The 257,506-nt window shown below is 40.3% G+C and overlaps 1 protein-coding gene, 1 long non-coding RNA gene and 1 other non-coding gene across 10 annotated transcripts; 1 reads left to right on the top strand and 2 right to left on the bottom strand.

The window, feature by feature from the left end:
- Positions 1 to 18,004: 18,004 nt before the first annotated feature.
- TRNAT-CGU (transfer RNA threonine (anticodon CGU)) lies at positions 18,005 to 18,076 on the bottom strand. Its single transcript has one exon. It is a non-coding gene; the product is annotated as a tRNA-Thr (tRNA).
- A 173-nt stretch (positions 18,077 to 18,249) lies between these two features.
- On the top strand, positions 18,250 to 66,164 carry LOC132506197 (uncharacterized). 2 transcript variants are annotated; one of them, XR_009535749.1, is made up of 5 exons: positions 18,250 to 18,595; positions 19,961 to 20,053; positions 59,302 to 59,379; positions 63,506 to 63,565; positions 65,995 to 66,164. It is a non-coding gene; the product is annotated as an uncharacterized LOC132506197 (long non-coding RNA). The 2 variants fall into 2 exon arrangements; XR_009535748.1 differs by having other exon boundaries at positions 63,506 to 63,979.
- MRTFB (myocardin related transcription factor B) lies at positions 50,202 to 251,647 on the bottom strand. 7 transcript variants are annotated; one of them, XM_060124736.1, is made up of 17 exons: positions 251,562 to 251,647; positions 242,823 to 242,887; positions 180,409 to 180,625; positions 104,943 to 105,008; positions 102,815 to 102,870; positions 101,603 to 101,678; positions 97,858 to 98,019; positions 96,328 to 96,506; positions 79,517 to 79,651; positions 76,105 to 76,355; positions 71,125 to 71,257; positions 69,362 to 70,348; positions 67,793 to 67,930; positions 65,091 to 65,249; positions 64,690 to 64,827; positions 58,269 to 58,329; positions 50,202 to 55,920 (listed from the first exon to the last, which is right to left on the bottom strand). In XM_060124736.1, exons 3-17 carry the CDS (start codon positions 180,560 to 180,562, stop codon positions 55,385 to 55,387), a joined length of 3,231 nt encoding a protein of 1,076 aa, XP_059980719.1. In that variant the 5' UTR covers positions 180,563 to 180,625; positions 242,823 to 242,887; positions 251,562 to 251,647; the 3' UTR covers positions 50,202 to 55,384. The 7 variants fall into 7 exon arrangements, with proteins under 7 accessions (XP_059980719.1, XP_059980722.1, XP_059980723.1 ...); XM_060124739.1 differs by having other exon boundaries at positions 69,509 to 70,348; XM_060124740.1 differs by lacking the exon at positions 242,823 to 242,887 and having other exon boundaries at positions 251,562 to 251,628.
- Positions 251,648 to 257,506: the final 5,859 nt, after the last annotated feature.

The raw sequence follows: 257,506 nt of genomic DNA, 5'->3' as shown, positions 1-257,506 counted from the left end.
CACCAAGTCTGGCTTCCACACCTGGCCGCTCACCCCTTGGCGGCCCCTAACCTCCTCTGGGATGACTGGAGTCCCTCAGAAGCCCCGGGTCTGAAATTGGATGGACATGCTCTGTTCCCAAGAACTCCCCAAAATACCAACCCACCTTAAGGCCAAAACATAAAGTTGTGCTTCCCCTTCCCCATTCCAAAGTCCCTCTGTTGCTGCTTTCATGGTCCCAGGCTCTGGGAGATAGGCTGGAAATTGGGGGCTGGGGCATGAGGGTACCCTCTCCACCGGGCAAAGATCTGGCCTCTTGTGCTGACACCCGTTCCTCCCATAAGCTCCTCCCCCTCCATAAAGTACATGAGGTTCCAACAGTAAAGGAGAACCCCCTACAGCCCGCCGCCTTCCTGAAATCCGCCCCCCAACCCCGCATCCCTTTCCCAGAACCCCACATCATCCCACAAGTGTCCCCTCTTGCCCAAAGAGGATCCACATAACTGAGACATGACTTGTCCCCTTCGACTGCCCAGCCTCTTTTCAAGTAAACGTGACTGGAATGAGCCTCCCAGGATCATAAAAAATGTATTTGCTGTCCTCTGTTGGCCGACGGGTGTCACACTCAGAAAACACATCACCCAAGCCAGTGGGTGCTCCTCATGCCATCAGGGGGGGTCCCGGGGGCCCCAGTCAGAGGAAGTGAGCCACACAGCCCCCTCCTCTCCTCCTGCCTCAGCTGCAGTCCTACCCTGCCCCCACCTCCCTCGGGGGCGGGGGGGGGGTGGGGGTGGGGTGTTCCTGGCTTGCAGCCACTGCCCTGGACTTTGACCCACTGGCCTTGTGGCTCATGTCCCTTCTCTCTCATCGGATCCCAATTCCAGAAGTCTGGAGGGCTGTGCTCACGGGGAGGCAAGGAAGTCTGCGGTGGGGCCCTCTGGGCTCACTCTGGGCTGGGGGACCCCCAGGGGATGGTTTCTCCAATAGCAGCTTGGAGGGGCAGTGAGAAAAAGGGGGGCTAGGTCAGACCCCTCTTGAGGCAGAGGACTGATCACTGATAATCATCAATCCCCATTTCCTCCTGAGGACCTACTGTGTGCCAAGCACATGGAATATACTGTCTTACCGACCTCACCGCATTACCTCACGGCAGCCAGACAGGAAGACTGAGGCGTAGAGGTCGGCTGTTCATTGAACCAATGCTTGCTTGCCCTCTGCTGATGCTGGGGCCACAGCGGCAAACAGGACAGGCGCTGCCCTCTGGAACTCATCCTCTCAGGGAGAGACCCACGTCAGCAGGGGATTACCATGCTGCCCTCGTGGTCCAGGGCATGAGTGCTGGAGCCCAGCTGCCTGGGGTCAGGGCACCATGAGAGACTGAGGCTGGGCCGGCACGTCCCTCCTGGGCCTCCCTACTGTCCCACTCAGGGCTGCCTCCGTCAAGTCTGCGTTGTCCTCTGGGTCAGTCCCCTCTTGTGGGGTAGAGCCAGAGAGAGGCTTTGCGTCCCCTCCCACTTCTTGCCCCCTGCCAGGACTGGATGCAAGTCCCTGGGCCTGGGTTAGCCTCTCTGGGCCTCAGTTTCCTCATCTGTAAAACAGGAGTTATAATACCCGCCTTATAGGACTTGTAGGGGGATTAAATGAGACAAAGTCCATGTAGGAGAATTTGGCAATCAAAAAATTTGTTTGTCTTGTAAATATTTTCTTTTTATTTTGTGTTTAGAAGCTGCAGTTTTAAGTATATTGACAGAACATGCATAACAAAAGCTTCCTAAGAAGTGGAAAAAAATATTGCTGGAAAAATTGGCCTCATTAACATATTTAGACATTTACTTAATACATACTCCATTGGAAATTAATGATATGACTTATTTATTTTTAAAATTTTTATTGGAGTACGGTTGCTTTAATTGATATGACTTTTTTTTTTTTTTTTTTTTTTTTTTGCGGTATGGGGCCTCTCACTGTTGTGGCCCCTCCCGTTGCGGAGCACAGGCTCCGGACACGCAGGCTCAGCGGCCATGGCTCATGGGCCCAGTCGCTCCACGGCATGTGGGATCTCCCCGGACCGGGGCACGAACCGTGTCCCCTGCATCGGCAGGCGGACGCTCAACCACTGCGCCACCAGGGAAGCCCAATTGATATGACTTTTATACAAACACTAACATTTCCAAATCAGTCTAAATAGGGGGGCGTTTCAGTTCTTTACCGTCTATACCCAAAGTAGAAAATCCCTCAGTTTCTGAATGCAATCCTGACAGACATCAGAAATGGTCACTCTGAGATCCTGCTGACATATTGTTCTGTACCTTCGTCTAAAGATGTTTCTGTTGAGTAAGTGTCCCTATGCTTCTTTTTCTCTTTGCTCTGATCTTCCTGCAGCTTCAGAGTTACATTTCAGATTTCTTCTCTTTTTGCTCTCATTTTTGCGGGAGGAAACCAGTTTGCCAAATTCATATGTAGTTCAAAATTGAGAACTGGATTTCTCTTAGAATCTTAACATTTGATCGAGAAGGGCCTCTGAGTACATTAACCAGATGGTTGGTTGTGCTCTGTGTTACTACCTGGAGGAGGGGATGTCTGCGCTGAGACTGGAAAGAGGAAAAAAACTGGGCCAGCCAGAGGGGTGGAGTCCAGGCCTCAGGTGTAGCACGTGCAAAGCCGGCCCTTCTGGGGAGCTGAAGTAGCTCCCTGGAGCCACAGTAGCCTGGTTCAAGGTCCTGTAGGACGCCCCCGCCCACATCTGTGTGCTGAGCCCCAGGATTCTGGAAGCTCACCTTATCACCCCCAGTTCAGACCCTAAGAGCTGGATGCAGAAGGTGGGCCCATGGGCAAGGTCCCACCAAAGGCAGCGAGGCCCCTGCCTTTACCTTGCACTTTAAAAGATGCCCCGATCCCTTTGAGGCCTGCCCTTGCCCATTCTGGCTCAGCTTCCCATGACTCAAGCTAGTGGCGGGCCTGAAATCCAGTTAAGTACCGGAAGCGCTGCCAGACTCCGGAAAACAACCCGCTCCTCGGCCGGAAGCCCCAGAGGCCCACTCTGGCCTTCTCCCAGGAAGGAGCCCCACCCGCACCCAGGTTTCTGGCCCAGGGAGGATGCCAAGGCCTAGGCCAGAAGAGCAGGGAGGCCACACCAGGAAGAGGGAGCCTTCCAGAAAGGCCTGGACTCCTGGCTCCCAGGCCGAGAGAGAGAGAGAGAGAGAGAGAGAGAGAGAGAGAGAGAGAGAGAGCAGGCTTCACCCTGCCTCTCTGTAGGTTTTCCTCAGGGTGTACACGAGGGAGAAATGCCCGGTCACTGCCGTCTCCCAAGACTCCTAGAATATCAAAAATGAAAAACTTCCAAAGCAAGCATATAAAAATTATTGTACAATAGGTTTTAAACATTTGCATCAAACAGATGTGGACTTAAATAACAGGTACACACAAACAGGAATGCAATCATAGCAATGTAGTTATGCTAGACATGGGACAGAATCAGGATTTATGGAAAATAATTTCTGATGTGCATCCACCGAGGTTCGTGGGACATGAGTCTGAAGTGGCGTCATGGTTGTGTTCCTCCCTCAACCCCATCAGGAGGTGGCTGTGACCACCCTTGTGATATCTTGTGGAGATAATGTTAAGAATCTAGCCTAAAAAATCTTCCTGAACACCAGGACTTAGGCCCAGTGGTCCTTACAAGTTAGGTCCAAATCTCCCTGAAAGCCAGAGGTTGCCCCACCCTCATCCCACCCTGGCCTCGGACCCTCAGCAGCGTGCTGAGTGGCAGGAGCAACTCCAGGGCCTTTCATCTGGCCCTGCCCACCTGCCACAGTGGTACCTGTGCCCCGTAGGGAACAACAGGAACTGGGAGCAAAGAGGATGAAAGGGAAAGCAGTTTCCATGGCCCTGCCCCTCGGGCTCTGTGATGTCAGGTGGAGACAGCCCCTGGCCTACCTGGGTTTTCTTAAGGCCACCCAGAGCCACAAGTCCCTGTGGGCCTGGAGCCTTGTGTTTCTTTACGAAACGGAAAAACACGGGGGCAACCTACTCGCTCAGGACCTGTAGCCTTGCTACCCTGCCTTGTCTGGCACATGGTCGGGCAAATTAAAGATTTTTTAGAACATGAATAAGAAGGAAGGGAAAGTACTGGAAGAGAGGTCGTGAGCCTGGGCTGTCATTTCCCAGGAGGCCAGGAGGCGAAGAACTCCAGGTCCTGAGTAGACAGAAAGCCAGACTGCCATTGGTGAGACCAAGGGGTCTGTGGTTCCTGGTGGGCTGGGAACAAGGTCCTCACCTGCTAAGGGTCATGACCCCGGAATCCTCAGTCCTCCTGAATTTGTTTCCTCACTGACAATAATGGGGATGTTAAAGGCATTAAATTTCATGATTTGCATGAAGTGCTTGTCCGGGTCTGGCACATAGCAAGTGCTCAATAAATTGTAGGGATTATCATTAGCTGTTCAATGGGGGTCTTGAACCGGCCATGCCTGGGATGTAGGAATAGATTTACAAATGTGAGGGCTTCTCCTCTAAGATGTGGTTGGTGTCCCTAGCATCAGTTTCATCCTCACCCCTCAGCCCAGGGAAACCAAAGTGGAAGAAGCACCAGGGTCTGGATGGGTGGGCCAACTCAGCTGAGAGTTGGCTTCTTGGAATTTCAACAGGGTGGCCAAATTGTGTCACGAAACTAGTAGAATGCTCCACATCCAGCCCAGGTGGAAATGAAAGAGTTGATCAACATCTCCATCAGCATAGAATTCTTCTCTGGAACCCACATGACTGTGGACCCATCCCCACCTCTCAGACCAATACCAACTTTAAAATAAATGCTGTTGGATTTGGAGATTTTTTTTATGAGAGGTTGCAACTGGCAATCCACAGGCTGAGCAGGGCCCACAGATGTGTTTCATTTGGCCTACAGAGGCTTTAAAATAATAAAAATAAATTTGACTTGGTGGCCAACGTTTTTAAATCAGGAAATTTCATATTTAAATAATCCAGACTTCTGGTGTCTTTTAAGAAAATCAGGTGATCAAAAGATTTGGCAGGTGGTGGAGTCAAGATGGTGGCTCAGGAAGATGTGGAGTTCACACCTCCCCACAGCTAGGGTGCCTGCTGGATACTGGTGGGGGACATCGACGCCCAAGGAGATGGGAGGAACCCCCAAGCGAGCCGCCGGGGGTCAGGCCAAAGCTCCTTTGGTGGGGGCTCTGAGTCCGAACCACTGGACTAACAGAGAACCTCAGACCCCAAGGAATATTCATCAGAGTGAGGTCTCCCGGAGGTCCTCATTTCAGCACCAAGACCCAGCTCTACCCAACAGCCTACAAACTCCAGTGTCGGAAGCCTCAGGCTAAACAACCAGTTAGACAGAAACACAATCCCACCCATCAAAAAAAAAAAAAAAAGACTTGGTAGCCATGGGCCTGTCTTCCTGCAGAGCAACAGTTGGTTGGAGCAGAACAGTGGATAACAGGATATATTAGTCAGTGAAGGCTAGCTGCTATAACAAACATCCCCAAGGTTTCAGTGGCTCACCACAATACAAGTTCATTTCTTGCTCATATTGTTACCAAGTCTAAGCTCGTACTGCTCACTGACAGGCCAGTAAATCGAAAGACGAATCGTCGGGGCAAGAAATAGCGACTTCATTTGGAAAGCCGGCAGTGTAAGAAGATGGCAGACTTATGTCCCAAAGAACCATCTTGCCTGAGTTAGGGTTCAGGCTTCTTTTATAGTAAAAGGGGAGGGAGTAAAGTCAAACATTTCCTGGTTCCAGTCAGCCTCTGGAGGGGATATGTTAATTTCTTCCTTCCCGTAGTCATTCACAGGTGGGCCTGGTCAGGATGTTTCATGTGAGCTAAACAAAGGTATTTTAGCTTAATGCTTGTTACCTGAGATGCAGAGTTCCCAGAGATGGGCCATTATGTATAATTTAAGCTTGTAGACAACATCCCTTTAGTGATTAACTTGTAATAGAATACAGTTTCTTCCTTATTACAATATCACAGTCCAAGAAGTGGGGGGTGGGGGTGTCCACACATTATTTAGGGAAACAGATGTCTTCCACTTCATGGCTCTGACATCTTCGAGGGATTCATTCTTTCTACATTGAGCTGGAGGATGGTGAAGGAGGTAGTGGGAAAGCAGACCAGCTTTTAACTGTATCAGCTGGGAAGTGTCCCACATTGGTGAGAACCAGTCATGAGGCCCAACAGGGACCCAAGGGGGCTGTGAAATGTGGTGCCTAGCTCAGGGCCCAGGAGGAAGAGGAGAACACAGAAGCTTATAAGCAGCAGCATCTCTGTTTCAAGTGGCTGCCCTACATGCGTTCTCCACTTGGTCATGGAAGTTCTGTTCTTCCCATTGTTCTTCCTCGCCTCTCCCCAGCTCAGCCATTTGGCTCAGGGGAAACTTTCTGTCATTGGTTGGAGAATGGTCATGTGATACAATCCCAACCAATGAGACAAGATGGATTTGGATATGATGCCTAGAACAGCAGCAGCCATTTGGGGACCAGTCTTGTGGTGAAACCAACACAGTGATGGCAGAAAAGAGAGATGGAAGGAACACGTGTCTCTGGTGGCCTGATGGAACTGCTCAAACAACTAATCCAGAAACCTACCCTACTTCTAGACTTCCTGAGAAATGCATAATAAATTATCTTATTGTTTAAGCCAGTTTGAGCCAGGGAATTCCTGTTCCTTGTAGAATAAAGTATCCAAACGGAGATCGCTGCCTGGCTAGATTCACTTAGGTCACCTGCCTGGCCATGTATGTATTTGAGTTTTTGCCTCTTGACCTAAAATGCTTTCTTTTTCCAATCAGAGCTGAGGTCAATCAGCCAGCTGACCTTCATGGCCTTAAGTGTCTACCACTTAAGGATGCAACGTGCAATTATCAGTGCTTCCTGGGACAACATGGGCCCATCCAGGGTCTTTGTGTCCACCTGCATCTCGGGGATGCAGCAATCCATGCGTGACACCGACCACAAGATTGAGCAGATACGGATTTGAGCCTGGGCTCCACCACTTCTTAGCTGGGTGAACTTAGACAAGCCAGTGAACCTCTCTGAACTTCAGTTTCTGACTGCTGTGAGCATTGCTGGACGATTCGATGACTTGACATGTAAAGGCTCTTCTCCCAGGCTCAGCACCCAGAGGGTTCACAGTAGATGTTGGCTGGTGGCGTGGTCACTGCCCAGCTGCTGAGATCCACTGAATGATCAGATGGTTTGCTCCAACTATTGGCTCACTGGGGCGACGTAGCCCTAAAGTACAAGGCCCATATTGTAGAGCAAGGTTGATTTTCCACGGAGGAGGCATTAGATAGCTCTGAATAACCTAGTAGAAATGTATTCCCCTTTCACTTTCCTTATACGCTTTCTGATCTTGTGAAGGAGAAAATCTCAGTTGGGTGCTGCTCTGTGTTTAACACCTTCCTAACACTTACTAAGCCCCCTGGAAGGGGGCCCAGGCTTCTGGCTCAGAACGTTTCATTGTAGCAGTATCGCTATGCAATGTACAAAGATCATTTTGTTTTCCTCGCATTTTAAAGTAATTATCCATTTATGGCAGATGGTGCTCTTTTTCCATCTGAGGAAGTGAGATAACATTTTCCTTTTGAGATAAAATTGTCCAGGTTATCCAGGTGAGTTAAGTTAAATAAAAATATTAGTGGAATACAATGTAGGAGGTACAAGGTATGGCTGAAATCAAGAAGGTGGGCTGTGAAAGGCTCGAGCTGGGGGCCTTATCAGGGAAAACCATGGGGCCTGGGGGTCCAGCAGGAGAAGGGCCTCTCCGGGTGGTCAGAGGCTGGCCTTCATTCCTAACAGGAGTGACGAGAGCTGTGGCAGCCAGTCCCCAGGCCTTTTAAGAGAGTCCCTGAGATGACATTCAAACTGAATTCCATTGGAAGGAAGGAAGGAAGGAAAGTAGGGAGACCCAGCATCCTGGTTTGCCCAGGACTGGGGGGTTTCCCGGGTCACTGGACTTTCAGTGATAAAACTGTAACAGTCCCAGGCGAATGGGGATGGTGGGTCACCCTGGCTGCCCTGGACTGGGGATTTGGGAGGAGCAGAGAGTTGCTGGTTCAGGTCGATGAGAGTGGTCATCCTTGTGAAAAGAAAGAAAGTACTACTTTTTCAATACCCACAGCCTCTCCCCAAAGACTCAGAAGAATTCTATCTTAGCCTTGGGAGCAAGGTTTCCTGGTATGTCCGTCAGGATAATAGGTGAGGGGGATGGGTCAAAAGGAACCTAGACAGGTTGGAGACACACCGGGAAGAGACAGAGTCTGAGGAAGAGAATAGATGGTGTGTGTGACAAGTGTGGAGCTGGTCAGACGGAAGGGAGTCAGCCCGGCTGCGTTGATGCAGAATCTGGGGAGAGGCCAGAGGCAGCTTCCTACTGGGATGGGCGGGCTGTGGAGAAAGGCGGGGGGGGGGGGGGGGGGGGGCTTTTCAAAGCCATCGAGCTGTGTTATTAGCGGAGCGCTCCCCACCCCACATCCCTTCTAATACCTTCCGGCAGCCCACAGTGAAGGTTGAAATGTCTGGTCACGGACTTCCCTGGTGGTCCAGTGGTTAGGACTCCACGCTTCCACTTCTGGGGGCGTGGCTTCCATTCCTTGTCGGGGAACTAAGATGCTGCACGCTGCCTACTGAGGCCAAAAAAGCTGGTCAGTTCCTTTCCAATATTGGATGGGTATTGCCTCGAAATGTCACGTTCTGCAAAAAATCAGAGTAAATCTGACCCAGGCAGGGCTGGTTCCAGGGGAATCCTCGGAAGCTGCCTAGGGATGAACCACTCCTGCATCTGCCCACGCTTCTCCAGCCCGGTACGCAACACCAATAATTCCTCCGGGGCCCAGGGTGAGTACCTCCTCTCTCTTTCTCTCAATTACCCCATTTGTAAAGTGGAAGCAGTATTTCCCTCATCATCTCTGTGCCAGGCTCTGAGCTAGGTGGTGAGATGTGGATTAGACCACACTTGACCCACTTTTTTTTTTGGTTTGTTTTTGTTTTTAATTATGAGCTATTTCAGGCCAACCGGAAAGGATGGGAAATAAGTTCACAAACACCTGTGTGCCTACCACCCAGCTGAATTAATACATAAATCACATCCAGATTCAACTAAGACCCTCGTGTGCCCTTTCTCTGACTCAGCCCATCTTCTGACATCCCCACGGATGACACTGTCCTGAGTCTGGGCTTCATCACTCTCGGGCATGTTTCTATGCTTTTACTACCTAAGTAGCCAGAAACAACAAACAGGGTATTGTTTGCATAACGTTAATTCTGTATAAATGGTATCATGGTGTATCATCTTTCTATGCCTGCCTTTTTTTGCTCCTCTTTTTGTGAGTTTTATCTGCCTCGCGCAATGGAATTACAGTTTATGCATTTGAACTGCTGAACTTGATTCCACCCTGTGGACCCACCATGGTTTATTCTTCCACTCCCCTTGATGGACACTTAGCTCTTCCCAGCAATGTTGCTCCGAGCAGCCTGGTGGATACAATGAGAATTTCCCCACGGTATACATCTCAGAGTAGGATTCCTGGGTCTCATCTATATGGGACTTTTATTTATTTATTGTCTGCGTTGGGTCTTTGTTGCTGTGCGCGGGCTTTCTCTAGCTGCAGCGAGCGGGGTCTGCTCTTTGTTGCAGTGCGAGGGCTTCTCATTGCAGTGGCCTCTCCCATTGTGGAGCACAGGCTCTAGACGCGCAGGCTTCAGTAGTTGTGGCACGCGGGCTTCAGTAGTTGTGGCTCGTGGGCTCCAGAACGCAGGCTCAGTAGTTGTGGCGCACGGGCCCAGCTGCCCCACGGCATGTGGGATCCTCCCAGACCAGGGCTCGAACCCGTGTCCCCTGCATTGGCAGACGGACTCCCAACCACTGTGCCACCAGGGAAGCCCCTACATGGGTTCTTCTGTGGTGGCCTTTCACCTGGCATGTCCTCTCAAGTTTTCCTCTGTCCCCACTAGTCCCTGTTGTCTTGTACCCAAGCAGCTTCAATGTTCACATGATCTGTCTGGCTCCTGTGAGCATTTGGGCTTTCAGCTTCTGGGCTCTTGGGAGATACATGGGCATGTGAGCAAGTAACTGTAACATCTTGTGATAGGTGCTATCAAAATGATACACCCAAGGTGCTGGTGGTACACAGAGGAAATAGCAACTAACTCCAACTAAGAGGTTGAGGAATGATTCAAAATCATAGTTAAGTTAGTAACAGTTAGGCAAGGTTTTGAGGCATGAGTAGGAGTTTTCCAAGATGGGGGTGGAGGAAGGGCATTGTAGGCCAAGGGAACAGCATATGCACAGGCACAAATCAAGCTGAATTGACGGAATAACAAAGGCTGGTGTGGCAAGAGCAAGGGGGAGAACGGTAGGAGGGACGCTTGGGGCCTAGAATGCCAGGCTAAGGAGTTGGGATTTATCCTGGTGGCGGTGGTGGGCCTCTCATGAAGGACCAAAGGACGCAAGTGACATGTTCACTGCTGTGTTTGACAGAGGTCAGGTGACAGTGGGAGGAGTTGGAAGAGGAACGAGGCTGAAAGCAAGGGGGACCAATTACGAGTCTACTGCAATAGTCCAGACCCCAGACATCAAAGGAGAAATGGGACAGGGAGGCAACACAGAGGAGGTGACTGTTTGGAGAGAGGTTTGGGCAGTGACCAATGAGATGAGCAGATGAGGAGGAGAGGTGAGTCATGGGTTGGGGTAGGCAGAATAATGGTCTTCCAAATATTGTCCACACCCTAATCCCTGGAACCTATATGTTGTTTCATGGCAAAAGGGATAGAGTGATGAGTCTGTATTATCCAGGTGGGCCCAATCTAAATCCACGCGCTCTAAAGGCAGAGAACTTTCTTTGGCTCACATGAGAACGATGCAGAAAGGGAAGTCAGAGAGATTTGAAATATGAGAAGGATTTGGCCCAGATGTAGGGACCCCATGTGCATTGACGGCAGAGAGGCCTGTAGAGCCCAGGAAACAGAGGATTCCGTTCTAGAAGTGCAAGAAAACTGAATTTGGCCAACAACCTGGATAAACCTCCTGATGGTAGCCCATCCGGTCAACACCTTGATTTTGTGAAACCCCCAAGCAGAGTAACCAGCCAAGCTAACGTGAGCTCTGACGTACAGAAACCGTGCTCTTTTAAGCCGTTAAGGCTGTGGGAACTTGGTACAGCAGGAGGAGAAAATGAACATAAGGGTGACTCCCAGGTTTCTTGCTGGGCTACTGTGTAGATGTCACCATGAACCGCGTGGGGACTCGGAAGAGCAGATTTTGGTGTTCCCTATCGGACTCTTCCTGCATAATAGTATTACCACTAAATTAGCAGCTTACGACAACACACGTGCATAATCTCCCAGTGTTTTGGGTCAGAGTCCAGGCATGGCTTAGCTGGGTCCTCTGCAAGGCTGCAATTAAGGTGTTGGCCGGGGCTGAGTTCTCAATGCCCAGCCAGTGTCCTTGTCGGTTCAATATTACAAAATACTACAAACTGGGTGGCTTAAACAACAAAGATTTATTTCTCACAATTATGGAGTCTGGGGACTCCAAGCTCAAGGTGTTGGCAGATTTGGGGTCTAGTGAGGGCTCTCGTCCCAGCTTACAGACAGCTGCCTTCTCGCTGAGTCTTCACACAACCCAGAGAGAGCTTCAGATAAGGGGTTAATTCTGCCATAAGGGTCCCATCCTCATGACCTAATCTACCCCTAATCACCTCCCAAAGGCCTCACCTCCAAATTCCATCACATTGGGGATTAGGGCTTCAATACATGAATTTGGGGTGGGGGGGATGCAAACATTCAGTCCACAGCACCCAGGGACGGACTTGGCTTTCACATTCATGTGGCTGTTGACTAAATTTAGTTCCTTGCAGCCTGTTGGACTGAGGGCCTTAGTTTTTTCCTGGTTTTCGCTAGATGATGCCCTCTGTTCCTTGTCACATAGACCTCCCTAACACCGCCACTTGTTTTATCACATCAGCAAGAGGAGAGAGTCTGCTAGCAAGATGGGTATTGCCATCTTATGTGACCATCAGAGATGTGACATCATGCCACCTCTACTGAATTCTGTTGGTTGGAAACAGGTCACAGCCCCACTCACACTTAAGAGGAAGGGATTACACAAGGGCATGAATCCTAGAGGGCAAGGGCAATGAGTTCCTTAGAGTCCATTCACCAACACTTCTCCAAGGGACATATGGGCTATCTTATGGGGCCTGTTTCAAGAATTATTACAGATTTTTTCATCCAGCGGGGCCTCAGGTTCAGGGGTTCTTTTTGACCCCTCAGTAAGTAAAAATCAGCTCAGCTCACCTGAGTTAGAAGGGCAGGGCAGGGGCAGAAGGGAACACAGTCTCAGGGAATGTGTGTCACGCGCCAGCCTGGTGATTTGCTAAGCAAAACTCAAGTCGATGTGACATAAACAACGTCTGTTGCTTCCAGGGGCCTGCCACAATATTTTCTTTTAAGTGGTACTCACGCCTGAAATACGCTTCTGGTTTTGAAATGTGGTTCTCTGCTCATGCTTGGCTACAAACCACTCTCTCCTTTAGGAAGCATCCCATTTTTCATTCTTTAATGTAGGTTTACTAAGCACATGATGTCAGCCCAGATGGGAGACGCGCCAGGGCAGTGGAGGGGAGGCTCCCCTTGGAAAGGGTCAGAGTGGAGGACAAGAGAGAGCCTTTCCACTGGACGCTCGGCATCTCATGGATGTGATGCCAGCTCTGTGTTAACACCTGTGCTGTCCAGAGTCTGCCATCTCTTTCCTCTTTACATTTTCTCTTCTTTCTGTTGTCAATAGTGAATCCAAAGTAACACAGTTTTTCTTTCCAAGGCCACAATATTAGGAAAAAAAATTAGTAACTTTTCCTGCAATTCCTCTCCACTTCTTGCCCCACCTGGAGGTATTCACTGTCAGTAGCATGACGTGGAGCCTTCTGCCTGGGGTATGGGCATCCTTCACATTCTAAAAAACAATACACACACCACTACGTGTGTTGATAAATATTCTTATTTATTTATTGCATCTTATATATGTTTAAAAAAATTTTATTGAAGTATAGTTAATTTACAATGTTGTGTTAACTTCAAGTGTGCAGCAAAGTGATTCAGATATATATATATATGTGTATAGATTCATACACATATATATATTCTTTTTCAGATTCTTTTCCATTATGGTTTATTACAAGATGTGAGTATAGTTCCCTGTGCTATACTGTAGGTCCTTGCTGTTTACCTATTTTATATACAGTAGTTATGCTTATTTATTTTTACAACAACAGGACATCAGTTAGAGTTAGTTATACAAGATGAATGAGCACAACATAGTAAATCAATTATACTTCAATAAAAAATAAATTAAAAAAATTAAAAGATAAAAAGATTAATAAGTTCTAGAGATGTTTTGTACAACGTAGTGCCTATAGGTAACGGTACTGTATGGTATACTTACAAATTTGTTAAGAGGGTAGATCTCATGTTAAATGCTCTTATCACATACACAAAAAAGCAAAGGGATGCAGGAAACTTGAAGGTGATGGATATATCTGTTACCTTGAATGTGGGGATGTATCCCAGGTGTATGCATATGTCCAAATTCATCAAGTTGGATATATATATGTGCCATTTTTTGTTAATCAGTTATACCTCAATAAAGCGGTAAGACAAAACCCAAAAAACAGGATGTCAGCTTTTCTCAATTAGCTGTATCTCATTATCACCCCTTCAGGTCAATAAATCAATCATTCCTTTCTTTTTTTGATAATTTAATTTATTTATTTGGTTGCGTTGGGTCTTCGTTGCTGCGCATGGGCTTTCTCTAGTTGCGGCGGGTGGGGGCTACTCTTCCTTGCGGTGCGCTGGCTTCTCATTGCGGTGGCTTCTCTTGTTGCAGAGCACGGGCTCTAGGTGCTTGGGCTTCAGTAGTTGTGACATGTGGGCTCAGTAGTTGTGGCTCACTGGCTCTAGAGCACAGGCTCAGTTGTGGCACACGGGCTTAGTTGCTCCGCGCCACGTGGGATCTTCCCGGACCAGGGATCGAACCCGTGTCCCCTGCATTGGCAGGCGGATTCTTAACCACTGCACCACCAGGGAAGTCCCGATCATTCCTTTCAATGGCTGCCCATGATGGCATGAGGGATGGCTCTCCATTTACTGAACCATCCTGGCTGGTGGATGTTTACAGTATTGTCATCAGATGAACTCCATGAGAGTGGAAGCCAGTGAATGTGTGTCACTCCAATTTTATGGAGAAACCAAGGCACAGAGAGGTTATGTGGCTAGTTCATGTCCCCCACTGGTTCTTGTAGATGTGGGGCAGAAAAATAATTCTACTGCTGCTCTTACTTCATGCTGCCACATGGTGTCACAGTTGAAGCTTTCTCCTGTGCAGCCTCTGTTGACAAACAGCCCTTCTTTGCTAACACTAGGATTGTAGCTCCCTCTTTGACTTCAAAAGTCCTATTAGGGGCGCAGTGGTTAAGAATCTGCCTGCCAATGCAGGTTCGAGCCCTGGTCTGGGAAGATTCCCACATGCTGTGAAGCAACTAAGCCCGTGCGCCACAACTACTGAAACCCGTGTGCCTAGAGCCTCTGCTCCACAACAAGATGAAGCCACAGCAATAAGAAGCCCATGCACCACAACGAAGAGTAGCCCCGGCTCACCGCAACTAGAGAAAGCTTGCATGCAGCAATGAAGACCCAACGCAGCCAAAAAAAAAAAAAAGTCCTATTAAATCTTTTTCTGCCACTGACCGTCAGGACCTGTCCTACAGTTCTCTCTAACTTTGGATAACAGGAAGGTGGGTTGGAAGAGTTTAATTTCTTCTTTCCCAGAAAGCCCTGGTCTCCTTCTGCAAATCCACCTTCTCCCCAGTGGTCAAGTTTGCACAGTGAGGTCTCAGAGGGTCCCTCTAGGCTCAGTCTGTCTTTCCTCCTAACCCCAGCATCAGGGGCCTTCTCTTCTCTTTATGTTTCTAAGGGAGACTAGAGTGTGATTATAGAACAAAGACCTCTGATTTCAAGGTGACTTTCAGACACGAAATTCATACAGAAGTTACAGAGATCCAAACACGGCTTTATATATTCATGAACACAAGCAGTTTAAATCAACACAAAACGTCTTACTTATTCAGACACACAATCAGCTTTACCCATTTAAGTGTAAACAGGACCTGAATTCAGAATTTTGCTCACTAGTTTCTGATCCTGCAGCCTGCGCCACATTGGTCCTACAGCTCCGTGGCATCCCCAGATTTCAACCAGCAGTGATGGTTTTGAGATTCAAGCGTAATCTTCCAGGCTTAAAAACAGAAAACCAAATAAAACAGCAAGCACTTCTCCATACATGAATATATACCCTTAGATATTTTATGCAATTTTTTGTTGTGTGTGTAAATGGAAACCTACAGTACCTTATATAAATTTTCTGAAGTCCATTCTTCACCTGGGGCAGAGAGAGGAGCACCCTGTGTAGGGTGGGGTGGGGTGGGGTGTGGGCAGCGGTGGGGGTGGATGAGAATGGGCTCTTTCTTGGGATGGTGTCCCAGAGGAGTGTTGCTTCATTTTCTGGAGGGAAGGACAGGAAAATCTGTGTGGACAACTAACCAGCGCCACAGATACTGGCCCGCCTGTCGGGGGCAGTGTGGTCTTTTTATTTTTAATGGGGAGGACTATTGGGGGATATTTTTAATAGGGAGGAACGTAAGTGTACTTCTGTGTCACTTAAAAAGAAACGACGAAACACTCCAATGGAGAGCAGAGAACACTCAAGCATTTACATGACTTAATTCTGAATCGTTATAATTTGCCTGTGTTCTAATAGGTTCTTTTTGCCTTTGTGGGTTTTGGAGGTGATTCTGGGGGAAAAAAATTACACACGTAATACAATCATCTGGTAGAAAATCCAAACAATGTGAAAGTTCACGGGGTAAGAAGTGAAGGAATCCTTTCAACAGCTACCCCATCCTACTTCCCTCCAGAGAGGCAACAACTGTTATTGTTAGCAACCCCAAGTTCATGTGCCAGATGTACAATGAGGCCAAACAAACAGAAACATCCGAGTTTAGAGCAGAGAAAGGTTTATCGCAGGGCCATGCAAGGAGACAGGTGGCTCGTGTCCCCCAAACCCCCAAACTCCCTGAAGGGTTTCAGCAAAGCATTTTTAAAGGCCAAGTGAGGGAAGGGGGCCGCAGGGTACGGGACCAGCTCCTGTACGGGTCTCTGATTGGTTGATGGTGAGGTAACAGGGCAGTGGCACAGGAGTTAACTTTATTAGTCCTTAGGCTCCAGGAGGCCTGGGGGCTACATGCTCACGGTCATCAAGTAGTTAATAACTTCCATTTGGTGGGTTTTTTCACATCTGTGAAACACTTTCACATCAAACACTTATCTAGGTACTTCAGAGAGGAGCTAAAGCAGAGGATGTGGGGGAAGGCTACCCCGGGAAGGCCCCATAGGGTCCTGCTCCGTTACATTATTTTTGTGTGCGTCCTTCTTCCCCCCTCCCCCCCATACTCAGTGAGGTGTGGGACCAGCGGCATCAGCATCACTAAAACACCAATTAGAAATGCAGATTTTCCGGCTCCACCGCAGACACACAGTCAGACCTAAATTTTAACCTGATCCTCAGGCTGAAGTGTGAGAAGGACTGGTGTTCACTGTTTTTATAGGCACTAACTCACATGTTTGTGTACATGCATACACACGTGCTCCTGGGTTTAGAATGTGGCTTTAGAATATAGCTCTCTTTAGCGGAATGGTTCGCAATGGGTGGTCCCGGAACTAACACCGTCAGCATCACCTGGGAGCTTGTTAGAAATGCAAATGTCAAGCCCCACCGCAAACTAACAGAATGCAGACGCTCTGGGGGGGTGGGGCCCAGCGCTCGGCATTTTAACTACGCCTCCAGGGGATGCCGATGAACCGCTCACAAGTGTGAGCGCTTTGCTGCAGAGGAGGACTCTTACCCCCCGCCGCTCCTGCCAGGCTCTCCGAACCCCTTCGCATCCATCTCCCCCTCTCTCTGAGTGAACCCACCCTCGTTCACCGAGGTTGCCCCAGACTCCAGCTCCACTAGGCACACACCGAGAGTTCCATTAATGCTTTCTTCCAGTAGGAATCTCGCGCTGATACAGGTTTCCCCAATTTAGGTCAAGCTGGTTTCCAGATTATACAATATGCCAGCTCTTGGAGGTTGAGCTAATTGCATTAACATCTTTAAATGCATTCGAGCAGCCCCGTGGTGATGCAAAGAAAACGGGTGCCATACGACGGTAGCTCCGTTTACTGAAGCCGCCTCTACAGCCTCTCGGCAGCTGCTTTACAAACGCCAGCGCTGACCAGAGATCCATTTTACTGGGGAGCAAACGGAGGCTCCGAGAGAGAGAGAGGAGAGAGCTTTAGATTTTCATGTCGGACCAGCTCCAAGTCTGGGCAGGATTTCCTCTCTAACGCAGTGCCTACAATGGATTTCCTTTTAAAAATAGCAAGCCAGACACCAGCTGACTCTGGGTGTGGGCTCAGTGTCAGGCAACGGCAGTTCTCTCATTAGTGTGGAAACAATTGGACTTAAACGTTCAGAAAAATGCTTAGTGGCTCTTGAACCGAGGGCCATCCGCTGTAGGTTTTTCTGCGCTAAAATCATTGCTCGGGCCACGGTTTTCACGTGACCTCCGGGGCCTCGGAGTTTAAGACCCCAGTCCACCCGGAGCCCTCCTCCATCCCGCACAGGACGAGGCGTCCGGGGACTGCATGGGGGCGCTGTCTGCGGGAGCCTAACGCCCCGCGGGTCAAGTTGGCGGCACAGCAGTGCATGAGGCGGGACCACCCGGACTTTGACCTGCGCGGGCCGGAGAAAGCCTGAATCTAAACTGAGTGAAAACAGTTGGCTCCGTCGGCTCCCAGAGGCGAAGATCTATTGATTAATACGGGATCCGGAAAGGGTAGAACGTCGATGACTACTCTCGAAAAGTGGTCACACCCCTAAAAAGTGGCCCCCTGTAGGGAAGTGAGAATGCTAGGCACGGACGGGGTTCGAACCCGTGATCTTCGGTTTACGAGACCGACGCCTTACCACTTGGCCACCGCGCCTGCGTTAGAATGGCGGCTCGGCGAGCCTCTATCCTGGCGCCACTCCCGTGCGCTCGCCCCACGGGCACGAGCGCGGGCCCCAGCGCACCCGCCCGGCCCCGCCCTTTCGCAGCGGCCGGTGGGGCGGGGCTCAAGCGTGCGCGCGCCGGCCGCTCGCAGCGGACTCACGGCAGCAGAGCGGGCAGGGAAGTCTGTCCTACCCTTCGCGTCCGAGTGGGGCCGGGGACTTCGTCTCCGGAGCCCCCAGAGTCCCCACAGCCTCGGCGGGAGGAACTCGTGTGGAGTTCGGGAGCGCTCAGGACGCTCGCAGGCATTTCAGAGCCTGAGGTTCGAATCCCAGCTTCCAGAGAGACTCCGCGACTTTGGACAACCGGTCTCGGGGCCTCAGTTTCCCCTCTAGGGTGAGGCACCCAGGAGGCGGAGGGAAAGGCTGTGGTTCCTTTACTAGCCCGACCCCTCGGGCGGTCCACGGCTGCCCTGCATGGAGCTGACGCTCAACGAGGGTTGTTGAATGAATGTGTAAGTTTTCTGAAATAAAAAGCCCCAAAGCTCCTCTTCCCCCAGATTGCCGCGGTTGAGCCCTGGGTGTGTGCCTGGCCCCGGGGCCAGCAGCATCACTTGGGAGCTGGTTAGAAATGCAACTTCTCTGGCTCACCCCAGACCTGCCCAATTAGACCTGCTGGGGGAGCCGGGCAATCTGGGCTTTAACAGGTTCTCCTCCAGGTGATGCCGCTGCGCGGGAAAGGCTGAGCCCCAATGCTCTAGACCGTTGATACGCATATTCACATTTATGTATTCAAACGTGCCCTTTTATTTTTATTCAGATGGACTGACTTTAAAGTGCACTTTGATTCTCCATTAATTAATGTATGGATGTGTTAACTAATACAGTGGCTTGTAGTACATTTTATAATCACGATAAGTGATAGCATATATTATTTTTAAAATTAACAGTTTCTCTTATACATTAATGTGATGTGTACTATTACAATATTGCATCGTAAATTATATATACTGCATTATATACTATAATATAATGCATGGATGGGATACCTTATTCTCTTTAATAGCTGCACGGTTTCCCATCCAGTGGCTCTATCACATTTGATTTAATCAATTTCTGGGAGTAAGGCCTTGGGTTGTCTGCAGCTTTTTAGCTGCACAGAACATTCTGCTACATGCACCTTTGCCGCCTGGTACTAGTGATGCTCGCAGGGTATAAGGAGACATGAATTAAGAATGTCCACAGCCCACTGTGCAGGTGTATAGGCAAATGGGAAACCTATATATGCCAGGAAGTTGTGTTCACCAAGTTGCTTTAAATGTCACGGTTTGGGCAGGTGACTGGAAAAGGCCCTGGCATTTACCCTCAAACAGGAACTCTGAGATACTGCTCCCGGAGTGCTTGAGATCTATGTGCAAATCTCACTGCAGCTCTTTAATTAAAAAAAAAAAAAAAAAAATTGAACATTTTCAGAATTAAAATGTATTACTGAGCATTGCCTTTGAATGGTTGATGATAAAATTGATTCCATTGTCCCCCTCCATTTTTTGGTGTTCACTGAGTTGTTGGAATTATTGTGCAGAAGTGATAGGGCTTATAAAAAGTGAAAAGAAATTAGCAAATGAGAGAACATCACATGTGAGCTGAGCCCAGAACTAACTGGCAGGTGGAATGGAAATGAGATTCTAACAGGTGCTTTCTTCAGCTTTGTCTTCTGAGGGGAGGGAGGGGATTAAATGATAGAGGTGCATCTGTATCTTGATGGGCAGGTGGGATGCCTGAGGTACGCAGGGTCTGGGGTGTCCTGAGGGAGGCTGGCCCTGTGACCTTCTGTGAGCCCTAAAGTAGAGAACACAGGTCTGATCCTACTTCTCTCACAGGTGTAAGGAGCCCTGAGAAGCCACAAATCTTGGACACCTGGCTGGAGGATCTGTCCGTCCTGGCCCCAGCGTCTTAGAGAGGTACCTGCACAGGTAGGTCTTCAAAAAGTATTGTAGAGGAAATTAACATGCGATTCCTTTCAGTGTGGTCCTCCATGTGGTTCTGGAGAACCTCCTTGGCCGGTGCCTTCCAGCTACGCTGCCAGCAGAGTCCTGGCGCTGAACTTCCTAGATAAGCCCTTCCCCGAGATTTCTAATCTGGTGCCCACTGCACTCAAGACTAAAAAATCTGTGAATTCACCAAAAGTGTATGTAAAATGTGTGTGTTTCTGGGAAAGGGATGCCACAGTTTTTATCAGGTTTTCAGAAAGGCTTGCTGAGGGTCCTAGAAACCTTCAAGCTTTTTTACTCCCTCACTCCTCTGAAATGATTCACCCGAACCCCACTGAAATGCAGTGGGTCTAAAAGTGATTAACCACAGTTGAGGTTGCTTGAAAAAATGAAGGTGTCTTGGAGACACTGTCTCCTTCCAGGCAGGACTTCTGCGGCCACCGACTCCTCTGTTGGGGCCGCCCTCAACACCTTCACCCCTGCTTGCTGCCCGCCTCCCCGCCCCTCCGCCTCCCCGCCCCTCCGCCTCCCCGCCCCTCCGCCTCCCCGCCTCCCCCCCGGCCCCTCCGCCTCCCCGCCTCCCCCGGCCCCTCCGCCTTCCCCCGCCCCTCCGCAGCAAGGGCTGCATCCATTTTAACAGCACTTCACAGTGTGTGAAGGGCTTTCACCTGCGTTAGCTCCATGGCGCCTTGGTTGTGGCCTAGCACGCTCGGCACTTGAACCTGAACATCTTGGGAAGATGCAGATGGACCCTGCGGTGGGGCTGAGGTTCTGCCTTTCTCACAACCTCCCAGGCTGTGCTGGTGCTGCTGGTCCGGGCCCTCACTTTGAGAACTGCTTTAAAGAGTTCTTGGAGAAATTAATTTTCTTGCAGAGGAGGGAAAAAAGCCCCCTCAGGCTTGGATATTTAGGTTGCCTGAGGTGCTGACAGCAGGCTTTTCTCTGATCACCTAAATCAAGACTTTGCCTGAAGAAGGCTCACTTAGCTACTCAAATAGCTCACTTAGCTATCCCTGCGACTGCATTGTCGGTGACGGACAGTTCAGAACCCAGGGCCAGAGCCAGAGGCCACAGCCCCCGTCATTGCTTTATCTCATAAATTCAGGGTTTTAGAGCAGGCTTGATGAGGCCAGGCAGGTTATATGAACCTGTGAATTGAATGCGTGGAGGACGCACGGGATAGGGGCCGAGGACCAGGTGATATGGTGCCATTGTACATTCCCGCCAGAAATATATGCTTTCCAGTTGGGTCACATCTTTCAATTCCTGTCTTTTATTTTCTTCTTCTTATTTTTATGGAAGTATAGTTGGTTTACAATGTTATGTTAGTTTCGGGTATATAGCAAAGTGATTAATTTTATATATATATATCTCTTTTTCAGATTCTCTTCCATTATAGGTTATTACAAGATACTGAATATAGTTCCCTGTGCTATACAATAGGTCCTTGTTGGTTATCTGTTTTATATATAGTAGTGTGTATCTGTTAATCCCCAAAATCCTAGTTTATCCCTTCCCACCCCTTTCCCCTTTGGTAACCATAAGTTTGTTTTCTATGTTTGTGCATCTATTTCTGTTTTATAAATAAGTTCATTTGTGCCATTTGTTTTAGATTCCATATATAAATGATATATAATATTTGTCTTTGTCTTACTTAGTATGATAATCTCTGGGTCCATTTGTCTTTTTTATTTTGGCTACTCTAGTGGGTATGTGGTGGTACCTCATTTTAATTTGCATTTCCCTGATGACTAATGATGTTAAGCACTTTTTCATGTGCTCATTGGTCATTTGTTACATCGTCTTTTTTATTTATCTATTTATTTTTGGCTGCATCGGGTCTTCGTTGCGGCACACAAGATCTTTCATTGTGGGATGTGGGCTCTCTAGTTGATGTGCACGGGTCAGTAGTTGCAGTGCGTGGGCTTAGTTGTCCTGCGGCATGTGGGAATCTTAGTTCCCTGACCAGGGATCGAACCTGCGTCCCCTGCATTGAAAGGCAGATTCTTAACCACTGGACCCCCAGGGAAGTCCCTGTTACATCTTTTGTGAAGTGTCTGCTCAAATCTTTTGCCCATTTTTATAGCTTGTTTGCCTTCCTATTTTTTTTTAAACCCAGTTCTTTTTTTTTTTTAAATAAATTTATTTATTTTTGGCTGTGTTGGGTCTTTGTTGCTGCGCGTAGGCTTTCTCTAGTTGTGGCGAGTGGGGGCTACTCTTCATTGCCGTGCATGGGCTTCTCATTGCAGTGGCTTCTCTTGTTGTGGAGCATGGGCTCTAGGCGTGCGGGCTTCAGCAGTTATGGCACGCGGGCTCAGTAGTTGTGGCTCACGAGCTCTAGAGTGCAAGCTCAGTAGTTGTGGCACACAAGCTTAGTTGCTCCACAGCATGTGGCATCTTCCTGGACTAGGGCTCGAACCCGTGTCCCCTGCATTGGCAGGCGGATTATTAACCACTGCACCACCAGAGAAGCCCACCTTCCTATTTTTGAATCATCAGAGTTCATTGTATGTTCTGGACAGAAGTCTTTTTTCAGATATACGTATCGTTAGTATTTTCTCCTACTTGGTGGATTGCCTTTGCATGTTCTCAGTGGGGTCTCTCAAAGTGCAGAAGTTTTTAATTTTGATGAAGTCCAGTTTATCAATGTTTTTCTTTTATGCTTTTTTGTTTACTAAGAAAGCTTTGTCTACCTGGGTCACAAAGGTTTTCTCCAAGAATTTTTATCATTTTTGCTTTTACATTTAGGTCTAGGATCCATTTTGAGTTAATTTTTGTGTATGGTGTGAGGTTGGGCTTGATGTCCATTTTTTCCCATATCCAGCACCATCTGTTGAAACGATGATCCTCTCTCCATGCAACTGCCCTGGTGCCTTTGTTGAAATTCACTTGACCGTGTACGTGTGGTCGGTTGCTGTGGTTTGTGTTCCATTGATCTGTATATCTATCTGTATGCCAGTTACCACACAGGCTTTGATTGTATTTTATGGAGAGTACTGAAGTCACGTCTTTTAAATCCTCCAATTTTGTTCTTCTTTTACAAAACTGTTTTGCCTATTCTAGTCCTTTGTTTCCATATGATTTTCTGTATACTTTTTAGAATCAGCTCATCAGTTTCTACAAAATGCCTGCTCGGATTTTGATTGGGATTGTAGTAAAGCTATAATTGAATTTGGGGGAAATTAATGTCTTAACACTATGGAGTCCCCCCATCTATGAATATTTCAGTTGTTTGTTGCTGGTGCCTATGACTCTTGGATTCTAAATTCATTTGGTTGGCATTTCATCATGTGAGATTTCTGTGATTTTCAGTGGAAGAGCAGCTAGAAAGTTCGTGGTACCTGTGTTTACCTTCTTTTGGCACTCCATCCAAGCAGGAATCCCTGCCACATAGAGGCAGTGTGCAGGCCCCTGCAGAACATAGCAGGGTGAGGACTGAAGCAGGATGTGTTGCCTGTGTAACCTCTGAAAAACTGAAGGTCTCCCAGCTTGGAGAGAGAGGCAGTAGTTTTTTCAACTCCCTTTCACAAATAATGCCAACCATACAGAAAATGGTACAAAGAGGAATTCTGCAGAAAAATTACAGCTGTATAGAATGCCCTGATATCACCTCATCAAGTCAATCTTAGAACCTCTAACCCTGGAAAAATAAGTTTAAATTGGTTCATTCCAGAACCAGAATAAGATCAAGCTGGCAGCTATGAACAGTAAAAAGTTTTGTTCTTTCTCTTTTCCCTTTTTTTTCCGGATACGCTCTGAAAAGGTCAACCAGGTTATCTGAGGCACAAACATTAGTGTGCAGAGTTGGTGACGGTTTTATGGATATAAAAAGCAGTCGACAGTAACAGGATAAATTGCTATTTCTCTTATTACTTGTCCTGTATTAGGTGGAGGACTCCCACCCTCTTAGCTCTCAATTCCTTCCTCTCTCTCCTCTTCCTTTTTGAGGTGACCAGTCTTAGGAGTTTTTTTGGATTTTCCCACATCTTTTTCTGTTGATATGTGTTTATACATAGGAAACGTAGTGTTTTGGGGGGGTTGTTCTCCTCAACAAATGGTACATATTGTGCATATTTTGTAAACATGTCTTCTTTTTGATGTTAACTCTACAAAGCATCAGAGGTCTAACCGTGTCACTCCCTATGGCTCTAGCTCATTCCTTGTAACCGCTGTGTTCTAGTCTGCTCGGGGGACTATAGCACAGTTTTAATAAATCCCCTATTGCTGGCCACCTGGGTTGTTTCCAAGTTTTCTTCATTACAAGCAGAGCTGCTCTTGCATCTTTGCACGTGGCTCCCAGTGCACACATGTGGAAGGTTCTTTAGCATAGATGTCAGGGTCATTGCTTTCCTAAGATAACTTTCTGCCGTAGGGTAGCAGCCTTAAGCAAACAGTGCTGCAAGCATCTGCTTGCCGGTGAGTGAGCCGGCCATCAGTGCTACTGGGCTACGGGAGTTGTATTTGCTCTTGCTTGAGGCTCTCATTTTCAACTTTGTGCGGAGTTGGTTTGGACGAGGCAGAAACAATCAGCCACGCACTTTGTGTGATGTCTTGGCCGAGGTCCACCCAATGTGGTGGAGACGTGTTATGGGTGTGAGTGTGTTGGTATCAAACTGAACAAATTCCTTTGGTTTCCAGTATTATGAGCTTGTAAGAAACAATTATGTGAATGTCCCAAATGGGTTCCTTCACATATGTTGCCACTTTATATAAAGTAGTACCAGCATCTCACATGAATGATACATGGTGTGTGTTTATTAGTACTGCAAAGAATCATTTATTTTCCTTTAGGTTTATTCATAGTATATGCTATTTCAAAAACTCAAACCTTTAATCATTAACCAGGAAGTCATTTTGATAGACAGACAGACAGACAGATAGATAGGATGGATGTTGACCTTTTCCTAGGCCTTGTATTTTAAGATCCTTGTTACATAAGTGACACTTGATCTAATGGGTTTCAAAATTTTTTTTTAGCCATTGCAAACTTTTGGAGAATTTACCCTTGTTATTGGGGCATCTTCCAATATACCCCCCCTGCATTTTAAAGCTAGGAGTTGAAGCAGTATATACATGGTTAAAGATGAAATATATGTTATGAAGTTAAAAGTGACTATTTAAAGATGTCATCTCCCATCATCAGATGCCAATTATCCTATCCCCAGCTTTTGACGTAGGAGGTGATTATTCCCAGGGATGTTCTTGGCAACTTGAAAAGATAAATGGGTGGAAGGAAACGAGAGAAACTGTGATGATAAATTTACTTACAGAGAAGAACCTACCTTTTGCATTTTCCCCTCGTGGTTCCGCTTTAGTGCTGTAAAACTGTACATATACACGTAAAACTTAGGTAGAAAAATGTTGAACATGAAAGATGACCTTTTCCCTTCTTCCTTGTTCCATTATGGACAAGTTAGAATTGCTTTTTTGGAAACATGAGTAAGATTTTATTGGAAACATTTTGCTGTTCTTCTCTCTCCTTTCATGGTTCTTAAAAAGCTGTCACTGTGTCTTCTTGTGATGCTTTCTGTCTCTGTAACTGCTCGTTGGACCAACTAGAGGCCTTGGAAGTGTGAACGGTTTCTCTGGCGTTTACCTCTGTGTGTTTGCCGGTTGTCACGGTATATTAGTGAGTGCTATTTAATCCCATGCTAGCTCTAAAAATAACACGATGGGAAGTATTTAGAGAAAGTTTGAACACCACGTCCAGATCTCAGCTTATCTCAAATAAAAGCCACTAGTTCCATTCAGGTAAAAACACTTGTAGAAATCCAGGGTGGCTTTTTTCTTTTGAATTGGGGTTTTGGTTTTTGGTTGTTTCTTCCTGTCCTTTTGTAATCCATCTCCCCCACCCTCCAACAGCCATTCTGCTTTCTGTCACTGTCTGTTAGTTTGTATATCCTAGAATTTTATATAAATGGACTCGAAACAGTGTGTATTCTTTTTCTTTGTTTAAAAAAATTGGGGACTTCCCTGGCAGTGCAGTGGTTAAGATACCATGCTTCCAGTGCAGGGGGGCACAGTTTGGATACCTAGTCAGAGAACTAAGATCCCACGTGCCACGTGGTGCAGCCAAAAAAATATATATGTAAAATTGAAGTATAGTTAATTTACAGTGTTGTGTTAATTACTGCTGTACAGCAAAGTGATTCAGTTTTATATATATGTATATATACACATACATTCTTTTTAAAAAAATATTCTTTTCCATTGTGGTTTATCATAGGATATTGAATATAGTTCTCTGTGCTATATAGTAGGACCTTGTTGTTTTATGTATTCTTTTCCTGGCTTTCATTCAGTGTAATTATTTCAAGACCCATCCATGCTGTACGTTATTGTGAACCAAGAGTTCGTTCCTTGTTACTTATGAGTGGTATGGACATTTGAGTTGTTTGCAGTTTGGGGCTATTACAAATAAAGCTACTATGAACATTTGTGTACCAGCCTTTGAAAGGACATTAAAAAGCTTTCCTTCCTTTTGGGTGAATACATAGGAGTGGAATGCCTGGATCAGATGTTTATATTTTTAGGAAACTGACTGTTTTCCAGAGTGGTTGTGCCATTTTGCATCCCCACGGGCAGTGTAGAAGAGTTCCAGTTCCTCCACATCCTCATCAACACGTGGTATGGTTAGTCTTTTTAATTTAATTTAGCCATTCGAACAGGTGGGCAGTGCTCTCTCATTGTTTTAGTTTGCATTTCTCTAATGACTAATGAAGTTGAGCATTTTTTTCATGTGTTTATCTACTATTCATCTGTCTTCTTTGGAAAGTATTCATACGCCTTATGCATTTTTTATTGGGTTGTTTTTCTGGTTTTTTTGGCCGTGACACGCGGATTGTGGGCTCTTAGTTCCCCGACCAGGGATCGAACCCATGCCCCCTGCAGTAGAAGTGCGGAGTCTTTTTTTTTTTTTTAAATAAATTTATTTATTTATTTTTGGCTGCGTTGGTCTTCGTTGCTGCACATGGGCTTTCTGTAGTTGTGGCAAGTGGGGGCTACTCTTCATTGTGCTGTGTGGGCTTCTCATTGCAGTGGCTTCTCTCATTGTGGAGCACGGGCCCTAGGTGTGCGGGCTCAGTGGTTGTGGCATGCCGGCTCAGTAGTTGTGGCGCACGGGCTTAGTTGCTCTGCAGCATGTGGGATCTTCCTGGACCAGGGCTCCAACCCGTGTCCCCTGCATTGGTAGGCGGATTCTTAACTACTGCGCCACCAGGGAAGTCCCAAGGAAGTGCAGAGTCTTAACCACTGGACTGCCAGGGAAGCCCCCTCATTATTGAATTTTGAAAGTTCTTGATATATTCTGGATACAAATCCTTTATCAGATATATGATTTCCAAATATTTTCTCCCCTGTGTGGCTCTTTTCCTTCTCTTAACAGTGTTCTTTTAAGAGCAGAAGTTTTAAATTTTGATAAAATCCGGTTTATCTATTTGTTCTCCTTTGCATCATTCTTTTCTTGTTATATCTAAGAAACTTTGCTTAACTCAAAGTAACAATGTTTTTTTCCTATGTTTTCCTCTAAAAGTTTTATAATTTGAGTTTTTACATTTAGGTCGATGACCCATTTATAGTTAAATTCGTATATATTGTGGGTTATGAATGGAAGTTCGCTTTTTTGTATATAGGTATCAAATTGTTCCATTGTCTTTTGTTGAAAAGACCATCCTTTCTCCACTGAATTGCCTTTGCACCTTTGTTGAAAATAAGTTGTCCACATATGTGTGGGTCTATTTCTGGGCTCTGTTTTGTTCCATTGATCTATTTGTCTATTTTTACACCAGTTCCACACTATCTTAACTAATGCAGGTTTATAATAAGTCCTGAAATCAGGTAGTGTTAGTATTCCAACTTTGTCCTTCCTCTTGACTATTCTAGTTCCTTTATATTTCCATGTGAATTTTAGAATCTGGTAACAATTTATACAAGAAGCCTATTGGGATTGCAGTAAATCTTTAGGTCAATTTGGAGAGAACTGGCATATTGACACTATTGAGTCCTCCAGTCCCTGGACATGATATATCTTTTGATTTATTTAGGTCTTCTTTAACTTCTCTCAGCAGTGTTTTTGTCATTCCCAGTGTACACACCTTTCACATATTTTGTCAAATTTATTTTTCATATTTTGGAGTATATTATAGATGATATTATTTTAAAATTTCAAGTCCTGATTGTTCATTACTGGTAGATGGAAATGCACTTGCATTTTTTATATTGGCCTGCTATTCTGCCACCTTGTTAAACTCACTTATTAGTAGTCTTTTGGTAGATTCCTTCAGATTTCTATATAGGCAATCATGTAATCTGTGAATAGTGACAGTTTTACTTCTTCCTTTCCAATCTGAATGCTTTTTATTTATTTTTCTTGCCTTATTGTCTAGAACTTCCAGTATAATGTTGAGTAGAAGTGGTGAGAGAGGACATTCTTAGTTTATTTCTGATCTTAAGGAAAAAGCATTCAGTCTTTCAATATTAGGCATGGTGTTCCCTGTGGGTTTGTCATAGATGGCCTTTATCAGGTTAGGAAGTTCCCTTTTATTCCTAATTGGTGAGGGATTTTAAAAAAAATCAGGAATTAATATCAGCTTTTTCCAAATGCTTCTTCTGTGTCTATTAAGATGATCATGGTTTTAAATTTTTTTAGTTTGTTAATATGGTAAATTACACTGATTGATTATTCAAACATTAAACCATCCTTACATTCCTTGGACAAAACTCCACTTGGTTAGGATATATTATCCTTTTTATATATTGTTGGATTCAATTTTCTAAAATTTGTTTAGAAATGTTCTATGTTCCTGAAGGATATTGGTCAGTAATTTACTTTTCTAATAATGTCTTTGTCTGGCTTTGGTGTCAGGGTAATACTGGCATCATAGAATAAGTTGGGAGGTATTGCCTCCTTTTCAGTTTTCTAGAAGAGTTTGCATATAACTGGTATTGTTTATTCCTTAAATGATTGGTAGAATTCACCAGAAAAGCCATCTGGGCCTGTGGTTTCCCTTATGAAAAGGTTTTTCACTATTAATTCAACTTTTTAAAAATAGATATAGGGTTAATCAGGTTATTTATTTCTTTTTAAGTGAACTTCATGGTTTGACTTTCAAGGAATTGTTTAATCCAAGTCGTTGAATTTATTGACATAAAGTTTTTCATAATATTGCCTTATTATCCATTTCATATTTGTAGAATCTGTAGTGATGTCACCTCTCTCATTCCTGATATTGGTAATTTGTGTCCTCTTGCTTTGTTTTCCTGATTTGTCTGTTGGAGGTTTATCACTTTTACTGATCTCCAGGGACCAGTTTCTAGTTCCATTGATTTTTCTGTATTGCCTTTCTGTTTATTTCATTGATTTCTGCTCTGGCCTTTATTGTTTACTTTCTTCTATTTTAGGTTTAATTTGCTTTTCTTTTTCTAGTTTTTTTTTTTTTTTTAGGGTGGACACTGAGGCCATTGATTTGAGAACTTTCTTTTTTCTAATAAAGGCATTTAGTGCTATAAAAGTTCTCTTCAGATACCACTTTAGCAGGTTATCACACAACTTGATATATTGTGTTTTTATTTTCATTCAGTTCAAAATACTTATTTTCTCCTTTGGCTTATTTTTTTTTGTCCCACAGGTTACACAAAAGTGTGTTAGTTTCTAAATATTTGGGGATTTTCAAAAGGATCTTCCTTTTATTAATTCCTACTTTAACTTCACTGTGGTTGGGGAACATGTGCTGTTGAAAAGAATGTGTATTCTGTTGTTGGGTGAAGTGTTGTGTAAATGTCAATAAGGTCAAGTTGGCTGCTAGTATCGTTTTTGTTTTTTTGTTAAATCCTTACTGATTTTCTGTTGACTTGTTCAATTACTGAGAGAGGGTATTGACATCTTTGGCTATAACTGTGGATTTGTCTATCCCTCCATGAATTTCTGTACTTTTTTTGTGTCATGTAGTTTGAATTTGTTGTTAGGTGCATAAACATTTAGCATTCTTTTGACTTCTTCATGAATTTATCATTATGAAATGACCTTCGTTTTCGCTAGTAATATTCTTTGTCCTGAAATCTCTGAAATTTTGTCTTATATAAATGTAGCCATTCCAATAATTGATTAGTATTAGCATGGTATACCTTTTTCTATATGCTTCCTTTTAACTTATATCTGTGTTTTTATATTTAATGCGTGTTTCTCATAGGCAGTATAGAGTTGAGTTTTGCTTTTTTAGCCGTTCTGAAAATCTCTGCCTTTTAATTGAATTATTTAGACCATTTACATTTAATGAGACAATTGATATAAGTTTAAATTTATCATCTTACTATTTGTTTTCTATTTGTCCCATCTGTTTTTCCTTCCCTTTTCTCTCTTTTTATACAGCTTTGATTTTGTTAGTTTTTATAGTTCCATTTATCACCTTGTTTGATTTATTAGTTATCACTCTGTTTTTGGGTTTTTGTTTTTAATTTAGTGTTTGCTGTAGGATTCATAATATATATCTTTAACTTATCACTGTCTACCATTAAGTGATATTATACCACTTAACATATAACATAAACATTTTACAGTAATATGCTCCCATTCTCTCTACCTGACCTTTATGTTTTTGTTTTCATATATTTTACTTTTACATATGTTATAAAGCCCATACAACATTTGTTGTTAATTTTGTTTAAATAGTTAACCTTTAGGAGATTTAAATACTAAGAAAAACTGTCATATACTTATTTACATAGTTACCATTTCTGGTGTTCTTCATTTCTTTGTGTATATCCAGACTTCCATCTGGCACTATTTTCCTTCTGCCTGAAGTCTTCCTTTAACATTTTTTCTTATAAGAATCTGAAGACGAAAAAAGAAAAAAAAGGAATCTGAAGACAGTGAATTGTTGCAGCTTTTGTATGTCTGAGAACATCTTGCCTTCATTTTTTTTAATATAAATTTATTTTTTATTTTTATTTTTGGCTGCATTGGATCCTCGTTGCTGCGTGTGGGCTTTCTCTAGTTGTGGTGAGTGGGGGCTAGTCTTCGTTGTGGTGCACAGGCTTCTCATTGCAGTGGCTTCTCTTTGTTGCGGAGCACAGGCTCTAGGCACGTGGGCTCAGTAGTTGTGGCACGTGGCTCTAGAGCGCAGGCTCAGTAGTTGTGGCGCACAGGCTTAGTTGTTCCATGGCATGTGGGATCTTCCCGGACCAGGGCTCAAACCCATGTCCCCCATATTGGCAGGTGGATTCTTAACTCCTGTGCCACTAGGAAAGCCCCTGCCTTCATTTTTGAAAGATACTTTTGCATGTTATAGAACTCTAGGTTGACACATTTCTTTCAGAATTTTAAAGATGGTACTCCACTACCCTGTATCATTTCCAACAAATCTGCCATCATCCTTATCTTTGCTCCATTATTCATAATGTGTCTTTTCCCCGTCTACTTTTTTAAAAACATATTTAATGGTGATAAAATACACATAATGTAAATTTTACCATTGTAACCATTTTTAAGTGTACAATTCAGTGGCATTAAGAAATTCACATTGTGTAACCATCATCATTATTCATCTCCAGAACTATTTGCATCTTGCAAAACAGCAACTCTGTATTCACTAAAACAATAACTCTCTATTTTCCCCTACAGCAATCCCTGGTAACGACCATTCTACTGTCTATGTGTGAATTTGATTACTCTAGGTATCTCATATGAGTGGAAGCATACAATATTTTAAAAATACTTTTTAAAATTGAGGTATAGTTGATGTACAACATTATACAAGTTTCAAATGTACAACATAGTGATTCACAATTTTTAAAGGTTATACTCCTTTATAGTTATTATAAGATATTAGTTATATTCCCTGTGTCGCATAATATATCCTTATAGTTTATTTTATACACAATAATTTGTACCACTTGTTCTCCTACCCATGTCTTGCCCCTTCCCTTTTCACTCTCCCCACTAGTAACCACTAGTTTGTTCTCTATATCTGTGAGTCTGTTTCCTTTTTGTTATATTTACTAGTTTGTTTTATTTTTCATATTCCATATGTAAGTGATATCATACAGTATTTGTCTTTGTCTGACTTATTTCACTTAGTCCCTCCAAGTCCATCCATGTTGTTGCAAATGGCAAAATAGCATTCTTTTTTATGGCTGAGTAGTATTCCATTGTATACATACACCACATCTGTTTTTAAAATTAATTAATTTATTTATGGCTGTGTTGGGTTTTCTTTGCTGTGTGTGGGCTTTCTCTAGTTGTGGCGAGTGGGGGCTATCTTTGTTGCAGTGTGTGAGCTTCTCATTGTGGTAGCTTCTCATTGCAGAGCATGGGCTCTAGGAGTATGGGCTTCAGTAGTTGTGGCACTCGGGCTCAGTAGCTGTGGTTCACAGGCTCTAGAGCGTAGGCTCAGTAGTTGTGGTGCATGGGCTTAGTTGCTCTGCGGCATGTTTTTGGATATATACGCAGTAGTGGAATTGCTGGATCATGTGGTAGTTCTGTTTTTAGTTTTTTGAGAAACTGCTATACTGTTTTACACAGCGGCTGCACCAATTTACATTCCCACCAACAGTACACAAGGGTTCCCTTTTCTCCACGTCCTTGCCAACATTTATTATTTGTGGTCTTTTTAATGATAGCCTTTCTGACAGGTGTGAGGTGATATCTCACTTTGGTTTTAATTTGCATTTCTCTGATGATTAACGATGTTGAGCATCTTTTCCTATGCCTGGGCCATCTGTATATTTTCCTTGGAAAAATGTCTATTCAGGTCTTCTGCCCATTTTTTAATTGCGTTGTTTGTTTTTTTGATATTGAGTTGTATGAGTTGTTTATATATTACAGATATTAACCCCAATAATATAATGTTATTGGTCATAGCATTAGCAAATATTTTCTCCTTTTCAATAGGTTGTCTTTTTATTCTGTCAATGATTTCCTTTGCTGCGAAAAAGCTTTTAAGTCTCCTTAGGTCCCATTTGTTTATTTTTATTTCCTTTGCTTTAGGAGACAGATCCAAAAAAATACTGGTTTGATTTATGTTGACAAGTTTTCTGCGTATGTTTTCTTCTAGGATTTTTATGGTTTCTGATCTTACATTTAGGTCTCTAATACATTTCAAATTTATATGGTATGAGGAAATGTTCTAATTTCATTCTTTTATGTGTAGCTGTCCAGTTTTCCCAGCACCACTTATTGAAGGGAATGTCTTTTCTCCATTGTATATTTTTGTCTCCCTTGTCATAGATTAACTGACCATAAGCGTGTGGGTTTATTTCTGGGCTCTCTATTCTATTCCATTGATCTATGTGCCAGTACCGTACTGTTTTGATTATTGTACCATACTGTTTTGATTATTGTAGTTTTGTAGTATAGACTGAAGTCAGGGAGCATGATTCCTCCAGCTCTGTGTTTCTTTCTCAAGATTGTTTTGGCTATTTGGGGACTTCTGTTTCCATAAAAATGCCCTTGGTATTTTGATAGGGAATGTGTCAATTGCCTTGGGTAGTATGGTCACTTTAACAATACTGATTCTTCCAATCCATGAACATAGTATGTCTTTTTTTAAAAATTACTTTTATTTTATTTTATTTTACTTATTTATTTGGTTGTGTTGGGTCTTAGTTGCAGCTCACGGGCTCCTTAGTTGTGGCTCGTGGGTTCCTTAGTTGTGGCTCATGGGCTCCTTAGTTGTGGCACGGGAACTCTTAGTTGTGGCATGCATGTGGGATCTAGTTCCTGGACCAGGGATTAAACTCGGGCCCCCCTGCATTGGGAGCACAGAGTCTTAACCACTGCACCACCATGGAAGTCCCCATGACATATCTTTTGGTCTGTTTGTCATCTTCAGTTTCTTTCATCAGTGTCGTATAATTCTCTGAGTTCAGGTCTTTTACCTCCTTAGGTAGGTTTATTCCTAGGTATTTTATTCTTTTTGATGCAATGGTAAGTGGGATTGTTTTTCTTAATTTCTCTTTCTGATAGCTCATCATTAGTGTATAGAAATGCAACAGATTTCTGTATATTAATTTTGTATTCTGTGACTTCATCAAATTCATTGATGAGTTCTAGTAGTTTTCTGGTGGTGTCTTTAGGATTTTCTATGTATAGTATCATATCTTTTACAAACTTTGATAGTTTTACTTCTTTCCAATTTGGATTCGTTTTATTTCTTTTTCATCTGTGATTGCTGTGGTTAGGACTTCCAATACTATGTTGAATAAAAGTAGTGAGAGTGGGCATCCTTGTCTTTTTCCTGATCTTAGAGGAAATGCTTTCAGCTTTTCATCACTGAGCATGATGTTAGCTGTGGGCTTGTCATATATCACCTCTATTATGTTGAGGTATGCTTTCTCTATGCCCACTTTCTGGAGAGATTTTATCATAAATGGACATTGAATTTTTTCAGAAGCTTTTTCTGCATCTATTGAGATGATCATATGATTTTTATTCTTCAATTTGTTATTGCAGTGTATCATATTGATTTTGTGGATATTGAAAAATCCTTGCATCCCAGGGGTAAATCCCACTTGATCGTAGTATTTGATCCTTTTAACGTATTGCTGGATTTGGTTTGCTAACATTTTGTTGAGGATTTTGCATGTATGTTCATCAGTGATATTGGCCTCTAATTTTCTTTCTTTCTTTTTTTTATATCTTTGTCTGGTTTGGGTGTCAGGTTGATGCTGGCCTCATAGAATGAGTTTGGAAGTGTTCCTTCCTCTGCAGTATTTGGAGTAGTTTGAGAAGGATAGGTGTTAACTCTTCTTTAAATGTTTGGTAACATTCACCTGTGAAGCCATCTGGTCCTGGAGTTTTATTTGTTGGGAGTTTTAAAATTACTGATTCAATTTCATTACTGGTAATTGGTTTGTTCATATTTTCTATTTCTTCCTCGTTCGGTGTTGAGCGATTGTACATTTCCAGGTATTTGTCCATTTCTTCTAGGCTGTCCATTTTATTGGCATATAGTTGTTCATAGTAGTCTCTTATAATCTTTTGTATTTCTGTGATGTTGGTTGTAACTTCTCGTTTTTCATTTCTGATTTTATTGATTTGGGCCCTCTCTTTTTCTTGATGAGTCTGGCTAAAGGTTTATCAATTTTGTTTATCTTTTCAAAGAATCAATTCTTAGTTTCATTGATCTTTTCTATTGTTTCTTTAGTCTCTATGTATTTCTGCTCTGATCTTTATGATTTCTTTCCTTCTACTAACTTTGGGTTTTGTTCTTCTTTTTCTAGTTCCTTTAGGTGTAAGGTTAGGATGTGTATTTGATATTTTTCTTGTTTCCTGAGGTAAGCTTGTATCCCTTTGAACTTCCCTCTTAGAACTGCTTTTGCTGCATACCATAGATTTCGGATTGTTATGTTTTCATTTTCATTTGTCTCCAGGTATTTTTTAATTTCCTCTTTGATTTCTTCAGTGATCCATTGGTTGTTTAGTAGCGTATTGTTTAGCCTCCACGTGTTAGGATTCTTTGCAGTTTTTTCTCGTAGTTGATTTCTAGTCTCATAGCGTTGTGGTCGGAAAAGATGCTTAATATGATTTAAATTTTCTTAAATTTACCAAGGCTTGTTTTGTGTCCTAGCATGTGATCTATCCTGGAGAATGTTTCAAGTGCACTTGAAAAGAATGTGTTGGAATTATACAGTATGTACATTTTTGTGACTGACTAATTTCACTTAGCATAAGGTCCTCAATGTCCATCCATGTACAATGTGCTGGAATTTCCTTTTTAGTAGGGGCGAATAATATTCCATTGTACGTATATACCACATTTTGTTCATTCATCAGTGGACACTTGGGTTGCTGCCACCTTTTGGCTATTGTGAATAATTCTGCTATGCACAGGAGTATATAAATATCTCTTCAAGACACTGCTTTCAATCCTTTTGGGTATATACCTAGAGTGGAATTGATGGATCACATGGTAATTCTATGTTTAATTTTTTTGAGGAACTGCCATATTGTTTTCCATAGCAGCTGCACCATTTTATACTCCCACCAATGATTGCACAAGGATCCCAGTTTCTCCAAATCTTCACCAATACCTGTTATTTTGTTTTTTTGAAAGAGTATCCATCCTAATGGGTGTAAGATGATATCACATTTGATTTTGATTTGCATTTCCCTAATGATTAATGATGTTGAGCATCTTTTCATGTGCTTATTGACCATTAGTATACCTTCTTTGGAGAAATGTCTGTTTAAGTTGTTTGTCCATCTTTAAATTGGGTTGTTTTTGTCTTTTGTTGTTGTTGAGTTGCAGGAATTCTTGACATATTCTGTCAATGTTTGCTTTATATATTTAGGGTCTGATGTTTGCATATGTTTGTAATTATATTCTTGGTGAATTGACCCTTTCATCATTATATAATGCCCTTCTTTATCTCTTGTAATAGTTTTTTAAATTTAAAGTCTATTTTGTCTGATATTAGCATAGCTATTCCTGTTCTCCTGTGGTTACTATTTGCACAGAATAACTTTCTCCATCCTTTTGCTTTAAATCTATGCAGGTTCTTAGCTCTAAAGTGAGTCTCTCATAGACAGCATCTAGTTGGATTCTCTTTTTTAATTTGTTCTGCCAATCTGTGTCTTTTAATTGGGGGAATTTAATCCTTTTACATTTAGTTACTGATAGGGAATTGCCATTTTATTTGCTTTCTGTATGTCTTATACCTTTTTTGTCCCTTCCTTCCATACTGCCTTCCTTTGTGTTTAGATGATTTTTTTTAGTAGTGACATGTTTCGATTCCCTTCTCATTTCCTTTTTCTTTTTTTTAAATAAATAAATTTATATAAAAAAAAGAAATTTGGGACAAGAAGGAAAGTAGATTACCAACTTAATCTAATCTTTCAGATTGCTTCTATTTTTCTTTTTTTTGAATTTATTTTTTTATACAGCAGGTTATTAGTTATTTATTTTATACATTAATATGTATATATGTAATATATATGTATAGTGTATATATGTCAACCCCAATCTCCCAATTCATCACACCACCACCACCACCCATGCCACTTCCCCCCTTGGTGTCCATACGTTTGTTCTCTGCATCTGTGTCTCAATTTCTGCCCTGCAAACAGGTTCATCTGTACCATTTTTCTAGGTTCCACATATATGCGTTAATATATGATATTTGTTTTTCTCTTTCTGACTTACTTCACTCTGTATGACAGCCTCTAGATCCATCCACGTCTCTACAAATGACACAATTTCATTCCTTTTTATGGCTGAGTAATACTCCATTGTATATATGTACTATATCTTCTTCATCCATTTATCTGTTGATGGGCATTTAGGTTGCTTCCATGTCCTGGCTATTGTAAATAGTGCTGCATGAACATTGGGGTGCATGTGTCTTTTTGAATTATGGTTTTCTCAGGGTATATGCCCAGTAGTGGGATTGCTGGGTCATATGGTAATTCTATTTTTAGTTTTTTAAGGAACCTCCATACTGTTCTCCATAGTGGCTCTATCAATTTACATTCCCATCAACAGTGCAAGAGGGTTCCCTTTTCTCCACACCCTCTCCAGCATTTGTTGCTTGTAGATTTTCTGATGATGCCCCTTCTAACTGGGGCACTATTATTCAACTATGTTGAATAGTAGTGTTGAGAGTGGACATCCTTGTCTTGTTCCTGATCTTAGAGGAAATGCTTTTAATTTTTCACCATTGAGAATGACGTTTGCTGTGGGTTTGTCATATATGCTCTCTATTATGTTGAGGTAGGTTCCCTCTATGCCCACTTTCTGGAGAGTTCTTTATCATAAATGGGTGTTGAACTTTGTCAAAAGCTTTTTCTGCCTCTATTGAGATAATCATATGGTTTTTATTTTTCAATTTGTTAATATGGTGAGGTGATACCTCATTGTAGTTTTGATTTGCATTCTCTAATAATTAGTGATGTTGAGCAGCTTTTCATATGCTTCTTGGCCATCTATATGTCTTCTTTGGAGAAACGTCTATTTATGTCTTCTGCCCATTTTTGGATTGCGTTGTTTGTTTTTTAATATTGAGCTGCATGAGTTGTTTATATATTTTGGACAATAATCCTTTGTTGATTCGTTTGCAAATATTTTCTCCCATTCTGAAGGCTGTCTTTTCGTTTTGTTTGTAGTTTCCTTTTCTATACAAAAACTTTTAAGTTTCATTAGGTCCCATTTGTTTAATTTTGTTTTTATTTCCATTACTCTAGGAGGTGGATTAAAAAAGGTCTTGCTGTGATTTATGTCAAAGAATGTTCTCCCTGTGTTTTCCTCTAAGAGATTTATAGTGTCAGGTCTTACATTTAGGTTTCTAATCCATTTTGAGTTTATTTTTGTATATGGTGTCAGGGAGTGTTCTAATTTCATTCTTTTACATGTAGCTGTCCAGTTTTCCCAGCACCACTTATTGAAGAGATGTATTTTCTCCATTGTATATCCTTGCCTCCTTTGTCATAGATTAGTTGACCATAGTTGTGTGGCTTAATCTCTGGGCTTTCTATCCTGTTCCATTGATCTATATTTCTGTTTTTGTGCCAGTACCATATTGTCTTGATTACTGTAGCTTTGTAGGATAGTCTGAAGTGCAGGAGCCTGATTCCTTGAGCTCCGTTTTTTTCCCTTAAGATTGCTTTGGCTATTCATGGTCTTTTGTGTCCATACAAATTTTAATATTTTTTGGTTCTAGTTCTGTATTGCACTGAATCTGTAGATTGCTTTGGGCAGTATATTTATTTTCACAGTATTGATTCTTCCAATTCAAGAACATGGTATATCTCTCCATCTGTTTGTATCATTTTTTTAAAAAATTTATTTATTTATTTTTGGCTGCATTGGGTCTTTGTTGCTGCGCGCAGGCTTTCTCTAGATGTGGTGAGTGGGGGCTACTCTTCGTTGCGGTGTACGGGCTTCTCATTGCGGTGGCTTCTCATTGCAGAGCATGGGCTCTAGGCATGCGGGCTTCAGTAGTTGTGGCACACGGGCTCAGTAGTTGTGGCTCGCAGGCTTTAGAGTGCAGGCTCAGTAGTTGTGGCACACGGGCTTAGTTGCTCCATGGCATGTGGGATCTTCCTGGACCAGGGCTTGAACCCGTGTCCCCTGCACTGCCAGGCGGATTCTTAACCACTGTGCTATCAGGGAAGCCCCTTGTATCATCTTCAATTTCCTTCATCAGTGTCTTATAGTTTTCTGCATACAGTTCTTTTTTCTCTCCAGATAGGTTTATTCCTAGGTATTTTATTCTTTTTGTTGCAATGGTAAATGGGAGTGTTTCCTTAATTTCTCTTTCAGATTTTTCATCATTAGTGTATAGGAATGCAAGAGATTTCTGTGCATTAATTTTGTATCCTGCAGCTTTACCAAATTCATTGATTAGTTCTAGTAGTTTTCTGGTGGCATCTTTAGGATTCTGTACGTATAGTATCATGTCATCTGCAAACAGTGTCAGCTTTACTTCTTCTTTTCCGATTTGTATTCCTTTTATTTCTTTTTCTTCTCTGGTTGCTGTGGCTAGGACTTCCAAAACTATGTTGAATAATAGTGTTGAGACTGGACATCCTTGTCTTGTTCCTGATCTTAGAGGAAATGCTTTTAATTTTTCACCATTGAGAATGTTGTTTGCTGTGGGTTTGTCGTATATGGTCTCTATTATGTTGAGGTAGGTTCCCTCTATGCCCACTTTCTGGAGAGGTTTTTTTTTTTTATCATAAATGGGTGTTGAATTTTGTCAGAAGCTTTTTCTGCCTCTATTGAGATAATCATATGGTTTTTATTCTTCGGTTTGTTAATATGGTGTATCACATTGATTGATTTGCGTATATTGAAGAATTCTTGCATCCCTGGGATAAAACCCACTTGATCATGGTGTATGATCCTTTTAATGTGCTGTTGGATTCTGTTTGCTAGTATTATTTTTTTTTTTTTTCGGTACGTGGGCCTCTCACTGTTGTGGCCTCTCCTGTTGTGGAGCACAGGCTCTGGACGTGCAGACTCAGCGGCCATGGCTCGCGGGCCCAGCCATTCCGCGGCATGTGGGATCTTCCCGTACCAGGGCATGAACCCGTGTCTCTTGCATCGGCAGGCGGACTTTCAACCACTGCGCCACCAGGGAAGCCCCGCTAGTATTTTGTTGAGGGTTTTGCGTCTATATTCATCAGTGATATTGGTCTGCAATTTTCTTTATTTGTAGTATCTTTGTCTGGTTTTGGTATCAGGGTGATGGTGGCCTCATAGAATGAGTTTGGGAGTGTTCTTCCTCTGAAATTTTTTGGAAGAGTTTGAGAAAGATGGGTGTTAGCTCTCCTCTAAATGTTTGATAGAATTCACCTGTGGAGCCATCTGGTCCTGGACTTTTGTTTGTTGGAATATTTAAAATCACAGTTTCAATTTCATTACTTGTGATTGGTCTGTTCATATTTTCTATTTCTTCCTGGTTCAGTCTTGGAAGGTTACACCTTTCTAAGATTTTGTCCATTTCTTCCAGGTTGTCCATTTTATTGCCATAGAGTTGCTTCTAGTAGTCTCTTAGGATGCTTTGTATTTCTGTGGTGTCTGTTTTAACTTCTCCTTTTTCATTTCTAATTTTAATGATTTGAATCCTCTCCCTCTTTTTCTTGATGAGTCTGGCTAATGGTTTATCAATTTTGTTTATCTTCTTAAAGAATCAGCTTTTAGTTTTATTGATCTTTGCTATTGTTTTCTTTGTTTCTATTTCATTTATTTCTGCTCTGATCTTTATGATTTCTTTCCTTCTACTAACTTTGGGTTTTGTTTGTTCTTCTTTCTCTAGCTCTTTTGGGTGTAAGGTTAGATTGTTTATTTGAGATGTTTGTTGTTTCTTGAGGTAGGATTGTATTGCTATAAGTTTCCCTCTTAGAACTGCTTTTGCTGTATCCCATAGGTTTTGGATCGTCATGTTTTCATTGTCATTTGTTTCTAGGTATTCTTTGATTTCCTCTTTGATTTCTTCAGTGATCTCTTGGTTATTTAGTAACGTATTGTTTAGCCTCCATGTGTTTGTGTTTTTTACATTTTTTTCCATGTAACTTATTTCTACTCTCATAGTGTTGTGGTCAGAAAAGATGCTTGATATGATTTCAGTTTTCTTAAATTTACTGAGGCTTGATTTGTGACCCAAGCCGTGATCTCTCCTGGAGAATGTTCTGTGCACACTTGAGAAGAAAGTGTAATCTGCTGTTTTTGGATGGAATGTCCTATAAATATCAATTAAATCTATCTGGTCTATTGTGTCATTTAAAGCTTGTGTGTTTCCTTATTAACTTTCTGTTTGGATGATCTGTCCATTGGTGTAAGTGAGGTGTTAAAGTCCCCCACTATTATTGTGTTACTGTCAATTTCCTCTTTTATAGCTGTTAGCAGTTGCCTTACGTATTGAGGTGCTCCTATGTTGGGTGCATATATATTTATAATTGTTATATCTTCTTCTTGGATTGATCGCTTGATCATTATGTAGTGTCCTTGTCTCTTGTAACATTCTTTTTTTAAAAGTCTATTTTATCTGATATGAGTATTGCTACTCCAGCTTTCTTTTGATTTCCATTTGCATGGAATTCTTTTTCCATCCCCTCACTTTCAGTCTGTATGTGTCCCTAGGTCTGAAGTGAGTCTCTTGTAGGCAGCATATATATGGATTTTGTTTTTGTATCCATTCAGCGAGCCTGTGTCTTTTGGCTGGAGCATTTAATCCATTCACGTTTAAGGTAATTATCGATATGTATGTTCCTATTTCCAGTTTGTTAAGTGTTTTGGGTTTGTTTTTGTAGGTCCTTTTCTTGCCTTGTGTTTCTTACTTAGAGAAGTTCCTTTAGCATTTATTGTAGAGCTGGTTTGGTGGTGCTGAATTCTCTTAGCTTTTGCTTGTCTGTAAAGCTTTTGATTTCTCCATCGAATCTGAATGAGATCCTTGCCAGGTAGAGTAATCTTGGTTGTAGGTTGTTCCCTTTCATCACTTTAAAATGTCATGCCACTCCCTTCTGGCTTGTAGAGTTTCTGCTGAGAAATCAGCTGTTAACCTTATGGGAGTTCTCTTGTATGTTATTTGTCGTTTTTCCCTTGCTGCTTTCAATAATTTTTCTGTCTTTATTTTTTGCCAGTTTGATTGCTATGTGTCTTGGTGTGTTTCTCCTTGGGTTTATCCTGTATGGGACTTGCTGTGCTTCCTGGAGTTGGGTGGCTATTTTCTTTCCCATGTTAGGGAAGTTTTTGAGTCTAATCCCTTCGTATATTTTCTCAGGTCCTTTCTCTCTCTCTTCTCCTTCTGGGACCCCTATAATGCGAATGTTATTGTGTTTAATGTTGTCCCACAGGTCTCTTACGCTGTCTTCATTTCTTTTCATTCTTTTTTCTTTACTCTGTTCCATGGCAGTAAATTCTACCATTCTGTCTTCCAGGTCACTTATCTGTTCTTCTGCCTCAGTTATTCTGCTATTGATTCCTTCTAGTGTATTTTTCATTTCACTTATTGTATTGTTCATCTCTGTTTGTTTGTTTTTTAATTCTTCTAGATCTTTGTTAAACATTTCTTGCATCTTCTCAATCTTTGTCTCCATTCTTTTTCCGAGGTCCTGGATCATCTTCACTATCATTATTCTGAATTGTTTTTCTGGAAGGTTGCCTATCTCCACTTCATTTAGTTGTTTTTCTGGGGTTTTATCTTGTTCCTTCATCTGGTACATAGCACTCTGCCTTTTCATCTTGTCTATCTTTCTGTGAACGTGGTTTTTGTTCCACAGGCTGCAGGATTGTAGTTCTTGCTTCTGCTGTCTGCCCTCTGGTGGATGAGGCTATCTAAGAGGTTTTTACAAGTTTCCTGATGGGAGGGGCTGGTGGTGGGTAGAGCTGGGTGTTGCTCTGGTGGGCAGAGCTCAGTAAAACTTTAATCCGCTTGTCTGCTGATGGGTGGGGCTGGGCTCCCTCCCCTGTTGGTTGTTTGACCTGAGGCGACCCAACACTGGAGCCTACCCGGGCTCTTTGGTGGGGCTAATGGCGGACTCTGGGAGGGCTGATGCCAAGGAGTACTTCCCAGAACTTCTGCTGCCAGTGTCCTTGTCCTCACAGGGAGACACAGCCACCCCCCGCCTCTTTAGGAGACCCTCCAACACTAGCAGGTAGGTCTGATTCAGTCTCCTGTGGGGTCACTGCTCCTTCCCCTGGGTCCCAATGCACACACTACTTTGTGTGTGCCCTCCAAGAGTGGAGTCTCTGTTTCCCCCAGTCTTGTCGAAGTCCTGCAATCAAATCCCGCTAGCCTTCAAAGTCTGATTCTCTTGGAATTCCTCCTCTCATTGCCGGACCCCCAGGTTGGGAAGCGCAGAACCTTCACTCCAGTGGGTGGGCTTCCGAGGTATAAGTGTTCTCCAGTTTGTGAGTCACCCACCCAGCAGTTATGGGATTTGATTTTATTGTGATTGCGTCCCTCCTACCATCTCATTGTGGCTTCTCCTTTGTCTTTGGATGTGGGGTAACTTTTTTGGTGAGTTCCAGTGTCTTCCTGTCAATGATTGTTCAGCAGTTAGTTGTGATTCTGGTGCTCTCGCAAGAGGGAGTGAGAGCACGTCCCTCTATTCCTCCATCTTGAACCTATCTCCTCCCTTCTCATTTTCTTTTGTGTATATTCTCCATGTATTTTGTTTGTAGTGGTTACATTTAACATCCTAAACTTATAACAATCTATTTAAACTGATAACCATTTAACTTTGCTCACATACAAAAATTCTACTTCTTTACAGCTCCTCTACACCCACCTTTGTTACTGATGTCACAAATTACATCATTACATGTTATGTAATGATCCTTTGTAGATTTAGAATTATTTTTATGCTTTTCTCTTTTAAATCCTATGAAAGAATAAAAAGTGGAGTTAAGATCCAAAGTGACAATAATAGAGGTTTTTACTTGTCCATATATTTATCTTTACCAGAGAACCTTATTTTTCATAGGACTTTGAGTTACTGTCTAGCATTCTTTCATTTCAACTTGAAGGAGTCCCTTTAGCATTTCTTGCAGGGCAGGTCTAGTGGTGATAACTCCTTTAGCTTTTATCTGGGAATGTATTAATTTCTTCCTCACTTTTGAAGAACACTTTGTTGTATATAGAATTTTTGGTTGACAGTTTTCTTCGTTCAGCACTTTTTCATTTTTCCCCCCCAGTTTTACTGAGGTATAATCAACTGTATATATGTAAGGTATATTTTGATATACCTACACACTGTGAAAGGATAACCATAGACAAGCTAATTATCACGTCTATTACCCACATAGTTACCAATTTTTTTTTTTGGTGTGTGATGAAAATACTTAAGATCTACTCTCTTAGCAAATTTCAGTACAATACAATACAGTATTGTTAGCTGTTTTCACCATACTGTATGTTAGGTCCCCGGAGATTATTCATGTTATAAGTGGAAGTTTGTTCCCTTTGACCAATAGCACGCCATTCCTTCCCCTGCCCCTGATAGTCACCACTCTACTCTGTTTCTGCGAGTTTGGCCTTTTTAGAGTCCACATATAAGTGAGATCATGTACAGTATATGTCTTTTTCTGTTTGACTTATTTCACTTAGTATAATGCTCTTGGGTTTTATCCATGTTGTCACAGATGGCAGGATTTCCTTCTTTTATAAGAGTGAATAATATTCTTGCATGTGTGTGTATCACATTTTCTTTATCCATTCATCTGTTGATGGACACTTAGGTTGTTTCTGTATCTTGGCTATTGCAAATAATGCTGCAATGAACATGGAAGTGAAGATATATCTTTGAGATACTGATTTCATTTCCTCTGGATATATACCCAGAAGTGGGATGGCCAGACCATATGGTAGCCCTATTTTTAATTTTTTGAGGAACCTCCATACTATTTTCCATAAAGGCTGTACTAATTTACATTTCCACCAACAGTACACAGTGGTTCCCTTTTCTCCTTATCAGATACATGGTTTGTAAATATTTTCTATTCTGTAGGTTGCCTTTTCATTTTTTTGATTGTTTGCTGTGCAGAAGGTTTTTAGTTTGATGGAGTTCCACTTGTTTATTTTTGCTTTTGTTTCCTGTGCTTTTGGTATATCTAAAAAGTCATTGCCAAGGCCCATGTCAAGGAGCTTTTCCTCTGTTTTCTTCTTGGAGTTTTATGGTTTCAGGACTTACATTTAAGGCTTTAATCCATTTTGAGTTAATTTTGTGTGTGGTGCCAGATGAGGTGAGGGTCCAATTTCATTCTTGTGCATGTGGATATTGAGTTTTTCCAGTAACATTTATTGAAGACACTGTCTTTCCCCCCACTGTATATTCTTGGCTCTTTTGTCATAGATTAGTTGACCATATATGTGTGGGTTTATTTCTGGGCTTTCTATTCTGTTCCATTGATCTGTGTCTGTGTTTTTTTTGTTGTTGTTGTTGTTTGGCTATGTTGCACAGCTTGTGGGATCTCAGTTCCCTGACCAGGGATTGAACCATGGCTGTGGCAGTGAAAGCCCATAATTCTAACCACTAGGCCACCAGAAACTCCCCTATTTATCTGTTTCTATGCCAATACCATACTGTTTGGATTACTATAGCTTTGGAGTATAGTTTGAAAACAGGAAATGTGATGTGCTTCCAGATTTGTTGTTCTCTCTCAAAATTGCTTTGGCTATTTGGAGATCTTTTGTGGTTCCATACAAATTTGAGGATTGTTTGTCCTATTTCCATGAAAAATGCCATTGGAATTTTGATCGGAATTGTACCTGTAGATTGCTTTGGGTAGTATGGACATCTTAACAATATTAATTCTTCAAGTCCATGAGCATGGAATATCTTTCCATTTATTTGTGTCTTCAGTTTCTTTCATCAGTGTCTTATAGTTTTCAGTATACAGGTCTCTCACCTCCTTGGTTAAATTTGTTTATTTTTAAAATTTTATTTATTTTTGGCTGCGTTGGGTCTGTTGCTGCTCATGGGCTTTCTCTAGTTGTGGCGAGCGGGGGCTACTTTTGTTGCTGTGTGCGGGCTTCTCATTGCGGTGGCTTCTCTTGTTGCGGAGCATGGGCTTTAGGCACACGGGCTTCAGTAGTTGCAGCACGCAGGCTCAGTAGTTGTGGCGCATGGGCTTAGTTAAATTTATTAAATTTATTCTGAAGTATTAGGCTGGCCAAAAAGTTCGTTCGGGTTTTTCCATAACACCTTACAGAACGAACTTTTTGGCCAACCCATTATTTTATTCTTTTTCATGAAATTCTAAAAAGGATTATTTTCTTAATTTTCTTTCTCATAGTTCATTATTGGTGTAGAGAAATGCAACATATTTTTGTATATTAATTTTATATCCTGCAACTTCACTGAATTTATTAGTTCTAACACTTTTTGGTGGACTCTTTAGGGTATTCTCTATAATGACATGTCATCTGCAAATAGTGACAGTTGTACTTCTTCCTTTCCAATTTAGATGACTTTTTTTTTTTTTTTTTTTTTTTTTGTGCAGTATGCAGGCCTCTCACTGTTGTGGCCTCTCCCGTTGCAGAGCATGGGCTCGGGATGCGCAGGCTCAGTGGCCATGGCTCATGGGCCCAGCCACTCCGTGGCACGTGGGATCCTCCCGGACAGGGGCACGAACCTGTGTCCCCTGTACCGGCAGGTGGACTCTCAATCACTGTGCCACCAGGGAAGCCCCTAGATGATTTTTATTTCTTTTTCTTGCCTAATTTCTCTGGCTAGGACTTCCAGTGCTATGTTGAATAACTGGTAAGGGTGGGCATCCTTGTCTTGTTCCTCATCTTAAAGGAAAAGCTTTCAGCTTTTCTTTCTTCTTGAGTTAATTTTTGGTAGTTTGTGTCTGTGTAGGAATTTGTGTATTTTATCTAAGTTAACTAATTTGTTGGCATGCAGTTGTTCAATGTATTCCTGTGTAATTCTTTTTCTTTTTAAGGTTTTTTTTTTTTGGCCGCGCCATATGGCATGCAGGATCCTTGTTCCCTGACCAGGGTTTGAACCTGCACCCCTTAGAGTGGAAGTGCAGAGTTTTAACCACTGGACTGCCAGGGAAGTCCTTTTTTTTTTTTTTTTTTAAATAGGAACTATTTCCAACTCACAGAAAAGAATAGGGAGAGGGCTTCACTGGTGGCACACTGGTTGAGAGTCCGCCTGCCGATGCAGGGGACACGGGTTCGTGCCCCGGTCCGGGAAGATCCCACGTGCCGCGTAGCGGCTGGGCCCGTGAGCCATGGCTGCTGAGCCTGCGCGTCCGGAGCCTGTGCTCCGCAACGGGAGAGGCCACAACAGTGAGAGGCCCGCCTACCGCAAGAATAGGGAGAATAAAGAAATCAACTGCCAGTAAACAAGTGTTAATATTTTGCTAGATGGCTATAGAATTACTAAAGAAATAAATAGAAAAAATAAATAAAACATTCAATATTAATTGAAGCCTACTTTAATTCCTGCAATCTAATTCCTTTTCTTTCCACAAGTATCTTGAATCTTGGTATTGACATGAGTCCTTACCACCCATATTTTTATATTTTATATAAAAATGTGAACAGCATTGTTGATTTAAAATGTTACTTGAATTATGTAGGCTTCATTCTGCACTTTTCTTTCCCTCAGCATTTTATTTTGAGATTGATTTACATTGGCACATTAGATTTAGTTCATTTGTGTAAATTGCTGTGTTTAAATGTTCGCAAAATGAAAGGCATACAGGTCGTTTTCAGTGTTTGCTTTGTAAACTAAGCTTTCGTGTTAATTCTTGCACGTGATTGCCTGTGGGCATGTGTTTCTTGAGGATGAGTATCAAAAAAGTTGAGTTGCAGAGTTTGTATCTTCAACTTTACTAGATATTGTAAAATTGCTCTATGAATGCTGGGTTTTGGGGTGTGCTCAAGTGGCTCCAGGTACCCAGCCCAAGTAGGCAGTTTTGTGAGTCATTGTGTGTGGCCCCACCTGTGGGCTTCACTTAAGATGCCCCAGTCTTGTAACCCAGGTTCTGGTTGGATGCTGTTAACCATCCATGTGAGTAGCTACTTTGTAAAATGTGTGAGATTGAGGAGACTTGAGAGATGCCCAGTTGGGGTGAACCTCATGATTGACAGGAACTAAGTCTGCTATAATCAATTGGTTTTGTCATGTATCTGAACAAAGACGTTGGAGTGAATGTACCGAGTCTACAGAAATGATCTGGGCTCTGGGATGTCAGAAGCTTGGTCTCAAATCCACACTGCTTTCTTTGTAATTTCGGGCAAGACATTTTCCTTCTCTGTCCTTAGTTGCCACATCTATTAAATGGGGATAGGAAGAGTTCCTTGCTCGTAGACTTATTAAACGAGGGTTTTATACATAAAGTGTTTGGCGCAGGGCCTGGCATTTAGCAGCATCTACTGCATTTGCTGCTGTTTCTATTAACCTGTCTCCACTCGAATTCCTGTGCCTTGGCGCTATGTACCAGGGACGTGGGGAGAAGGGTGAGTACGCACTGTGGTTACCGCCCATAGGGCCATGTCAGCAGCTTCCTCCTGGAATGATCTGTCACACGGTCATATCCACCAGGGGCAGTCAGTTGATTAGTGGCCTCGTTTTTTGTCTCAGTATACATTGTGGGTTTAGTTTTAATAACTTGTCATAAAAATTAGCAGAAGAGATAGCCAGGATGTCCAAATGGGGTTTCTTTCTGAAAGTTAATATCCATCAGAAAGGGAAGCTAAGCTATTTGTGGAAGGAGGGGCAAAGGAATGGTCGTGAGGAATGGTCGTGAGGTGACTTGGGAAATCTTCCAGAGGATTATGCGGCACATAAAATTGTTGGTGACATGTGGTTTACATCTGTCCTGAAGCGGGTCTTTCCTAGGTGTCATTCATTTCCAGCCATCACGAAGTGTGTGGGTGTCTGTGTTTACAAGTGCTTTTGTAGTCCTGTTGACTCTAGAGCAAGTGTGCTGCAGAGGATTACAAAGGCGCTAAATGATGACTGTGTCCACTATCTAAAAGGCTTTCAAAGGCCTGTATTACCCAAAGAAAACAGAACTATCTCCAGAAGAGTCTTAAGCCCCTTGAGGTCTGGGATTCTTAAATGCTCTGCTGTCGACCCTTCCAGACTGTTTCCCAGCACTTCTTGGCCAGATTCTGTCCTTCAGCCCAACTCCGGCATCTAGCCCTCGGCCTGGCACAGAGCAGGGCCTCAGCCAAAATCTCTTTCTTTACTCTGACCTCACCCAAGTGGTTTTTCTCTGTTTGGAATGTCCTTTACACGTCCTAACACATCTCTTCCAGCACCTTCCCTAAAGCTCCCAGCTCTGTCCCTTGCTCATTCCTGGGACTGCCTGGGGCACTGTCTTTGTTCCCTCGGACATGATTTTCTCTCCCCGAGGGGAGGATCTTGGCTGGTAACATGTGATGTTACAAATGTCTTAGTCCGTTGGAAGCATCATCTACTTACTGGTCTGTTGAGGCTGCTCCCTTGGTCCCTAAAGGTAGCGGATAATGAACATTTTGTTGTATTTAGGCAGCCAGTGATCTTTCTTTTCTCCCTCTCTGAGGGTGATATGACACCACTTTCATAGTCAGATATTGATATGAAAGTTTGGGCTGTTAGTCAGGTTTACCCATTACTGTTTTACGTCATCAAAACTCTATTTTAACCATGGGCTTCTGGGTTGAAAATCAAATGCCATCTTACTAAAATAAACTGAATTCTAAAGACCAGCTCTTTAGGTCTATAAACGCACCTCATATAAATAGCTGCTTCTGAAATGTGGCTGCACTGAAGGATTACCCGGGTCTTTGGGAATCTTGTTGGTGGCTCATTTATTACTGTCAAAGCGAGAGCCGGTTTTCCCCAGGCACGTGTGTACACACCGACCCCCGGGGTCCACAGCCTTCGCCACGTCTCTCATTGGGGGTTTCCTTATGATTGTGGGAGAATGCACACGGTTTTGGTGTCAAATCTTGTCATGGTCAGGTTCAGCTAGGTACCTGTTTCTATTTTGTATCCCACGATCCTGGACCTGGGGGAGGGGATGTGTGCCCTGGATGTGTGATTCACAAAACCTGCCTCAGCACGCCCGCTTGTTGTGTCTGGTGACTGCTGTAAGGCTTGCTCTGAAGGCAGTGTCTCCTCCCCACCTGCCCCCCTCAGCTCTCCTGACCCATAGCATGTGGTCTTTCCTCTGCGTAGTAAGAATCATAGTACATCAAAATGTTTTTATTTGAGACACAAAAATGCAAAATTGCTGAGATATCAAACATTTCCCCATCAGCTACAATACGGCCACTATGTACAAAAGATCTGATGATAAATGTGCACACATATAAAAATACAGTATGCATTACCTATGTACAGTACATGTGCAAAATGTATGGCATTCAAACATGACATGGAATTGATTTCAGGGGTGCAAACAGCAAATACAAAGGCATCATGGTTTTTCTTTTAAAAAAACAACATAAAGGCAATAGATGAATGGACCCCCGACTGCCATAGTTTTTTATTAAACTAGTGCTTTGATAAGCAGGGCTCTGCAGATTGGTATCTTTCTCCTTTTTTTCATAGAGTGAGATGCTAAGACATAATGTGACAATGAAAATAAGAAGAGAAACACCTATCACATCGTATTTCTATTGCAAGCAAGAGAAGAAAACTAATTTGTAGGTAGAAAGGAAAAAACTCTGTGTTACTGCTAAATACGTATTATTCTTAACCCAACAAAACAAATCTATACTATTTTACATGAAAACAATAGAGAAATATCTACATCTCTGTGAAAATTATAACCTTAAATGGATAATACCTTTTTGGGACTGATTTTTGAGATCTCATTAGTCTCAAATTTTAAATAAAAAGTGCCTCCTTTTGGCAAATACTTGGCAATGCCTTTGGTTCCATTGAAGCAAGTTTGCATTACTATTAGTTATTCGAGGTTAAGTGCTTTTGGTAGCAACTAAACCCTTTCCTAAATGCTTCCTCCTCCTCCTAAATCAGCAAGTTTCCTTACAGCATAATGTGGAGAGGTAATCGTTATGAGTCTCGGTGATTCTATGAACTTGGTTAAAGCTTTGTCTTAGTAGTTGGCACAAAGCTCTGTTGAACACGACAGCTATGTTGAGATCGCCAATGACATGTTTTATTTGATTCCAGACAGCACCTTGCAGATCCGAGATTGCCATCCTCTTGTCACAGAATCGTGACATTTTCCAATGATTCACAGAGCAACGTGTTTGCATGGAGGGGAAGAGCTCTTTTGTAAACATGTGCAGCTTTTTGAATTACAGGCCTCAAATCAGAGATTTCAGGCAGAAACCCTTTGCAATGATGCATTTCCTCAAATACTGCAAGAAAGGGTGAATGGGGACAAACATAGACCTGCTTATTGCCATGCAGTCACTTCACAAGTAAAACCGTAGCTCAGAAACATGGCTGAATGAGCAAGTTATCAAAGGTTTGAACCAGGAAGAAGAATGACTACATATTAATTGTTATTTTCCAGTTTTGACTGAAACCACTTAAAAGATGCGCTGAAATGCAGTTAGGATGCTCTCCAGATACACATTTCTGCACTTGTGAGCTGTGTTCCTTTGATAACCCTGACCTTCCAGTTAGTGTTCTTTGAGAGAGTGGGCTAATTTTGTGGCCTCCAGGCAGGGGACACTTTGCCTGGTGTCCTGCTCTGGTGCCAGTGGTCGGGACTGATGTGGTGGTGACGGATGGCGACACGCAGAGGGCTATTTGCGAACCTGCTGTGGAGCCCCGGGTGGCTCTGCTGGTGGACACTGACAGCTAGTCTCTTGGAAGTTCTTGAAACAGCCCCTGGCTGCCACCCTCCACCTGGCTCATGGCAGGAGCCACCAGATGGGCCCCAGAAACAGCACGAGGGTGTGGCGCAAACCCGGCCAAAGGCTGTTTGTTTGTGGACAGTAAAGGGACGGTCCCGGCACTGTTGTGGCTGGTTTCAGCTTGGGAGCTGCGAAAGGACTCTGGAGAAAGCTGTGTGGCCTGGAATGATCTGGGGTTGATCTGGGGTAGAGGAAGCCTGAGTCAGCTTTGGTGACAAAATGGGTAACACTCCTGATCCATCATCTCTCGGGTCCGCTGGCTGCACAGCTTGTGGGGGTGCCCTCTACAGGTGGCAGCTTGGGGGGCGACACCACACCGCCTTTGCCACGATTCTGAAACGGCACTTCCGTGGCTCACACAACCGTGCAGTTTGTAAAAAGGAAATTTTAAGTAAGCTCTCTTTTTGTGCCATAAAGATATTCATATAAAACAACCAAATAGCATCTGAGCAAGAAGTTCCATGAATTCAGACTACGTCTATGTACAAATATGTGGCAGATACTATACAGTAGATTGCACATTTCAGGAAAAACACTAGAACGTGAACCACTCACACTGTCCTAAGAGCTTTCCTAGTACATGCTTTGCTGAAACGTACAAGATGACCACATATGCCTGAAGCTTCGGTGTAACTTTCTATTCCTCCCGTCCTTCATGACAAGACCTGATACCTATATACACTAGCAGGGTAGGCTTGATACTACTGTGTTTCAGGAATATTTAGGAAATAAGACTGGATAGGAGATCATGTTTCTAGGAGTTGGTTTTCTGCTCGGCAGTATGCTATTCTGCAGAATGGTACACGGCAGCACCACTTCTAAACCACACACGTGAACACTTGAAAATCCAACCAGCGCTTCTGCCCTCTGTTTAAAGGGCTGTGAAGCTCACCTCAAACCCAAGACCGTCCTCTTTGGTAAACACACGCCTTTCCCATTGCGCTTACCGTCACGTTCACTGAGTTAGGGCAGAGGGGCTGTGATCACAGAATGTCACCTTTGGTCACGTCACACGCTGCGCACGGTCTGTGTCCTTGCTCTAACCTGGAACATTAGCTGAGACCCTGGTGAGCAGCACTGGTGTCACAGAGGCCCAGCTGGCTGCTCAAGCCAGGACGGAGGACCGGGTGGAATGCCGCGAGTAGGTGGCCGGTAGAGTCAGTACTAGAGGCCCCTTGCCTGCCTTTAAAGGAAATGCTGGTACGTGAAGGTCTGAACACACATGTGAAGTGGGCACTTCAGCAAGTTGTAGTCGAGAGACCAGGCTCATGAGATGGCATTCTTTGTAATGCAGTGTGTATTTTTGGAGAGCAACCTTCCTGTGGCATGTTTCAAATCTATTTTAAAAAAGCAATAAGGGGAGCTGAGGGCTAGAGAACAATCTATGTACACAACTCGGGATGATGGAAACAGAAAGTTACTCAACAAGAGCCAGCACCACTAGCTGTTCAGTTGCCTCCTGCTGACTCACTGATATTTGGTGCTAATAAGCCATTTAAATCTGAATGAAGATGATGCTTAGAGTCTAAGTGTGGACCACATAAGCCCCAGACAAAAACCCAGGGCCCAGACTTCCCCTAAGAAAAGTAGTACCTTTCCGGGTCAGTAGCCCTGCCCCTGGCCACAGGGCCTCCGAAAGGAACTGACTCGAGATGCACGTCATGCCCAGGACGTTAACTGTCCCATTGGGCTTGGTCAGATGGCGGCGCTGTGGTTAACGGTTACTGGCTCCCACATGTTGGATTACCAATTGCTAAACACTCGAAGTACCTACTGCAGACCACACTGTGCATGACTGCCTCTGCCTGAATCATCCAGAAGCACTTTCCAGTTGGGAGGGCTTTCAACTGAGGGCTCGAGGGCTGTGGGCAACTGAATACTGGGAAAATGGACTTTTCTTACATGTGGTAAAATTTACAAACTGAAATAAAAATATACAGTAAGATCAGTTCTTAGGCAAAACACAAACCCAGAAATGATTCACAGACTGTTTCCAAGTAGTGGGTCAGGTTCCCACAGTGACTTGCAAGAGGCAACTTTCACCATTTAACAACCCAGAGGAAAAACCTGACCATACGTAGGGTTTATACAAGGTGAGGTGGAGAGCACAATGATGTTATGTAATAAAAGCCTCCACACTTTGGGGTAGATTTCAGGTGGGTTTTTTTTCAGTTATTTATATTTTATCATATACTTACTTAAATGACTAGCTTGATTGAAATAATCTTGGAAATCCTGTGATAGTTGGCATTTTAGAAAATTATGAAACTACTCAGCAAATCTTTTTTCTGTATAAAAAACTACTAATAAAACCTCCAGTTTTTCAATCTTCAGCTTGATGATATAGTGAGAGCTCAGGTATGACATCCAGTTACAAGCCTGTAAAACAGTAACCAGGGATAAGCGACAGAGAAGAGGACGGCCAGGGCTGGGTCCACTGGCCAACCTGGCGACACTGTCTCACCTGTAACCGTTGTAGGAATGTCCTAGGTTGATGACAGGCTTCTCCCTTGCCTTCTTTGCAACTCACCAGCTCAGAAATATATTTTACGCTAAAGCCTTTTCTTGGTTCTTTGAGATGGGTCTGGTTACCTGAAAGTTAGTCAGCAATTCTTTAAATACGGAAATACATGTGGCTCAAGTACTCCAGAAATATTTGAGTTATTACAAGAAGTAGGACCACTGGGTACCTAACGCCTTACTCCAGTGTAGGCTGTACACATCACAATGTCAGAGCACACGTACAGATGTCTAAGATACACATTAAAATCAACCTAATCAACCCAGAGGGCTGCAGATAGAATTTTCAGTGTTACCAGTACACCTGACTTCTTACAGTGGGTTGTTTATGACAGTCTTTTGTAGACACTGTCTGGTTATGGTGGAAGATCTTCCATTTCAATTTAAATTTGGAGATCTAAAGTAAGATTCCCAAAAATCACAAAATAAACTATAACACACACAAAAATTACACTGGTTTCTGAATGGAACCAAAAAGTCTTCAGTGGGAAGCTGTCACTGAACTGGCTGGTGCCGACCACTGTCCTTGACCCCTGCTGCATCTGGGGCTGGGCTCAGGCCATTTCTAGGAAATACCCTGTGCAGTGGTCTCTCACCTCCCTTCTTTTTGAGTGGAGCCGTTTGCCTTTTATTTAGGGTCTCAAAGCGACCACAGAGGTTTAAATGTAGCTGACGACCAGAGGCCCTGGTGTCACCGCCCTGCACACATTACTCTGCTTCATGTTTTTATCTAAAGGTACCTTTTATTCTTGACTGAAGTCTGGAGAAACAGATAAGTCTTCTTGGAGTAGTGTTTTTTCAGAAGGCTCTGTGCTATATTAAATCGTAGACATTCACTGCTGGATGCAATGAAATGTTTTCAAACTTGGTTTCCAGCCTCTGACCATCCCTCCGTTCTTTCTGTGACAACATATTATAATTGCAATGATGCAACTATGGATCTGTCTCTAAAAACTGACCTTCTCCAATCATCTTCATCTTCTTGACTCTCATGGAATCTGGGATGAGAAATCTGTGCTGTTAGTCCCATGGCAGTGGTAGGTCCTGTGGGTCTAGGAAGTCGGCAGAGAACATGCTCGGAGCAGTGGCGCTGAGAGGAGTGAGTCCCGATGACGTGCCGGGCATGGTAATGTCTAACCACTCCATGTTGTCCAGGTTCGAGTCAGAAAGGTCAAGGGACAGGCAGGGAGTACTCGCAGCAAACTGGGCCTCGGAAGTTTCCATGGGTGAGTGTGAGTGGTCCAGCACGCCTGAGTGACTCAGCAGGTCGTTCTGGAGATCCTCTATCAGGGAGAAGGGTTCCCTGTCCTCGCTGCTGCTTTGCAGTGGAGCAATTTCACTGGCTGAAGGCAAAGTGCCATCCAAGAAAGCTTCTAGTTGGTTCTCTAAGCTGGCAGATAAACTGCTCATAGGTTCTAAGGATATGGGCGGTGCCATCTGGACTTGGGGTGGTGGCCGGGACACCACTGTGCTGACTGGCATTGTGGTGATGCTGGCTGTCACTGGTCTCATTTTGGAAATAGGAGAAGGTTCTTCTTTTATAGGGAGGGAAATCTCTGCAAAATAATTGAAATAATTAATAATGATTTAGTACCATTTAAACGTTTTTTATTAATTACCAGGGCAATTATTTTGTATTTTTGTGATGACTTATACACAGTCCATCTCAGAGTTAGGAAGAGGATGCTGTTGGTCAGGTACAGTCCTGGATAATAACCTTTAGGATGATGGATATTTTAGTTAAATAGATAAAACATTTAAGCTGATAACATTCTGATATGCTTTCCATTCTTTTTAGTAAGAGTAAGCGTTAAAAGCAGTCTCTGCCACCAGGTGGGAACCGATGGTTTTAGATTATTTGATCCTTTTCTTATTCTCAGTCATTCCAGGCTGAAGACAGGCTCCTGTCTTACCCTCTACCTTGAATCTGCTATTACAGCGGCACACCACCCTTACAGTGAATGTCAAAGTGGATACCCTGAGTTTGTACAGGCATGAAGTACACCCTTAATATTATGAAAGCTCTAATTATATTCTTTTTTTTAATCATTATAGTTGAACTGTGTGCTGAATTTAGCCATTTACATTCTATATAAAGTCCTTAAAAGATACAATGTTCTCATGTCATTTCTGAGTTAAAGCTAACACATCTTTTCCAAGATGAGGCGGATTACCTTATTTTTCTTTTGTCTCATTTTCTGAGTTCATATAAAATCTTGAGGATTTGGTAAATGTCTTAATAAGCATTAATTACGTGTTATTCCTTGCCAGATCAAGTAGCAAATTAACGGACCATCTGCTATAGATACCAGTGTTCACTTAGCTACATATATTTGAATAAAATATCCTTTCCACTTTCTTGTGAGTATTTGGTTTCATTTATATGCAGATACACTAGGAAACGTATTTAATAATCGCTCTTACAATTCAGTGATTGGGATGCATAAATAAGTGAGAGAAAGAACTTACAACCTGATTGCTATATGTGAACTGTACACTGTGGGCACTGCCTGTGTTTTAGGACAGTTATGCTGCTCTTCATTACCTGTTGTCACCTCTAGAATTGTTCTGAAAGCTGAAAGTGCAATCTAAATAATTAGTTTTACAATCAACTATTTAAATTTCTGTTCTCATTATTACTGGTATTAGTTAGTATACAATAAGATAAAATAATATACTCATTGGATACTTTGCCATAAAAAATCATCCCTTTTAGAAAATAACTCAATTGTTATTTTGTTACTGTGACTTTGTCATATTTTAATTTCCAAGTTTAGGCTGTAAACATTATTCTTTTTAATCATTTCCAAAAGTATTTTCGCCAGATTTGGCAAAAAGCATTTTATTATTGTTTTTTTTTTTTTTTTCCAGTACGCGGGCCTCTCACTGTTGTGGCCTCTCCCGTTGCGGAGCACAGGCTCCGGACGTGCAGGCTCAGCGGCCATGGCTCACGGGTCTAGCCGCTCTACGGCATGTGGGATCTTCCCAGACCGGGGCACGAACCCGTGTCCCCTGCATCAGCAGGCGGACTCTCAACCACTGCACCACCAGGGAAGCCCTATTATTGTTTTTAACCTTAAATTCAGGCCATGGTATATCTATTTCTTTAATTTCCATAGTTTAGATATACATCATGAGTTTAAAAAGAAAATGCTATTTGCACATGTAGATCTATAGTCAAATATGAAGAATTTTCTGTGTTTGTCAAACATTACGACAAAATCATTAACCTCAAAATCAAATAGAACCTGCTATGAATGGAGAAATTTTGATCACTTTAAAAACCTGAATAAAACTCTTTCACCAAGGTAATTTGAGAATACTTTAAAAATATTCCAAAATAGCATCTGAAGCTTTGAAATACTGATTTTATACTTATTTTTAAAGATAATAAGCTGAGGCAGAGAGATCCTTGATTTTTTTTTTTGTGGTTAATGTCCCTTATCCCCTTTTAAGATGACAAATTGTAAAAATCTAAGATTTTCAATCATATGTAGAAAGTGCTTGCCTTTGAATTTTAAGAAAGTTACTAGAGCCCAAGCTAGGTAACTAGGTTTTATGAAACTAATGCACAATGAATTTTTATCCCATCACAACAACATTTACGTGGAGTAATTTTGAAGTTTTTCAATGTGGTCTTTAAATCTGGTTCTCCTGAGCTATTTTGAGGTAGTCTATCAACAGGCATACATCTATTGCTAAGTCTATTAAATTACTGTGTTATAGTGAAACAATGGCTTTTCCTTCATTTTAATCACCTAAATTTAACAGATTTAAAAGAGTAAACTGAGGTAGAATTAGAAGAATATGTTTCTCACTACTCAGATACGCTGTGAGCTCTAGAGGAAAACTTTCATAAACCTGTGATAAGACCCCTATGGGGTCTGATGTGACTTTGACCCACCTCCGCTTTTAATGAGAATGTCAAAGAGGTCGTCCATCTGCTGACTGTGTGCATTGGAAATCTACAACAAAGGAGAATATACGTTAGCTTTCTTTCGTACAAACCTGGAAGCATTAGACAACTGGGAGCACTTACGGACCTTACAGAACATCTAGCCTAATCTATCATTTGATAATTTTGAAAACGCTGAGGTCACCTGAGACATTACACCATTTTCCCAATGTGTCGCAGCTGGTAAGTTGACAGAGTGAGAATGGGGTGAAAAAATTGTAAAAAATCTAAGATTTTTTTTTACCCAGCTCAGCCGACTTATACACTTATTTTCTGTCACTGGCTGCATTTTGAGAGGCCTCTGACACTTTCTTTTAAAAATGTCTTATTCATTTGCATTTATGTAAAAATATAAGGTATGTATAAAGGTGCTCATACTATATTTTTTCAGCTTTATTGAGTTACCTGACCTACAAAAGTATACAATTTGATAAGTTTTGACACATGTATACATCGACAAAACTATCAACACAATCAAGATAATGAACACATCCGTTTCCCCAAAAGTTTCCTCATGCTCTTTTGCAATGCTCCTTTCATCCCCAGGCAACCCAGTGATCTGCTTTCCTTGATTACAGATGAATTTACGTCTTCTAGAGTTTTATATAAATGGAGTCATACAGTATGTACTTTCTTTAGCAGGGGGAGGGTAGAGGAGGCTTCTTGCATTCAACATAATAAATTTGAGATTTAACCATGCTGTAGAGTACAGCTGAGGAACAGTTCACTCCTTTTTCTTGCTGAGAAGTATTCCATTGTATGGAAATATCACAGTTTGTTTGGATTGTTGGTATTTTTTGGCTATTACAAATAAAGTTGCTGTGAACATTTGTGTACAAGTCTTTGTATAGACACAACGCTTTCTCTTCTCTTGGGTAAATATTCAGGAATGGGATGCCAGAATCAGAGGGCAGGTGTATGTTCAACTTTCTTAAGAGATGGCTGTTTTCCAAAGTGATCATATTGTTTTATATTTCCACAGCAATGGATATTTCCAGTTGTTCTCCATTCTCGTCAACACTTGGTATGGTCAGTCATTTTAATTTTAGACATCTAACAGGTGAGTAGTGGTATTGCACTGTGGTTTTAATATGCATTTCCCTAATGAGTAATGATGTTGAGCATCTTTTCATGTGCTTACTTGTCATCTGTGTATCTTCTTTGATGAAACGTCTGTTCCAATCTTCTGCTTACTCCAGAAATTCTCATGCATACTGTTTGCATGGTATATCTTTTTCCAATCACTTACTTTCAACCTGTGTCTTTGTATTTAAAGTATGCCTCTTGTAGATGCATATATTAGTTATCTATTGCTGTATTACAAATTAGTCCAAAAAAACTTAGTGGCTTAAAACACTAAACAGTGATTTTCTCTCACAGTTTCTGAGGGTCAGGAATTTAGGAATGGTTTAGATGGACACTTCTGGCGTGGGGTCTTACAGGATGTGGTAGTCAAGATGCTGGCTGGGCTACAGCCATCTCAAGGCTGGAGAATGTCCTTGTAAAGGTGACTCACTTCATGACTGACAAGGTGGTGGTGGTTGATGGGAGGCCTCAGTTCCTCTTCACATGGGCCTCTGCAGAGCACTGCTGGACGGTCCACACGGCATGCTCCCCACAGCCAGCAGTCCAAGAGAGCACAAGCGGGGTCGCTTTTATGACCTAGTTTCAGAAGCCACACACCATCTCTTCTGCCAATTCTATATGTTAGAAGCAAGTCACTAAGTTCAGCCCAGGGAGGGATGTCAAAGAATTTGCAGATGTATCTTTTTTTTTTTTTTTTTTTTTTTTTGCAGTACGCGGGCCTCTCACTGTTGTGGCCTCTCCCGTTGTGGAGCACAGGCTCCGGACGCGCAGGCCCAGTGGCCATGGCTTACGGGCCCAGCTGCTCCACGGCTTGTGGGATCCTCCCGGACTGGGGCACGAACCTGTGTCCCTGCATCGGCAGGCGGACTCTCAACCACTGCGCCACCAGGGAAGCCCCTTTATTAGTTATTTTAAGTATTATAGCTATATATTTTATAAGCCCCTCAAGACAGTGTCATTTCTTATAATGCAGGTTTTCTAGTAATGAATTCTTAATTTCTCCTTACCTGAAATTCTCTCTAGTTCACTTTCATTCTTAAAGGATATTTTTACTTGATATAGAATTGTGGGTTGACAGTGGCCCCACCCCCAGCCCCCCACAAGAACTTTAAAGATGTTGTTCCATTCTTTTCATGCTTCCATAGTTTCTGATGGAAAGTCAGCCATAAATCAAATACAGTTGACCCTTGAACAACATGAGGGTTAGGGGCACTGCCCACCACCCTCAAGCAGTTGAAAATCTATGTATAACTTAATTTTTAAAAATTTATTTCTTTTATTGTTTAAAATTTATTTTTGGCTGTGTTGGGTCTTCGTTGCTGCACGTGGGCTTTCTCTAGTCGTGGCGAGTGGGGGCTACTCTTCGTTGTGGTGCGCGGGCTTCTCACTGCGGTGGCTTCTCTTGTTGCAGAGCATGGGTTCTAGGTGCGTGGGCTTCAGGAGTTGCGGTACGCAGGCTTCAGTAGTTGCAGTGCGTGGGCTCTAGAGCGCAGGCTCAGTAGTTGTGGCGCACAGGCTTAGTTGCTCCGTGGCATATGGGATCTTCCTGGACCAGGGCTCGAACCTGTGTCCCCTGCATTGGCAGGAGGATTCTTAACCACTGTGCCACCAGGGAAGCGCCATGTGTAACTTTATAGTTGGCCCTCCATATCCATGGTTCCAGCCAACCACAGATTGTATAGTACTGTACTATGTATTTATTGAAACAAATCTTTGTATAATGGACCTGTGCAGTTTAAACCGTGTTGTTCAAGGGTCAAAGGTGGTTGTTAAAGGGTCAACGGTAGTTGTTACCCTGTGTGTATTGTACTGCTTTGCTCTTGATGCTTTCAAGATTTGGTCTTTAAATTTGGCTTCCAGCAATTTGACTGGGATATGATGAGGCCTTCTGTTTATCCCATTTGGTGTTCACTGAGCATCTCAAAGCTGTAAACTTGTCTTTCATCATATTTGTAAAAAATTTGACCAGTATTTCTTAAAATATTTTACCTGCCTCATTCCTTTCTCTTGTCTCCTGGGACTCCTATCATACCCATGTTAGACTGTTTGATGTTAAATAACAGGTCTCTGAGGCTCTGTTCACCTTTTTTAACACATTATTGACCAGAGATGTATTAATACGTCTTTTGTTACCCGAACATTATTGACTGGAGACGTATTAATACATTTTTAGAGAGTGATACAATTAATATCACTGTGCGAAGCTGTTAGAGCTTAAAATTGATCAAGGGTTCATTATACAACTTACGATTGTCCTTATCATTCACATTTCTTCCTCTGTTAGGTTTTGTTCCAACCTTGTGTCTATTATAAACGTAAAATTTTCAAAAGTGACGCATCGCGAAATTTTGAGTGAAGAGTTTTTCAGTGAATTTTATGCATATACTTTCTCTGATTGTCTGAGCGACATATATACTAGTGTCCCAGAAGTTCTGATAGTACTTCAGAATATAGTTCTGATTCAGATGCTGTGACTGTTAGACCAACAAAAAGACAAAAACCCTTAGTGATGGATACTGATATGGAAAGTGAAAATGAAACTCATGGTGCTGGAGAATGCTCCTTTGCTTCTACAGAAGAGTGGATTGAAGACAACATTTCATGAAAATTAGAAGACTTTACAGTGTGTCAGGTGTAAATACTGAATGTAATACCCCACGAAATGGTAGTGAAATAACAGAATTAATTTTTGGCCGGCCAAAATAAAAACTGCCAGCCACAGGCATTAATTTCTGCAAAAATCCCACAGTCAGTAATGAGTTAAAATCTTTTTTTTTTCCCTCTGTTATTCAGATTGGATAAATTCTACTGATCTTTCTTCAAGTTCACTTTTTTACCTCTGCCATCTCCATTCTGCTAAGATCTATAATTTTTTTCATTTCAGACACTGTAATTTTCAGTTTTAGAATTTCCATTCATTAAAAAAAAGCATTTCTATATCTGCTTACATTCTTTATCTTTTCCTTCATTACAGGTATATTTTCTTTTACATTATTGATAGTTATAATAGTTGTTTTAAAATTTTGTGTGCAAATTCTAACATTCAAATCAGCTGGGGGTTGGTCTTAGCTGATGGCCTTTTTCCCTTGAGAAAGGGTCACATTTTCCTGATTCTTTGTACATTGCTGACTTATGAATGGCTGTCGTGGATATCAAATCGTGGAGACTGTATTCTGTTATTTTTCTCAGATGAATGGTTTCTTTTGTTTTAGTAGGCGGTTAACTTGGGTTGGACTTGAACCTCAAAATGTTTCTTGGGCAGAAGTTCCAATCTCAGGTCAGATCTTTTGTCTTTAGCTGATCTGCTACGACTCTACTCCCTACCTGTGTGGCTTAGGGGTCAGCCAGAGATGTGGGCAGACAGAATCTGGGCATCTCCTCTCTCAGTTGAGAGCAACCCAGAAGGCAAAGAACCAGTCCTCTGGTTTCCCAAGGCATAAAGGCTGTGGTTTTTCTACCAGTAACCTCACCACTTAGCTTGACCCCAGAGTAAAAGCAGCAGGAAGAGGGAACTCATGCCATCTAACTCCCTCCCCTCAGTGCAGACTCCTCATCAGAATATGACTCTTTCTAGTCACTCTTCAATGACTTCATAGGACTGCTTTTTGTGTTATGACCAGGCTTTAGAGCTGTTATCTGTGGGAAGACTCAACTGGTAGCCAGTTCTTATCTTACTTACTTACTTACTTATTAGCCAGTAGTGGAATTGGAAGTCCGAGTAAATGTATTTTAAAAACCTCAGAATCCCTGGACTTTGATGCTCAGTGGTATATGAAGAGGAACCACAGCTAGCTCCCCATCCGAACAGAACTTGACTCCCTCAGTCTAGATGCATGAACCAGAGACAGACAAAGGGCAGGGATTCCAATCAGCTCTCTCAGGTTAAGGTGAGAGGATGATTCTCTGTTGTCGTCACACTGGTGAAGGAAATGGTACAGAGTAACCTATACGTGAGAGTCAGATTTGGAAGGATTTTCTTGAAGATATGTTCCTTCTGGATGGACCAAGGGGAGCACAGCCTAGGCCAGTACCATTTGTTTCACTTCTTTTTGCAAATATCTAAACCTAGTTTCTGAAATGTGGCTTTTCCTCACATATAGGGGCCCTGGCTGAGTCTGGAACTACAGGAACATTTTACAGTTGGTCACCTTCCTTCGGCAGTAAGTGGATGCGAAGAAGCACGTGGAAACTGTCTGCTTCCTCGAGGAGGCAGTCTGCCCGGGCACCCTGCGTGCCCTGTGTGAGTGTGCCACACCAGGCACTCTGGCCGCCACGGAGCAGTGTCTGCAGCTGCTCGCTGGGGCGACCACATAGGTCAAGGTGGCCGTGGCTGCCGCTTGCGCAGGAAGTGCTGAGTCCTTGGCTCCGCACACCCCCCTGCATGAGGAGGCCCCAGGGAGTTGCATGGAGACTGTGGGAGCGAGGGAAGCAGCACAACTCTGCCGGTGCATCTGCTGTGGCTGTGAGAGCAGAAGGTCTACCTCTGATCAGCACACCTCTCCCTCCACTGTCAGCACCCGTGCAGTGGCATCAGGTTCACTCCCTGCATCCTCAGGTTCTTTCTTGAAAGTGAGGTGAGTTTTAAGCTTTAAATAGGCAGCGAGCCCAGGAGGCGCGTTCAGGGTAAGGTCTGATGAGACTGTCCTTCTCGGCGCCCACCGGAGGCCAGGTGCTTTTATAAGCAGGAGCTCTATCTATCTTTTTCCATCTCTGGAATAGGTGCAGCTCCTCCTATTTTATCAAAGCAACAAGGCAGGCTCAGAGGAGAGGGACGCACGGTTACGAGGCAGGAATCAGTACATGGCGGGGCGGGAGGGCCTCAGTCTGTCCCTTCCAAAGTGCATCTGCCCAAGATATGAGCAGAGTTGCTTGCGTGAGCCTGCCTGCTGGAGCAGAGGGTGATGGGCAGTCTGGAAGGCCATCTGGCCAGGAGAGGGTCAGTTTGATGCTGGCCTGACAAATGGTGGCTTTAGAAAAGGGTCCTGTATAAAATACGTGCCCTGGTCACACATACACACATCTATCCCTAACACAACCTGCCTCTGGCCCCCAGGAGAAGTTAGTTAAAGACAAACAAACACTGAAATTCTGAGTAAATAGGAACTGCAGGTTATATGGCTGCTGAAAACCGCTGGGAGTCTCCGAAGTGAATGATGTTTTGATTTTAAATAGCATTTAAAAGGCAAGCAAGGCTACTCGTCATGCAACTTGTCTCTCTTGAGGCAAGTCCATCTTAGACCAGGGCTGAAGAGGACCCACCCCATCAGAGCTGCGGCCTCCTTACCTCTGGAAGGGAAGACTGGGCACTGCGTGTCTGCTTGATGGCTTCCTCGTAGCGGGGAGGGTCTTTCGTCTTGGGGACTGGGCTCCCAAACAGAGAGTGCTGGACCGCAAACTGCTGGGGCGGAGGGGGCGAGCCGGGCTGCGGCAGACAAAGGAGGAGAGTCAGCCCGGTGGCAGGCTGGCCCCCCGGGGACCCTGGGGGGTGACGCTGAGGCGCCGGCGGGTCGGGCCACCCCCACTGTGCTGACGGCTAAGCTGCCCCGGAACAAGTCCTATCCTGGGACTTTCGGCTGTTTCCCCCTCTTAATGCCGACACTCGGCCATCCAGGCCTGAAGCCCGGGACTCTGGGCTGAACCTGCGCCCTGTATGTGCCGGCACCGCTGCCCCGTGGGCTGGGTTACCTTGTTGGGAGGGTTGGGGCCGTTCTGCAGGGACGGAAGTGGCGTGCTTCTGGGTTGAAGAATGCTGCTGTTTGTCTTGTTGATAAAGGGCTGCTGCACCGCTGGAGCGGGTGGTCTCTGATACGGAAGAACTGTATTGGATGCTGAGTTTGTGAAAACCTGTAATGAATAAATATTTGCCCATCAATTTGTTCTTCTGCTCTTCCTAATAAAGAAAACCACATTTTAGAACAGGGGTTCAGGACTTCCCTGGTGGTGCAGTGGTTAAGAATCTGCCTGCCAATACAGGGGACATGGGTTCAAGCCCTGGTCTGGGAAGATCCCACATGCCGCGGAGCCACTAAGCCCGTGCGCCACAACTACTGAAGCCTGCGCTCTAGAGCCCAAGTGCAGCCAAAAAAAAAAAATAGAACAGGAGTTGGCAAATGTTTTCTATGAAAGCCACGGAGCATATAGTTTAGGGCCGGGCGCTGTGCAGCAGCTGCTGTAACTGCTTGCCCTGCCCTGCGGCCCCGACGCAGCCCGGATGAGAGTGAGCGTGGGTGGCTCAGGACAGCTCCACCTACAGACACGGGCGGGGCTGCATGTGGCCCACAGGCCGCGATTCCCTAGCATCAGTGGTCTCTGTCGTGGACAGCAGCGGGGACAGTGCGCTGTGGGCAAGCTCAGTATGATTCTCCTCATTTGCTCTCAGGGCTCTTTAGCTTATAGCTGCCAAGCCCCCCTCTCTCTTCCAGCCTTGCTCCCAGGCGCCAAAGCCACACTTGTAACATTTACAAACACGCATTTGGGACGTCTCAAAGTTAATATGTTCCAAATTAAACTTTCCCCTTTCTTCCCACTGCCCCCAGCCTCTGCGCAAAAATAATTCTTGGTTTTGCCTTTATTTATTTTTGAAACTTAGGTAAAGGGAGCCCTCAGCGCTCACACGTCTCAGACACACCTCCTGGGTCGGGACCTGTGGTCTGCTGTCCTGATCCGGGTCCTCACTAGCCATCACTGGAAAAGTGCCACTGCTGTCTACCTGCGCCTACCTGCCTGTCAGCCCTCTGCCATGATGACAGTCTCAAGACACACACACACACACACACACAGCGGCAATCGAGTCCCTCCTACACTCACTGGCTCTAATGTTTTGGGGTAAAATCCTCATCGTTGGCTGGCATGTCAACCTTCTCACTACCTGGCCCCCTTTCCATCCTAACTGGAAGGCCACACGTGCTGCGTCTACACTCAATTTTCCACTTTTCTGAAAATTTCTCCAAATCCTTGCAAGGCCTCATTTAAAATCTGCCCCCTTCTGAGCTGTTTTCTGCTTTGTCAGGCAGAGGTGAGAACTTCTTCCTGTGGAATTACAAAGTGTGTTGTTTAGCTCCCATCAAGAGCCAAAGGTTTTAGGGCCTGTTGCAAATGTATGGCCATAACGTTGATTTTGTAACTGTATTTCACAGAACTGGTTTGCTCATAAAAATTTTAATATACTTTATACTACTAGTATTCTGAAAGAGAAAAACTTAACCTATATATTTTTACTGTAAATGTGTATAAGTATTCCTTAAGCATGAAAGTGTGTGTGTGTGTGTGTGTGTGTGTGTGTGTGTGTGTGTGTCCCTCCAAACAGTACAACTTCTCTGGGTGATAAGTTCTATAACTATATTCTTCTTATTTACCCATCTATATGTTGTTTTTCTCTCTCCTCCCTCAAAGAAAACTGTCTTACCATTTGAATATTCACTACGTTTCTTACTAAACTGTTATTTTTGGGCCCACCTCTAACTCCTTGCTCACTGCACTCCTCAGAGGAGATTCCAAGAGAGCATGTGTGTTAACATGACTGTCGCTGTCCCAAGAGGTCATTTCTGTCTGTTCCTCAAGTTGTTTTTGCCTTAGCCCAGAGCGTTCACGCCAGCCTGGGGCATAGCTACAGGTGTACCTCATTATCGGGGTTCTTTTACACTGAAGATTAAAACTCTGGGATTAATCATTCTCAAGGATTAAAACAGTAAGATCTACTTTTGAGGCCTTAAGATTTTTCTGGCGAGGAGATGGGCACATAGCTCCACCTACTGGATAAGAGGGAGTCTGGGTGACTTTCGGGGCTCTTCAGCAGAACTCTTAGTGGAAGTCCTGTAGAGGACACTGAGCCCTAGATCAGCACCACCATTTTAAAGATGGGGAAAATGACACTCAGACGGTACATGAATCCTGCATAAGGCACAACACAGAGGAAGTGGCGAGCCAGAATGCCAGCCAGACCTAGGCCGCCTGGCTCTTAATCCCTGAGAGGGCAAACTCTTAAAAATATGTAAAGATCTCACTCAAGATAAACATTTCAACAAGTGTCTTTTTCACCTTCAAATACCTTTTCCCAGGGCACTTTTCTTCCCCCCCACAAAATGATTACTTTGAAAAGAAAATTTAAAACCTAGAAAATTCTATATATGAGGATTGAAAAAATAGTTTTGAAACTTTTCTTGGAAAAGGGGCTTAACTGTTAAGATGAGCTATCTTTTAGTAATAAAGAACTCTTTCTGCAGCCAAATGGCATCTGACCCAAAGCTAACCCGGTGGGAGACGGATCACAGAAAAGAACAAACAGGAGCTTCCCACGGAGGAGGCTCCTATAAAGATGCTTGTTGAACGTTCAGCGGATGATAGTACAAAAATCAGCAACAGTCTGTCACTTATTAGCATTCACCAACCTTTCTGACTTGCTGAGGTTGACTGAGCACATGTGGCGTGAAAGTGTCTTGTTTCTGAGGTGCAGCCTGGGCCAGGCCTGAGGACAAGGTGGCAGTTGCTATCTGAGTCTGAGCCTGGATGCCTGTTTGTGGTGGAGTCTAGGAGGGAAAAAAAAAAAATCAAATGAATTGTCAAAATCAAGGTTAGAATGAAGAGTTTAGATGTGGAGTAACTGGTCACTTGGGGATCACATCTAAAAAAAAATAAGATAAAATGTTTATAGATACACACTCCAATTCACTGGCACATAAATTTGAACCTTCGTTTGAAACCAGAGAGTTAAACACCAGACCAGTTATTTCCATGCTCTTACTGTTTCCTAAGTGGCTAAGATTTTCATTTGAAAATTTGGGGAAAATAGATGACTGAAGTCAAAAGAACCTATAGCAGCTCTACACATAATAAATAGGTCAGGTGTTATAATAATAATTTTAATAGCAGCAAGGAAATTTGTGAGGCCTGACTGTGCAAATTCCTGCTTTTAAGCTGCAATATGTGCTCCCTGTGGGAGAGCCAGCCACGGGCTGGGCGCTCACAGGCCCAGAATAAAACGTAATTCCTGTTCCTCGAACATCAACTCTAATGGAAGAGCTGGACAGGAAAACAAATGTTTAGGAAAGCTGCATCACAGAGCAGACTTTCAGTTTCAGACACTCTAAAGATGAAACAGGGGAGTTAGGACTTCAGAACGTGCCGAGGCCCCTTGGGTCAGGCCTCCTAACCCCGGGAGGTGGGGGTACAAGACTGCTCCTCTCTGGGTGGTCAGGGTAGAGAAGCAGGACTCCAAATGGTTTCTGTGTACCGTGGCCCACATTTTGTTTAAGAAAACCTTCCATAATCGAGTTGCACAGAAACAGCTGCAGGCAACGCTGGCATAAAAGTCAACTTCATGCTCACCAGTGCTTCATCGTTTCTCAACACCAGCCTCACTCCTGAATCTGTGGTCGCATTCTCCTTAGTTTAGGCATCTTCACCTCAGCGGTGGCTTTTAAGAACTCCATTTAGGAGGCAGAGCACGGGAGTGGGCATGAGCGCAAGAGCCCTGCAGTCCGAGGCCTCGGCTGGAGTGCCAGCTCTGACCTTGGACAACTTATTAAACCTCTGAGGCCCTCGGTTTCCTTTCTAGAAGGCGGCTTTCTCACTTGGGTCTTCTGGGAGAAGGGAGGATTAAAGGAAGCATGCCATCTAAAGTATCTGGTGCTGTGCCTAGAACACAGAAAGCACTCAGGACAGTAGCTGTCATCGTTATGAGAATGCCATCGGTATTTTAAAACGTCTACACAGAATAATACTGTGCTAGGGGTGAAAGGCAGCAGAAAGGAAAAAGCACCCCTTGTGTGTTTTCACTATATAAAAACAGTGCTAGCTGTTTGCGTTTGTGAATAACCCCCAACACGTGCACACGTTTCCTGCAACCGTGAAGCCTGACTTGGCTGCACTTAGGAAGCAGCTCAGCTCTGGAATCTCCATAAGCAATTCCTGGTCCATGCAAACTGTAAGGCAAAGGAGTTAGAAGACACACTTCACACCTGGAGTTTGAGGCTGCCTACTGGGAGCTGCACTGAGGTGACACCGGAGCCCTGGATGGACACGGGGAGCAGCAGCTGCGTGGTGTGCGTGGTCAGTAAAGCCTGTGGCTGAGCCACCCCGGCGGGCGGCTGGCCCTGGGAACTCACGTAAAACTGCGGGACGAGGCTTGGTGGCTCGGCCGGGGCCACGGGGACCTCTTGCTTGATCACTATGGCCTTTTTGGCAACGAGGGTCTGGCCGGCCACTAGGCTGGGGCCGTCGGGGACCAGGGCCTCGTCCTTGGCGGCGGGAGCGGTGCCGCCCCGAGCCTGGTCTGACTTGGGGACTGGAGGGGCCGGGGTGCTGGGCGGGGGCTCCAGTGGCCGCTGCTGCTGCCCTCGTTTCTCCACCTCCAGCTGCATCTTCAGAACTTCCACGAGCTTCTGCTCTTGTTCCAGTTTCCGCTTTAGCTCTTCGATCTGCTTCTCCTTCTCCTGGAGCTTGCGGTCCTTCTCGGCCGCGTCGAGCTCCAGGGTGGACAGCGTGCTGCTGGTGGGGCTGAGGCTGTCCTCTGTACTCGTGGCTCGCAGAGGCGACGAGCACAGGAACTGCGACGGGGACATCATGGTCATGATCTCGGTGAACGTGTCCGCCACGCTTGCGTCCTCGGCGCTGAGACTGGACTGTTCAGAGGGTGCGGGTGAGATGGGCAGCGGGGAGCTAACACTGTCCATGTGGGCTGTGCTGCTGGATCCCGCGGATGGCAGCTCTCCCTTGAAAGTGGAGCCTGAGCTGGTCACCGAGTTCTGCAGTGTTGTCACTGGCAGGGCCATGGTAACTTCTGGGTTACTGGGGACGATGGCAGATGTTGATAGGGCCACGATGCCACCGGTAGCAGCACCACCGCTGTTCATTTCCTGGTAGGGTTTCAGGCGTTCAATGAGGTCCAGTTTGGTGCCTGACACCGGAAGACCCCTTAACTTCAGTTCTGTCTTCAGCTCCGACACCTGAAGTACAAACAAATAAGATCTCTTTTTTCGTATTATGACCTTCTCACAAAGCTTCAGTGCACTTTTGAGATGGAAAAGGTGCCTACATCTGTCAGACATCTCCGTATTACTACATATATGAAAGTGGGACAGTTCCTTTTACTTTTTTTTAACACACAAAAACACACAGAGCTGTAGACCTAAAGGACTCGAAAGGCCAGTGATAAAGCAAGGGTTATTAGAGGGTAATTCCTTTACTATATCAAAAGATTTATTACCAGAAATGATGATGCTAACAGTTACATTTATTGAGTAATTACACTGCCAGAAGTGCTTTACTCTTTCAGTTAATCTTCACATGAGGTCCACGTATTATGATTCCCATTTTACAGATGGGGAGAGGGTGCATCGCTAGTGCAAGCTACCGCAGATAACAGAAGGCTGAGCGGGGGTAGAGCCCAGGAAGGATGGCCCTGGAGATCATGTTCTTAACTGTTACATTTTCCTGCTTCTCCCAAACTTGGCAACGAATAGGGAAGAAAAAAATCTGCTTCTGGAGTTAGAAGTGGTGTGGTGCTTGCACATGGCGTTTGCTCAATAAGTGGACATTTATTCCTGGTCATTTTAAAGGAAACTTAATGGACGTAGAAAGAAAGTACCTCTATAAAGGTTATCCTATTGGTGGTAAAGGTGAATATCTATTAGGAACTACCTACACCTGCTAGGCAAATCTGGCAAATCATTTACATTTTTGTGGTACTTATGGGTGAAGAAACCCCACTTGCAATGATCACCTTTAAGTCATCCAAGCTAGAAGGCAGAGGCCCTGGCTTTCTCATAGGAGCAGATGTATTCTGTCTTGGTGTGTTAGATGTGGTGTTGTTCAAAGCTGGATTCCCACTGTTGTTATTCTTGTCATTGAGTGGCCTTCAAAAGAAAAAGAAAGTTAGAGTTTCTAATAACATAATTTCTGGGATTGACATTGCTCCTGCTAACAATCTGTTAACTTACGAAGAGAAAAATACCCGGTCATGGATTGGCAGACTCAATATGGTAGAGAAGTCAGTCAAATTAGACCCCAGTCAAAATCCCTGCAGGTTTTGTGTGTTGTTTGCTTGCTTGGTAGAAATTTAGAAGGTGATTCAAAGCTTTATATGGAAATGCAAAGGACCAAGAATGGCCATGACAGCTTTGAAGTAAAAAAGCAAAGCTGGAAGCATCATACCACCAGATATCAAAATTTATGGTGATGCTGATGCAAGGACAGAACAATAGACAAATGGGAGAGATTAGAGAATCCAGGAACAGACCCCCAAGTACAAGGACCCTCAAGTCATCACAAAGGCGACACTGCAGTGTGGTGGTTTTTCTCATAAATGCTAATTAGGCTAAACTGGATATTCACACAGAGCAGAACAGGGCTCAACCCCTACCCTCACACCATCCCCAAACCTAAATGTGAATTGGAAAACAAACTTTGAGAAGAAAACTTAGGATAATATCTTCGTAGCCTTTGATAAGCAAAGATTTCTTAGACAGGACACAAAAAGTACTCACTAAAAAGGATATCTTTCAGAGGGTGAAAAGTCAAGCCCCGGGAGAAGATCTTGTAATATGTATTTCTGACAAAAGCCTCATCTAGAATACACACAGAAGTCTTGCAAATTAGTAAGAAAAAGAAAAGCCCAATGGGAAATTGGGAAAATCGTGAACAAGCATATCACAAGAAAGTAGATCCAAATGGTCGATAAATATGTGAACAAGTGCTTAACCTCATTAGGTATGAATTACAGAATAGCCAATAAAAACTAACTGCTGCTGTCTGCATCAGGAAAGATGCATCTCACAAACATAATGTTGAGTGGAACTGACCTATGGGATAGGAGTCAGGACCGTCGCTGCCGGGGGATGCGAGGTAGTGGTCATGGAACGGACAGGGGCTCCGTTTCTTGATTTAGGTGGTTACAGGGGGGATGCGAGGTAGTGGTCATGGAACGGACAGGGCTCTGTCTCTTGATTTAGGTGGTTACAGGGGGGATGCGAGGTAGTGGTCATGGAACGGACAGGGCTCCGTTTCTTGATTTAGGTGGTTACAGGGGGGATGCGAGGTAGTGGTCATGGAACAGACGGGGCTCCGTCTCTCGATTTAGGTGGTTACAGGAGTGTGCTTGCCCTGGCATCCATTTTCACTTATGATTTATGGACTTCTCTACCATACACTACATTTTTAAAAGCTTATTTAAAAAATATTGGTGAATCTGTTGCACTCATTTCCCGAAACTCCTTTCCATGTCAAAGCCAGGTCCTCCCGACCCCTTCCGACTGTAATACCCCTTCTGACTGTAATACAACAATGGCATTTCCTTTTCTGGCTGGTTGATATTCATTAAAGAAAGGTGCACGTGTTGGTTGATACTGTACAACCAATTCCAGTGCCGCCTCGGGCTTTACTGTCAGTGTGAGCTTTGGTACTGCAGCCAAAGAGACCCTGAATTCCATGTTTTGAAATAGGGATGTAGGTCATGGTGCCTGTGGGGCGAGGCCCACGGCTGGGTGAGCTTTCTCAGGTGGGTTTTAGGAAGCCTGTGTTTGAAGCCAGTTCTGGCCTTGTCAGCAGCTAATTCTTGACATACATTTGAGTCTTTTTAAACCTGACTGCATTTTGCTGAAATTAAATACTTGAAGTATTCGAAATGAAGTTTCTTGAAGTTTGGAGGAAATGACAAATATCTGAAAATGTATCACTATTCTTTCTAAAAATTCAACGTTTAAGTCTTATTTTAGAATTACAAAAACATTTTATTTTAATCATTGTTTCTCAGCCTTATATTCATTACTGTCCCCCCGAGAAGCCTTTTTAGACGTTTTTTCCCTAATCGCTCTCCCTATGAAATTTTAATACCGTAGATGTACTGCACTTTTGTCCACATACTATGTACGTAGGTCTATTCTTTATTAAATAAAAAGTGTAAAATTCCCTCCAAGGAACTTTTGCTCCTTTGCGAATGATAGGCTCTCCTTGAGAATGCGTGATTTAAATTAATTATTCTATTCATGCTGTCTTTTTGGTTGAGATTCTACAATACTCTACTTGTTACTATGGTTAACAGTACAGTGTTGAATTCAACTTTTAAAATAACTGAAATAAGTTGGTCTATTTTTTTCCCAAATCAACCAGAGGGAAAAAAGGGGGATGGATGCCTGATGAATGTGATCACTGTGCAGCTGAGGATCCCCGAGGTCCAGAGACCCTCCAGGACCCTTCCTTTCCGTCAGCGTGTGGCCACGCTGGGACTAAGGCCCCATGTCTTCAGGCTCTTGCTTCTTCCAAGATACCAAAGGGCTGTGTTATCAGTAAAATTCCACCGCTGCGGGCACTAGAGAACTGCCACATTCAGTTTCTTGTATGGAATTTCGGTAAAAAGAAACAATGTGTTAGAAAATAACATCTCCATTTTTAGGACCTGGAAATTAAACAAAACTGGCATTCCCTCTTTGGCTGGTGCAATAAGACACAAAAATGAGGCCTCCTTCTTCCTCCTAGTTCTTGGAGCTTTTTGGATGATGCCTTCCTGGGGCAGGAGGCTTGGTTACTTCAGTGGCAGGAATGTCTGAGGAGGAGAGGGGGACTGAAGCCTTCACGGAAACACAAAGAACTTCAGAGTTCAGGTACCTCACACCTCAGATGTTTTCTTCCCATCTACAAAGTTGGCCCCATACAGACAATTTCTTGCATTACAGAAAAGACTATTTCATGGACAGACACCACCTTTTATGGGATTTGCAGTTAATTTTCCTCATCTGGGAACGGGGTCAGGAATAACATCAACTCCTCTGAGGGTCACTGTGAGGAGGATGCTGAGCACACGCTCAGGCACCCAGAGTGGCACCTACACGGGAGCCACCGTTGCCGTTATCCTCACTGGTGCCCAGTGGTGGTGACGGTGGGGGCCGCCTCCCCGGGTCCTGGATGAAGCTGTAGAGCAGCGGTGGTTTGTCTCTGATACTCGTCCAGTTCTCTGGCCTTCCCTGGGTCCCTTCCAATGTCAACAGCTCTCTCAGGCCTGCTTGCTCTTAAAATAATAACATGCTACAAAAATTCTTTCTTCCTTCATCTCTGTGCCCTGGTGTTTTCGATTTAAGTACTTCACAGGAAGGCCTGAATGACTAATAGGTCTAATCTTCCTCAAGATATTTGTATCTTACAAGGAAAAAGTGAATTGATAATTATTAGCGTATGAGGAGATATTTCTTAAAGAGAAGCTTTTTAGTAAGTCTTAATCCTTTTCTACTCCTAGAAAATAGGGGTTCTCCATGGAGGAGTGCTCAGCCTACGTGTGGAAAACAGAAGTAAAGCTTCTATAGATCATGTAATCATAAACTGAGTGCACGGATCACAGAGTATCATTTTTCCCTGTCATGAGATTTTGGATCTTTTTCTAAAGATCCTTTTCTCGAGTTGACTGTAAATATTCCTTTTTCCTGAAAAGTGAATGAAATGAAGGACAGAGTCCTTGCATTTTTATCTGTTTCCCAGAAAAGTGTACTGAGGATTTGTTATCTAGCCTCTAGTGCATAATTAAAATTAGCTGTGCATGTCCTGCTATGAATTCAATCTCAGAAATCGTCAGAACTTACTCCCTTCTGTCCCTCCTGATTGGGCTCAAACTTTGGAAACGTGTTCCTTCTTCACAGTTATCGCTCACCAAGACCTTTTACTGTCTTTTGAAACATCGGTCACCTGTTCCTGCCTTCCCATTATCAGTGCCCTTTCAACTCCTTGCATCTACTTTACCGCAGAGTTTTTAACTGGTTTTCCTATGTCCGGACTCCCCTCCAGTACTGGTGGCAAACTGTTCTTTCATGCATTTTGATTTTACCATGCCACTGTGGCCCTCTGAAACATCCACTGTATCAAGATTAAAGTCGTCCCAACTTCACGTTCCTCTAGACATTGGCTCTACTCAAATCTGTCTTCCACTTTTCTTAAAAACTAACCACATTCTTTACTCAGGCCTTTTTTCCTCACCATGTAATAAATAGGCATTGTTTGCTCTATACTTGCACTCAGATCATTCCTCTTTGCTTGGAAGGCTCCTTCCCAAGGTTCAGGCCCTTTCCCATGTAAATATCCCGCCTTTTTCATAAAGCTTTCCCTGACCACTGCAGCCTCCAGCTTTTATGCTCCTCCATCCTTTTTTTTTTTTTTTAAACTGTTTATACCAGGTTTACACTTTTTTTTTTTTTTTTTTTGCGGTACGCGGGCCTCTCACCGTTGTGGCCTTTCCCGTTGCGGAGCACAGGCTCTGGACGCGCAGGCTCAGCAGCCATGGCTCACGGGCCCGGCCACTCTGTGGCATGTGGGATCCTCCTGGACCGGGACACGAACCCGTGTCCACTGCATCGGCAGGCGGACTCTCAACCACTGTGCCACCAGGGAAGCCCACCAGGTTTACACTTTTTATGCTTTTCTCATAGCATCTAATACTATTCAGGTAAAGAACAGGCAGATCTTTCCTGGATGAATAATTATGAAAAGTCATTTCTAACTTGAAAGGTTCAGAACCTGTTCTGGAGGACAAAAAATGGACTGGAAGGGAGGCTATTCTCACTGTGCTGACTTCAGACACCGTGTGAGCTTTGATGGTAATAAAATGAAAAGAATCACTGAGCACAAGTAAATCACAACATCCAACCTTTAGCAACTAATGGTCCCTCATCAACACCCACAGTCCACCCCGCTTTAAGGAGCCGGCCTCGACCCCAGCCCGTACTTGAGTGGCGCAGGCAGGATGGTCTGGTAGTTGTAGTGCTGCTGCTGCTGCTGGCTGAGGATCTGCAGCTGCAGGAAGAGCTGCTGCTGCTGGAGCAGCCGGGCGTAGTTGGAGTCCATGGGCGGCTCGCTCTTCTCCCCCTTCTGATCGGGCGGGATGTACTGGTGGTACTTCAGCTTCTTCACCCGGGGCTTCGGGTCCTTGCACTTTTTGCTACGGTGCTTGTCATTTGGATTCTTGGGATGGCTTTGCTATTTTCGAGAAAAAGACAGTAAGAAAATTCTAAGAGAATGCAATCCATTGTACTGTGTGCCTAACTGATTTGAAAAGAAAACGCAACGCACCTTGGAAATCGGTGTCGCTGCTCTGGAGAGCAATATACTAAATACATTTTAAGAGCTGTGAGAACATCCGAGTACTCCCTGTGACCAAAAATCTTGCTCCTAAGGACTTACTTCTCCTGATGCATTGGTCCCTTAGACTAAGGGCAAGATGCTCAGCTCAGCATTATCTATTCAAGTTCAACAAACATTTACTTTGGTCTCCTGTGTAGATATTGCCTAGTACTTACATATACTATCTCCTAGTGAAAAACAGGTCTCACACTAAATATACAATAGGGAAAAGATTAAGTATACTTCACCATAACTATGTCATATTTTATGGTCATTAAAAAAAAAATCTATGGTGAATATGTAAAAGCAGAAAAATGCTTCTAATGGGAATAAAGCAGAATATAAAGCCATGAATTTCTATGGCAAATATGCAGAAAAAAGAATACTGAGTAATGTGAATATGAATTTTTAAAAAATTTTCAAAAATATTACATTTTTATTTTGAAAATGAGGTATGAGACCCTGTCTTATGATTAAGAATCAGATGACTTTTCTGAGTTCTTTTCACCTCCTCCATTTATAAGTTATCAGATCACTTTCTACTTTTAAGTATTCAAATTGTAAGATAACTTCATCTGAAAAAAAAAGTCCACCAACAAAACAAAGCAGCACAAAACCACAAGGTAAAGAAAATTATTTCTAAGATGCTTTAGGTAAAATACCCAACTTAGTAAGAAAACTTTGAGAAATACTAAATTAAATATAGCTATCAGTGTGATCATGTTATATAAGTTCACATTCAAAGAATTAGGACATTGCAAAAAAACCCAGAAAATAGAAATAAAGAAGAAAAGAAAAATCACCATATTCTGTATATCAGAAATCGTCACTATTAATATTTACATTTTACTGCTTGGCCATCTCTCTTCTGTTGAACTGGCTTCCTTGTTCAGTGACGTTCAATTTTCTGCCCACAGATGTCCTCACAGCTACTCCCTCACCCCCTTTAGATCTCTGCCCAAATGTCATCTGCTTATTTGACCAGAGCACTCTACTTAAAACAGAAACGTCTCCCCTTGCCTCCATCCCCGATCTTCACCACCCGGCACACTCTGTGTTTTATGTCTGTTCACCTCCAGCTCCTGACCAAGGCGGAGGTACTGTGATGTTTTTTCTTCACTGCTTTATCTACTCCTCGTACCCAGAACAGCACCTGGCTGGCACCTTCTGGTGCACACAGAAGGTGCTCTATAAATATCTGCTGAATTAATGAATGATAAATGTGTATGCTAATTAGAAATCACTTGAATTATCAGGCTCTTAAAATACATCACAATGTTAGACAATATTCTTGTCGCTAAAACAGCCTCCTCCTGCAATCTCACAATATTAATCAATTCACTGTCATCTGCTTATTTTATCAATAATAAATTTTATTTCTAATCTTTTCAGACTGATCATAAAATGAATGGGGTCTGGGTTAAGAAGGGTTGACTATAATTGTTATGTAATAAAACAAGACCCAGACACAGTCAAGAAGGGGACAGAAATATAATAACCAGCATTCCTCAGACTAAACTGGCTGTTAGCTGTTAGCCTGCACATGTCTATTCTCTTAGGACTGAGGATGGGAAATAGCTTTCCTCATAGAAAAACCCCAAAGAATTGTGGTCTGTTTCCTAATGTGTACCTATGCTTTCCTCTACTGGCAGAGTTCCCAGGATAGTCTACTCAACCCCTCGGTCTCACATTCTTAAACAATGCCTTTTGCTCTAGAACTAAAGCCCTCCTTAAAGACAGACACTAGTGAGGAGCAGAAATTCAGAGAGCAGGAGAGGCAGCGAACAAATTCTCAGTATCTGCAGGGAAAGACGGGTTGGCATTCGAACCCCCTTTGTGCTATTGGTGGGACATGCTGGGGGTTGTGGGAAGAGGAGGTAAGAGCTGATTTTACTGGCATGGTTACACTTGCCACCCTTTGGGATTTCTGGTGAAGACAGTGAAATACACTGGTACGTGCCCTGAAGGCATGGACACCTGGGCACACGGATGAACAAAAGTGCCTTCTCTCCAGGGAGGTCAGGACAAGCACAGGTCCTGGGGACGAGGGGAGTGAGGAACACGCCCCAGGCTAGCTGCCTTCCAGGAGTGCTGCAACGGCTAACTGGGAAGGAAGGATGAAGGCCAGACTGGGATTCGGAGACGGGGTCCTTCTGGCCTTGTCACTTCCTCACTTCCCTGGGCCTCAGTCTCCTCATCTGAAAGGTGCTGAGAGGCTTAGCTAGCTCTCTGAGGTCCTTTTTCAGTTCTAAAAGTTTGAGATCTGTGTTCTGCTAGTTTTGGCAAAAGTCACATCTGAAATGATTAAACTATTCCTCAGTTTATAACACCCCCCCCTTTATTTACCGGTTCTAAATACATGTTAAAAAACTTAAAAAATGTATTATATATTGAAAATTTGAATCTTCCTCGGAACTTCTAACAATTATTTTGACCAACTGAAATGCATGGAACAGTGCCACAAATCTGCAGCTTATCTGAAGAACAAATCAAGCTGTATCAGGCCAAATCTGCTAAATCAAAAAAATGTGTTTGCTTCTCAAAAACCTTTAACCTGTCACATATCTGCAGCACCACTGAGTTTGACCTTGTGTATAAAGCCCCAAATCACGTTACCATTACAGGCATCTGCTTGTGAGATTCATGAATCCCAAGTACTATAGACTGTCTCTCTCTCCCTTGTTTGTTTCATCTTAGTGGCCTGGGTGGAAGCAGAATTGGGAACTGCTGATAAAATGATTCCTAAAGTCTTTCTGCACTGCTGCAGTCATTTTATACAGACTGAATTTTGTGCTGTTCTTCTGTGACCATCGAATGAGAGGTCATTTGTTGAAGGTGGTGGTGGTTTCAGTTATGAAGGCCTGGGTGAGCAAGTCCTTCTGTGGTTTTGTTTTCAAGGCTTCAGGCTAAAAGGCAGGCCGGGCAACGTGGACACAGCCTTTGTCCTCTGTGCTCAGGGCTACACACCACAGTTGAAGGTAAAGATGCTCAAAGCAGCGTGCATGCAGGGTACCCACCTTCACCAGTGCTGGCCCAGGCTTTGCTGAGGACACGGTATTGGTGGGGAGGACAGGCGCTGTGGACCGTGTGGGGGGCTGGTCTGCAGTAGGCGTTTTCAAGAATTCAGGAACTGCTGGGGACACTGAAGTAAACTGGTGGAAAAGGCAGAAAGGGGACAAGTCTGTGAAATCAATGACAATGAAAAGAGAAAAACCAAAATTATAAGGGGATGACCTCATTTTTTAAAAAGTCCACTAGAAAAGAAACAAAAGAAAAATATAGTGTCATGTCTGAGACCCAGATGGTGGAATAACATGCTTTACGTCCGTCGAGCCAATGATTTAGTCTTTGCCCCGACAGCAATGAAAAGCTAAAGCTAAATAAGGCTAGATTGACAAAACTCTAGTGTTTTCTCAGAAATATGGCCAGAACTGTCCTTTTTTGGCAGAAAAAAAGTCAAAGACTCCTGTAAAAATGATCAAAACAGTACATGGTACTTGAAAGGTTTTCTTGCCCTATAGGTCACACTAATCCGGGCTAATTCAGATATGATATTTAGTCTATGAATCCCTTCGACCACACCCCAGATCCACCGTCAGGAAGCCTCTGGTAAGAAAGCTTCCACTTCCTGGAGGCCCACTCCACGCATGTGTCCTTCAATGTGCTTTACAGCTTCTGCTCCCATCTCCAAACCTGACCAGCACTCTTGTCAACCATCCCATCGCCCTCTGCCCCTCCCATTTCTTGCAGCAGGAGAAAACCTGAAGAATATATTGATAGGATTGACCTATGCATTGACAGTCCCCTCACACTTAAAGCAAGAAGTGAATTCGTTGCCTAGGCCAAAATAAGCAGTTACTGAATCTCAACGTGGGGTCATATATTAGTAAAGGAAGCAGCAACAACCCAACGGACTATTCCCACTAGCAATCTTCTTTAAGTAGATTTTAAGAATTCACTCACTGGAAAGAGATAGTACTATTGTAATAAATCAGTTAAACGTTGCACTGATTGCTACTTGGACCCAACAGCCTTATCTTAAAGGAAAATGGCTTTATCATTTCCACTTCCCCGAACAACTGTCCAATTCATTATAATAATCAGAATCGCTTCTCTTGTTGAAGCATTTGGGTTTAAAAAATAGCAAACTGTATTTTCCCTCCTTAAAATAAATGACCTGAAAACTCAGAGGGCTATTAGCAGCAAGAAATATGATGCTTGGCACGTACTAGTTACTTAATAAATATTTGTTTAATGGGTGAATGGAAATTCCTGGTGGCGTTACTCACGCTGGGTCATGCCCTCCGGCCCCGCTGAGCCTGGGAGATGTGTGTGGGTGCAGTTGACTGTCCATGCCCATGTCGCCTCTCTCCCTGAGCTTTGTTTTCATTTTGCCACTGATTTCAATTTTAAGTAACTGTTAGTAAGTGCTGATGGTACAAAAGACTTGACTTTTTAGAGATGGCAATTTCATTTTCAAACAGAAATGAAGGAACTCCTCCACGAGTCTTGACACCTATGTTCCAAGGTGACTTCTGTCCCCAAACAGCCCCGAGACAGCCAGCTCCTCAGTGAACCTCCGAGATGTGCAGTGAACGATGACGGCCAGCTGATCCCTGCTTTAAGGGATATGGTTTTATGTTATTTGTTTTCCTTTCACTTTGTACTTTTTTTGGAAACGAGGATACTTATCTCTGGGTCAGTTTTCACGCAGGGGAAGAACATTCTTTGGCTATTAAATAGTTGGCATGTGAAGTAGAACCAGATATTTGAATTCTGAAATATAGATATGTATATATTTCCTTGCAAATAAATTCTACTAACCTGGCAAGCTATTTTTACCAGCCCAGCCCCTGCTGACTGATAATGATAGTGATTTATTGGAGAGCAGTTTTAATAATCTGAAAAATAACCCAGGTACGTGAATGTGGTATCAGTTGTAATATCTATGAAAGCGTTTGGCCTGTATTTCTAGACTTTGCCTAACTGACTTCAACCTTGATTACTAATACTCCCATCTTATTAGCTTCTTTGGTATTTTCGTGTGACTCTGCTACCCAGAAAACCACAGACTTCAGCATAATACAAGAATAGCTCAACTGAGATACACTGATTGTTAACTTTACCTAATCTGAAGATAAATTCTGGTTAAAAAGGGAGAAATATCTAAACGCTTCTTTACATTTTGCTGGTCTTTTTTATGTGCCTTAGAAAGGACCGCCCCCTGCCCCCGCCCCAATCTTACGATCATATCTAAATGTTAGAATTCTAGTGGCTAGAATTACCCCCAAAGTCTAAATAGTAATGTTGTTGAAATGATAGTATTCCAAAAAGGACCACAAGAATATCCAAGGCATAGAGGATACTACACTTATTTTGTTCCACAGTAAGTTGAGCAATATGTTAAAATCTTAGAAGAGTCCTTTAAATATGTTTAAATTGACACCAAGATCTAAATTCACCTTATGGACTATCAAAATTTAATCTCAAAATGATCTTTTCTCCAAAGAAACAAAAAAGCTTAAAAACTGTGCTTTGTTTTACTGGCTCTGATACACTGTTCTCATCATAACTTCGTCTCATGACAACGGTTCTTTGTCATCATAACACCATGAAAGGAAATGTCAGGAAAACTTTGTTGTTTACCAGTGGATATTTATGCTTTAAATAAAACTCAAAAGAAAGCACTTCAAATTTTAAAGACTGATCTTTCTCTTATTAGAAATTACTATGGAAAAGTTCTGCTACAAAAGAAAACAGAGCAAATGTTTAAGCTGATTAGAGTTTTATAATATTTCAGGTATCTGCACTGGCTCCTTCTGAAAAGATGATACATTTGCCAAAGACCAATCATTCTTCTCTGGTAAGTTCCTTTTTTATTAGAATTCCCTTATGCAGTCTAGAGGGATAGAAACTAGCTATTTTAAAACAAAACTTTTTTGTACTATAGATTTCAGATCTACAATAAATGTGTTTTTAATTTAGGATGTAGCAGAGATCTTAATTAAGATGGCAGAATGCAAATTAGAAATTCAAGATGCAGTTATTCTTTAAATATTTCCATATTCCAAACCTCAAATAAAATGAATGAGTTGAATACAAATCAGAAACATATGCTTTGTATATTTAGTGGATGGATATTTTATGTAAAATTCTAGCTTTGTTAAAACATATCACCTAGCATTACCCCTTGTTTCTGTAATATATAGTTATAAGTTTAAGTGTTTCATTTATAGAACAAGTAGCTGAACATTAAAATCTACTGGCACGGACTTCCCTGTGGTTCAGTGGTTAAGACTCTGCACTTCCCATCAACAGAGGAATGGATAAAAAAGATGTAGTATACATATACAATGCAATATTACTCAGTCATAAAAAAGGAATGAAATAATGCCATTTGCAGCAACATGGATGGACCTAGAGATTGTCATACTGGGTGAAGTAAGACAGAGAAAGACAAATACCACATGATATCACTTAAATGGGGAATCTAAAAAGAAATGATACAAATGAACCTATTTACAAAAGAGAAATGGACTCACAAACTTAGAGAATGAACTTAAGGTTACTGGGGGGGAAGGGTGAAGGGAAGGGATAGTTAGGGAGTTTGGGATTGACATGTACACACTGCTATATTTAAAAAGGATAACCAACAAGGACCTACTGTATAGCACAGGGAACTCTGCTCAATGTTACGTGGCCGCCTGGATAGGAGGGGAGTCTGGGGGAGAATGTATACATGTATACATACGGCTGAGTCGCTTTGCTATGCACCTGAAACTATCACAACATTGTTTATCGGCTATACTCCAATATAAATTTAAAAGTTAAAAAAAAAAAAAAAAGACTGTGCTTCCAATGCAGGGGGTACAGGTTTGATCCCTGGTCAGGGAAGTTCCACATGCCGCGCAGCACCACTGGCACAATAGCTAGTGGACTTTTAGTTGGTACTTGAATACCTGATTAGTACTGAGCCTTCATGTATCCCTCATTTTAAAAAATCGATTATTTTTAAAAATTGTGGTAAAATGTACATAACATAAAATTTACCAAACGATTTTAAAGTGTATAACTGTATGTCATTACGTACATCCACGTTGTTCTGCAACCATTACCACTATCCATTTCCAGAACTTCTTCATCACCCCAAACTGAAACTCTGTGCTCACTAAACAACAATATTCCATTCTCCCCTCCCCGCAGCCCCTGACAACCACCATCTACTCCCTGTATCTATTAATTTAACTACTCTCGGTATCTAATATAAGTGGAATCATACATTTTTCTTTCTGTGCTGGCTTATTTCACTTAGCATAATGTCCTCAAGGTTCATCCATGTTGTAGCTTGTGTCAGAGTTCCCTTCTTTTTAAGGCTGAATAATACTCTGCTGCATGTGAACCACATTTTGTTTATCCACTCATTTGTCAATGGACACAAGGGTTACTTCTACCTTTTAGCTATTAAATAATAGCCAAATAGTAAATAATGCTGCTATGAGCATGGGTGTACAAATTGCTGTTCAAGTCCCTGCTTTCAGTTCTTCTGGCCATAAACCCAGAAGTGGAATTGTTGGATCTTATGGTAATTCTATTTTTAACTTTTTGAGGAACTGCCATACCATTTTCCATAGCTGTTTGCACCATTTATTTCACAATTCCACCAACAGTGCACAGGGGTTCCAATTTTTCCAGATCCTGCTGAGAACTTAATTTCTGTTCTTTTTGATATTCTAACGGTATGAGGTGATATCTCATTGTGGTTTTGATTTGCATTTCTCTAGTGATTAGTGATGTTGAGCATCATTTCATATGCTTGTTGGTCTTTATATATCGTCTTTGAAGAAATGTCTGTTAAAGTCCTTAGCCCATTTTAAAATCAGGTTATTTATAGTTTTTGTTGTTGATTTGTGGGAGTTCTTTATATATTCTGGATATTAGCCCCTTATCAGATACATGATTTGCCAATATTTTCTCCCATTCTGTGGGTTGCTTTTCACTCAGTTGATAGTGTGCTTTGATGCAGTTTTTAATTAATTAATTAATTATTTTTGGCTGCATTGGGTCTTCGTTGCTGGGCGCAGGCTTCCTCTAGCTGCGACAAGTGGGGCTGCTCTTTGTTGTGGTGCACAGGCTTCTTATTGCAGTGGCTTCTCTTGTTGCGGAGCACGGGCTCTAGGCACGCGGGCTTCAGTAGCTGCAGCACACGGGCTCAGTTGTTGTGGCTCACGGGCTCTAGAGCACAGGCTCAATAGTTGTGGCACATGGGTTTAGATGCTCCACAGTATGTGGGATCTTCCCGGACCAGGGCTCGAACCCGTGTCCCCTGCGTTGGCAGATGGATTCTTAACCACTGTGCCACCAGGGAAGTCCTGCACAGTTTTTGATTTTGATGAAGCCTAATTATCTATTTTTCTTTTGTTTCCTGGTGTCATATCTAAGAGAGCATTGCCAAATCCAATGTCATGAGGATTTCCCCTATGTTTTTTCCCTACGAGTTTTATAATTCTAACTCTTATGTTTAGGTCTTTGTCCATTTTGAGTCAATCTTCATATATGGTGTTAGGTAAGGATTCAACTTCATTCTTTTGCCTGTGGACATCCAATTTTCTTAACACCATTTGTTGAAAAGACTGTCCTGTTTCTATTGAGTAACCTTGACACTGTGTCTAAAATCATTTGACCATATATGTGAAGATTTATTTCTGGGTTCTTTATTCTATTCCATTGGTCTATATGTCTGTCTTCATGCCAGAACCACACTGTTTTGATTGCTGTAGCTTTGTAGTAAGTTTGAAATCAGGAAGTATGAGACCTCCAACTTTATTCTTTTTCAAGACTGTTTTGACTTATTTGGGGTCTCTTGAGATTCCATATGAATTTTAGAATAAATTTTTCCACTTCTGCAAAAAATTGTCCTTGGGATTTTGATAGGAATTTGTACCGAATCTGTATATTGCTTTTGGGTAGTACTGACATCACCACAATATTAAGTCTTCTAATCCGTGAGTGTGAGATGTCTTTCCATTTATGTGTTTGGTTGATTTTTTGTAGTGATTCCTTTCTCATTTCCTTTGTGTACATTCTATAGATATTTTCTTTGTTGTTACCATGGGGATTACACATAACATCCTAAAGCTATGACAACTTATATTGACACCAGCTTCAGTTATTTACAAGAACTACTTTAACAGTTATGTCTCCCCACTTTATATTATGTCACTAATTACATCATTATATATCATGTAGCCATTAACATAGATTTATAATTTTTGTGCATTTGTTACTTAAATCCTGTAGAAAATAAAAAGTGGAGTTATACACCAAAATTACAATAATACCATTCCTTATATTTGTCGATGTATTTACCTTTACCAGAGGACTTTATATTTCTGAATGGCTTTGAGTTATTGTCTAGCATCCTTTCATTTCAACTTAAGGGCTCTCTAGCATTTCTTACAGGGCAGGTCTAATGATAATGAACTCCTATAATTTTTGTCTGGCTTTGTTGTTTTAATTTCTCCCTCATTTTTGAAGGACAGTTCTGCTGGATATAGAATTCTTGGTTGACAGTTTTTTCTTTCAGCACTTAGATATATCATCACAATATGTCTTCTGGCCTGCAGTGTTTCTGCTGAGAAATCCACTGATATTCTTACTGGGAGATTTCCTCTTATATGCGATAAGTGACTTTCCTTGCTGCTTTCAAGATTCTCTCTGTCTTTGACTTTTGACAATTTGATTTTTATGTGTCTCAGTGTGGATCTCTTTGAGTTTATTCTCTTTAGCATTCATTGAGCTTCTTGGATTTGTATATCCATGTCTTGCCCCAAATTTGCAAAACTTTGGGTCATTATTTCTTCAATTCATTTCTCTGCCCCTTTCTCTCTCTTCTCCTCTCGCACTCCCATAATGCCCATACTGATCTGCTTGATGGCATCCCATAAGTCTCTTAGGCTCTGTTCACTTTTCTTCATTCTTTTTGTCCTCAGACTCAGTAATTTCAAATGACCTGTCTTCAAGTTTGCTGATATTTTTTGCTGTCTGAGTCTGCTGTTGAAACCCTCTAATGGATTTTTCAATTCAGTTAGTGTATTTTTCAGCTCCATAATTAAAAAAAACAATAATTTCTGTTGATATTCTCGTTTTGTTCATATATTGTTTCCCTGATTTCCTTTAGTTCATTGCTGTGTTTTCCTTTAGCTTTTTGAGCGTATTTAAGACAGTTAGAGTCTTTGTTTAGGAAGTCTGATGTGTGTGTTTCTTCAGGGACAGTTTCTGGAGATTATTTTGTTGCTTCGAATGGGCCGTATTTTCCTGTTTTTTGTATGCCTTTTTGTTTTTTGGTGGTGGTGGGGTGTTGTATCTTTGGTTTAAAATTGGGCATGTGAAGAAACATCCGCCTCACACAATCTTTGCAGACTGTTGTTGAAGACCTTCACTAATTTTATGGGCCTCTGGGCCTTGGGATTAACTCCAGGTGGAGGCTTAAGGTTTTGTCAAGTCTTTTCTGAGCATGTGTCCTGTCTGGGCCTAAGTGCATGGTTTTTTTGCTTGGTTCTGTTTATTAAATTTAAAAATTTCCCCTCATGCATGCCTGCTTATAAATGTCTTAATTTCCCAGAGTCTCACCCTAGCTTCTTCTCAGGGCCTTAAAGAGTTCTGCTGCATTCTTTGGCCTGCAATCTACTGCCCTCAGGTGTCTGGGTCTGCAGTTCCTCTACAATTTTCACATGATGTGGCTCCTGCCACTACCTTCTACAGCTTCTGCTAGCCTGAGATCCAAACTATGCAATTTCCCCCATCTGAGTTCTGAGTCAAACAAGTCAGACACCAGTCCCTTGGCCAGCCCACAACAGGCCAGAATATTGCAAACAAATTCTGCTCTACTCCTTCCATCCTGAGGGAGGGAACTGGGTATTGGGCCACTTCCTCTGACTATGCCATGCTGGGAAGGGTGTGGGCAAGGGTGAGTGAAAACACCATGACATTTTCTACATTTTTGAATGTGGCTTTTTCTTGATTGGGTGTTTGGTTGGTGTAGATATCTGACTGGTTTTCAGAGCTCTTATAAATTTATTTTAGTCAGTCTGTAGTTTATTTAATGCTTCTGTGAGAGAAGGAGGGCCTGGACCTTCCTATTCTGCTGTATTGTTGATGTGCAGTATCTTATATAGTGAGACACTGTTAAATATGCAAATACATGCACAAAAATCTCAATGTGAGCCTATTTATTTAATACTTCTAATTTTTAATAGTTCAATTATAACCAATACTACAACTATTAAAATAATTCCACACGGCAGAAGGGCGATTAGTCAGAGTATCACCAACTACTCTAATCATTAATGAATTTGTTACTTTTGGTGGTAACTTCATAACATAAAAATTTCATTAATACTTTAGGATCAACTTTGGAAAACCTAGAGCCAAAGTCCACCTTATTTAATTAAATACAGTCCTCTTTATAAAGTTGTCACATATTATTTATTACATTCTCCAGAATCATGTAGAATGTCTATTACAACCTTTGTGTGACCATGCTGGTGATTCACAGTTAGTTAAAGTGACCATTAGGGGCCAGAATGTGGAAGCATAATGAATATTAAAATTACTGTTATTCATTTTTGCTAAGTGAATGATGTTACTTGAGTAGACTATATAGTAGAGAAAAAAATGTTATGTATGTTATTTCTTGGGTAATACAAATACCAGTTGTCACTATGAGTCATAACAGGATGAAACAGGATGATGTTCTGGAAAATAGTCTTAAGAAGAATCTCACACTGTTGGCCTAATAAGAACAAAGTCATTAGTTCAAATCCCCTGCAGGCCAGACAGATGCTTTTTCATGATATCTGCCCCCAGATAATATATATAAAGTAAGTCGTTCAGTGCCTGAACAACACTGAAGTAAGTGTAATGGCCAGCAGATGTTGGCCATTATTTATCATCATCTCAGTTATATTCAATAAAGATTTATTTATTAATAAATAAATAGGAAAGGGCTATTCTGCATAATGCACCATTTTAGGCACTTTTCTGTTGGTCACAGGAGAACTGAGTTAAGAATTGGGATGGAACACAGTTTCACAGTTAATGTTGAAAACCAGCTCAAAAATCTATTAATAGTGGCAGACTCCTCTTGATATATAAGTTATAAAAAGCATAACTGAAGGGGTAATCATAGGAATTACAGTCAATATCTTTGATATCCTATTCAGGCCTTTACTGATAAGTGTTTGTAATAAAAGTCTAATTTTGATTATTTAGTATATATGTACATGGCTTACATATTAGACCTTGCTTATTCTGTTAGCTTAAACCTAAAATTTCTCTATTATTTGGCAAAAGGTCATCTACCTGAAAGTTACTTGAAACGATGGTAAAAAATAGTTTGCCAAATTCTCCTAAGCTTGTCTTCCTGAAAATACACAGAATAAGTGTCCAAGAAGTTGCTTTCAGTACTACTTTGAATTTGAACACAGATCCTGTCAGATCATACTTACAGTTAAACATTTGGGTGTTTATAATAAATTATTAATTAAATGACTTAAGAAATCATTGAGAGAAAAAAATCCTCAGATTAAAAGGACCAGTGTCACAGCTTGTGGTACCCATGTGTGGCTTGCTGGTTTTAATTTTCTACAGCTTTCCATTGTTCAAGAGTTGCTTCAGCATAAAAATAAATTGAGCTCCAATATGTGATGGTGTTTCATTAATATTTTGGCAAATTCCTTTCCAGCTGTACTTTGATCAGAATTAAAAAGATGAGAGGAAAGTCCAAGGAAAAGCAGTTTTAGTCTCTTACAGACCACAAAGGAATAATAGATATTTCAGAGAATTTACATTTTGAAGGAAGGTCGTGGTTGTGTATTACACTGTTCACATTGTGAGGTCATTAGCTTTTTAGCACTGCGATTGTAAAACAAGTGCCTGAAAAATCTGTTTCTTGCCTAGATATTATGTTAAAATTTTTTTTTTGGTAGGGAATGTTTCCTTTATTTGAACACTTTCCTGTAGGACTTAAACTTCTGGTATCTATCCGTGTGTTCTGAAACAGAATTAAGGAGACTATATGTCATAAGACATTTTGGAATACAGCAAGGCATATGGAAATCTTGAGCCTAATTTTCTCCCAACTAATTATCTTTAAGTATAACTTTTAAAGAACCTAGAAGAAATTCCCTGAATTGGTCTTGAACATTACAGTAAGCCAAGTAGGAAAATAATTGAACAGGAAAATTAGAAAAATGTGTTTAAGCCATAGGATTAAATGCACAGCATAAAATGATGATGAATAACCATATGAAAAAACTTGGTTTAGGTAAACAAGAAGCAAAGTGAAATTTATGTCAGAGCCACTCAAAAGTGTGGTCTGTGGACCTTTGTTACCTGCCAGTGACAAGGACAGGAAGTCTTAGGAAATTTGATGTCATCCCACTACTTTTATTTTATTTTAAAGAGGATTAGTCCACAATGCATTGGAAATTAAACTATATAAAAAAACAAACATATTGGGACTTCCCTGGTAGCACAGTGGTTATGAATCTGCCTGCCAGTGCAGGGGACATGAGTTCGATCCCTGGTCCGGGAATATCCCACAGGCCACAGAGCAACTCAGCCCGTGCGCCACAACTACTGAGCCTGTGCTCTACAGCCCGCGAGCCACCAACTACTGAGCCTGTGCCCCACAACTACTGAAGCCCTTGTGCCTAGAGCCCATGCTCCGCAACAAGAGAAGCCACCGCAATGAGAAGCCCGTGCACCGCAATGAAGAGTAGACCCTGCTCAATGCAACTAGAGAAAGCCTGCATGCAGCCACAAAGACCCAACGCAGCCAAATATAAATAAAATAAATTTAAAAAAAAAGAAAATGATTTAAGAATATGATTAACATACAGCCAAGTGCACGATATGTTGAGAATACAGTTTAGTAGTGTTTACAGCAGAATTTCAAATTGTAAAAATAAAAAATAAAAGGAATATACGTATACTTAGGAAAGTTTGTAAGAGGAGTTACGGGTGATTTAAACAAAACAAAACATATTATTCCTTCACTACAGGCAGTTTGAGGAACACTGGTCTACAGTAACTAAATTCACCATCAAACTCGTATACTGAGTTTCCATTTTAAAGATTAAAAACTAAGAATATCAAAGAACACCCAAAACACAAGATGTTTATGTTGCTCTTTTAAAATGAGGGGCTGTCCCTTCCCTCTGTAAACTTGATGTCCAATGAGAAGGAATCTTTTCAGGTACTTTCCCTTAAACTAGAAAATGTGGAAGTAATTATATTTAGGGAGATAAATATATTTTACATATATATCAAATGAGGTGCCTGGACAAACACTAGATAACGGTGAATATAATTAAAGTATAAAATTTGCCAAAACAGGGCTTCCCTGGTGGCGCAGTGGTTGAGAGTCTGCCTGCTGATGCAGGGGACGCAGGTTTGTGCCCCGGTCCAGGAAGATCCCACATGCCGCAGAGCGGCTGGGCCCATGAGCCGTGGCCGCTGAGCCTGCGCGTCCGGAGCCTGTGCTCCGCAACGGGAGACCACAACAGTGAGAGGCCCACGTACCCCCCCCCCACACACACACAAAATTTGCCAAAACAAAACCTAATTATCACTTCTAGACACAAAAATCCCAAAGACTTTATAGGCATCATAAAGTTGGCCTCTGCAGTTGATTAAGAAAACAGAAACAGGGCTTCCCTGGTGGCACAGTGGTTGAGAGTCCGCCTGCCAATGCAGAGGACACAGGTTCGTGCCCTGGTCCGGGAAGATCCCACATGCCGCGGAGCGGCTAGGCCCGTGAGCCATGACCACTGAGCCGGCTCATCCAGAGCCTGTGCTCCGCAACGGGAGAGGCCACAACAGTGAGAGGCCCGCATACCGCAAAAAAAAAAAAAAAAAAAAAAAAAAGAAAAGAAAACAGAAACAAAACAAATAACATACTTGTGATCTGACATCAATATAGCACAGTTAACATGGAGATGCTTCTTTAATTGCACAAATATAATATTAAGAATCTTTGTCAGAGTCCTTACTTATAAATACTAAAACACAATCAAAAGGAATTTTATAAAGGACACAATTTAAGAAGGTTTCAAGATATACGGTGCAGGAAATGTGTAATGGGTAAAGGTGCAGTAAGCCAGCCCTGATTCTAGGTTCTTTTACTTGAACGTGTAAGTAGGGAGTGCACCATTCTCTAAAGTGGGTCTTTTCCCAAAGGCACTATTGACAGATAAAAAGCAGACTATTAATGGTCTGTGTGTAACAGGCAGAACTGGCATTGCAGCAACACTAAAGAGTGTTATAAAAACTAATGTTTCAGTTCATGAATGACCTGAGGCTTAGTGTGTGCTGCACTGGCAATAAATAGGCTGTGTTTATTCTTCAAGAAACACTGCTATTCCTTTTTTCCTTCAAGGAATTCTGGAATGTCAGCCCACTGGGTGGGACAGCCTCCGGTTAAAGTTTCTCACTTATAAACTTAGCTGGAGACCAAGTTTCAAGACCAAAGCTAAGAACGTAATAGTACAAGCAATGCAGGGAAAAGGAGAATGATAGTCTCTTACACAGGTGGAACTGTCATGAAGCCATTACCAGGTAGATGGCTGAGGTGACAAAAATTCTCTATTACTAAAAAGCTAAGGCCATGCTAAGATGTCCTGACCTACTCAGACAGAAACAGAACAAACAACCCAAATGGATAAGTAGAACTGTTTTCTAATGGTATGTACTTACATATTTGACATTCTTTTTACCCCCCCCCCCCTTTTTTTTTTTTTGCGGTATGCGGGCCTCTCACTGCTGTGGCCTCTCCCGTTGCGGAGCACAGGCTCCGGACGCGCAGGCTCAGCGACCATGGCTCACGGGCCTAGCCGCTCCGCGGCATGTGGGATCTCCCCAGACCAGGGCACGAACCCGTGTCCCCTGCATCGGCAGGCGGACTCTGAACCACTGCGCCACCAGGGAAGCCCCAGCCCTATTTTTAAAGCTCAAAACCAGGGTGCAGCAAATATGGTGAGAACAGTAGGGGCTGGTCTCCCTTCTCTGTTCCTGCCTGCTTAGACCTCAGACCATGGGCTGGTCGCTGACCCTCATCCTTCCTCCAGGCCAGGTTCCAGCGAAGCTGAGGGGCCAGTCACACTTGCCCTGTAAACTCTGACACCAGAATATGAAGTGTAGCTACCCACACTACCTCTTGTGACTCCAAGAGGGAGAGGCTCTACTCGCAAATGAGAGAACAAAAACACTGCTTCTACAAGCTGGTGTCAGCACTCATGGTGCTGAATGCAATTCAACATTTATTGAGCACTCTTTCTGTACCAGGCCCTGTGCTAGGTTAAAGATAACTCCCCCTCCCCCGCCCCCCTATTTCAGATCATGGTGATAAGTGCAATGAAGAAGATAATGCTGAAAGACACAGTCCCCAACAAATAGATATTCATGAATGAGAAGAAATGCCATAAGAAAATGTGCAAACATTTTTAATCCCCAAACTTCCATATTTCTCTGAACCCAGGCCTCCCCCTGTGAAAGGGTTAATAAGGCAGATAATTGCTAAATTCCTTTCCAATTCAAAAATTCTATGATGTTGGGCTTTAACAAGAACATTTTCTACTGAACTTGACCAATCCTGTTAAGTAGTTCAATAGTTTTGGCTTTAATATAACTAAATACTATTAAAATTTCAGTAAGGTAGAAACACCATAAAGAGAGAGAAAAAACAACAGATTATGTGCAGCACAGAGTTCTTATAAAACCAAAAGAAACACTAACACTCACTGAAAAATAAGAAATGTAAATTTCCAATGCAATTATCAAAAAATATTAGATCTTTTGCATGCACTAGATTCTAAGTTTCTGACACATAATAGGTGCTTGATAAATATTTGTTGAACAAATGAATTCAATCTAACCAAAATCAAGGGGCCAATTAAAACATTCAAATCTCCAGTGTGCAAGGTTTAAAGTAATGATATTACCTACTTGTGATAAAGACATAGTGATAGTGGAATAAAGACTGTATTACTTTCCTGGAAGGCAGTTGAGTGCCTACCTTTTGCTTAACAAAAGATTGAAATCCATTTCATTATCTAGTAATTATTCAAAGAAATATTAGACAAATGCCCAACAATGTATGTATTAAAAAACCAGCATGTAGCAAGAATGTGAGAATACAACAGGGGCACTTGTGCGTTTAAGAATGAAGAACAGGAAACAACTCTAGGTAACCAATAACAGGTAACTGGTTAAAAGAGATACAGTGTATCGGTTCAATTAAATACTGAGGTATAAAAGCAAGGAACACATACAGTTACCATATGACATGGCAATTCCACTCCAAGGTATATACCCAAGAGAAGTGAAAACATATGTCCACATAAAAACATGTACACAAGTGTTCATAGCACCATTATTCATAATAGCAAATGTTCACTAGCTGATGAATAAACAAAATGTGGTATATCAACACAATGGAATATTACTCAGCCATAACAAGGGATGATGTACTGATACATGCTACAACATGGATGAACCTTAAAAGCATTACACTAAGTGAAAGAAGCCAGTCACGAAAGGCCAGATATTGTATGATTCCATTTATATAAAATATCCAGAATAGGTAAATCCAGAGACAGAAAGTGGACTCCTGGTTGCTTAGGGCTGAGTGGAGGAGCTAACAGGGAGTGAGTGACTGCTGAGGGGTATGGGCTTCTTCTGGGGAAGATGAAAGTGTTCTGGAATCAGATAATGGTGAGAGTTGAACAAGTCTGTGAATATACTAGTAAGCAATGAATTATACACTTTAAAAGGGTGAATTTTCCCAGTGCCATTTTTTTTTTTTTTTACAGAAATAGAAAAATCCATCTTAACATTAACACGGAATCTCAAGGGACCCCAAGTAGCCAAAACAGTCTTGAAAAAGAAGAACAAAAGTTGGAGATCTCACACTTCCTGATTTCAAAATTTACTATGAAGCTACAGTAATCAAAACAGTGTGGTACTGACATAAAGACAGAGATATAGGCCAATGCAATAGAATAGAAAGCCCATAAATAAATTCCTTTGTACATGATCAGATGATCTTTGATAAGAGTGCCAAGACCATTCAGTGGGGGAAAGGACAGTCTTTTCAACAAATGGTGTTGGGAAAACTGGATATACACACGCAAAAGAATAAAGTTGGATCTTTAGCTTATACCATATTACAAAAATTAAAACCAATTAAAGACCTAAATATAAAACCCCAATCCATGAAAATCCTAGAAGAAAACAGGATCCAATCAATCCAAAACAATCCAATTCATGACATCAGATTTGGCAATGATTTCTTAGTGTGACACCAAAAGCACAGGCAACAAAACCAAAAATACACAAGTGGGAGTAGATCAAACTTAAAAACTTCTGTTCATTAAAGGTTACTATCAACAGAGTGAAAAGGTGACACATGGAATGGGAGAAAGTATTTGAAAATTATATGTCTGATAAGGGGTTAGTTAATATCTAGAACATATAAAGAACTCTTACAACTCAACAGAAAAACAAATGACCTGATTTTAAAGAGGGCAAAAGATCTGAATAGACATTTCTCCAAAGATGATATACAAATGGCCAACAAGCACATGAAAAGATGCTCAACATCACTAATGATTACAGAAATGCAAATCAAAACCACAGGTGAACATACTCAATGTCTTGTAATACTACAATGGAAAAGAATCTGAAAAAAAATATTTAAGTATATATACATACATATATATTTATATGTATAACTGAATCATTTTGCTGTGCACTTGAAACTAACATAACATTGTAAATTAACTATACTTCAATTAAAAAAAAACATAGTGAGATCACTTTGCACCACTAGAATAGCTACTATCAAAAGAATAGAAATTAACAAGTTTTGGTGAAGATGTGGAGAAATAGGAACACTTGTGCGCTGTTGGTGGGAATGTGAAATGTTGCAGTCAGTACGGAGGTTCCTTAAAAATTAAAAATAGAACTACCATATGATCCAACAATCCTATTTCTGGATATATGCCCCAAAGCACTAAAATCAAGGTCTTGAAGAGATATTTCCACATTCAGGTACTCATCATTATACACAATAGCCAAGAGATGGAAGCAACCCAATGTCCACTGATGAATGGATAAATAAAATGTGGAATATCCATAAAATGGAATATTATTCAGTCTTAAAACTGAAAGAAACCCTGTCACATGCTACAACATGAATGAACCTTGAGGACACTGTTAAATGATATAAGCCAGTCACAAAGACAAGTACTGTATGATTCCATTTATATGAGATATTCAAAGTAGTCAAATTCATCGAGACAGAAATAGAATGGTGGTTAGCAGGCCTGGGGGAATGGGGAGTTGTTGGTTAATGGGTTTAAGTTTCAGTTTTGTAAGACAAAAAAGTTCCGGAGATCTGTTGCACAACAATGTGAATATGTGTACCACTACAGAACTGTACACTTAAAGTAGTTAAGATGGTTAGAAAAAGGATGGATTTTTATGATACGTGAGTTACATCTCAAAAAAAAGTTATATGAAAAAATTTTAAAGTGAGTTATAAATATGAAAAAATTTTAAAGTGAGTTATAAAACTGTAAAATAAAAATATGTATATAGAACAGAAATAATGTAAGAATCTACTGAAAATGTTAGTGGTTGGATTACACATGACAAACCTATATTCTTCTTCACTCTCAGACTTCTCCTCTGGTGAAAACATATTACGTTGATATGTAAAAAACAAGGCACTTTCTCTGTTGAGGGGTAAAAACAAGAAAGGTGATACCTGGGCTGGAGTGTTGGTAGTCACAGGAGATGGCGATTCACTAACTTTTGGCTCACTTGGGGACGCGGCTGACCCCTGCGACTCCTGGCTGGCTGGCTGGTCTGGAGACAAAGCATCACTGCTGTCTTCGTCAAATGAGAAATCGCCCTGAGTTTGGGGATAGTCCTCCTTCCCAACACCTAAAGAAAGAAATGATTTTTAATTTATCTTGGCCTTGGAATACCAAGGTTAAAATGAAAAAGGAGAAATATTATTCATTATAAGGACTTAAGAAGCTGGTTAAAAACAAAATTGAACATAATGTACTTCCCCATGGAAGAACACACCACTATCTAAGATGAATACTTGGGGAAAAATACCCAACCTGAATCAGATCAAGTCTTTGGATCCAAATACTAGTTATAGGAAGTACAGGAGACAAGAAAGTTTTTAATGACACCTAGGGATGCAAGTGCATTCAGAAAAATCTAGTAATGTGGAAATGCTAGAGGATAAAAGCCTGTTCATCAACAAATAAAAAGTAAGGAAAGAAAGGAGGAGGAAGACCCACCCAGGAGATTGACTTAAGAGATACATCAGCTAAAGGCAATGTGTGGACCTTGTCTGGATCCAACTTGGATCCAACATTTGGAATCCAACTGTTAAAAAACATTATAAGGCAAAATGGGGCTCTGACTGGGTATCTGTTGATAAGTCCCACTTCACAGAGCAGCCCTGCTGTACTGACATCTTACCTTTTGGGGCCCATTTCTTCGGAATTGAATGCAATCATAGTGAATTGTACTACTTAGAATTACTGACTACAGACTACCTAAGATTTAAATTCATACTAATGCAAAATATGAAGTCCCCATGATTAATGGAAACTATAATAGTTTTTTAAGCAGGATATTAACTTTTCAAAATTGCTTGCTGAAAAAGTGGCATTATTCTGGAAAACAATTTTTTTCTGAAGTTTATGCCAGAAAAAAATGGTAAACATTAGTAACTAAGTATGGTAAGACTGGGATAAAACGGGCAGATTCTACCATTCTTAATGAATACTTCTATACGCATCTGCTATTCACCTTGCTGAACTAAGACCGAACAAACTATTTTTACCTTTCCTAGAAGTAAACTGAACTAAAATAATGAAAAATCTGTAAAAATCTTAAAACAACAGAAACTAAACATAATACAATAAGTTTAACTTAGAAAACATGGTAACAAAATCAGAACTTAAAGACTTAAACATTGTAAAGCAACTATACCCTAATTTAAAAAAAAAAAGACAGACTTAAACCTCAGATGTAACAAGAGGAATCTCTGTGGTAAGAGATGCTTGTCTTGTAATACATAATATAATAACACTAACAGTAATAATGGGAATCAGTGCAAATGTTAATCAATTTCTAATTTACCCAGAAAACAATAGTCATGATTAGTGCTGGCTTTTTAAATTAAATTTTTCTTATTTAAAACTGATTTTTCTTATTTAAAACTTCCAAGTTTCTTTTTCTCCCAGAAAACAGTAAAATTTTAGAGTCTTGCCTATAATTGCTTCCTTAACACTGGAGTCTACAGGAAGGATGTTTTTCTCTACCAGCTCCATAGGACCAGGTCTTTGAGCAATCTTTTCATTCAGATCATCAGCTAGTCGAGCTCTTTTCAACTTCATCTGAGTAGCCTGCAGGGATGGCTCTGCAAATGTTTCTAAAACAGGAAACACAGTTTTAACCATTACTTGAATTACTATTTCTATTCCATAATGTTATTTCAGGCCAACTAATTTAAACTGGTATAAACAGACTTACGTGTTCCTAACATATTTATGGAGAGACAATGACTGTTTAAGAATGCTCCTGTATACAATTTACATTTTTAGTCCTAGATAGCTTTATACCGTCTATACAGTATGGATGTCCTCAGACTCAAATTAATATGAACTCAAGCCAAAAATGGGGTCCTGCTATTGCTCATTTACGGTAGGAGAGTCAAATTCATATTTATTAGGCATTGGGGATACAGAGGATGAACAAGAGAGATGTGGTTCATGGCTCAAGAAGTTCGCAGTTTTAGATTTGGCTTCATTGGAAAGTCAATTCGTAGAAGGGGAGAAACTGTTATCTCAGGATATAAGCTTCTCTGCAGGAGTCAGTGGGAAGAGCTACAAATCACATCCTTCGATCAATCCATGTGCATCTCAGAGTCCTTCATCATAATTAAGAATTTGGGTTTATTCTGAATACATAACCTTGCGACATTCAATTACATAGTAATTAATAGTCATATAGAAGCATCAACTCATCTACCCACATATGCATAAAGTTGTATAACAGGTGTGATACTATATCATAACTCATTCATTTGCATAATTCTGTCAATTACTTGTGTTTCTGGTAACTCTCATTATTTTATTACATTGTTCTAAATAATGTTTATGACTGATTAAACATAATGATGAGGGGTTAACCCAATACCGAGTTGAAAGTCGTTTGCCCCTTAAATTATTCAGTATAAGGTCTTTTAATGAAATTCCCTGTAAGTAACGTCAGGATTATCTGATGTTCTTCATTCTGTAGCTTAGATGGCCTGGCTGAGGCCCAAAGAGCACTGACACCCCAAGGGCCAATAAACTACCCTCCAGCACAGCTGATCACTTGTCTTTCTACTGGTTAAGTTATGTGCTTACCAAGTATCAATCTTGTTTGTCTACAAAATAGCTCATCACTAGTGTGACTGCTATTGTCAATACATAATTTAACCAGATGTTATGGGGAAATCATAAACTTCAAAAATAAAATGATTATTTCTTGGAAACCTGAGTTAAATGCTTTGGAATGACTTGATAAAGGTAAGCCATTAAAAAAAAAATCACTGTCGCATTACTTAGGGCAACTAACAACGGTAAAAGATTTGGGGAAAAATGATAAAATCTAGGATTTTTAAACTCAGATTGCTTTTCAAGTGTCTTTGAGTTTTGTTCCACCATGAATGGAAATTGTAGATGATGTACAATGGCTATGCTTTATACAAGAAAGATGTGAGCTCCATTCGTTAAAGCCTTCCCTGCACGTGAAGGTCCTACCCCTAAGTTGGAATACTGGCAAATAAATTCATGTTTCTATAAGTTAAAATAACACGTATGCCCATCTCATTTTTATAATTTTCCTGTATAAACAACTCTGGCCCCAATCTTATTAGACAGAACCCTTCTAGCCACACAGGAAGATGATAGGTGGGGGGAAGCAGATCGTGCAAACCACTTTTAGGTTGATGTTTAAAAGCTTTTGTTAAGATCTAGGCAGGAGAGTCTTCTGCCTTTTCCTCTCTTCCACTGACATTATCCAAGTGATATCAGGAATGTTTGGGAAGAAAATATCCCAAAAGTAAATAATTAGAGGCTGGCATTTTGGTATGCTTCTGTTCCTGGTCTGATTGCTTCATCATCTCCATGAGGCCGAGGCTGGCTTTCGGCTGCTGAACTTCAGGAAATAATTTAGACTTTTGCCTGCCAAACATCCAATTCAATCAAAATTGGGATAATGTTATAATAAGTTGGGGGTGGTTTTAAGGTATTTTTGAAATTATAGATGTGACATTCTTTCTTACTTCAAAAGTCTCTACTTTAGAAGAGATGGCCTAAAAACATCACTTATGGTTCATTCATATACATAGTTAGGTTTTTAAATGCTGAGTAGTCTCTTTTTGGAAAAAGCAGATATGATTCCTTTTGATAGTTAAATGTATTTGCCTTAGTTTTAATTATATTAATAAAGCCTGTTACAGTTAGAAGGCAAGTTGAAACAGACAGCATCATTCCTACAAAAATGTTCCTTATAGGTCAAGATATTTTGAGGCACAGAAGGAGCCATTTACCAAGTTACTTACCAGCAAATTTGCTTCTCTGAAGATTCACTTATCCCTGACAGCTGGTAGCTGCTCCTACCCTACCACTGGAGTTCTGGAAAAGCTTTTTTAGTCCAGCAGACTTCTGAGACGTTCACAACCCAAAGTAGAGACAGGAACAGACCTCTCACCTCCCATCCCAGACATGAAGATGGTTACATAATCATAGATTATTTGGATTAGAAGAGACACTACTTGGGGTTATAGAGGCCAACTTGATAGCTGGAACTTCTTTACAACATCCTTAATGTGGTTTCAGCCTGTGTTTATTCCCTATCACAGCAGCCTGTTTATTCCCTATAGAGCACTTTTCACAATCTGTAATTTATTTGTTTTGCCTATGTATTATCTGTCTGTGCCACTAGAATGTAAGCTCCATGAAGGTGGGCATCCATCTGGCTCACTTGGGTCTCTGGTGTCTAGCTTGCAGGCCAGTGTACTAACAGCTCTAATAATGGCAACCGTATCACTTCTTGAAGATTTTATTTTGGACATATCTGACTGACCTTTATGCTGAGCTATAATCTAATACTCTGTCATATCAACCTAATTCTAATACTAACTCTATCATTAGGCCAGAGAACACAAATCTAATCTTCCTCCTACCTAATAACGGTCTCTAAATGTTTGAGAAGTTTCTGTTTCTGCTCAGGGTTTAACACTCTCAAGACTATCACAGGGTCAAAGCTCCTTAGTCCACAAATTAGTCAGTAAAGCAAAACAATGAAAGAAAATGTAACTCAGGAATTTAATGGTGGAGATACCAGATTTCGAGAATGTTCTGTTTTTAGAGAGAAAAACATCACGGCCTGAGCCACATGTCTCACCAAAGATGGAGTGGAACTGTCCTTACTAGCTTCCTAAGAGATGAGACTCAGTCATCGAGAAAATCTGGTGGGTCAGGTGGAGCTAGTTTGTGATAATGGTCAGATCGAGCTGGATTGTTGTGGGTTAAGTAGCAACGAAGAGAAAATGTCAGGTATGGGCCTTGACCCAGGTAGACCTAACAGGGTCCAAGTCGTTGAAAATCGAGCGTTAGACTTGTGGCTGTCATACCCTTTATGACTTAATGAGCAGGCGCACATCCCTCACTGATGAAGAAATCCTCTGGACCGAAAATGTTTTTCCAGAACAGTATGGTAGAGATACCTATAGCACCCCCAGCTGGCGGGCAAGAGTCAGTCCATCAATTGGCTATTTGGAGAATCAAACCTTCCCCATGTATCTAACATAACATTTTTAGCTTTGGGTCTTCATGTTGCTATCCAGTTTGGAGGATGTCAGCCTGTGGGGTAAAAAGTTATTAAAATGGGAATAAACAAATGGTGGAATTCTCACTTCTTTTCTTGAGAAAATGTAGCAAAAGCAGCAGAAATAGAATTTTTACCTTCTAAAATGTGCATCCTGACAAGTTCAGAACGATCTGGTCGGCTCCGAATCTTGTGCTTCAAAAAGTTTTCGGTCTTTAAAAAAGAGAGAGAGAGAAAAATTCTTATCATAAATTGTTTATGATTTATTGTAGTTTTACATTTTTTTCTCAAGGTACTCTATTTAAATAAATTGTATACTCTTTTGATCATGATTTTGAGAGGAAGAGTAGAAATTAGTACTTTGAAAAACTATTATCCAATACATGATTTAAATTGCAGCCTTCAAAGTTGTACAGGGATTTGAAGTGTATGCTGGTATAAAGTAAGCACTTTATAAACTTTTATTTTAAAACTTGGAAAAGGCAAAGGCTCATAATTTTGAAGATGACTTTTGAACAGAGGATTTGAACATTTAAATATCTAAAATCAATAAAATCTACACTTCAGGTCAAGTAAATATCCATCTAAGATAACACATTTCCTAAAAATCCTAATGTATTTTCTGTGATGAATTCCTATCTTTAATCATACTTTCTTATTCAGAACTGTACTCAATTCTAAACAATAAGGCTTTAAAATGGGTTTTGTATTTTCTAAGACTCTAAGAGATCATTATTGCATCCTGGGAAAATTCTTAAGGAATTTCTGGAACATGCTTATTTTCATATTGCATGATAGAAGTTTCCTCTAAAACAAAAAGAATAATGGCACTTTTAAAGAAAAATAATGAACACCAATTTAGTGTGCAACTATGATGGAGTCATTTCAAAGAATAAAACAGAGCTGAATATGGCAATATTCCTCATTCAGCCAAATTCTCCCACCCTTGGTCAAATGTACTGCTAACATAGACCCAGGAGGGAAACGAAGGAAGGATCCGGTGTCAGTACATCACTTGGGCTATCTGTCTGCAGAGGTAACAAATGGCAGAATTACTCCATCATTATTCTAAAAACTGTTGTTATGCTCCAAAAGTAAGAAAAAAGTGTGATTTGTCCTATGTACAACACTAGTTTACTAGTTTTAAAAGAACAAAATTTGAATGTCCTGTATTTTCTATAAACCTCCAAGATAAAACTACCCCAGGATATATTACTCTATATGCCATGTTATCCTGAAAATACACTATATTTTCTCTATTGATATACGTAGGAGTAAGACTGTTACTTGTCCACAGGTACTTTAATACAAAACAGAGAAGCAGAATATTTTAAACTGAAATTCCTTACTCTGGCTCGTTCCAAGCTTTTTATCTGCTCGTGGAATGCCGCTGGGCTCTTCAGGGCTGTGAGAAAAAGAAATCATTTCCATGGTATAAATAGAGGAGTTAATACTTCAGTCAAATGTTACAGCGTATCATGGTGATGTTTTCTCTTAATCTGATTAGTGTGCCTCTACAGTTCCATTTATTTCCTAGCTCCTTTAGGAGATCTGCAAAATTGAAACCTTAAATGTTTCAGAATTAAAATTATGTGTTTTACAAATAAAACAAGTTAACATTCACAACAGAGTTGTATACATAATGGCAATGCATATATCAGGTCAGACTAGTTCCAGCCCATAGTTGGGGCAAATTACCATTACCAAGGGAACTGTTTGATGGTTCCTTAACAGGTCTTTGCTCTTATGGCCCTACAAGTTACTGGGAAAAGCCCACAAGTCCTTAGGGCATTTAACGTTGGAGTGATCTAGCCTTGAACTTGAGGACACTCTGCAGTTCATGTCTAAGAGAGCAGAGTTACCACCTACTGAGAACCCACAACACACTTAGCGCCTTGCTCTGTGGCCCATCACAATTATATTGCTGCTCATCATCACAACAGCCTTGTGCCATAGGTATTAGCCCCAGCACAGATGAAAGGCTCAAAGAGGTTAAATGAATTCTTGAAGTTATACAGCTAGATGGTGGTCAAAGCGGGATTTACATCTAGAATTCTGAATTTGGCAGGTTCATGCTCTTTCTACCATACCACAATGCAACTCACTCTAAAGACACAGTGATTCCTTAATATGTTAACTTCTAGTACATTATTCCAAAGTCCCAGAGAGAGAGAGAGGCAGTGTTTATTAAAACATCACATACTACAGAATTTCTATCAATTATCTTTGCAAAATCTTCTGTGTGTATGTCCACTGCTGTCTGATTACACCCTGCACTTATCACTATGGGCAGTCAGAGAATGTGGATGGAATGCAGGACTAGGCTTAACCTGGGCTATCACCTCCCAGTATTGGCCCATCAGCTCTTGGTAACATTTTTTTCAATTCTGGTACTTAAAGCATTGCAAAGACTCACAGAAGCCCAGCCAAACAGGTTTGGCCAGGGACCAGCTCCTAAAAGCAGACTACAGCTGGCTTCACAGTGGTATTTAAAGCACCGCACTTTGATCCTGTTTGATTGACTCATATCAGGAATGCAGTGGTGGAGAAATCTGGCAGATTATCAAACCAGCTTCTGATAACTGGTTTTATCACAATGCTAGATTTAAAATATGTAGATACTCAATTAATAGTAGTTCAGAAAAAAAAGTGTTCACAGGGAAAAACATCTCCATATCACAAACCAAAAAAAGGCAATAGCAGTGACTGTGAAGACTGGGAAGCGTAAGTACGTTTTGTAATTTCTTTCTAGTTTTTTAAGCCAAATAAGTTACTTCTTAGAGAAATCAATTTTTAGACAAAAATCCCAAAATAATGCTAACAGCCTATACAAAACCACCACTCTTCTCCTCTAAAATATAAAATCACCTCCAAATTTGGTGATTAAAGGTAAAGAAGACAACTTGGACAAATATTCTAAAATTAATAGACTCTCAAAAATGAAGGAATGAAGCCTAGAGCTACTTGGGAAAATATCTGTACTTGGGCAAGAAAGATTTTATTAATTATAAATAGAATGCTTATTAGTCCTGTAATTGAGATACATAATTATATAGACTATACTATAGCATCAAAGAGAATTAATTTGAATTAAAGTAGAACCAGGTTTTGAATTAACTTATCATGTTACTTTTGCAAGTATCATTGGATTCATTATCTAGAGTGATTATTTCAGTTATTTTAAAGCTAAAAGTAATGCTGAAGTTTGAAGTAAGAACTGATGTTAGCCTAATTACAGAGCTTTAAAGGTATTCTTTGATAATATAAAATTTGTGTCTATCTTTTAAGTTGCATCTGGTTTCCAAAATGTATTTTAAATGATTCTGTTAGGTTAGCAATGCTGATGCCTGGTTTTTCCTTATAAATTGTATGTGGATTAAATGGATACCACTGAAAGTAGAGTGTGGAACAGCTTCTTCTTAGACATGCCCATGTTGTTACATCACATTAGAAATGACAGTGACACTTCAATCTTACGTGGCATGATGCCCTGGTCCACTAGTTGTTCTCTCGTCCTCCTTTGTTGCAGCCTCAGCTGGAGCACTGTGAAAAGGAAATAATCACCATTGGAGTTAACAGGCAAACTGTAGGGTCCAACTTACAAAGTTCCAGAAGAGATACAATTAGCTTACTTAAAAAGCTTATATTTCATAATTGAATAAGGATACTACCTGGTACCATTCAACCTGTCCAAAAAAAAAAAAATCAGTTTGTGACTTCTGCCTTTTGGGTGAACTCTGAAGTTCTCTCAGCTTATCTTTTGTTTAGTCAGTTAATAATCTTAAGTTGATGATTAAAGCTATGTCTTTGTTGTTTAAATACAATCACATCGTACTCAGCAAATAAACAAAAATAGTCGGCTTATATATTCTTATTAATAAAAAATAGAAATGTGAGATACCTTGACATTCCTTAGTTTTTTTTAAAAAACAAGTTAATAGCAAAAATGTATTTTAAGGAAAGATTAATGTATTTGGAGGAACTCACTCCATCTGGAAAATTTTTTTTTGTTTGGTTTTTGCGGCACGCGGGCCTCCCACTGCTGTGGCCTCTCGCGTTGCGGAGCATAGGCTCCGGACACGCAGGCTCAGCGGCCATGGCTCACGGGCCCAGCCGCTCCGCGGCATGTGGGATCTTCCCGGACCGGGGCACGAACCCGCGTCCCCTGCATCGGCAGGCGGACTCTCAACCACTGCGCCACCAGGGAAGCCCCTGGAAAAAATTTTAAATAGCTTTAATGAAGGCCAACTTCATAATAAAAATTAGACCTATGAGATATTACTAATTACGCAAAGGAAAATTTCTGAATTAAGACTTTGAAGTTTAATAATCTTTGCAAAACATAACACTGCATCTCACTCCAGAAGTTCTAAGAAAGCCACAAATCAATTGGTACCTAATTATTTTAATTAAAAGAGTAAATAAATCATTAAACTTGTAGAAAACAAGGTATACATCACAAAATGTGGAAATCCCGCTTGCCAAATTTAATAAAATATATTTTTTCCCCTAGATTTCTCAAGCAGATTCCTTTCATAGCATCTCTATGTTTTTGTCTGGAAAGTGAGCTGATTTCAAAAAAGAGTAATATATGAAGTAACTTTGAAAAATATTTTCCTTGGTTTGCCTTACGTTCAATTTTAAGTTTCCATTTTTAATTTTTCTTTCAAACCATGGATGAAAACCAAGGTTAGGATTATTAAGGGTCCGCCTAAGGGTTGTCAATATGAAAAAAAAAAATTAGCTATGTGTATTTCTTAAATGGTAGGGAAGGAAGACAATTTTTTAGCAAGGGCGTGATGAGGCTGGCTTGGACCAGGCTCAAATGCAAGGCACATAACGGCTCCTACTTGCAGTTAACCCCAAGACCTGAAGATGCAGGGCCTGTGGCCCTCATATCCTTTGCTTTTTGCTTGCCCTTGTGCTGACTGCAGAGCAGAGCCCAATCTTAGATATATTTTAAATATATTTTCATATTCATTGCTAGATATGAATGTTATCCTTTACTTAATACTGAAAAAAATTTTTATATGCTTCTTTTGGGGGCCACAAAGCTTCACTGACATCCCATTTAGAACTGAAGCAATTGACATAAGATTCTATTACACACAGCAAAAGAAAAACTTAGAGTCAAAAAAATATATGCACGTTTCTCACATTAAAATGTTTTGTGGTTCTCTGAATCAATTATGCTCTAACACAAAGATCTTTTCCCTGATAACTTATAGTTTATTGAGAATAGTATGTTCCCACTGTACTTTACTAGGAACAAAAATAACCAAGGAGATGACCCGTGGATCTGATAGCACCCAAATGCCTGCATACTCCGACATTCTTCTATGAATGCCGAAGTTAATTCTTGTCTGAAATCAAGGTGGTCATATTCGAGAGGCAGAATACCAAGAAAAGGAATACTGAGAGGAGAAAAGGGTCAGAACAATCTCTAGTTCAAAGGCTGACACTTCTGGAACACGGTGGTCCACGTCTGTTGCAGAATCTCTAGCAGTAGTATTTTTCCTTTCTCCCACAGGAGTCTTCAAAGAAAGGAGTAAAATAGAAAGGGTAATGAAAATATCATCAGCCTCTTTTTTGGTTTAAGACAAACAAAGCACCATACTAGTGAGACAAATGTGTCAAACACAATACATATTTCTAGGCGAATGGCATCTTGGAATGAGAGATACATTCGCAACAACATGGTGACAACAGCTTGTTAGTCTTGAAGCATCTCCTGACTGTATGCTGGTCAGCTGCCCTCATGCGCCTTCACAGCAGTCCTGTCAGCTGTATTATCTTTCACCAGAAATTGCATTTTCATGCTGTTGTGCGAAGGTATCTGTTGCCATGAGGGTAATACGCCAAATGAATGCATGTCACCAACCACCAGTTGTTAAAATAAAACAAAACCATTGTGTTTTCCATCCATTTTTCTTCACGACAAAACAATCAATCCTATTTATTTCATACTGCTCGAAGGTAGGAGAATAATCTTCCCGATCAATGCTCTCATTACCTATTAATTTTCCCAAGTAGCAATACCCTCACACTACAAATATTACTCAAAGCAGGTGTGGCAGGCAGCCTTCCCCAGGCATGTTCATTCATTAAGAGCCTATTTATCAGGCGTCTGTTAGTGACTGCAGGGCGCATGCATGGGAAAGAACAGCAGCAGCTGTGAATAGAAGGTCTGTTTTTAGGCAAAGACATTAGGAAGAACATGAATGGAAGAGGAGGCAATAACCAGCCATGTTGTTAAGACTGCAGATTACCCAGCTTGATTCAGTTTTCATCTGTACCAAAAGGTGGGCAGCACGGGACACATTATGTTGAATATAAGGCACTATGCCCTATCGATAGACTTGGGTACATTGCCACTTTTGGTCACTGTTAAAACACAATTACAGTATTCGTTCATATCAAATACAACCAATCACTCGCAACCGGATGGAGGCTCTTCTGAGTACTAATGATTATAAAAAGTACCTATCAGATAGGTACAGGCTCATAATTTTGGACAATAGCAAACTTCCTTTTACTCTTTTCCACTCATCAAATGAGTGGAAAAAAAGAAAGTTAACACAATAAATGACAAACAATACCTGTCCCTTAAAGGCAGACCACCCAGGCCAGGAAGAACAAGGCTTGAATGATGTAGACAGCTGAACTGTCCTGCAACACTAGAAAGCTAGAGCTGCCCAGACGTGGGCAGAGCTTATCCAGACCGTGAAGGGGGAAGAGACCCTGAATAGAGAGGGCCTGACTCTTAACGATCATAGAGGCGTTCACCATTGTGGGCATGTGAGCATCTAAAGATGCTTTATCAAGTTAACCTTGGAGACCTTCTTCCTCCCTTTGCAGCCTCCAAACTCACGTCTGTGTGGAGGGCAGGACGGCCCAGATCACTGAATGCTACTGGGCCTGTTGCACAGTTGCAGTTCTTAAGACCAATGGATAACCCGGTAGGCTGGCTGATCCCTGGAAACCTGACATACTCTGCACACGTTCACGAGACTGCACTCCTGTAGCCACAAACAGAAGACCAGACGCTGGTCCAGCACTGCTTTCCTGTGGCAGCAGCGGGGGGGGTGGTGTATGGCTGCCCAAGAAGCCAACCTCGGGGCAATGGCCTTGTGTCTGAAAACAGACCTGAGAGCATTCGCCCCCGGTGCCTTGCTGAATTGATAAATTGTGCTACTGGGCTGACATCATAGCTTCCAACACATTAGGAAACTGACTAAAATTCAGCAACTCCATGGCCATCTTACAAATAATTACATACCAGAAAAGGAAACATGTAAATCTACAGAATTCTGGAAGGAAAAAAAAAAGAGTTCAAAACACTCAGTGAGTGAGCCACTACTACATCCTTTCAGAAAACAAAGGACACAGTAATAATGGCGCTGAAATAGAATTCATGTTACGACTGCTCACATTTGAACATTTTCAAAGAATGTCTTTATCTTTGAAACATGTAGAAATGAAAATAATCTGATACATGGACCTAAGAAGTTCTTACGTTTAAAATGGGTGGGGTTAAACCTGTTTCACTTTCTCAAAAAGGTGTGTGTGTGTGTGGGGGGGTGGCACACAGGTGTTAACAGCGTATCTCACTATACAGCTAGCACTGTATTCTCTGTGCAAAAACCGTTACCACAGGCTGAGAACTCTATAACAGCTCTGTGTTTCCCGATGACAAAACTCACAAGAGGTACACAAAGGACCTCCATTAACAGAAGGAGATGAGGTTACAGAGCCATTTGCTTACCCTTTGTGTCACATCTTTCTTAACTAGCCTGAGTCCAAGGGTTTTATTTTTTATTAAAAAGAAAATAAATCTCTTTACCTATTAAAAGAGTGATATATGTTCATTACAGAAAATAAGGAAATTTTAAAAAGGAGGAAGAAGAAACCAAAAAAGAAAATCACCAATAATATCATCAACCAGAGAGATATACAACTACTGTTACCATACTGGTGTATTCCTCTGTCTCTTAGCTAAGCATAATTTTTTTTTTTTAAAGAAGATGTTGGGGGTAGGAGTTTATTAATTAATTTATTTATTTTTGCTGTGTTGGGTCTTTGTTCATCGCGGCGCGCGGGCCTCTCACTATCGCAGCCTCTCTTGTTGTGGCGCACAGGCTCCAGACGCGCAGGCTCAGTAGTTGTGGCTCACGGGCCTAATTGCTCCGCGGCATGTGGGATCCTCCCAGACCAGGGCTCGAACCCGTGTCCCCTGCATTAGCAGGCAGATTCTCAACAACTGCACCACCAGGGAAGCCCAGCTAAGCATAATTTTTGATTCTCTGCTTCTACATACTATGATCACACTGTACAATGATAAATGTTCTTGTTATTTCAATGGCTACATAAAATACTCCGTTGGGTGGACATGCATAGTTTACTAAATATACTCCTATTATTTATCACTTAGGTTGTTTCCAATTTTTACAACTACTGTAACTAATGCTACGGTGGGTTTTTTGTGTATAAAGCTTATTCCTTATTTTTAGTTATTTCCTTAATTCCTAAAAGGAGGATTCCCTACATGGTCCATATAAGGCATGGCCATAAAGTAAAGAGACCAATTTGTATGCAAACCATCATCTTTGAAATTATAGTAGACGTGTGAAAACATGGATACAGACTACTTTACATCTGTTGCATTTAGAGAAAAAATTTTAATTAATTTTTGAATTTTTCCAAGATGATGTGTGTTATTATTTCTTAGGGCTAACATTCATGGTTTCTGATTACATTTCAACAAAAAGAAAAATGCATATAATTTGGAAAATTCTACTTAAGTGTTATGTCTTGTTACAAAAGACAAAAACAATATTCTGTCAACATAAATGTTTTCAACTTGCTCTTTTTTTAATACAAGAAAAGTAAAAACGTAATTTTAACCACCATTCTGAAAAATGAAAGGTAGCTCATCTAATGGCAAAGAGGAAATGTCATTCTTATTCATCATCAGAAATAGTTTAGAATTAAAAAGTATCATCTCTGGGCTTCCCTGGTGGTGCAGTGGTTGAGAGTCTGCCTGCCGATGCAGGGGACACAGATTCGTGCCCCAGTCCGGGAAGATCCCACATGCTGTGGAGTGGCTGGGCCCGTGAGCCATGGCCGCTGGGCCTGAGCGTCCGGAGCCTGTGCTCCACAATGGGAGAGGCCACAACAGTGAGAGGCCCGCGTACCACACACACACACACACACACGCGCGCGCGCAAAAAGTATCATCTCTTAGTTCCTTTCCCCTGATTCTTAAGTGGATTAAAGTGCTTTTAGAGCAAAATTTTAGGATTAGTTTCCAATATTGAAAAAAAAACAACCTCAAAATAGAATAATGTCTTTCACATAATATTTACACCCCTTCAAAATTTTTAGCTGCTTTTTGAACCAAGATATGTCTTTTCTCTTTTGTTTCTATAAGTAGAATGTTTGAAATGTTTCCATAATATGACATAAAGTGCCTTTTTACTCTAAAGGAAAAAACCCACATTATGCAGCATTTTAATAACATATAGCAATTTGGCATGAGTTGAACAAGCCAAAACAAAGCACAGTTTTGGGCCAGGGGATTTGCAAGGGGACATCTGAGGAACGTATATAACAAAAACAAGGCAGAAATGACACTTTCTGGGAAGCAGTATGGCAGGCAGCCATGGTCTTAAGAAATTCTTTATAAATAGCTAGTTTCAGTTATGGGGTATGAAGGAGGGTGGGATGAGTGGGGACGGAGCGTGGGGGTGGGGATTAGCAGCTGCCTGCAAGTCAAAGAGAAGATCCAATGTATATTATTTAATTACAGGACACTGGACAGAATAAACTGCAGAATCATGAGGGGAGGAAAAAACACCCCAAAACCCTGAGCCAGTCAAGTAAAGGCTGGGTAAACCAGTGGCAAAAGCAAAGATGGGAAACTGAAAAATACTCTAGAATTGACTATGTATTGACTCTGAAGATAATATTAGGCAAAAAACAGACCCTGGTTTCAGTTTTTAAAAATTTGTTTAAAGATGTTTGAGTAGTTAAGAGAATGAAGTAGTTGTACTTTGGCAAAAATTTATTATGCATTGTTTAAAGAGTGATAATTTAAGGGCCTGGTCCTATAAAAACAAGACAATTTAGAAAAGCCAACATCTTCATATTATCTTTTGAACTTAGATACAGGAGGGATTAACTGGCCCCTAAGTAATACCTTAGAACAGTTACATTTGGGGGCCCCATTCAAACCTGATTTCAGTGTTCTATCAAGCAGCTGGTTCAGCAGGAAAGTTTACAACTGCATTTGTTCAATCAGCTAGGGGCAAATGACATCTTGAAAAAATCTGTATCAAAAGAGCAAAAGACTGATGGACTGCTTTTTCTGTTCCTCAGAAGAAAATGTTTAAAAAGCTGGGCTTCCCTGGTGGCGCAGTGGTTGGGGGTCCTCCTGCCGATGCAGGGGACACGGGTTCGTGCCCCAGTCCAGGAAGATCCCACATGCTGCGGAGCGGCTGGTCCCGTGAGCCATGGCCGCTGAGCCTGCGAGTCCGAAGCCTGTGCTCCGCAACGGGAGAGGCCTCGACAGTGAGAGGCCCGCATACCGCAAAAAAAAAAAAAAAGCTGGTGGTGGTTATTATTATTGTTACTACTACTACTTTAGATAATCGGTGAAGATAACCACTTTTTTTTCCAAACATAATACCATAAGGATTAAAAATAAAACTTTTTTAGAGCAGTTTCAGGTTTACAACCAAATCAAGCGGGAGGTACAGAGATTTCCCATACGCCCCCTACCATCAAACATACTGAGCCTCCCCATCATCAACAGGATTAAAAAAATTTAACTCCATAAAGTTTCCCGGGGCTTCCCTGGTGGCGCAGCGGTTGAGAGTCCGCCTGCCGATGCAGGGGACGCGGGTTCGTGCCCCGGTCCGGGAGGATCCCACATGCCGCGGAGCGGCTGGGCCCGTGAGCCATGGCCGCTGAGCCTGTGCGTCCGGAGCCTGTGCTCCGCAACGGGAGAGGCTGCGACAGTGAGAGGCCCGCGTACCGCAAAAAAATAAAAAAATTAAAAAAAAAATAAAACGATTCCCATATTTTTAGTTCTTTGCTGTGAATGGGTATTTTGTAGTCACAGGGTAAGCAGTCACATCCTGAAGGCTTTCCTTCTAAGCCTGGGATTCAGAAATACACAGTGTATGTACCACTAACACCTATATTTAAAAATCCATGTTTTGGGCTTCCTTGGTGGCATAGCAGTTAAGAATCCACCTGCCAAGGCAGGGGACACGGGTTCGAGCCCTGGTGCGGGAAGATCCCACATGCCATGGAGCAACTAAGCCCGTGTACCACAACTACTGAGCCCACGTGCCACAACTACTAAAGCCCGCACGTCTAGAGCCCGTGCTCCGTAACAAGAGAAGCCACCACAGCGAGAAGCCCGCGCACCGCAACAAAGAGTAGTCCCGGCTTGGTGCAACTAAAGAAAGCCTGCTTGCAGCAACAAAGACCCAACACAGACAAAAAAAAAACAAAAAAGTTTTTTTTAAAAAAATCCACATTTTATAAAATTTTTTCTATTTATTTGTTAAAATAAAAGTGACACATGCACATAAAAAAGGACATTAAAAAAAAGGTGAGGGCTTCCCTGGTGGCACAGTGGTTGAGAGTCCGCCTGCCGATGCAGGGGACACGGGTTCGTGCCCCGGTCCGGGAAGATCCCACATGCCGCGGAGTGGCTGGGCCCGTGAGCCATGGCCACTGAGCCTGCGCGTCCGGAGCCCGTGCTCCGCAACGGGAGGGACCACAGCAGTGAGGGGCCCGCGCAATGCCAAAAACAACAACAACAACAACAACAACAACAAAGGTGAAAGATATTTTCTTAGATCAGTCTCCCTAGGCAAAAGAAACAAAAGCAAAAATAAACACATGGGACCTAATCAAACTTAAAAGCTTGTGCACAGCAAAGGAACGATCAACACAATGAAAACACAACCTACGGAATGGGAGAAAATATTTGCAAATGATGCGACCAGCTATATCCATAATATACAAACAGCTCATAAAACTCAATATCAAAAAAATCAAACAACCCAATCAGAAAATGGGCAGAAGGCCTAAATAGACATTTCTCCAAAGAAGACATACAGATAGACAACAGGCACATGAAAAGATGTTCAACATCGCTAATTATTAGAGAAATGCAAATTAAAACCACAATGACCTCACACTGGTCAGAATGGCTATCATCAAAAAGTCTACAGGGAATTCCCTGGTGGTCCAGTAGTTAGGACTCTGTGCTTTCACTGCTGAGGGTTCAATCTTAGGGAACTAAGATTCCACAAGCTGCACGTCGTAGTCAATAACAACAACAACAAGTCTACAAATAATAAATGTTGGAGAGGGTATGGAGAGAAGAGAACCCTTATACAATGTTGGTAGGAATGTAAATTGGTACAGTTGCTATGGAAAACATTATGGAGGTTCCTTAAAAAAACTAAAAACAGAGTAACCATGTGATTCAGCAATTCCACTCCTGCATATGTATCTGGAAAAAATGAAAACACTATTCCAAAAAGATACACGCACCCCAAAGCCAAGATACGGAAATAACCCAAGTGACAATCAAGACGACTGATTTAAGAAGATGTGGTATATACAGGATTAACAGATACAAACTACTATAAAAAATAGATAAGCAACAGTATTTACTGTATAGCACAGGAAACTATATTTAGTAGCTTATAATAACCTATAATGGAAAATAATCTGAAAAAATATATGACTGAATCACTTTGCTATACATCTGAAACTAACACAACATTGCAAATCAACTATACTTCAATTAAAAAAAAAGTGAAAGTCAGTCCATCCCACCAGAGACCTCCAGTCCTCCTCCATAAAGGTAACCACTATTAAACTTCTATGGCTCTAGAGAATGTTTCGTGAATATTCTGGCAATGTTAAGTATAAAACATGCAAAGGAAATACACGCGGAGGCATCATACCATTCACACAGTTCGATAATCTGCTTAAAAAAAAAACCACCCATGAAATCCAGCTCATTCTTCTTTCTGGTTATCTTAGTGGCTGTATCTAACATATGGATGTGTCAATCATATACATTTAAGTTTCTAGATTTCCTGCTATTATTGTTATTATTAACAATGCTGCAGTGATTATCTTCATTTTGTGTCATCGTGTGTGTGTATGTTTGTGTGTATGTATAAACACTTAAAGATATATATATATACACACACATATATATACACACACACTGAAAATTTTGATAGGGACACTTTGCAATCCAAATAGTTGTACCAATCTATATCCCCACTTACAAGGCAAGAGAGAGGACCTTTTTGCTCATCCCTTCCCCATAATATACATCATCATGCTTTAAGGTAATTTAAAATTCAGAAACAAAGATCACTTACTCTTACCTAAGCCTATCAGCAATATTATGCCAAAGTAACAGTAAAATTTGAAATAACTATTAAGCAGTAAGGGACCAATAGATATCAAAAGAATTAGTGAGAGTGATGGGGCTGGGTTTTTGACTGAATGCAGAGATATTTACAGTGGTTGTCATAAGCTCAGGTTAAGCTTTCTCTTGTAAACCACATATTTATTTATAAATTTGGTAGAATTCTTCTCATGTTCCAGGACAGAAACCTAATAAGCCTAAGACTTCTCATTCTTTTTTCTTCAATTCCAACACAGCTGAGAGATGTAACAGACAGATTTGAGAAATACTTAGAACAAAATCAACGCTATGTGCTGAGGGACTGGACGTTGTGTTTGAAGGAAAAAAGATAAAGATGATGCCTGGGTTTCTGGCTTAAGCACGTGGGTGGGCCACTGACTCAATAAAGAATACATCATGGCCATTTAGGGAGTTCAGTCTTGGACATGTCTGAATTAGAAGCTGAGATGTTAGAGCGACAACTGGCTCTATGGGTCCAGATTTCAGAAGGTAGCTCTTGGCAGGAGGCTAAAATTTGGAAGTTGTCACTTATGTAGTACTTGAAGCTATGGGAGTTTGCCAAGGTAGAGAATATAGAAAGAGGAGGCAACAGCAAGAAGCACAGGACCAAGTTCCTAGGAAATCCAACAATTAAAAGCCCATTTTTATAGGTCAGATAGGGGATGAAGGTCCAAAAAAGGAAGTGAGAGGAAGCTGCCTAAGGAGGAGGAGGAACCTGGAGAGTGTGTATAAAAGTGTTTCTAGAAAGGGGTCACGACCAACTGGGTCCGATGCTGCTGTTGTAATACATGAAGGAGCTGCTTTTTGGAGTGATGGATGGAAACCAGGCTGGAAGAGGTTAGGGAGGGGTAAGAGTAAGAATGATAGTAATGGAAACAATGCTTTCAAGATGTTGCCCAGGGGGCTTCCCTGGTGGCGCAGTGGTTGAGAGTCCACCTGCCGATGCAGGGGACACGGGTTCGTGCCCTGGTCCGGGAAGATCCCACATGCTGTGGAGCGGCTGGGCCCCTGAGCCATGGCCGCTGAGCCTGCGCGTCCGGAGCCTGTGCTCCGCAACGGGAGAGGCCGCAACAGTGAGAGGCCTGCGTACCGCAAAAAAAAAAAAAAAAAGATGTTGCCCAGGAAGGTAGGAGAGAGGCGAAAGCTTGAGGGGTGTGGAACTTCAGGTTGGAACATACTTGAACAGGTTTACAAGCAATGAAGAGCGAGAGAGAAAAGGGGAGGGGAGAGGAGGGAGAGAATGGGAATGAATGAATATGAATGAGAATAAAGGAGAGAATAAGAGGTAGCAGATCCCTTGAAGGGGAGGGGATTCAGAGCAAACAAGAACAACCTTGTTAAGAGACACTTCCTCTATCATGACAGGAAGGCAATGAGGATTGGATACAGCTGCAGATAGGTTTATAGATGTGGTCTGGGACGTCCAGAGAGTTCCCAGATGATGGCTTTTATTTTCTCAGAGAAGGAGGAAGAAAGGTCATCTGTTCAAAGTGAGATGAATGAAGGAAACGTCAGTTTTGAGGCTAGTGAAGGAGATTTGAAATAATCATTGCAGACTGCGAAGAACAAGTTGAAAAGAGAAACATGGTTATTTTGTCTTGACATGCTCCAACTAATAATGGCAACAGCTTGGGGGAGAGAAGTCAGTTAGGAAATGGCGAGTCACTCACTGGCTGTGAACGATATCATTTCATCAGAGAAAAAGACCACAAGATACAAAATTAGAACATTTCGCAGTTCTTTCTCAAGCTCATTATATACAATTTTAGTTAAGAACAGTTGCAGGCCAGCAATTCCACTTCTAGGTGAACTGAAAAGAAGTTAAAACAGGTACTCAAACACACACATGTACACCCATGTTCACAGCAGCACTATTCACAACAGCCAAAAGGTGGGAACAGTCCAAATGTCATCAAGAGATGAATAAACAAATCCTGGTCCATCCATACAGTGGAATATTATTCAGCCATAAAAAGAAATCAAGTACTATATAAGCCACAACATGGATGAACTTGAAAAACATTACGCTAAGTAAAAGACGCCAGATGGCAAAACATCATATATATGATTCCATAGATGTGAAATATCCAGAATTGGTAAATACACAGAGACAGAGCTCAGATTGGTGGCTACCTGGAACTGGGGGGAAGTCACTGCTTAATGGCTACAGGGTTTTTTCTTGGGCTGATGAAAATGTCCTGGAACTAGACAGAGGTGTACTTGCACAACACTGTGAATACATTAAATGCCCCTGAATCGTTCACTTAAAATGGTTAATTTTATGTTGTGTGAATTTTACCTCAATAGGAAAAATGGAACAGTTGGCAGAGCAACTGACTTTAAGACACTAATTACTCAAGAATCAAATTTCTTATTTCCCACCCATCGCTAGCTAGCCCCCCTCACCATCATAATTCCGTTAACCACCAACGGTTACTTCATCTTTTAAGGATTTGATAACTACAGTAACAGCTATATATTATATTTCCTGTCACACCAAATTCTAGGTTTTGTTGGTTTTTGGGGGGCCTCTAATTCCCCTTCTAAATCTCATCCTTATACTCTAGCACCTTCTACAATGCTCACCATATAGAAGTTTTAATAAACATGTTTTACTTAATTTTGTACGGTATACTTACAAGTATATAACTGAGTTACTATTTTCTAAGGAAAAAGAATTCTAGCCAAGTTTAAGAATAAATCACCAAGAAGATTTTGTATGGGCAAGTGATTATCATGGGACAGAACCAACACTTGTCTTGCTTAGTTGTATGAATTTGAGGCTTCAGATATTTCTGAATTGATGTTGGTGGTAGAACAGAAGACAAAATCTAATTATATTGTTTTGAAGGGTAAAAGAAGACTGAAAAAGGGAACACTAAGGGCAAAGGAGTAAAGAAGAGCATGAAAGACTGGTAGACAGTAATTTATTTTCATCTCCATTTACAGTTAATGTGAAATTTAGGCTGCATTAGAGAAGCGTACAAACACTTAAGCACTCTCATAGATCATAAAAAGTAGCAACCGAAGATTACAGACTTTTGGTTGTATTTTCAGGGGTCTGATTTGCCAATTATAAAATAAGGTTCTTCTTCAAGTAATTTAAAATAATGAAATGCAAAGAGGCCAAAAATAAAATGGTGGTGTGTCCTATAAGAGCCATGCTATCTGCGCTCATTAAGCAAACTCCCGTCAACACTCCTGTCTGAAGCAAAAGCAGAGTTAACACAGTATGCACATAAATCTAAACCTCTGATACCACCGAGCGCAAAGGGCGTTCTGATCAGGAATTTTTATATTATGATTATTTTCCATTTAGGAAAAGGAGAGACAACATTAAGTTAATTTAAAAAAAACTGTGCAAATCAGTGTTTGAAAGTTAGGTCTTAGACTACCTAGGAAATACTGCCTTTCATCCAATATCAGAAAGTCTACTGCATCCTTTGACGTCCACTGGGGTGAGGGGTGTGGGGGAAGAGGCAGGTGATACAAACTGTGGAATTCTAAACCACTGTCCCTTGCTGGTAGGGAGGTCACAGTCAAGAATGCAGCATTCACCCTCTATTAGGAATTAAAGAGCAAAAATGAAGTAAAAACTAAAAATGCTAGCAGTCCAGGCTAATGCACTGTAGGTTTCCTGCATTAATCTGCACCATGAGGTCAGGAAGACAATGTTTTCAACACTCAGCCCTTGGAAATTTACAGGTACTTTGATAACTCTCTGGTTGGCTGCTGCTTCTGTTTCCATGGAAACAGGCTGCTAAAAATGGGCCATGTTTCTTTAAACTGATCATACCTTCACACAAATTCCCCTCTCCTTTTTGTCAAAAGTTGGAATGAATTAAGTATGCTTCTCATGGTATGACAACGTGATATCAAGCCAGGGGACCTGGTACAGAATGGCAGGGACAACGTTAGCCTGTGGCAGACATACAGAAAGATATTATACATACCTATGTGCATCTAAAAAAATCTCACTTGGTTAAAACGCAGTGGAAATAAATTACACAGTGGAATAAATTGAAGTATAACACAAATAATAGGCACTGCAAAAGTAAAATCATCCACTTAATTGCCTGATCACCAGCAATGTAAAGAGGTTTAAAAAAAACTTGATTTGTTTTTTCAGACAATTAATTTTTAATCTGTAGGACCATGCTGGTTCTATACCTGAATGGCTAGATTTCTTAACCCTCCATGTTTCCAAAAGAAGATAATGTTTATTTTTCTTATTTGGGGGGTAATCAAAAAGTCTATGTTTCACTGCTGCATTAGAATTTCAGTGTGCAGGCATAGGCAGAGGTGCTGACACTTTTTTTTTTAAATCTTTATTGGAGTATAATTGCTTTACAGTGTTGTGTTAGTTTCTGCTGTATAACAAAGTGAATCAGCTATACGTATACATATATCCCCATATCCCCTCCCTCTTGTGTCTCCCTCCCACCCTCCCTATCCTATCCCTCTAGGTGGTCACAAAGCATTGAGCTGATCTTCCTGTGCTATGCAGCTGCTTCCCACTAGCTATCAGTTTTACATTTGGTAATGTATATATGTCCATGCCACTCTCTGACTTCATCCCAGCTTCCCCTTCCCCACTGTGTCCTCAAGTCTGTTCTCTACAACTGTGTCTTTATTCCTGCCCTGCCACTAGGTTCATCAGTACCGTTTTTTTTAGATCCCATATATGTGTGTTGTGCTGACAGCTTAAAGCTCTTTCCTAATCCCTCTAAATTGGGAAAATGTACGTTGTATAAAAGATTCTGAAATGCCTTAGGGTAACTTCCTAAGGCAGCTTTTCTGAATAAAAAGACAATTAACAATGAAACAGGAAAATAGTGGAATATTATTTACCTCCAGTTTTTCCCAGAATAATAAGCACATGCTACTCTCTTGAGGTCATTTGATCCTGGCTCAATATCCTGGTTTTTCTTCCCATTTTGTGGATTCAGGAATGGGACATACACACACACACACACACACACACACACACAGAGTTGACTCTTGAACAACATGGCTTTGAACTGCACAGGTCCACTTACACGTGGACTTTTTTTTCAATAAATACAGTACCTGTATTTTCATTTTACACATCTTTAACTAAGTGGGGGAAAAGTTCGTGTTTGATTAGAGATCACGATATGTGGAATCAAAAGAATTAGGGTCTGAGTCCTGATTTTACCCAAACCGTTTTGGTTTCCTGCCCTTGGTTGAGTCATCTGTCAATTCCTTTGTTTCTGAGGCAGAGAGAACAGTACTCAGATTTTTGACTGCACATGGCAGGGGGGTGGGAGGCTGGCGCCCTTAACTCCCACGTTGTTCAACGTTATATATGTATACCTACACACACATGTGCCAATTTGCCCACAAAAACACAAGGAGAACAGTGAACTTGGGACACAACTTGTGTGCAATCCTAATGTCAGAGCAACTGTGCATGATGATGCAGATCAAAGGATGAGCTGCAGTTGTTCAGGCCAATCGGGTGGGGATGGGGTGGGGATGGGTGGGCAGGAGAGGCGTTCTGGGAGAGAACAGCTGTGGAGAGAGAGAGAAGTGGCACAGAGGCAGGGCCTCACTTGCTGAAGGCGGCCAGAATGTAGGCGGAGATCAGCTGGGCAGCTCTATCTCTACTTGAGTAAAGATTCCTGTTGAGATTCTATTTGAGGAAGGGGACCTGGATAAGGGCGGGGCTGTGGTGAAACAGTGCTGTTGAGAAATGAAATATTTTTGAGGTAGAATTGACAGATTCGATAACCAGATTTGGTGACAGGCTATGAGGAGAAGGTCAAGGAAGGTATCAGGGATCACTCCCATTTTGGGTTCCTGCCGTGAGCTAATGGGGAGACGGAGGTGCCACTGACGGAGAGACAGGAAGCCCTGGAGGAATGTGTTTCATGGGAAGAAGTAAGGGGCCTACTGGAGCCGTCAGGGATGTAGATGACCGTGCAGGTCTGAAGCACAAGAGAGACGCCTGGCGCTCAGTCTGTGATCCTCACTCATTTGGACTAAAGCAGATAGAGGTTTCTTCTGCTATGTCTTTTATGTGTGTGTGTATTTTAACTTCTAAATGATCATTCAGTTTCCCACTTTGCAGGCCATTGCTTATAGAGGTTTACAACCTCTAGAACGACGCTGTGGAGAAGCACTCAAACTTCTGCCAAATAAAATGATTTCCAATAAAAAGTTAAATTACATAATTTCATCTCAAAGGCAGCATATACCCATTTTTAAAAGACACTGAATTACATCCGGGAAAAAGAATCTTCTACTTTTTCCTTCATACCTGTATGTTGTTTGAATTTATTTTAAGGACCGTATCGTACACTTCAAATTTATTTTTAAAAGACCCATTAATTTAGCAATGCCTCACTTGTACAACACTTTCAGTTATGTAGAACACTGGCAGAAAACAAAGAAAGAAGAAATTCCTAAAGAAATAAAAATAGATGCTGCAAAGTTCACGTGCTTTACTTACAGAAGAAGGCTCGGTAGCATTCTCTATTTTAACTGCTTATTTGTCTGCTTCTCCCAGTATGACTCAATACATTTTAATTCAATCAACAACACAATCAGGATTCCACTATTACATTTTGTTTACTTGTTGCTTACTTGGAAGATTAGAAGCAGCAGGTCAGAAAAGCGAAAAGCAGCCGAACGTGGCAGATGACAAAAATCAAATAATAAACAATGATTCTAGTAATCCAGTAATGATCTAGGGATCATTCTGTGCATGGGCAAACAGTTTTATACACCTCAACAATGACTTAAGGCACCAATGCATTACATTTTGGGTTAGCCATTAATTTATAATTGAATTTTAAATTATATCTGAAGGTAACAGTTCAAACTATATTGTTTAAGAAGGCAGAGAGGGGTATAATATTCTTCAAAAACTTATTGCATAATAGTAATGTATCTTTGAGATGCAGGGCACTGGGAGTGAGGTATAAAAATCATCCAAACAATGACAGTATCTCCAAGAAATATTATGGTCTAATAGTGAAGATAGTACAGACACATACTACAGTAGCAAAAGGTGACATGCCATAAAAAGATGCAGAGCAAGTTACTGGGAGTATATGATAGAGAAGTAATTATTTTTAGCTGATAGGATCAGGTGACTTTCTTTAAGAAGTGGCACAGGGACTGGGTTTTAAGAGACTCTGGACCTGCAAAGCTGGGGTGAGCAGCTTTCCAAGAGAATGTCCAGCAGTGATGGAAATGGTTTATAATCTGCATGGTTCTATACAGAAGCCACTAACCAGGTGTGGCGTCTGAGTAACTGAAATGTGGAGAATGTGGCTGAGGAGGTAAATTTTTAAAAATTTTACTTCATTTTTAATGATTTTAAATGTAAATCTGAACAGCCATATGAGGCTAATGGACAGTGCAGGTAGAGTATGTATGAGATAATTTGTCACTTAGAAAAGTTTTGGTGCTTTAATAAAGGTATTTATTTAGTCTATTTTCCCTAGGTTGAACTGCTCAGAATATCTCAGACAAATGTGCATTTTTTCCATACATAGATCTCCTATAGCCATGTCCCAGCGCACCCCATTAACCCACTCCGCTGTCTATGATGCAGTCTGCCACAAACTTTCACATGCTTTATCACAACTGTTATTAGCCAGTCTACGACAGAATTGGGAATGTGGTTCCCCAAAGCAGTAGCTCTTCTCCCCACCAGCCACAGCTGAGCCACACAATAAAAGGAGCCCAGATCCCCGAGTCATTTCTTAGAGGACCGCTGACTAGGATAGCTGCCCAACCCACCTGGGACTATGTTTTGAGCAAGAAATGCGCTTTGATTGGTTAAAACACTGAGTTTGGAGGTTGTTTGTTAGAGCAGGTAGTTTAGTCAAAGTAATTAATACACAAGCCAGTTTTCTTTCTTTGGTGTTTCATTTTCACCATCAGAGAGCTCCGTATATCGAACATCAATTTTTCCTCTTTAAATTGATTTGCTACCATTTTGTCTTGGATAAATACGGGATATAACTAGCTGGTAGCACTGGCATTATGATTCATTATCTCAGTAACGCTTCATATTAAACCACTTATCTGAATTAAACATCTCAATTTATTTGATTTTTCCCCTCAAGTTTCATGATTATTAATTTGTAAGTTGTCAAGTCAGTGATGTGTAATATCCTTTAGTTGTTAGAACGAGAAATTAAAATTAAATCTCATCTGTGATGAGCCCTATTAAAAAATGTTCTAAACCTTTTGTGGATAAGTCAAAAGGTGAGATTCCCTACTGCTGCTTTGACAAAAGAAACCAGTCTAAGGAAAATGTTCTATTTTGAAGTTGATCAGAATTCATGACATTTGTTGCCATTTCTCACCTGAAGCAGAAAATAATTAAATTCTCCAACTATATATGTGGGTTGGTATTTATCAAAAAGTTTATATAAGCATTAACAAAACTGCGAGGAGATATGCTTTATTATCCAAAGAATTCTCTGGTATGTGGTGACAACTATTCACAGGCGGTTGACACTTGGAACATTTTTCCCTTAAACTTTCAACAGGTATTACTAAATTTTCTTGCTAAGGTGTCACATAAACTTTGAAACCTATGATTATCTGCTTACAAAATCTGTTTTTCCCCCTAATAATAATTTCAGCTAATTAGCACTGTCAACAATAACAGGAATTCTAAAATGTCCCCAAATAAGCAAGAACGAGAGCAACTACTTGAGAAGCAGAGGTCGACCTCCCACCCCTCGCAGCAGACACCATCACGAACGCCAGAGACCTGGCTGTGTCGCTACGATTAGAATGGAATGGACCAAAATCTATTCTTCCCTCATTACCTGAAAACTTTTGATTCAGACACTGCCACAAATGAGTGGAACATCAAATATTATTTATGTGAAAGGTAGTATTTTAAATTAGTATCCCTTAACACGAGGCATAAACCACAGATATGACTAAATAGTCAGAAATTTGTCTTTTGACAAGACAGCATAGGATCTAATTAGACTCTGGGGCATTTTAGTGTTTGAACATTGCTGCCGTATCAATAAGCTTTCACAGATTAATAAAACTGACATATGACCCAGGACCTAGCAGCAGAAGAAGCTCAGCAGTGGCCTGTCCCAAGAGTCTGATAAGGTCACCGCTGGTGCTCATCTGCAGGCAGTGACTGTGACACACTGAATTCCAGGAGTTCAACCCTGCAAAGGAACGTAGTCATTTTCGGAGGACACCAAGGAAAAAAAGTAGCTTTCTGCAAAATTTCTCCTATTTTTTCTGTTCTAATTAAACTCAGGTCTAATCCTCTTTCGGTGTCACTACCTTTGAGGTACAGATCACCTTTGATATCTCTCTTTTTTTTTCCCCCTCAGCCCTATCGCTAGCAAAACATAAGTAGACATACAGTCTGTTGAGATAGAAAGCGAAGCCTAGTTCAGTGCAACTGTGGTGAGGTAGATGAATTTTATCATCCAGTCATTTCTGTGGAGTGTTTAAAAATATGAAAGTTCTCTCCCTGTACACCTCTTTATAATGATGAATTTACATGACAGTAAGATATGTAAGTACTTCTCTACTTTGCCAATATACACAAGATTTTAAAAATTAAATTTTAAATAGAAAGGAAAAGTAACAAAGGGTTAAAAAAATTAGAAGAGGGGTGGCAAACTGGCATGAAACTGGGTATCTCATAAAGACACTATGAAGTAGGTATTGTTTATCTTCATTGTACAAAGGAGGAAATTAAGGCTCAGAGCAGTGAACTTGTCTAGGGTCACAGAGCTAGAAAATGGGATTTGATCCCAAGTATATCTCACTTCAGAGTCCATGCTCTTGCTTTGTGACATTATACTACAGCACATGTATAAATTCAAAGCATGGTCACAACTGTTAGGGAAAGAATCGATACATTACGTAATCATCTCAAGGCAGTTTTGCTGTTCCTGTTGATAATTCTCCTACCCTGTTTTTATATTTTTAATTCTTGCTCTCTACACTCCTTATCATACTGTTGTTGTAACATCTTTTTATTTCTCCAATTGCATTTTCCTCCACTTTTCCCGGTTTTTCAAGTAGCGTAAAAATTGTTAAAAATTTATGATGTTAATAGGAGCTTAACACTAGAACTTGACTTAAATGATACATAGATAATCCCCTTTTTAAGTTACCGATTTAAAAAAATTAAGTTCTCCTCAGTGAGTCTCTAGAACGTGCCCTAGAAGCTCTACCGGTGTTGATTTTACGAGAGTCTACAAGAAGACCTGCAGCGCACAAGCGGGGGCAACCCCGCTGTCTGGTTCCTGGCAGCAGCTATCGATACTTAATTGTGTGTCCTTTGTTTCCATCTACATGTTTGTTTCAACCAGTACCCAAAAGCAGTTCAACTCCAATAAGAAAACAACTATCGTTCCTTCTTCTTATTGTTTAAATATGCAACAATCCGTCACCACATTCTCCTTTTCTAAATGTATGAAAAAGAAAAGAAGGAATATCATTTTGGAAGAAGCCCAGACTGCTGCTTGGGCAGACAACTATATTTACTGTCTGGGTCTCCAGAAGACGAGGAAGAGCCGGTGGAGAGGTGAGGGGGCAGCTGATGGTTATTGTGGGGAGTTTTCCTCCCAAAGAACACTAGAAAATCAAATTTCAAATTAAACAAGCATCGAGAGGGGTGACTTTCATATCTCAAATTCAGAAAAAACTTATTCTCTGAAGATTCTGAATTTCTTACTCCATGGTCCCTGGTCTCCAGCTGCTGTAGTAAAGCACACTGGGCACTGGTCTTGCCACACTTCAGTGTACCAGGACACAGGACAGCAGTGCCCAGAACTTTGGACATTTTTCTTAAATCAGTCAGGGAGGTACCTGCGTGGTGGCCACTAACAATCACTGACAGCATTCTTAAGCTTACTCTTTGCTTTGTTAAAAAACGACAAAACTACGCAATGTGCCTAAAAAACAAAACAAAATGATGGTGCAATGTGCATTATAACCAATTAAACCAATCATTTAAGGATACAATTAAGAAAGAGCTAGCTACCTTCCTGCTTTTAAACAATAAAAACCATAAACATGTTAATTGGAAAAAGAAATCATTTCCCTGGAACTACGTGTTCCTCAATGTAAAAGAAGCAGGGTTCTGCATAACACTGAAAAGGAAATGGCCTCTCCTAAAGTGAGGTGGGGGGAAGCAAAAAAATTAGAGGACATGAGAAAATCGACAGAACGAACCTGACAGGATTTCACCGAAATGAGGACTGGCTTCGTAAGTCCCCTTACTCTATCAGTTACTGCCACCTCCCTGGAGTCCTATCAGTGAATGAATCCTCAGAAAGGGCTACCAAGAACAGCATTAAGCTTTCATTTCAAAGAACTTAGAGCGTGTAAGGTACGTGAGTGGAGAGAGAGCAGACACACGGCATGGGAAGCAGACACACACGCTCAGCCTGGTTGATGAGAGTATGAATTTGGCAGTTCTGCCCCTGTCCACAGACAGACTGACCTTCCTTGAGACTTTTCTGGTTGCTCCCTTCAAGGCATTCCTTTTCTTTTAGTGGCTCGAAATCGCCAGCAGCTAAAATCTCCGGGAAGCCCTGTTGCTGCTTCTTGGAGCTATCGATCATGGTGAGAGGCTTCTGGAGACAGGCAGCATCAAGCAAGAGAAAAACTCAGTCTGCCAAACAGCAGAGGCCAGCGCTCGGAATCCTCTGGTCCCGGGGTCCTGGGTGGCTCCTCACAATACCCCGATCACTGGGCAATTATGTCTTCAAGCAGCTGAAGGAGCCGTTACCCTTTAGTTGCCAGCTGGACCTGCGAATCGACTCCTGCTGCTGGAAGCCCGAAACTCTCTCCCACGTTGGGAGGCAGAGGCACGGAAGCACGATGATGCTGAAATCCCACCCCTTTTCCCAGCCAGCCCAGCTTCCCCCGCACTGGGGACTTCAATCTGCAGTTTGATGGTCCGCGTCATCTGACAAACACTGACTCAAGCAGTTAAAAATAAATCCTCTAGTTGTTAAAAGACAAGACTTTGCTGATACCTAAGAAGACAAATTGCTGCCTGTGGTCTCTCTCCGGCTCTCTATAAACACAGCCACAGGCTGTGGAAATACTTTCTATCAGCCAGCCAAGCACATCCATTACTCATTAAGTTCTCCAGCTAAACAAACGGCGGTCTAAAGCACCCGAAGGAAGAGGGTCTTATCTCAGCAGAGGCACCACACTGAATAAACATGTTACTAGCATATCTGGATAAAAACAGAAGCATGTCACCACCACACTGCTTTCGTGGTGTGCTTTTTGCCGTTGCCGGCTCTCCCAGCCACAGCCGGTTCTCTCTGTCACAGGGAATGACCGTAACTGCAGCTCTCTGCCTTCGCCAATGCAGACCCGGGCGGCAGTTTTCCTTTGTGCCACTAGTCGGCCGAGAGAGTTAACATCGCCATGATTGTGCTAAGGAAGAAAATCTCCTCCCCTGTATTAAAGGCAGACACTGAGAGCTTCTAGTTCATAACAGGTTCCACCAGCAAGCAGCCAAGTTTAATTTCACGTGAGCTATCAACGGGCACCGTTTCCCCAGGTCACCTGGCTGCCCACTAGGCACAGGGACGCTGCCTGAAGGAAATGTGCAGGTAAGGCAACTCCAGGCAAAGTGGAAATGCCTGCTTTCCTACACACCAAACATCTATCTGTCTACCGCTGTAGCCAAAAGAATCTGATTTTCATGGTTTGAAGTATGCTCCTTTGCAAAGAGGTCCCATAAAACCCATTAGAGGTTGTAAGCACAGGAGACTGAATCCTCCCTCCATGAGAGATTTGCTTTCGCTTTGTTCACTTTTTAAATAATCAACATCTAACAGAGTGCCTGGAATATTAGGGAGTTCTCAACAAATACTTGTTGCATGACTAAGTGAATGAATGAAAGCAGAAGATAATACTCAGAGCTCTTCTTTTGATAATTACTCAGAGTTCTAAAGAAGTCCTAGGTCAGTGACCAAGAGTCACTAATTTTTAGATGAACAGCTATGTGTTCTTTAAAGGAAGTACATTTTCTCTTTAAAAGAAAATACACGCATACACTTTGAATGTGCATGTGACATGATCCTTTTGTGGGATAAAGAAAGGCTTACATTTTTACAGCCAGAAAAATCAATATTCTCTTCAACATATAACAGAGATGGGGACTAGATGAAGATTCTTTCCTTTGTCCCTGCTTCCAAGGCCGGTGTGCACTAAATCTGTGCTGTTCTAGAAAGATAGTTATCTATCCTTCTCCAGCATCTCTCAAGAATGGGATTACACAACACATAACATGCTTCTTGTCAACTGAAATTCCTTCTGAGGCAATTTAAGTCCATCGTTGGTAGTCTAAACCCCTGCAGGAACAAACTGCGACGACCTTAACACACTTCTCAAAAAATGCCCTCAAATGCTCTGCTACTACTTCTGATCCTAAGGCCTCCATTCTTCTAAATTAACTGTTCCTACACCTTTAAAGGAGTAAGAAAAAACCCCATCATTTTCTGTGGACATTCTTTGGGTCGGTGTGCCGAAAGTTTTACCAAGTTTATCTCACTTAACCCCTAATAGCCCTTTGTGATCACTATGATTATTTGTACATTCTAGACATTTTACAGACCAAGACCAAAGTTACAGAGCTTGTAAGCAGCAGATCTGGAATTCAAACAACATCTTAGTTCTCCAAAGCCTACATCTTTTTTCTATGGCATTGCAATGCCTGCTGTCTTCTAAAACATGCTCCATTTCCACGCTTTAGTTTGATCTTGGGACAGGTTTAAGAGCAGAGACCATGACTTTCATTGCCTTCACGTAATTCTACTCCTGATGAGGGAGAAGGAAGGCAACATAATCATACTAGAGTGCTTTTATGAAAGCAATTTACTTTTCCTGAAATAATAACAATAGCAGCCAACTTTGTTTAGTGCTCTGAACAAAGTTGTAGTGCACAACACCGTCTAAGTGCTCTTCATATATTATCTCATTTATTCTGTTGACAGACCTGTGAGTTCAGTGTTGTTATCCTAATTTACAGATGAGAAAACTGAGGCACAGGAAAATCAAATATTTTGTCAGAGATCACATATCTCATAAGTGGTGGCCAGGATTCCAAACAGGCAGCTTGGTTCCAGAGCCTACATTTTTAATTGCTTTGCAAAAAGAACAATAAAAACAATAAACCCCAACATTCTCCTTTTCAGGATGTTGTTTATAAAATTGTACCCAATTTTTTGGCCATAAGTTTAGAAACCTAAGTAAATCCAGAGCTACACCATCCATTTAAAAATTCTTTATTGGCCATGTGTATGTGTGTTTAGTATGTTAAAAAGTAATACAATTCTCTTTTAAGGATCCTCTGTAGTCTTATTATTTTTGTTTCTAATAAATATAAAAGATCTCAATAAGGAAACATTTTCTGGCTATAGATTTGTATGAAAAGTCTTGCCTTTGTAGTTTTGAAAGGGAATAATAATTTCTCTAGTGATGAATATGCCTAAAAGAACATTTATTTTGCTATTTTAAAATTTTTGAAATAATTTCAAATTCAAAAAGCCTTTTTCCCCTGAACCATCTGCGAGAAGGCTCTGACACGACACCTCTTTACCCTAAGTGCTCTGGTTTATAATTCCTACAAACAAGGCTATTCTCCCACATAACCGCAATATGACCATCAATACCATGAAATTAACACTGATATATCATTGCCACCTAATCCACAGACTCCATTCAAGTTCTACCAGTTGTCCCGACAACATCCTTTATAGCAGAAGGACCCAAACCAGAATCACATATGGCACTGAGTTTTCAAGTCTCTTTAGTTTTCTTCCATCTTGAACAGTTAGTTCCTCAGTCTTTCCTGATATTTCTTTCCTTGACTTTTGAAGATTACAGGCTCATTACTCGGTAGAATTACTCTCAGTTTGAGTTCGTTTGATGTGTCTTCATGATTACATACCAGTCGTGGCAGGAATATTTTTGGCAGGAATACCACAGAAGCAATGTAATGTGTTCTTTGCATCCCATCAGGTAGTGCACAAATTCAATTTGTCTCATAGCTGATGATGTTTAATTTATTAAAATGGTATTGGCCAGGTTTCTTCACTACAAAGTTAATTTTTCTCTTTGTAATTAATTATTTCATGGGGCTGAGCTATTTATTACTAGAATGACTCCAAATGATGATTTTGAAAATTCTATCATTCCTTCTACATTTATTAGTGGCACATCCTACTGTAAGAAAAAATTCTCTTTATTCAGTTTATGTTATCTGTTTATATCAGCATGGACTCACGACTCCTACTTCTTTCAATGGGTTATAACATGTTCCTATCATTATTTATTTTGATGCTCAAAAATAATTCAAATAATTCCAGGTTTGGCCAGTGGGAATCCCTTTGAGCCGGCTTCAGCGTCTTACTGTTCTGAGCACTTTGAGCACTTGCTTATTACTTTTCGGCATGAGATGTTCCAGGCTCGCCTTTTACTTTTCCTGCTCTGTTGAGAAACCAAGCTAGGTGTGCTCAATGCTACTTGGGTGTCACTGTTCCCAGGCCTCTTCTGTAGTCAGAGGTAGGAAATATGTGTGAGTTTATGTCTCTGTGTGTGTAAACACAAACATATTTACGTCTCTATTAACAGATGTAAATACAGACCTGTATTTAAGTATGTACATCTGTATTTATGTATATTGAAAACCATGAGTTCACCCCAATGCCTCCAATTCCAGTCCAACCCCACAGGGTCATTCTCAGTTTCTTTCTTTTCTATATTTGTAAACTCCTCCTCCTATAGTGAGAATCTTGTCCCATGGTCTCTGCCACCCCACTCATGGATACCCCGTCCACCCCATTACTGTCACTGCTGTGGCCAAACCCAAGGCAGATGTCTGCTCACCCACTGGCTCTGAAGCGTGGCACTGGACCGCTGCCCCCCACTCCCACGGGGCAGCTGCCTTGCTCAGCCCCATATAATGTCTCTTGGATTGAATTAGGGCTGGAGGGAGGAAGGAGACCTGCCTTCTCTCCTGGTAGGAGAAGCCCATGGTTATCATGTGAACTGCTTTCCGGTAGGTCTGCCCTTGTTCCTTATGTGCCACATCATCTTCAGTGGCACTTGGCTCTATTGTCACGAGTGGCGTTTAACGTCAAATGATAGGTGATTAAATTCACTTTGGCTCTGATAAATATGCTTCCACAGTGTTTGTGTCTACACTCAAAAGAGCTGTTTTAGTATGAAAGAGAGTACCATAAATCAAGTCAATTTTCCCACTACCCCAAGCATAGATATTTAATAAGCGTGAGAAAAACTGTATGGCTTGGAGACTAGGAACAATCCAAGAGAGGCCTCAGGGAATCAGAACAGAAACAAACATGGCTCAAGGGAACTACACAAAAACCTAGCAGAGTCAATATACGTCTACAAAACTGCTGACAAGAAAGACTATCATTGTGATGGTGCTGTGCTTCAGTAAGGAAAAACCTGAGGATGTTACCAACTGGGCAATGTTCCGCCAACGTAAAAATATTCCAAAATAATGAATAAAATAAAAGTAATAAATAAAATAATTAGTAACAGAATGCAAAGAGACTGCTAAATACTAAGTACTGTTTGTACTTCTCCTGCAGCATTCTGGACCTTGGGGTTGAGGAAGATGCCCTTTTCTTTTTGCCTTCCACCTCTGGGTGCTTTGGAACAGGCCCTCAGGTGAACATTCCAAGAGAGTCCTCAGGGAATCAGAACAGAAACAAACATGGCTCAAGGGAACTACACAAAAACCTAGCAGAGTCAATATACGTCTACAAAACTGCTGACAAGAAAGACTATCATTGTGATGGTGCTGTGCTTCAGCACCATCTTCAGCAACTGAAGAAGATGCCGGCACTTTGGGGCTTCCTTCACACAGTCTGAGCACAGTATTACATCATTTATGGAGTCATAGTCAGTCAGATTGGACGCATTGAGGGAGAAAAATTTCAGTCCAGGTTACACCTAAATTTTTTTCCTAAGGGTGTCATATTTTCAGTAAAATACATATTTGATCCTTAATTTTCTCCTTTTTAACATTACAAATGCCACTATAAAATATATCTTTAGACAATTACTAAATGGTATGGTAAATTCCGATAATTTCATAATTATTAAGCCCAGTTTGATAATATTGATAATTTAAAATATTTTTTGTAAACAAGGACAAGTACAGAGTGCTATCTGTGAAATCAGACAGCATATCTTAAAAGTCCTTCATTTTTACCACTGTTTAAATACATGGATATTGAATAGTACTGCAGATATGAAGAGATTATGGAAACGACTGTTTCATGAGGAGGGATACATTTTTCTAACACTTCTAAGATAAGATTTTGAAAGAATATCAGTGATTTGAGCAACTAAGTATTGTAGCATAACCGAACACTACAACAGGGCCAAACAGCCTGATAGTTGCGTTTGTGATCTGTGCTTATCATAATCTTTCATCCTAGAATGCAGAGGCACTTCCCTCCTGTGTTTGCCTTATCCTCTCTGAAGATGTGAACGGCAACCCTGGCAAGGTTTTTCAGGACTGAATTTGGACCATTAACACTTGGCTGATTAACCTCTGCTTACACTGAGGGGAGAGAGCTTCCTCTGGGGCGGGGCAAGCAGTGGGTGAGGCAGAGGACATGTTTCCTAGCTCTTCCTCGGGTGGGTCCTCACGTGACAACGGCACCACTCAATCGCAGCATTCTGACGGCATCTCAGTTACTGGTGTCCTTTGTCTTCTCCCCCCAACCCCAGATCTTTAGTACGGATAATCAAGAGACGAGAGGATACACTTTATCAGCTTTGAGAAAGTCATCCAAATCCTTTCTCTACTTCTAAGCCTGAGAGTTACTTATAAATGTATAAACACAGACAACTGGCTGGAAGATTTACAACCAAGAGCCTTCCTTAGATTATATTTCTTCAAAGCAGACTTCCTTGAATTCTGAGTTATGGACTATAAGGGAGAATGAAATGACTACAGCTTTGAGGGTTTAGCATAGATGGGAGGAGTGACACGTTAAGGGGATGGAGTCCTAGCGAAGACTGGAAGGCACATCACCCAGTTACGACCAGCCTGATGCTGAGGTCAGCGCCTGTAACAAGGAGACTGGCTACCATAGTGTTTCTCGACCTTTTTTACATCACAGCTCCTGACCCTTTTTAATATAATTTTTTAAATCACTTTCCATGAAATTTTAGCATCACAGATTTACCATATGTATTTATGTACTCTATGTATATCTGTACATTATACATTAAAAAGATTTCTTTGCCTATACCCAAGAGCCAATTTTCATTCCTGTTGAGAATGCTTAATTTACAAGAGGGAAAGCCAGTATTTCCTATTTTGTTGAGGAAAAAAATAATAAGATAATAAGAAAGAACTGTATGTAGGAAACCCTCAATGAGAAAAGAACAAATGTTCACCGTCTGTGATCATGGTTTTTAGATCACAAGTAAATTTAGGAGGATCTTGAGGATCTTTCTGACCCTCAGCAGCTCTGAGGGAAACACGTATCGATATTTGTTTTGTTAAAAGAGAAAGTGCAGCTCAGCTACGAAATGATGCGTTTTCAAGTCGCTCTGCTGGTGAACACATATCCTTAATCCTGGTTTTCTCACTCCAACATTCTTTTCACCAAAAGCAAAAGCCTGTGGGTTTTTTTTTTTTTCCTGTTTACTAAATTGACATGTGATTTTCAGAGGCATGTACTTAAGAAAAATTGGTAATTTAATTTCAGGGGGATGTAAGATCACAGATGGATTTTATGAAGGTTAGAGCCAGGATGGTTTTGCGGAAGGAGTACAACTTCAGGGTTAAACATAATTCGGTTGTGAGAGCTATGAGGTCTTGGAAAAGTGGCAACATCTTTGTGTCATGGCTGCCTCATCTACAGCAGTGCATTAACGATAACAACAGCAGTAGCTGTTTTCTGTGATTACAAAAATCAGGAAAAAATGCATATAAAATTCCTAGGACAGGCAAAACTGGCACTCCCCAAACGGTGGAGTCTGTCGGGGCTCATTTCTGGAATGATCTCCTTTGTCTGTCTCCCCCATGGCTGCTTGTCTGCTAGGCTTGCGGTTTCTCCGGCAAGACATATACACACAGACATAAGTGCAGACCACCACACTAACCACCACACCACACGCATTCTGTTTTCCAACCCCACCCTCTGAGGCTGCAGCAGGGTGCAGATAAAGTTCATCATTTTTTGGTTTGGCACTTAACACCTTCTGGTGTCTTTCTACTACTTGAGATTTCATGTATTAGATTAAATCTGAAATTTTTATACTCGCAGAGAACCCTGCTGATACTTTTTCACTTAACTGGAATAATGAAATAGAAAAACCGCCCCAGGTGACTAATCACAGCCAAGTAGTCAGCCACGGGCTCTGAGAACTGGGTAGAACAAACCCGAGGACACACTTTCAGGAATCCAAGGATGGCTTCTTGGATGAGTTCTTTGTGGAAAATTTAAAAATTTCGTGTTTTCATTTTGTTAACCTTGAAAAAAGAATCAAGTGTTGCCATATAAGAATGCAAAGTAAAGAGAGCTGGACCTTGTGGTGATGACATATTCAGGCCTAGAGAAGGCAAAGTGATAGCAGCCTGCAGCGGTCTTAACAGAGAAGCGGGTGGGAGAAGTGAAGCACCGTGGGAGAAGCGAGGCACCGTGGCAGGGGGCAGCACAGGCTTGAGCCTAGGTGACAGCAGTGAGCACCACGGTCAGGTGTCCAGCAGTCACATTTATGCAGAAATGCAGGCGTCACAGGAAATTAACACCGATTTGAATTTCATTAGCTTTGTAGATTTCTGTAAATAACATACAAAAGTGTTCTTGTTTTGTAGTTGTGTAAGTGCTACTAAGCACAAGGAGTTTATACTTCTTTTACAGTTGTACCTAATTCCGCAACATTACACTAGTCAACATTAAGTCATCTCCTAACTGTTCTTAAAGGGTCAGTACATTTCTTAAGTTTGTGAACCACTGCTTTACTGTATAACTCAAATGGGGAGAGGGGACCCATTTACTCTGCTGCTCACCCTCCACAACATTTTCCTGAGGTGCGAATTAAGCATTTGCCTTCGTTTATCTAATCCGACTGGGGATCCTATTTTGCCATCTTGGAGTCATGACAAAAGGTGGAGATAACACCAAGCGTGGCTTGAGAAATTAAGGAGGCAAGAGGACTATGCAATTTCAATATAAAATCATGTCATGCCCTCACCCCTGCTCCAAAATGTTTCCTCTATCTCTTATTGACTCTGCTTTGAATTACCTGAGCCACTGTTCCAAAGCATCTCCATTTTCCTCAAGGCAACGCTACATAACCACCCTTTTACCTTTCTCAGCAAGTAACTTGGGATCCTAAGATTTATGAATATTGAGGTCTTCACACATAAACTCCACTCCACCTTCCAACTCCCATCCCACCTACTGTCTTTGAGGAAAAAGCAATCTTTCTTCTTGCAGAGGGGAATCCAGACAGGACTGTAGTTCCCTCCCACCTACTTACAAAATTGTGGTCAATGAATGAACCTTCTCTGCGAGGATCCTTTGTGCCCACTGAGATTGCGCTGGCGTCAACTGTCAACCCTAAACACCCACCAGTGCACACAGAAACACACGTGCCCTACTTTGCATTCAGGAGCTTCTTGCTTTCTAAACGGCAATTCCTAAATGAGTTTTCCTTCTGCAGTTAAAATACCCTTGATGTTAAGATTATATGCTCTACTCAGGACGAAATCATCTCTAATTTTGTAAGTTAGGCTTTGCTGGAAAAACAAAGATGTTTGTTTGTTTGTTTGTTTGTTTTAAAGGGAAGCAATGGGCTTAGCCTAGACCTCAGGTAGGTCCATAAAACCAAAGCTGTCTCACCCGTCCTCACAGTCTCAGTGCCTGGGACACCACCTGCACAAGTAATGGTGCCTGGGTAAATAACAGAATGTCACTCAACCGACCCACATTCATCCAGGCCTCTCCCTACCAGTGTAATTCCGCCCACATTTCGTATCTTGGCATTCAAAGCCACTGATGCTTTGTCTCCCACCTTCCTGAGGAGCATTATTAACCCCCGACATGTTGCCTATGCTTCAGCTAAATCAAGCTTCTTTTACCTCCTGATACACTCTGAGTTTTCCTTATCTTTGCTCAAGTTTTTTCTTCTGCCTGAAATCCTCTATTTCTGCCCATGGAAATGGTACCCAAGCAAGAAGTAGCTCCAGTATCAATCTCTTTCAGAAGCTTTTCAGGATGTCTCTCAACACCCCCGAAGAGTCAGACCTCAACACTCATGATACCTGTCATGGGAGGACTCAGCCTTCTGTGAATAATAATGAAGATGATGACGACGCTGGTACTAACGTTTATATGTCACTTACTGTGTACTGAAGTGCTTTATTTATACATGATGCTAAGCACTTCACATACACCCACTCAGTTCACTATTCTCAATAACTCTATCTACTACTCTCTCCTTTTTATACTGGGGTACTGAGCGGTTAAGTAACTTTCCAGCTACACAGCTTTTAAGGAGTAGAAGATGGATTTGTAACCTAGGCAGTACGGATGCAGACTACTAGCTTTTCTCAGTGGGTTCTGTGAGAGAATTAGGCCCTAATATCCAAAGGTATCCACTGTATAAAATGAATTAACTTCTCTCCTATGTGTCTAGAATGGTACTAGCTATGTCATCCTTGGGATAATTAAGAAAACAGTCACTCTAATCACATGTATAGGGATTAATTTTCTCACAGAACCCTGGTTGAAAAAGAAGTTGTTTGAGCAATTTTTTTTTCCATTAGAAAAGTAAAAAATATTACATAGGTCTTAATCCTTGACAATCAAGTGTATTTACGAACAGCAAGTATCTTCACGTAAACAGTTCTGGTTGGAAGACCCAGAGGGCACTCCTCTGGGGGAGGGGATGCTTTTCACTGCTTCACTATGCTTTCTTTCAATGTGTCTGGATGCTCTTCATATTCCTGATATCCCTTCCCCATCTTAGTAAACCTTACAGTCTTCAAAAGCTGCAACTGCATCTCATTCATCTTTTTGTCTCCCATGAGAGCCATCTCAGTGTTTAAATCAGGTTCACATGGTCATGTTTTTCTTTAATTAAGTAAATTCTTACATTCAGTAGTCCAGGCTAGTTGATAAGCACCTTCCTTACAGGAAACTAACAACTAAAGCTACCTGTTATATTTTTTTGGTTGTATCTGACAGGCATTTAAAAATCAAGATTACTGAGGCATAAAGACAATGAGATACACCCATTTAAGGTGTATAATTTGGTGAGTTTTGATGGAGGTACACACCTGTGAAACCATGGTCCCATGTGAGGTACAGAACATTTTCATCATTCCCAAAAGTTTCTTCTTGCCCCTTTGCAGTACATACTTCTGCTACACCCAGCTTCAGGTAATCACTGATCTACTCTCTATCATTATGGAGTAGTTTGCCTTTTCCAGAATTGCAAGTAAATGAAATCATACAGTATGTGGTCTTTTGTGTTTGAGTTCTTTCACTAAGCATAACGATTCTGAGAGTCATCCATGTTGTTGCATACAGCAGTAGTTAGTTCCTTTCTATTACTGAGCAATAATTCATTGTATGGAGAGACCATATTTTGATTATCCATTCACCTGTTGATGGACATTTGGGTACTTTTCAGTTCTGAGCTACTATGAATAATTCTGTCATGAACATTTTTGTATAAATCTTTGTGTATATAATTATACTCCTTTCTTTTGAATAAAGGCTTCGTCATATAGTAGGTATACGCTTAGCTTTTGAAACTATGGTTTCTTCAATGGAACTTTATTGGCAGCTTTATCTGTAATAGCCAGAAACTGCAAATGACCACCCATACATAGGTAAATGAATAAATAAATTTTGGTGTATCCATACAATAGAATACTAATCATCAAAAAAGAATAATAAACAAAAACATTTTACATGACAAAGGACATCTTTTAATGCTAAAAGCCGGATCCAACAATGAGGCTATAACAGCTGTGACTATGTACAAAACAACATAATTACTGTTATAAAACAAAAAAGACAGGAGATGCAATGTGACATAGACAAAAACACACAAATAACAGGAGACTTTAATCTCCCAAGCTCAGTACAAGACAGATGAAGTAGACAAAAAATAAGCAAGGATATACAAGGCCAAAACAGCATAATCAGTAAGGAGATCTTATTGCTATACAGTGAACTTCACACCCTGATGACAGAGAAGATACCTTCTCAAAAAACACGGACTATTCAAAAAATCATATATTAGGTCACAAAGAAAACTCCAGTGAATTCCATAAAACAAAAAATATTATAAACAACACTCTGATATCAATGTAATAATGCTAAAAATTATTAATAAAATAAAAAACTAAAAAGTTTTGTCTACCTGGAAATTAATAACATCTTCTATTAACTCACAGAAAAGAGGAAAAATACAAACTGAAATGAAAGAATTTTTTTAAAAAAGATAGTTTTGGGGGGTATAATCAGAATCTGTGGCAAATATTTAAAGCAGTGAGCAGAGAAAATTGCAAATCCATAAACCATTATATCAGTACAAATGAAAGAATGAAAATAAACTATGTGCCTCAGAGAAAAAAGATTAAAAAAGCAAAGAATAGAGTCCTAGAGACGCTTGGGATATCGCGTTCCAGGAGGGCAGAGAGAATGAGGCAGAAAACATAATTGCAAATATAATGCCTGAAAACTCCCCAAATTTGACGAAATACATAAAGTACAGATTCAAGAAACCTGGCAAACTTTCAAGGAGGATAAATTCAAGCACATACAGAAATCAACAGGCTTCAGATACACAAGCAAGCCGTTACAGAGCATAATAGTAGAGAAAACTCCATTAATAACAGCAAAAAGACAAAAACTCAGGAGTAAACTTAACAAGAAATGCACAAAACTCCTGAAAAACACAGAAGTAGGCTTGAACACATAGATAATCCTTGTTCATGAATAGGATAAAATACCACATTATTAAAATGTTGGTTGTCTCTAAGTTAATTTACACATTTAATGCAATTTCAATAAAAATAGCAACAGGTTTTTAATTGAGCTAGACAAGGTGATTCTTAAGTTCATATGGAAAAAATAAAAACACCCAAGGCAAACCAGGAAAACACAGAAAAAAAAAAAAGTGTCACATAGGGGAGGAAGAAAGAGTCTGATTAGATAAAAATAAACTTGAAGTAGATCAGGGATGAAAATGTTAAAATAAAAAGAAATCAAACCATGAGTACTGTCAGTAAATACTGATGGGATCCTTGGACATAGGGGAAAGTTTTCTATGACCCCGTATCCAAATGCAATAAAAAGAAAAGACTGATAAATTCTGGCCACGTTAAAAACAGAACAAAAACACTGAAGAGGAAGGGCTAATCTCCTTAATACATAAATAACTCTGTAAAAATGAAAGAGTTTAAAAACCCGACAGAGAAATGAACAGATAATTCACACTCTTCTCCAAAAAAAGATTCTGAAATGGCCCTTATGCATATGAAAAGATGTTCGACCTTACTCATAATTAGAGAAGTGCAATTAAAGTTATATCAGAACATCAGATGGCAAAAAAGTATGACAACACATTCTGTAGGTGTGGCTGTGGGGGAAATGTTTATTTCTCACACATTGCTGATTGGGGTGCAAACTGGTACATCCCCTCGAAAGAGGAGCTTAGCAATACCTAACAGAACTACAAATGCGTTTACCTTTTGACTCAGCAACTCCACATGTAGGAAGTTACCTGAAGGGTACACCTCCAACATTATAAAATGGTATATGCCAAAAGTTATTTACTATAGCAATTTGTTTGTTACTGCAAAATACTGGAAACAACTTAAATGCCCACACACAGGAGAATGGTTGAATAAACTATGGTACATCCACACCACAGACTACTACACAGCTGTAAAAAGGACTAAGGAAGATCTCCATGAACTGATACCAGGAGACCTGCAGAATATGTTAAGTGGAAAAAAAAAAAGCAAACTACAAAACAGTATCAATGTTACTTCTTGCATAAGGGAGAAGGGAAAACAATAAAATGTATAGTTATAGCTGCTTCAGGAGGAAAAAAATGAAAGGAAGGGTAAACTAGAAACTAATGAGATTAATCCCCTTCCTTGGGTGGGGAAACAGGGAGGAAGAATTAGGGGATGGAAATGGGATGGGAGGGAGATGTAAGCAGCAACACTTTTCTGAGAACATCATTTTTGGTACAGTTTTTTTTTTTTTTGCAGTACGCGGGCCTCTCTCACTGTTGTGGCCTCTCCCGTTGCGGAGCACAGGCTCCGGACGCACAGGCTCAGCGGCCATGGCTCACGGGCCTAGCCGCTCCGCAGCATGTGGGATCTTCCTGGACCGGGGCATGAACCTGTGTCCCCTGCAGCGGCAGGCGCCACCAGGGAAGCCCCATTTTTGGTACAGTTTTGACTTTCAGAACCTTGTGAATATATCACACACTCAAAATATAAATTAATGAATCTACAAGGATGAAGGAATATCCAAATTGGGCCAGCACTAGCCCTGGGCCCAGGACTGCCCACAAGCAGATGACACCACCTCCAGGATGCCTAGGCCCTGCAGCCAGCCACCCTGTGACCCAAACCTGCCCACCAGCACCAGAACTCCTCGGGCTGTGCATCCAGCCATGCCAGGACCCAGCCCCACTCATCAGTGCCTGGCAGCCTCCATACAAGGCAGGGCCAAGCAAGCAACTGGGTCAGGGGCCAATCAGCCCTACCATCATGCCCATAGTTGTTCGACCCGGCACAACAGAAGGGCCCATGCAGCCCACTTAGAGGGCATCCCTAGAGCATATAGCCACAAAGGACGTCTCTTACATAAGGACACTTTTCCAAGATCAGAAAATGTAACCAATCTACCAAATACACAGAAATAAATACAGAATTAGGCAAAAAGAGGCAACAGAGGAATGTGCTACAAATGAAGGAACAAGACAAAATTCCAGAAGAACTAAGCAAGATGGAGACAAACAACCTATCTGATAAGGAGTTCAGGGTAACGTTCATAAAGATGTTCAAAGAACTCGAGAGAAGAATGGATGAACACAATAAGAAGTTTAACGAAGAGTTAGAAAATATAAAGAAGCAAACAGAGCTGAAGAACACAATAACTGAAATAAAAAATACACTAGAAGGAATCAACAGATTAGATGACACAGAGGAACAGATCAACAAGCTAGACGGCAGAGTAGTAGAAATCATGCAAACTGAACAGAGAAGAGGAAAAAAAAAAATGAAAACAGTTTAAGAGAACTCTGGGACATAGCAAATGTGCTAACATTCACATTATAGGAGTCCCAGAAAGAAAAAATAGGGAGAATGGGAAAGAGAATGTACTTGAAGACATAACAGCTGAAAACTTCCCTAACCTGGGAAAAGAAACAAGACATCCAGGTCCAGGAAACACAGACAATCCCAAATAAGATCAACCTAAAGAAGTCAATTCAAAGACACATTGCAATTAAAGTGGCAAAAATTAAATATGAAGAGAGAATATTAAAAGCAGAAAGGGAAAAGCCACATACAAGAGAGCTCCCAGAAGGCTAACAGCTGACTTCTCAGCAGAAACTCTATAGGCAAGGAGGGAGCAGCATGATATATTTAAACTGATGAAAGGGAAAAACCTACAACCAGGAACACTCCACCTGGCATGGCTATCATTCAGATTTGAAGGAGAGATCAAGAGTTTTACAGACAAGCAAAGCAAAGCCATGAAACTGGCTTTGCAGGAAAGGGACTTCTCTAAGCAGAAAAGGCCACAACTAGAAATATGAAAACTACAAAAGGAAAAATCTCATTGGTAAAGACAAATATAAAGGTAGAAGATTAGCCACTTAATAAAGATAGCTGGAAGGTTAAAAGACAAAAGTAGTAAAATTACCTATATCCTCAGTAAGTAGTTAAGAGACATACAAAACAAAAAGATGTAAAATATGAGGTCAAAAACATTAAATGTGGGTGGTGATGGGGGGAATAAAAATGCAGGGTTGTTAAAATGAGTTTGAATTTTAAAGAACAGCAGCTTAAAATAACTGTGTGTGTGTGTGTGTGTGTATATACATACATTTAAAACTCACTGGTAACCACAAACAAAAATCTAAAACAGGTACACATACCAAAGAGAAAAGAATCTGAACATAACACTAAATAGTTATCAAATCACAAGGGAAGAGAACAAAATAAGAAAGGAACACAAAAGAACTACAAAAAAGAATACAAACCCCAAACAATTTTAAAAAATGGTGGGCTTCCCTGGTGGCGCAGTGGTTGTGAGTCCACCTGCCAATGCAGGGGACACGGGTTCATGCCCTGGTCCGGGAAGACCCCACATGCCGCGGAGCGGCTGGGCCTGTGAGCCACGGCTGCTGAGCCTGCGAGTCCGGAGCCTGTGTTCCGCAACGGGAGAGGCCACAACAGTGAGAGGCCCGCGTACCGCAAAAAAAAAAAAAAAAGGCAAAAAGTACATACATCAATAATTACTTTAAATGTAAACGGGTTAAATGTTCCCATCAAAAGACACAGAAGGGCTGAATGGATACAAAAACAAGACGCATATATATATATATATATATATATATATATATATATATATGCTGCTTACAAGAGACTTCAGATCTAAAGACACACACAGGTTAATAGTGAGGGGATGGGAAATGGTATTCCATGTAAATGAAAATGAAGAGATAGTTGGGGTAGCCATACTTATATCAGAAAAAACAGACTTTAAAACAAAGACTGTAACAGGAGACAAAAAAGGACATTACATAATGATCAAGGGATCAATCCAAGAAGAATATATAACAATTGTAAAAATATATGCACCCAAAATAGGAGCACCTAAATATATAAGACAAATATTAACAGACATAAAGGGAGAAAGTGACAGTAACGCAATTAATAGTAGGGGACTTTAACATCCCACTTACATCAATGAACAGATCATAAAGAGAATATCAATAAGGAAACACTAGCCTAAGAAACACATTAGACCAAATACACTTAATAGATATAGATACAGAACATTCCATCCAAAAGTGGCAGAATACACATTCTTTTCATGTGCACATGGAACATTTTCCAGGTTAGCTCATATGTTAAGCCACAAAACAAGCCTTGGTAAATTTAAGAAAACTGAAATCATATTAAGCGTCTTTTCCGACCACAAACACATGAGACTAGAAATCAACTACAAGAAAAAACTGCAAAAAACCACTAACATATGCAGACTAAAAAATATGCTACTAAACAATCAATGGATCACTGAAGAAATCAAAGAGGAAATTTTAAAATAGCTGAAGACAAATGAAAATGAAAACATAACAATCCAAAATCTATGGGATGAGCAAAAGCAGTTCTAAGAGGGAAGCTTATAGCAATATAAACCTACCTCAGGAAACAAGAAACATCTCAAATACACATCCTAACCTTATACCTAAAGGAACTAGAAAAAGAACAAACAAAACCCAAAGTTAGCAGAAGAAAAGAAATCATAAAGATCAGAGCAGAAATAAATGAAAAAGACAAAAAAAAAAAAAAAAGGAAAAGATCAATGAAACTAAGAGCTGGTTCTTTGAAAAGATAAACAAAATTGATAAACCTTTATTCAGTCTCATAAAGAAAAAAAGAGAGATGGCCCAAATCAATAAAATCAGAAATGAAAAAGGAAAAATTATAACCAACACCACAGATATACAAAGGATCATAAGAGACTACTGTGAGCAATTACATGCCAATAAAATGTACATCTTAGAAGGAATGTATGTACAAATTCCTAGAAATATACCATCTCCCAAGACTGAAGAAAAAGAAAATATGAATAGGCCGATTACCAGAAATGAAAATAAGTCAGTAATAATAAAAACTCCCAACAAATAAAAGTCCAGGACAGATGGCTTCACAGGTGAATTCCACCGAACATTTAAAGAAGAGTTAACACCTACTGTCCTCAAACTATTCAAAAAAAAATGCAGAGGAAGGATTGCTTCTGAACTCTGTACCAGTTTGTACCAGATTGCTTCTATACCAGGCCAGAATCACCTCAATACCAAAACCAGATGAAGCTAACACACACACACACACACACACACACACACACACACACACACACACAATTACAGGCCAATATCACTGATGAACACAAGTGCAAAAATCCTCAACAAAATATAAGCAAACTGAACTTAACAATACATTAAAAGGATCATACAACATGATCAAGTGGGATTTATTCCAGGGATGCAAGGATAGTTCAATGTTCACAAATCAATGTGATACACCACATTAAACAATTGAAGAATAAAAATCATATGATCATCTCACCAGATGCAGAAAAAGCTTCTGACAAAATTCAACATCCATTCATGACAAAAGCTCTCAACAAAGTGGGTATAGAGGGAACATACATCAACATCATAAAGGCCATATTTGACAAGCCCACAGCTAATCTCATATTCAAGGGTAAAATGCTGAAAGCATTTCCTCTAAGATCAGGAATCAGACAAGGATGCCCACTCTCACTGCTTTTATGGAACACAGTATTCAAAGTCCTAGCCACAGCAATCAGATAAGAAAAAGAAATAAAAGGAATCCAAATTGGAAAGGAAGAAGTAAAACCATCACTTTTGCAGATGACATGATACTATATACAGAAAATCCTAGAAATGCCATCAAAAAACTACTAGGGCTCATCAATGAATTTGATAAAGTTGCAGGATACAAAATTCATACAAGGAAATTGGCCACGTTTCTATATACTAACAACAAGCTATCAGAAAGAGAAATTACGAAAACCATCCCATTTACAATTGTATCAAAAAGAATAAAACACCTAGGAATAAGTCTAACTAAGGAGGTAAAAGATCTGTACTCAGAAAATTATAAAGAAATTGAAATAGAAAGAAATCAAAGATGACACAAATGGATAGAAAGATATACCATGCTCATGAATTAGAAAAAATAATACAGTTAAAATGACCATACTACCCAAGGCAATCTACAGATTCCATGCAATCCCTATCAAAATACCAATGGCATTTTTCACAGAACTAGGACAAATAATTCTAAGATTTGTATGGAAACGCAAAAGACCCTGAATAGCCAAAGCAATCTTAAGAAAGAACAAAACTGGAGGTATCACGCTCCCTATTTCAAACTGTACTACAAAGCTACAGTCACCAAAACATTATGATACTGGCACAAAAACAAACACACAGATCAACGAAACAGAATAGAGAGCCCAGAAATGAACTCACATTTATATGGTCAATTAAGCTACCACAAAGGAGGCAAGAACGTAGAATGGGGAAAAGGCAGCCTCTTCAATAAATGATGGGGAAACTGGACAGGTACATGCAAAAGAATCAAACTGGACCACTTTCTTACACCATATAAAAAAATTAACTCAAAATGGACAAAAGACTTAAATGTTAAGACCCAAAACCATAAAACTAGAAGAAAACATAGGCAGTCTGCTCTTTGACATGGGTCTTAGCAATATTTTTGGACCTGTCTCCTCAGGCAAGGGCAACAAGAGCAAAAGTAAACAAGTAGGATTACATCAAACTAAAAAGCTTTTACACAACAAAGGGAACTTTCAACAAAAAGAAAAGGCTGCCTATGGAATGGGAGAAGATACTTGCAAATGATATCTCTAATAAGGGGTTAATATCCAAAATATACAAATAATTCATACAATCCAACATCAAAACAAACAACCCAAGTAAAACATGAGCAGAGGATCTGAGTAGACATTTTGCCAAAGAACATATATAGTGGCCAATAGACACATGGAAAGATACTCAACACGACTGATCATGAGGGAAATGCAAAGCAAAACCACAATGAGATATCACCTCTCATCTGTCCAGAATGGCTATTATCAAAAAGACAACAAATAACAAGTGTTGGTTAGGATGTGGAGAAAAGAGAACTCTAGTACTGTACACTGTTGGTGGGAATGTAAACTGGTGCAACCACTGCAGAAAAACAGTATGGCAGTTCCTCAAAAAATTAAAAATAGAACTACCATATGATCCAGCAATCCCACTCCTATGTATTTACCCAAAGAAAATGAAAGCACTAATTCAAAAAGATATATGTATCCCTAAGTTCATTACAGCATTATCTACAATAATAAAGATATGGAAGCAACTTAAGTGCCCATCAATAGATGACTGTATAAACAAGATATGGCACACACACACACACACACACACACACACACACACACACACACAGAGGAATATTATTCAGCCGTAAGAAAGTATGAAATACTGCCATTTGTGACAACATTGATAGACCTACAGGATATTATGCTAAGTGAAATAAGTCAGAGAAAGACAAATACTATATGATTTCATTATATGTGGAATCTAAAAATCAAAACAAATGAACAAACCACAACAAAACAGAAACACAGTCACAGATACAGAGAACAAACAGGTGGTTGCCAGAGGCGTAAGTGGGGGATGAGGGAAATAGGTAAGGGAGATTAAGAGGTACAAACTTCCCATTACAAAATAAATGAGTCACGGGTATGAAATGTAGAGTGTAGGGAATGGAATCAATAATTATGTAATATCTTTGTAAGGTGACAGATGGTTGTTAGACTTATTGTGGTGATCATGTTGAAATGTATAGAAATACTGAATCACTATATTGTGCACCAGGAACTAACATAGTGTTGTAGGTCAAGTGTACTTTGAAAACAAACTCACAGAAAAAGAGATCAGATTTGTGGTTACCAGAGGTGGGAGTGGGGGGAGGGGGAATTGGGTGAAAGCCGTGAAAAGGTACAAACTTCGACTTAAAAGATACATAAGTACTAGGGATGTAATGCACAACATGATACATATAATTAACACTGCTCTATGTTATATAGGACAGTTGTGGACTTCCCTGGTGGCGCAGTGGTTAAGAATCCGCCTGCCAATGCAGGGGACACGGCTTCGTGCCCTGGTCCAGGAAGATCCCACATGCCGCAGAGCAACTAAGCCTGTGCACCACACCTACTGAGCCTGCACTCTAGAGCCCTCAAGCCACAACTACTGAGCCCGCGCACCACAACTACTGAAGCCCACACGCCTATAGCCCATGCTCTTCAACAAGAGAAGCCACCGCAATGAGAAGCCCATGCACCGCAGCGAAGAGTAGCCCCCGCTTGCCACAACTAGAGAAAGCCCATGCGCAGCAAACGTGCAGCAATGAACACCCAATGCAACCATAAATATATAAATTAATTTTTAAAAGAAGTTGTTAAGAGAGTAAATCCTAAGAGTTCTCATCAAGAGGAAATAATTTTTTTTCTATTTCTTTTATTTTGTATCTATATGAGATGACAGATATTCACTAAACTTACTGTGGTCATCATTTCATGATGTATATAAGTCAAATCATTATGCTGAACACCTTAAACTTACACTGTGAATTTATTTTTCACAGTGGTATGGGTTAGTAATTCTGAAACTACTTTATGTGGATTCAAGAATTAAACACATAATATATTGTGGATGGTGGGACGAGGGGTTCTTCACTGTCAGAGGAGAGCATTAAAAACATGGAAAGGGGGAAGGGTAGAATGAACCCTGTGATGCTGGGTTGAAACTGGAGATATCAGTAAGGATGCCTAATTTTTAATATACACAGTGACACAGACAGACAGGAATAGATATAGATGTATGTGTGTAAATGTGAATACACACATGTATTTTCTATTTCTGCCTACTGAGAGGATCTAGAAGCAATGAACAAACAGAACAAACAGTAGCAATGAATACAGCTCGCTCCCAGATCCTGGTTTATAAATACTGCACTAAAATGAACTGAACTTCCCAGGAGAAAGGGCTGATTCCAGGGCTAGGGCAAAGTACAAGCTGAGCCTGGAACATCTTTCTGTGCCAGAAAGCAAATAAGTTCTCAAAGAATGAAGGGAACCTGTCAAAAGGTCACAGATACAGCAGAAACTAACACACCACTGTAAAGCAATTATACTCCAATAAAGATGTTAAAAAAAAAAGGACGTAGAAGCCAGCTTGAAGGAATTCCCACTGCCTAAATCTAAGACAATCTGAGCACTAAAATAAATAATAGTAAGAGAACTGCTCTTAATACATACTATTATTTACTAATAATTAGAATAAAATAAGATTCCATGATTCCACAATGATATAACAGATAAAAGTGGCAAAAAAGAAAGCTTGTCTTTAAAGTAGAACGTTGTCTAATAAAATGTAAGGAATGATGAAATCAGAAAATCACCACTTAGCAATTACCAGCATAATAATTGTTTTACGCAACAATTACCAACGGATACTAAAACTATTTAGTATAGGTGAGAGTTGGATGAGGTGAGAGTTTACATAATGTAAAAATATTTCCTCATAACATACTTATTAATTACAAAGGGAAAGCTGAGAAGACACAGCATCACTTCTGTGGTCTTCCTGCCAAAGGGGAATGACCTGATCTAATCACAAGAAACCAAGAGATGAACCCAAATTTAATGTCATTCCACATAATAATTGACCTATACTCTTCAAAAACATTATAAAAGACAAAAAACAAAAAAGTATAAGATTACAGAAAAGATTCTATTTTAAAGGAGACTGAGAGACCAATTAAATGCAACATGTGATCCTGGACTGGATTGTGAAATGGGGAAAACATATTTTATTTCTTTTGCTACAAAGGATACTATTGGCATGATTTGAATAAGGTCTGGGATTGGTTAATAATGCTGTATCAACGTTAATTTCTGATTTAAATAACTGTACTGTGGTTAAATAAGAGAATATCTCTAATTTTAGGAAACACGCACTTAAGTGTTTACAGGTAAAAAAGCAACATGTCTGGGCTTCCCTGGTGGCGCAGTAGTTGAGAGTCCGCCTGCTGATGCAGGGACACGGGTTCGCGCCCCGGTCTGGGAAGATCCCACATGCTGCAGAGTGGCTAGGCCCGTGAGTCACGGCCGCTGAGCCTACGCTCCGCAGTCGGAGAGGCTACAACAGTGAGAGGCCTGCATACCGGGAAAAAAAAAAAAAAAAAAAGCAACATGTCTGCAACTTACTCTCAAATGTTCAGGGAAAAAACCTTATGTATAGATATGGAAAGAGCATGATGAAGCAAATTTAATTAAGACATTAACATTTGAGGAATCTGGATGGAGGATATACAGGAATTCTTTGTATTATTTTTTGTAACTTTCCTTAAGTCAGAAGTTACTTCAAAATAAAGTTTTAAAAAACTCATCCCACTGTACATATTAGAGCTGTGCATTTCAGTGTATGCAAAACATAACTTCAACTTTAAAAAATTTTAATGACAAACATTTTTCAAATAGATAAGAATGCTGTGAATACTGTCAAACACTGCCAATAAAAGTATAAATTGGTATCATGTTTCTAGGAAGCTCCAGGAAATATGTTAAAGAACCCAGAAAGAGGTCTAAACTCGTTGACCCTGTAATTCAATATCTATGACTTTATTATAAAAAAATATTCTGGAATATATATAGAAATAAAATGACTTATGTGCAATGCTATTCATCTTAGCATTAACCACAGCAGCAAAGTCCAGGACATGATCTTAAATGTTAAATAAAGGGTGATTAAATTATAGCAAATATATAATGATATACTGTATAACCACTGAAATAATGGCTTCAAAATAAAAAGTAATTATTGGATGTTTACAGTGAGCCGAAAAAGTAAAAAATGATTTCATTTTCAGAGGAATATTTTAACAACATGGAAAAATGTGCACTATGAGGGTGAGGGGAGAACAGGAGGCCATAAAAATGGACGCTCATTATGGTCCCCATTTTGTTATTCTAAAAATTATATGAATGAAAAAAAAGATTAGGACAAAATACTCTGAGTGGTAGGACTTACAGCTTACTTACATGCTCTGCTTTTTATCCTTCAAATTTTAAAAATGGTCTAAAATGATTATGCATTATATTTATGATGAAAAAACTAAACCTTAACAAGATATTTCTTATATTAAAATATCCTGAATTGGTACTCCAAACTGTTTCCTCATAGTAACAGCCTGTATGTAATTCACTTCAACAAATCTTAAGGTATTGTAATTCTAGATAAGCAAATACAGACTTCTATAAAAAGAAGCAAGACAACTATTGAGAAAATACTTATTACAATTTTAAAGCGTTTCTATAGATTTAAAATTGAAAAGAAACGAGTATTTTATTTCATCAGACCTCTCAGCAAATCATTATATTCTGACTCTTTGCAAAATAGGTATTTCCTTACCTCATATGATTCTGATATTGTTCTAGGAAATGACTCATATATTACACACTATCGTCATTCTCTATGATTTTTGGCAAATAAGTTATGCCTGACATTTCTTTTAAAACATTAAGAATGAGGCCACTTGAAAAGAATTAACAAGATTAAATAAAGAAAAAGTTTCTACATTATCGAAGATTGCACCCAGTTTGAGCATCTGAGGGAGAGTCAGATGACACACTACCAACCCCAAAGCCACAATTCAGTAAAGCAGTCTAGTAATGCTCACTAGAGAAAAACATTTTAATGAAGAGTCTATAAAAACAACAAGCACTCCAGAATTCTGAGCTACAAAATTAATTTACAACAAGAGGACTTTTACCATCTCACAAACTGAAATTTCGTTTACCATGTAAACATATTTTGATGAACCACTCAAATAGAGCAGATGACATTCTAGGCATAATATAAATGAGACTAAATTTCATTGTAACTCCTTTATTCCTATAAAATAGAAACGATTAAATAATAGTAATTATTAGAGACATTTATTGGGAACTCACTGTATATTAGACACTATGCTAGGGGGCTTCCCTGGTGGTACAGTGGATAAGAATCCACCTGCCAATGCAGGGGACACGGGTTCGAGCCCTGGTCCAGGAAGATCCCACATGCCACGGAGCAACTAAGCCCGTGCGCCACAACTACTGAGCCTGCACTCTAGAGCCCGCGAGCCACAACTACTGAAGCCCATGCGCCTAGAGCCCATGCTCCGTAACAAGAGAAGCCACCGCAATGAGAAACCCGTGCACCGCCAACAAAGAGTAGCCCCCGCTCACCGCAACTAGAGAAAGTCGGGCACGCAGCAACGAAGACCCAATGCAGCCAAAATAAATAAGTAAATAATAAAAATTTTTTAAAAATTAAAAAAAAGACTATGCTAAGAACTTTGTTTTATTTCATTTTATTTCCTCAACAACCCTAACAGATAAGGACGTTTATTTTACTTTCATCCCAATTTACAGATGACAAAACCATAACAGTGGTAAGGTAACTGGCTGGGATTCTTAACCTCAGAGCTGTCTGCGCCCAAATTCCCTGGTCTTAGCCAGGATACATCTGAAGACTTTACATGAGCTAATAAGGCATACCTTAACAAACGGAATTAAAATGTATTTTAACAATTTCAGAAGTGGTAGTGTATTATTGTATACAAAGATTTTAACCTATGGCAAAAAAAAAGGAAAAGCAAAAACAATTTAAGTGTCCAAGAGTGAGGATCTGGTTAACTGAACTACTATGTGATGCACTTACTTGAGTGGATATGAAATGACTAAACAAAATATTAAAAATTACCAAAAACAGTATGTGAAATTGAAAACGAACAAACCCGGGAAACAAATTTATATAAATGACATTTTAAAACCAAAATAGCCTACACAGTAAAGATTAAGGAGATACTAAAAAATTTAAGTGTTATCTGAGTAGTGGGAATATGTATTAACTTTTTTGTTTCTCCTCTTCTTTCTCACAAATTTACCATAAGTATATACCACTGCCATTTTGAGAACAAATAAACTATTTTCAAAAGAGCTAAGTAACTCAGCAGCGCACATGCACGTGTGCGCGCGCGCGCGAACCAAAGAAAATGCAAAACCAAGAATGAGAAGTGCAATGACTGACAATGAAAACACTTAAAAACTGATATCAGCTTTTTAGTTATGTATGATCACAATGGTTTCTTTTCCAGTATTATGTTTGTTGTGGTTTAAATTTTCCCCCTATATACTATTTTTGGAAACATGAATTTTTTTTTTAACCTTAGAGAACACTACTTACATGCTAACCTAAGAAGAGTTAGGAAGTTTCAAAGAGAAGGGTAAGAACTTCTAACAAGGAAAAGATAAACAGGAAAGAAAACAGGAAATAGCAGGGCAAAGCATTGTCAAGGAGAATCATTTTCTTGGTCACAGTGTTAGATACTATTTATACACAGAATACAAATATAACTAAAAAATTTAAGAGAAAAATGAGAAGTGGGATACTAGATGTATTATGAACATTTTATATATACGTATACGTAAATTTATTTAATAAGGAAAGACAAGAAACCTTGGGAAATACCATGACAAAGTACATCTCTACTGTTTTTATTAAAGTACATACAATTTTCAAATGAACCAAGAAAACAAAGAATGGGAAACCAGAATATTCTAGAAATAATCTTAAAATAACAGGGCAAATTCTTGAACATGGAGATCTGTAAAGCACTAAATTGTGTATAATTAAATACATACAGCTCAGAGTGATATTAATGTTCCCAGCAATCAACAATTCTTTTCAAAATGAGGCTCATTACCACTTCAGAACACTCATAATACCATATAACTTCATGAGCATCACACAACCTGAATATATTCTAGGGCCCAAGCAGGGACTTTTCATTTCCAGAGTGTGGTGCTAGTTCTGTGAGCCAGACGGGGAAAAAAAGCAGATTTCCTAAAGCATGCGCTAGCTCACCGACAGGAATTTTCAGTCACAAATGGCAATATATATACTTAAGCAATGAAACAAACAGTATACTGTTCAGCAATAACACAGAAGCCCTCTTTTTAACAGATAAGGAATATTTTCAAAAATAATGACGAAAATTAAACCAACTTTCTTGGGTTTCTTTGTATCTGGTTGATCTGTTTCCATAGCAAACAAACCCCAATAACACTTACCAACGGCTGTGGAATGAACTAAACTGTTGGACTGTTTCTTGAGAGGAGAGACTGTAGTTTTCCCCCTTTGCAGCCCTGGCATTTAGTACAAAGTCCAACACTTAATAAATATCTGCTATGTCAATAAACGATAATCATAAAACCAGTTAGGTCAAAATGCATCCACTGACAGCTATCTAGTATTGTTTTTTTTTAAATATCCATTATCTATACACACTTAAGTGACCATAACATACAGGCACCAATAAACTCACTCTTTTTAGAGGTTTCTAGCAGTTTCGGCAAAATAAATCCTACTCTGAACTGATGCAGAATGAAATGTCTTTCAAAGGGGTTTTCAACTTATGCTTCACAGAAACGTAAATTAATATGTAACTTCCCACCTCAATAACAATTAGTTAAGGGTTATTAGAAGTCTACAAAATCATCAGCAAAGCAAAACAGAAAGCAGTGTTTAGGTCATAAAGTCAGAGTATCTAAAATGAAATTTGAGAAATCATTTCACTGGCAACATTGTTAAAAATAAATTTATGGATAAGACCTCTACACTAAAAACTAGAAAACTTTGCTGAGAGAAAGGAAGGAAGGCCTATATAAATGGAGAGCTATCATATTGATGGACTGGAATTAACCTCAAATTAATCTATAGGCTCAACACAATCTCAATCATATTCCTGCTAGGTATTTTTTTCTTTTAAAACAAACTGATTCTAAAATAGAAATGGAAATGCAAAGGAACTAGAATATCCAGAGCAATACTGTAAAAGAAGAACAAAGCTGGAAGATTTACCCTACCTGATTTCACGACTGACTGTAAAGCTACAGTAATCAGGACAGTGTTTCTGGCATAAGGATTAAGAAACAGATCAATGGTACAGAATGGAGAGCCCACAAACAGATCCACCCTTAAATGATCACTGGATTTTAAACAAAGGTGCCAAAGCATCCCAATGGGAAAAGGGAGACTTCTTAACAAATGTTGTTTAAACAATCAGAAATCCATTGAAAACAGATGAGCCTTGACCCCTACTTCACACCAGACACAAAAGGCAATTTGAAGTGCATCACGGACATAAATGTGAAATCAAAAATGATAAAGCCTTTAAAAGAGCATAAAGGAGAATACTTCCATGGCTTGGGGGTAGGCAAAGGTTTCTCAGGATGCAGAAAGCAATCATCATAAAAAATGGATAAATTAGACTTCTTCAAAAATTAAAACTTTTGCTCATCAAAACACACTTTAAGAAAATGAAAAAGTAAGCCACGGACTGGGAGAACATATGTGCAAAACACATTATTTGACAAGTATAAAGCATATATGAAGAACTCCAACAACCTCATAATAAAAAGACAACCCAGTTTAAAAATGAACAGACGTGCTTCAGGCACTACTATTGTGTTTTAAGTAACATTCAGAATCGGGCCTGAGGTGGACTGATTATCATCCCATAGCACATCTGGGCAGGCAGGGTAGGCAACAGATTGAGGTGAAGGAAAATGGGATGGAGAAATATGGATGATTTGTTCTCAAAATAAGGGCATTTTAAATAAATACTGAGCTCTACATTAATGATATATATGCTGATGTCTTTAGGGAGACAGGTACAGATGCCTGCAATTTATTTTGAAACATGTGAAAAAAAAAGGTAAGACTGACTGATGGCTGGAGGGAGACACGAGTACACACGAGATAAAACAAGCATGGTGAACTATTAATGGTAGAACCCGAGTGGTGTATACTTGAGTGCTCACTGTACAATTCTTGGAAAAAGGCACAAGAGCTTTGGAAAAAATCTTTCACACATACAGCCAATAAGCACATTAAAAAGTGCTCAGTATCATTAGATATTATAAAAATGCAAATTAAAACTACGACAAGACACCACTGCATACCCACCAGAATGGTTAAAATAAAAAAGACTAACTTTGCCAAACGTTGGTGAGGATGTGGCCCAGCCAGAACTCTCATACATTTTGGGGGGTGCAAAATGTACAGCCACTTTTGAAAAGGGTCTGCAGCTTTTTAGAAAATGAAACAAACATCCAGCAATTTTCTTCCCACATATATAGCTACAGAAATAAATATCTGTACAAGAATATTCACAGCAGCTTTATTCATAATAGCCCCAAACTGGAAAACAGCTCAGGTGTCCTTTAAAAGGAAAATGGATAAACAAATTTTGTGGCACACAATGGAATACCACTAAGCAATAAAAAAGAATGAAGTATTGATACATACCATGAACCCCAAGTGCAAGAAACCTTACCCAAAAGAGTATATATTGTAAGATTCCATTTATATACAACTCTCCAAAAGACAAACCTCACCTGTGGTGAACAAAACCAGAACAGTGGTTGTCTCCAAGGGGCTGGGGTGAAGACTGATTGGGAAGGGGCATGAAGAAACTTTTTGGAGTGATGGCAATGTTCTGTACCCTGACTGACATGGGTTTGGGGGTACATACGCATATGCAAAAACTCATCTAATGGTGTACTTTAGATTTGTGCATTTCATTACACCTACATGATATGTATTTTGCCTTAGAAAATGTAAATCACTTTTGAACTTTTGATGCTCATTCTGAAGTGTTTAAAGTGTACTAATAACGACCACAACTTTTTTTGAAGTACACGAAAAATTTCATGGATTGGTAAATGAATAGAGGTCATACAGAAAAAATGTTAATTACAGAATCTAGGTATTTATTAGATTGGGTATTTTGTGTATAATTCTTTCAACTTTTCAGTATGGTTGAATTTTTTCAAAATAAAGTGTTGGCTGAAAAATAAAAACCCAGGATTTTAAAAAAATTTCTGTAATCAGAGAATAATGTCATCCTATTCTTGTTAATTTTTAAATGATAAGATTGACATGCACACTTGGAAAGAGCCACTCTATTTTGCACAGAAAGCAAATATCACAATTTCTTCCTTCAAAGTTATTAGGCTCTACTTCTTACTTTCAAGGAAGGGGGAAGGAGAAATAGAAACAAAGTTGCAGAAAAACTGTGCCTCCTGTCTTTTAAAGTAAAACACTCAGAGAAGGTTAAACTACAAAATAGTACCTAAAAAACAGGGAACACTAAATATTTTATACAGCAAAGTATACCAGAACTGAGAAGATGCCCAAATTCAGGTTTAACACTCAAGGCAAAGATTGTTGACCGTTTCACTGCACAGAATGACTAACAGCAGTTGACTCTGAATCATCTAGTTGGATGAAAGCCATTCTATGGTGCAGGGCAAGAAAAGAAGTAGGAGTGTTGGAAGATGGTGCAACACGAATAAGGTGCGGGTGAGAGGGGCAGAACATGTATAAGAGGCAGACAGAACAACCTGTACAAAAATATAGAGTCCCAGGAGTGAATAATGCACGGGAAAGAGCTAGAGGTTCAGCAGGGCTGGAATGCAGCGTGCAGAACAGCACAAGAAAAGATCGGATAGCTAGGCAGGGTTTGGGCCATAAAAGGACTTAAAAGTCCATAAGGTGTCTGGACTGTATCCTAAAGGCAATGTGGAGTCACTCCACAGTGGGCAAGGGTGTCACACCTAAATATATGAAGCATAAAGTGTGGTTGGGAGGAGGAACAGAGCAGCTTATTGCAATTTTCCAAGGCAGCAAAGATGGAGGAGGAGGAACAGAAGTCACTTTCCTCAGGTTTCTCAGATACTCCTTCTATTAACCATGGGATCTATCCTAAGCTGGTAGTGCTGACTAGGTTTCAGAGCAATATATCAAGCAATTAAATTATCTAAACTTTCAACCTACTAATACTATATACATCCTTATCTTAACGGAAACTCAGTATTAGGACAGAAAGATCAGTAATTATCAAGAAAACTATATTTCAAGTCAAGAGAGCAAGCAACAGTTTGATCTTTTTTAGCTTGGAAAGAAGTGCTAAAATCTCAATCCTGAAAAAATTTGAAAAGAAAGGAAGACACAATTCGAAATATTGTTTTTCTTTGTCTTCAGTTTTTTTCTTTTTCATACAGAGCCAATCCTAAATCTCAACTTAAAAATGATTTGACTCTAAGAACACGAAAGATGCTCATAACTGAGCATCTGCATTGGAGTCATAAAGATCTGGATTCAGGGGCTTCCCTGGTGGTGCAGTGGTTGGGAGTCCGGCTGCCGATGCAGGGGACGCGGGTTCATGCCCCGGTCCAGGAAGATCCCACATGCCACAGAGCGGCTGGGCCCGTGAGCCATGGCCGCTGAGCCTGCGCGTCCGGAGCCTGTGCTCTGCAACGGGAGAGGCCACAACAGTGAGAGGCCCGCATACCGCAAAAAAAAAAAAAAGATCTGGATTCAGACAAATCCCAACCTGCCATTTCCAGCCATGTAACTTTGGGTAAGTTTCCAAATAATAAGGTAATGGTAAGGTAAGTTCCCTATTTGTAAAACAGGAAAGATAACTCTTACCTATCTTGCACAATTGCAGGGAGGATTAAATGAGGTAATGCAAGTAAAAGCACGAGAGCAGTGTCTACACTATAAGAAGCCGTCAACAAACATGGGTGCCCGTTCCATTCTTCTTCATACCTACAGCTTCCAGTGAAAATAACTAAGAGAAAGAGAATAAAGGCTTGCTTTTTCAAGTACAACACAAATATGTGTGAACTATTTGGAAAATGGTTTTCACATGGGCTTTCTCTCTCAATACCCTCATTAAATTAAAATGTACCTTGGGCTTAGATCTCAAATAAATTGATAGATAATGCTAAAATATTGGGAAATGTATAAACAGAAGTCAAGGCTGTAATGACTACTGATTTCCCTGCAAATTAAAATATTTCTCTTCCTTGGGAAGTTGAACCCCCTCTTTAAAAAGTCTCTTCAAAATGGTCATGCCTGACTTGCTCCCAACTGAGTCCCAAGAAAATCTACCCAAATGATATAAAAATGTAAAAAATGGTACACTATGAAATCTATTACCTATTTCAATAACAATAAATAATAATGTGTAAGGAATAATAATGAAAAAAAAGCAAAAGGATAAGTGTGAGTAGGGGAGAAGGACAGAAGAGAACGAGTCTGTTCTGAGTATCCTTTTTACTTAACTCTTTGGATCATGGTAATTTTTTACGTATTTTTAAAAATGAAATTAAATCAATAAAGATTGGGAACAAATTAAAAATGAATACAAGCAGAAACAAATGAACCTAATTATATATCAAACTGATAATATCACAAGAGAAAGAAAAGAATCCAAGAAACTTTTAAACACAGTCATGATTGTCCACCCTCCATGGGATACAGTCTAAGGACAAAAACAAACTACAAAGAAATTTTGAATTTCATGGGTTTATTGCCAGTAGTAGTATTGGAGTGTAATCCTGAAATCAGTTTGTATATTGTAGGACTGAGCTAATGAGTAAATAGATTGTTTTGGGAATCAAGGTTTTCATTTTGGAGAAAAGATATACAAATAAGAAATGGAGGAAAGAGAGGAAAAAGCCAATGGTGTTAGACTGAAATTCGATTTACGATTTTTATTTTTTTTATTTTTTATTTTTACAGTATGCGGGCCTCTCACTGTTGTGGCCTCTCCCGTTGCGGAGCACAGGCTCCGGATGCACAGGCTCAGCGGCCATGGCTCACGGGCCTAGCCGCTCCGCGGCATGTGGGATCTTCCCGGACCTGGGCACCAACCCGTGTCCCCTGCATCGGCAGGCGGACTCTCAACCACTGCGCCACCAGGGAAGCCCTAGGATTTTTATTTTTTAACTTTTAATTTTACTGTAATATCCATACAAAAAAGTGCACATTTCGTAAGTGTACAATTTGCTGAGTGTTTACAAACTGAACACACCCATGCAACCAGCATTAGGAAACCAAACATTTCTCGTACCCTAAGAGCTCCTGATTTCTGCTTCCCTTCTATTTTCTTCTCCCGCGATAAGGATAACTACTACTCTGATTTCTAACATCACAGACTACTTTTGCCTGTTTTCGTACTTTATATAATGGAATCATATAGCATGTCCTCTTTTGTGACTAGCTGCCTTTGCTCAACGTTATTTTTGTGAGATTCATGCATGTTCTTACATGTAACTGTAGTCTGCTCATTCTCGTGGCTATGTTCCACTGTGTCACATATCACTATTATAACATTCTACTGTACATGGGTATTTGGGGAGTTTCCAGTCTTTCCCTATAACAAGTAGTGCTGCTATGAGTATTCCAGTAGATTCAACCATGTGAAATTATTGATAGCACCTACAAAAAATGGCATTTCATATAATTCAAATTAATACATCATCTTCTGATGAACATATGTATATATTTCTGTTCAGTAAAACCTAGAAGTGAAATTGCTGATATTTAGAATTACGCAAAACCGTTTTCTAAAATGGTTTTATACCAGTTTACATATCCACCAATTGCTCTAAATCCTTGATGAACTGGTGTTTTCTTTCTTGTTGCAGCCATTCTAGTTGCTATGCATAATACGTCACTGTGGTTTTCATTTGCACGGCTCTGATGACTAACGAATATATACCCATATCCATGCACATCATCTGGATTTCTCTTTGGTGAAGTTTGTGTCAAGGCTTTTGTCCATGTATTTATACTGGTTTGTAGGAGACCTTTATATACTCTGGACAAGAATCTTTTGTTAAACGTATGTATTACGAATTATCTCTTCCCACTTTGTGGGTTGCCTTTTCTCTCTCAGTGATGTCTTTAGGTGCCCAAGAGTAATTCATTTAAATATAGCACAATCAGGACTTCCCTGGTGGCGCAGTGGTTAAGGATCCGCCTGCCGATGCTGGGGACATGGGTCTGATCTGTGGTCCAGGAAGATCCCACACGCTGCAGAGTAACTAAGCCTGTGCGCCACAACTACTGAGCCCACGCACCATAACTACTGAAACCTGGGCACTCTAGGGCCTGCTTGCTGCAACTACTGAGCCCATGTGCCTAGAGCCCATGCTCTGCAATAAGAGAAGCCACTGCAATGAGAAGCCGGCACACCGCAACGAAGAATAGCCCCTGCTCACCACAACTAGAGAGAAAGCCCATGCACAGTAATGAAGACCTAACGCAGCCAACAAATAAATTTAAAAAAAAAAGTTTAAAATAAAGAAATGTAGCACAATCTATCACGCTTTTCTTTTATGAACAGTGCTATTTGTGTTCTATTTAAGAATTTTTTGTTCACCCCAAGGTTATGGAGATGTTTTCCCCCAAAAGCTTTCTTTACCTTTCAGAGTTGAATTTTTTCTGTTTATGGTATAAATTGCAGGTAAATTTCTTTCCACTGGATATTTAACTAACCCAGAACCATTTATTTAAAAAGACCATCTTTTCCTCACTGTCTGCACAGGTCATCTTTGTAATGAATCAGGTGACAGAATATTGTCTGATTTCTCTATTCTGTTCTATTGGTCAGGCTGTTTATCTGTCTAAACTGTTATACTATAGTGTTATAGTAGGTCTTGATATTTGGTGATATAAATCCTCTGGTTTTTTTTTAATTTATTCATTTATTTAATTTTTGGCTGCACTGGGTCTTTCTCTAGTTGCAGTGAGCGGGGGCTACTCTTTGTTGCGGGGCGCAGGCTTCTCATTGTGGCGGCTTCTCTTGTTGCAGAGCACAGACTCTAGGCACGCGGGCTTCAGTAGTTGTGGCACAGGGGCTTCAGTAGTTGTGGCTCGCGGGCTCTAGAGAGCAGGCTCAGTAGTTGTGGCACACGGGCTTAGTTGCTCCGCAGCATGTGGGATCTTCCCGGATCAGGGCTCGAACCCGTGGCCCCTGCATTGGCAGGCAGATTCTTAACAACTGTGCCACCAGGGAAGCCCATTCCTCTGGTTTTATTCATTTTTTTCAAGACTATATGGCTATTCCTGGCTGTATTCATAATTTTAAAAAAATTTCCTAGCTCTGTCTATTGAAAAGGGCTAGAAGCAATGACAGCCAAGTTAACAAGAAGTATACCTAGCTCTCAGATCTTGATTTCCTCACTAAAAGGAACCAGGGATCTTAGAAAAAGGGCTCATTTCAGGCAATGAAAAGTATAGAGATCCTGAAATATCCTGTGCCAGAAGGTAGGTAAGTGCTCAAAAATTAAGGGGGATAAGTCAAAGTGATACAAAAGCCACCTTTAACAGACTCTTTTTTAGCCAAATTTGGGCAATTTGTGTATCAAAAATCATGATGGTAGTGGATAGTACCTTTCCAATTTTAAAAAATAAACAATCTGTAAGTCCATAGAGATATTTCCCTTAAAAAAGGTTCTTATTTCCAGAAAAATGCCAGCTAATAGAAAGAAGGAATGTTAGAGAAACATCCATTTCAAGTATCTTTATAATAACTTAGGCAAGAATGATCATCAAAACCATGGATGAAAGATGGCTGGGAAAGAGAATAGTCATATAGTCTCAAAATACTATCTCACACATTACTTTATAATTAATTATTAATTACAAAGAGGACAGGGTATATTTACATAGGAGAAATAGGAGTTGAGGGGGAACACTACCTTAATCAAGTGGTCAAACTGAGTATCACAAATAATGGAACAAACTGTCATGTACGTCCTGATGGGATCCACCAAGTACACAATTCCCACCAAAATGTCTAACCTGGACTGAGCACAAGGACCCAAACAGACAAATTTCCAAATTGAGGGTCACTTTGCCAAATAACTGACCTGGACTCCCCAAAAATGTCAAATGAAATATTTGAAGAAAAAAAAAAAAGAAAGTGGTTGTGAATACAAAATGGTGCAGCCACTTTGGAAGACAGTTTCTTACAAAACTAAACATACTCTTACCATACAATCCAGTGATCACGCTCCTTGGTATTTACCCAGAGGAGCTGAAAACTTATGTCTATACAAAAACCTACACACAAATGTTTATAGCAGCTTTCTCCATAACTGCCAAAACTTGGAAGCAACCGAGATGTCCTTCACTAGGTGATTGGATAAAGAAACTGTGGTACATTCAGACAATGGAATATCATTATTCAGTGCTAAAATGAATAATGCATAAATGTCCATTTATATTTTCATGGCCATCAAGCCATGAAAAGACATGGAGAAAACTTAAATGCATATTACCAAGTGAAAGAAGCCAGACTGAAATATTTTATGATTCCAATCACATGGCATTCTGGAAAAGACAAAACTATGGAGACTATGTTTAGGGAGGGGGGACAGAGAAAGAAGAGATGAACAGGCAGAGTACAGAGGATTTTTAGGGCAGTGAAACTATATGATTTTATAATGACGGATACATGTCATCATATATTTGTCTAAACATACAGAATATACAACACCAACAGTGAACCCCAAGGTTAACTATGGACTTCGGGTGCCTTTGATGTCAGCATACGTTAAACCTTGGTAAAAATGTACCACTCTGGGTACACTTAGGGGAGGCTATGCATGTGGGGGGTTATGGGTATATGGGAAATCTCTGCACCTTCCTCTCAATTCTGTTACAAATGTGAAACTGCTTTGAAAAAAATAAAGTCTTTTTTTTAAAAAAAGTAGGGGAACTATTTTAGATTAGAGATGAAAGGGAGATGACAACTAAATGCAATAAATGATACTTGATTAGATCCTGTTTTTTAAAAGAAACAGTGAAGAACATTATTGGGGAAAGTGGGGAAGTATGAACATGGGCTATATAGTAAATATACTTTTGTACCAATGTTAATTTTTGTGAGGGTGATAAATGCATTTTGGCAAAGTGAGAATGTATTTATTCTTAGAAGATGCATGCTGCCATATTTAGATACGCCTACAACTTACTAGTAAATGGTTCTTAAATAAAAAGTTAATAAACTGCTCTAAGTTCAGGAGTTAAAAAGAACACATAAAAAGATTGCTACCCTATTTAGGAAACTAGAAGAGAAAAAAATGTCCATTTATATTTTTCCATAGAAAAGATACAAATGATTTATAGCAAGTAGATCTTTCTTTTAGTCTTTTAATGTCAAATAATTTAATATGAAATAAATTGCCATTAACAGGATGATCTATTATTAGGTTCTCAATTTTACTAGCAAATCCGAAAATATATTTAAAAGATTAAAAAGGACAAAATGACTATGTGGATATCTTTCACTAGAGGAATTTTTAAATTTTCCTTATTCATTTAGCTGAGTACCTTCAAAGGTACTAGGCTAGAATGTAGAGAGACACAAAACTGACGAGAGTTCTCTGTTCTAAATTATCAAGGTGCGTGTTGCTAAAGTAATTCTTCCTCACGTGGCAATGTCTGAGACAAGTATAAAGTGAAATATGAAGTGAGAGGGAAATACTGAACATGCCTGAGTTTTTCTTTATTTGTATGAACGTCCACGTGAAGAAACTTTCTACAGCACCCATTATACATGCTGGTTGAGTTGAAACGGGAGGTGATCCTGACAGATTCAATGAGGTTGATGGTGACTGCACAATGTCTTAATCTTCAACAAGTTTTTTAGGTAAAACTATTCTGTTCAAGTAAAATCTTAAACATTTAAAATTTTAGCTTTATATGTGGTTACATGCATACCTTTTGTAACTATTTTCTTTATATAAAAGTTAAAAGCAATAGTTTATCTTAAAAATACTTTTAACTGTCTTTCTTCCAAATAAAACTTATCTTTCCTATTGTAATAGTGGTCTTTATAACCCTAGGCCTTACAGCCAACTCCATCTTTACAATTTTACTCCTTTTCAGCTGCTTATCTTTGCATTATTTAATCCCTCTGACCCTCAGTTTACAGGTTCTATAAGATGGGAACAATTAAAACCTACTTCATAAAGTAAAATGTCTTTACCTATTCAGGGAAGAAAACCTCTCTTCACTGGCAGAATTTAGTACTTTAACTTGGCTATTTACCAATTTGGGTTCCAGGCCCACTGTGTGAGCAAGGGGGAAGAATGAAGAGATGTGCAGAAACACATGGAAGAACACACACAGTGCCCTTGGTGTAGGTGGATTAAAAAACTATGCACTGATTGGTTATATCATAAAAGGGAGTGAGAAAAAAGTGTTTTGTTTTCCTGAGAAGACACAGGGTACTAAAAAGGTCAGATTATAAGTGTTAGGTATTTAATTTACATGATTATATTTCTTAAAAAAGCAAAGGTAGGGAACAGCACTTTATATAAAGTGTACAGCTTAAAAATAAAAGTTCTATTGGAAAAAGTTCTATGTTAGTATATTTAAACCACTTAACACATTAATTCAAATAATTATGTTTTCAAACATTTGGGACAAGAAAATGGAGTTGCATATATGAAACATTTGATAAAAAACCAAATATAGTATATTCTAAAGTATACCATATGAGTATATATTGATGATTCTAATTTTCAAAAAAATAATGTCTTTTTATTTTTCAGTTATTCAGTAGTATCTTATTTATTTGGTTTCTATCTGTTATAATCAACAGCTCACCTGGACCAAATAAGAGTGAGAACCAACCCTGACAGCTCTTTAATGGGGCTGCACACCTGCTCCAGGCCTTGTCCTTCTGGGTCTCTGGGGCCAGCTTTGACACGTCAGCCTCATTCACTCCACCCACTACCAGCGACTCCCATCTGTTCTCTGACTCCTAACCCACTCAGGCCTCCCAGTGACTGAGACAGTCACACAAGGGCACAGACAGGCAGCGAGCGTGGCCCTGTGAACCGAGGTGGGAGCCTTCAGCCACTGAGCCCAAGGGTAAAGTAGGAAGTATGGACTCCGGGAAGCGGGACTACAGAGATTTTCATCAAATTGTGTTTCTATGATTCCCAGATGACCTCAGTGATAGTCTACTTTATTTCTATTACACCATTTACCACCATGATAAAACTCTTTATCAACATAAAGTCTCATTTGAAGCTCTGTTCCTCAACAAAGGATGAGGATCTGTGACGTGTTGTGAAGATTCAACTTGACATTTGCTTGGCTCTAAGTAGAACCCCTCCAATATCTATATAATTGTGAGCCATCAAATCACTATGATATTCCCCATTATATAGCATTTTGCCAAGTTGGATAAAATTCAAATACTGAGGAAAAGAGAATTTTTCTTAATTTCAATATTATAAAGAGAAAATAATGTGAAGAATGAATTCTGCCAATCAATGAAAACTTCTCTCCTTGAGGCTCCAAAAGTTTTTTTAATAACTTTTTAAAAATTGAGGTATAATTGATTTACATTATATTAGTTTTCAGGTGTATAACACAGTGATTCAAAATGTTTATAGATTATACTCCATTTATAGTTTTCATAAAATATTGGCTATATTCCCTGTACTGTCCAGTACATCCTTGTAGCATATCTATTTTACACGTAGTAGTCTGTACCTTACTCTCCTACCCCTATCTTGCCTCTCCCCACTTCCTTCTGCCTACTGATAACCACTGGTTTGTTCTCTCTATCTGTGAGTCTGTTTCTTTTTGTTATATTCACTAGTTTATCTTTTAGATTCCACATATAAGTGATAACATACAGTCTTTGTCTTTCTCTGTCTGACTTACCTCACTCAGCATAATACCCTCCAGGTCCATCCATGTTTGTACAAATGGCAAAATTTCATTCTTTTTTGTGGCTGAGTAGTATTTCATTGTGTGTGTGTGTGTGTGTGTGTGTGTGTGTGTGTGTGTGTACATCTTCTTTACCCATTCATTTATTGATGGACACTTAGGTTGCTTCCATATCTTTGCTATTGTAAATAATGCTGCTATGAACCCTGGGGTGCATGTAAAAAGATGAGTTCTTGAACCAAATGAATAACTATGTCATTGGCTCCAAGTGATCTAAGGTCTAACATGTTATCTTTTATGACAATCTTGCTGACCATTCTGTGCCAAGAGCAGAAGCTGGAAAGCTACTTGCCACGAGAACTAACCATAACTATCAGCCTTAGTCTTTAACCGAAAATTTGGTTTCATTCATTCACTGATCAAATAGCCAGGAGCACCTTGGGTGCCCAACAAGGTCTGAATATTTAGGTGGATCCCAAAGTTAAAATGACGCTGCTGCTGTAGTCTAGTCAGAAAGCTAAGTTATCTGTATACAGAGAGGAAACATGCTTCAGGGGGAAGGCACAGGCCTTGTGTTAAAATCCCAACTCCAACTCCCATTTTCGGCTGTTATGGCATAACAGGACTGCTCTTAACCTGTCACTATAAGAAACTGGAAAAATGGACAAAATACACGAAACAATTGCTTTCCTACATTGGGAAGCAGGTAACACAGGACTGTGACCCTTAAGAGTAGGGAAACAGGGAGGGGGAAGGGTAAGCTGGGACGAAGTCAGAGAGTGGCAGGGACATATATACACTACCAAATGTAAAACAGACAGCTAGTGGGAAGCAACCGCATAGCACAGGGATATCAGCTCGCATAGCACAGGGAGATCAGCTTTGTGACCACCTAGAGGGGTAGGATAGGGAGGGTGGGAGGGAGACGCAAGAGGGAGGAGATATGGGGATATATGCGTATGTATAGCTGATTCACTTTGTTATAAAGCAGAAACTAACACACCATTGTAAAGCAATTATACTCTAATAAAGATGTTTTAAAAAAAAAAGAGTAGGGAAACAAATGAGATGAGCCTTACAACCGCCTTTCTGTCTGGAGGCAATTTCTAGACTGTAACTCAAACAGACTCGCTGAATGGAGACAGAGATGAGAGCTTAGGGGGGCTACGGCAGCTAGAAGTTCCAGTGTAGAAAAGGAGCTCCAGCAGTCTGCATAAGGGTGCCTCTGAGTCTTTGCTGAGTGCTAAGCTATAAGTCTACAAAGTAAAATTTCATAAGGCTGGGCAAGAAACGACCAGGAAACTGTACGGAACAATTCCCAAAGTGCACACAAGGTTTGGGAATGTTTGAGCTCCAATCAGCCATAGTGAAAAGTCCTCCCTGAGCAGCTAGTGGGGCATTCAGTAGGATTCCAAAGGGGTTCAAGCCCTAGTAGTTAAGGTACCATCTGTGCAATGAATGCTACCCTAGATTTTTCCTAACAAAGCTTTAAAAAGGCCTTGTGGGTGATCCAAAAGTCTAGCACTCTTACCAAACCAAAGCCTAACACTTAGGAAGACAACAAAGACAAAATCCAGCCACTCAGCAATGTAACATTCACAATGTTATCTCCAACCAAAAAAATAGGAGACTACTTGCCAGGAGGCAGGAAAATGTCTTTAATAGTAGAAACATTTTGTCAATAAAAACAGACCCAGGAATGACAGAAAAAAAGGAACTATTAACACCTATTATAACTATGTGCAATATTTAAAGGAAAACATAAATATAATGAAAAGAGAAATGGACAATGCAAAAAGAGCTAAAAATATCTAAGATAAACATTTTATTGGATAGCATTAGCAGCCTATTACACTTGCATTAGAAAAGATCAGTAAACACCAGAAAAAAAAGAAGCATAGCTAATGAGATGTAAAAACAATAATGAAATACTAAAAAAAAGAAAAACAAAACAGGCAAGAAGAGAGAAATAAAGGAACAGAGGACAAAATGGACAAACGTGACATACAACAAAATGACAGATTTAAACTCAATTGTGGTAGGTAGCCTCTAAGACATTCCCCAGTGATCCCAGCCTTCTGATGTTTATGGCCTTGAATAATCCTCTCCCCTTGAGTAATTTGCTTCTAATCAATAGAATAGGACAACGTTAAGGAAATGTTGCAAAAATTTTGTCTTGCTAGCATTCTTCTCTCTTACTGCCTTTGATAAAGTAAGCTGCCATGTTGGAGAGGCCCACGTGGCAAGGAACTGAGAGCAGCCTCCAGCCAACAGCCAGCAAATAACTGAGGCCCTCAGTTCAACAGCCCTCAAAGTACTGAATCTTGCCAAGAACGATTTAACTAAGGTTAGAAGTGGATCATTCCTCAGTTGAACCTTCAAGTGAAACCTGAGCCTTGCAGGCTTGTGAGGCAGAGGTACCAAGTTAAGTTGCTCCTGAATTCCTGATCCACAGAAACTGTCAGATGATAAATGCACCCTGTGTTAAGCTGCTAAGGTATGAAGTAGTTTGTTACACAGCAATAGGTAACTAATATACCAGACATATCAATAATTACCTTAAATATAAATGATCTAAACATCGCAACTGGAAGACAGAGATTGTCAAACTAGAGTAAAACAAGAAAAATCCAGCTCTATGCTGTCCATGAGAAATGTACTTTTAATATAAAGGTACAGATGGGTTAAAGGTAAAAGCTGGGGAAGACTATATCATGCAATGCTAAACATAAGAAACTTAGAGGGGCTATATTAATATCAACAAAGTAGACTTTAGGAGTGGGTCATTACCAAGAATGGAAGGACATTTCATAATGTAAAGGGATCAATTCATCAAGAACACATAAGAGAGGCTCAAAATACATGAAGCAAAAACAATACTGAAAGGAGAAACAAACAAATCCACAACAGGAGATATCTCTCTGAGTAGTTGATAAAACAAGTAAAAAAAAAAACCAGTAAGGGTTATACAAGACTTGAACAACCTTATAAACCAACTGGACCTAACTGAATTTACATAACATTCCACTATCAATGGTATATAAAATTTCATGGTCATTTAAGAAATGTAATACATTTTTATGAGAGAGTATACTTTAAATAGTTTCAGTGTAACAGGTGATAAAAACAAAAACCAAAGTATTGTCTAAAGCCCCTGGACTCTGAAATTCAGAGTTTAGGACTAAGTTCTTGGATTTCTTTAAATTTCAATTTTTTCAATCCTAATTTGATCTGATGGGAGTAAATTTAAATTCCTTTATTTGGAAAATCCTCCAAATTAAAATACTTGGGTGTCCAAATAAAATCTTCAAATTTTTGAATGTGTTTGCATTTGTTTCTGTTGAGGGTGGAGAAGGCAGTCAAGCAAGCAGCTTCTCCACTTCTATGCAGAAATAAACAAAACAAGCACACAATTACACAACTAGAGATTTCACTACTTGATTAGCAAGTTATTTAACCAAATTCCCTTTCTTTGAAAAAGAGACTATTTCACAGAAATAGTGAGCGATCGAAAAATCTACGTTTGAAAAATGTATTAGAAAAGTACTACTTTCTCCTAAGAGCATATCTAGTTAAAATATCACTTTTTAATTCTTGGCTTGAGAAAAATGATAATATAACCATATATATCTTTTTCATCGTATATATTTTATACCTCAATCAAGAGCCACAAAATTCTTTAGTACATTCAATAACTATTCACGATCAATTACTAAGCAACTTTCTATTTCATTTTCATTTCCATTTTACTAAGAAGACCTCTCTTTTTTTTTTTTTTTTTTGGCCACACCATGTGGCTTGTGGGATCTTAGTTCCCCAACCAGGGATCAAACCTGGGCCCCCTGCAGTGGAAGCGCAGATTCCTAACCACTGGACCATCAGGGAATTCCCACTAAGAAGACCTCTTAAACATCCTGGGTTTGTGACAGGTTACTAAAATGTGATAAAATAAGTTTTCTTTTTACTAGTAATTTTAAGAGGCTTGGTTGAGATCATATATTAATTTACTTCCTGTGTTTCATTTTAAAATTTGTTCAAAACATATTACAATCCTATGACAGAATCAGATATCAAAATCATAAGAAATTTTTGACTGTGTACAGTTCTTTTATTTAATAGTTAAAACTTTGTACATTCATACAAAGGATTAACTCACTGAAAAGAAACATGCACAGAAGGAAAATAACCATACAAAATCCCCCAATAAACCTGATCCTTCAAATGTGGAATGCTGCTCATCCCTGGAATTTCATACATGCCACTCAGGCTTCAGACTGGGATAACCATGAGGCTATACAGCATTTAAGGCGAACTATAAACCAAATAACCCTAATTACCCATTTCCTTAAGTTGTCCAGCCTTCAAATCTCTTGGGTTCTGCCCTTCTCATTTATTTTTAACATTATATTCTTTTTTTAAAAAAATGTATAATAATATACAAAATATTTTGAGAATTCAGATTAATTGAAAATCAATTTATAGATCTGCTCCCCCCACCCCATGACCTTAAAGCATCCTATGAACAACTGTCATCACAGCAAGATATCACAGAATATTCTACAACACTAGATCCGTTTCTGTTTTCACACATTCCAAAGGTCACTGTGAAACAAGTCATCATATGCATGTACATATTTTAATATGTATATTTGTTTTTTAAAAGGTCGTTTCTGATTTTAATGAATTTGTTAAATAATGGGGTGCATAAATGAAAGAATTTTAGTTTAGAGATGTGATTAGGGCATAGATTTCCTGGAATCAAAATGAAAAAGAAAAAAATTTAAAAGACGACTCAGAGCAAGAAGTCTCTTTAAACATAACAAATAACAGTTTTATTACTTCAAAATACCAAAAGTCTTCTGTATAGTACTTATCATATACATCAGATGCCTTAGAAGAGTCTCAGCAACCATATCTACTATCTTAATCTCTTCAGAACAAGTACATAAAGAGAAAAATCTATAAATCAGTCCTTGATGACAGAGGGTTTGTTTAGGGGTTTACCAAATGGAATGACCCTGCTGGAATTCCTTCAAGCGGCCTGTGAAAATGTCAGAACAGAGTCTGTTTTGGAGGTCATAGTCCCTAGAGAGCTCTGAGTTTTGGCCTGTTTGTCTTTTCACATGCTTTAATATTTGAAAATCATTCCTTGTAGACACTGACTGATGCCCAGGGAATGCTAGGATTGTGGGAACTGGCAGTACCAACAAGAGAGACAAACTTCATGGGAAATCCGTGCCTACTACATTTGCCCTCTCAGCTCCCATAGGGTAAGTGCTCTTCAAATGTTATGTAGGTCCATGGCGAGACATTAAAAAACTGCATGTCATTTTGACGTTTTTAAAAAGAAATACTTGTGGAAATGGGGGCAAAAATTACTGGGACTATTGAAAGAAACATTAAGGTATAAAACACCACGATGGAACCCTGAAAAACTATATTCGCTAAGTATTAATTTAAATATTGAATTCTCAAAATATATATAACAAATAATTATAAAGTGCTAATTATATGCCCACGTTGTTCTAAATACTTATATGAACTCATTTAATCCTCACAACAACCCCCATGAAGCAGGTACTATATGATCCTCATTTTGCAGAGGAGGAAACTGAGGCAAAGAGAGGACGACTAATTTGTCTAAGTTCACATAACTAGTAATAGTAGAGCCAGATGGGACGGCTCCAGAGTTGGTGCCCTTAACCACTGTGCATACTTAACCACTGCCTATTTCATGGTATTTTACATCAAGCATGCAGTGCTGGGTGCCTATGGCATGTACTGAGTACTTTACGCTGTGTCGTGTACGTGTAGTTACCATCAGTGCTTTATCTCACTTAAGCCTCCCAATAACCTAGGAGGTACATCTAGCATGACCCCTATTTACAGATGACAGACACAGGCTTGTGTGGCCTCACACCACACGTCTAGTGCCACGGAGCAGGTTCTAGGCTTGTCTCTGCACTCACTTTCTTTACAATTAGGTTCTTCTTCCTCCCAGTTATCTGGGAGAACCATCTCTAAATTAATTTTCTTTACTTGAGAGAATTACTTTCAAAGATCTATGCATGCAACAATTTTATGAGAATATCTTACATTTTGAACTGCCAACACTGTACCAGAGGTATAAGGTCTAAGAATTAGTTAGGGTAAGAGACACAATGATCATTCAATAAATGTTTTCTAATAATAAAAAGTAAACCCATTTCCACTCTTGAAATACTGATTTCTTTTAAAACTTTGGGAAAGCTGAGCATTCTGATATGGTAAACTTTTCTTTTATATAGTACATGATGGCTGTCTGATCAAGAACTCTAATCGATACACTTCTTAACTTCTATGTCGGGAACAGCGATTGTCAAAGAGCATCTCCTATTTTGTAGCTATGAATCCAAAATCTGCAGAGTGCTGACAAATTCTAACATCTGCCAGTTTTTAAACTTAACCTACAAGAACCAAAGGCAAGTTGTGAATCAGACTTTTTGCTTTTCTTGTTCTATCTTTACTAAACATAGAGGTCACACATCAAAAATTTAAGTTGGTGAAACAGATACCCAACTATTAGCATTTTCTTAATGAAAACAACATCAACAACCAGAAAAGGACATGAATAACTTGGGATTAAAAAAAAAAGTTACAATAGTGTCTTTTAACTGAGTCTGATCCTGTTATAAAAACGTTAACACATACCTGCCAACCCTTGAAAACCAGGAACAGAAGATACTGCGTATTCCAAGTGAGATATGTTTTTTTGAGGATAACACAAACTGAGTCAATTTCTTTTCACTTTTAAATATGGGGGGGAAGTCTGACTAATTGAGAGAGCTGGCATGTATGTTTACTAATACATCTGTGAGGAACGTATTAAACAGCGACATTAATTCATATCTATGGAAAATTCCATCCGTTAACTGAGATGGAAGTTATCTTCCATTCTTTGTTTCTGCTGCCCAATGAACAGTACAAGGCAAAAGGGGTAATGAGCTAGCTATAAGAACACATGATGTAATGAGAAAGGGCAGCCAGAGAAAGACACATGGGCTGAAAGCTACCATACGGATATTACAATGGGCATAACTGTGACACAGAGAGCTCGAGACTTACCCATGCTCACAGACTGAGTCAGCAGAGGAGACTGGAGTCCTGACTCCCAAAAGACTATACTTCCTGTTAATAATAGTGAGGGCAGCAGGTGAGGGTAGCCAGCAGTATGGATTAATTTAAAGGGGTTAGAAAAACATTGGGTATGATATTTGCTAATTAGTTTGGGCGATTATTAACTATAAACCAAAGAGAAAATTCCAGTTCACTTGTAACTCCAACATATCTGTCCTGCTTTCTGTCACAATAGTACTTTATCACTGATGTCTTAAAATAACAAAGAAAAAATCATGGGTCACTTTTTTTTCAATACACTCTGTGTATTTATCAGGTTTTTTTAGAGTTATGGCAGAGAGCAGGTGTCCCTTATCAACCCTTTCTCTTCCTTTGTAGCTAGAAGAGGTCACTGTGGTTGGGTTAGAGGCAGACGTAAGAAGAGCCCTGACTTAATTTTACAAAGTCTCCCGAACCAGCACAAGGTCTGATTATAAACTAACTATTCAATTCCAAATAGCCTTGAAGGGCCTAAGTAGCTAAGGGGTTACAGTTGAGTAATATTTACTAACTAAGCATTTATACCACATATGTTATTTTAAAAAATTGCTGAGGAACAGGAAAGACTGTTTCTTAATAAATTAGTTTCAGTTTATTCACTGGTCCAGTGCCAAATATACATCACATGGTGGTCTCTAGTTTTATGAAAATCACATCAATCTATACAAAAAAAAGTATTTCTATGACTCTAGTAACTCTCAAAAAGTCTTGTAAAAATTTTAGGTAAACACTTTTGTAAGTTTAAGATGATGAGGTCTCATGCTGGATTAAACTGCTAATTACTATTATGTTCTAAACCTTACTTTAAGTAAATGTTAATTGCTGACGCTCCACGGGCATTTTTGCAAGAGTACACAGTTTAAAGACTGGATGAATAACTCAAAATGAGGCTTCAAGGGTGCTCTAACTGGGGCCTATGGTCTTGCTGATGCACTTCTGAAACTGTTATAAGCTTCACACACCCCCTCAGCAAAAGCTAAAGCACTCCTAAGTTAGTGTTCTGACACTGCCGGCTACAAACGCGAGAGGCTGTGAGTTCATGTCCAGCCCCCCCCTTCCCTCTGTCCCCATACACACTGCCTGGGTGTGCCCAGCAATGCACTGAGTAAATGAAATTCTCAGTAACAGCAAAACTATCGAAATAAGAAACCGATAGTAGAAAAAAGAAGGTGGACAGGGTTACAGGTGCTTATTTACACTGTGGAACAAAACATGCTATTTAATAGGAGACTTTATAGAGACCACTGTGAAAGAGAGTACCTCACCCTTAAGCTACTTACATGGCTTCCTTTTCATTTTGAAGGGTTCAAGAAGCTGTCACAACAAAAAGTATGAGAGTTGGCACAACTAATCAAGAAATCCATTTGCAGCTGCCAGGAAATTCATAGCTAACTTTAAACTTTTAATTGTGTTTAGTATAAGTCCTAAAGCCTAATTTAAAAAATGTATTAGAAACTAAGGAAAATTAGTCAAGGAGTATGTATTTCTCTTCTCAGTCTAAGCACTCCTCAGTAACTCCTGAGAGCAGGAAAAGAAACTGTCTAAATGTATCAGAATGTTTATTAATATCCTTGAGAATTATTTTCAATATTCAAGAACCTAAATACATTAATAATAAAGCCAATGACAAGGCAACTTTACATAGAAGTATTCATTTCTATTACGTTCAGTTACAGAAAGGGAAAGCAAGAATCCCACAGTTCCACGTCTTGGCTATTTAGCATCTATTTATTTCCTTCCCATTTATGACACTATGAGAATTTCATGTCTGGTTGTTTGCTCCAGAGAAAAATAGAACTATCCTCTCTTTCCCTCACCAACCTCTATTAGTCCATATTAGCTCGTGCACATTCTAAGGAACAGGGTTTTACTCAAGACAAATGCTCAACACCTTTGTACCATTCCCAACACCTGGACTGACAGTTAGTCTAACAGGTTAATGAGGAGCGGGTAAATGTTTTCAAAGTAAAACCCCAAAAAAAGACCAGCTGCAAACACATACAATTTATTTTCTATGGTACAAGGCGAGCAGTTTCCTTCGGCTGGGCTCCATGGCTAGGAAAAGTTCATCTGACTGTTTGCCGATATATTAATACCTGTACTGAATCCAATGAGCCACCTTGATTCCCTTGTGTGCAACAAACTTTGGAATACATTATTTTCTCTCTAGTAAGTGGTCACCTGGAACAGAACAAGAGAAGTCTAAAACTGTTCAGTGACCCATTTAACAGATGGAAAATCTTTAAAAAAGTTTTCAAGATGGGACTATAAGCTCAAAAACCTAACAAGTGCAGTAACCAATGATATCGAAGTTTAAAATATGAATAACAAGTCTCTCCTCTTTATGGAGGCCTAAAACACACTGACTATTTCACAATACATATAGCTTCAAAAAGCCTGCTAATACAGGAAGAGAAAGGTGGCAGATACTCATTTTCCACCTACATGATACTACTAACAGCTAGCCTGTGGTATGTCCGTGGCCATGTTAACATGACTGAGCCTCATCTTCAGAGATGTGCAAAAAAGTATTAAAATACCGAACTGTTTCATAAAGAGAGAATCTATGTCAACTTATTGGCTTACTCTGTGATAATGCTGGCAATGACCTAAAAGCTTAAGTTCGCCAACCAGCATACTTAATTATCAGTCTTGCAAATGACCTCATGAATGAAAAGTTTCTTCCTCATGGTCTCATCTAAGTATGGGCAGAAAGAGCTGTAACTCTTTCAGGTATGTTGTTTCCATCTACTTTGCCTTTCCCTGCTTTTATAAAGTTATATTCACCTTATAGCACCTGAGCTTTTCCTTTTTAAACAATATAAGGACTAACTCTCCCTTTGACGGATTTCCCTTTTATTCCCGGTGTTAATAATGAAAACGTTAACGTTGAAGCATGAAAATGGATCTGTTACGTGCATAAAATGTCAAAACAAAGCTCAATTTTCCTGTGTATGCATTGTTTTAGTAAAGGTACATTATTTAGTAAAAGTACACCCACTTTCCTTTATGAAGGACTATCTTGTTGGGAAGAGTCCATTGCCTAAATGGTTGCCTTACTATTGAGGTGCCACTAACTATAGAAATATTTTGGCCATGTTCAGGGGTAAAAGGAAAGCCCTAGCTTATCTTTACTAAACATCTTTCATACTTACTCCAGTAGTGGGAATATTCTGTCACTCCACTACCACTGCCAATAGAAGTATTAACCAAAAATAAGGGAAGATCCTAGAATTGTTACTGTACTTAAATATCAACTTCATTTTCCTTGTAAAGTTTAATTATAAACTATTTGGTGACATAATCCTTTTATACACCAATCCCAAATTGAAATATCTTCATTTCCTTCCCCAAAGAAAGTAATTCTGATAAGTGAAATTCAAAGGCTTAGCAACAACAATAAAACACAATCACCAAGAAACTATGTTCAATTATTTCATAATATCTAAACAGTACTTTGTGTTAATTTTGAGGCTAACATCTACTTTTTGTACATGATACGATTTAAACATGGCATTAAGAAGACCTGAAAAGATGAAGAATAAACATTAAAAAATCACTAAGGTAAGAAAGTTATGGTTCTTCCATCTATAGATGGCTTGATGTGGTTCTTTCTACTCCACTCACATTCCTGTATCAAAAACCTAGACTTCTGATAGCTGTACAATTCCATTTACTCCTTCGAATGTATACACAAATTAGGCTAACATATCATAAGCCTGAAATTAAAGTGGAATATGCCTGAATATAAGGTAAGGCTTTTAACTTCCTGAAGTCACTAATTAGAAAAGAGGAGACTGTCTCATATTTGAGTCCTCACACAGTATCTCGTATCATGAGATGCTCTTGCATTTACTTAATATTGAACAAAAAGGTACTTGCGGAAAACGCATTAGCTTAAAAATCAACCTCACTCGAAGCTAGTTTTAGGATGTTTATAGAAATGTCTTAAGAGAAACAAGGGGGGAAAAAAAAGAAGAAAAGAACCAACACATTAATTATTCCCAGATAGTAACCTTAAAATTTAAAGTGTTGGATATTGTTACAAAGAAGATTTTGAAACACTGCGTTTAAAAAAGTAGTCAAGAGGGCAGATAGCAGAAGCAAGAAGAACTACAATTCTGCAGGCTGTGGAAGGAAAACCACTTCACAGAAAGACAGACAAAATGAAAAGGCAGAGGACTTTGCACCAGATGAAGGAACAAGATAAAACCCCAGAAAAACAACTAAATGAAGTGGAGATAGAAAACCTTCCAGAAAAAGAATTCATAATAATGATAGTGAAGATGATCCAGGACCTTGGAAATAGAACAGAGGCAAAGATCGAGAAGATGCAAGAAATGTTTAACAAAGACCTAGAAGAATTAAAGAACAAACACCTAGAAGAATTAAAGAACAAACAGAGATGAACAATACAATAAGTGAAATGAAAAATACACTAGAAGGAATCAATAACAGAATAACTGAGGCAGAAGAACGGATAAGTGACCTGGAAGACAGAATGGTGGAATTCACGGCTGCAGAACAGAATAAAGAAAAAAGAATGAAAAGAAATGAAGACAGCCTAAGAGACCTCTGGGACAACATTAAATGCAACAACATTTGCATTATAGGGGTCCCAGAAGGAGAAGAGAGAGAGAAAGGACCCAAGAAAATATTTGAAGAGATCAGAGTTGAAAACTTCCCTAACATGGGAAAGGAAATAGCCACCCAAGTCCAGGAAGCACAGAGAGTCCCAGGCAGGGTAAACCCAAGGAGAAACACACTGAGATACATAGTAATCAAATTGACAAAAATTAAAGACAAAGAAAAATTATTGAAAGCAACAAGGGAAAAACGACAAATAACATAAAAGGGAACTCCCATAAGGTTAACAGTATAGGATTTCCTTAAAAAACTAAAAATAGGGCTTCCCTGGTGGCGCAGTGGTTGAGAGTCCGCCTGCCGATGCAGGGGACACGGGTTCGTGCCCTGGTCTGGGAAGATCCCACATGCCGTGGAGCGGCTAGGCCCGTGAGCCATGGCCGCTGAGCCTGCGCATCCAGAGCCTGTGCACTGCAATGGGAGAGGCCATAACAGTGAGAGGCCCACGTATCGCAAAAAAACCCAAAAACTAAAAATAGAATTACCATATGACTCAGCAATCCTACTACTGGGCATATACCCAGAGAAAACCATAATTCAAAAAGACACATGCACCCCAATGTTCATTGCAGCACTATTTACAATAACCAGGTCATGGAAGCAACCTAAATGCCCATCGACAGATGAATGGATAAAGAAGATGTGGTACATATATACAATGGAATATTACTCAGCCATAAAAAGGAACGAAATTGGGTCATTTGTAGAGACGTGGAAGGATCTAGAGACCATCATACAGAGTGAAGCAAGTCAGAAAGAGAAAAATAAATATATATTAACGCATATATATGGAACCTAGAAAAACGGTACAGATGAACCGGTTTGCAGGTCAGAAATAGAGACACAGATGTAGAGAACAAACGTATGGACACCAAGGGGGGAAGTGGAGGGGGGATGGTGGTGGTGGGATGAATTGGGAGAGTGGGATTGACATATATACACTAATATGTATAAAATAGATAACTAATAAGAACCTGCTGTATAAAAAAATAAAATAAAATTCAAAAAAAAATTAAACTAAAAAAGTAGTCATATACTGTTCTCTCAGAAAGCACACAAGTAAGAGTAGTTAATTCTGGAGAAGTAACTGGGTAGCTGAGGGACAAGACTGGGAGGGTGACCTACTTTTCACTGTGTACCCATTTGTACCCCCTACATTTCAAGCCAGATAAGTGTATTACCTATTCAAAAAAAAAGTGATTAAATTCTATAACAGAAATTATAGCCTCATAAAATGTTACGACCAATCACAAATCAAACATGAGTGATGATGACTACCACACTGTAAGACACACAAAAAACCAAAAACAGCCCCACTGTTTTGTGAATGGTACTTGTGGTTTAGACATAAAATCTTCAGTGTCAGATCGTGCATGCATCTAAAAACTGCTGTAACTTAAACAAGAGAGACAGAAATGAAGATACGCCCTGGATTTTAGTGCTAGCTGGATGATGCAGAGGTTTTCTACTGATGATAAAAACACCACACAGATACACAGGCAGAGTCTGGGCAAGATAATTTTATGAAATATGAGTGTGGATAAAGCAATCCTTTTATTTTATTGCACTGCTTCATAATATGTGGTTTTAATTACATACATGTAACTAAATTAATAAATTCTAACTTTTACCATTCATCTACCTCCCTCTAAAAGTTTATAAGGGGAGGACTACCTCGTATTTGGGCTTACCTTATGTTCAGGCATACATATTCAAAAGAACATTCTTGCAAGAGAATGTGGCAAGCTATACCAAGTAAAACTACCACAAAGCATAAGCTTTCCCCTTACACATCCCTCCTCTGCTACGTAGGACCATTTTCTTGAGCAACTGTATATTACTGCAACTTTATACCAGTTCAACTCTTATTTTGGTCTTTTTTTTTTTGAGGGAAATAATTTGAATATTATACTGGTCCAAGTATACTGTGTAAATTTGACCAATTTAGTCATGTTTCAGTTAATGTGGTTATACTCTCTCAGCCACTGCCTAAGATAAAGCTAGGCTCCTAACTGATGGAAGGTTCTAAAGCCATCACCAGCCAAACACAGCCTCCTGAAGGCTTTGACAGCTCCGAGCAAGATGTTGCTTTATACCACTCGCACTGGACAAGGGTTGTGCCCAAAACAAGCATCAGACACAAGTATCAGATATCTTGTTGGAAGGGAGAACAAGTACACCCCAAAGACATGCACTGAAGAACTGAGAATAGCAGCATAAGTCTTCAATCCATTTCCCTGAATAAGATAAGGCCATTATTTGAAAAGGATCAGGAAACACTTAGAACCCAGAAGATAAGTAACAAGATACATAAGGAAGTGCTCTACAGGGAAAGTTTTATTTCTTCTGGCTTTTAAAACTGAAATTAAAAAAACACATTTGGGATTGTAAGACTCATCAGAACTGTGGAAAGCATGGCAAATCCAGTTGAAATTCTTAATTCTTTCCCTGTAATATGTATGCTTGGTGTGTTTGTAAATTTTAATACTTTGTTAGTTTTTATGTTTTAAGTATTAAAAATAGACGTATATCATCTATCTCTACTCATTTTTGTTAAAAACTGACAGTACTGTTTTCTGGAGACTCTGGGATGCTTCTGATTAATCAGGAGAATTTCCTGAATAGATAACATTCATTTTGTATACAAGTATGAGCCAGCCGAAGACTGAGAATATGGCCACATCCTATACTCATTAATACAAAAAATACTCAGACAAGAAATTCTTGCTTTCTTAGTGATCATTAAGATAGCTCAAATTTTGCCAATTCTGAAATTAAGGTGCAACACATTGGAGATGGGGAACATGGCAGGAGAATCTAGTCAAATCCACCATCTATTTTCCCTGGAGTCAACATAGGAAGCTGCTTTCCAGTACCATGCTAGCATAAAATCTTCTGCTTGTGCTAAAATGGTTGAACCTAAAGCTTATTTCCAAAGATAACTTTGCTACTTATTGGGGAAATAATGAAAGAACTGGATAGAAAGTGAAACTCTGCCTGTTCCTCAAAACCAGCCAGCACCCCCTGAGGTTCTCTCCTTCGTGACAGGCTGCCCAATGGAACGGACCAAAAAGTTACTACCAAAGAGGGATACGTTTAGCTCACAAAGAGGTAAGCTCCCACCACACACGCTGAACTCACCATTTTTCCTTTCGTTCAGAGGGGGCAGGTGCTGACTGGACTGCAAGGAGAGTTCCTGGAATTCGTGGGCAACGGCTTCACTTTGAGGACTTGGAGCAAGATGGGCTAAAGGTCCCAACTCATCCTCGGTGTCCACTGCCCCTGTGTGATCCATTGTGTCCCAGCCACCGGCAGCAGAGGGTACGAGACGCCTCTTAACTGTGGCCTGTTGAAGAGACTGTCAAAATAAAGAATGTGTAAATAGATGGTACTTTTATTTTTCTCTTATCTGCACGAAAGTATTAAAATGGGAACCCTGAGTTCTAGTTCAGTTTCACTGCTATGTGGCAACTGCCATTCGTTTACCCTCTCTGCATTCAGGTTCCTTGTCTAACACACAGGAATATACCTCCCATCTAAAAAAGTGCTTACTAGATAAATAAAAGTTGAAAGGTATTTTGTATAACTTTTTATACTATGGATCAAAGACAGTTATAGTTATCGGTGTCATTACTTCACGATTTTAATGCATCCTAAAATGAGATAAAAGTCAACTAATGCTGATGAAAATAAAAAAGCAGTCTGGTTTGAAAAATCTATCTCAACTCCTACAGATCAAACAACTTTACACGAAGTCAACATTCCCAGCAACCAGCAATGTTTCAGATAATGAATCCTCTGTCAGCCTCGGTCTCAGAGTGAGAACAGAGAACAAAACTTTCAGCCAACCCACAATGGACATACAGTTCACAACAAAGAGACAAAACTTTATTTTAAGCCACTGAGATTCGGGCTTGTTTACTATCACAGCATAACCTGGCCCATTCTGACTGATACAGAAATTAGTAACAGAAGTACCAAAGACACAATAAAAACCCTAAATATGTGACATTGGCTTATGTGGGGATGAGCAGTGGGCAATAAGAAAACTGTTATGGAAAGCTGAAAGCTAAAAGGATGGTGGTCCGTATTATGCAACGGCAAAGCATCTGATAGGCTACCTGCTTAGCAGCATCCCACATCACAGTGTGTTCATCCATTCACCTATTGATGGATATTTGAGTTGTTTTCAGCTTTTGACTATTACATATAAAGATGCTATGAACATTCTTGTATGAGTATTTATATGTATGTATGCTTCCACTTCTCTTGGGTAAATACCTAGGAGGGAAGTGACTGGATTGTTTGGCAGCTGCATGCATAAATTTTAAAGAAACTAACAAACTATCCTCTAAAATGGCTGTGCCCTTGTGCTTTCCTACCAGCAGTGAATGAGAATTCTACTTGTTCTACATCCTTGCCAACATTTGATTATGGTCAATTTTTAAATTTTTAGTTATTTTAATGGGTGTGTAGTGATATCTCATGGTTTTACGTATGTATGTATGTATGTATGTATGTATGTATTTATTTATTTATTTTGGGCAGCATTGGGTCCTCGTTGCTGCGCACAGGCTTTCTCTAGTTGCGGCGAGCGGGGGCTACTCCTCGTTGCAGTGCGCCAGCCTCTCATCGCAGTGGCTTCTCTTTATTGCAGAGCATGGGGTCTAGGCGCACGGGCTTCAGTAGTTATGGCATGCAGGCTCAGTAGTTGTGGCACACGGGCTTAGCTGCTCTGCAGCATGTGGGATGTTCCTGGACCAGGGCTCGAACCCGTGTCCCCTGCATTGGCAGGCGGATTCCTAACCACTGCGCCACCAGGGAAGTCCCGATATCTCGTGGTTTTAATTTGCATTTCCCTAACGATGTTGAGCATGTTTTAATGTGCTTATTTGCCATTTGTATATCTTCTTCGGTTAATATCTGATCAAATATTTTGTTGATTTTTTTTAAATAGGTGGTTTATTTTCTTATTATTGTTTCGAGAGTTCCTTACATATTCTGGACGAAAGTTCTTTATCAGATGTGTGATTTGTAAACATAGGCATACCTTGTTTTATTGTGCTTCACTTTATTGCACTTCGCAGATACTGCATTTTTTAAAAATTGAAGGTTGAGGCAACCCTGCATTGTTCAAGGCTATCAGCACCATTTTTCCAATAGCATACGCTCATTTCTTGGCTCTGCATAATTCTTGAAACATTTCAAACTTTTTCATCATTATTAAATTTGTTATGGTGACCTATGATCAGTGATCTTTGATGTTACTGTTGTAACTGTTTGGGGGTGCCATAAACCACGCCCATATAAGATAACCAACTTCATTGATAAATGTTGCGTGTTCTGACTGCTCCACCAACCGGCCATTGCCTGTCTCCTCCTTCTCCTTGGGCCTCCCTATTCCCTAGGACAGAACAATATTGAAATTAGGCGAATTAATAACCCTACGATGGCTCCTAACCCTACAAGTGAAAGGAAGAGTCACACGTCTCTCACTTCAAATCAAAAGCTAGATATGATCAAGCTTAGTGAGGAAGGCCGAAAGCCGAGACAGGCTGAAAGTGAGGCCTCTTAGCCAAAGTTAGCTTAGTTGAGAAAGCAAAGGAAGAGCTCTTGAAGGAAATTAAAAATGCTACTCCAGTGAGCACATGAATGATAAGAAAGCAAAACAGCCTTATTGCTGATATGGAAAAAGTTTTAGTGGTCTGGATAGAAGATCAAACCAGTCACAACATTTCTTTAAGCCAGAGCAAGGCCCTAACTCTCTTCAATTCTATGAAGGCTATGAGAGGTAAGGAGGCTGCAGAAGAAAAGTTTGATGCTAGCAGAGGTTGGTTCATGAGACTTACGGAAAGAAACCGTCTCCACAACATAAAAGTGCAAGGTGAAGCAGCAAGTGCTGATGTAGAAGCTGTAGCAAGTTATCCAGAAGATCTAGCTGAGATAATTAATGAAAGTGGCTACAATGAATAACAGATTTTCAGTGCAGACAAAACAGCCTTATATTGGGAGGATACTTTCATAGCTAGAGACTTTCATAGCCAGAGAGAATAAGTCAAACTCCTGGCTTCAAAGCTTCAAAGGACAGGTTGACTCTCTTGTTAGGGACTAACGCAGCTGGTGACTTTAAGTTGAAGCCAGTGCTCATTCACTACTCTGAAAATCCTAGGGCCCTTAAGAATGATGCTAAATCTACTCTGCCTGTGCCCTGTAAATGGAACAAAACGGCCTAGATGATACTCATCTATTTACAACACGGTTTATTGAATATTTTAAGCCCACTGTTGAGACCTACTGCTGAGAAAAAGATTCCTTTCAAAATATTACTGCTCATTGACAGGGGACCTGGGTCACCTCAGAGCTCTCATGGAGAATTACAATAAGATTCATGTTGTTTTCATGCCTGCTAACACAACATCCATTCTGCAGCCCATGGATCAAGAAGTAATTTCAACTTTCAAGTCTTACTATTTAAGAAATAACATGTTGTAAGTCTACAGCTGCCATACATAGTGAATCTTTCAACGGATCTGGACAAAAAGTAAATCGAAAACCTCCTGGAAAGGATTCACCATTATAGATGCCATTAAGAACATTTGCGATTCATGAGAAGAAGTCAAAGTATCAACATTAAGAGGAATGTGGAAGAAGTTGATTCCAACACTCTTAGATGACTTTGAGGGGTTCAAGACTTCAGCAGAAGAAGTAACTGCAGATGTGGTGCAAAGAGCAAGAGAACTAGAATTGGAAGTGGAGCCTGAAGATGTGACTGAATTGCTGCAATCTCATGATAAAGGAGTTGCTTCTTTTGAATGGTTTCTTGAGATGGAATTTAATCCTGGTGACGATGCTGTGAAAATTGTTGAAATGACAACAAAATATTTACTTTATTTACATAAACTTAATTGGTAAAGCAGTGGCAGGATTTGAGAGGACTGAATCCAATTTTGAAAGTTTTCCTGAGTAAAATGTTATCAAACAGCAATGCGTGCTATAGAGAAATTGTTCATGAAAGGAAGAGTAATTTGATGCAGCAAACCTCATTGTTGTCTTATTTTAAGAAATTGCCACGGCCACCCCTATCCTGATCAGTCAGCAGCCATGAACACTGAGGCAAGACCCTCCACCAGCAAAAAGATTACAACTCACTGAAGACTCAGCTGATGGTTAGCAATTTTTAGCAGTATTTTTAATTAAGATACATAAATTGGTTTTTAGGCATAATGCTATTGCACACGTAATGGACTACAGTATGGTGTACTTTTATTGCCCTGGGAAACCCCAAAATTTGTGTGACTCACTTTATTGTGAAATTTGCTTTACTGCAGTGGTCTGGAAACAAACCTGCAATTATCTTTGAGGTATGCCTGGACTTTCGCCCGGTCTATGGCTTACCTTTTTGTGCTCTTAATAGTGTTTTGTAAAGAGCAGATGTTTTTAATTTGAGGAAGTCCAATTTATCAATTTTTTTCTTTTATGGATCATGCTTTTAGTGTTGTAGCTAAGAAATCTTTGATTAACCCAAGGTCACAGAGATGATCTCCTATGGTTTTTTTTTTTTAGATATTTTATAGTTTAATATTTTACATTTAAGTCTATGATCCACTTTGAGTTAATTTTTGTATCTGCTGCGAGATACGAATCAAAGTTTTCTGTTTTTTGCATAAAAAAACTGATTGTTCCAGCACCATTTGTTGAAAAGGTTATCTTTTCTCCACTAATTTGTCTTTGCACCTCTGTTGCAAGCCAGCTGAGCATGTATATGCGGATCTATTTATTGACTCTTTATATAGTTCCCAGAAAGAACCACAAAGGAGGCGACTCTAAATTCTGTGTATAAACTCTGCCCAAGTTTCTGGCTGACCCCTAAACTATGCACATGCAGGACAGGTTCCCAACTCCTTTTACTAAAGCAAAAATAACAGAACTGAGATCTCAGCTGCTGCTCACCATTGGAAAGACAGAGTTTGCAAAGGTGAGTTCAGCAAAGTTAACTGCCTGCTAAAATAAAATAATACTCTAAGAGGGAAACTTACAGAGTCCAGAATCTCCACAACTGCCCATCCAGAATTCCATATCCAACAAAAATACCCTTTAATAATGAAGGCAAAATTGTCACCAGCAGACACACACTAGAAGAAATGCTAAAAGAATTTCTTCAGGCTGAAGGAAAGTAATGCCACATATTACTTGAGTCTCAGTAATAAAAAGCATCAGAAATGGTAAACATATAGATAAATACCAAAGACTAGTTCTTCCTCTTGATTTCTTTAACATTACCATTCCAAGTAAAAATTATAGTACCGTGTTATGGGGTTTATAATGTATGTAGATGTAATATATATGACAATTATAGCATAAAGGATGGGGGAGGGGTAACCGTATTACTACATTCTTATAAATACTTCTATACATTATAAGGAAGTTGTACCATTTTTAACTTGAAGTAGACTGAGAAATTAAGGTTGTACGTTGTAATTCCTAGAACAACCATTTAAAAAAAGACATAGTTTTAGCTAAAAAGCCAATAGGGGTATTAAAAAGGAATTCTAAAAATACTCATTCAACTTAAAAAGAAGGAACAGAGAAACAAAAAAGAGATGGGACAAACAAAAGCAAATAGTAAAATAGTAGACCTAAATCCAACCTTATCAATAATGATATTAAATGTAAATGGACTAAACATTATGATTAAAAGAAAGATTGACAGAATGGATTTTTCAAAGCCTAAAAATGTATGTCTATAAGTGACATGCTTTAAATATGAAGACGTAAAGAGATAGAAAAAGACAGGTCACACAACAAGATGCCCAGCAAGGCTGGAATGACTACATTAACATCAATCAAAGTAGACCTCAAAGGATGTGTTAGGTAGGTGAATTTGCATGTAAAATGACTTATTTTGCTATGAAATATTAAAATATGACTCCTAGATTTTTTCAAAATTACGAATTTTCATTTCAAATTATTCATATAAAATAAAATCTGTTAATAACAAATTAATTCTAAGATACAATACCATAATGCCATTTTAATGGCAAGATGTACAAACTGTGAACATTAGTGCTAATGATTTGGAAGATCCTTTAGGCATACAATTTAAAAATATTTTCATGCACTATTATCTGCACTTCATATCGAAGAATTTTTTTCAACCTATTATTCCTTGACATTATGCTCACCTCAAACTCCCACACATCCCTCCAAATTAAGAACATTATAAGCTAAGAAAATCTTTACAAAATGTAGCAAAAGAAAAAGTGTTCAAAATTTTTAACTTAATATTCATGAACATTTTTTTTTTTTTTTTTTTTTTTTTTTTGCGGTACGCAGGCCTCTCACTGTTGTGGCCTCTCCCGTTGCGGAGTACAGGCTCCGGACGCGCAGGCTCAGCGGCCATGGCTCATGGGCCTACCCGCTCCGCGGCACGTGGGATCTTCCCGGACCGGGGCACGAACCCGTGTCCCCTGCATCGGCAGGCGGACTCTCAACCACTGCGCCACCAGGGAAGCCCTCATGAACATTTTTAACGGAGTACATACACTCTTTCTATTCTGAAATTCTACTACCAAATTTGCAAGCTGTCATCTAATATCTACTTAAATGCTTGATAATTTTGTTTTGAAATTGAAATTCAACATCAAACATAAAGAAACACTTTCTGTCCAACAGTGTCTAATTGAGATGTTAAAGAAATGGCATTAGAATGAATTCTTTCATTGGGTCATAATCTAGTTATGAAAGTAAAGCAATCATTCAGCTTTAATAATACAAACTGTGATAAAATATTAATTTGTCTAGAACTGACAGAATGAATGACTATGGAGTTAATATGTGACACGTCCCAATAATATAACTTCATTCCAAAATGAAACTAATCCAACATTTATCCAATGCTAGCTCAAAGCACAGTACAACACTAGTATAAGATCAACCTGGGATATGGCTTCTGCTCTCAAAAAACAAATCACTTCATTGTCAGATACTACACCAGAGACAGAGAAAATAACACAGGAAAAAACAAGAGGCAATACACTTTCATTTGTCCATCTATTGATTCACTCGTATCTTTTTTTCTCAGTGGAGTCAAGATAACTGACTTATATATAACTGACTTATATATATATAATGATTTTATATATATATATTTTTTGCGGTACGCGGGCCTCTCACTGTTGTGGGCTCTCCCGTTGCGGAGCACAGGCTCCGGACGCGCAGGCTCAGCGGCCATGGCTCACGGGCCCAGCCGCTCCGCAGCATGTGGTATCTTCCTGGACTGGGGCACGAACCCGCGTCCCCTGCATCGGCAGGCGTACTCTCAACCACTGCGTCACCAGGGAAGCCCCTGATCTTATGTTTAAAAAGATGCTGGGCTAAGGTAGTTCCCAAATCAGTGCTAACGTTTGTTTTGAACCAAGTGAAGTCCAAAGCCAAATCTCTTTCCACTGTACCTTACGGCTCGTAATGACGAATTCGTGTGAAATATTAATAAGTAAAGTAGTATATAATCATTGCTATATAAAAGAAATGCTAAAAAATAAAGGAGTTCAAAGAATATGAATATCAAACTTAAGAAGTTTAATATATAATCAGCCAAATGCAGACAGGCAGAATATCCAAATACACACAACAAAAAATGTTTTAGCAACAGTAAAACTGTTGTCCCTGCCCTTAAAGCGCCCCTGAATTACAAATATTAGGGAAACACCTGGCTAACAGTCCGCAAAAATTTATTTGCATTCAAACAAGATAAAACTTGGATCAAGAAGTTCAAAGACAAAGCTGACCACACACAAAAAGTAATTTCTGCATTAGAAGAGTATTTACTATTAAGTCCCATGATCAAACAAATTGAAAATTTTATATCAAACGCACTTTTGAGAAACAGAATTTTTTGTCATTGGGTTGGGTAAATTAGTGATATCAACCTTAATTGATTATTTTATGCTATCCATTCTCCCTTCAAAGCTCCTGGTGGCAATTTGTTAAACATATAATGTTAGAGCTCAAAATTTATTTATGAATATAAGAACAAAACTCCTGTCAACTGTATATGCAAAGATATTTTCTAAATATTATACAGCTGTTTCTGTATTGTGTTCTAAATAAAATTTCTTAATGGTATCAAGAATTCAGGATCAAGTCTGTTTACATTTTTGTATAAGTAACATTCTCCTCCCAGTTTTATAACTGGGGAAAAAAGAACAATCACAAAAAGGAACACTTCATCCAATTTGTCCATATTCACTCGTAACAATTAGGATGGAACCAGAAAATCAGAGTTCTAAAAGCACATGTTTATACACAAATATTATTTTACTACATGCTGTTTTCATTATTATTATTATGAAAAGTATTTTTGTTCCCCTATTTTTTCTAATTTAATTCCTTTTTTGATTACGTGAATGCACTTATATGTTCAAAGACTATGGAAGTTCATAGAATAACAGAACATTTTAGCTGAAAGGTATCTTAGAATCTATGCCTAGTAGGTGCTTCTCAACCCTCCTCACAATATGACGATCATTTGAAGAACTTAAAGAAAAAAAATTCCTAATGGGTAGGGGTAAAGGAGAGTCTCTCCATAGATTTTGATACAGTTACTTGAAAAGAATGATTCTAATGTGTAGCCAGTGCTGAGAATCATTGACCTAGTGGAACCCCCTTATTTTATAGAGAGGACAAATCATTTGCCCAATGAGTGAGAAGAGAGGTCAGAACCAAATTATTATAGCAAGTGTGAAAACAACACAATATAAGTAGGTACAAAGTGCTGTGGAAACCAAAAGAATTAAATGTCTAATTGTATTTGGGTAAGTTAGGAAAGTCTCCCAGGATGAAAAGGACTTTGCAGACACAGAAGTTTTTCTTATTAGTAAAAGTACAGTGGCATGAACAGCTACCATCCAATAGCAAAACGTCTGATGGGGCCAGTGTAGAAAGAGCATAACATGGAGAAGCAGAAGACAAGGCTGGTGCAGTGAGTTAAAGCACAGTTGTGAAGAAGTGTTAAGAAACAGTGATATGATCAGATTTGTATTTTAGAAAGATCATTCTGGCAGAGGTATGTTACCGATAAAAATCTCATGTTGAATAACCAATGTTGGCAAGGATGTGGAGAAAAGGGAACCCTCCTACACTGTTGGTGGGAGTGTAAATTGGTGCAGCCACTATGGAAAACAGTATGGAGGTTCCTCAAAAAACTAAAAACAGAGCTACCATATGATCCAGCAATCCCACTCCTGGGTATATATCTGAAGAAAACAAAAACACTTATTTGAAAAGATACATGCACCACAATGTTCATAGCGGCACTATTTACAATAGCCACGGTACGGAAGCAACCTAAGGGTCCATCAACAGACAAATGGATAAAGATGCGGTATATATACACAATGGAATACTACTCAGCCACAAAAAAGAATGAAATAATGCCATTTCCAATAACATGGATGGACCTGGAGGGTATTATGTTTAGTGAAATAAGTCAGACAGAGAAAGACAAATGCTGTATGTTATCACTTATATGTGGAATCTAAAAAATAAAACAAGTGAATACAACAAAACTGAAATAGACTCACAGATACAGGTTACAAGCGGGGAGAAGGAAGAGGGGGAGGGACAAGATAGGCGTAGGGGATTAAAAGGTACAGACTACTCTGTATAAAATAAATTAGAAGGATATCTTGTACAGCATAGGGAATATAGCCAATATTTTATAATAACTATAAATGGAGTACAATCTATAAATATTTTGAATCACTATGTTGTACACCTGAAACTAATATTGTAAGCCAACTATACCTCAATAAAAAAGTTAATAAATAAAATATGGTTACTGATTAGTCCAAGCTGTTATTGGGTTGGCTAAAAAGTTCCTTTGGTTTTTAAGTAAAAATAAAAGACACATTTTTCACTTTCACCAAGAACTTTATTGAACAACGTATTCACTGTTTTGTTCCACTATCTTCGGCCATTTTTCAGGCAACTTCGTAAATCCATCTTCCCAAAACTTCTTATCTTTTTGAGCAAAGAACTGTTCCAGGTGCCTTTTACAGTCTTCCAGGGAATTGCAATTTTTTCTATTAAGAGAATTTTGTAAAGACCGAAATAAATGGAAATCCAAAGATGCAGTGTCTGATGAATATGGCGGATGAATCAGAACTTCCCAGCCAAGCTGTAACAGTTTTTGCCTGGTCATCAAAGAAACATGCGGTCTCACATTATCCTGATGGAAGATTATGCGTTTTCTGTTGACTAATTCCAGGCGCTTTTTGTCGAGTGCTGCTTTCAGTCGGTCTAAGTGGGAGCAGTACTTGTTGGAATTAATCGTTTGGTTTTCCGGAAGGAGCTCATAATAGAGGGCTCCCTTCCAACCCCACTGTACACAACATCACCTTCTTTGGACGAAGACCAGCCTTTGGTGTAGTTGGTGGTGGTTCATTTCGCTTGCCCCACGATCTCTTCCGTTCCAAATTGTTGTACAGTATCCACTTTTCATCACCCGTCACAATTTGTTTTAAAAATGGAACGTTTTCATTACGTTTCAGCACAGAATTGCATGCCGAAATACAGTAAAGGTTTTTTTTGCTTAACTTATGTGGAACCCAAACATCAAAGCGATTCACGTAACCAAGCTGGTGCAAATGATTTTCAACGCTTGATTTGGGTATTTTGAGTATGTTGGCTATCTCCCACCTGGTATAACATTGATCGTTCTCAATGACTCAATTTGATCGCTATCAACTTCGACCGTGGAGCATTGTCCAGCAAGAAATCTCCAGTACAAAACTTCACAAACCACTTTTGACACGTTCAATCAGTCACAGTACCTTCTCCATACACTGCACAAATCTTTTTTTTGCATTTCAGCTGCGTTTTTACCCTTCCTGAAATAATAAAGCATAACATGCCGAAACCGTTGTTTTTCTTCCATCTTCAATATTAAAATGGCTACACAAAAACCAATTTCGATAAGTTTTTTTTAAATGCACGCTGATATGACAGCCGTCACATACAATCTAACAAAATTGTTTCAAATGAAGTTAAAGACAACTAAGCGCTACTAGAGCCAGCTTAACAGAAAAAGAAACCGAACGAACTTTTTGGCCAATATTTTTAAGAATCTCACTCATGCTGAAAAGCTGACAGACTAAGTTAAGATAGTGGAAATGCAGAAAGGGGAATAAATTCAAAAAATAATTCAGAGACAACATTTCAAGGCTTAATGACTGGCTCAGTTGAAAGGTAAAGGAGAATAAAGAATTGAAGGTGGCTGACCTGGGCAGCTGGAAAAGCTGGCAGGCAGGGATGAGTAGTGGGGAAGATGAGTGTTCACTGTGAGAGACTACAGGCCCTTCAGAGGGAGCTCTGAGAAAGGCTGTGACTGACGGGACAGCTATTTGGCTTGAAGCAAATCACTTAACCTCTCAGGAATCTGGGTTCCTAATTCAAAAAAATGGAAATGACAAATGAAAAGAAGAAAAGGGAAGAACATTTACTACATTTCTATGTACTCAGTTTGGCACTAAGTCTTTTACTCTATGCTTTCCTTACCTTTGCCCTAATGACCTCCCTGTGGGCAGGTATTACTCTCATTTTACAGGTTAGAAAACCAAGGCTTGGAAAGATTAAACAAGAGTGAGAGATTAGCGCAAAAGCCAGGATTCCAACTTCAGAGCCCGTAGTCCTTCTAAAATAATACATTTATGTGCCAAAGCTCAAATGAGTTGGAGCAAATGACTGGGAGGGACAGATGTTACTGGGGTAGGAGGAAGTGGTGCAGAGGGGAGAGGCAGCTGTGGAAGGCTCCGTGGGCGCGACTCTTCACACACGCACTGGGGGCCCACGGCCAGCTCAGTCACACCTTCGTGTAAAGACCCTGTCCATCAGGCAGTTACGACAGTAAGATGAAGAAAACACTCTCCTCGAGCAAACACTCAAGGTGTAGCTGGAATTAAACTCCAGATTGGAAGAAGATGAAATCTAAAATTGTAGATGTACTGCACATAAACAGGACACGTTTTTGACATCAGGTTATAATTCTTTCAAATAAACAACTTATAAGCAGGGTTTTTATTTGTAGCGGTTGGATTTTTACGTGTAGCCATTAAATACATAGCCGAAATGTACTATAAATATACAGAACACGGACAATACACTACATAGAAGAAGTTATATAACTGCTCTTCTGTGCTTGAAGTGGCTGTTATAGCTCTAAACATGCCAATGTGATGACTTTTTTTTTAACTTGCTTACGGCAGACATGTTTCAAACGAACATAACATGAGCAAAATGCATACCTAACACTCTCCACAGTGAGACATTCTGAAGTATTGTAACTAACATTTACGTAAAGAATGTTTCTGAAATATTCATTGTAATCCATCTATAAATAAAAATTTGAATTAGCAAAAGTTTAAAACACATGTGGCTTTTAAATTACTATCTAAAAATACACAAAGAACTAGAAAATTTTATTTGTTCCCCAAGTAAAACACCCAAAACCCAAGTCTTTTTAGCTTGAACAACTGCATTTTCCAAGTTTATTCAAAATGAGTGATTCTCAGAGAATAAGCACTGATTGGAGGATTAATTTTAAGCTGAGATGATTTCCATATTTATCAAATACTGGGTTAAAAAACTAGTTTTGTTGAACCATAAATTAGCCTTTGATCTAAATGCTAAGAAGTAAATATTTATAAACAGATTAAACAAATGTTTACTTAACAGATAAAAAATATACTGTACTCCTATTTCTAAGTTCTCTAAGGCAGGGAGAGGAGGTAGAAGGGAAGAGGAGGAAGGGAAGAAGGAAAGAGAAAAACAGAGAAAGAAAGGGGAAGAGAAAGGGCCATTAAAAAAGGGCAGTCTCTTCTTGCTGTTTTCTAGCTCTTTACACTTCTTGGTATTAGAAATCAGTAAATTTGAATTTAAATTTAAACAAAGATATTAAACAAAGTATTGTAAAATACATGAAGAAAGATGAAGTTTAATTTACTTGTCCAAGCTATCTTGACTAGTTAAGTAGCAGAGCTGGGACTATGAGTCCTCCTCTGTACGAGTCCCCCCAACTTATAATCTAGTTCTTTGGTTCCTAATTAATCCCAAGAGAAACCCTCTTGTCTGAGGCAACCATGCCAGATAGTAAGTTGGTAAACTGAAAAACTCAGTTAAAAGAGGAGTCATTACAACTGATACACATAAATCTTAAGACATTTTCTTTTAAGTTAGAATGCAGAAATGTCCATGTGTTTGCCAGTATTCCAACACAGGGTCAAGGCCATCTCTTTGCAGATGTGTCAGCTCTCTGGCACAAACCACCACTATCTATGACTCCTAGTTTCCATTTCTTTAAAGTGGAACAAAAATTTAAAGGATTTTGAGCACAGCGTGTGTCTATATTTTTACAATTCTGAACCCAATTTATTTAGTTTCTCGCCCACACCCAATTCAATAGTATTAAGTAACATGGCTTTGTGGTCCCAGACACTTAACATTTTTGCATTCATCAGTTTACATAATATTTAAACTGCATAATTATGATTACTACCATTACTGGCATAAACATATTTAGGAATAAACACAGCTGACTTTTGGTTAGTTAGTGAGAGCAGAAATGCATCACCACACTTCAGTGTCACCTCCTCATCACGCCCATTCAGTGTGTCCTGGGACAAAGGGGTTGGAGAAGGCTGGTCATCCCTCAAGCCAACCAAGTTTAGGATGGATAAGACAGGTTCCACCCCGAAACATTTTAAAACTGATGTTGATGCCAAGGGCACTTCAAATTGGAAACCTGATCTTTTTAAGTTTTCTGGAGTCTGTTAATACAAATTACTTCATAGATATTATTTCATTACTGTCTTAACTTCATGCAAAATGCGTTAATATTGTACTCTGAGACAACAGTTCAGAGTACATACCAAATAAATGTTAATATTCAGAGTTTTATAACAGTACTCTAGCAGATAGTACAATTATACATAAGTTTCTAATGCCGTTAGTTAAATACGAAATAATCTATTCTCAGTGTATCACAGTCCTTTCAAAATACTTGTGAATTCTTCTCTCCATTAAACGCACTTTGGCATACATGACAAAACAGCAATTTCAATCAGCTGTGAAACAACAGTTGTGGATAAGTGTTTTGTTGTTGTTGTTAATTGAGATATAATTCACATAACATAAAATTCACCATTTTAATGTGTAGAATTCAGTGATTTTTAGTACAGTCACAAGGTATGCAACCATCACTATCTAATTCCAGAACATTTCATCATATCTAAAAGAAATCCCACCCCCATTAGTAGTCACTTGCCAGCCAGGAAGTGACTACCCACCCCCAGCCCTTGCTACCACTCACCTACTTTCTCGCCTCTATGTATTTGCCTATTCTAGACATTTCATTCAAATAGTTTTACTTCCTTTCTAATCTGGATGACTTTTATTTCTTTTCTTGCATTATTTCCCTGGCTAGACACTCTGTACAATGTTGAATAGAAGTGGCAAGAGTGGATATCCTTTCTTGTTTCTAATCCAAGTGGGAAAGCTTTCAGTCTTTCACCATTAGTATGATGCTAGCTGTAGGTGTTTCACAGATGCCCTTTATCAGGCTGGGAAAGTTCTCTTTTATTCCTAATATTTTGGGTGTTTTTATCACAAAACGGTGTTGGATTTTGTCAAATGCTTTTTCTGTATTCATTGAGATAATTGTGGGTTTCCCGCCTCTTTATTCTGCTATATAGTGTATTACATTAATTGATTTTTAGATGTTAAATCAATTTTGCATTCTTGTGATAAATCCCACTTGGCCATGGTATATAATCCTTTTTATAAGCTGCTGGATTTGGGTTGTTAGTGTTTTGTTGAAGATTTTTACATTATATTTAGAAGGCATATAGTCTAATTTTCTTTTCATGTGCTGTCTTTAACTGGTTTTGGTATCAGTGTAATACTGGCCTCAAAGAATGAGTTGAATGTTTTCTTGTCTTCCATTTTTTGGAGGAGTTTACAAAGAATTGGAGTTAATTCTTCTTTAAATTGGTGGAGCCATCTGGTTCTGGGCTTTTCTTTTTGGGAAGTTGTATGATTACTCATTCAATTTCTTTGCTATAGGTCTATTTCAGATTTTCTGATTCTTCTTGAGTCAGTTTTGGTAGTTTGCATCTTTCTAGAAATTGGTCCATTTCATCTGGGTTGTCTAATTTGTTGACATGCAACTGTTCATAGTATCCCCTTATAATTCTTTTTATTTCTATAACATCAGTAGTAATGTCCCCACTTTCATTCCTGATTTTGGTAATTTGAATCTTTTCTCTTTTTTTCTTAGTCTAACTAAAGCTTTGTCCCCTTTTTTTAATCTATTCAAAAAACCTACTTTTGGGGCTTCCCTGATGGCGCAGTGGTTGGGGGTCCGCCTGCCGATGCAGCGGACACGGGTTTGTGCCCCGGTCCAGGAGAATCCCACATGCTGCGGAGCAGCTGGGCCCGTGGGCCATGGCCGCTGGGCCTGCGCGTCCAGAGCCTGTGCTCCGCAACGGGAGAGGCCACAACAGTGAGAGGCCCGCGTACCACAAAAAAACAAAAACAAAAACCTACTTTTGGCTCCACTGATTTTCTCTGTTTTCTTTATTATTTAGTTCTGCTCTAATCTTTATTATTTCCTTCCTTCTGCTTGCCTTGGGTCTAGTTTGTTCTTCTCTTCTAGTTTTGTTAAGGTGGCAAGTTAGGTTATTGATTTCAGTTTTTTGGAAAAGATATTCTTAAATTTCCAAACTTTTCACAAAGTGATACAATATACATCTTAATGCACAGTATCCACATTATCCTTACAATGTGTGGTATTCATAAATTTCAAAAAGCACTTATTATGTTCAAACTAGTTAAGCTTAAACGTTCCCAGAAGCATTTCTACAACACCAGAGTATAAGAGGACGAAAATCGCTTCAGATATCAGAACCACCATACCCTGTGCACACCTCACCACCTTCTGAACATACCCAATGACGAAAATGTCTCATTCCTCCACAAGCAGTCCTTTTCATCTCAGAGAATTCTACCACAATGCCCTTCCTCACACTGAAAGGAAACCATCACTGCAGTAGGTTGTAGTTTCAAAAAGAAGACATGACACTATCTTCAACCCTACATATTCTTCTTACAATGTGACTTCGGCATTCTTCTCATCAAAAGGTGGGGACTAAGCTGCCTCTGCTTGAATTTGTGCTAGTCTGTGCTACAGGGTAAGGGATGTTACATGACTTACAAGATTAGGTCATAATAGGTCTGCCTAGGTCTCTTGGAATATTCATCTTTGGAGCTGCTGAGATGCCACATAAGCCATCTGACTGCCCTGAGGCTGATATACGGTGAGAAAACCAAAACTAGCCCATGACTAAGCTGAAGTGAAGAGACAGACAGAGATGCCCAGCCAATCACCAGCTACTTCAGCCACCTTCCCTTGCTGTTGCAGTTTCAGCCACTGTCTGACTGCAACCAAAACAGAAACCAAGCCAGAACTGCCCAGCTGAACCCTCCTCAAATCCCTGATCCACAGAGGTCATAGAAGATATAAGTAATTGTTGTGGGTTTCAGCCACTAAGTTTTGGGGTGATGTGCTACACAACAATAGTAACTGGAATACTGACTCTAGGCAACATGTACTCCTTAATCCCAGAGTCTACATCTGGGATCATGAAGACTAAGTCCAATTAATTTTTCAACACTGGAAATACTAAAGAAAATCATAGTTGATTCTCAGTCTTCTGTGAGCTTATTAAATCATTTGACAATTTTATTTTAAATCATGGTTTCACTTTTCACAGTTCTGGTCATACTAGCCTGGATTAGTTAAGAGACAGTTTATCTACATTTTCTTAATTATGAGACCCAGAACTATATCCAGTCCTCCAATGACGGTACACATGAACTGTTGAGAAATGTAGGAAGACTGTGTCACTCACTAGCGAGGCTTTTATTAATTTGGTGTGAGTTCCTATGTATAAACTTTGAATAAAATCCTTTTCCACAGGAAATGGTATAGTACAGGATATCAGTTAAGAGTTAAGGTTTTGGAATTAGACAAATACGGAGACAAAATTCAGCACTATCACTAAGAAGCTATACGACCTTCAGTAAAGTGTATAACCTCAATAAAGCTTAATTCTTCATTTATAAATTGGGGTCATAGTACCCAACTCATGGGATTATGACAAAGGTTAAACGTAAGCACACGAGTAGCTACTGTTGTAATGTTTTCTCCAATCACAATGCTCCTCATCCTCTTCCTGTTGAACTGATTTTTTTGTCTGTTTTGATCCAAGGTCAGGGCCTCACATTGATCTCTATTAAAGTAGCTCTTATTATATACAGCCCATTGCTTCACTCACTTATGATCTTTTACACAAATAACCGTTTATAGAAGATGTAGTGGAAGAAAAAACCCCATTGATGATAGCAACAAAAAGATAAAATATCTAGAAATAAATGTAACTGGGAATGTATAAAATCTTTATAAGGAAAATGTTAAAACATGACTGAAGAACTCCAGAGAAGACTTGAAGAACTAGAGTGTATTATATTATTGGATAGGAAGACTCAGCATCACAAAGATGTCTGTTCTACTTAATTCAACTTATAAAATTTAAATGATTGAAATAAAAATACAAAAAAGATTATTTTTCCTTTGGAAGTGGGGTGGGGAACCTAGACAAGTTAATTCTAAAGCCCTCATGGAAAAGAAAAAAAACAAAACAAAACAAGCAGAAGTTGTCTGGAAAACCAATGAAAAAGAGGAGTGCTACTAGATCTAGCATATATTAAAATATATTATAATACCTCAATGATTAAAACAGTATGATATTAGTATACGAAGTGAGAGACAGGAAGACAAATGATACAGAAGAGAATGTCTAAAAGTTAGATACATATATGCATAGAAATTTATTATATAATGAAGTTGGAATTGCAAATTAGAGTTAAAAACACGGACTTTTTGAAGAAAGGTACTGGGATAACTGAAAAAGTTATCTTTTGGGGGAAAAAAAAGTTAGAACCAAACCTAACATAGTTCAGCAGGATAAATGGCTCATGAATCAGAGATTTAAAGGTTAAAATATGAGACGAAAAAGGTTATAGAAGAAAATATGGGAAGTCCTCCATAGCCTTGGAGTTGGGAAAACCTTTCCATCACTCCAACTCCTAAAGCCATAAAAAAAGACGGATAAATTATATATGCATATGTATTTATATGTATATTCATATAAACTTTACATGCCAAGAAAACCATAAACAAGATGAAAAGTGACTTACCAGGAAGTCTGTATTTGCAACTTACAATACACAGAAATAAGCTCCTACAAACAGAAAAGGAAAAGATCGATAATCGAGATTTTTAAATGAGCAAAGAATATGAATAAAGCTCAGAGAAAAGGAATGTTCTTTTAAAATATGACAAGATGCCCAACCCTCCTCACAAAGAAAGAAATGTTAAAATTACCACGAGAAACCGATTTCATTTAGATTGGCAAAATTCTGAAAGTTTAAGAACACAGATTGGCAAGACTGGGCCTTACCTCATAAATTAGAGGCATATAAAACGGTACAACCTTTACGGATAAAAATTTGTCAACATCTATTAAAATTACAAATGCACTAACTCTTTGACCTAGCAATTTATCGTCTGGGAATTTACATGTTCAAAATGAAACTGTAGGTGGGACTTCTAGAATGGCAGAGAAAAGAGCTCAGCAAATCCTGTCTCTAACGGCAATGATAAAACAAGACAAAATTGCCAAAAACAACCTTTTCAAAACTCCAGAAATTGATGAAAGGCATATACCAAACGGAGAAGCATTTATTCAATAAAAAAACTACTGAATCTTCATTTAAAAAAAAATATTCTGTGGCATTTTGCAAATCACATCTATTTGGTAAGGAGCTCACTGCATCCAGAATATAAAGGATTTAACATTCAAAATAAAAGACAAAAAAATTCCAATTTAAAAATGGGCAAAATATTTGAATAAGCATTTCACAAAAGATATACAAATGCCTGATAAACACATGAAAAGATGATCATTATCATCAGTCACTAGGGAAAATGTAATTAAAACCACAATGAGATACCACTTGACACTAGAATGGCTACAGTAAAAAAGACAGACAATAAAAAATGTTGGCAAGGACGTGGATGGAGAAACAGGAACCTTCACACAGTGCTGGTGAGAATGTAAAATGATACAGCTACTTTGGAAAACCATTTCATTTGGTAGTTCCTTAAAGTGTTAAGTATAATTTTACCATGGGGGCTTCCCTGGTGGCGCAGTGGTTGGGAGTCCGCCTGCCGATGCAGGGGACACGGGTTCGTGCCCCGGTCTGGGAAGATCCCACATGCCGCGGAGCGGCTGCGCCCGTGAGCCATGGCCGCTGAGCCTGCGCGTCCAGAGCCTGTGCTCCGCAACGGGAGAGGCCACAACAGTGAGAGGCCCGCGTACCGCAAAAAAAAAAAAAAAAGGTAATTTTACCATGATCCAGCAATTCCACTCCTCATTATCTAACCAAGAGAAATGAAAACATAAAATCCACACAAAGATTTGTAAACAAGCGTTTATAGCAGCATTATGCATAATAGCTCAAAACTATAAACAACTTAAATGTCCATTAATTAGTGAATGGATTAACAAAATGTGGTATATCCCAATGGAATATTATTCGGCCACCAAAAAAAAGGAAAGAAATACTGATATAACACAAACAAAACCAAAAAACATTATGCTAAGTGGAAGAAGCCAGATGTCAAAGAACACATGTTGTATGATTCCATTTATATGAAATTTCCAGAAAAAACAAATCTGTAGAGGCAGAAAACAGATGAGTGGTTTTCTGGGGTTGGAGATGGGAATAGGGATTAACTGTAAATGGTCAAAGATTTCTTTTTGGTGTGATGAAATGTAAAATCAGATTGTAGTGATGGTTGCCCAACTCTGTAAATTTACCAAAAACCATTAAAGTTTACACTTTTACACGAGTGAATCTTATGGTATGTAAATGATACCTCAATAAGGCTGCTTTCAAAAAGTATTGTAATCTGTGTGTGAATGCTTATAGGAGCTTTATTGATAATTGCCAAAAACTGGAAACAACCCAAACATCCTTCAGTTTGAATGGAATAAAACACTGTGGTGCATGTGTATCACAGAACACCACCGAGCAATAACAGAGATGAGCCACTGACAACTGCAACAATTCAGGCAGAATCTCAGATGTGTTATGCTAAGTCAAAGAAGCCACCCTCAGAGGGCTTCAGTACAGGGACGCTGCAAGAAAGCCAAAGCTACCGGTACAGAGAATGGATCCCTGGCTGCCAGGAGTGGGGCTGATACCAAAGAGGAAAACAAGGGAGTTTCAGGGGGATGGAACTGTTCTGTATCTTGACTGTGGGTGTGGTTACACGACCCTATATATTTGTCAAAAATCAGAACTGTACGTCAGAAACATTGACATATGTGTATATTAAAAATAAATTTAGTGATGCTGTATAAGATTATTCATTGCAGCATGATTTTTAATAGCAACCAATCAGAAACAACTCCAGTCAAGAGCAACAGGAAACGGGTTAAATAAATTACTGTACATCCATACAATATAATACGACACAGTTGTAAGAAAGAATGAGAAGCTCTCCGGGTAATAGAGATGTGGAAAGATATCTGATTTATTGGTAAGTGAAACAGTGAATTAGAAAAAGAGAAAAAGAATATAAACACATTCATTTTTGCTAAAAAGAAACTCTGAATGAAGACACAAGAAAGCAGTAGAGCCGTTTTCAACTATGTGAGTGAGTGTGAATGGGGTGCGCAATGCGGTGGCTGCTGCCAGAGGTGAGAGTGGTTTTTAGTATTGTTTTATTATTATCTTTGAACATGTGAATGTAAAAAGGAGACAAATCAAAACAAAGAATTTTGTGAATATTGTTCCATCCTCCAATATATACATACTCTCATCGCTGTGTCAACCGAAATTTGTTTGCCTTTTGTATATTCTTCTTAGTCAGTGATTAAAATATTGAATTGAAGAGAACTAGGGAAGTCCTTGCAATACTAATAAAAATCTTTCTTAAATTAATGTTAATCCATTACCACGCACGATCCCGACTTCATGAGTTGCAATGAAGCTTAACTGTGGGCGAGTTATTTAACTTCCCTAAACTTCTTTGTAAAATGGGTGTAAACGATATCTCCCTTGCGGGGTGCAAATTAAACGAGGCAATATATGTCAAGTGCTTGGAATCGTGCTTGGCACTGAACAGGCATTCAATAATTGTTCATTGCCTTCGTTTTTAGTTATGGTTGCTTCCTGGCTGATGCATTCATCTAACCGTCACAGCATTCAGCTCGTATTTCATGAGAGACCTTGTCACACAAGACCTGTGGTGGTGAAAGCTTTCTTCTGTTTGCTGGGCTGCCTGGGTTCAAATTCCAGCTCCGAAATTTTCTAGCTGGTGGGCAAACCACTTAAACTTCCAAAGCCACAGGATCTTTAGTTTAAAATGGGGGTGGCAACGGTACTTCTTTCACAGGATTAAAGGGAGAACTGAATGGAGCTGAGGTGCAGAGCAGAGCTTTGAGCACATAGTAAGTAGTCAATAAATATTAGAAATTGGTACTATTATTTTGTCTACCACATTCCTGGTTCCCTACTATGTGAAATAACGTAAGAAATATTGCAATTATTATCTGAATTTCGTAAGAACTTCATGCTAAATCTCATTTCTAGCTTCTCTTGACCTTCTAATTATACTTCAAACTTCCAAATAAAAAAAGTTTATTCCTACCAACTCTTCTGACGCACATACACACACAAACATTCTGATGAATAAATGATAATAGGGTTTTTAAATTTCCCTAACACAGGCATAATACAGGCTAGCTCTAAAAGTAACAGAGGTTGAAATCAATATTCATATTTTGTATTGTTTTCTCTAATATTTGAGATTTACCAGGCTTTGGATTTCTAGATACTTGGCAATATAACATGGCTATATATATATATATATATATATATATATATATATATATATATATATATATATATATACACCAATTTTTTTCTGAAAGAAAAAATGAAAAAAAACTAGGTACCCAAACTAATCTTGGTGATTACAAGAATTTCCCAGAGTCGTGTTTTTTTAAGTACCATCAGTAAAATAAAAGCTGTCTATGTACTTTTATTCCTTATAACACTGTTATCTCTTTAGCTGTTTCCTAAAGTAGCCAGAAAAGTTCAGGATTTAGAATTTAGTCCTTGAAAGTAATTGTTTAGGGCTACAATTTCTGTACTGGAAATGACTAAACCAATGCAGGGGAAGGAGCTTGGGTTTCTCTGTTCCGCAAGCCCTTTGTTTTTCAAGCAGCATTATTTTAACTATTTCCTATAAATATATCACTGTCCTTAAGAAAAATATTTTTCAGATAAAGATTAAAAATCTTTAATCATCACTTGGAAATGACCTCAGCATACTACAAACCTTCTAAAACAGATTTAGTGCATGAAAACCCATTTGCCAAATAAGAAAAGCAACTATTACATGGAATTTCATTAATCAAATTATTTTAAGAAGAAAAAGATTTTAAGAGTTTTTATCAGATGAGCGGCAACAGAGTATTTTCAGAAAATTGTGGGAGATATGGTAAAAAATCAAAACAACAACAACAACAAAAAACCTGCCATCTGGAGAGAACTGAGGTGTTAGCCAGAGAGGGATTCTGCTTACCCTCACCCACCCCTACTGCTGCCCTCAACTCCTCTGAGGTTCCCCCTCCAAGCTGCCCCTGTTGGCTGACATAACCATTCTTTCTTTGCCAGGCCAGGATTTCCATTAAACCTTGGGTAGGAATTAAGATTTCCTTTCGAATCCAAGAGAGACCTGGAACCCCAAGTATTTATCCCCAATGGAATTCTGACCATGAAGCAAAGATGGCCTTTCTGGAAGGGCTGGGCAGAGGGTGTGCCAGGTACAGCTGTTACATACACCTGCCCCCAGGTAGAGGCAGCTGCCCTCGCCGACGTATCTGAGGTAGACAGCAGTGAGCAGACACCCCTGTTAGCACGACATATAGTCTCTTTCTCCTTAGCACACTGCATGGTTAAAGACTGTCAACCTTAAATGGTCCTGGAGGCTGCAGGTAAGTGATTCTAGAGAGGTCTTTACCTGAACTGCTAAGGGGATTCCAGTAAGTACCAAAATACAAAACAAAAGGCAGATTTCTCAGTTTTGAACAACTCAAGCCCATGCACACCAGCGAAGTACTCAAAGAACACATGGGGGGGGGGCAACAGGGAAAAGTGTAGTTATTTTTTAAATATTTACAGAGAAAAACTGAAAATAATCTATTGACCATCAGTAGGTTAAATAAATACTGGTACATTCATTTCACTGAAATTATGCTATAACAAAATAAAAACCACATAGAGCTATACAAACTGAAAAGGGAAAATGTCTATGATTGATATATATATATATATATAATTAAGTAGAAAAACGTGGCTACTGAACAGAATGGATTATGTGTGCAGATAACACACACACAGAGCAGTCAAGAGGAAGAATGGGGCAGGTAAGGAGAGTGGCATGTAGGCTGCAGCCAAGGGCAGGCAGGGAGAGTGTGTGTAAGGCAGGCTGAATGCCAAAGAAACAGAGAAGGTGAGAGGAGAAGAGATGGGGCAGGAGACAAAGAAAGAGAAGAAATGGGCAGGAGGCAAAGAGAGACCAAGTGATGCACAGGGACAGACATGGAAGTATACACTCTAAATGGCTATGGCTCTGAGTGTCCCATACAGTGGCCACTAGCCACATGTGTCTATTTAAATTTAAAATCGTTAAAATTCAATAAAACTAAAAATTCAGTTCTGCAGTCACACCAGTCACATTTCAGGTGCTCAGCAGCCACATGTGATTCAGGGCTACTGTCCTGGCAGCACAGGACAGAACGTCCCCATCACTGCACAAAGTTCTACTGGGTAGTGCTGTTCTATACGCTTTGGTATTGTGTAAGTTTTTTAATAGTGAGTGTGTTGTACTTTTCTAGTCTGCGAAGAAAATAAAGATATTTCCACTTTGGGAAAAAAACAGGTTTTGGGTTTTTTTCCTCATTCTGTACCTCTTTTAATAGTTATTTTTCAAACACCACAGAAGCACCAGAGGTTTCATAAGGGCTTAATGACCTTTATTCTGCCCATTTTCTCCAAGTTATTTCATTCTTACTAATTCAGTTCTACTTAACAAGAGTTCAGATGCCACCAAAAGAAGGAAGACAACGACATATATTTGGAACATCGTGACATTGCTCTCGTTCTCTAAAATCTAAAAAAGGTTATGTTACTCATTCTTAGTAGAAGCAAGCACAGTTGACAGAAAACCCTCTGCAGTTTAGACAAACATTTTAAATTGAAGGTTTTCTTCAAAAGAATAATAGCACTTAAAAATAGTATTCTTTTTTTTTTCTGATTCAATTGAGTACAAAGTAGAGAAGAAAAAAGAAAACCAGCCTGAAGCTTAAAAAAAAAAAAACTGCCACTTTAACTGAAAGAGAATGGCAATGCTAAGAATCAGTTTTCAACTGAAGGCTGTAACATCAAAGTGGTGAATGTTCATAATAACCAGTTCCTCAGGGCTTTCTCATGTGATAGAAGTTTGAAGCATCTGGTGAGGTTTTAAGCAGGTAACATTTTTAAAGAAAAGTTAATAGAAAGGTCTCCAGAAAAAAACATAAGGCACATAGACAAGTTTGTGGGGAATGCACAGGTAATACCATTTTGAGACCCTGAGTGCCCTCTGAAAAACCACTGACTGCTGCTGGAAGATTGCAGCCCCAGTCCCTGCTGGGACCCCCGTCAGTGTCCAGTAACCCACTGGGTCCCACGGCAGATCTAATCTGTGCCCTGAAAGTTCTCCTCAAAACCCTCCACAGATCACATCCACCTACTTTCCTAATGCAACCACCCACTAGCCTATCACCAGACCTTAAATTCCAATCATAACCATCTATTCAAGGTTCTTACCACAGGGTCATGCATAATATATAAAGATATAAAGCCACAGTAATTAAGACAGTGTAGAAGTGACACATGGATATACTAAGGACCAGTGGAGCAGAGCCCATGCATAGTGAGCGATCTGGATACAAACAAACAATCTGGATACAGAAGACAAAGTGGCATAACAAACCAGTGGGGGAGAAGACGGACTCTGCAATCAGAGACGCTGGCCCGTGCAACTAGTTTATATTCACATGGAAAATTGTTCCCTATCTCATACCCACACACAAATAAATTCCACGTGGATTAGACTTATGCTGAAGAGCAGAACTCTTCTTTTGGAAGAAAATACGGTAGGATCTCTTTACGACCCCAAAGTACTCAGAGTACAGAGGAATTTATTAAACATGGTATAAAAAGTACCAACCATACATGAACAGACGAATAAGTATGACTTGATTCAAATGTAAAACTTGTACACAACAAAGCACACCATAAAGAAAGTGGAAAGATAAGCCACTGGGAGAACATATTTGAAATGCAAAGTATCAACTAAGATAAATAGCCAGAATATATAAAGTACTAAAGATATACAAGGGGGAAAAAAATCAAACCAATAAAAAAAACACAAGTCACAAAAGAGAAAAAAAGAAACACACAAAGTCACAAAAGAGGCAACTGAAACAGCCAAATAAACATAAGAAATGATGCTCAAACACACCAGAAATCAAGGAAATGCAGTATTTCAAATTAGCAAAAATGTCAAAGTCTGGCAATACCAAGGCTTGGCAAGGATACAGAGCAACAGGAGCTCTCAGACAGTGCTGTTAGGGGCTGAAATTTGTACAACTACACTGGGGAATTATCTGGCAACATCTAGTGAAGTCAAGGATGCACATGCCCTATGCACCAGCAATGCTACCTCTAGGTACAAACCCTAGAGAAGGTCTTAAATATGCTCAAGAAGACATGTTCACAGTAACACTGTTTAATAGCAAAGCATGAAAATAACCAAAACTTCCACTGACAGAAAAGGAATAAACTATAGTATAATCCTGGAATACCACAGAGCAAAAAGGAAGAATTACTGCTACACACTTCTACACAGATATAGCTCATACATAATGTTAAATGAAAACTCAAGTTGCGGAAATATATACACAAGATCCACAAACTACATACACTGTTTATTAACACATATGCATGTAATGTTAAGTAGAAAGCCAAGCATGGGAATGACACACACCCATTTCAGGATGATGGTTCTCTGCATAAGGAAGATGGGGAAATGTCAGCTGGGAGGGTACACAGGAAGCATCAAATACGATACACGTGCAATGTTTTATTTTATATCGTCTTAAGCTTTTAATGTAAAGCAAAGGTAGCAAAATGTTGAAATTTGACTAAGTTGTTTAAAGATTATACTATTCTCTACACTGTTCTGTATTCATGAAATATTTCAAAAGCATGAAGTAACTTGTATTTTAAAGAAAGAGAAAAAGCAGTAGAGGCTGAAATTTATCAAAATGGTTGTCTTCTGATATTGAGCCCCTGGCTATGGATAACTTTTCTTCTTTCCTTCTTAGTTTTCCATATTTTCTAATTTTCTTCCCATAAAGTCAACCCAGATACTTCTAGTCCAATTTATTCTCTCCCTTCTTACTCCCCAAACCAACACTGTACTTTGTTGCTCCGTTGGTACAGACTTGGTACTGTAGTATGCACTGTCTCCTGCACTGGAATATGGGTTCTTGGAGGGTCCATCACATGCATTCTCATTTTTACAAAAATTATGTACTGAATGCCTACAATGCACCAGATACCATGCCAGGAGCTACAGAAGGATAAATGAACAAAACCTACGCTGTTCCTTCCTCCATAGAGTTTTATAGTCTCAAAGAATAGAAACATTAAACATAGAAAAAAACTATTGATATATAATTAAAAACTGCGAGTAATACTATGAAGGAAAAGAATAGGTGCCACGGGACCACATAATAGAAAGGCCTAATGTAATTTACACTGGATATAGGAGAAATAGCAATATGCCAGGAAGGGAGGGGTGGAAGGGCCTCCAGACCCACTAGTGTCTTTCCTACTAGCCTGAAGCAATGATGGCAGGGGTTGCTTCTGACCCATAGCTGTGCCCCCTACTTTCATGGTGCTTTAACAAATGCTTCTTGGTTGGTTCTAAGAAGCCTCTGAGCAATCAGGAGATTCTGTGCCTATAGCTCTAACGCAAGAAAGAAGTCCTTGCGGGATGGCCCAAAAGGCAAAAGAAGTAGTCGTCCAAAGAGGCAGAACAGAGTCTGAGCCCACACTGAGCCTACACTGGTAGCTCAGTTCCTCAGAAAGCACTTGCCATATATTCTCTCATCCTCCTGTCCTGAAAGAGCTAAGCTTTCTCTTCAACCTTCCAGCCACCCATCCCCTTCCCTGCCCAGTACCTTCATCCCCTAGTTACTCAATTCAATACATTTAAGTGGACCTACGTGTGCCAAGCTAGGTTTATGAAGGTCCACACAAGCATAGCCTCTGCCTCAAAGAGCTTTCCTTCTAGACCAGTGGATCGACTGGGGGTGACTGTGTCCCCCGGAGGACATTTAACAATGCCTGAAGACATTTCTGGTGGTCACGTGGGGCAGAAGGGAGGGGGTGCTACTGGAATCCGGGGGGTAGAGTCCAGGGATGCTGCTAAACAGCCTATATGAGGCTCGAAGACAGCCCCTCCACAACAAAGAATTATCTGGCCCAAATGTCAGTAATGCCCAGGTAGAGAGACCTGGTACAGGTTACTCAGAACCACATCTGTAAGTTGACTGCTAAAGCAGGGCAAATGTCAGAGGACGATGGCCAGAGGCCAAGCAGGTCGAGTGCCAGAGGCCTAGGAGAATATTAAACACCAGGTGTGGGGAAAAAAAAAAAGTCAATAGTGCCGAGGTTAGACAGGTGTATTTTTACAAAATGTCAATAGTGTTGAGGTTGAGAAACCTGCTCCAGAGAATTAGCAGCATTATTACATCACAATGCAACAGGAGTACAAGGTGTTCCGTACGAAGGTGAGGAGGTATCTAGTATAGAACCAGGGGTAAGAAAGATTTCCTTGAAAGTGACATCTAATTCAAAACCTGAAAAACAGATGAGTTAAGTATGGGATGAAAGGACAGAAGCAGGATAAAGCAGCTTCCAGACAGAAGGTACAGACAGTAGGCAAGGGACCATGGAATAGAAGAAAAATGTTCGTTTGATGGGAACATGGGGAGTGGCTATGGAAGGGCTGAGGAGATAAACGGGCCCAGATCATACTGAGCTTGCGTGACGGGTTAAGAAACGCAGACGTTATCTTTAGGGCAATAAGAAGCCACCGAAAGGATTTACAGAGGAGGGATATGGACAGAACTTGCTTTAGGACAACCGCCCCAGAGAATGAACTGCTAGGGAACCGAGTAGGAGGGGCTCCTGTGGTTCAGGTGACAGAGGCGTGGCTTTGACCGCATGGTGGTTCTGAGGGCGGAGGGAGGCACTCAGGGATCCTCAGACACAGGCTGTGATATGTACCTATCACAGTCCTCGAACTAGCCATTCCAGAGCCCTCAAATTCCAAAGCTAAGTTTTCTGCAATTCATCTGTGGCCCAACCTACCCAGAATTATGTGGCAGCAACACCAGAACCTGAACTGACTTGAAGCTATTTATAGTGCATTTATCCTATTTAATGTGAATGTTTCAAGGCAGAGGATTAATGTTTGACTGCAGGATGCTGCCCCAGACCTCACTGGGTAGCATATTCACTTTTTAAAATTCAAAGAAGTCTGTATTCCAAAATGCAGCTGGACCCAAGGGTTTAAGATAAGGGATTGTGGCCCTCTATACAAGGTGCTGAATAAACTTTTGTCAAACTACATGAAATTAGGCAAAGTAGGTTACTGAATTATTATTTGTTCAAAGTATTTTTCTAAAAACAGTATGAAACTTCCAGATACCACATACATACATACACATAATTTGGCATGTGATCCTAGCAGAGTCACAGTAGTGGGATTTGGGGAAAGAACTTAAAAAAATTATTTCACAAAAACTTATTTACTTCACAATTCCTCCTCCTGGGATTGCTGCACAGAAGGAAGAGTAGGTATAATCAGTAGCAAGAACCAGATCTCCCTTTTAGTAGAATAATTCCAAGTAAAGCCAGTTGGAAGTTAAAAGAGACTTGAGGTCGCCTTCCTAATCGCCGTTAGCACAGCCGCAAACACATCAGTAACTTGCCTGACGCTTGCTTGATAAAGGAGACCTGGCTGTTTTGTACTTGGGCTGAGTACTGCAAATACGAACAGCTGTGTCAAGTGGTCAGAGGCCGCGGCTGCAGGGGCAAGGAGGCACTCACTCTCGTTCATTCATTCCTTCATTCAACACACGTCTGTGAAAAGGTTTCTGTGTGCCCGGCACTGTTTGTTCTAGATGCTGGGGATACAGCGTTCATGAGACCCCTCAGAGGTTATGGATTCTACAGGGGCACACGGACATGAAGCATACAATTACAATCAGGTGTAAAAAGTTATGATGGGAAAGCATAATGACAATATACAGCAGAGGGACCAAATGTAGTAGGAAGAAAAGAATCTAGAAAGACCTCTCTGAGCAAGTGATATTGAAGCTAAGACCTAAAGGATAATTAAAAATTATCTAAAGGGATCTAAAGAGAGTAAGAAACTGAACTGAAGCAAACCAGAAAATTGGAGAAAACCAGAGAATAGAAGAAAATAATGCCTGAACTCAGAGACTGCAGCCTCGAGTGTAGGCTCGAAAGAAGCTATTACCCTGAAGAAATCCTACTGGAAATTGGACTACATTTTCTGATGTTCTGGAAGGTACTTTGCACTTAAAGATAGAATAAATGTGGGAAGTGGGGTTTAAAATACTTAAACATTTATTTTATGCTTATTTAGACTAAAGGAAAACAACCCTTCTATGTAATAAAATACACCTAAAATGCACTTCCAACAGATAAATTGAATAGTTGTATATTGGAACATTTAGAACACTTACAGTGAGTTTGAATAATAAATTAGGTCATCAGCAATACGCTGCCAACTTTGTAAAGCACTATGGTCTGGCACGGTATTTTAAAATAATAAATTTACCAGAAACATAATTGAGATATTCAGATGTCAACTGAGAAGGCTTTGGCAACGTTAAAGGTTCCAACCACAAATACATCAGTGTAAGTCATGTTATATTTTGAACCTATGACAGTTTGAAAAGCAACTGCTTGTATTCTACCCCAAAGACCCGAAGGAACCAGCCATCCATAGTAGCTATTTTTATTGAGAGACTCATTACTCCAGGCCAGAGTACCAGAGTTTTAAAAACTAGTGTTAGTACATTTTCATTCTATCTGTGTAATACTTTTTATCCTAAAAAAAATTCAAGAGATTTACTAAACCAAAGGCACTCACATTTGACTAGATACACCTGGGAGAATTTGGGGGAAAAAATCAAGCTTGATGTAAGAGGAGGCAATAATAACTCACAACTGTTACTCAGTATCTTTGTGGGTATTCTTTTTTTTTTAAAACCATCTCCTCCCCAGTTTTTGTTAGGGTCATCTACTGACCACCCAGACGCTCCTAAATTCCTTGGTGACTGGGCCTGATTTGTATTTTTTCTTTCTATGTCATCTCTGCCATCATGCTAGAGGAGTTGGAATTCCCTCTAATTATCCACTGTCCCAGTAATTCAATTTCCTCAACAACAGGAACCTTCCCATTCTCTCCAACCTCCCACAAGAACAATCACATCCTAGACCCATCTTAGAACCTGAATTCTGGAACAACCTCCTGTGATTACACTGTTTCCTCGTGCCTCCTGTACCTGTCCCATCACCCCTCCTTTCATCCATCCATCTATCCATCCATCCATCCATCCATCCATTCATCCATTCTACATTCAACTACTGTTCACTAAATATCTGCCTTTTGCCAAGTTCTGTTCTAGGTACAGGTGGAAAAGCAGTATTAAAAATTAAAATATAACAACCCATATAGAAATCTTTGCCATCATGGAATATACAAATAAGTAAATAAGTAAAATATGTGCTGTCAAGTAGTGATAAATGCTGTAGAGGAAAACAGAAAGGCAGGGAAGGGGGTGTGAGCGCTTGGCAAGAGGACACCGTTTCAAACAGGTGGTCAGAGATGCCCCAAGAAGGAGACAGCTGAATGACCCAGCCCTGAAGGAGGTGAGGGTCAGGCTACAAAGCGTGCCCTGAGTAAGGTGGGGATGAGAACACCTGCTTCTACTGTAAAACCACAGCTCTGGCTGCTGCGCTGAGAGCAGACCCGGGAGGAGTGAGAGGAGAAGCAGGAGACCTGGATGCCACCTGGCCTTGTTGCAGCTCTTTCACGTGGTGCTGGTTGTCCCTCCCACAGCCCTGGCGCTACTGGGCTGGAGGCAAGGTGGCATCACCCTGGTCATCACTGTGGTTTCCAAACCATTCTCTCCCTCCTCCCTAAGTCTCTCGGCTTTGAATGTCATATCATGAGACTCTGTCGCGACTACCGTGGCTGCTGTCCAACAATTCATCTTTCCTCAGCCACCTGTCCCCACGATCATTCGCCAAACCAGGACTTAGCCTCTGGCATCACAATTTCTGGCACCTACCCTCTGACTACCACCTCTCAGATTCCCAGCTCACTTTCTTTCAAATGCTGGATCCAACAATCCGTTCACCTCCTGGGGCCTCCACGCCACTGACCCCACCACCATTTTACTGCCCCTCATACCTTGATGGTCTCTCCCCTCCTCTACGTCACGGTCGGGCACTCAGCTCCACTACTTCTTTGCGCCTGCTCGGCAGACCCTCAGTGCTGCTTAAACCCATGCCACACCCACTCCACACTTGCCCCTGAACAGGGAAAAACCGATGGGCGGGAGGGAAGCCGAAAGCCAGTGGAGCAGCGCCCTTGGGCAGGTGAGAGGATGGCATCCTGTACAGAAGGAATGCCTTCGACGTGCGTGGAGAACTGCACGCACGGTGAGGGGGGAAGGCTGGGTGCGGGGCACACATCTGACGGGTGCAGGTTCGGCAGGAAAAGGTTGAGGATGTTCTCTTATGGCTGCTTCTCAGTGAATGGGAGTGAGGCCATTAAGTGACTGTGAGGCAAGGAAAGAGGTGTTAGAGGATTGAGAAAAGGAGCAACTAGCAGAGTGAGAGAACGAACACATGTGGCACATCCCTGAGGCTGCAGCTCCTCCCTCTGCTAAGTTAACCAGCCCCTCTGCCCTCACTTGCCTCTGCATCCAGCCTAGAACTGGGTGCAGGGCAGCAGAGGGATAGAGCCACTTCAACAATTATAATATCCAAGTCAGGGTTTCCCCATGTAGATCCCTAAAACCAAGCACTGCTGAACAAATTCAGAAAACGAAATGAGTCCATCACAAACTCATGATAATTCATTTCAACTGGATTCATGTTTTTCAGTAAATACTGTATTCACCTCTGGTAAGGCCCATCCCAAAGCCCAAGACAGGTGGTGGTTTTCTACTTTCTTCAAGTCCCTAGCTTCACGCCCCCCACCCCCGCCCCCATCACTCAGCAGATGAACCTGGCTTCTATTCTACTGAAGGCAAAGGCCACTTGATGGACGTGAGCTTCTTTAAAATTTCCTTTCCCTATGACTGAAAATCTGTGCATGTTTAACCTCTACCTGTCCTTCCCCCTGGCTCCTGAATGTTCTTTCCTTCATGCTATGGCTAAACCACCTCTCTCTACCACTCCCATCTCCAAGCTACTGAGCTTTATTCAGTTACCCTACCTTTCTTGCATCTTGAATTTGTTAAATGTATAGGTTATGAAAAGAAAAAAGTATTCCAGATGAAAGAAACAAAATAAACAAGTTATACAGGCAGGAGAGAGTACGGAATGCTTATGAAAACAGTGCTAAAACCAGTCTTATTACATAGTGGGGTGTGTTGGAAAGTGGTAGAAAACAAAGTTAGATGGATAGGGTGAGACAAGATTACAGAGTATCTTACCACAGAGTGTCAGGCTGATGATTTCTAAACGAGAAAATGCTCATGATGAAAGTAGGATTTAAGGGAGATAAGACCCACAGCATGGGATGGGATGGTTTGGGATGGGAAAGGAGGGATTTACACTTGGACCAGAAATAGGATGGGGGTTGGAGGAAAGGAGGGCGAAAGGCAAGAGTGTGAGGCAAACATCCTGACGAGCATGGTGAGAGCCTAGTCAAATTCGGAGGCAGTGAGAAAGATGAAAGGAAAAGAAAAAAGACATTTCTCAGAGAGAAGTGAACAGAACCTGGTGACTGACTGCGTACTGTGGAACAATTTCAACCCAAACTCCAGGAGAGGGGCTGTGTAACTGTCACAAGATGGAAGACACAGTGCTACACTGGTGAAGTTCTTAGAATGACACCATTTGGAAGCTGGTTTGGAGGCTGGGAGGGGCCAGGACTTCTGAGATCATGGGATTCAGCTCCCTCACTTTACACGTGAGGAAGCAGAGGCCCAAGGAAGTGAAGTGATTTGTCTGAAGTCACAAAACTAGTCAGTCGCTGACAGAGTTGGGACTGGACCCCTGTCTCCTGTCTGCCTCCGGAGCTCCTTCCACGACAGCCCTTTCTATTTGCCCACTGAGACCCTTGGTGCCACCCTTCACTGACAAATACTACACGATGGAACTAGCCACCTGGCTCTGGCCTCTGCAAATATCCAACCAGAGCTTCAAAGCTGCTGGACTGACTCCATCCAGGACCTTCCTGAAGATAAGCCTGCCTTGTCCTTTCATGGGGAGCCCAGCTCAGGCACTGTTTTTAACTTTGTAGTAAGTCTCAGGGCAACAGAGTAACTAAGACACAAGCCCTACTCTAAGGGTCATTAAAATGATTTTGAGAGTAAAGGGCAAACCATACTGACCCTTATTGTTTCCTTCTTCCCCTCCTATTCTGATTCAGTAACAGAATTTCAGACCCTGTTTGCCTCATCCGTGATGGAAATCTTGGCAAAGACCAGAATTTATGTTTGTTATTCCTCATACTGTCAGTGCATAGAACTCTGCTGATAACAAAATGTAGCCATAATATTTCTAGCAAGGCTTCTACATATTTTCCCAATTAGTAAAACTGGAGTTTCTAGGTAATTTGCTAGTGAACTTTGAGCCTTGACAGAAGTTAACATGAATAGAGCTTCCAGTGTTTTATGTAAACCAAGCACAATTACTACAAAAATACAGACAAGTTGGCTATCTCATTTCTTCTGTGTCAAGAAGAACTTTCACAAGCTACCACGGACTTCAGCAAGCAGATACTTATCCGTACTAAAGCAGATATTTAGAGTGGACTGCCTGAACTAACTGAAGTCAACAGATAAAGCGGAATAATTTTACAGCAGAATTATTTAGTATTGTTTATTTTTCTCCTCTTGCTACTGCACAGAGTGCAACGAAAAAATTTTTTAAAAGAAATTTAAAAAACGATAAAATACGCCAAATCCTTCTTTGGGAAAACAGTGACAATTCTGTGTTTTCAAGGACAGATTTTCAAAGTACTAGTCCCTGCAGTGATGACAGTATTGGGATTAAAATGTACACAATTCAGGTATCAAACATGACCCCTTGCTTTGTTTATGCTTGCTTCTGACTATTTCCTCATACTATTCGTTTTGGAATTTATTTTTTTACCACATGCTTTGAGCATCTCAAAAGCTTAAACTGAGTACATCTGTTTGCTTCGCAGCTTCAAGACATGCCCTTTGTGACTAAGTGGCAGGTGCTGTTCAGTTTATTTTCATGCACGTAAACGAAGCCCTTGAACTTGGAGTGAGGAAAAGCACTCAGCTTAAAGTTTAGAAAGGAAGGAACTACAGAACAGCTTCCTTTAGAACAGCCTGCTTTTTCAGCTTCCTGTATGAAAATAGTATTGTATTTTTATAGAAATTGCAAAGAAACAATGAAGAAATTATATTTAAGCCTTTAGACAGTTAAGCTGCAAACCCTTTAAACAATTTCTTCCAATAATTTTGATATTTAAATCAAGCCAGGAACAGAAAAAGAAACTAATAAAATAGAAATGTGGTACACAGTTCTACAATCCATTAAAATGTATTATACATATTTCAGATTACTGTAAGGACTTCACATTTTCTTATAGTAAAGAACAGACATTAAGACTCTTGGCTTTAAAAGTCCCAAATATCAAGCTACTGTAGTACTTGGTAGAGATGATGGGACAAAGCTGTGCTTTGTTGGTGTAGCTGCTGCTATTGTTGTTATGAAACTTTTGACTGAAACACACAAGCACACATACACACACCAAGTTTATTATTAAACACAGCTTTTCAGACTCTAACTGAAGGAGAGATAATTGAGTATTCTCTTTAAAAATAAAAATAAACGCGTTCAAAATCTTGAATCTTAGGGGAGACAGAAGTAGCCCCCCCGCCTCAGGGTACAGGCCTTAAATGTTGTCTCCCAAACTTCTATGAAGTGGCCAAGTCACCCACGGTGCCTTGCTTCCAAGGCCATCTCTCTCACATGGATTTCAACAGTCAACGTACACAGCCAGAAAGCCGTTTATGCAGTCCATCAGCTCTAAGTTCCCTCTGTGCGTAATTCAGTATGTTACTACTGTGCATTTAGGAATTTTTATCAAGGGCTGTTAAATGAACTCAAGCTTATAATGAAATTCAACCTCCCATCCTCACAGTATTCTTTTCTGAATATTAACCTTTCATCATATTCAGATATTCAAGATTCAAGTGTGTTAATAGAATTCCAAACACTTGGACTATGTACGAAAGAGCAATACAGACATGCGACACTATAGATACTATGGTTCCCTGGATATCCTTTAACCTGCCCCAGTCCTACCCCTTCATAACACCCAACATCAGGGTCAGCAGTTTATTTCAAATCCAGGGCTCAGAGAAGCATATGGCCCTCGTCAAGGAGACTGAAGCCAGTGGACAGCAGCTGGACTCACTGTAAGCTTCCACTCGGGAAGCACTGCAGCTCACTGCTGTGCCCTGGACCCCCTGAAGTAAAGGGGTGCCTGGAGGAGAGGCAGTGGTGGCAGACGTTTGGAATGAGAGCTCAGGGCATCCTGTCTCTGCCTGGAATCAGACACTTGGAGAGGACAACAAAGGAAAGTGTGTCTTGTAGAGTTCCCAAAGTCCCCTGCTATGCCCTCTCCTTGGTGTACTTTGCCACTAACCTTCCTGCACCTTCCTCTCCAGTAACTGCACCCCATGTGCAATACACTTACCTGTTTACCTTTGTCTTTTCACCTGCCCGTAAGATTCTAAGGTCACTGAGGTGAGGAGCTCTCATCTTTTCATCTCTGTGTTTATCCCTTGTTTCTAGCAGAGCAGATGGTGCAAGGCAGTTTGCTCTTGAACTTTTTGTCGGGGAGTTGTTAGAGACCAAAACGAAATCCGACTTCTGGCAATGTTCACCCCCTCCTCAACTGCACCCACCTCCTATTCTATACTTAGCACTCATTCCTATATCTGATCAAAAACTACTATCAGCAAAGGATACAATAAGTCCCTTCATTCTAAAAGAAAGATGACAGATATGTGGTTGACCTCTCAAGGGGCCCTGCAAAATGATGGAATTTCAATTACCCAGATGTGAATGGGAGAGAGAATCTAGGCGGCAGCTCTGGAATCACATCATGGGGGCAACTGCTCCCCTCTTACATCCAGCAGGTCCACCACACAGAAAAGTTTTTCCGTTTTTTCTTTTTTTCTGAGTCATCGGTAACTTTGGTTCTGCCTAACTACTATCTCTACCCTCTGTGCTCTCTCTGGTAACTATGCCTATACCCCCTTGAAGAGTAAGTGGGCCACATAAGTAACTATACAAGCAGACCTCGGAGGTACTGCAGGTTCAGTTCCAGACTACCATGATAAAGCGAATATCGCCATAAAGCGAGCCTCACGAGTCTTTTGGTTCCCCAGTATGTATAAAATTTATGTTTATACTATAGTCTATTAAGTACATACTAACATTATGTCTAAAAAAATGTACATACCTTAATTTAAAAAATATTTTATTGCTAAAAAATGCTAACCACCATTTCAGCCTTCAGTGAGTCATAATAACATCAAAGATGATTGATCACAGATCACCGTAACAAATATAATAATAATGAAAAACTGTGAAATATTATGAGAATTACCAAAATGCGACACAGACACTAAGTAAGCAAAGGCTGTTGAAAAAATTGCACCAATAGACTTGCTCGACGCCGGGTGGCCACAAACCTTCGGTTTGTAAAAAAAATGCATTATCTGCGAAGTGCAATGAAGTGAAGTGCAGTAAAACAAGAGATGCCTGTACTTTAATTAATATACTGAACATGTGCACAGACAGCCATATAGTACAGTTCAGTGTGCACTCGCTGTCTGTCAGATTTTCCCATTTTCATTCTCAGCTTAGTTGGACACTGCCTGAGGATAGGAGCTATGCACACTTCCCCACATGGAGTCCCAGCCCAGTGCGGAGCACTCGGTCACTACTCAACGGGACACTATGGACAAGCAAGCGTAGACACAGAACCTTCAGTAACAAAAAGCATTCAAAATTGCCAGACGGCTAGCATGAACATTGATAATGTTGACGCTGTTAAACAGCAATTCACGTTTACCTAGAGCTTACTAAACGCCAAACTCTGAACTATGCCCTATTCACAAATAGTCTCTCGTTTCATCCTCACAAGGTCTAGAGAGGTTAAATACCTTGGAGTTGCACAGTCAAGTGGGGCAGCTGGCTGGCTGACTCCAGAGTCTACATTCAGCTGGCTCATGAATTCAAAAATTTAAGACTCCCCAAATATTTACTAACAGTATGTATAGTGATTAAAAACAAACAAACAACTCTTCACCTCTTAGCCTCTATCCAGGCAGTTCCTTTGTGGGAACACAATCCTCATCCCACCTCCCTGTCTACCAGGAAATTCCACACATCCTTAAAGTTACCTCAGGTACTCCCTTCAGCAGCCCTCCCGTTGCACCTTGCACACACCAACGTTCTGTCAATGGTCCTGCTCTGGTCCATGTGGCTGTTTACTATTTCCCTACAAGAATCTGAGCTTCTCAAGGCTGAGAACCTTGTCCTTCCAGCTGTGTACCCGGGTCTCCCACACAGTACCTTCCACACAGCAAGTGTGTGGTCAATATTTGTTCTTGAAATAGTTGTAGGAGTAGCATTAAGATTCTTAGTTTTCAACATCTATCTTTCACAGCAGATCTGTATAGAGATCTACATCATAAATTTCAACTCAATAATTTAAATGTGATTCCATAGCAACTAGGCAAAGTACATCTTACAATACTGGGAAAGGCAAGTTCTAACTTGAGGTTCAACTCACTGAAATACTTCAGTCATCTGCTTTTGTTCTTAGTATGAAGAGAGAGAATGACAGCTTTTAACTTTCTGTAACTTCCTCTCTAGGAACACTCTAGCTTTACCACTAACAATAAATCAAAACAATTTTTCAAACATAACTAGACTATAATTTCCATAAACAAAGGGACAGAATCTTATTACTTCATAAATCTAAAATATCTATTCAAGAACAGTACACCTAATCAGGCCAGAGCTGTATTTCAGACTCCCACAGACCAAAAGATACAAATTGTGACATTTTATTTTTAAAGTAACAAATGCCACTCCTTTCTGACAACTGACTTTTTATAAAATATGTCATGGACAATTCTATATATAAGAAACAGATTATGGAGAGACCTCTATGGGCTAATTTAAAACATGGCCGGGGTTTCCCTGGTGGCGCAGTGGTTGAGAGTCCGCCTGCCGGTGCAGGGGACACAGGTTCGTGCCCCGGTCTGGGAAGATCCCACATGCCGCGGAGCGGCTGCCCCGTGAGCCATGGCCGCTGAGCCTGCGCGTCCAGAGCCTGTGCTCCACAACGGGAGAGGCCACAACAGTGAGAGGCCCACGTACTGCAAAACAAACAAACAAAAACCGAGTACTGCAAAACAAACAAGAAACAAAAGAAAACAAAAAAACATGGCCTAAATGAGGCAATGGGGTGTGGTGGCGGTGGAATAAGACATCCTCTGAAGGCCTCTACCAGCTCAGTCATTTTAACTCAAAGGAAAGGAGAAATGGGTTCAATTTTTCATTCTTAATTAGGCTGCTTACTTTCTGAAAGTTTGCTGATTTCCATAATATTAAATTTCAATGTCTGGGCATTCATTCACATCTTATTTTTTCTTTTTTAAAAAAAATACAAGGTCTCCTTCCTCCTAGCCACTACCTTCACTCCTAATTATCTGACCAACAAAAAGCACTGCTGCTACCTTGACAGTCCTAAGTCTTTAAAAGGATAAGATGTTAAAAGGATAACAATGTAGAAATGTAAATACACCTCAGCTCAAAGGCGGGCTAACTATACTCAGCTATAATTTCTTCAGCATGGAAGCCATAAAACATAGTGATTACCTACCCTAACTAGGAAAGCTGTCCAGTGAATGGGACAGCTACCCAGGGAAAATGGACTGTGGTGCCTAAGTCCATGAGTTAATTAAATCTTAAAGGAAAAGCTCTCATCTGAAATTTACTAAGTCTCTCAAAGCTTACATTTAAAAACCTGTCTTTTTCAAACTTCACCACTGGAAATAACTCTGTGTTAACAAAAACAATTTTCATTTTTTTGGTTTTGATTCTTTTTGACAAATGGGATGCTCTTTGGTTTGTAAGGTGAAAGCCCAACAATTTAGTTAATGAAGACTTCAAGTAACACTGACACATTTAAGAGCTAAGATTCAGCTAGATGAATAGACTAACAGAACTTCACTATATTGTCCTGCTGAGTGAAAAATATAGAGACATCCATCTACTCCATGAGCTTCATTCATCACATTCACTCGTCAGGTTGCTGCTGCATCTCATGAACATGAACTTCAGGAATAAGTTAGGAGACTGTGTCATGTAGCTCTGTGAAGTCTCTATCAGAATCTCTAAGAAATGGTGAAAAGGGAAGAATGAGAAAATATGCTCAGCCCAGATAATTCAAACAAACTAGGCCTTTACAGGTTCCTCCTGATCTGAATAAACAATGTTCAGTACCCATCAACAGATGAATGAATAAAGAAGATGGGGGTGTACACACACACACACACACACACACACACACACACACACTGGACTACTACTCAGCCGTAAAAAAGAATGAAATTTTGCCATTTGCAGCAATATGGATGGACTTGGAGGGCATTATGCTAAGTGAAATAAGTCAGAGAGAGAGACAAGTATCATATGATATCACTTATATGTGGAATCTAAAAAATACAACAAACTGGTAAATAAAAAAGAAGCAGACTCACCTATATAGAGAACAAACTAGTGGTTACCAGTGGGGAGAGGGAAGGGGGGAGGGGCAGCATAGTGGTAGGGGGTTAAAAAAAGGGTTATTATGGGATTATATGAAATCATGTGTGAAACTTTTGAAAACTGTAAAGCACTACAGAATTCAAAGAATCTTTCATTCAATAAAATAAAAAATAGACTAAAAAAACCAACCAAATAAACAAAAACAGACAATCTTTAGTCTTTCTGGCTAAACTTTGGTTCAGGACCTCGCTGTTCTATACCATGTCAAAATTCATTTGTAATCTGTTCTGTTTTTCTCCCCCATTCTGGTTCGAGAACACCCTTTGAAAAGAAATTGTCATCCATTAACCAGGTAGATTATAAATTAAATAATACATATGTCACGTCATCATGCGATTTCATTGTTTTTTCTTCCAATAATAATCATGGTTTCTATGCCTCAGCATCCAGAAACTAGACAGAACAGAAGTTCCGAAGAGAAGTTAAGTATCACCTGATTGACAGCAGCAGTACTTTAATGCTCTTTACTATTCCATAGTACGGAAAAGGGGAGCAGGGACCAGTGCCTCTTTCAAACTGCTACTCTTTCCATCTCAATCTCAATTTCGGCACCTAAGTCACTGCAGCTTTGCTGGACTGGCTTTGTGAAGGTATTGCAGACTGCAGCTGCAGCCAGCTGGCCTATGTATGTGCCTAATGCAAAAGTATAGTTTTTTGCTATTGCTGTAAGATTCCGTTCTCCTACCTGAAGCAGCGGAAATGGGAATTCATGGATGTATCCCAGGGTTCCGCTAAAGCCCCTGGATCGAAAAAGCACAGAGCAATAGGGTGTCAGTAATACTACGGGTGTTGATGACACTAAGAAAACCCCTGAGCTCATTCTTGTAGCTCAAATGTTTCCTTAGTAAAAACAAAGAACAAAAACAAAAAAATGAGATGAGGCTTGAACATGGAAGAAGAAATACTTTTGTCAGATAAATAGTGTATTCTTATCGTTCTCTGAATGTAATGCACCAAACTCAAGGCTTCCTTCCAAACACAATTTCCCTGAGCACCTTTAATCAGGCTTTTTGCTGGGTGCTGGGATATGGACATGATCAATTCCCTGACTTTAAAGTTTGTTAGGAAGACAGACAAGAAAACAGAACAATCACAACATGGTGTGGTAAGGAACATTAGATGAGACAAGATGTGATGGGAGCATGGGAGGGAGGCGTTTTAACACAACTGGGCAAGAGGATCAGCAAAGGGATTCCAGAGGAAAAAGGAATGGAGCTAAATCCTAAAAAGTAAGATAGGGGAAGGACAGCAATGTAAGGAAGGAGGGACATTCCAGCAAAGGGAGATTATTTGCAAATGATCTCTCTACACCAAGACTTCTTACCACTCAATGGGAAGTCCTCAATTAGAGGAAAATGCACATTCCAAAGTACCTATCATGAGAGAAAAGCGAGCACCCTCCCCTCGCCCCCCCCCACAATGTTATATAAACTTCAAGGAGAGAGAGAGAGAGAGAGAGAGAGAGAGAGAGAGAGAGAGGGAGAGGGAGAGGGAGAGGGAGAGAGGGAGGGAGGGAGGGAGGGAGAGAGGGAGCCTGCGCCAACACTTGTTTTAGAACATACTGTTTGCTGGTCACATTGTTACAAAGTTTGAGGTCAAACAAAACTAAGAGCTAATCTTTGATGGTTTTAAAGTGATTATCAATGCATGAACATTCAGTTACGTTTGTTCAATTAGAAAAAAATTATAATTCTAAAAGTAGATTAAAAAAACGAAATGATGCCATTTGCAGCAACACGGATGCAACTAGAATTATCATACTAAGTGAAGAAAGTCAGAAAGAGAAAGACAAATACCATATGACATCACTTATATGTGGAATCCAAAATATGGCCCAGGACTTTCCTGGTGGCGCTGTGGTTAAGAATCCACCTGCCAATGCAGAGGACACGGGTTCGAGCCCTGGTCCACGAAGATTCCACATGCCATGGAACAACTAAGCCCGTGTGCCACGACTACTAAGCCTGCGCTCTAGAGCCTGCGAGCCACAACTACTGAGCCCACGAGCCACAACTACTGAAGCCCATGCTCCTAGAGTCCGTGCTCCGCAACAAGAGAAGCCACCACAATGAGAAGCCTGCGCACCGCAACAGAGAGTGGCCCCCGCTCTCTGCAACTAGAGAAAGAAAGCCCTCATGCAGCAACGAAGACCCAACTCAGCCAAAAATAAATAAATTTATAAAAAAATAAAATAAAATATGGCCCAAATGAACCTATCTACCTAACAGAAACAGACTCACTGACACAGAGAACAGACTTGTAGTTGCCAAGGGGGAGGGTGGATGGGGGGGAAAGGACTGGGAGTCTGAGGTTAGTAGATGCAAACTATTACATATAGAATAGATAAACAACAAGGTCCTACTGGGAACTATACTCAATATCATGGGATAAACCATGATGGAAAAGAAGATAAAAAAGAATGTACCTATGTGTATGACAGAGTCACTTTGCTGTACAGCAGAAATTAACATATTTTAAATCAACTATACTTCGATAAAAAAATTAATAAAAAATAAATAAAAGTAGAGTGCATGAGGTGGAATCACTTTAGGAAACAACAACTCTAAGTAGCTTATCTTCATATTACTCTTAATTATTTCCTCTAGTCCTTGAGAAGAGGAAAATGGGTCCCCTACCCAAAGTAGTATTAAACATCTGAGTGATAACCCACACATTTTCTCATTTAAACCACACCGGAAGAAAAGTACCACTAAGCTAAACTCGTGGTTACACAGAGAGCAAAGGAAGGAGGGTGCGTTAGAACTCAGGTTTTCTGACCCAGGAGTCTGGGTTCTGGTCTTGACACCATCACAACTCGCTGCTTCATCCCATCGCTGTTTTCTCCTCTACAGACTTAAAGGATGGAAAATTTGATAATTCTGAGAAGCAAAGAGTTAAAGGAGTAGCTTGCTCTCTCAACCATATTTTTTTTTAAAGGCTCAGGTTCACATTGCTTTTTTTTTTAAGAAAAAATAAAATAAAATAATACATGTAATTCTTGGCCCTCATGGCCATTTGAAAATAACTCCTCTACTTTTTTCCCTTTTGTTTCTTCCCTACAATTGACCACCAACCCTACTAGTGCCTCCCAGCAAACATCTGGTATGTATTTTTCACAATCCCTAAATATAGTACCTTGATTCAGATTGGAGGGGAACTCAACCTTGTAATATGGACCCTGAAATGTTACTACATCATGTTGGTTTCACTCCATTTATAAAATAATTATAGAATTAAGGCTTTTTAATGATAAAAGTACTTTTTTTTTTTTTTTTTTTGCGGTACGTGGGCCTCTCACTGTTGTGGCCTCTCCCATTGCGGAGCACAGGCTCCAGACGTGCAGGCTTAGTGGCCACGGCTCACCGGCCCAGCAGCTCCGCGGCATGTGGGATCTTCCCGGACCGGGACACGAACCTGTGTCCCCTGCATCGGCAGGTGGACTCTCAACCACTGCGCCACCAGGGAAGCCCGATAAAAGTACTTTTTAAAAAAGTTATAATGTGTTAAACAAGGAATAGTTTGTTAGAGAAATATTCATTACTAAGTGAGACTAAGTTTGCAGTGAGATACTGATGTAAATCTTTATAACAATCCCCCCACATTCCACCCCCAGATTTTCCTCCTATTCAACATACTCTTGTCAGCAAAACCTGCCACCACTGTTACAGCTAGAGTTACCACGACCACCACAAACAGTCTTAATAGAAATAAAAAGCAGATCTGTCAATTAAACCCAAGGGAACATTAGGTGTATGCAGAGTTAACTCCTGGAATATTCTAACTCATTTTTCAGAATAGAGCAACCAAGAGGGAGATCTGCAACCAATGTAAAATAAACTAATACTCTGGATTTGGTCTCATAGATTTATCCTAGACCTCAACAAAATAAGATCCCTTAGACATCCAATTCTCCAAAGAGGTCCTGTTACGCACTCTTTACAGTCTCACCCCCTTCTTATGTGGTCCCACTGCACTTTTACTTGCCTCTATCACAGCATTTATGACACTAAGAAAATGGATATAAGGCTATGAATTTTAACTGTTGTCTCAACTTCTCTGAGCCTCTATATCCTCATTTACCTTGGGGAGGAAACAATTTAAATCAAGATCTTTAAAGAACCATATTGTACAAAATTAGAAAAATTTAGCAAAAAGAAAAATAACTAAAATTACACACACACACACAGAGTAAGGAGAAGAAAGGAAATAATGAGGATCAGCGAAGAAAACCAAATTTTTAAAAAGAGAAACAAAGGAAACACAAGCTGGTTCTTTGAGAAGGTAAATAAATTTGATAAACCTCCAAATGGACTGATCAGGAAAAAAGACAGACACAAATTACATACCAATATACGGAATGACAGAGGTGATATCACTATACATCCTACAGATATGAAAAAGATAATAAGGGACTGTAATGAAAAACTTTATGGCAATAAATTCAACAACTTAGATGAAATGGACAAAATCTTTGAAAAATACAAAATACTGGGACTTCCCTGGTGGCACAGAGGTTAAGAATCCACCTGCCAATGCAGGGTACACGGATTCAAGCCCTGCTCCGGGAAGATCCCACATGCTGCGGAGCAACTAAGCTCGTGCGCCATAACTACTGAGCCTGTGTTCTAGAACCTGCAAGCCGCAACTACTGAGCCCACAAGCCACAACTACTGAAGCCTACACGCCCTAGAGCCTGTACTCTGCAACAAGAGAAGCCACCACAACGAGAAGCCAGCACACCGCCACGAAGAGTAGCCCCCGCTTGCCGCAATAGAGAAAGCCCACGTGCAGCAATGAAGACCCAATGCAGCCAAAAATAAATTAGTAAAGAAAAAGAAAAAATACTGAAACCCAGTCAAAAAGAAATAGATAACCTGAATAGCCCCAGACCTATTTTTTTTTTTGCCCTACATCTATTTTAAAAATTGAATTTTTAGTTTAAAAATCCTCCCGCAAAGAAAACTCTGGAACCAGATGGTCTTATTAGTGAATTCTAAAAAACATTTAAAGAAAAAAATATTACCAATTCTTTCAGAAAATTGAACAGGAAGAAATAATTCCCAATTTATTCTATGAAGCCAGAATTAACCAGATACTGAAATTAGGCAGACATTACAAGAAGCTATTATGTCCCTCATGAACACAATGCAAAAATTTCAAACAAAATTTTAGCAAATCAAACCCAACAATATATAAAAAGAATAATATATCATGACCAAGTGGGGTTTATCCCAGGAATGCAAGGCTGGTTTACCATTTGAAATATATTCAATGTAATTTACCATATTAACAAACAAAAACTATACAATTATCCCAATAAGTGCAAAAACATATCTAACAAAATCCATTCCTGAAAAAGCTCTTAGTAAACTAAATACAGGGGAGAATTTCCTCAATCTGATAAAGAGAATCCACAAAAAAATCTACAGCTAACATCACACTTAATGGTGAATGACTGAACGATTTCCCTCTAAGATGAGGAATGACATAATTATTTACATAGAAAATGCAACAGACTCTACAAAAAAGCTACTGGAATAAGTGAGTTTAGCAAAGTTGGAGGATATAAGGTCTATATACAAAACTGAATTGTATTTCTATAAATTGTATTGTACTTCTGAATTGTAATGAACAATTTTATATTGAAATTTTTAAAAACACCACTGATAATAAGGCCAAAAGATATGAAACAGGCTAAATCTGGCAAAAGATGTGCAGGATCTGTACTTTAAAACATTGCTGAGAGAAATTAAAAACATAAATAAAGGGTTGGAAGACTCAACACTGTTATAAGAAGTCAATTCTCTCCCAAATTGACATACAGATTCAATATAATCCCAAACAAAATCTCAGCAGGCTGTTTTGTATAAATTGATAAGCTGATTCTAAGCTTCACATGGATATGTGAAGGACCTGGAATAGCCAAAACAACTCTGAAAAAAAAAGAACAAAGTTGGAGGACTAACACTACCAAATTTTAAGACTTAGTATAATATAAGGCTACAGTAGTGATTAAGACAGTGTGACAGGGCTTCCCTGGGGGCGCAGTGGTTGAGAGTCCGCCTGCCGATGCAGGGGACGTGGGGTCGTGCCCCGGTCTGGGAAGATCCCACATGCCGCGGAGCGGCTGGGCCCGTGAGCCATGGCCGCTGAGCCTGCGCGTCCGGAGCCTGTGCTCCGCAATGGGAGAGGCCACAACAGTGAGAGGCCCATGTACCGCAAAAAAAAAAAAAAAAAAAAAAAAGACAGTGTGATAGTAGCATAAAGACAGACAATGAATGGAACAAAACAGACTCCAAAATAGACCCACAAGTGATTTTTGACTAAGGTGCAAAGGCAATTCAGTGAAGAGAGAATGGTCATTTCAACAAATGGTGCTGGAACAACTAGATATCCATATGCAAAAAATATGTACTCTGATCACACCTTGTACCATGTGCAAAAATCAAGTCAGAATGGACCGTACGCCTACATGTAAAGCCTCAAATTGTGAAACTTCTACAAGAAAACAGGAGATAATCTCTACGATCTAGGATTAAGTAAAGATTTCTTAAATATGATACCAAAAGCATAACCCTTAAAAGGACAAATTGATAAACTGAACATCAAACTTAAGAATTCCTGCTCTTTGAAAGACACTGTTAAGAGAATTAAAAGTCAAGTCAGGGGCTTCCCTGGTGGCGCAGTGGTTGAGAGTCTGCCTGCTGATGCAGGGGACACGGGTTCGTGCCCTGGTCCAGGAAGATCCCACATGCCACGGAGCGGCTAGGCCCGTGAGCCATGGCCGCTGAGCCTGCGCGTCCAGAGCCTGTGCTCCGCAACGGGAGAGGCCACAACAGTGAGAGGCCCGCATACCGCAAAAAAAAAAAAAAAAAAAAAGTCAAGTCGGTTTGGGAGAAAATATTTTCAGATCATTTATCTGATAAAGAAATCTATATCCAGAATATATAGAGAACTCTCAAGACTCAATAATAAGAAAACAAAAGATACAATAAACACATGGATAACAGATCTGATATTTCACAGAGAAATGGCAAATAAGCACATGAAAATATGCTCAACACATTAGTCGTTAGGAAAATGCAAATTAAAAGCACAATGAGATGATACCGAGGAACACTTATTAGAATGGCCAGAATTAAAAAGACTGACCATACCAACTGCTGACAGAAATGTGGAGCAACTAGAACTCTCATGCACTGCTGGTGAGAAATGTAAAAGGACACAACTACTTGAAAAATAATTTGGCAGTTTTTAAAAAGTTAAACATACACCTACCATATGACCCAGCCATCCCACTCCTAGGTATCTGCCTAAGAGAGAAGAAAGCATATGTCCATACAAAGACTTGTATATAAACTTTCAGATCAGTTTTATTTAAAATAGTCAGTACTGGAAACACCCAAATGGCCATCAACAGTGAATAGATACATACACAAATTGTGGAATACCCATTATTTCTCAGGAATAAAAAGGGAAAAACTACTGATACACTCAACAACATGGATGAATCTCAAAACAGTTATGCCAGGCAAAAAAGAGTACAGAGTACATGAATGCATTTATATAAAACCCTAGAACAGGCAAACTAATCTAAGCAACAGAAAGTAGATCAGTGGCTGCATGGAGGTGGGGGCAGAGAGGCGTGAGGGTAGGATTACCAAGGGGTACAAAGAAACTTTTGCAGGTGATGTGTATTTTCATTACCCTTACTGTGGTGATGGTTTCAAGGGTGTATACTTGTGTCAGAATAGATTAAATTGTACACTTTAAACACAGGCCATTTATTGCAGGTCAATTATACCTCAATAAAGCTGGGGGAAAAGTAACTGCTTATATTTTACAATATCCATTTTAAACTGTCCTTTTTTATATTAGCACACTGAAAATCTTTCACTGTAGTGAAGCAATTGAGATAACTGCCTCAAACACCTTTTCTTTTGACCTTTACTCTATATAAACACAACTGTAAAAGTAAATTACTATTGGATGGAAAAGTGAACAGACTGGTCTCCCTGGATTACACAGCAGTCTGTTTACTGGCTTCAAACAAAGCCCGAATGTTTAGCTAAATTACCAGTACTGAATGCTTGGTCACTTAATTCTGAAAATACTATAACCACAACCCACCCTAGAGCAATTCATTAATTCAAATAAACATTTATTGCACATGTACTCTGTCTGGCATTGTTGTACATGGTAGATTTCAGGCAGCCCAGTCAGTACCAAATTACAAAGCCATTCTGCATCTAGCCTGGGAATGTTCTGTAAGGTTTTAGTCATTGCATTTAAATAATACAACTAAAGAATATCAATGGAAATAGGATAATTCTTCTAATATGGTCAAAGTTAAAATAATAAATGCCAGTGATAAGATGATTAAAGAATTGTACGCTGGCAGCTTAAAATTACAGAACCAAGGTATATCTTGAAACCTAAGTGAATTCAGGACAAATACTAAAAAAAAGTACTTCCATACACAGCCAGAGTGAAGCTTGTCATCTTCAAGAGGTCCTGCCAGCTTGGAAGTATAAAAAGATGTGAAAAACAGGTAGACAGACCCATAATTAATTAATTAATTAATTAACTATATATAACAACTAGGCAACTTTAAGTAAATTTCCTATTAGTATCAGAGATGACATTCTACCACAGCACATTCTCTATTGTTTAGAGAATTCCATGCCTATTGGACCAAGGATGGTAATTACGTCTGATGGAAAATATAAGCTTATTTATTCATCATAAATAAAATTCAGTAAGTCCACGTCTCTTGCCACTAATATATAGGAAAATTTTACACTTTATCAAGGGTATCCATTTGAAAACCTATACCGTCTTTTTTCCCCTCCAGTAGTACTTCTCTTTTAGGATTTTTTAAGAAAAGAATCCAATGAACTCATGCAATGGACAAAAAAAATCAGTAATTATCCCTTGTTAGAGAAAACTGTTGATGCATTGTGCTTCAGATTCCCTTAGACATTGTTATTCCTTTCCTAAAACTTTCAGGCTGCCTTTGGACTATCATGTTTTCTGTTCTCAGAGGAACAATTTTACCAAACGATAAGCTTTTAGTGAATTTTGACTGACACAATGATTCCCTGTCACATGTTCTAAACACATCATACCCAAATTCATATCCACATTAAACACTGCTAATCTCCTAAATATTCGGTAACCACGGCATTCTAGACCACAGGTTCTGCAAGCATAGCTTGTGAATATTCTCATTCCCATAGAGAAGCAATAACCATTAAAACAAAAGATGAAAAACAAACCAGAGTATTCAGTCATTTTAACTTCTGGTTTTTGTTTTTCACATTTGTAAAAATGAAAATGATTTTGTTTTAGGTAAAATGGTAGGAAATATGTCCAAAAAGTAGAGACATTCAACAGCTGTTAACATAAACTTCCCATTATGGAACTTTTCCATCTCTCCTCCAATATTTACTTTAATTAAAATGGTGAAATGACACCTGTTGCGGTTGGAGTTCCACTCAAGCTGAGAACCAAATCTGTGTTTCTTCACAACACCTCCACTGTCCATTAATGCCCTGTTACATTCCCTTTTGGAGGAAAGTATTGTTCCGTCACCTAACATCTACCAACAATTTATAACGTGCCAGGCACTGTGCTAGCCACTTCAGAGGCAGAATTTCCACGAGCCCACACAACAATTCTGTGATGGAGCATTTCACAGCTTGGTAGAGTGTTAATGACCTGAAGAACCTGCCCAAGGTCACAGAGCTATTTCCCTTGACAAACAGCACAGATGAAATCTTACACTCCTCAGCAGTGAGTCTCCCAAGCCAGGCCCCAAGCGGGAGCACACCTGTCTGAGGATGTGGACTGTTGGAACTGTGAGCACTTCGTGTTTGTTTTTTCTCAGTGTGGTTACTATTCTCTAATTCACTTTAATCAGACTGTAAGTTTTAACACGGAAGAGAAACGTCGTGACAGGACTAGGTGTATATGACAATTTCTCTCCCACGCTTTGGTATCGTAATCTTGTCGTCAGGCAAGGTCTCTTTTCTAAGACGACAAGACTGCCGTAGAGCTACGGGGTAGAGTAGCTAGCAGTGTGATTATTACTTCTGACCACGTGTAAAGTAGTGCTGAACATTTAAAACAATTCTGATTTAAAAACGTATCCGTGTTTTTCATATAAGTAAATAACACAGCAGAAAGTTATAAATAGGATACACGAATGAGTACTTTATCCTTCATTCCTCCCCAAGCTTGACCTTTGATTCACGACAGCCTGAACAGCGGTTGCAAATGGTGCTCCTGGAGCCCCTTTGGGGCGCCAGTCAGCCTTCCGCTGCCCTCTGGAGATGAGCTGTTCTATGTACGAGAGTTTCATGGACAACACACTTGTAGAAGAAGTTTACAAACCACGCGCTTCCACCCTTATAGCATTTCTCCACACTATTTTGCTATCTCTGAGATGAAGAATAAAACTGACTTAAATTCAAGCGTTACAAACACAGGAGCAAGAACTGGTTGAAGACCTTCTGCATTCTCTGTCTAGTAAGAAAGACTATTCAGTGAGAGCATAATCAAGATCTATCACTACTTAAACTACAGAAACCACTGCTGAAGTACATTAGAAATGTCTGTTTACATACAGAATACGTATTTATTACTTAGATCACTTACCAGATTCTTTACAACTGCTAGGCAACACGTTAGCCTAAATTCCACACACTTGATCAGAGGTGCATTTCAATTGTACATACTTTCCATAACCCAGGCAAATTTTTCCCTAATTAGACTAAATCTGAGTAGCAATAAAATATTTGGATTCCCCCCCATTATTTAATGCTCCTTTTTGAACTGTATTTATCAGTCATTAAAAAATCCAAAAATTAATGGATGGAAATAGTGCATATGTGAAAGCGATCTTGTTTTAGGTGGTGCAGTAGAAGAGTGACCCTGACAAACCCCGAGCCCAGATGCATAAAGGATTCAGGCCTCTTTCTTCAGGGTCACTGTTCACCAACATCTGTAAGGGCTGCTGACTCCTTCTCTGACAGCTAGGCTGTGAACTTTTCTAGTTTGAATGATGCTACCTCTGAAGAATTAATTAGTAAACAGTGAAGCTAAGTACCTCTTAATAAAAATCATTTCAGAATACAGAATAAGCTAGACTCTATCTGAGGCATATTAACTATTTTTTTCCCAGGAGCTGATAAGGGGTACCTCCAAAAATCAACATTCTTTAATTTCAGCTTTGTAACTGATTTCAACAGGGATACAGTTTGCTGGGCTCTGGGGTCTCAACACAGAGATTTTTCCGTATATTATTTCACTAATTTATGCAGGAGTCAAATCCATAATTTTGATCATTAAAATCTGAAATGTATTCTCTTTCCCAGTCTTTGAGCAGCTTTGGTAAAATTCAGAATGCTCAAAGTCTTAGTCTATTAGATATGTGTTGAAACTCCATTTGAAAGAATAAGCATTAATCTATAAACCAAAAGAAAATTATCTGTGTTATATTTTAAATATATACCTTACTGTAATTTAAAAACCTGGGATGCTATAATCTACTCAATTTGAGTTTTTAGAAATGCTCCTTTAGATTAACTTGCTAAAAGACACTTGCCTGCATTGGGGGATCAGGCAAATTTAGTGAAAGTTCTTCGGTGAAAATTTAAATAAATAAATAAATATGGCTCACCCCTACTGCAGGGGGGAAAGAAAGGAATCTAGGCAATAAACAAAGACACTTAAAATATACGCAATTTACTAGAATATCTTGTCATATGGCAAGGTAGCAGGACGAGAGTGTTTAGCCCACAAAAGTAATACAATTGTATTTACGCCTTAAAATGAAAAAAAAAAAAGTACAAAAACCAAAAAACCATCGTTCCCAAGTGTCAACATAATATTACTACTTTAGATAAACAAGGCCCTATTTTTCTAATATTTAAATAATAAAAATTATGCCATATCCAAGCTACCAGTGATTTGGTTTTCTTGAATACAGAGGGAAGACAAAGCTGGAAGCACACTCACCTCAAAATTAAAGGGTAAAAAACCAAAGTCAAATTCCATTTCTACACTAGTGTTTCAATGGCTATTAAGAGACAGGCATCAGGAGTCAGATTTCAAGATGCCAAGATCTGAAATCTGCAATTCATTTTATTTTTATATAAAAGATGAAACTAAATTAACATCTGCTATTCAGAATACAAAATTTAAGTCTTGACGTGAACTGAGTTCTTACTTTTAAGGTGAACTTCCAGTCTTTTCCATTCACAAATAGGACTTGATTTATTAAGTTCCCTGCTTTGTATCTCCAGAGTTGATCAAAGCACATTTTCTTAGTACAATCTGTATTGTTCCAAGTGTTTTATAAACATCTCTTGTGAGAGTTTACAGGAGTGATGTGAAATCATATCCAAGGTTTCATCCTATGAGTCAGTTATTCTTAAAAGGAAATAGAATCTGTCTTTATCACCTTTATTTCCCTATGTATCACAAATCTAATTCTAATCACAAAATTTTAAAAAAATAATTAGCAGAACTGTCAGTAGATAATTACTGACATTAAATACTCGGCAGGACAAAGAAAAAAAAAAAGGAAAAGGCGTAAGTTCATTACCTGGACATGAAAATTACAGGTCTATACAATATCTGAGCTTTTCTAACAGTCCCTTAGCCACCAGGTAAGCTTGTCCACTATGTAGCCCTATACTGATAACTCCCAAATCCATATTTCCTGTCCTCACCTGAGATCCAGACTGTCCATCCAGCTGCCTGTTGAACCTGTTCTCCTGAATTCATTCACAAAGATATTTGAGCGAAGAAAACAAGACAGTCCCTGTCTTCAAAGGGCTTCTAACTGTGAAGAAAGGCAAACCAGTCTAATAATCATAAAAATATGTAACATACAAATTGTGATTAGTTCTATGTTCCAGTCTAAGTTGGTCTAAAACTGAACTCAGTTTACCCACTGCACTCCGGTCTGCCTGCTCCCTGAACTCATTCTCGGATGGAAATGTGCCATCACAGGTTACCAAAGTCACAAATGTGGGAGGCATTCCTGGCCCTCCCTTCCTTCTCAGATCTTCTTAATCTCAGTATTTGCAGAGTAGATGTACATGGTTAGCTCTGCCCAGAACAACCTTCTTCCACTTCTTCTGGGAACTGCCAATGAGATGGTGGTAGACAGCTTCCAAAGATCCCAGTGCCTGGTGAAGGCACAAAACCCAAGGCCAAGAGAGCCCCTGGGATTTTAAAAACTAAAGTTGGGAAAGAGGAGCTCTTTCCTCCTCTTGGTTGGAGAGTATGACAATGGCCCCTGCCATATGCAGATGCCCGAGGGAGCAGAGATGGGAGAAAGAATCTCTGTGTTGATGAGACCAGTTCCAATCCACAAGGCCTCTGGCTTTTCCTGGTTTCTGCAGCATTTCATACCTTTTACAACCTTCTCCAGGAAACTTCCAATTAATCCCTCTTTGAACTTAAGATAGTTTGGGGAGGGTTTCTGTTACTTGTAGCCAGGATTCTGGACTAATAGCTCCTAAACACTTCCAGCCTGTGTCTTATCCAACTCTGCCACGAACACCTTAGTTCAGGTCCTCATCACCTCTCACTGGACTAGATCAACAACCTAATGGGTCTCCTGTCCCCAGTCCTGCCCTTGCATCTAGCATCCATAATACAGCAGCCAGAGGGACCACATCACTCTCTCCCTGCTGGAGAGTGGCTCCAGCATCAATACGGGCAAAATCTAACTTCCTGAACAGGGGACACTCAGCTCTCTACAGCCAACCTTCCCCTCCAGGCAAGCAACATTTCATGCTCTGACTATACGGAAATACTTGGGCTATGGCTTAGACACACACACACACACACACACACACACACACACACACACACACACACACACCCCAATGCTGAACTGATTGGTAAGCAGGATATTTTCCTTTCTGAAAATGTGGAAAACCTGAAGAAATTAAAGAAAAGTGGTTTTCTTTAGGCTCACTTCTAGGCATCAAAGTCATCACACCTATGCCTACATGTGCCTACATTTTATTACACTAAGGATGCTAAATACAGCTACCATAAGATATCTGGTCCCAGATATATTGTATACACAGTAACAAGAAACTGAAGGAGAGAATCAATGACCCTAACTAAAAGTTCTGATTGTTACCCACCTTTGTGAATTGAGCACAACACTTTGAATATACTAAAATCCACTGAGTGGTATACTTTAAATGGGTGAACTTCATGATATGTGAATTATATCTCAATAGAGCTGCTGTAAGTGTCCACTCTTCAGTGAGGCATTCTCACCCAGATACAGGAGACTATTCCTTCCTGCCTTCTGTGGACCTCCACTGTCCTCTGTGGATGCTTCTAGCTTGGCGTGTGAGCTCTTGTTCACATGAGGATAGGGCCATGTCTCACTCACCTCTGGATCCCCAAGCCCAATCAAGTGCTCAGTACATACAAAACACTTAAAAACGTTCACAGAATGACGCATGAATTTTGAGCTAGGCAGAACACTGAAAGACATTTTTCTAATTTAGAAAAAAGCACATTCGGTATTAGGTTAGGAAACTTGGTCTTCTCACTTTGAATTAGATGAGAATATTTGAAAAACACGAAAGATATTTAAAACCTCTAACCCACGGTATAGTTAACAGCTGACCATTTAATTTTGCACCAATTTTTAAAATGAGAGATGTGTAGAAATAAGGTGTGATTTTTTTAACTTACAGAAAATCTCAAACAGAGATAAGACTACATAAACAACCAAAGAGAAATAGATAAGCTGGTCTTCATGAAAATAATAAACTTCTTCAAAGAACATTTAAAAAAAAGTGAAAAGACAATTCACAGAATGGGAGGACATTTTTACAATTCATATATCTGATAAGGACATATGCGGGGGGGGGGGTTCATCTAGAATATACAAGGAAATCCTATAACTCAACAATAAAAAGACAACCCAACTTTAAAAATGGGAAAAGAATTTGAATAGGTATTTCTCTAAAAAAGATATACAAGTGGACAAGAAGCACATGAAAAGATGTTCAACATCATTAGCCATTAGGGAAATGCAAATCAAAACTACGAGATACCACTTTACACCCACTGGAATGGCTACTATGAAAAACAAAACAAAACAAAAAATAACAAGTGTTGGCAAGGATGTGAAGAAACTGGAATCCTCTAACACTGCTGATCAGAACGTAAAATAGTACAGCCGCTTTGGAAAACAGTTTGGCAGTCCCTCAAAAAGTTAAATATAGAATTACCATGAGACCCAGCAATCCTACTCCTAGGTATAAATCCATGAGAAACGACAGCAGATGTCCACCCAAAAAACTTGTACATGAATGTTCACAGCAGCATTATTCATAAGAGCCGAAACATGGAAACCACCTAAGTGGCCATCAAGGGATGAATAAACAAAATGTATATCTCCGTGCCACAGAGTTATTCAGCAACAAAAAAGAATGAGTTCTGATACATGCTACAACACAGATGAACCTCAAAAACATGCTAAGTGAAAGACGCCAGACACAGAAGGTCACACATATTTTATGATTCCATGTATATGACATACTCTAAATAAGCAAATCCACAGATACAGAAAGTAGAATGGTGGCTGCCACGGGCTAACGAGAGGGAAGAACGGAAAGTGACTGCTACTGCGCCTGGGGTTTCTTTTTGGGGTGATGAAAGTGTTCTGGAATTAGACAGTAGGCATCCGTGCACAACTCTGTGAATATACTAAAATCCACCGAATTCTATGCTTTAAACGGGTGAACTTTACGGTATGTGAATTACATCTCAATAGAACTGTTACCAAAAAAAATTACTGCACAAAATCATATAGTGACACCTCTGTGTAGGGGTCTGATTGAATCACTTTGCCTGCTATAGGATAACCTGTCATAAAAGAAAACAAAAAAACACACAATCTGTTCAAACGAGGAAAGGATTTATTTTCCTACCACCAAATCCCTACAATGACCAACCATAATATCAAATCCAAAGTAAAAAGAGGAAAGAACGGAAGAGCACACTGCAATTCTCTGGCAGGTATGAAATGGAATTAACCAAAGACTGCACAAAGGAAAATGTTTATCAGAACCACTCACTTCCCTTTGATTACACAGATTTAAACAGGCCCAAGTCCTTTTTAACTCATGAGAAAATGTGCCAGCTTCTTTATTAGCACAGAGCAAGGAAAAACAAGCATTCTCTCCTATAACAAAATTCACATCCCCCAGAAGGTCTGTTTGTACTTGGCGTCGTGAACCTTTCATCTCAGAGCACTGCTAAATTAAACAAGCCTATGTTGTATCGAACACAATGAGCCAGATACCCTGGCAGGCTCCTAAACTTTACCAGTTAATGTTGAAGAACATTAGAAATAAAAGGGAGGGTAAGAATGATGGTGATGGTGGTAATAAAGCAGCTGTGTCTTCATTCCACCCAACATTTCACTAATCTACAGTAATGGAAACATTCTAACAACTGTGAGACCCTTTTCTCTGTTGGTGAACACAAGAAGAGCCAGAGAGATCTGGATTCAAGTCATTGCTTTGTTTTTCTTTTAAGCATACTAGCTGAGTGCCGAAGGACAAATCTCATAACCAAGGCCTTCTATTCTCTAAAACTGGAGTGACTGTATCTAGCCTCAGAGAGTCATTAGAGAACAAAATGAGAGAATACACACAAGAGGTAGAGTCCAATGCTCTATATGTACATCCCCACCATAAATATCCTCACTGCTCTCAACTTTTCAACGCAAATACTGGTTCTGGAGCTTATATCACAGTGTAAGTAATTGACATCAACCTTTCTTTTCTACCCCAAGGACATCTAAGCAACCGAAATATTCTATGAAAATTCCATACTGAATAAATTATTCCCCCTCCCATATAACTGAAAGTAAGAAAGCCATCAATAAAGTCTGTTTTAAATGTATTAAATCAGGGCACGACACAAAGCATTCATTCACCTAAGAGGTATTTAAAAGCAATGAACTGAAAGAGACACACCAAGAGAAACACTTACTATGAGAGACAAATGCCTATTTTCCAGTGCAATAATTGGTAACCTTTCTATAAAGATTGATGCAATCTGATTATAATTCCCAAGTGTCAGTAATCAGTTCTTAAGGTAAAAGAAAAAGGAAGTGGGATGGTTTCAAGCGCTCCAGAAAAGATGTAGGAGGATATCCCTTCCCACTGACAGCAATTAACGTTTGAGTGATGGCTGCTAGAACATTCAGACTGAAAAACTTTGTTACATTAGAATAGACTGAAATCTACTTAAAACAAAACTTACTGGGTTTAGCAGACACAAACATAACCCTCACCATGAACTAGGTGTCCTCTCTGAACAAACTGGAACGAAGGTAAAGCTTGCATGGACTTCCCATATTTGTCATCACAGTGCTAGAATATGCCATACTCCCATGCTGGAAGTCTACTTAAAGAGAGCATCTAGACCCTGCACCGGGAGACGGTCAGACTCCCTCCGCCCAGCTCCAGACAATGTTCCATCACACCACAACACCAGGAAAAGTTTCTAGGGTTAGCAAGGAGGGAAATGTCTCAAGGGCAATGGGACATTCGGAGGCTGGAGATAGCTATTCCTGAAGAGTTTCCCTAAGCACCACATTCATTATGGAACTTGTGGCCCAAAGCTACTGTTCTCTACCTCTCTTTCCAAAACTCTCCCCTTAAGACTCAGAGTTTAATAAAACCTCTCTGGAGGCTTCCCTGGTGGCGCAGTGGTTAAGAATCCACCTGCCAATGCAGGGGACACGGGTTCAAGCCCTGGTCCAGGAAGATCCCACATGCCGCAGAGCAACTAAGCCCATGCGCCACAACTACTGAGCCCACGTGCCATAACTACTGAAGCCCATGCACCTAGAGCCTGTGCTCCACAACAAGAGAAGCCACCTCAATGAGAAGCCCGTGCACCACCACGAAGAGCAGCCCCCACTCGCCACAACTAAAGAAAGCCCGTGCACAGCAATGAAGACCCAACAAAGCCAAAAATAAAATATAAATAAAAAATAAAACATTGATCTCACAAGTGAGAAATAATACAGTCCTCTAAAAAAACAAAACAAAACAAACAACAAAAAAAACCCAAAACAAACAACAACAAAAACCTCTGTGAGAGACCAACTCATTACAGATACTACAGGAGTAAGGCCAGAGTGCTGGCTTTGCTAGGGAGCTGTTACCTATATCGCATATAAGCACTTAACAAGTTTTTTGCCCTCCTACTGCAGTTCAGTACTCTCACCCTGACAATGAAACAGTTTCACCTAAATATTCTACAACCACACACCCTGTATATGAAGACAGAACTTCTCCTCTTTCTAACTTTCCAATTAAATAACCACTTACACTGCCAGTCTAAACTTTAACCTTTATGCCTAAAATAGGAGGAAACTTGCAAATGCACAGAATCCAACCCATTAAATACTAAGAATGTCTTGAAATCTGTTTAAATACAGTATAAAATTTTTTACAAATGCAGCTAAAAGAAGTAAATGATAAAGTCTTAAGTTTAATTAAGACTCCAGTTTTACTACTACTAGTAATGCCTCACTTTCCAGGAGTATTTTTAGAATTGGGGTTTTAAAGCATGCAATTAAAGAAATTAACTCATCAGTGAAATGAAAGCTACAATATAAGCAAATCCCTATACTACTGCAGAAAAGAGATATAAGAACCCAGAACTTTGGGTATTTTAGAAAACGAATACAGAATCATACCGTTCGCCACAATATGATATCAGAGGGTAAAGTCCAGGAAATCTAATTAATTTAGACCCTACTAATGAAGACTCAATAATTTCCTTTCAAGTCTGCCTAGATTTAACTTTAGACTATTTATTAAGGAAGGAGTTGCTAAGAAAATTAAAGTACAAATAAAAATTGCTAGGGGATTATTTAATAAGTTAAATTTTTCTACATGCAATAACTGCTGCTAAAATACTGATTAAAACTAGCACATGCATTCTTTAGAATCCCATACTCTAGTGGAAACAAAATGTATGAAACAAGAGTCCTCAACATTGCTTAAATCTATTAGATAATTGTTTCATTCTCTCTGTTTATTTTGGCTGTGAAAAACTGGTTATGCGTCAGAAAAGCTTAATAGGCGGGATACTTAAAGATTTACACATTCTTCTTAATGGCTAGCAATCTATTCATCTACTTTTATTTTTAATAAATGCTGAATCCCAATTAAAATATAACTCAATTTCTCTCCATTATAATTTAAAATATATTTGGGGACATTTACTTCATCCTTGTCTTCAAATAACATAACTGAAAGATATTCCCATGTCTGTAATATGAAACACAAATAGGGTTCTTTAATAAGATCTCGTACGTGACCTACTTCACTTACTTTGCCCTTAACAGCAACAAGAAGAAACAGACAAAAAAGCAGATTTAAAACACAGCAGTATATGTGATTCTGCAAAGAAACGGGACAGAATCCAAATCAACAGTCCAAACAAAACATCACAAAATGTTATGGTAGCAAGTGTCACTACAATTATGCATGTCTAGATTTAGATGCATTTAAAAATCACAGATGCTAGCTTTATTCTCCAAGAAATTAAATTTCTTAATTAAAATTTAAGGCACTTCTCATTTACATCTTAATTCTAACTTAACAATGATGATATTCACCAATCATTAATTCCTTCAAAAACGATCTGAGTGTCTGCCATGTACGTGCCAAATATCACATTAGTTGCTGGATGTAAGATGGTGAATAAAACACACTTGGTCCCAGCCTCAACAAGGTTAACTTGGAGTGAAAAGTAAAGCACCCACATGAAAGGCATTCTATAAGATGCATTTTACGTCAAGGAAAAAGAGATGAATTTTAACTGGCTTTTTGTTAAGTCAAAGAACAAACAGTAGGTCAATAACAAAGTTGGTATCTGTTCCATGTGAGACCTTCCTTAGGTAACCCTTATTTGATTGAAATAAAATCTAAAACAAACATAAAATTAGATCTCACATTCATATCAGAAACTGGCAAAATCCTTTGGACAGATGAGACTCAATATCAATATTCATAGGTTTACACGTGAATACATATTCACATAACTCAGTAATACTCTGTTATCACCTAAATTTGTAAATCACATTCCGTACGCTATTCTACAATTGGTATTCATGTTTGAAAGATATTAAGAAGTTAGTTTTTAAAGCTTCTTTAAGGTCCAATGTAAGTGAATAAAAAACAAAGGTATTACTCTCTATAAAGGAAAACTTTCAGTATCCAAGACAATTAGTTAGTTGCCAATAATTTCAAATTATTTATAATGAGTTAATCAGGGCAATAGACCTAAAAACAAAGAACTCAACATATTTTAACATTTTCATCATATTTAAAGTCCAAGAGAGTGTCTCACTTACACATGAGAATCACAGGTATGTGCTCGATGAGGAAATTCTTTATGTAAGACTATCAAATCAAAGAGGTCTTTAAAACATAAGGTTTACTCCAGTCAAAAACCCTGCTATCTCAAAAAAGATACTGGGGTTTCCCTGGTGGTGCAGTGGTTAAGAATCCATCTGCCAATGCAGGGTACATGGGTTCGATCCCTGGTCCGGGAAGATCTCCCATGCCGCGGAACAACTAAGCCCGTGCGCCACAACTACTGAGCCCGCGTGCCACAACTACTGAAGCCCACGCGCACAGAGCCCATGCTCCGCAACGAGAAAAGCCACCACAATGAGAAGCCCGGGCATCGCAACAAAGAGTAGCCCCTGATCGCCGCAACTAGAGAAAGCCCGTGCGCAGCAACGAAGACCCAATGCAGCCAAAAATAAATAAAGGAATAAAATTAAAAAGAAAAAAAAAGATACCATTTTTTTCTCCTATTGGACTGGCAAGGATTAAAAAGATGAACAAAACTCAGTGTGGGTAGTTATACTTCTAAGAAAATAAATGAACATGAATACAATGATTTAAGTACAGAGTTAATCAACACACTATTATCCACTAGAAACAATCTAAATGGTCATCAAAGGAATGATTCAATAAAGTATGGTGCCTGTAAAACAATGGAATTACATGGTCAGTAAAAATGATCATATATGATTATGCATGTCTCTTAACAATTCATGTGTAGAGATATATAAAAATATTGTTGCATTTAGGGCTTCCCTGGTGGCGTGGTGGTTGAGAATCCGCCTGCCAATGCAGAGGACACAGGTTCGAGCCCTGGTCTGGGAAGATCCCACACGCCGCGGAGCAATTGGCCCCGTGAGTCACAATTACTGAGCCTGCGCGTCTGGAGCCTGTGCTCCGCAATGGGAGAGGCCGCGATAGTGAGAGGCCCGCGCACCACGATGAGGAGTGGCCCCCACTTACCGCAATTAGAGAAAGCCCTCGCACAGAAATGAAGAGCCAACACAGCCAAAAATAAATAAAATTAAAAAAAAAAAAAAATATTGTTGCATTTAAAAATGACCACCATGTACAGTGTAAACCAATTTATTTAAAGATTTGTATATAAATACTTCTATATTCATAGATAAATTTCTAAAAGGATTTTCACCAAAATATTAATATTAATGGCAGCCATTTCTGGGTGGCAGGAATTAGGTGTCATTGAGGGAGGTTTTTTCTTACTATTATAATAAGAAAATAAACAACACATTTTCATTTAAGAAAATAAAGTGTTGCAATCTCACCAAGTGGCTTCAAATCCCTTCAACTCCCTACTTTAAAATCAAAGTTTTCACTGAATGTTGCAAGTATATGTAATCACCAAACAGCTTATGGATTTCCACCTGTGGGACCTCCTTCTCAGCACCATGCTTTAAAACAATGAGATGATGGAAATTTAAAGATTCAAGTCAAAGAAGTAAGGAAGCCAAATGACCTTATTCAAACAGTCCACATTCCTGGCATCTACCTTAAGAACCTCAGGTTCTATGAACTTAAACACTCCTAAAACAATCTCCCTCTTACATCTTAAGAAAGCAGGCTATGGAGAGGAATTTTTTAAAAATAAGAGACATTTCCTTTAAAAAAATTAAATCATAAAAAACTTACCTCAGTAAAAATATTTAATTATTTTCCTGTCTTACATTCTCTTTCTTAGCACCTTCACTGTGAACCTAGAGGGGAAAAAAGTTAAAATTACTTTTAATTGAACATCTACTCATGCCAGGCAGGGTGGTCAGAGAAAGCCTCCTGGAGCACATGAAGTCTGAGAGGGATTGGAAAGAATAAAATACAAGTTACTAAAATGGCACGACTGGGAAGGAAAATGAGCAGGTGTAAGTGGAATTAAATAACTCTTCTTAAATGGTTGGAGGACCTACACATGACTGTATCCAATCTTGCAGCAGGTGAAAAGCTGGGTTGCTAGACTTAGAACACCTGCATCTGAGTCTCAGCTCTACCACTTCCTAGCTTGTCTGATGTTGAGCAAGTCCATAAACCCATGTGCCTCGGTTTCCCCACGTGCATAATAACAGGATCCAACCCACAGGACTGCTGAGGGTTATATGAGATAATCCACATCGGGGACTTCAAAACAGTTCCTGTAACATAATAAATGTTCAATGAACATCAATTTTCGCTTTTATTATTATATGTTCTTATATGAAATAAATCCATTTGCCTCTCACCACCTCCACCACCACCATTATTATTACTGTTACTATTATTATTGAGAAGTGGCATAAGCCTTATCTTCAAGGGGTTTACAATGTACTGGGTGACAGATGAATTACCCAGACACATAATACGAGGCAAAAGAAAGATCAAAGTCAATTATTCATTTACTTATTTTAAAATATCTGAGTGTCTGTTCTTTGCCAGGTATTCTGTATTCTTTGGTGGACATGAGGGACATGGTTTCTCTCCTCACAGTTTCCAGTCCATCAAGGCCAAGCTATAGGACCGACAAGCTACACATGGAGACAGATCGTGTTTTTTACTGGGTGCAGGGCAGCACATATCTAAACTGGTAGAATTAGGTAGCAGAACATTCTGGGTGGAAGGGATGGCGTTATAGGAAACACGGGGCCTTTGGGGAAAGCTAAGCAGCCTCTGGTCAGGGTGCATCGGAGAGGGCAAGCAGCAGCAAGGCTAGAAAGGCAGGCAGGAGGGGCCTCAAATACGGGGCTGAGTTTGTTCTCTTCTCAGTATATTGATCATCCTGCTCCGAGTGAATCACAACTTGCTTTTAACTTCAAGTCTAGCATCATTTTATCATTTTTCTTTTCTGTTTTTGTCTTTTAAAGGTGAGAGGGGAAAGAGGAAGAAAAAGAGCACAGCAACCTCAATCTATGTTGCCGCTGGCAGTGATGGTGGTGGAAGCGGCACTAAGTGATGAGTCCCAAGCTCTTTTTAATTCTCCCAACATTCTTACCAAGCCAGAAATGTTCCTTTTACTGATTAGGAAACTGAGGCTCAGAGTAGTCAAATAGATCCCCAGATGTCCACAGAGCTCATAAATGCAGCCACAGAATTTAACTGTAAGCCTGACTCCCAAGGCTTTCTTTTGTTTTAGGCAAAAATGTATAAAGGATTCTGCAGAATTTAACGTCTGTTAAAAACTACTTAGAACTTCAGGGTATATAAACTTCTGTACTTACACAGAAATAAACAGCCTTCATACAAACAATCAAAACCACTTACAGGGACTTCCCTGGTGGCGCAGTGGTTAAGAATCCGCCTGCCAGTGCAGGGGACACGGGTTCGAGCCCTGGTCCAAGAAGACCCCACATGCCACGGAGCAACTAATCCCGGGTGCCACAACTACTGAGCTTGAGCTCTAGAGCCCACGAGCCACAACTACTGAGCCCACATGCCACAACTACTGAAGCCCGCATGCCTAGAGCCTGTGCTCCACAATAAGAGAAGCCACTGCAATGAGAAGCCAGCACACTGCAACAAAGAGTAGCTCCCACTCAATGCAACTAGAGAAAGCCCGGGCACAGCAACGAAGACCCAATGCAGCTCCAAAAAAATTAATTAATTTAAAAAACAAACCTTAAAAAAAAACCACTTAGAAAAGATAAAGGAAAAGAAGATCTCACACAAAAAAATATATATACATACATGTATATGTGTATATATACACACACACACACACACAATAAATTTAATAAGAAATGGGCAAAACCTATATGAGAAAAACTTGAAAATGCTCCAGAAGGATTCGGGAGTAAAACCAAACAAATGAAAAAATACACAATGTTCCCGGATAGGAAAATTCAATATCCGAAAGAGATCAATTCTCCCTATGTTAGTTTATAAATTTAACACGATCTCAATTTGCCTAAGTTCTTTTTCTTCTGGAACTGACAAATGATTCTAAAGTTCACATGGAAAAATAAACAAGCAAGAATTGCCAGGAAAACGAAGGGCAACAGGTGAAACTAGTTTTACAAGGCATTAAGACATTTTATAAAACCAATAATGTGTACTTGTGCAGGAATAGAAAGACTTAATGGAATAGAACAGAAAGTCCAGAGATGCACCCCAATACATCTGGAAATTCAGAATATAATGAAGGTGTATTGTATTCTGAAACAAATGGGTAAAGATAACTGGTAGCCATATGGAAAAAGTTGAATCTATATATCACTCCTGAACACCAGAATAAATTTTAAATGGATCAAAGGTTTAAGTGTAAAAATGAAACCATAAAAGAAAAAAACACTGAAAGAAAAAAAATGGGCCAAATCCAAATTCTTGGAGGCCTTTCCGTGACTCAAAATCCAGACACCATAAAATATTAACTACTTAAAATTTAAAGAAAAAACTTAAAAGCCTTCTCTATACAAAAATACATGACAGCAATTTTTTTAAAAATGACAATCTTGAGGAAATTGCAACTCACATCACAAAGGGCTAATCTCTCTAATTTATAAATTCCTAGAAATTGGGCTTCCCTGGTGGCGCAGTGGTCGAGAGTCCACCTGCCGATCCAAGGGACAGGGGTTCGTGCCCCGGTCCGGGAAGATCCCACATGCCGCGGGGCAGCTAGGCCCGTGAGCCATGGCCGCTGAGCCTGCGCGTCCGGAGCCTGTGCTCCGCAACAGGAGAGGCCACAACAGTGAGAGGCCTGCGTACCGCAAAAAAATAAAAAAATAAAAATAAATAAATTCCTAGAAATTGATAAGAAAAAAGTGATCCAAAAGAAAAACGCGGAAAGGGCATGAACAGATGGTTCATAGAAAAAGAAACAGAAACCGCCTTTAAGCACGTGAAAAGATGCTCAGCCTCATTCATAATCAAAGTAATGCTCATTAACACCACGAGTAACTTTTCACCTTTCAGACTGATACAAATCCAAAGGCTGGTAAACACTCTATTGGGAGAGGCTATGGAGACAGGTACTCTAGTGCATTACTTGCAGGAGTTCAAAATTGCACAACCCTGAAAGAGGGCAGCATTTATCAAAATTATAAATGCATTGCTCACTGACCCAGGAATCCCACTTCTGGAAAGATATCCCACAGATACACTTCACATATACGAAATGACATGTACACAAGTTTATTCACCACAGGCTGTGACTGGAAGAGACTGGAAAACCCTCAAGTATCCATCACTTATTGGGGTACTTCATCATTTACTGGGGCTACTTACTAAGCTCTGGCCCAGGCCACACAATGGTATATTCTGCATCTGTTAAATCAATGTTTTCTATATACTAATGTAGAAAGATACTAAAGGTATACTAACTGAAAAAAAAAACGGGGTCAGAATAATTTACATTTTATATAGAAAGGAGGGGATATATAGAGTATACTGGCATCTACTTGTATCTACACAAAGAAACAGTAGGCATCTATAGGAAACAAATAGAAAAAATCATCTGTGGCCGAAGGGAGCATATTAGACCAAGACAGAGTTGGAAATTAGCCTCCTCAAAATACTCCATTTTAGTTTTTGAACCACATGAACATTTTATATATACAAAAAGAATTTTAAAGTGTTAAAAGTATAACTCACAGGACGAAGAGAAAGAGAACTACTTATCACCTAGAGTCAAAATCCGATACGCATTAAAATAGAATTTTTTCCTAAATTAGGAGTTTGGGATTAACAGATACACACTAATATATATAAAAAAGATAAACAACAAGGACCTACTGTATAGCACTGGGAACCATATTCAATACCTTGTATAACCTATAATGGAAAAGAATCCGAAAAAGAATATATATATATATGTGTACATATGTATATATGTATGTATGTATAACTGAATCACTTTGCCGTACACCTGAAACTAACACAACATTGTAAATCAACTATACTTCAATTTAAAAAGTAATAGTAAATAAAAATGAAAGAATTTTTCTCTGAAATTAAATATTAACAAGCAAGATTAGTGTGGCCATCACTAAAAATCATACGAGACAATCCGATTTTTTTTCTTTAATCAAGCTAAAGCACATGATTATAATAATCTATAAAAGCGCTATTTGGGGGGCAAGGAATCAGAAGAGAGAATAGGAAAGCACAACGAGGATGCTTTAGCCTAATGCTTCTCAAAGTATGGTCCCTGGACCAGCAGCATCAGCATTACCTGAGAACCTGGTAAAAATGCAAATTCTCAAGCCCCAGCCCAGACCTACTGAACCAGAAACTCTGGGAGTGGTAGGGAGTAATTCTGGTAATACACACTCAAGTTTGAGAGCCAGTGATCTGGTCAAATGCTTCTTACACATCCTCATGCATCACTTGGAGGAGGATATTGTTAAAAAGCAGATTCTGGTTCAGTAAGTCTGGGGTGAGTCCCTGAGTCAGCATTTCAAACCAGCTCCAGGAAGCTGCTGATGTGCTGCTGGTTTGGGGAGTGCACTCGCGAAGAAAAGCTCAAATCCACCTGGGGAAGAAATCCACTTCTACTATATTTGTAGAAGACTACAAATATAGTCTTCACGTGGGTGAGTTTCCTATGAAATTTGCCCTCAGTAGCAGAGTCCATACACAGGTTTCCAGGGTGGGAGACATCATGTAGCCTCCCATGTAAGTTCTGTCTTTAACTCGGAATAAATACATTTTCAAGCATATGTCTTATTAAAATAACAGTGAATTGTTGAAATTCAATTTAAGGATGTCTCGTTTGAGACGACTTTCATTTATAAGTGGACCCATGAACCTTCCAGAATGGGGGAAAAAAAAACAAGAAGGCATATTCATAGATCTGCCTGGTTATACTGATTAACTTTATTTCAAACACATTAACCATACCATCTGCTCTCCATGAAAAATCACCAGTTTGTTTCCTTCTAAACATTTTGAAAATGGTTCTTATATTTACAAACACTGATTCTCCATTTGTTTTACATGGGGGGAAAATCTTTAAAGGCATCTTCCAAGTAAAGAATTCTAGTTGAGATGGAAGGACCTGGAACTGTTATGTATCTTCATTTTGCAAGTCATCCTTTGTATAAAGTTTTTGGTGTTAAACATTAATCAATGTGCTGAAATTTCTACATATCCCTATCTTACGGCATCTATCGATAAGATGCCATCATTTCCAGACACTATTATTTTATGTACCACTAAGAAAGAACAAAAGTTGCCAATTAAACCATCACTTGTCAATTTTAAGATATAGTCCATCTCAGATATGCATCTTAAAAAATATATCAATGAAATAGCTTAATTATAAATCTCAGAGATATACATATAATAAATTATGCATTTTCATGCACAGAGGCATGGATTTTTGTCCATACAACAATTTGTTCCACGCCTAAACACTGGAACAGTTTCAACTTCCATGCAATATTATTTGGTTCATTTTTGTACATATGAGTATTTTTTTAAAAGGTAGTGATTAAAAAAGAGTGACCTCTTTTTACCCTGGAACATGATACTGCTTACACAAAGTAATACAAATTAATCACTCAATTTGGATAAATTTCCAATCCAAAAGTATTCAATGTAGCTATCTCTAGGCTATTTATTTATTTTCCCCCCACAATAGGTGTTTAATGAGTGAGTAAATAATGTCCCCCTGAAAAGACCCCCACCCCAATTAAAGGCCAACTGCAGTAACACTTCAGGGTTGAAACCCTGCTTCCTTCCTGCTAGGAGGTGCCATGTCATTTATTGACACAAAACAAAAACAAAACAAAACAGGGCAAACACATTTCTTAATTGCAGTTTGTTAAAGTCCTGTTAAAACATATGGGTCAAGGGGAAGTAAAAATAATGAGAGGATCACTGTAAGAAAAACCTTTAGGTCTGGCACCTGGGAGACCTCTGAGGAGGAGGCAGTGGGAGAAACTTCATGTTCTGAAAGGAAGGAGCCCCCCAACTCCCTTCTTCCCTCTCACCCGATTAATCCCACCAGAAACTACCAAGATGCCCGGATAAAAGGTTTCAAGTTCAAGAGTCACACTCTCTCCAAATACAAAAAGCAGGTACAAAATATACCCTTCTTTTCTGACAAAAGCCTTTACTTACATGCTTGTTTCCATAGCACCTTTCAAAAGTAACAAGCAATGAACAATAAACGAACATCTTATAGCAAAGAAGCAATTTATCTATCCAAGGAAAAGGAAAAATAAACTTCCTTTGTAGATTTAACAAAAGTTGAAGAAATTCATCATGTTACACTGTAGCTATATAATAGTCGGAGATGAACTTTCTCAACTCAATTTGCATTTTCCCCATAGCAGCAAGACTAACAGAGTTTCAAATGAAAAGAATTTCTAATGAATCATATTAGGAGGACTGAGGACAATATGATTATAGGTCATTTTAGTTTTCACCCTTGTACAATATGCATTGACCAAATTCTCTAACATGGATATTAGTTAAGTAGAAAAAAAGAACAGGGAAAAAATGTTCCCAATAAAAATTGTTTGAATGTCAGTTAAATTCTGGCCCCCTCCCTGTTATAACTGACTAGACAACGACGACTGTTCTTTAGAGTGGATCTCAAAGGAGCTAGTACGGTCCTCTAAGAGACGTGTTTAGTTATCAAGTGACTAGGGCACACCACTGGCATTTAGTGTCTGGAAGCCAGGATGCTTGAACTTCTCACAATGCATGGGACAGATCTACATAATGAACATTTATCCTGGTCCTGAGAATCGTTTCAATGACCAGCCAGATTTATCACGGTAACTGGCGATACTTTAGAACATAATACTAAACAGTTTTCACAAGAAACTATGGAAAAACCCCAGTAATTCAGGGGAAGGTAGCTAACGTGAGGGAAGTTGCGATTGAATAATAACTCGTGTCTGAAAATTAGCGACCATTTCCTCACACCATGCATTAACTCAACATATAATTGCAGTGTCACAATACTGAGCAAACCTACACTACTAAGTAACATAATGGCACCGAATCAAACACAAAGCAAAACAAACAAACAAAACCTTTCAATCTAGCTAATATTTTATTCATTATCATCAGTGATAAGCGGTGGAATGCAGCATGGTGCCTCGAAGCAGCAGTACCTCCAAGCTTGTGGCACAAAAGCTGCCCTACAATGTCGTTGGAAAACGTGGCGTTCATGGAGGGGTTATATTAATATTATTTACATGTTGATTGAGATAGTCTGTACTTTACCTTGGCATGTTATTCCTAATTCAACCCGGACTTGTTTCTCTCTTCATTATCATAAAAAGTTTATCCCAACACTTAGGCGTCCCCTACCTCTGTGTCTATCTACCTCTCTGATCTTTCCTTTTCTTGTATGAAATAGCTTCTAATATTTTTACCTCTCTTCAGGCCAAGCTTATTCACTAGAAGCAGGTACAGCACAGCAGTATGTGTTAGATGTGATATGGCAATGCATGTCATATATTGTTCTCCTTTTACTTCTCCCTTACATTTAAATCGGAGCATCACACTGATTTTCAATTATGTATGTAGGTAGGTTACATTACTGACGAAGTTCATTTCAGAGCTGTAATGGGGGCTTTACAAACTTCTGCTGCAAGTGGGAGGAGCCTTGGTCTGACAAAGTTGAGCACCACTGCTCCGAAGAGTGGAATCACGTGCTTAACCAAAAACAAACTTGAAAAGTTTCCTTTGCTTAAAGCAAGCCCTGGGCTGCAATAGTCCACTTCCATTCGATCTGACGCCCCACCCCCGGCACACACCGCTGCTTTTAAGCCCACTTCTGCCCTCACACAGGGCCAAACAAAAGTTATTGACCATTTCGGGAGCAGGGAACCTTTTCGGAAATCGACAAAAGCCAAGGACTCTCACCCAATAAACTCATATGCCATGCTGCATTCAAGCAGGGGGAGGGGGTCCCCAGACACACCCTCTGCAGCCCAATAGGGACCGGAGGAGTAGAACTCGAGCCCTAAAACCCAGCGAGTGGGGGTGGGGAGAAGGATGGGAGGCAAGTACGGGGCGGGGCGCTGGGCTCGCTGTGCCTGGACTTAAACCCCGATTCTACCGTGTCCCAGCACGGAGACCCGGGGCAGGGCGCTTCACCTCTCCGTGCAGCCCAGCAGTGGAACCGCGTAAGCGCGGGCAGACGGTTAAGGCTCAATAAATGGTGTTGCCGCGGGCAGCAGCGCCGCGTCCACGGCGCCAACCCGCCGCCGGGGGAAACTGAGGCGCGCCTCGCGGTTGCACCCGCGTGCGGGGACTGGCTGCGAGGAGACCGGCCCTGCGGTCCCGCGGCCCTGGCCCGGCAGCCCCGCCCCGCCCGCGCGGGTCCCGGGACGGCGCGGACCCGGCGGCTCCGCTGCAGCCGCAGGGCCGACTGGAGAGGCCGCCCAGGACACGGGCCGCCCGCCCGGCTGGCTCCCCCGTCCGGCCCTCGGTCTCCGCCGCGCTCACCCGCTTCTCAGCCCCAACGGCAGACGCCGTCGCTGCCGCCGACCGCAGCTCACCTCTTGGGCCGCCGCCGCCGCCGCTGCCGCTACAGCCGCCGCACGATCTCGCGAGACTTCGCTCCCCTCCGCGCTTCCCCGCCCTCTCCGCGGCGCGCGCGGACCCCGGCCTGTAGCAGGCTAGGCGCGCTCCCGAAGAGCCGCCCCTTCGCCTCGGGGTTAGGTCTAGCCGGGCTCGCGACCCCGCGTCCCGGTCTCTGCATCCATTCCGCCCACCTCCGCTCCGTGAAGGTGAAAGGTTAAAAGCCAGGTGCGGGACGGCAGCCTCCCTCTCACCTGGCTGACCGGGTGCGCGTGCGCATGCGCGCGCCTGGGGCCCCGGACCCTGGAGCCTTTGCAAAGGCTGTGACAACAATAATCCCAGCAGCCAGTCTTGGAATGCTTCCTGGGTGCCGAGTACTTTTACAGCTCCTCCTGGGTCCTCACAAGAGCCCCCAAGAAGTGGGTATTACCATCCTATCCGTTTCAGAGAGGATAAAATGGAGGCTTGGCCAGGTTAACAACTGCTACCTCTAGGTCACACAACTAGGAGTGGGCATCCGGGGTTGTCTGACGCTCAAGCCAAAGCCCAGTTTTCCCGCCTCCATGACAATCCCCAGACCCTGTCCCTGTTCCTTCCGCTGAGGGCACCAAATCTCAGCCCTTCTTTACTTCCCTCCCAAGGTTCACCAAGGTGAGAGGAGGCACTCCTAGGAGGGCAGTTGCTACAGTCCCTCTGGTTTTATGGAGCTCCTGTCAGGAAAATGCTTCTCCCCCATTACACGAACTTCCTAAACCTCCCTGTGCCAGACCCTGTACAGGGCCCTGAAAACTACTTATATTCGATGGTCTCCTCTTTATACTGGTGGCGTTTTGATGGTAGAGAGCACAGAAGAATGGGACACAGGACCCAGAACCAGAATGTACATGGATGTCAGGGGGCGCAGAGAAAGGTGTGACTTATTCCTAGGGGCAAAATCTTAACCTTATACATATAATTGTTTCTAAAAAAGAGAGGCTAACATTTATTGAGGGCGTTTCAAGGTCACTACCAATATTCTTCTGAGTCAAGTCATAGGAAAATGGGGACTCAGAGAGATGAAGAAATTGGCCTAAGGCTCCACGGTAAGACAGGGTTTGAACCTGGGTCTGAATCCAGAACTCAGTACTGCCTTGCACTAAAGTCCCATGAGCTAGCATGTCTGGGCCAACAAGCTGCTGTAAAATCAAAAGCCTTGGAGTTTCTAGCTATTCCTTAACCTTGCATCAGGGTCTGCAGGGGCTTGCCCAGGCCACCTGACAGTCACATCCATCTCAGCAAACTCTGGCCTGCCCACCCTGCAAGGCTGCTCACTCCCTCCAGAAATAATGCCACTTCCTGCAGGCCAGAGGTAATAAGTGCCCTCCAGGTGTGAACAGCACCCAACCCACCTGGAGGAAGTGAGCGAGGAAGGGAAATCACATCTGATGGGCAGCTACAGGGTACCAAGCACTGCTCCAGGTGCTGTCCATTCATTAGCTAATTTAGTCCTCCCAATAATCCCATCGGGAGGGAGGTATCGTTGTCCCCATTTTGCAGGTGAGGAAACCAAGGGCCTAAGAGGGGTGAGAAGTTGCCCGGCCCAAAGATACACACAGGTGGTAAATGGGAAGGCTGGAGTTCCACCAGGTCAGGATGTGCCCAGACCTGCAAACTTTGGCCTCAGGGACCAACAAGTTTCTCCCTGCCCCAAAAGCCTTCATAAAGCTGTAAAGCTAGAAATCCCCTGAGGTCAGGACTCCAATCTAAGATACCATACATATCTGGGTGGACTGTGCCTTGATATTCTCATCTAAAACAGGGGTCCCCAACCCCCAGGCTGCATTCGCGGCCTGTTAGGAACCGGGCCACACAGCAGGAGGTGAGCGAGTGAAGTTTCATCTGCGGTTCCCCATCACTCCCCATCGCTCGCGTTACCGACGAACCATCGCCCCCCTCCCCCTGCACCACGTCCGTGGAAAAATTGTCTTCCATGAAACCGGTCTCTGGTGCCAAAAAAGTTGAGGACTGCTGATCTAAAATAAAGATATAAATAGGTTGCTGGGAAGAGGACCCAGTTGATGTATGTGAAGCATGTAGAAAAGTACCTTGCACGGATTAACCACTCAGTAAATTATAGCTATTATTACATGTCTGAGTTATTTCATTCTCTCCCCATCTCCTGATATAAACTCCAAATCAATTTGGAGGGTGTGACCTTATATGCTCAGATATGGAAATAAAATTAGTTTCTAGCACACTGGAAACAATCCACTGCTCTTTAGTGGACAAAATGACCCCCGCCTTTCCTCCTGATGGTGGAAAGACACCAGGCTCTCCTGAAGCTCTGATGCGCTCTCTCTTCCCAGTTTCCTGGGAGACTGGCAGCCTGTTTTACAAAAGGTTCCCCTTACATAGTAAAAGCCACCCAAATATTTTTAAGTTGTTGGCAAAAACAAAAAGAAACTTGTTAAGAGAATTTCCGTGAGGTTGGGGGCTAATATAATCACTGTGACATCATGAGGAAAGTTTTTATAGAAACTGAAGCTGCCACTACCCTCAGGCCATGGTACCCCAGGTTAGGTTCCTACCCTGATACAAGGCGTGTCACATGTTCCCATCAATGGCAATGGCTCACTGTGGAAGTGATTCTCACAGGGCAGGGGTGGATGTAATAAGATCCATGGAGGGCATTATAGATGGAGAAAAAAAAATCAGGGTGATTCTAATGTGTATACCTCTAAGGGTTGAACCTGTGGTTTCCAAAAAGCACTATTAAAACGTCTTTGATCCAAGAGGAACTTTATAAATGCCCATAATGGGATTTGTTTAACCCTCGTTCATTCAATAAAAACTTAAGCACTTAAGTGCCAATTACTGTGTTAGTAGCTGTGAGCAAGACACAGTCTATGCTTTCATCGTATTGATGGCCTAGAGGGAAGAGAGGTGTTAATTAAATAACGGAACCAATAAATGTTGAAATGTCATGTGATATATAGAATGAAAAAGAAGAGCAAATGACCAGGAAAAATAAAAGAGGCTGGATGGAAGGGTAGGAAAGAATTTGCCAGAACTCGAGTTCTGGAGGATGCATTAGCATGAACTAGGCAAGGAGGAGAGGGGAGAGCATTGCGGAGTTAAGGATGGGTCCGTAACAAATAGGTGAGGGTAGGTAACTGGGAGAGCCAGGTGGACTGGGGCCTTAAGAGGCATCTCAGGCAGGTACACACCCTGATCACACGGGGACAGTAGAGAGGAGAGAACCCATCTGGAGACAGATGAGAGTCCCAGGCAACGCCATTGGTCTCCACATACCATCCTTCCCCACTGGTCAATCCAAGCTTATTATGGACTCCTACTGCCTCTGCCCCACCAGTGCTGTGTCAAGGATGGGCAGGCTGTCGTGACACAGCTGTTGTATCTGCAGCTGATCTGTATTTGAGGAGATCTCATATTTTACATCCCACCACCCTAGAGCAGAAATCAGGCTGCACATCTCCTGCCTCCCTTGCTACTAGGACAAGGGATATGACATAAGCTCTGCCAGCCAGATGTACCACGTGAGGCTCGATCTGGTCGTGAGCCTCGGTTCTGTTGATGTGACCGGTGGCCAAAGCAACCAGCTTTGGGGATGGCCGTTGCAGGGCCAAGCTCCCAGTAGAGAAGCCACACGGGTGCTGACGGCAGTGATGGTTGTAGTGACGGCAAACTCAGGCAGGGTGATGGTTAGCTGATCAGGCCGGGGCTGCAGTGTGGTTTGGGGCATTTTTCCTAGACGCTTAGCCTCAATTTCTTTCCTCCAGCCCTCCCAATGATTCTGTGGGTTACCTAACATCCTTTATTACATTCCCCTTTCTGCTTAAATCAGCCAGCGTTTCCACCAAGAACACTGACCTCTCATAGGCTGAAGCTGGTTGGAGCCAGTGAGACTTGGAGAGAGACTCGCTGGGGCAGTGGCAAAGGAAACTTTCTCTACTGGAAGAGAGAGCCCCGGGAAGCCAGCTTGCTCTCCCTGCCTGGCATGGAATCTCCATTGCCATCAGTGGCTCCTTCCATAACTGCTGGATAAGGTCAAGTCTGCAAGGCAGAGCAGAGGAACCAAAAGATCCTGGGTCCTTGACTACATTACCAAGCTGCTGGACTGATCCCAGACCTACAAGGCCCTGGACATCCCCTTCTCTGAGCTAATGCATGTGGTTAAATCAACCTGAGTTGGCTTCTCTGTTCCTTACAGCCCAAACATTCCCACTGGGGCAGGGAGGAAAGAAGCAACTTATGGGGAACAGGCACTCATCTCTCCTGGGTGTGTCAGGGGCCACCCCAAATCCTGGGAACCTTTGACACCAACCTCCTTCATCCTCACCCAATATCAATCCCACTCAGGTAAGCCCTACCTGGCCCCAAACACTTCATTCCAGAAAACATCTCCTTCCATTGCCCTTCCCAGCCTTTGACTGTCTCTTTGATGGCCACAAAGTGGTTCTGTCACTTGCCCAGCTCACACGTCTGGTAAGTGGCAGAGCTGAAGTTCTGGAGGCAATCCAGATCCCAGGCTTTTAACCACTGTTTAATGCCATGCACCCTCCAGCCTCACTCCATTAAAAAAAAAAAAAAAAAAAAAAAGGATGGCCTTGAGCCAGGAGAAAAACAGAAAAAGAGCTCAAGTCCAGCTCCAAATTTGCTATCTGGCCTTGAGCAAGCTTCTTAAGTCTCACTTTGAAATGAAAATGAAGTTAATGATGCCAGCTTCATAGAATCTGGCAGTCATCTGTGTGGCCCACCTCTGGCTCCTCACCTTCTGTGCACACACTGGAACCCACTTCCTGGGCCACCTGTGTGGGGTCCCATGATGAGTCCCAGCCAGGGTGTGTGAATGGAGGGAGTATGTGTCACTTCCGGGCTGCTGCTCTGTTGAGCAGCAGAGCCCCCAGCCAATCCATCATGGACATAGAATCTGAGCAAAAACAAACCTTTATTGTTTGGGGTTGCTGGTTGTCATAGCATTTACTGGCCTATACTGATCGATACATACAGTACGGTCATTTACTCACTTACTCGAGAAACACTTTTCTGCTATGGTTCTAACCACAGATGGATAAAAGAGAAAGCTCAAGCAGCAGTCCTGAAGGTTCTGGTGCAGTTGTGCTGAGATGGGGCCCAGACCGCTGCAGTTTTCTGGGGCTCCCCCGTGATTCTGATGCACTGGCAAACCTGAGACCCTTGCATTACTATTGACCCACCATGTCATGGTAGAGCCGGACGGGATGCTTACCCCAGAGCGCCACGTAGACTAGGCATGACAATTACAGAGAGAAAAATTACAATGCAACTATAGTTTAGTGATCTGAAATCTGTAAAATTAAGTGAGAATATATGGGAGCTTTATGAACTGTAAAGTTGTATGTGTGATAGAAAGTAGATGTGCGTCCTGGCAAATCCATTCATCAATGGTGTGATCCAAGATTGGGTACCTGGGCTCTCCATTTCCTCCTCCTAACGTAGATGGTATTATTTGCCTCTCTGTTTTCCAAAGATGAAAACTGAAACTCAGAGAAGTTCTAAAACATCACCCATGGTCACACAGCTAGTACAAGGCTGAACTGGAATCCACACCCAGGTTCTTCTGTATCTAGAGCTGACCTTCTGAAACACTGGGTGTAGCTGGTTCACACAAGGCCCCTGCTTGTCTCTCCAGCTAGAGCTTTTGTCTACCCCTTCACCTAGCCTAGCTTCTAGCCACACCAAACTGCTTGCCTTTCTCGCCCACACTACCAGTTCACACCTCTGTGCTTTGGCTCCTGTTGGCCCCACTGCCTGGCATGCCTTCCCTCTCTTCCCACTACCCTGCCTCCAGACAGCTGCCAGATCTTTAGATAAGTGGTTTGATGAACCCA

The sequence above is a fragment of the Lagenorhynchus albirostris genome, chromosome 15, assembly GCF_949774975.1.
Source record: "Lagenorhynchus albirostris chromosome 15, mLagAlb1.1, whole genome shotgun sequence".
Lineage (NCBI taxonomy): Eukaryota > Metazoa > Chordata > Mammalia > Artiodactyla > Delphinidae > Lagenorhynchus > Lagenorhynchus albirostris.
This window is presented reverse-complemented; position numbering and strand designations above follow the sequence as displayed.

What these genes read in the sequence shown, in the direction of transcription:
- MRTFB (XM_060124736.1), bottom strand. Translation starts at nt 180,562, where the DNA reads ATGGATCACACAGGGGCAGTGGACACCGAGGATGAGTTGGGACCTTTA. An exon ending in AAAGCTTGGAACGAGCCAGA is followed by an intron (nt 101,679 to 102,814) that starts GTAAGGAATTTC and finishes TCTTTTTTAAAG; the next exon opens with ACCGAAAACTTTTTGAAGCA. An exon ending in CATTCTCATTAAAAGCGGAG is followed by an intron (nt 55,921 to 58,268) that starts GTGGGTCAAAGT and finishes ATTATTTTGCAG; the next exon opens with AGATTTCCCTCCCTATAAAA.